The sequence below is a fragment of the Schistocerca cancellata genome, chromosome 6 (genome assembly GCF_023864275.1).
Source record: "Schistocerca cancellata isolate TAMUIC-IGC-003103 chromosome 6, iqSchCanc2.1, whole genome shotgun sequence".
NCBI classification, from domain to species: Eukaryota; Metazoa; Arthropoda; class Insecta; order Orthoptera; family Acrididae; genus Schistocerca; species Schistocerca cancellata.
This window is the reverse complement of record NC_064631.1, coordinates 369,793,654-370,082,011: the sequence shown is the minus strand read 5'-3', so window position 1 is coordinate 370,082,011 and position 288,358 is coordinate 369,793,654. Positions and strand designations below refer to the sequence as shown.

At 42.2% G+C, this 288,358-nt stretch overlaps 1 protein-coding gene, 1 long non-coding RNA gene and 2 other non-coding genes across 4 annotated transcripts; 1 reads left to right on the top strand and 3 right to left on the bottom strand.

Annotated features, from left to right (window-relative positions):
- Positions 1-58,960: 58,960 nt before the first annotated feature.
- LOC126088331 (tubulin polyglutamylase complex subunit 2) lies at positions 58,961-199,126 on the bottom strand. Its single transcript, XM_049906464.1, has 6 exons — positions 199,047-199,126; positions 187,994-188,161; positions 168,150-168,331; positions 133,755-133,958; positions 85,361-85,507; positions 58,961-59,236 (listed from the first exon to the last, which is right to left on the bottom strand). The coding sequence occupies exons 1-6, from the start codon at positions 199,120-199,122 to the stop codon at positions 58,961-58,963; spliced, it is 1,053 nt and encodes a 350-aa protein (XP_049762421.1). The 5' UTR covers positions 199,123-199,126.
- On the top strand, positions 93,209-93,281 carry Trnaa-agc (transfer RNA alanine (anticodon AGC)). Its single transcript has one exon. It is a non-coding gene; the product is annotated as a tRNA-Ala (tRNA).
- On the bottom strand, positions 106,124-106,196 carry Trnaa-agc (transfer RNA alanine (anticodon AGC)). Its single transcript has one exon. It is a non-coding gene; the product is annotated as a tRNA-Ala (tRNA).
- Positions 199,127-222,788: 23,662 nt separating the features above from the next.
- LOC126191318 (uncharacterized) lies at positions 222,789-287,624 on the bottom strand. Its single transcript, XR_007538338.1, has 3 exons — positions 287,569-287,624; positions 260,426-260,521; positions 222,789-222,841 (listed from the first exon to the last, which is right to left on the bottom strand). It is a non-coding gene; the product is annotated as an uncharacterized LOC126191318 (long non-coding RNA).
- Positions 287,625-288,358: the final 734 nt, after the last annotated feature.

Genomic DNA, 288,358 nt, shown 5'->3' with positions numbered 1-288,358 from the left:
AAACCGCTAATACAAGGCGTGTTTTTTTTTTTTTAAATAAGTGCCGCTATAAAACAAAATCAATACAAGGAGCCTTCTAGTAGTTTTATTTTTACATGGGAGCCGTTACTTTAATTTACTTTTCTACGTATTTACCACCAATATTGAGGCACTTTTCGTGTCGTACAACTAGCTTTGAACATCAGAGATCTGTCACCTGAGCATACCTTTCGATAATTTAAACGTTCTGTAACAACTGCTTCAAGCAAACTTCTTGACACTTGAGGACACTTATCACATAACGTTTATGTCGCAAAGCGTCTGTTCTCTCTCATTTTTTCATCAATTTTCTGCACCAGATCGTCAGTAATGACTGATGGTCGCTAACTTCGATCCTCATCAATCACATTCCGACGGCTCTCACCCATTTCCGTACCATAATATCGCTCATAAGTGCCAAGAAGTGAGCTTCACGAAATTTTTACAGAACGTTTAAGTCACTGAAAGCTGTTCTCAGGCTGCAGATTTCTACGAAGCCGATTGTACGGTACGATAAGTGCCTTAATATTGATCGTAATTATGTAGGAAGGTAGACTAAAGTAGAGGGTTTCACATAAAATTGCTAAGAAAAGTCTACTTATTTTATTTTTATTTCAAAACAGTACTTACTTTAAAAAAAAACACCTCGCAATGCCCCTAGAGTTCCATAGTCCAAGTTCATTAATTGACCCAGTTGCAAATCTCAACGTAACTCGCAAAGTCAATAAAATTAAATAGCTGTGTAATTCCTATACGATTCATCAAGACGCCCGATCCGTGACTGAAGCTACTTTTTACGGATACCGAGTGCCATACGAAACTTATACGCCACGTCCGGAAAACCCAATCACCGTCCATTCCTACAACACCCACCACCAGGCTACCGCGCTAATTGCTCACTGTACCACCACTACTTGCGCGCTTGGATTCCTAGTTTCTGACGTCACAATTCCACGTCAGAACGTGTCTGAAACGTAAGACGTAAATTATTTAAATTAGTCATAATTGATTGATGCAGTATATGGTGTTGCATGCACGCTAATGAAACAAGAAAATTAAGCCCAAGTGACTGGTTCTATGATCATTGATATCCGAGATACACACTGTAAATGTTGTTTTTAAATTGTATAATTTATAATACAAAGGAAATATGTTCCTAGTATTCATCAGCACATCACTCGTCGTCAACACGTTAAACATTTTGCTGGCATATTTGAAACAAAGACGAGAGTGAAAGAAAGGTACACACAGGGTGATTTAGCTGCCCCATCTAGACGTTTTATGCAATGCGCAACACTTTCAAAAACCATGCATGAGATTTTCATTTTCTCTCGCTCGCTATGCACAAACTATTAGTCCTACAGAAAAAATGATCAGGATATTTTTGAAGGAAATGTAATGTATTTGAATTTTGTTTTAGGATTCGATTTCGCTGGAAGCCACTGTTATCCAGTTTGTCAATAAAACGCATTCGAAGGTTCGAAGGTCACTTTTATACGTTTTTCTTGAATAAATAGAAAATTACAGCTTCTTGTGAAAACGACTCCCAGTGCAAAATTTAACTATATTAAATTTCCTGCAAGAAGGTCCCGTTAATTTTTTTGTGGGACTGTTAGTTTGAGCGTAGCGAGCGAGAGAATATAAATGTCTGCCCATGGCATTTGAAGGTGTTGCGGGTTGCACAAAACCTATAAGTAGGGGCAGCTGAATTGCCATGTATGTACAGGGTGTCTGACCTAACTATGCCACCTCAAATATCTCTGGAACAACAATAAATATTCAAAAACGGTTTTCACCAGCATTAACGTAAGGCAGGGGCTTAGGAAACCAAATACTATGCGACATTTTAAAACGTTACAAATACTATTTTCAACACAAGCTTGTGTATTTTTAAATGGACAAGCCCTATTATTTCGTATGCGATCAATAGTATGAAAAATCACAAAAATAATGGCGTTGGGTGCATCGCAATACGTCAATTACATCCCGAGAAACTACGAAGCGAAGTTGACGCTTGAAATAAATGAAGCGCACAGGTCCTGAGACTCAAGCGTGCACCTCACGCTCTTCCGGTAATCGTGATGTGATAGACGTACTACCTCAGTGGAGTGTTAATGTATGGTGTGGTATTGTATGACAACACATCGTTGGCCCATATTTCATTGATGGCACTCCTAAAGAGGGATAGCTTAGCCCCTTCTTGTGCTGTACCTTACTTGAACCTGTCCACCTCTTATAATATGTCAAATAATGCGGTATCAGAATGATGGATGTCCTGCGCATAATGTTTATTGTTGCGAAATGACAACTAGATGTACAATTAGTGGTAACACACTTGGTTTCACGTTTCTAAACCTCGTAATTTCTGAAATTTGTGGCTTGTAAAGGATAGCAACGGCGTCACAGTTTCTGACGTAATGCATCGCATGTAGTACTGCTTGCACTGGCGCCTGTATCCTGCCGAAAGCACGCCAATATCACCACGGCACGTTCTATCTTCAGTGTACAAGTGTTTCCTAATCTGGTCTGCTTAACTACTCTCATACTGTAAGGTAATTCACATACGTTGCCACATTAAAATCTGTTTTCTTGTGGCTTGTTACATTTGCCCTCATCTACATCTACATTTATACTCCACAAGTCACCCAACGGTGTGTGGCGGAGGCCACTTTACGTGCCACTGTCATTACCTCCCTTTCCTGTTCCAGTCGCGTATGGTTTGCGGGAAGAACGACTGCCGGAAAGACTCCGTGCGCACTCGAATCTCTGTAATTTTACGTTCGTGATCTCCTCGGGAGGTATATGTAGGGGGAAGCAATATATTCGATACCTCATCCGGAAACGCATCCTCTAGAAACCTGGACAGCAAGCTACACCTCCGGCCGCTGTGGCCGGGCGGTTCTAGGCGCTTCACTCGGGAACCGCGCTGCTGCTGCGGTTGCAGGTTCGAATCCTGCCTCGGGCATGGATGTGTGTAATGCCCTTAGGTAATTAGGTTTAATTAGTTCTAAGTTCTAGGCGACTGATGACCTCAGAAATTAAGTCGTATAGTGCTCAGAGCCATTTCAACCAAGTGTTTGTTCCGCTATCATATAATCATACAATAAAGGATCTTTCTTTCTATGTATTCGCAATACATGACATTTGTCTATGTTAATGGTCAGTTGCCACTCCCTGCACCAAGTGTCTATCCGCTGCAGATCTTCCTGCATTTCGCCGCAGTTTTCTAATACTGTAACTTCTCTGTATGCTACAGCATCATCCGCGAAAAGTCGCATGGAACTTCCGACACTATCTACTAGGTCATTTATACATATTGTGTAAAGCAATGGTCCCATAACACTCTCCTGTGGCACGCCAGAGATTACTTTAACGTCTCTCCATTGAGAACAACATGCTGTGTTCTGTTTGCTAAAAACTCTTCAATCCAGACACACAGCTGGTCGGATATTCCGTAGGCTCTTACTTTGTTTATCAGGCGACAGTGCGGTACTGTATCGAACGCCTACCGGAAGTCAAGGAAAATGGCTTCTACCTGGGAGCCTGTATCTAATATTTTCTGGGTCTCATGAACAAATAAAGCGAGTTGGGTCTCACACGATCGCTGTTTCCGAAATGCACGTTGATTCCTACAGAGTAGATTCTGGGTTTCCAGAAATGACATGATACATGAGCAAAAAACATGTTCTAAAATTCTACAACAGCTCGATGTCAGAGATATAGGCCTATAGTTTTGCGCATCTGCTCGACGACCCTTCTTGAAAACTGGAACTATCTGTGCTCTTTTCCAATCATTTGGAACCTTCCGTTCCTCTAGAGACTTGCGGTACACGGCTGTTAGAAGGGGGGCAAATTCTTTCACGTACTCTGTGTAGAATCAATTGGTATCCCGTCAGGCACAGTGGACTTTCCTCTGTTGAGTGATTTCAGTTGCTTTTCTATTCCTTGGACACTTATTTCGATGTCAGCCATTTTTTCGTTCGTGCGAGGATGTCGAGAAGGAACTGCAGTGCGGTCTTCCTCTGTGAAGCTGCTTTGGAAAAAGGTGTTTAGTATTTCAGCTTTACGCGTGTCATCCTCTGTTTCAAAGCCGTTTTCATCCCAGAGTGCCTGGATATGCTGTTTCGATCCACTTACTGATTTAACGTAGGACCGGAACCTCCTAGGATTTTCTGTCAAGTCGGTACATAGAATTTTACTTTCGAACTCACTGAACGCTTCATGCATAGCCCTCCTTACGCTAACTCTGATATCGTTTAGCTTCTGCTTGTCTGAGAGGTTTTGGCTGCGTTTAAATTAGCAGTGAAGCTCTCTTTGCTTTCGCAGTAGTTTCCTAATTTTGTTGTTGGACCACGGTGGGGTTTTCGATATGCCGGCTTTCAGTAATGAAGAAAAACTAGATATTATTTTAATTTATGGCGAATGCCACAAAAATGCAACCACAGCTGTGACGCTGTATGCTGAACGCAACCCAGATCGGCGGTGTCCGTCACGTCGAACCATTGGCGACATCTGCAAGACACTCACGGAACCAGAAAGCTGGGCTCCCACAAAAAGTTGACGTGCAACGCCAGCGACTGGCAACGGAAACGAAATTGTTGTTCTGGCTGTTGTAGCGCACGATCGTCAGATGGATGTTGAAAATAGTATTTGTTTATGTTTTAAAATTTCGCGTTGTACTTGGTTTTCTAAGCCCCTGCCGTACGTTCATGCTGGTGAAAACCGTTTTTGAATATCTGTTGTTGTCCCAGAGATATTTGAGGTGGCAGATTTATGTGAGACATCATATATATATATATATATATATATATATATATATATATATATATATATATATATATAGGGTGAACATTAATAAAGCCGACATATCGCAAAACCTAAATACTGCATGGACAGATTCCTGAGTGTAAATGGAGGAAGAAAGCTAAGGTCCCGCGAACATGTGTCCGGAAATGCATCATTGCCCACGGTAGATGGCCCTGACGAATGAAAAGTCCTCTGATGAAGTGCAGTGTCTTCCTTATGAGTTGCAGGCTATGTAATTGACGCAGCTTACTATAATCAGCAGAATGGCCCGATATTCATTTTGGGAACAAGCAGAGATGATGTTTGTGTGCGGCCAAGCACTTGGAAACGGCCGACAGGCAGCCGCACAATACCAAAACAAAACCCTGACGGACACCAACTACATCACACAACACTTCAAGCCCATTTTGAGCGTTTGTGTAACCGTGGGTTCTTTGCTATAGATGAACGTGCAGGGAGGCGGCGGATTGTGCGTACACCAGATTTGCAGGACCAGGCTCTACAAGTTATTTATACGAACCCTAGTACAGTGGCCTGCCAACATGGTGTAAGCCAAATCCCGATTATGTGTATCCCGCAGAAAAACGCCACAATCCCTATCACCTGCACCAGTTAGCAAGTCCTACTAACACAAATTACTCAATTATCCTCTAATACGAGGCGTGTTTTTTAAGTAAGTTTGGACAAAGGGTATAGAACTGGTACCTGGCGGTCATATGGCATCTCCATCGGTCCCGCAAGTCATGGCAGTGAAGTGTTTTGTATGGAATCGGCGCATTAAGGTGGATCGATGAGAAGACGTGACAAAAGCGACGGAAGGAAATATCGTGTCTGGACGTGCCCATGACCACAACGCGAATGAAGTTGCCCGGTGTGTTAGTGTGTGACTGCGTTCATCATTCGTCTAAAAAAAAAAATAAAAACAACGAAAAATCTAAACCGTTATGGTTGGATGGCGTACTGAACCATGCTTCCTGAATTCTGAATTCAGATATAGTTGTTTACGTACAGTGCAACCTACTTCAAAAGTTCGCTGTGTGGGATACACAAGGACAAATTAACTTTGGAAGGTGACGCGGAAGTAGCTGACGTAGAATTAGTTAAGTTTAAAAAAAATAACATGCAAAACTTACTTAACCTATACAGGATGCAATGGAACCTGCCGCCTGTTTCTGCCTTAGGAATGAAAGTGGTTTCACACTAAAGGAAAACAGGAGATATAATGATGATATCCTTTTCCTGCGTTGAAATAAATGCCGAAAGTGTATGAAGCGATACATATATTCTGCAAGGATGCGTAGATCTAATCCTGGAAGCCAATTCATACTAGAAATGAAAAAGAAAAAAAGCGAAGATTTGAGACTGATGCAATGCTACAGCGAGTTGACCTCCTTTTCTCTCGCAAGAAACTATAAGGAAGGTTAATATCCCCATTTAAAGATTTTCGTCACCCTCTCTTTGGATGAGTCATTTTACTCACTTGTACGACCAGTGGAACCAGACACCTGTAATTTAGTCGAGGTCATTTCTAATTTCCCCGTCAAGGCTTACCACATACGACGATGTCTTTCTACACCAGTCCGCATTCCTAAAGCGCATCTTTGAAGTAAAATACATATAAAAAGGAGGAGATAACGTATGTTTAATGATTGCTGCTACTTCCTAAATCACACGGGGATTTCAGATAAATAAATGCTGGCGTTAGATACTCTCACATTGGCGTAAAGTGATACTATAACTAGATATACAGATATCTCTTAGACGGTATCAGATGGTTTTTTTCTTTTTTCAAGGTTTTCTAATTTGGGTAGTTTTACAGGTAGGCAATACGTCGATATGGGTTGATTTCGTGATGATGTAATGAACTTTCAGGGATGAAAGGGAAGTGTAAATACATCATTCTGAGGCAAGGTGCCTGGTCTGGAAACGACCGAGTCGAAAGTTATAAGCGAAAATCGTTTTGGTACCTCTGACAGTAGAATACACGTACCGGCATTGTTGTTGCTAAAACTTCAGCTTAGTCAACTTTCAGACGCGCTAGTATGGGCCAAAAGAAGAAAAATAAGTCTAGTGAACATGGCCTCCGAAATGCATATCTTAAGAGCTACGATTACTTGTTCATCTTCGCTACTCTGAAACTTATCTCTCCTACTGCAAACTCTTTAGTTTCCATATTTTTGGAAGATGTGTTATTGGAACAAAACGAGAAATGTAAGTCCAGTAAATACAGGCCATAAAATTTACACCTTAAAAGCTATGGGCACTTGCTCCGTGGAAGAAATCTGTGTCACAGACGCGAAGATGAACAAGTGCTCATTGCTCTTAAGATATACGTTTTAGAGCCTAAGTTTACTAGACTTTTTTTGTTTTGTTCCATACTAGCACCTCTGAAAGTTGCCTACCGTACAACTGTAGTAACTACAGTACCAGTACATGTACTCCACTGTCAGAGGTAACAGAATTATTTTCGTTTATAACTTTTGACTCGGTCGTTCCCGGAAGAGGATCCTTTACCTCATATTGATACGTTTGCCCTTCTCCATGAGCCCTCAAATCTGTAACATCCTCTCGGAATTACCCCGTATAGTGAGATCCTGTATTATGAAACGAATGCGTAGCTGACCAGTTGACCAAGTGGTAACCCTGCACTTCTCATAGCACGACGTGCAACCCCACTCCCCCCTGCTCATGGTCTAGAGGCTTTTTGTCCTTCGGTAACACAATGGACATAAGTATGTGGACGGGTTGGGTACACGTTCCTGAGGAGGAACAGATGAGTATATCACCGTACTCGGTTTGCTATTGGACTATTATTTCATAAATTTAGCTACTACTTTATAGTTTGCCATTGCAAGGACGAGTACCTCATGTAAAATAATTCCTCCGAATATTTTATCCTGTTCTCATTATCGGTTAACTTATTACTTGTCATGCATACAACTCTGTCGACTTTCCCGCTTCGCTGACTCAAGTTGAAGCCTCTGCCGCTAGATGGCTCCGAATTGTAGCGTATAAAATGGCTTTGTGTAATGTAAGTATGTTGGTGCGTGAGAAACAGCGTGCTGTAACCGCTCAGAAAACTGAAAGCACGAACTGACGAGTTCGTCAGCACATGGAGCACCCTCTCCTTCAGCAGGACAACGCCAGACCACACACGAGTGCTGCGACATCTGCAATAATCCGACGCTTTGCGTTTACTGTCACTGATCATCCTCCATGCAGTCCCAACATGGTTCCAATCGAGTTTCAGCTGTTTACAAAACTTAAACAACAAACTTCACTTTGATAGTGACGAAGGGATGCAAACAGAGGTAAGATTGTTGCTCCGTCTAACATTCTACTGTGATAGTATCAACAAACTTGTCTCATGCGGAGATGTGTTTGTCGCCAGAGTAGCTACGTTGAGAAATAAATATGTAGATCCGTAGAATAAAAATGGAGAATCTTAATAAAGTTTGTTTTATTTAAAAATCTCTAAGAGTTTTTACATAAATAATTTGGAGGCGTTACTTTTCAGCACGCCCTCGTATTTTTCCATAATATCATAGGGCTTTGTTTCTCAATGCTGTTGCACCGTGTTAATTTACACCGGCTTTCAGTTGAATTTATACGCCTAGACCAGGTATATGGTGTAGCGAGATATATTTTTATATTTTTACTATGCAAAATTTCGTTTTTGCCTTCTGCAGCGAGTCATTTTATAAAATGTGATTCTTAACAGTTAGTAAAAAACACTACTGTAACCTAGTTGTGTTAGTTAAGTGTGAAAAAGCCAACGTTGAGCGGATTGTTTTCGTAGTTTTTTTTTCTCTTTCGAAACGCTTTGTGTACTTTTCAAGCAATTGTAAACACTGTCGTGGGCTTTACTGTTACATAAAGCAAAATAAACTTTTCTGTTCTTGAACATCAGTCTGTGAACACAATTTTAAGTTTTCTCTGTCAGCAGGATTCGAAGAGATTACTTCCGTAATGGAGGGCTACGGCCATATGGTGAATTAAGAGTTGCCTTAAGAGTAATGATTGCTCTGTAGCTATCTCACTGCCGAGATTTTCCTGTCAAGCTGCCAATTCATAGCGATAAGTGCAATGACAAACTAGTCTTTTTTTGCCTTAATCCTTCAACTACGAACATTAACCCTGAAGTGATTCAGCAATGAGAACAGTTACTGCAAGCTGTGTGATACAACAATAACTGAGTAGACTTTTCCATACAATAAATGTTGATCAGTGGAAGCTACCTGAACATGGCAGGAGAATCTATTTCGAGGGTAGGAAACGTCATCTCTGAAACTATCCAGTTAGCTAGAGATGAATGTGTTTTGTAGGAAACTTCCAAAAAATAACACGGAAACTGTACCAAATGATTTAACTCAAGGGAGAATCAGTTAAACAACTAATTTCTTTTTCTGATCCTCATAATGCTTTTTCTCTTTATTTACGAAAGACCTGACACAAGATCATACATTGCACAACTGGTTTTCTAGACTGAAATCCTGATACTGGCCAGCTGTAAAAGGTTTTTTTCCTTAGCGCGCCCGTGAGTGCCGGGACCCCTCTCCTCTGGCACTGCCCAGCTGCTAAGCGGACGTTGGGGGAGAGGAGTGCACTGCTCTGTACTGACTCACAACATGGAATCGAAGAAAAGCATTCCGTATCCCCTAGTCGAGAGAATGACAGAATGGAACTGAGACAGTAATTGTAAAGATAACTGAGAAACTTTGGAATGGAGTAGAAGTCATGCAGATTTTTCGACAAGTTTCGCGAGTGGTAGAGATTACGGTGAGGTTGATGAAATCGCTACCTGGATTGTAATCGCCCTACAATGGTTCCAGTAAATAACGTCCTCTACAACACTAATAACACACACACAATGTGTATCTTTGGGATGGAAAGGCATTAGAAAGGTAATCATATACCTGTTACATAAACACGAAACGGAGAATATTTCATGGCTCTGAGTTCCACCCACAATTGAAAACAATTTTTTAAGAAGAGTTTGTTTTTATCATTTCAGTTTCTTTTTATTTATTTTTTAATTTTTTTAAATCTTTTCAGTCCCTTTCCATAATGGAGAGTCGATGGGCTACTTGAGAGAAACTTGTTGCTCTATCGGCTATTTGGGTGCACTCAATTCTTTTTTTATTTTTCACAGTTTCACTGTACAATATTTTCACATACTAGCTTTATTTTTTCCTTACAATTTTTCGTATGTAGTTGCTTACTCTTTCAAATGATAATTAATTGAAACCCTCAGCTGCCGACAGTTGTTGTTGATATACGTCGATGGGGACAGCTGAAAATGTGTGTCCCGAGCGGGACTCGAACGCGGGAGCTCCTGCTTACATGGTAGACGCTCTACCCATCTAAGCCACCGAGGACACAGACGAATAGCGCGAGTGCAGGGACTTATCCCTTGCACGCTTCCCGTGAGACCCACATTCCCAATTGTCCACAATCTACATACGTAATGTTCCTTATAGATATTTGCCCATCCACACATTACTCGCGCCAACTACTCTTTTGTTGGCAATTTTTCTAGATTTATTTCTGGAATATTTACATTTCCTCTGATTTGTGTACGGGCTGCTTTTTACAGTTATTTAACTTAGTAATCTAATTATGTACCTGGAAGGGCTGTTTGTTTTACCTAATGTTTTTGTGGATCTTATATACTATGTATGCACATTTGCCTCTGCTGTGTGCAAAGGTTGGTTACTACAATTTTTATTTTGTACCTATGTTTATTTTATCCTAATGTTCTTTAACTGCCGAGTATATGATCAAATCTAGTCATCCATCATTTTCAATGCAATTTATTCTGTGAAATGAACTTTTTCTTCAAATAAATACGGTTGCGGCATCTCTCACGGCGAAATATCGCCTGTTATCAAAATTTCACGGTGGTTGTAATAGATTTAAGCTTGGTTTGTGAACTAATCGAGACTAGGAAGTGTAGCGGAATGTTCACGTGCCACATGAAAATATCTTACTTGGGCACTGTAGCATAACGTTTATTTTTGTAAATTCATTACTATTCAATAACAGACTAATTTGATTGGCCTATAACGAAACGCTACGGTTACGCTACGTGCTGTTTCCACTCTGCAGAACAGAAGCGCGAAATCTTAAAGTTTCGCTTTAAGATATGGAGACAAAAACTGATCTGCGTTTAAGCATCATTTCATCTAAACTATTTATTTTGTAACACTCCATTTTGGAAACGTCACTATAGCTTCGTACCGGCGCATCGGGCTACTAAATAATAACGTGTTCCTCAGTGTGTTTATACCTAACTTTTATTCTCCTGTTAAATAATAATGTGAATGTTTTTGTAATACACTTGTGTAGAGTAACGTGTTTGTTTTGTGATGCTTTATGTGAGTGAAAATGAATGAGAGCAGCTGGACCAGGGAAGCTAATCGACAAACAACCCATTTGATACACTGACACACACCGAACGAACTCAACAATCGCAGCAATAGCAGCACAAAGGGTCAACGTCTTGAGTCATCGCATCCCCAGAAAACAAACGCCAATGGCTGCTTGAAGTCACGAACTATCGCTAATAATTGTTTTGATATTCTACAGACAATAATCGTCATTCATGTCGTTTGCTTGTCCGTTTTGGCTACCAAGTGAGAGAAGAGACGTGTTTGTCAGAGCTCTAACGTAGCTAATTTTTGTGGTAAGAGAAGACTACTGCTTTTGCTTTACAAACAGCAGGATTCTGTAGTAGTAAAGTTGCGGAAGTAAAACAGACGATTATTCTAAGTTAGGTACAGGGTATTTCGATGAGTCTGAGAACGTAACTGGTTTTGTAAAAGATACCAGTTGACAGGAGGTATTTTCTTGGAGATGTGGCCCATCTAGTCACCTAAATGGAAGGCTGCTTGTTTTGTGCCATAAGCGTTTTACTTCTTTTTATTTATGAAGCAACTTCAGTGGCATGTTACACCTTTTTGTTTTATGCATGAAATAATTGCGTTATATAATGATTCCAGACGTTTTGCTGTATTGCAGTTTTATTATTCTCTTGTTAGATAAGAAACAACTTTTTGGGGTGCAAGTTTCATAAGGTTAAATCAATTTTAAATTCTTCTCACGACTTTGTGATCTTGTTATTCCATACGTGTCGTCCTGGAATTGTGTTTACTTGACCTGCATGACGAAGCGGATTGCATATGGCAGTACATAATTTCTGAACTTCTACCTGCAGGAAAGTGCATCTCATATAAACTTTCCCCATCCCCTTTCCCTTCCCCTCCCCCTCCCCCTCCCCCTCACCAAGCCTCATCAGTCGCAAATTTCGATTTTTGAAAGCTTGTGATATAATTTACAATCATAAATCATTTTGTACAAAATACTGTCCTGAAATTCAGGTTTTAAAAACATAAGTTCTTACAATCAAAGCAATAAAACCCTATGTTCCCTTAGCAGTGTCGTTTTGCTCTCTAGTTGTGCTCGATAGGTGTCCGCACAAGCAGGTAGTCTTGGTGACTATGACGTCATGTTTTCAACTTGTGCCAGTAGTAACATCAAAACAGTTTGTATTGTAGCTGCTCGGTGAACATCGTGTCCAGTAGTAATTAACGGAGAATTTAGCGACGAGTGCCGATGAGGATATTCCTGGTCCATCAGGATCAGGTACAATTCCAGCTTCCCGAAGAGTCAGGAGAAACAAAACACGATGTGACAAGTGTCATGCAGTTAGATGTTCACTGCTGTCGTCGCGGGAGCAGATTACACTTACGTTACGTTCTATTTAGTACACGTGTACAATTTTTTTTTAATTTCCGGTGCCGACATGTTACAGTGAGTTACAAAAATTGCTAGGAATCGTCGGAACGCTGTACCGTCACATTCAGGCATTTGGCGGAAAAGAAATAGCCTTTCATTTAATAGCAGAGACGGACCATATCTCCAAGAACATAAAAACAACAAAGGAATGACGGAAATAGATGACGAAAGATATTTTGTTTGGCACTTGAAGTAGAGACGCGACTAGAATTTCTTTTTTTTATCAAACGAAAGGTGTGACTCATACGATTAGTAAATAGTGGTAGAATAACTGTCCATTGAGACATAAAATTAAATCTAAAACTCTTTTCAGTTGTATCGTGTTCTAATATTTGACGTTTATACTGAACTGATATTGATTTCTGTAAGCTTTCTGCATTGAGTCGTAGCTAAGCGTGCTGATTATTACTGGCAATTACTTATAGAAATAACAGCGATTTTTAGTAGTTATGTGGTGGAATACTCGTAACTTTCTCATAGTCAGACTAAAACAGAGCAATCTCAAAGCGGATTGTCTGAAAGTAGCACAGAGAAATGAATTACTGTGACTTATTCACTAAGAATGTTAACGTTAGTGAATACCCGTAGCGTAAGAGAAGTATAAGAGAAATGATTTCTGTGATACATTACAAAGATTGCGAAACGAAATCAGTTTTTTCACTCATTGTTTACAACACAGAATACCAAATCTTTCAAGTAATTAATCGTGTGTTTGTAAGACGATTAGTTCATGCTACGTAAATGGAAGTCAGCTAAAGGAATGAGGTCATAAATCCAGTAAAAAACGCTGCGTAAATACGATGAAGTTTACATCTGTGTATTCATGTTAGTTCGTGGTTTTCGTCTGTATGTTTTGAATCACCATAATAGTAGTTAGAGAATGTAATGGCCTCTCAGAACTACTGCCTGCTTTTAGAGAAACAAGCATGTATTTGAGTTGTTCGTTCTTGTTTGCACAGTAGCACAATGATTTAGCAGTACTACACATTGGAAACCACTCACGAACCATGGCCATGCCGAGAAAGAGTAGCTCCCCTGCCTCAGCGATACAGATTGCCGTACAAAACTGCAGTCACATCGAAGGGTATCTGTGGAAAACAAGACCAATCTGTATATGGTTTCTGAAGAGCGGCAGTAGCCGGGGCAACAAACAATCTGGATTACTGATCCGGTCTTGTAACATTAACCAACATGGCCTTGCTATCATGATATTGCGAAGGTCTGCAAGCAAGTGGAAACTACAGCCGTTAAAATTTTTCCTGATTACATTCAGCTCCAGTGTATGGCTTATTTGTTCACTTTTGTAAACCCTTGTCGCTACTGCTGTGGAGGCTGAGTTGCCACTGTTGTTACGGTAGGCCGAGTCTGAGTTCGTTGGTTGGTTGGTTGTTTGGGGAAGGAGACCAGACAGCGTGGTCATCGGTCTCATCGGATTAGGGAAGGATGGGGAAGGAAGTCGGCCGTGCCCTTTCAGAGGAACCATCCCGGCATTTGCCTGGAGTGATTTAGGGAAATCACGGAAAACCTAAATCAGGATGGCTGGACGCGGGATTGAACCGTCGTCCTCCCGAATGCGAGTCCAGTGTCTAACCACTGCGCCACCTCGCTCGGTCTGAGTTCGTGAAACGGCTTCTAGTGCAGTACACCACTAAGACAATTCCTCCCCGCCACTATTACATAGCTAGGATCCAGGATCAGGTAACAGGATAGGGGAACGATGGTTCTACAACACTCCAAACAAATCAGTAACAAAGGCACAAAAATGAGTTGAAAAGGCCGGCCGCCGTTACTGAGCGGTTCTAGGCGCTTCAGTCCGGAACCGCGCTGCTGCTACGGTCGCAGATTCGAATCCTGCCTCGGGCATGGATGTGTGTGATGTCCTTAGGTTAGTTAGGTTTAAGTAGTCCTAAGTTCTAGGGGACTGATGACCTCAGAAGTTAAGTCCCATAGTGCTCAGAGCCATTTGAACCATTTGCAAAAGCTTCTTAAAATATAACTGAGTTTATGATTAATTCCAGAACACATTTATGTTAAATAACGCAGAAATGGCAGATGTAAGAGGGCAGCATATACTACAGTGAGCGTGTGTATTCCTCTGTTTTTTTTATTTATTGTGCTAATGCGCTGAACTCGCTGCACGTGAACGAGAGGTCGAAAATTAAATGGACGGGCCACGTTATACTGTTACAGCAGCTTCATCCCTTTTACATCTTCCTGAACGGGGTAACTTCAACAGAAACAAGAGTAACTTCAGGTGTGCCCCAGGGCAGAGTAATAGGTCCGTTACTTTTTACAATTTACATAAACGATCTGGTTGATGGTATTGACAGTCTGCATCGCTTCAGGATTATACCAATAAACCGCAATCTAGTCTGTTTGCCGATGATGCCGTAGTCTACAGGGAAGTAGTATCACACGAAAGTTGTGAACAAATCAATGAGGATTTGCAGGAAATAAATGCGTGGTGTAATGCCTGGCAGTTATCTCCCAATATTAGTAAGTGTAACCTACTGCGTATAACAAGGCGAAAATCCCCAATAATGTATGAGTACAAAATAAATGATCAGTCTTTGGAAGCGGTAACATCAATCAAGTATCTGGGTGTGACTATTCGAAATGATCTCAAATGGAATGAACAGATTACACAGGTAACGGTTAAGGCGAACTCTAGATTGCGGTTTATTGGTATAATCCTGAAGCGATGCAGTCATTCAGCAAAGGAAATAGCTTACAATACGTTAGTTCGTCCAGTCTTAGAGTATTGTTCGTCTGTATGGGACCCTTACCAGTTGGGTCTGATTCAAGAGATTGAGAAGGTCCAAAGAAGAGCGGCAAGATTAGTGACTGGTACATTTAGCCATCGCGAGAGCGTTACAAATCTCATAGAAAGTTTGAAGTGGGACACACTTGCAGATAGACGACGCGCTAAACAGAAGGGGCTGCTCACTAAATTCCGAAATCCGAGGATGTAGAGCATATATTATTACCACCAACTTTCAAATCGCGTAATGGTCATCATTCAATGATAAGGGAAATAAGAGCTCGTACTGAGGCGTTCAGACAGTCGTTTTTCCCTCGCGCGATCCGAGAGTGGAACAGAGGGGGGAAATATGACTTTGGCGCGAATTGTGCCCTCTGCCACACACCGCTTCGTGGCTAGCGGGGTATATATGTAGATGTAGAACGACTAGTCCACAACTACAGCCTCACTGCATACTGTTTGTAACCATATGGAGACCTGAACTGTCCAGACTAAAAGTCACAAAAGCTACAAGTAACTGTGTAGGGCATACAAGTTCGTCTATTCCTACCAAGACACCTTCTTTCTGGCCAGTGTATTCGCTATACAATCTATCAGGTGTAACTAAAATTGTGTTCTACGACTTTAAACTTAATTATTTACAGTGTCAGTTTCAGGTTCATCTATATTCAACGAACATAAAAGAAAAAAGGAATGCTGAATTGAAAATATCTGAAAGAGACTCGAAACAATGCCAACCTTTACACAAAATTACGGATGAGAAAGATAGGTACCGTAACAGTTGCACATGTGTCGATCAGTGCGGTTCTTGGCCCCAGAGTTACTAATCACTTCTGTTAGGCCGCTTGTTAGATCGATGGAAAGTGAAAACAAGCAAAATAGCTCATGGGCAATACCTATTTGTTCAATGCATTACGCTGCCATATGAAAGGGAGACTGGAACCAACAGTGACACGTGTAGTAAAGGCAACTTTTTTCAGTATTAATCGGTAACATTCAACAAACGTTAATTATACTTCACACAAGACAACCACCCGTTGCTCGTGTCATCAGAGTGTCAGCAAACTGATGATGAAAGCACTGTCTACTGAAACGATTTTTTGTAAAGCACAGTAAATGCGTGTTGAATGTTACCAATCCTAACTGATAAAATATACAGCCGCTACATCACGTCAGAACAACGGATAACCTTAAAAAGTTACTTTCATTATGATTTTGACGCACATAACACTCAGTACGTTATTACATAGGTCCTACCACTGGTGGTTAAATCTAGTCTACAAAGACAGGCATAATACAGAATACCAACAAATCATACCAACACACCATGTTCGCTGGCAACAAATTCAGCTTTTTGAAATGAAGCTGACACATAACCTTTATGTTATATGATGGAGTCCACAAAGTAAATATTAGATGGCAGGGATGTATGGCATTCTCGCCTGACAGACAATGAATGGGATGGTACAGAAAGTATTCATGGCAATAAACGCCTAAAATAGAATGTGGTCGAACGTCGTTCATGAAATACTCCTCTTGTAATTTCTGAATCGCAAGTTCACCACTTGCCTTTCTTGTAGGATAGAAACGTGCAAATTTAAGAAAAACTTACAGCATGAACATGATCGGTGAAAACTTTCTTTGCTTCTTTTCCGAAAAACATCACGACAACCAGCTTTCCAGATTTGTCCTGTGCGAAAAAGTGCATGAAACCTTAATGCTGAAATGTAAAAATTTCTATTTTATGGCAAACATCGTAGGACTTTAACATAGATCCAACCTTCCGGCCACATTATTAAATATTACCTATTCCTACAGTTTAAGCACGCAGTTCTTTGGCCCCAAACGCAGTTCGTCCTTAATATTTTCAGCAACCTTCCGATATTAAGTTTTAAATTCCACGTTTCAAAAACCTTTAACGCAGGAGAAGCGTACGAACATATTGTCATTTGATTCTCGCAGAGTCCCATATGGAAGACATAGTAATAAGCATTTCTGGCGTAAAGAGACAACTGAAAGAGTTGAAAATAAATAAGTCGGCAGTTCCAGATGGAAGCCCAGATCGGTTTTATAAAGAGTACTCTAAGGCATGGGCCCCTAGCTTGCATTTATCGCGAAACACTCGACCACCACAGAAGTCTCAAGCGGCTGGAAAAAAAAGCGCAGGTGACTCTCGTATATAAGAAGGTAAAAGAACGGACCCGCAAAATTACAGACCAATATCCTGAACATCGGTTTGCTGCAGAAGTGTAGAACATTTTCTGAGTTCGAACATAATAAATTTCTTGGACACCAAAACTCTCGGGAATCAGCACGGTGTTAGACAGCATCTCTCGGGTAAAACTCAGTTTCTCATTTTCTTCAATGAACTATGGATGGAGGGAAGCAGATGGGTTCCATATTTCTAGATTTCCGAAATGCATTTGACACGGTAACCCACTGCAGACTGTTAACAAATGTACTAGCATACGGAATAGATTTCCAGATATATGAGTGGCTCAAAGACTTCTTCAATAGTAGGACCAGTATGATGATGTCCCCCATGGCGAGTGTTCATCAGAGATAAGGGTGTCGTCAGGAGTGCCCCAGGGAAGTGTGACAGGTCTGCTATTACATTCTATACCAAGAAAGAGTTCTGCGACACAAACGAAAGTTGGTACGCGTGATTCTACATCTGAAAAATGATGTCTGTTAAAATTTCGCGTCAGTCGCATAAGAGTGGCGCTAATAGCACCACTGTTATTGTTGTTGTGGTCTTCAGTCCTGAGACTGGTTTGATGCAGCTCTCCATGCTACTCTATCCTGTGCAAGTTTCTTCATCTCCCAGTACCTACTGCAACCTACATCCTTCTGAATCTGCTTAGTGTATTCATCTCTTGGTCTCCCTCTACGATTTTTGCCCTCCACGCTGCCTTCCAATACTAAATTGGTGATCCTTCGATGTCTCAGAAAATGTCCTACCAACAGACCCCTTCTTCTAGTCAAGTTGTGCCACAAGCTCCTATTCTCCCCAATTCTATTCAATACCTCCTCATTAGATACGTGATCTACCCATCTAATCGTCAGCATTCTTCTGTAGCACCACATTTCGAAAGCTTCTATTCTCTTCTTGTCTAAACTATTTATCGTCCACGTTTCATTTCCATACATGGCTACACTCCATACACATACTTTCAGAAACGACTTGCTGACACTTAAATCTACACTCGATGTTAACAAATTTCTCTTCTTCAGAAACGCTTTCCTTGCCATTGCCCGTCTACATTTTATATCCTCTCTACTTCTACCATCATCAGTTATTTTGCTCCCCAAATAGCAAAACTCCTTTACTATTTTAAGTGTCTCATTTCCTAGTCTAATTCCCTCAGCATCACCCGACTTAATTAGACTACATTCCATTATCCTAGGTTTGCTTTTGTTGATGTTCATCTTATACCCTCATTTCAAGACACTGTCCATTCCGTTCAACTGCTCTTCCAAGTCCTTTGCTGTCTCTGACAGAATTACAATGTCATCGGCGAACCTCAAAGTTTTTATTTCTTCTCCATGGATTTTAATTCCTCCTCCGAACTTTTCTTTTGTTTCCTTTATTGCTTGCTCAATATACGGATTGAATAACATCGGGGATAGGCTACAACCCTGTCTCACTCCCTTCCCAACCACTGCTTCCGTTTCATGTCCCTCGACTCTTATAACTGCCATCTGGTTTCTGTACAAATTGTAAATAGCCTTTCGCTCCCTGTATTTTACCCATGCCACCTTCAGAATTTGAAAGAGAGTATTCCAATCAACATTGTCAAAAGCTTTCTCTAAGTCTACAAATGCTAGAAACGTAGGTTTGCCTTTCCTTAACCTTTCTTCTAAGATAAGTCGTAAGGTCAGTATTGCCTCACGTGTTCCAAAATTTCTACGGTATCCAAACTGATCTTCCCCGAGGTCGGCTTCTATCAGTTTTTCCATTCGTCTGTAAAGAATTCGTGTTAGTATTTTGCAGCTGTGACTTATTAAACTGATAGTTCGGTAATTTTCACATCTGTCAATACCTGCTTTCTTTGGGATTGGAATTATTATATTCTTCTTGAAGTCTGAGGGTATTTCGCCTGTCTCATACATCTTGCTCACCAGATGGTAGAGTTTTGTCAGGACTGGCTCTCCCATGGCTGTCAGTAGTTCTAATGGAATGTTGTCTACACCGGGGGCCTTGTTTCGACTCAGGTCTTTCAGTGCTCTGTCAAACTCTTCACGCAGTATCATATCTCCCATTTCATCTTCATCTACATCCTCTTCCATGTCCATAATATTGTCCTCAAGTACATCGCCCTTGTATAGACCCTCTATATACTCCTTCCACGTTTCTGCTTCCCCTTCTTTGCTTAGAACTGGGTTTCCATCTGAGCTCTTGATATCCATCCGTTAATACACATAATGATCTGGAGGATCGGATGGGCAGCAATCTGCGGTTGTAGGCTGATGCTGGTGTGGCGTATGGGAAGGTGTAGAAGATGACTGACTTTAGATTGATACAAGATGGTTTAGATAAAATTTGTAGTTGGTGTGATGAATGTCAAGTGGCTCTAAGTATAGATATATGTATGTTAATGCAGATGAGTAGGGGAAACAAACCCCTATTGTTCCGATGCAGCACTAATAGTGTCCTGCTTAACACAGTTACGTTGTTTAAATATTTGAGTGTAACATTGCGAAGCGGGAAGGAGTATGGTCAACTTCGGTTTATTGGGAGAATTTTAGGAATGTGTGGTTCATATGTAAAGGAGACTGGATATAGGACACTATTCTCGAGTACTGCTCGAGTGCCTGGGATCCGCCCCTGGTCAGATTAAAGGAAGATATCGAAGGAAGATTTGTTACTGGTAGTCTCGAACAAGACGCAGGTGTTTCGGGGATGTTTCGGGAACTCAAAATGGAATCCGTGTAGGGAAGGTGAGGTTATTTTCGAGGAATGTTTTTGAGAAAATTTAGAGAATCCGTATTTGAAACTAACTGCAGTGCGGTCCTACTGCTACCACCATACATTTCACGTAGGGACCATGAACGTAAGATACGAGAAATTAGGGCTCGCGCGGAAACATACAGACAGTCGTTTTCCCCTCGCTCTGTCTGCAAGTGGAACAGGAAAGAACACTAGTAGTGATATAGGGTTCACTCCACCATGCACCATGTGGTGGCTAGCAAAGTACATATGTGGTATATGTACATATAGGCATTATGTTCTCCTTAAATACCTCTTAAGAAATTAATTCAGACTTCTCTGTTGATCCATTTTGGATACGAGACAGCGGCTGGCCAAATATTTACCAAAGAAAAGTTGCCAAACGGCCGTATGTTTTCAGAAGTAATTTTATTTAGACGACTAGTTTCGGCATCTCATAAATGCATAGGGTATTAAAAGGACGCCAAAACTGATTGTCTAAATAAAACAATTTCTGGAAAAATGCGGCTGCTTGGCGATTTTCTTTGGTAATAAACTGTGATCACTGTATGCGCAAAATATCGATTTTCAGTATCTCCTTCTAGATGTAGTAAAATATACAGAACCAGACTGCAGTAATCTTATAACATACATAATTTCGAAATCATTTTCTTTTGTTCCCAATGCTCACCTGGTTAAATGATTTTGCATCAGCTCACACAACAGAAACGAAAAGACCCGTTGATCAGGAATTCGCACAGTGTGCCAACACAACAAATAAAATAGGAATTTCTCGAAGCAACACAGGTTCCTCATCAGCTCCCAAGTAGACAGTGATATGCTCACAAATACTGTTTTTTTGGTTTTCCGTCTGTCAATTGATTTCATATAATTGATAAGAGTGAATGCTGACTGCGATTCACTATAATTGGTCCCGATTAAAGATTCTGACATAAATCCAGGTGGTGATACGTCGGTGCTTCTGACACTTGTGTTTTATTTTCGTTAAAGAGTTTCTGCTGTTTGGTGTTCCGTTTCGAAACTGCATATTTCTTCAAGAAATTCAGTAAACATGGCAATGACCAATAATGTCCTTTGATGAAGCTGCGATAAAACTTACAGAATCCGAGAAATGATAGAAGCCGTTTCTTGCATATTGGCACTGCAAAATTCTTTCTTCGCAAAACGTGTTTCAACGCCCTTTGCAGACAGTAAATTCTGCCCAACACCACCGTTGACGTGTCATACTGTGGGAAGGTTGTCACGTCCCCTCTTACCCACGTTTCAGCCGTTCTTTTGACGCCTCTGCGACGGTGGGCAGAACCGCGACGCCCAGGTTGAAATTACGCGGTTGCCTCATGAGTGACCGGTGAAAAAATTTCAGTCACGCCACCGCTCACAATCGACACTAAAAGATGTCAGCAGGTGGCATAAAGAGAGGCACCCTTTATATTCCGCATGCCCGCAAACGCGCTAGAGCAGGACTGAAGTGCCACTCAGCCGACTGTATGTCAATGTATTTTTAAAGTGCTCGACGAAGGAGCTTCGGTGGCATCGACGGTATTGTCGAAATAGGCGGTCTTAGAGTCACACTTCGCCGTTTTACTTGACGCCACAGGAGGGCGCGAAATAGAAGGGCTAAAAAGCATAAACATTGTTGTGCATTTTCAACTTCTCGCGGCGTAATGAATAATCCATTAAATTTCGGGCATGCAGCCGCGCAAATACAATTTCTTCTACTGATATTTCGGCCGCGTATCGTCCGGCCATCTTCAGAGCGAGTCACAAGACTGACGACAAGGTGCCAAGCGCGGCCTTATATGCTCCACCGCGGCGGTAATGCGCATGCGGGTCACAGATGCTGCGCCGCCTGTGGCGAAAGCGTACGGACGTATTGTATTGATACGGGTCATTCCATGAATTACAGTGATGTGAAGATTTTAACATCCACCTCTTCTTTTTGGGAATCTGTATTCAAGGAAGCCATAGAAATTCGATTAGCCAACAATTTAATAAACAGAGATAAAGGTTTTAATTTGGACAAAGCATGGAATCCGGCTCTTGGACTAATTAAATTGCAGAGAAGTCGTCACCGTGTCACCGCCGCCGATCAAACATCGATAAGCATATCGAACGTCCGTACGCTTTCGCCACAGGCGGCGCAGCATCTGTGACCCGCATGCGCAGTACCGCCGCGGTGGAGCATATAAGGCCGCGCTTGGCACCTTGTCGTCACTTCACCACAACTCACCACAGTAGGTACGGTAGAACCCTTACGCAACCACAAATATAAAGTACCGAAGGCGATAGTATTTGAGCCTCCGTAAATGATATCCCTACGTACTTCTCCATAATTTAAGGACATATCGTCCTTTAGCACTTCTCCACACATGTTTTCAAATACACACCAAAAGCAGCGAGTTAAAGGACCCTTCTGTGTGCCCAAACTAAAGCTGAAAGAAGAATAAATAAATAAAGAGAAAATTTTTACCCCTTCCATTCCCTACAGAAGTAAAAATCAACGAAGTTGATCAGACTTCAGCACCACCACACACACACAATTAAAAAAAAAAAAAAAAAAGTTGTCGTCAGTCTTGTGACTCGCTCTGAAGATGGCCGGACGATACGCGGCCGAAATATCAGTAGAAGAAATTTTATTTGCGCGGCTGCATGCCCGAAATTTAATGGATTAGCATAAACATTGTTTGCTGCTTCGGAATCAACGCCCAGTGGGAAGGCGTGATTCTTTGGCGCCCTTTATGCCACCTCCTGGGGCCTTTCCGTCTCGGTTCTGAGTGGTGGTGCGTCTGCAACGTCTTCCTCCGTCACCCATAACAAAACTTAGTGCTTTCTGTATCTACATCTACATCCACACTCCGCAAGCCACCTGACAGTGTGTGGCGGAGGGTAATTTGAGTACCTCTATCGGTTCTCCCTTCTATTCCAGTCTCGTATTGCTCGTGGAAAGAAAGAGTGTCGGTATGCCTCTGTGTGGGCTCTAATCTCTCTGATTTTATCCTCATGGTCTCGTCGCGAGATATACGTAAGAGGGAGCAATACACTGATTGACTCCTCAGTGAAGGTATGTTCTCGGAACTTCAACAAAAGCCCGCACCGAGCTACTGAGCGTCTCTCCTACAGAGTCTTCCACTGGAGTTTATCTATCACCTTCGTAACGCTTTCGCGATTACTAAATGATCGTGTAACGAAGCGCGCTGCTCTCCGTTGGATCTTCTCTATCTCTTCTATCAACCCTATTTGGTACGGATCCCACACTGCTGAGCAGTATTCAAGCAGTGGGCGAACAAGTGTACTGTAACCTACTTCCTTTGTTTTCGCATTGCATTTCCTTAGGATTCTTCCAATGAATCTCAGTCTGGCATCTGCTTTACCGACGATCAACTTTATATGATCGTTCCATTTTAAATCTCTCCTAATGCCTACTGCCAGATAATTTATGGAATTAACTGCTTCCAGTTGCTTACCTGCTATATTGTAGCTGAATGATAAAGGATCTTTCTTTCTGTGTATTCGCAGCACATTACACTTGTCTACATGGAGATTCAATTGCCATTCCCTGCACCATGCGTCAATTCGTTGCAGATTCTCCTGCATTTCAGTACAATTTTCCATTGTTACAACCTCTCGATATACTACAGCATCATCCGCAAAAAGCCTCAGTGAGCTTCCGATGTTATCCACAAGGTCATTTATGTATATTGTGAATAGCAATGGTCTTACGACACTCCCCTGCGGCACACCTGAAATCACTCTTACTTCGGAAGACTTCTCTCCTTTGAGAATGACATGCTGCGTTCTGTTATCTAGGAACTCTTCAATCCAATCACAAAATTGGTCCGATAGTCTATATGCTCTTACTTTGTTCATTAAACGACTGTGGGGAACTGTACCGAACGCCTTGCGGAAGTCAATAAACACGGCATCTACCCGGGAACCCGTGTCTATGGCCCTCTGAGTCTCGTGGACGAATAGCGCGAGCTGGGTTTCACACGATCGTCTTTTTCGAAACTCATACTGATTCCTGCAGAGTAGACTTCTAGTCTCCAGAAAAGTCATTATACTCGAACATAACGCTAGGTGTCGCAGTTGTGACCTCCATCGCAGAGGTGTCCAAAGAAGGACTAAAATATGGAATAGATGGAGTGTGACGACCTCCCATCATGTGACACGTCCACGGTTGCGTCGGGCGGAATCGTGGTGCACTTTAGTGCCAATGTAACATCGTTAACCCGCCTTACTTCTTACATTAACTTCTAAGCTCTGGAACTTTTTATCGTATATGCCGACGCCTCGCTGTTTGAAGCGTAGCCGAACCCGATGGTGATGTTGCAGGGCGCCACGTTTTCGCATCATTACAGAGGAAGTTTGTGGGCACCTTTGAGCCAAATTTACAACTTCTGCCTTGCAATGGCAGTCAATTGCGCGGTTTCAAAAATTGATCCTTTAATTGTGTTTCACAGTGTACAATACCAGCCCATTAATAAGAATGAGACAGGAGCCCATGCTGAGGGAAGTTTTTCTCTGTTTGTATGCACACGTACTGCTCTAATGGCAATTGATCATCTTGGTCAAATTTGCTGTTCAAAATTCCCTGACAATAACACGTCCCAGCCTATTCAAATGCACTCTACTAAATGTACTGCTACCATTAACAGCGTGCTAGTGAGTCACGTCACGGAGGATCTCCACAAATATATAGTGATAGACCTTTCAGCTTGCTTGTTGACGTTTCATCAGTCATTGATGTGAGCTAATATTTGGGGATAGTTACTCAGTACTACAGTGAGAACTAGGGAAAGATTATCTTCAACTTCTCTGGATCTTTCCGGTCTCGAAAAAGGCATCGCAAATGCTATCGTATTTTGCATCAAGAACACTCTAGCTAAAAACAGTCTTAAATTGTCTAATCTGCATGGGCTCGTAGTAGATAACACTAGTGTTACTGTGGGTATTGTTAATGGAATATGTCAGAAGTTGAAACAAGATGTGGCGAAATTGATCTTATTAAAGTTCGTGTGCCATTCATTACAGCTAGAAGTATCAGTGAAATCTGAAATTCCGCTCCCAAGCCGTCTTGAATTCGTTGTTCATGAAATTCGCAATTGGTTTTCTAAATCATATAGTAGGCAACAAGTTTATAGACAGATTAGTGGTTTTATTAATGATGACAACAGTCCACTGAGTTTCTTAAGAGCATGTACAATAAGCTGGCTATCAATAGAGTCTGTGATTAGCAGAATATTAGATCAATGGCTGGAATAGCGAACCCATTTTGGAATCGTAAGGCAAAAACAAAAATGTTAAACAACAGATGTATTGTATGATCTATTATGATGGAAGGGACTGCTCGTTTGTCATGTTTGAACACTCTGTCTTAAAAGGAATAAAGGCAGTCGATGAATGCGTTTCCGACTGTCATATCCAACGGTAGTTAGAGAATCATTGTGCAAAAGAGTGGTTGCACCAACGACAAGAATTAATTGCTTTAAAGGTAACGTGAAGAATTATTTAAATCGAAAAGCATATTTAGGATAAATCTTTGAAAAAACGATTAAACAACTACATATAGATGGTAGATGAAACCACGAAAATGAGAAAATGATCAGGGAACGCTATTTAACTTTGTAATTGCGTTAACAATACAATTGCGGCAGCACTACAGTGTAAAAGCGCTGAGAAAAGTTTCCTTGCCATCTGTAACACACTGTTTATTGGGGGTGAAAGAACTATTGATACCTTTCTTCGAATGCTGTGGAGTCTTAGCAACTAACAAAGATTCAGTTTACTTCCAAGGGGATAAATTGTCACCAATTAAATGGAACAATACGTCCAACGGCATACCGTTATTGGATGAAGTACATAAGTACAGAAATATGGATGAAGAAACCCCTTTAACACATTGGCTTCTTTCACATTATCTGTGCTCATTCTTGCGTGGTTAACGGGGAAGTTCAAAGAGTATTTACTCAAATGACTGTAGTTAAGATGAAACATCATAATTAACTGAGTTCTGAGATGCAAATGCTACTGTTAAGGTGCTAGCAAGCTTTTGAGACCACAATAAGTGTGCTGGCGTAACCTGTCGCCAGTACACTGGTCGGCAAAGAGGTAGTGCGAAGATCGACAGTAGGCGCCTATCACGAGAGAGGCCAGAGACACACCCGCAAGCGACAGGCTGCCATCGCCCTCTCAGCAACATGTATTTAGGCCGCCGCCGTTGTCCGGAGGGCCTCGCTGACTCACTCTTCCAATTTGGCGTGTGTCAATCCACTTGCGGAGTGGGTATAGTACATTACGACAGTACATAGCGACCAGATTTGTGACTATAGCAAGGTTACCGATATTGTCTGCAAGAGGACTATGACTGATAAGCTTGTAGCACAACACATAGACCCTATTCAATATATGTAAATGTTCATGTAAATAAAGAACCATATTAAACCACGTGTGCATTTTTGTTGTAGAAAGAGGATAGCGGGCACCTATAACAACATCCTCTCCTTCGCTTACTTATGGTACAAGGATATACAGTGGCGAAAGAGGATAATTCAGTGGCTATCGAGGATAATCAGCTCGGCCGAAGATTTTGCTTGCTTCTCTTGTTTTTAGGTTGCAGGGGTGATCGTGTTCAAGTGTTTCTATTTGCTAATTTCTTGTAGTGCTCTTGCATTTATTCCACGAGGGGAGCCGCAGAACTACTCAAATTTCTCTTTTCAGTGGCTTTGCTTGCTTTTTGATAAAACGTATTTGTGCAAATCATGAATTCCCCGCCCCCTCCACCCCCTACCCCCACGACTCAACCGCAAACGGCCAATGTAATAGATCTAGCACAAGCTTTTAAGTTTCAGAACCAACAACCGGCTGCACAGGCTGCGACGGCCGCACAACCACAGCCGACCAACCAACCAGCTTAAGAAATGCCGCCGACCAGTATACCACCGTTCCGGCAATTTACGGACACAGAAGAGGAATGGATTGAATACCTGACTCAGTTCCAAGCACGTTGTCAATTTCATCATGTTCAAGGTACTGTGCTGTTACAATATTTCCTTTCGATTGCGGGGTTCCCAGCGTTCAGGTTAATACAAAAACTATTCCCAACTGCGTCTCCCGACCAACTCAGCTATGATCAAGTAATCTTTGCGTTAACTAAATACTGCGACCAGCAAGTCCAAGCAGCTGCAGCTATGTATCAGTTATTTCGCTTGCAGAAAAAGCCGGAACAGACGTACTTCGAGTGGTACACAGAATTAACGGACATGACTAGGAAGTGTAAATTTAAGTGTAGTTGTGGCAACTTTCACAGTGATTTAATGATAAGGTATGCGATAACATTCAATGTCCCAGATAGTAGAATACGGGAACGGATCTTAAAGTACTCTGGTCCATCACTCAGCCAAGTATTGCAAATCTTAGACCAATATGATTCGGGTGCCGTAGCGTTCAATAAGTTTGACCAGGCCCCCATTGCTCGGGTCAAGTTGTGCCTTGCTCGCGACCGCCTCAAGCAGCCACAACAATGAGCGCGTACACAGCCATACGGACAGCCACCTAGACATGTAAAAAGGCCTGCGAATTTAGTGAAGTCTTGCCCTCGATGTTTTGCTGGCCATAAAAGACAGGACTGACCACGAAGTAACACACGTGTGGAAAAAAAAGGGACGTCCAAGTCATTTGTTTGCAACGGCACAAAAACGCCAACTTTTCTCGCTCTCATAAAAAACAGGCTAGTGCACATGCAGTGAACGCTGTGTTTTTAAAACCTCCAACAGGCTCTGACAAGAGTAAGATTAAGGTTGTGCCTCCTTCTCGCCCTAGTGCTGTGCAACGACGTTTTAACAAACTATTTGTCTCATTACGAATTGCTGGCTGTCGTGTGAACTTCCAGTTAGACACAGGTGCCTCAGTAACTTTGCTTAGTCGTGCCACGTACGTACAGTTAAGTTCACCACGCCTTTCTAAATCTAGCAAGTACCTCACTGCTCATAACGGACAGGAAATTTCACTGCTTGAACAGTGTACTCTGACTGCCACTTGCAAATCTCACACCAGGACAGTGAATTTTACTGAGTTGAAATCAAGAGACAGTGAGGAAATATTCGGTTTAGACGTCTTTCACTTGTTTGGGCTTAGCATCCAAGACAACGTATTTTCCTTGACTGCGGTTGATCCTAAAGTTACTGTCGCTAGTTTGCTTAAAGAATTTCCTGAACTATTTTCAGAGGGAATGTGAAAAGCTAATAACTTTGTAGCGCGTGTTACATTGAAAGACAACGCAAAGCTAAAGTTTTTTTTCTGGCCCGCCCCGTTCCAACTGCTTCAAGACACAAAGCAGCCAGCGAACTGAAAGAATTGCAAGAAAATCGTGTAATTGCTCCAATTCAAGCCAGTCAGTAGGTAAGTCCTCTCGTTTTGTTGCCTAAGCCTTCTGGTCACATTCGTATTTGTGTGACTTCAAGTCTACAGTCAACCCACAGACACTAGTTCACACTTGAAACTTCCTGGCAGATTAAAACTGGGTGCCGGACCGAGACTCGAACTCGGGACCTTTGCCTTTCGCGGTCATGTGCTCTACCATCTTAAGTATCCAAACACGACTCACGACCAGTCCTCAGATCTTCAATTCTGCCAGTACCTCGTCTCCTACCTTCCAATCTTCACAGAAGCTCTTTTAGTTGACACTTATTCGTTACCTCACCCTAAGGAACTCGTGGACAGGCTTGATGCAGAACGTTACTTTTCTAAGATAGATTTGCGTGATGCCTACTTACAAATTCCATTGGATGAATAATCACAGAAAGTGTTTGTTGCAGATACACACTTAAGACTGTCCCTTTGGCAGTGTTTCCGCACCCGCCATTTTTCAACATTACTTGGAACAGCTGACAGTAAAAGTGCCATCTTGTACAAACTACTTTGATAATGTTGTCGTCTCAGGTCATCCACAATTTTCGTACTCTGTTTCGAGTGTTGTCAGAAGCAAGACTCAAGTGTCGTCTCGAAAAGCGTGACTTTTTTCAAACTGAATACAGTACTTAGGTCACGTGACAAACAGTCAGGGTGTGCACCCCTTCCAATCTCATTTGCTTGCAATCCGTGACCTGCCGGTTCCTCGCAGTGTACCTGAACTGCATTCAGTACTAGACAAGATGACATACTACATTCGGTTCACACCGAATGCTACTCTGATCGCAGCTCCATTGCATCGCTTCCGTTGCAAAAATATACCTTACGTGTGGCCTAAAGACTGTCAAGACGCATTTCACAAACTCAAAAACGTCTTGCTCAGCACAAATGTTTGGTGGCTTTTGGCCCTGCCCAGCCAGTAGTTTTGCAAGTCGACGCTTCTTCCTAGGGAATCGGCGCTGTGCTTGCGCACAGAATTGGTGCACAAGACGGACCTATTGCTTTTGCGTCAAAGTTGTTAACTCAAACTCAGTGCAATTATGCTCAAATGGAAAAAGAGGCTCTCGCTATTGTGTACGGTGTGACCAATTTCCATCACTATTTGTATGGTAGCAAGTTCTTTTTAGTGACAGATCACAAGTCTTTTCCATTGGACTACAGAAAATTTGCACAGGCCACGGAAGCAGACCCCACTGTAGCATTCGGCGTCGCCAATGGTCCGCAAGTATCGCTTTGCGCCGCGCGATCTTGTTCTTTTCAGGTTTATGACATCCGTGGGCGCTGGAAATGAGGCATTATTCAGGAATGCATCGGCTCTTTTATGTACTTGATTGGATGTCCTGATGGTTTGCAGCGCCGCCACCAGAACCAGATTCGTGCTTCTCATTTGCCCCGTGATTCTGCTGCTTTCCCCCCCTCCCCCCCCCCCCCCCCCGGTTCACGGCTTCACGGGACCGCGCGGCCTTTGCAGCCGCCTGCTGGTGCCACCAGGGCACCCCAGGAGGAGCGGATGGACGATGCGCCTTCGCCCCCGCCGTTCCCACTGGCCAACCCTATGGACCTGGACCCACCATCGCCATCGCCGTCGCCGCCATAGCCCCAGGACACGCCCTCAGGCCTCGACGTGATCCCTGGCAGCAATTTTCCGGAGGATGGTACTGTTGCTTCGCAAGCTAGACGGCGGGGTACGGTCGGGAGTATGCCGTCCTCCACAGTCACGGCTTCCGCCTAATCTCTACGTACAGCGTCCTGCCTCCCCCTCCCCCCCCCCTAATTGTCGTTCACATCCTCCCTACATGACAACGGTGCAGCATTCCGTGGGGGGGGGGGGGGGGGGAGGAATGTGCTGGCGTAAGCTGTCACCAGCACACCAGTCAGCAAAGATGTAGTGCGAGGATCGATTCTATGCGCTGGATCAAGTGCGTCTATCACGAAAGAGGCCAGAGATACACTCGCAAGCAACACGCCACAACGTCCTCTCGATAGCATGTATTTAGGCCACCACCGCTGACCAGCGGTCCTCACCAACTCACTTTTCCCGTTTGGCGTCTGTCAGTCCACTGGCGGAGCGTGTATAATTCATCACAGGTTACGACAGCACATAGCGACCAGATTTGTGACTATAGCAAGATTACCGATATTTTCTGCAAGAGGACTGATGAGCTTGTACCACAATATATGGACTCAGTTCAAGATAAGTAAATGTTCGTGATAATAAAGAACCGTATTAATCTACGATTGCATTAGTGTTGTAGAAAGAAGATACTGGCCACCCATAACAACACCCTCACCCTTGCTTCCTTACAGTACAAGACTCGACAATAAGTGTTGCACAGATTACATACTTTTTCCTTCTATTGCAAACAAAAATAGAACAAAGCCGTCTTGTAAGAGTCAACCTCACTATAATCCATATATGATTTGGACAAAGCAATACTGGTCTTTTTTTTTTTAAACACTTGGGTGAGACTGTGTAAGCTCCGCTGTGTTTTGAAAAAAGAAGCAAATTTTAACATGACAAAAAGAGAATTGTCTAGATGTTACTCAAAATTCGCTCTCATGACGCTTCTCTGAAAGGTACAAATGGTTAACAAAACAGGCGAAAACAAAATACTGAATTTCCAGAGGAATTCTTTTTAAATACTAACCAAAGTGGAGGTGACAGATCCCTTTTGAATAGTCACCATGCAGGCGTGGAGGTAGCCCACTTAAAATTTACAGAAAATCTGATTTTAGGTTTCAGTTTAGAATAACACTTCCCTTCCAGCGGTCGCCATTTCCCCTACAGTGCCTGCCCATAACCGCGAACACTGCCACTCTCCCCATGCACGCCGTGCCATCTGCGCATCTACTGGCCACTATATTCTGTGCGTACTCTGCTGGAGGGGTAGGAGAACTCTGGTGCCTTTACCACTCAATTCTTCAACTTTTGTTCTGGTTAGTTTTTTTCTAGCCCTTTTCGTCTGTGCCCTTGGTAGTGGGCTATCTCTCTGTCCTCTTGGCATGACTCTGTTATTGAGCTCCTTCGTGGTATTTCTAATTATATGCAGCATCTCATAATGGCTCAGATTTTTTTCTCTAGTGTGTACGGTTTCTCTGGCGGATTAATCTGGGCCATTAAATTTATTCTTCATTTTTTTGAAAAAATTGAAATAAATGGTCTTTCTTAGTTTTTACTACACCTCTTCTAATGGAAAGGTTGCAATCTCCACTGTCGAGCTTAGTTCTGTAATTCCGTGTTCGCGTGCATTTGAAAGTTCGTTACTAGAAGTTCCTCGAGTTGATAGTGGTATCAACATTCCCAACATTGTTCACAACCAGTCCTGCTAACCTCAATCACACACGTATTTTCACCGGTATCACCCATTTCAAAACATCAACCAGTACACATTGTCTAGCAGTTTTCAAGTCTATCACAACAGGGAAGTTCAATCCACCCAATTAACAACTCTTTGAAATTATTCTACACACTGTCTCTGTGCTTCTGTTGTTGTAGTTGTTGTAGTAGTTGTGGTCTTCAGTCTGAAGACTGGATCGATGCAGCTAAGATGCTATACTCTATCCTGTGTGAGCCTCTTCATCTCTGAACAATTACTGCAACCTACATCTTTCTGAATCTGCTGACAGTATTCATCTCTTGGTCTCCCTCTACGATTTTTATCTCCAACACTCCCTCCGATACTAAACTGGGGATCCCTTTGTGTCCTTTCAACCGATCCCTTCTTTTGGTCGAGTTGTGCCACAAATTTCTTGTCTCCCCAGTTCAGTTCTGTACTTCCTCATTAGTAACGTGATCGTCCATCTAATCTTCAACATTCTTCTGTAGCACCACATTTCGAAAGCCCCTATTCTCCTTTTGTTTATATTGTTTATCGTCCATGTTTCACTTTCAAACATGGCTGCACTCCAGACAAATATCTTCACAAAAGACTTCCTAACTCTTATATCTATATTCAATGTTAACAAATTTCTCATCTTCATAAATATTTTTCTTGCCAACGCCAGTGTACATTTCATATCCTTTCTACTTCAGCCAGCATCAGTTACTTTGCTGCCCAAATATCAAAACTCAACTACTACTTTAAGTGTCTCATTTCCTAATCTCATTCCATTACCTTCACCTTGTATAATTCGACTACATTCCATTACCCTTGTTTTGCTTTTGTTGATGTTTATCTTATATCTTCCTTTCAAGATACTGTCCATTCTCTTCAACTACTCAATCAAGTCCTTTGCTGTCTCTGAAAGAATTACAGTGCCATCGTCAAACCTCAAAGTTTTTATTTCTTCCCCCATTTAAATTTAATTTCTTGTCCAGATATTTTTTGGGTTCCTTTACTGCTTGTTTAATGTACATATTGAATAACATCGGGGATAGGCCACAACGCTTCTCAACCACTGCTCCCCTTCCACGTCGCTCGACTCTTACAATTGCCGTCTGGTTTCTATACAAGTTGTAAGTAGCCTTACACTTCCTGTATTTTACCCCTACTACCTTCATAATTTCAGAGAGTATGCCTCCGGTCGAAACCTAATTTCTTTTTTCTTATCTTCGCAGTCCTTACTCGAAAATGGGGGACAGTTGAATCGTTCTGCAGTCAACTTCAAATGTCGGTTATCTAAATTTTCTCAATAGTGTTCCTCGAAAAGAATGTCGTCTTCCCTCCAGGGATTCCCCTTTGAATTGCCAGAGCATCTCCATAATATGCGCGTGTTGATCGAACTTACCGGTAACAAAAGTAGCAGCCCGCCTCTGCTTTGCTTCGACGTTTTCCTTCATTCCGCTTTGGCGCGGATCCCAAACACTCGAGCGGTACTCAAGCATGGTTCACAATGGTATTCTAAATGCGGCCACCTGTACAGGTGAACCACGCATTCCTACAATAATCCCAATAAATCGATGTCGGCCATTTGCCTTTACTATTGCAATCCCGTTTCGATTTCCGATCACGAGACGATATCTTTTTTAGAACGGTGACGAAGCACATATTTATGGAGAGACAGAGCGTACTACTTTTGCTACACGAAGATCCTGTAACGGCAAAGTAGAGGACGATTAGTCTCAAGTAGGTACAGAGTATTTCGATAAGTCGGGAAGGAGTATCTGACCTGTTGATAAACACTAGCGCATGACAGTACCGAGTATAAGTGATTTTTCTTTCGTTTTTAAAGTGGCGGGGTTTACTTTCTATTCTTTTAAAACTGAAAGTCAGTATAGGAATATAACAATAAGGTTAATACTAATTCTCTCTCTTAACAAAACGTGAAATAAAAGTTCACTGAGACGTGAAATCTTCTAATTTAGTAGGTGTGACGTATCCCTCAAAGAATGAATGTATAATAAAAGTATCTAACTTCAATCCTCTGAATGTTAGCTGTTCAGAGATGGGATACAGCACAGTGACCACAGCAGGAGCACGTTTACAAACATCGATAGTCAGATTTTTAATGTTAACTTGTATTAGATCCAACTACGGCAAAGACGGCTCCGTTACCAGTTATTTCCTGATTCCTTTTAGAGTGTACACCTAAATACTTAGTCCACAAGCCAGCGTACGGTGCGTGGCGAAGGCTACCCTGTACCAGTACTAGTTTTTCCTTTCCTGTACCACTCGCAAATAGAACGAGCGAAAAATGACTGTCTATATGACTCCGTGCTAGCCCAAATATCTCTAATCTTATCTTCATGGTTCTTGCACGAAATGCACACTTGTGGCAGTACAATCATTCTGCAGTCAGCCTCAAATGCCTGTTCTCTAAATTTTCTCTGTAGTGCTCCTCGAAAAGAACGTCGTTTTCCATCCAGTGATTCTTATTTGAGTTCCCGAAAAGTCAAGTGCAGAGTCGTCATTGGGGAGTGGAAAAGCTTGGTGACGGCGGACCGTGATAATATGAAGAATAATGCAACATATGATTTGCATTACACAGGAACAGTAATCGGAATTCATAATAAGTAAGTTAAATTGCAAGGTTTCATTTGTAAAAATTGTGTATGATGGTGCGCAATTGACACGTCACTAAACCAATCGCTTCCCAACGTAGTTAAATTGCTGAAAGACAAATAAATTTTGTATATATCATTAGTAAAGGAATATTGACCAACTGATCCTAAATAAAAATGTAAATGAACTTACATGCCGTTATTATAATAACCTAGATTACAGAGAATAAGGAAATGTATTCTTACAAAAAGACAGTTACGAGATAAAAGATAATAAGAAGGAGACTATAGGCGTTCTAGTTTTTTCAGAAACATGAAACACGAAATTACAAAAGCGATGCAAATCATTTTCAGCGATATGGATTACAAGCTGATCTCTGACATATGGAGATATTTTAACCTGTTACATAGTGGCTTGACTTGGAAATAAGCAGCGTTTAAGTTACGTAGCAGAAGCCACCCCCAGGTCAGCAATGATTTTCCTTTTTTGATTATGACAGTTTTATATTAATTTTGTTCACCTGAATCCGAAAATATCATAATTTTTGTCCTATCACAAGTAGTTATTTAACAATTTTTAATATTTTAATTAAAATATAGTTTGAAATGCAATATGCCCAATGAAACGAAGTAATTTATTTTGCATTACTATGTGTTTGTAGATAAAATCGGCAGACTGCAGCATTCTCCACTGCTATAATGGAGGCAAAATGAAAAGGAAATTACTCAACCAGTGCTGAGGAAGAGTATGGGGAAGTGTGTTTCAGTGGACTATGTATTTGTTTATTGAGTTGTAACCGTGGAGAGGAGAAAGGGTTTGAACAATCTAGATATATTTTGTTATTCACTCTACGACAAAAATCTACACACACAAAAGAATTATCCAAAAGCAGTGGAAATCAGTAGATATGATGTACACGTACAGACAAACAAATAATTACAATTTTAGAGAAATACGATGAACTGTTCAAGACAAAGAGCAAGTCAGTAACGCTTTGGTCCGCCTCTGGCCCTTATGAAAGCAGTCCTTCGGCTTGGCATTGACTGACAGAGTTCTCGGACGTCCTCCTGAGGGCTGTCTTGCTAAATTCTGTCTGATTGGCGCTTTAAATCGTCAGATTCCCGAGATGGCTGGAGATCCCAGCCCATGTGCTCCTAACGTTCTCAACTGGGGAGAGACTGGCGACCTCGCGGGCCAAGGCAAGGTTTGGCAAGTACGAATTCAAGCAGCAGAATCTCTTGCCATGTGCGAGCGGGCATTATCTTGCTGTAATGTAAGTCCAGGATAACTTGCCATGAAGGGCAACAATACGTTGCGTAGAATATCGTCGGCATACCGCTGTGGTGTAAGGGTGGCGCGGATGATAACCAAAGGAAAAGGAAAGGTATCCCAGAACATTACTCCCGGTTGTCAGGCCGTGTGGAGGATGACACTCAGGTTGGTATCCTACCAGTCTCGGCGCGTCTCCAGACACATCTTCACTGGTCATCGGGACGCAGTTCGAAGCTGGACTCCTCACTTAAGACAATTCTACTTCAGTCAGTGAGATTCTAGGCCGAAGACTTTTGACTTGTTCACGGACAACAGCACTGAATTTAGTACCTTTCTTTGAATTTTATTTTTTACAGTAAGTCTTAAGTTAGTATTTTTTTGTGCTCTAAATTCTGTTTCTTATATGTAAATATTGCAATAGAATATGTAATTAATTCATGTTTAGTACATTATATTGGTCTCATAGCTCATACGAAATGTAGAATAGCTTCTTGGAAGCATGTTGTAAAGTTGTGTATTAAGCGCAACTTTTAAGAATCCTGATGTGACAGATTAAAATGAAATTCTATTATGTTAACCATACATCTTTTTCAACATACAAAGTAAATTATTGAATTTCAGAAGATCTCCAATTTCTCTTCGTTAGGCTGCATTTTAATAACAATTTGCTGTGCAACAAGCGATATAAATAATGTATATTTGTTGTCTTATGAAGCATGAGATATAAATTTTTTGACAAAAGAAAAAGAAAAAAATGCGACGAAATACTACTTCCAAAACATTCTCCCTTTACAAGATGATTAGTTCGCTCTATATAATCCAATGTAGTGAGGTAGCAAATAAATACCGCTACGACTACACGATTAATTTTATACAGTGATGAGCCAAAATATTATGGCCACTGCTCACTGCGACACTGAACGTGAGACATGGTAAGTGAGGCACAGAGGAATCGAGAATCATTCTAGCAACGGACTGAGCCGAGAATGGGGAAATGCACTGACATAAGCGAGTATTACAATAGGCAGAATATTGTGGTTTGCAGCCTGGGAAGGCGAATCTGGTCGGCTGTTACGGTGCTACTGTAGTGAGCATCTAGGGAAACTGGTTGAAACACTGCGAAACTACGAGTAGGCGACCAGATGTTAGACATTGGCACCTTATCGTAGAACTTGACGTTAGGCGGCTTGCCCACTCTGTGAGCAGATTCAAATGGTTCAAATGGCTCTGAGCGCTATGAGACTTAACATCTGATGTCATCAATCCCCTAGACTTAGAACTACTTAAACCTAACTAACCTAAGGACATCAGACACATTCATGCCCGAGGCAGGTTTCGAACCTGTGACCGTAGCGGTCGCGTGGTTCCGGACTGAAGCGCCTAGAACCGCTCGGCCTCAAAGGCCTGCACTCTGTGAGCAGGGTTAGTGTCAGATGTGACTGCAGAGTACAGTGCTGGTGCAGACTTAAGCGTTTCGGAGCACGTTGTCCAGCTTACATTGTTGAACAGCAGGCCCCAAATAAGAAGGCTTCTAAATGTTGCCATGTTGACCAAAGGACATCGTCAGATACGGCTGCAGCAGTCACAGTATCACTGAATTTAAACTGTGGATCAGTGAAATGTATCACCTGGTTGGATGAATCATGTTCCTTGTTACACCAGCTGGATGGTCAAATCCCAATACCCTGTCATCCGTACGAACCACTGCTCTAAACATTCATCGCGCCACGGACGCAAACTGGTGAGGGACACTAATCTGGGCCTCCAGTGGGACCATTGGTAGTAACCAAAGGCGCCATTGCTGCTGTAGGTACGTGAACATTTCTGAGGATCACGTGCACCCCTTCATGGTTCAAATGGCTCTGAGCACTACGGGACTTAACATCTGAGGTCATCAGTCCCCTAGAACTTAGAACTACTTAAAGCTAACTAACCTAAGGACATCACACACATCCATGCCCGAGGCAGGATTCGAACCTGCGACCGTAGCGGTCGCGCGGTTCCAGACTGGAGCGCCTAGAACTGCTGGGCCACACCGGCCGACCCCCTTCATGTATAATGTCATTTCTGGCTGTTATGACCTCTTCCATCGCCATAACTGTCCGTAGCAGAAAGCTCTAATTGTTCCACAGTGGTCTGAGCGTGATAATGGACTCACACTGATGTCATGGCCACCAAATTTGTCCATTATGAACCCGATGTGATACACCTAGGACGGTGCCAGGCGCCAGCTCCGTTCCCGCAACAACAACCGACGAGTAATTTACGGGAATATAGTCCCACATACCTCCGAAAAACTGCCAAGGACTTCTCGAGCTCGTGACACAAAAAATCGCTGCTGTATTGCGTTCAAAAGATAGACCAACTCACTATCAAGCAGCTGATGACAATTTTCTGGTTCATCAATCCAAATGGCGAAGTTTATACCTGTGTAATCGGGTTAGCTGGTTATTATGAGGATGAAGAGTGTGATTTTCAGCTGTATATTTTGTGCCGCCATTGCAATATTTGTTGGAATAACATGATCACACGAGTTACTGTTGTTTTTTTAAGAAAACAAAGATTTATTTAAACTGAACTTCTTTGCTCAGTAACGCATTGTTTAACCAGCAGTAAACGTTGTAATTGCGGAACATACATCACGTAGTTATTAACGTTTCTCAACAGAGCTACTAATGAACGTAGATGGGGTGTGACAAGGACCGCAACATTTTCTACTGAAACTCAGTGCCTGATGCCGTAAAGGTCATGTCATGGGGTCGGAAAGGTGCGCTGAAACGACGACCGGCATACCTTGTCGCTACGTATTAAGTTTACGCATAAATTCGTAGCGTTTTTGTTTGCATATTCGTATTCTGGTTGGTATGGTTTCATTTATCTATTGTCATTTTTTATTTGTAGTTCACAGTTGCTATTTGAGTTTACATACTGTCATTTTTACATTTAGAGATAGAGAGTGGAGTTACGGACGATAGAAAATGAAGAGCAGAAGTTGTTTGTTGTTGTGGTCTTCAGTCCTGAGACCGGTTTGATGCAGCTCTCCAAGCTACTTTATCCTGTGCAAGCCTCTTCATCTCCCAGTACCTACTGCAACCTACATCCTTCTAAATCTGTTTAGTGTATTCATCTCTTGGTCTCCCTCTACGATTTCAACTCTTCACTCTGCCCTCCAATGCTAAATTTGTGATCCCTTGATGCCTCAGAACATGTCCTACCAATCGATCCCTTCTTCTAGTGAAGTTGTGCCACAAACTTCTCTTCTCCCCAATCCTATTAAATATCTCCTCATTAGTTATATGATCTACCCATCTAATCTTCAGCATTCTTCTGTAGCACCACATTTCGAAAGCTTCTAATCCCTTCTTGTCCAAACTAGTTATCGTCCATGTTTCACTTCCATACATGGCTACGCTCCATACAAATACGAAACGACTTCCTCACACTTAAATCTATACTCGCTGTTAACAAATTTCTCTTCTTCAGAAACGCTTTCCTTGCCATTGCCAGTCTACATAGTCTACATTTTATATCCTCTCTACTTCGACCATCATCAGTTATTTCCAAATAGCAAAACTCCTTTACTACTTTAAGTGTCTCATTTCCTAATCTAATTCCCTCAGCATCACCTGACTTAATTGGACTACATTCCATTATCTCCGTTTAGCTTTTGTTGATGTTCATCTTATATCCTCCTTCCAAGACACTATCCATTCCGTTCAACTGCTCTTCTATGTCCTTTGTTGTCTCTGACAGAATTACAATGTCATCGGCGAACCTCAAAGTTTTTATTTCTTCTCCATGGATTTTAATACCTACTCCGAATTTTTCTTTTGTTTCCTTCACTTCTTGCTCAATATACAGATTGAATAACATCGGGGAGCGACTACAGCCCGGTCTCACTCCATTCGTAACCACTGCAACCCTTTCATGCCCCTCGACTATTATAACTGCCATCTGGTTTCTGTACAAATTGTAAATAGCCTTTCGCTCCCTGTATTTTACCCCTGCCACCTTTAGTATTTGAAAGAGAGTATTCCAGTCAACATTGTCAAAAGCTTTCTCTAAGTCTACAAATGCTAGAAACGTAGGTTTGCCTTTCTTAATCTAGCTTCTAAGATAAGTCGTAGGGTCAGTATTGCCTCACGTGATCCAATATTTCTACGGAATCCAAACTGATCTTCCCCGAGGTCGGCTTCTACCAGTTTTTCCATTCGTCTGTAAAGAATTCGCGTTAGTATTTTGCATCCGTGAATTATCAAACTGATTGTTCGGTAATTTTCACATCTGTCAGCACCTGCTTTCTTTGGGATTGGAATTATTATATACTTCTTGAAGTCTGAGGGTATTTCGCCTGTCTCACACATCTTGCTCACCAGATGGTAGAGTTTTCTCAGGACTGGCTCTCCCAAGGCCATCAGTAGTTCTAATGGAATGTTGTCTACTCCCGGGGCCTTGTTTCGACTCAGGTCTTTCAGTGCTCTGTCAAACTCTTCACGCACTATCGTATCTCCGATTCATCTTCATCTACATCCTCTTCCATTTCCATAATATTGTCCTCAAGTACATCGCCCTTGTATAGACACTCTATACACTCCTTCGAGCTTTCTGCTTTCCCCCCTTTGCTTAGAACTGGGATTTCCATCTGAGCTCTTGATGAAACTTCCTGGCAGATTAAAACTGTGTGCCGGACCGAGACTCGAACTCGGGACCTTTCCCTTTCGCGGGAAAGTGCTCTACCGACTGAGCCACCCAAGCACGACTCATGCCCCGTCCTCACAGCTTCAATTTTGCCAGTACCTTGTCTTGTACCTTCCAAACTTGCTTGTGTAGCTCAGTCGGTAGAGTACTTGCCCGCTAATGGCAAAGGTCCCGAGTTCGAGTCTCGGTCCGGCACACAGTTTTAATCTGCCAGGAAGTTTCATATCAGCACACACTCCGCTGTAGAGTGAAAATTTCATTCTGAGCTCTTGATATTCATACAATTGGTTCTCTTTTCTCCAAAGGTCTCTTTAATTTTCCTGTAGGCAGTATCTAGCTTACCCCTAGTGAGATAAGCCTCTACATCCTTACAATTGTCCTCTAGCCATCCCTGCTTAGCCATTTTGCACTTCCTGTCGATCTCATTTTTGAGACGTTTGTATTCCTTTTTGCTTGCTTCATTTACTGCATTTGTATATTTTCTCCTTCATCAATTAAATTCAATATTTCTTCTGTTACCCAAGGATTTCTTCTAGCCCTCGTCTTTTTACCTACTTGATCCTCTTCTGCCTTCACTACTTCATCACTCAGAGCTACCCATTCTTCTTCTACTCTATTTCTTTCCCCCATTCGTGACAATTGTTCCCTTATGCTCTCCCTGAAACTCTGTTCAACCTCTGGTTTAGTCAGTTTATCCAGATCCCATCTCCTCAAATTCCCACCTTTTTGCAGTTTCTTCAGTTTTAATCTACAGTTCATAACCAATAGATTGTGGTCAGAGACCACATCTGCCCTTGAAATGTCTTACAATTTAAAACCTAGTTCCTACATCTCTGTCTTACCAAATATAATCTATCTGATACCTTCTAGTATCTTCAGGATTCTTCCATGTGTACAACCTTTTTTTATGATTCTTGAACCAAGTGTTAGCTATGGTTAAGTTATGCTCTGTACAATATTCTACCAGGCGGCTTTCTCTTTCATTTCTTACCCCCAATCCACATTCACCTACTATGTTTCCTTCTCTCCCTTTTCCTACTACCGAATTCCAGTCACCCATGACTATTAAATTTTCGTCTCCCTTCACTACCTGAATAATTTCTTTTATCTCATCATACATTTCATGAATTTCTTCATTATCTGCAGTACTAGTTGGCATATAAACTTGTACTACTGTAGTAGGCGGGGGCTTCGTATCTATCTTGGCCACAATAATGCGTTCACTATGCTGTTTGTAGTAGCCTACCCGCGCTCCTATTTTGTTATTCATTATTAAACCGACTCCTGCATTACCCGTATTTGATTTTATATTTATAACCCTGTATTCGCCGGACCAAAAGTCTTATTCCTCCTGCCAGCGAACTTCACTAATTCCTACTATATCTATCCATTTCCTTTTTTAAATTTTCTAACCTACCTGCTCGATTAAGGGATCTGACATTCCACGCTCCGATCCGTAGAACGCTAGTTTTCTTTCTCCTGATAACGACGTCCTCTTGAGTAGTCCCCCCCGGAGATCCGAATGGGGGACTATTTTACCTCCGGAATATTTTACCCAAGAGGACGCCATCATCATTTAACCATACAGTAAAGCTGCAGAAGTAATGACTTAAAATTTGATCCCACGTCTCCTGCTTACTTTACACCAACCTGGCATTGTGGTAAACATGCCTGCTCCGATAACCATAGTCCAGTGCCATGTCTAACATCTGCTTAGTAAGAAGGAGACCCAGCTTCAAGTCCCGGCCTTTACACAAATTTTAATTCTTTACTTCAGATTCAGTCCTTATTGAAGATAAAGTTGAGACTCAATATATACCTAGGACAATGTAATTACGTCTACTACTTGAGTTCAATAGAGGAGCGACAGTAGCATAGGTAGCTAGAAACATTTGCACCGTGTATAGGTATAATGCCATTGGACAGAGCACGGCTAGAAAACGGTTTTCTTGTGTGAAGGAGGATCGTTTTGACGTTAGTAACTCTCCACATTCAGGAACATCTTCGGGGTTTGTTGAAGATCGTTTAAAAGCATTAATCCATAATGATCCATAGCAGTGCACTCGAGAAGTGTCAGATATGATGAACTTTGATCATTGAACCGTCATGCACATTTACGTGCAACAGGGAAGATTCAAAAAACTTCGATGTATGGGTACCACATGCTCTAAGCCGAAATCACAGAAATCAGCTGGTGGCCGTATGTGCACCTCTGATTCCTTGTCATCAGCTGGTTCTTGAGCAACATCGACCATTCCTATAGTGTTTCGTTACTAGAGACGAGAAATGGTGTCTTTATGCTAGCATAAGGAAAAGAAAGGAATGGCACAACTCAAAAAAAGCAGCAACTCCCCGTACAAATACCTGAGCGCATTCACGGAAGATAATGTTATGCACCTGGTGGAACAGTGACGGTGTGGTGTACTACGAATTGCTTCCCCGACGAGTAACCATCATTGTTGATGGATTGGGAAGACATTCCGTACCCACCTTATTCATCTGATCTTGCGTTCTTTGATTTTCACTGTCTGTCGAAAAACTTTCAAGGAACTTCCTTTCTGGATGAAAATGCTGTCCGATTTCTACAGCCGCAGAATCGAAAAGTTACACCAGCGTTGGCAACCTGCTGTAAATAGTGAGGAAGAATATATCATTGATGGCTAGTCTCCGCTTTATATATATATATATATATATATATATATATATATATATATATATATATATATATGTGTGTGTGTGTGTGTGTGTGTGTGTGTGTGTGTGTGTGTTGTGTTTATTAAACTTACGAAAAAAACGCTACGAACCCAGTAATAAATTTAGAACGGTGTCGCGCACCAATTCCGCTCTCACAACAATAACTGGCGAGTAATTTACGAGAATCTAGTGCCCACTATCAGGGACTTGTCGAATACGTGACACAAAAAAATCACTACCGTATTGCGTTCCAAAGACGAATAACATACTATCAAGCAGGTGATAATAATGCTTTGGATCATCAGCTCAGACGACGAAATTTATATATGTGCACCAGGTTAGCTGGTTACTACGTAGATCAAATGGTTCAAATGGCTCTGTGCACTATGCGACTTAATTTCTGAGGTCATCAGTCGGCTAGAACTTAGAACTAAGTAAACCTATGTAACCTAAGGACATCACACACATCCATGCTCGAGGCAGGATTCGAACCTGCGACCGTATCGGCCGCTGGGTTCCAGACTGCAGCGCCTAGAACCGCACGGCCACTCTGGCCGGCTTACGTAGATCAGAACTGACATTTTCTTCAGTAGATTTTGTGTCACTACTGGAATATTTGTGGAAATGTAGTGACCGCACGAACTACTATTGGCTTTTAGAGCAACAAATATTTATTTAAACTATAGTTCTTTCTCCGCATTGTTTAACCAGGAGTACATGTTGTAATTACGTAACATATTCCACTTAATTATTAACGTTTCTCAACTGAGTTATTAACGGACGTAGATGGGACATCACCAGGACAGTTCTATATTCTGCCAAAACTCAGCTTGTGATGCTGCGAAGGTCATCTGATGGGGTCGGAAGACTGGTTGAAACGACGACTTGCAGCCCCTGCCGCCTTGTAACACTCTCCCTCATCCACCTCTTTTCAGGTGCCATAATGACAGCACTTGACGACAGCACTGTGATCGTGTTACTCAGTATAAATTCATCCTCAAGGATATGGACGACTACTAATAGTTCCTACTTGTAGGGAAAACACAATATTGGCTTACCAACTCGCTTTATTAGTTGATGGTCTGCAATTAAATTCGCTTTGACAAATGTAACACAAATGAGAATATTATGTCCCATAGTATAATAGATTAGTTTCCGAGACAAATAAAAGATATGGAATCAGAGTTTAATTAGTTTTACATCAAAATATCTTCGATGTGGGCGATAGTGATACCAACCGTGTGCAAGCTAAGTACCAACAACAACGTCGCAGCCGCGTTGTTGGTAAAATAAATTATTTGCTAACAGCAGTTAACGTTTCCGTGACGCGCAGCTATGCTGACATATTTTGCCTATGCATCATTAACAGGCGTACAGTAATAGCTAAATGAAAGAAATAAACGTAACAATAAAGTTATCCTGAGCACTGGAGGCTCACATGCTGATAGATACAAATTATAGTTTTATCTTTATTTCCGGTGCTCCTGGTGCATAGCTGTTTTCTTTAGTAGCTTTCTACCTACCACTCCAATGCACGTACGTCGCCACTTTGACGTCGGTATTCAGTTGGAAGGAATAGCACTGTTGAAGCTGATGAAAACTACATTTCTCAACAATTTATGCAAGGGAAATGAAAATATCGGGCACGCTTGCAGATTGTTCAGGCTGTGAACATTCGAGGCACGTGTGGAGCAAACTCGGGCTGTTCACCGTTTACGTCTCCATTAAGAGGCTTCCTCAATCATTTAACCTGCTAACCCACACGAAGATTAGGTTCTGCATTACCGTCCAGTGTACTAGAAAGTAATGCTAACGTCAGATGCATCCTTGTCTCTGATTGCTCTGCCTAATTCAGCTACAATAAAACAAAAAAGGGACTGTCCTTCGAAAGAGAAATTAGGTCCTGTCGCTTGGCCAGAAATTTCTATCCTCTAGAACCGTCCGGCTATGCGGTAATGCGTAACGAGAGACGAAGAAGGAGCAGGCAGAGGACAGCAGGGGTCTAAACCAGCAACTTCTCATGGGAAGTATTCTGGCGGTCGCGTAGTCGTGTCACATTACTTCTACTTTCCTTATTATCATCGCCCAGGTTGAGAAGAATTTGAGTACCGACGTTGTAACCTAATACGTCAATCATCGTGTGCATGTCTCAGTCAGGAATAACCTGGACTATCTGACATGTCACATCTAATTACACTACTGGCCATTAAAATTGCTACACCAAGAAGGAATGCAGATGATAAACGGGTATTCATTGTACTAGATCTGACATGGGATACATTTTCACGCAATTTGATTGCATAGATCCTGAGAAATCAGTACCCAGAACCACCTCTGGCCATAATAATGGCCTTGATACGCCTCGCCATTGAGTCAAACAGAACTTGGATGGCACGTACAGGTACAGCTGCCCATGAAGCTTCAACACGATACCACAGTTCATCAAGAGTAGTGACTGGCGTATTGTGACGAGCCAGTTGCTCGGCCACCATTGACCAGACGTTTTCAATTCGTGAGAGATCTGGAGAATGTGCTGGCCAGGGCAGCAGTCGAGGATTTTCTGTATCCAGAAAGGCCCGTGCAGGACCTGCAACATGCGATAGTGCATTATCCTGCTGAAATGTAGGGTTTCGCAGGGATCGAATAAAGGGTAGAGACACGGGTAGTAACAATCTGAAATGTAACGTCCACTGTTCAGAGTGCCTTCAATGCGAGCAATAGGTGATGGAGACATGTTACCAATGGCACCCCATACCATCACGCCGGGTGATACGCCGGTATGGCGATGACGAATACACCCTTCCAATGTGCGTTTACCGCGAAGTCGCCAAACACGGATGCGACCATCATGATGCCGGATGACGTTTTGCCATTCGTGCACCCAGGTTCGTCGATGAGTACACCATCGCAGGCGCTCCTGTCTGTGATGCAGCGTCAAGGGTAACAGCAGCCATGGTCTCCGAGCTGATAGTCCATGGTGCTGCAAACGTCGTCGAACTGTTCGTGCAGATGGTTGTTGTCTTGCAAACGTCCCCATCTGTTGACTCAGGGATCGAGACGTGGCTGCACGATCCGTTATAGCCACGCGGATAAGATGCCTGTCATCTCGACTGCTAGTGATACGAGGCCATTTGGATCCAGCACGGCGTTCCGTATTACCCTCCTGAACCCACCGATTCCATATTCTGCTAACAGTCATTGGATCTCGACCAACGCGAGCAGCAATGTCGCGATACGATAAACCACAATCGCGATAGGCTACAATCCGACATTTATCAAAGCCGGAAACGTGATGGTACGCATTTCTCCTCCTTACACGAGGCATCACAACAACGTTTCACCAGGCAACGCCGGTCAACTGTTGTTTGTGTATGAGAAATCGGTTGGAAACTTTCATCATGTCAGCACGTTGTAGGTGTCGCCACCGGTGCCAACCTTGTGTGAATGCTCTGAAAAGCTAATCATTTGCATATCACAGCATCTTTTTCCTGTCGGTTAAATTTCGCGTCTGTAGCACGTTATCTTCATGGTGTAGCTATTTTAATGGCCACTAGTGTTATAATGGTGCATATGTGGACAAGATTCCATCTACTACGTAAAACGTTATCTTTTCTGAATTTCCTTGCGGAAACATGTTTCGGCAAATATATTTCTTCAACATATATCATTATTTTTATTGAATACCTTAATCACAGATTTGTTTGGCGAGAAGATCCAATCGTTTTGATTGGGTAGACTGTAAATATTTTTTATTGTTTCGATGTTATTTTCACCATGTACATGTTTCTCACATTAAAAGAAGATACAAGACCATTGCATACGTCATTTCCCACCAACAGCACTGATAATTTATTAAACTTTTGCTTCGTAAAACATTATGTTTATTTTCTTATTTCATCTGTGACTGCTACCCCCCCCCCCCCAAAAAAAAAAAAGAGAGAGAGACATGGAAGGCTAGCCAAGAACACGAAGAAGTTTCCTACAGACCAAACAAACTTGTGATTCCTGATGTGCAATCAAAACTTAAAAGCTAAGAATCCCATGAACAGGGCATAGATGTGCTAATCATGGTTGAGCAGCGAAATCGAGAGCAACTTGTGGTTTGCAAAGACAGGTGGAATCCAGCACTTTAAAATTTCTATGAACATGGTTACATTCCGCTTTGATCCTGTAGGCGCGCCACAACGCCTAAACCAAAGATAAATTACACTCAGCGCTAGCTTCCGATTACGTTGGTTGTTTCCAACTCATCGATGGACACAGACACACAACGAAATTTCATAAGGCAAAGGCGGGAATTATTTATTCACTTGCAGTGTTCTTATTGTCAAATTCGGTGGGAAGGTGTTATTGCAAGAATCTATTTTCGTGGTCTACTCGCGCTTTTGTGTCTCTGACTTCCGAACCATGGTCACCTATCCGTTCTACGTGCATGTTATGTCAACAGTTTGGCTTAATTATTTTCCTTTTCATATTAAGATTCATATACGTTAAGCGAAGGCAATATTCGATAAATATGACGAAGTGCGATCAATCAAAATCGAATGGGCAAATCACATCCCTGATCTGACCAGCTGTCTCTGAGATGAGTTAGAGAGGCTGTCGACTGTCAGACGAGATCGATCCAAAAATCTACAATAGCGATGCTCAGGTTGGAGAGACTTCATGGCATTCATGGCATCTCAGTGGAAAGTCTTCTCCATAGGGTAGATTGCTTCATACATAGCTTTCTATGTAACGGGGCCCTCTGTTGCAAAAAAAAAAACAACCAACAGTTACCTCAATGTCTAGCCTTGCTTGTAGCTAAAGGCGTAGCGCAATGGCTCGACAGGGGTCCCAGCCAGACACACCGAGCGAAGTAGCGCAGTTGTAAGCACACTGGTCTCGCATTTGGGAGGACAGCTATTCAAACCCGTTTCAGGCCATCCTGATTTAGGTCTTCCGTGATTTCCCTAAATCGCTTAAGGTAAATGCTGGGATGGATCCTTCGAAAGGGCACGGCTGCTTTCTTTTTCCTTCTTTCATTGTCATCCTCGATATACTGATTTACATTCCTTGCACTCTAGCTGGTATATACCTGCTCCTTGGTATTTATCTGGATTGCCTGTTAGTAAATTTGATTGGAGTGTGCTTTTTTGTTCTGTAAGCTATGTAACCCATGTTTCCGTAGTATATTTGCTGTCTTGTGTGTTGCTTTGTGTTTGTATGTAAGAGTGTAACATTTTTTTCTGTTATACACGTCATGAGTGTTACTGTTTTGTGTTTCCGTGTGTGCTGTAGTGTCTTGGGCTTCTTTGGTGTCTGTGTTCTCTGTTTGTTTCTACTTTTCTTTAGTTGTGTTTTAATTTTTTGTTGAATTTTTGTACTATATGGGTGTTGTGACCATTGTTTGTGGCTATGAGTTCTATTGTTTGTAATTCTTTTTCGTAGTTTTCTTTGTTGAGTGGGATGTTATTTAGTCTGTATAATATGTGTCGTAGGGCCGCTAATATTTGGTTTTGCAGGTGGTTGGATGAAGCATGTACAATTACGTCTGTGGCTGTTGGTTTTCTGAAGATATCAAATGTGTATTTATTGTTGTCTCTCTTTATTGTTATAGCCAAGAAATGTATTTGCTTTTGTGTTTCTTTTTCCATGGTGAACTGAATAATTTTATGTATGTTTTTTACATCTGTATGAAGTTTATCAATTTTCTCTGTTGGTTCATCTACCATACAGATAATGTAATCCACATATCTGTACCAGTAAACAATTTTGTATTCTTTCTTTGTGACGACTGTATCAAAGATTGTGTTTTATGTGGCTAATGAATATGTTTGGCAGTTTTCCTGAAACTGGGGATCCTATTGGAAACCCATCTTCTTGTAAGTAAAATTCCTTTTCAAATTGGAAGTAATTTTGGGATGTAATTGCTTTGAAGGGTAGTTTTTGTATGTCAGTAAGGTTCTTTCAATTAGTTTTATTGTGTCTGCAGTAGGTATTGGTGTACATGTAACCAGGACAAATATTTAATGAATCTCCCTCCCCCTTTCTCACTGTCTCTCACTCCCCCTCTCTCTCTCTGCCCCCATCCCCACACACACACAAATAAACATCCACATATCAAAAAAAGAATGATACATCTACACACAACAAAATACAGACACAAACACACACGCACACACAAATATCCATTTAAAAAATAAAGAAAGAACGACACACTTACACACAGGAAATACACACACACAACAAATAAAAAGATATCAAACCGCACGCACAACACAAACAAAAGATGACAGATCAACACACAACAACAGTTGGCAACACTGCACACCGAAAACACACATATATTGATCACAGAACGTAAAGTGCAAGTGATATATGCAGTGTGACAGATGTGGACGAACAAACGCCAGAAATTGGCCAGCTGGAGCATGGAAAGTAACGAATACGTCTCCAGGACCAAAAGCATGAGTTAACAGCGCTGGAAATCATAAGTAACATCGAATGATAATTTCATATTACGAAATTTGTGCTATGAAAGTACACTACTGGCCATTAAAATTGCTACACCACGAAGATGACGTGCTACAGACGCGAACTTTAACCGACAGGATGAAGATGCTGTTATATGCAAGTGATTAGCTTTTCACAGCATTCACACGAGGTTGGCGCCGGTAGCGACACCTACAACGTACTGACATGAAGAAAGTTTCCAACCGATTTCTCATACACAAACAACAGTTGACCAGCGCTGCCTGGTGAAACGTTGTTGTGATGCCTCGTGTAAGGAGGAGAAATGCGTACCACCAGGTTTCCGACTTTGATAAAGGTCGGATTGTAGCCTATCGCGATTGCGGTTTATCGTATCGCGACATTGCTGCTCGCGTTGGCAGAGATCCAATGACTGTTAGCAGAATATGGAATCGGTGGGTTCAGGAGGGTAATACGGAATGCCGTCATGGATCCCAACAGCCTCGTATCACTAGCAGTCGAGATGACAGGCATCTTATCCGCATGGCTGTAACGGATTGTGCAACCACGTCTCGATCCCTGAGTCAACAGATGGGGACGTTTGCAAGACAACAACCATCTACACGAACAGTTTGACGACGTTTGCAGCAGCATGGACTATCAGCTCGGAGACCCTGGCTAAGGTTATCCTTGACGCTGCATCACAGACAGGAGCGCCTGCGATGGTGTACTCAACGACGAACCTGGGTGCACGTATGGCAAAACGTCATTTTTTCGGATGAATCCAGGTTCTGTTTAGGGCATCATGATGGTCGCATCCGTGTTTGGCGACATCGCGGTGAACGCACATTGGAAGCGTGTATTCGTCATCGCCGTACTGGCGTATCACCGGCGTGATGGTATGGGGTGCCATGGGTAACACGTCTCCATCACCTATTGTTCGCACTGACGGCACTTCGAACAGTGGACGTTACATTTCAGATGTGTTATGACCCGTGGCTCTACCCTTTATTCGATTCCTGCGAAACCCTACATTTCAGCATGATAATGCACGACCGCATGTTGCAAATCCTGTACTGGCCTTTCTGGATACAGATAATGTTCGACTGCTGCCCTGGCCAGCACATTCTCCACATCTCTCTCGAATTGAAAACGTCTGATCAATGGTGGCCGAGCAACTGGCTCGTCACAATATGCCAGTCACTACCCTTGATGAACTGTGGTATCGTGTTGAAGCTGCATGGCCAGCTGTACCTGTACACGCCATCCAAGCTCTGTTTCACTCAATGCCCAGGCGTATCAAGGCCGTTATTACGGCCAGAGGTGGTTGTTCTGGGTACTGATTTCTCAGGATCTATGCACTCAAATTGCGTGAAAATGTAATCACATGTCAGTTCTAATATAATAATAATACCCGTTTATCATCTGCATTTCTTCTTGGTGTAGCAATTGTAATGGCCAGTAGTGTAGATTCTAATCTAAAAATACAAGAACAAAACACGACAAAATGTAACTTAGCAGCATACTGTATCTACCGCATAACACATTTGTTGTATGTATTAAAAGAACCTCCCCCCATGAACCATGGACCTTGCCGTTGGTGGGGAGGCTTGCGTGCCTCAGCGATACAGATGGCCGTTCCGTAGGTGCAACCACAATGGAGGGGTATCTGTTGAGAGGCCAGACAAACGTGTGGTTCCTGAAGAGGGACAGCAGCCTTTTCAGTAGTTGCAGGGGCAACAGTCTGGATGATTGACTGATCTGGCCTTGTAACACTAACTAAAACGGCCTTGCTGTGCTGGTACTGCGAACGGCTGAAAGCAAGGGAAAACTACAGCAGTAATTTCTCCCGAGGGCATGCAGCTTTACTGTATGGTTAAATGATGATGGCATCCTCTTGGGTAAAATATTACGGAGGTAAAATAGTCCCCCATTCGGATCTCCTGGCAGGGAATACTCAAGAGAACATCATTATCAGGAAAAAGAAAACTGGCGTTCTACGGATCGGAGCGTGGAATGTCAGATCCCTTAATGGGGCAGGTAGGTTAGAAAATTTAAAAAGGGAATGTATAGGTTAAAGATAGATATAGTAGGAATTAGTGAAGTTCGCTGGCAGGAGGAATAAGACTTCTGGTCAGGTGAATAAAGGGTTATAAATACGAAATCAAATAGGGGTACTGCAGGAGTCGGTTTAGTAACGAATAAAAAAATAGGAGTGCGGGTAAGCTACTACAAACAGCATAGTGAAACGCATTATTATGGCCAAGATAGACACGAAGCCCACGCCTACTACAGTAGTACAAGTTTATATGCCAACTAGCTCTGCAGATGACGAAGAAATTGAAGTAATGTATGATGAAATAAAAGAAATTATTCAGATAGTGAAGGGAGACGAAAATTTAATAGTCATGGGTGATTGGAATTCGAGAGTAGGAAAAGGGAGAGAAGGAAACATAGTAGGTGAATATGTATTGGGGCTAAGAAATGAAAGAGGAAGCCGCCTGGTAGAGTTTTGCACAGAGCATAACTTAATCATAGCTAACACTTGGTATACATGGAAGAATTTTGGAGATACTAGAAGGTATCAGATAGGTTATATAATGGTAAGACAGAGATGTAGGAACCAGGTTTTAAATTGTACGACATTTCCAGGGACAAATGTAGACTCTGACCACAATCTATTGGTTATGAACTGTAGATTAAAACTGAAGAAACTGCAAAAAGGTGGGAGTTTAAGGAGACGAGACCAGGATAAACTGAGTAAGCCAGAGGTTGTACAGAGTTTCAGGGTGAGCATAAGGGAACAATTGAAAGGAATGGGGTAAAGAAGTACAGTAGAAGAAGAATGGACAGCTCTGAGGGATGAAGTAATGAAGGCAGCAGAGGATCAAGTAGGTAAAAAGACGAGGCCTAGTAGAAATCCTTGGGTAACAGAATAAATACTGAATTTAATTGATGAAAGGAAGAAATAGAAAAATGCAGTAAATGAAGCAGGCAAAAAGGAATACAAACGTCTCAAAAATGAGATTGACAGGAAGTGCAAAATGGCTAAGCAGGGATGGCTAGAGGACAAATGTAAGGATGTAGAGGCTTATCTCACTAGGAGTAAGATAGATACTACCTACAGGAAAATTAAAGAAACCTTTGGAGAAAAGAGAACCACTTGTATGAATATCAAGAGCTCAGATGGAAACCCAGTTCTAAGCAAAGAAGGGAAACCAGAAAGGTGGAAGGATATATAGAGGGTCTATACTAGGGCGATGTACTTGAGGACAATATTATGGAAATGGAAGAGGATGTAGATGAAGATGAAACGGGAGATACGATACTGCGTGACGAGTTTGACAGAATACCGAAAGACCTAAGTCGAAACAAAGCCCCGGGAGTAGACAACATTCCACTAGAACTACTGACGTACTTGGGAGAGCCAACCCTGACAAAACTCTACCATCTGGTGAGCAAGATGTATGAGACAGGCGAAATACCCTCAGATTTCAAGAACTATATAGTAATTCCAATCCCAAGGAAAGCAGGTGTTGACAGATGTGAAAATTACCGAACAATCAGTTTAATAAGTCACGGATGCAAAATACTAACGCGAATTCTTTACAGACGAATGGAAAAACTGTTAGAAGCCGACCTCGGGGAAGATCAGTTTGGATTCCGTAGAAATATTGGAACACGTGAGGCAATACTGACCTTACGACTTATCTTAGAAGAAAGATTAAGGAAAGGCAAACCTACGTTTCTAGCATTTGTAGACTTAGAGAAAGCTTTTGACAATGTTGACTGGAATACTCTCTTTCAAATTCTAAAGGTGGCTGGGGTCAAATACAGGGAGCGAATGGTTATTTACAATTTGTACAGAAACTAGATGGCAGTTATAAGAGTCGAGGGGCATGATAGGGAAGCTGTGGTTGGGAAGGGAGTGAGACAGGGTTGTAGCCTCTCCCCGATGTATATTGAGGAAGCAGTAAAGGAAACAAAAGAAAAATTCGGAGTATGTATTAAAATCCATGGAGAAGAAATAAAATCTTTGAGGTTCGCCGATGACATTGTAATTCTGTCAGAGACAGCAAAGGACTTGGAATAGCAGTTGAACGGAATGGACAGTATCTTGCAAGGAGGGTATAAGATGAACATCAACAAAAGCAAAACGAGGATAATGGAATGTAGTCGAATTAAGTCGGTTGATGCTGAGGGAATTAGATTAAGAAATGAGACACTTAAAGTAGTAAAGGAGTTTTGCTATTTGGGGAGCAAAATAACTGATGTTGGTCGAAGTTGAGAGGATATAAAATGTAGACTCGCAATGGCAAGGAAAGCGTTTCTGAAGAAGAGAAATTTGTTAACATCGAGTATAGATTTAAGTGTCAGGAAGTCGTTTCTGACAGTATTTGTATGGGATGTAGCCTTGTATGGAAGTGAAACATGGGGGATAAATAGTTTAGACAAGAAGAGAATAGAAGCTTTCGAAATGTGGTGCTACAGAAGAATGCTGAAGATTAGATGGGTAGATCACATAACTAATGAGGAGGTATTGAATAGAATTGGGGAGAAGAGGAATTTGTGGCACAACTTGACAAAAAGAAGGGACCGATTAGTAGGACATGTTCTGAGGCATCAAGGGATCACAAATTTAGCATTGGAGGGCAGCGTGGAGGGTAAAAATTGTAGAGGGAGACCAAGAGATGAATACACCAAGCAGATTCAGAAGGATGTAGGTTGCAGTAAGTACTGGGAGATGAAGAAGCTTGCACAGGATAGGGTAGCGTGGAGAGCTGCATCAACAACAACAATATTAAAAGAAACATGTATTACAGTCCGCTGTTTATGCTTCACAAATAAAAGAAGCGAAACGCGTGTGGCAATTAACATACTGCCTTCAGTTAGTTCCATAGATGGAAAATACCTCCACGAAAATACTTTTCGATTCTGCTCCCACTTTAGCGTATAAATCGCATATTGATACAAAGTTAAAAGCCAAAACAATAGTTTAACTCTTGCAGACCGGTGGAAATTTTTTGCGTAAATGCATCATAATTGGCTGTGTAGATGAGAGGAATCTACACGGACATCGAAGTTCCATGCTGTGACATCAGATATCTACATCCAGGTAGTATAGAGACCTTCTTGCATCACTCACGCTCTTAATTTGTAATATCTTTTCCCCAGCTGTTCATCAGTGTTCTATGCTCTTTAAGGAAAGCTATTGTCTGATGATGACCATTTAAGCTGAAAGCATGAATACTGTAAAACAATTTATGTTTTTCATTGATACGAAATTTCTCTATCAAGTGACGACGAAAGAATCTGGTAACACGATACTGCGTAAGATTCTGTTACATGTAACTTTGTTCATTAGTAAAATAAATAAAATCAGTAGCACGGACATTTTAGTTGTGCTGATGTAGGACAGGGTCTGGAATATCGAAACAAAATAATTTCATATTTTTTATGGCTTATTTAAGGACAGTTGTGTTACCAAAATGGAAACAGTTTATCTCATTCTCGCATATTGGCATTATAAAATCGTGAGATGTGCTCCTTAGCTGCGCTATTTAGAAGAGTAACCGTGATAACTGCGCGTCGTGTCGTTGTTACTGACGATGAAGAATGTACAAGGGAGAGGGTAACATTCATTACGGGTACTTAGTCTAAGCCATTTTAGGAAAATCAATGTTCTCTCAAAGCTTAACTCTCCAGTTCGATGGACGGATTAACATATTGTTCTATTCCTTTTTGTGTATCGGGGATGAGAAGGATTCATAAACCTGCATTCCATCCTCACTTTGGATTCCGTGATTCCCTTCAGTGAATTCAGGTGTATGCCGCGACGGTGTCTTCATCAGGCTTCGGTTTCTGCAGTGTAACAAGCACACATTTTTAGAGACAAAGCGGGCAATTACTAATTATTAACAGCAAAGTATATTCCACGGGTTATCAGAACATATCTGGGTAGATAATTCTTAACTGCTGTGTTACAGTTTCAGAAGAAAGCACTGTTATGTATCTTTCGAGGCTTTCCATACTTCAAATCAAATGGTTCAAATGGCTCTGAGCACTATGGGACTTAACATCTCAGGTAATCAGTCCCCTAGAACTTAGAACTACTTAAATCTAACTAACCTAAGGAAGTCACACACATCCATGCCCGAGGCAGGATTCGAACCTGCGACCGTAGCGGTCGCGCGGTTCCAGACTGAAGTGCCTAGAACCTCTCGGCCACCAGCGGCCGGCTTTCCATACTTCATTGTACATGTAACGACAGTTAACAAATAAACTTAAAAGAATAGAAACCGACGTCTTTGTGCCATGGTAAGGCAAGGTGAATGCGAATCGTTAAAACGTGTGTTTTCTAAGCAAGTTCTATAATTGATTCCTGACATGAACGAGTTCTTCGTTGTAGCGAATGGGCTACTGAATGGGCTCTAGTGTGCCTTCCACCCAGGTTCGTGAAGTGTCAATCAGATCTTCTAGACTTACAGGACACTCATTTGAACTGAATGACGGAGGTTTCAAAGCTGAAATTTGCTACCGTTAATGGATTTCATGTAATGGCGCGTTTCCTTCCGGGACATGCAACGTAAAGCATCATATGAAGCAGCCAATCACTTACCGTTTTGCGAACGATGTGCGGCTCTCAGTGTTACTGTGCCTCAGATACCTTACGGGAAACGGTTGTTCGCAGGCTTTTTCCGATATTTATTTCTCTGTGGATCTGTTCTTTTTCGTTGCTTGTTAAACGTCTCAGTTATCAAGTTTGTTGTAGCGAAGACCTGCTCTTTGCACAGCTTATTATTACGTTTTTTTTATAATAATGAGACAGTAGAGATTACTTTGCGGTGACATAGTAGTACACGCTGACTATGCGTGTAACGGCGGTCAGAGTCCATAATACTGTTGTTGCCTTTGTGTCACAGCGAATTAAAGTATCTGAGAAAATAAGCTATCCTGCCATATTTCTTTGTAGAGAAGAATATATTCTGATTAGTATAGAAGAGTGGGATTATTACGCCAAGTGGAGTCATAAAAGATAACCAAGCAATGCCGCCACATAAAATAACTAAAATGGTCGACCAAATCCAACAAAAACGAAGATGACGGCAGTTGTGTTTTAATGTTAGAAAGCTAGAGCCCTTCTGGAATTTATGTAATCTGAAACATCAGTAAAGTCTGACGTAAACTTTTACATGATGAGCCATTCAAAACCGAAAACGTCTAAATCTAGGAACTGAGATTTACCTTGATTCACAGCATTGCAGGCCCACGTACTATCAGCTACACTGTCCTGACGGTTTGTATCTTTTTGAGAATGTTTTTTACTGCACTAAAATCGTGCCCAGTGATCATCACCTCTTCCTGCATCACAAGTTGTGGTTCTTATCAACATTCTTCACATCCATTTGTTGTAGAAGCTTAGAACATATTCTGAGCTCAAACGTAATGAGATGCTCCAAACAGAATGACTTACTACATACCAACCAGCATGGATTCCGAAAACATCGATCATGCGAAATCCAAGTGGCGCTTTTGTCATCCCGACATCCTGAAAGCCATGGATCAAGGCAGTCCAGCAGCTGCACTATTTCTCGATTTCCGAACGGTTTTTTGGCTCAGTACTACATCTGTACTTAGTATCTAAAATGCGATCGTATGGGGCGTCCAGCGAAATTTGTGACTGGGTGGAGGATCTTTTGGTAGGGAGGACGTAACAAGTTGTCTTGGATGGAGGGTCATCGGCGGATGCAGAGGTAACTTCGGATATGCCCCAGAGAAGTGGTTTGGGACCCTTGCTGTTCATGTTATATATTAATGACCTTGCGGACAGTATTAACAGTAAACCGAGACTTTTCACAGATGTTGCTGTTACCTACAAGTAAGTATTACGTGTAAAAATCTGCACAAATGTTCAGTCAGATCTTGGTAAGATTTCAAAGTGCTGGAAAGATTGGCACTTGTTTTAAATGTTCAGAAATGTAAATCTGTGCACTTCACAAAACTAAAAAACGTTGTATCATATATCAATAATATCAGTGAGTCACAATTTGGAATCGGTCAACTGATACGAATACCTGGGAACAACTTTGTAGGAATATGAAATGGAACGATCACATTGGCTTAGCAGTGGATAGGGCAGGTGACGGAGACTGGTTCATTGAAAAAATAGTAGAGAAATGCAATGAGTGTGCAAAGCACATCGCTCACAAATCATTCGTGCGACATATTCTGGAATATTGCTCAAGTGTATTGGACCCGTACCAAATAGCACTAATAGGGGACATTGAACGTATGCAGAGAAGGGCAGCACGAATGATCACAGGTTTGTTTGGCCCGTGCGAGAGTGTTACAAAGACGCTGAAGAAACTAAATGGGCAGACGCTTGAAGATACACGTCAAATGTTGAGAGAAAACCTACTTACCTAGTTCCCAAAACTAGTTTCAAATGATGAATCTAAGAATATGCTGCAACATCCTACGTATCGCTTTCGCAGAGATCGTGAGGACAAAATTAGATCAGTTATAGCGAGTACAAAAGCATTCAAACATTCTTCCCACACTCCGTATGTATGTGCAACGGGAAAAAAATCCCTAGTGACTGATATAATGGAAAGAACCCTCTGCCATGTATTTTACAGCGGTTCGGAGAGTATGAATATAGATGTACATGTACATGTAAATGAGAGCGGAATTCAGATCTAGACTGCTGGAAATTCCAGTTATTTACATTCATTACGGAGAGTGTTCCACGTAACCAAAAGTGCTCGTATCATTATAATGCGTCCTGTGCAGAAAATATTATCAGGAAGTGTATGTGTATGTGTGTAGCACTGCAAGAGCCTAGAGGAAGACCACCAGACAGATGGGACGAAGACATCAAGAAGATCGCTGGTAAGACCTGGCAGAGAACTGCCCAACACCGTCCCACTTGGAGAAGACTGCTGAAAGCCTACCTGAATCCACGACTCGAAGAGGCCACATCATTTAATGATCGAATTGGCTGATGATGATGATGATGATGATGATGATGATGATGATGATGATATATATGAAATTTACACAAATAATACATTAATAATAATAATATATTAGTACTAATTCTAATAAAATAATAATATTAATATATTAATGTGAATTAATCTTTCCCACCCAGTCGATTCTTTATTTTGGGAGTCTCTCTGGACGAATATTGAATGTCACGTTGGCTGTTCCTGTTCTCAGCCGATCTGACACGGGAATCTGCCACCTGAGTGCAGTGGGAGGCGGCGTGGCGCAAGTTCCGCGCATATCATAGCTGGCCGCCGTGTGAACGGCCCGCGACCGCTGACCACTGCCGACACGTGGGCTGCACGTGCGCGCGCCGGCCTTGACCGCTCCGCCGCTGCTGGCCTCGCCGGCCAACCGCAGGCCCTCCACCCCCGCACACGTGCTGCCTCCCTGTCGCTGACCAGTTCTGCCGACCCCGGAGGCAGACACTCTTTTTACTCTATGACTTCCCGTATAGGGTTACGATATATTAACGAAGAGTACGGAGAACGTTGCCATCATAGTACGTCTACTACGTACTCTCCCGTTTACAGACCTGGTAAACCTTGGGTGCCTGTAACATTGATGCAACGTCATTCATTTGCTAGAAGAAATACAATGTTAACGGTACTGCATATACAGTATGTTATAAAAAGTAGCTGGACACCCCTACGTATTGCGGAATTGACCACAAGATGTCATGAGAGGCGAATCCGTCGGGTATAAAAGGAGGTGCGGAGTATGGGTCAGTCTGGAGAGTTCAGTCACTTCAAACGTGGTCTAGTCATTGGAAGTCACCTGAGTAACAAAAACATCAGGTTCATTTCAACCCTACTAAAGCTGTCGAAATCGAGTGTTGGTGACGTGTCTGTGAAGTGGAAACGTGAAGGAACAACCATAGCTAAATCAAGACCAGGAAGGCCTTGTGTACCTATTGTCAGGAAGCGTCGAGCATTGCGGACGGTGGTTATAATCAGCTGCATTAAATCGGTGGAAGGAATCATTTGTGAGTCCCAAATTGCGATGAGCAGTCCAGATGGTGTAATGACTGTGCGTAGGGAGTTAAAAAGAATGGGATGCAATTGGCGACCAGCCCCTCGCAAACCAGTGTAATCAGTGCTAAGCAATGCTTGAAGGGGTGTAGTAACTGACGACACTGGACAGGGGATGACATCAAACTAGCAATTTGAAGCGATGACTCACGCTGTAACTAGTGACCATCCAGTGGATGGGTCCAGGTTTGGCGAATGACTGCCATCATGTGCAGAGCCAGCTGTGATGTACGGAGAACGTGGTATTATAGTATGGAGTGTTTGCATGGTTAGAGTGTCGTCCCCTCTTTGCACTGAAGAATGTGCTAAATGTGGAAGGACATGAATACATTTTACAGCATTAAGTACTGCGTACTGTAAAGGAATAGTTCGGAGACGACAATCCTTTGTATCAGCATAACAATACAACCTGTTATAAAATGAGGTAATGAAGAAAAGACATTTTTAAATATTTACAACAAAGCTGATAATCATTTATTGGCTGACTGCTTCCGGGCTTCGCCCATTTTCACAAGCCACGTATTTTGTATTTGGGATGCGTCTGGCGTTGACAGCTCCACTCATGTCACCACACTTAAGATGTAGATCAGATTTTCATTATTCAGCATGAACTGTTCCACGCGACAATGATACTTCATACACAATGGACAATTTGTCCTCGTTCGGATACTCTGTGTGTCAAGTCGGCTCATTTTTCGTATGTGTTGTCGTAAATTTGACAGAGTTTGGTGGAAATAATAAAAATCTTTGCATCACCATCTGTCAAATTTATGAAAACACCTAAGAAAATAAGCCCACGAGACACACAGGTTATTCCAACGACAGCAAATTCCCCATTGTATTAGAAATGTATTGTCACGTGGATCACATCAAGTTGGATAATGAAGATATGACCTACATCTAAAGAGTGATGAAATAAATAGAACTATCCACACCAAACGTATCCCAAATACAAAATACGTGGTTGTGAAAATGAGCAAAGTCGAAACTAGTCAGCCAATAAGTAAATAGTAACTTTAGTGTAAACACTTAAAAAGTCTTTCCTCAGTATTTGAAAGCTGCAAGAAGCGACGTACTAAAAATGTTTATATGTGAGGCAATGGTTAGAGCACAATAACAGTTAATTAGTTAGTTTCTTGTTCCATAGGTCAAATTCACGATGAATGTTATCATGTGGAACGTATCAATAGAACAACTGTAGCATACTTATATACAACTTACAATTAAAAAATAAATAAAAAATAATAGTTATATGTCTACAAGTAGGCCATGTACACGTTTGTAACTTTTTTTAAACCTTTTTGATCAGTAATTATCTCTACTCAGGAATTCCTCTACGATATAGAAGGTGTTGACGAATAGAAACATCTTTAACTTGACTTGAAACCACTTCTATAATCTGTCAGGTATGTTATTTTCGTGGGTAGATTGTCAGAGTTTTTATAGCTACATATTTCACCCCTTTCTGTGTCAAAGTTAGATGCATTAAAGGTAATGCGGATCATTTCTCCTCCTAATTTTGCACTTGTGAATATCTCTGTTACTCTAAAACTTAGATAAATTGTTGATAACAAATTTCATAAGAGAATAAATGTACTTTAGGGCAGTGTTAATATTCTCAGCTGCTTAAGCAGTCTCCTACAAAATGTACGTGTGTGAACTCCACACATAATTGTAATTACTTCCTTTTGTGCAATAGATAACCTTTGCCTAAGAGAGGAGATATCCCAGAATATCATCCCATAAGACAGCAACGAACGAAAATATGCAAAATACGTTAACTTACTGACTTCTAGATCCTCGAATTTGGTAATTATTATTACGATAAAAGTAGTCGAAACAAAACGTGTTAGTAGATCTACTATACGGTTTTTTCTACTTTAAGCTTTCATTAATACCTACATCTAAGAACTTGCAATTTTATAGTCTGTTTATTATTTCTTGTTGATATACTAGCATAAGAGGAGATGCAATATTTTTTACAGCACAAAACTGGACTTACTGCGTTTTTTCAAAGTTTAAAGCTAGCTCTTTTGGGCAAATCATTCAATAACCATCAGACTAAATATCATTTACTATTTTATCTGTTGATGCTTCTTTGTTCGGCTGCTCGATAGTGCTTCTATTATCTGCAAACAGGAATACTTCCGCCTCCTGCTTCAAATAAAGTGTCAGGTAGCTAACATAAGGCAAGAAAGTACCGGAGTAATGATAGAATACTGTGGGACGCCCAGTAATTTTTCCCCATGCAGATGATGTACCTCTTTGTATTACGCTACCAGCCTAGAGTAACTTTCCGCATCCTGTTCCTTAAATAAGAACTGAAACACAATTTTCTGCATTACATATTGCAAAAGAACTTAACTTCTCTAATAGAATATTGTGATTGAAAAAAATCAGATGCCTCTGATAAGTCACAGAATATCCCAATTGGCTATATTTTACCATTTAAAGAATTTTTTTACGTGCTCAATAAATGTATAAATAGCTTCCGCAGTAGAATGGCCCTTTGGAACCAAACTGTCGTCAGGTAAATATTCCATTATTACACATGTGGGGAACAATTCCAGTCCGAAAAACGCCGTATTTCAGTTTTATTGCAAAACACTCCGAGTTAATGATTCATTACGTAAGTGTCTATGTGTTTTATTAGGGCCACAGCTTTTTAGTGTTTTATTCGAGATATATCCAGCCAATACAAACTTTTAGTTGTAGATTCATAATGATCTGTCTTATTTCATATGGGGATGTAAGATAAGTTTATATTTCACTAATTGTCTTCCTTATTTCTTCTTCAGTGTGCTGCTTTGCTTACACTTCTAAACAATTTGGACCAATTCCTTAACCTATTTTTGAAAAGCAATTGTCAAAAATATTTGCTATATGTGCACTGTTTTTGTAATGTTTCGACTCTCTTTAACAGAGATAGTATTATCTATGGATTCTTTCCCTGTCTCTCTAATAACAATATTCCATAATGATTTTCATTTATTAATCGTTCTTTCAATTTCAGACGTGATGCCCATACTCCTGCGTTTTAAGAACTTTTCTTACTATGTTAAATACTGTTTATAACATGAAAGTGTTTCCCGGTCCTTACTTTTTGAGGCTATTTTGTACGATGTCCTTCTTCGTTGTGAAGAGACATTAGTGAAATAGACTGAGTTATCCATAGTCGTTTCGTGACAGGGGTATCTACTTCTCAGTTAAGTAGTTCCTCAATTGGCCTCACAAGGGTTGAACGCATCCCGATGGCCAACAGCGCTCAGAAGACCCAGATGGTTACCCATTCAAGTGCTAGCCAAGCCCGACAGAGCTTAATTTCGGTGATCTGACGGGAAGCGGAGTTACCATTGCGGCAAAGCCATTAGCCCAGAGACATTAAAACACCTCATTTAACGCTATTTTGTCTAAAACTGACATGGTGAGACCGTGGCTGTGTACAATTAATGTAGGTTGATTCTTACAAAGAAGAAAACAGCAACCAGCCACTATTAATACTGCTATTTTTTTAAGTAAATAGCGCCGTAACCGGTTTCTAACTGACAAGTTCATCATTAGATGGCTGTTCACAAGATTTACAAGATGCACTTTACATAATCGTCAGTTTTCGATTTTTATTCTTCCACTGTAGCGAAATATTCTTGGTGTGTCGATGCCCTACGGTAGAAACAGTGTTAGAACCGCCCTGTGTGAACATAACTAACCTCTAAACGATGAAATACAGAGGAAACAAATATGTGAGGTTAAGTGTTTATAATACTTACATCGAAAATTCCGCGCAATTTTGTAGCGAAGTTGAAGGAGTGTATTTTTCAAATGTTGCAAAATATATGCAGCACTTATACGATTTGTACATCACCATTTGCCACATGTGGCAAATACTTTTTGGTGTGTATGTGTGTATTGCTTTGTACAATATGGTTTCCACCGTAGAGCACCAACACACCAAGAATATTTCGCTACAGTGGAAGAATAAAAATCGAAAACTGACGATTATGTAAAGTGCATCTCGTAAATCTTGTGAACAGCCGTCTGATGATGAACTTGTCAGTTCGAAACCCGTTACGGCGCTATTTACTTAAATATATAGCAGTATTAATAGTGGCTGGTTGCTGTCTTCTTCTTTATAAGATTCAACCTACATTAACCTCATTTAAGGTGTTCCCAGCACAATTCAAGCCCCCATAATGTCGTAGAGTGGACACACTCTAATTAATGTCGACTAATAGGTGTCTGGGTAGAGAATGAGAGCACTTGCCCGCGAAAGGCAAAGGTCCCGAGTTCGAGTCTCGGTCCGACACACAGTTTTAATCTGCCAGGGAGTTTCATATCAGCGCATACTCCGCTGCAGAGTGAAAATCTCATTCTGGAAACATCCCCCAGGCTGTGGCTAAGCCATGTCTCCGCAATATCCTTTCTTTCAGGAGTGCTAGTTCTGCAAGGTTCGCAGGAGAGCTTCTGTAAAGTTTGGAAAGTAGGAGACGAGGTACTGGCGGAAGTAAAGCTGTGAGGACAGGGCGTGAGTCGTGCTTGGGTAGCTCAGTTGGTAGAGCACTTGCCCGCGAAAGGCAAAGGTCCCGAGTTCGAGTCTCGGTCCGGCACACAGTTTTAATCTGCCAGGAAGTTTCAGGTGTCTGGGTACTTTTAATCAGTGTATATATTTTTGTTACAGCGTCCCCTGCCGCAACGCCTCCAGGCGGCATTCGACCTCACGATGGACAGTGGTCTCAGTGGTTCGGTTCGTCAGTGTATTTGATATCATTAAACAGGTCTTCCCTGAATATGTAGTTGCAATGGTATTTGTTCCTTTAAGTTTGGTACTCTAGCGGAAAACATCACAGTGAGTTGTGAGGTTCAAGTACTGAGAGCTCACGTCACGGAAGTCAGAATACAAAGAAATCCTAATACTGAGTTGCTATTCATCTGAACATAGAAAATGTAGAAAATGCAGTCTTGACCGGAGTGCACCGACTTAAACATGGAATCTTGGGTTACTCTAGTCTATCGATAACTTATGAAAAACGTGATCATTTAGAAAACGAACGCCAAAACTGTTCCCCACACTTTACTAGTGACAGACAGATAGACTAGCTGTGACAGACACCCGGCAGTTTACTGTGCTCACCCCGTCTGTAGGTGGGAGTCCTGGGACGGCAGACAGCGGCGACGTGACACCGTCCACTCCTGTCGCTGATCCTCAGTTTCGCTCTCGCCTGTGTGTCTTATACAGCCTCCCTCTGCCCCTTTGCGAAGTTTAAATTCCTTACTGTTTCGTTTTTTTTTTTCTGGTTCTGAAAATATAGTAGAGTTTTGAACGTCTTCTATTAGTGGAGGTGATCTTTTTTGAAACACAAACAATGGGTTGTTATGCATTACTGATGATACCATAACGAAAATGAAAAGATGGTACTATTTCAGGACACGGGGTGGTCTCTTCTTCCCCGGCGTTCCTGGCAGGTAAATTAAACAGTACGGTTCTCTAACCCTACGCCTGGGGCCATCAGAAAAGGGCGCTCCAGGGCGCTGAAAAACTCACCATTTGCCCTCTATGTTCTCAGCCTGCTTTGCTATATTGGGTAATGAATGCTCATTACCAAATAAACACATGAGAGTCTCCACTTTGCTCACTATAATGGTTCTCTTCAAGAGGATACCAATTTAGAATTATAACGCTCCTCATACTTTAATGAAAGTAATTGTGAAGTAAGCACATTAAAAGGTTCTTCATTTGTGTGGCCATATCGTCCGCAGTTGCTTTACAGTTCTTGAGGGTTTTTTCGTTCTGTCGTTGCAACTACAAAAAACTGCGTTTTTTTTTTCACCAGACTCGTTTCGCTTTATTGAGATAAAGCATCATCAATGGTCTGTAATTAAATTATTTACATTTTGATTTGCTTTAAAATCGAAAAAGAGTTCGTTAACAATATTTTGGTTTTTACTTAGGGTGATTTCCGCTTGATTTCTCGCCTACATCGGGAAATGCCGTCTGCTAGTACATCGTTGATGTTTTTTTTCTTCTTTAGACACTGAAACGTGCAGTCTAATTTCTGCTTGCTCTGCAGAACTATGCATTTTTTATGTTTTACACAGCATACTTTTTTGCACACCACTATTTTCCGTTTCTTTTCATACTTCTAAGTGTGTATTGTGGTTTGTGTCTTGTAGTGTCGCCAACATAACCTTGCCACCAGTTTAAGTTATGTTGCCAACGCTACAAACCACAAAACAAGTTTAGAAGTATAAAAACAAACAGAAAACAGTGGTGAGCGAAAAAGCGTGCTGTGTAAAACATAAAAAATGCATAGTTCTGCAGAACAAGTGAAAATTAGTCTACAAACATCAGTGTCTAAAGAGGAAAAACATCAACGTGAGCTAGCAGACGGCATTTCCCGATGTAGGCGAGAAATCAAGTGGAAATCACCATAATTAAAAACCAACATATTGTTAACGAACAGTTTGTCGATCTTAAAGCAAATCAAAGTGTAAATAACTTAATTACAGACCACAGATGATGCTTCATGTCAATAAAGCGAAACGCTTCTGGTGAAAAAAAAACAAACATTTTTTGTAATTTCAACGACAGAACGAAAATATCTTCTAGAATATTAAAAGGTTATTTAAAAAAAGTGTGTCTCTTAGTTTAGACAGTATTTACACACTCCGCTTTGGCTCGAGTTTCTTTCAAAAATGTACGTCTTCGTGTATCAATTCTCTCCATGCAGCGTAAATTGCCAGATCTGTGGAAAACAATATAAACGCATCATTGAACCATCTACTGAGTCAGAATGCTGATTTGTAACTTCCTGACAGGCTGAAATTACATGCTGCATTGGGAGTCGTATCCAGGAACACAGCATTTCGGGGGCAAATGCTCTGCCGACTGAGCTATCCAAGCACGGCGCACGATCCGTCCTTACAGCTGTGCTTCCGCCAGTTCCTCTTCCCCTACCCTCCGAACTTCAGAGATGTTCTCCTGTAGACCTCCCTTTCTTCCACGAGTACCAGTACCTCAAGGTATACCGGAGAACATCTGTGAAGTTTGAGGAATTTGAGAAGAGCTATTCGTGAAAGTAAAGCGGGTCGTCAGTCGCACTCAGGTAATCCAGTCGGTAGAGTACTTGCTCGAGGCAGACAAAGCTCCCAGGTACAGATCCGGCACACAGTTTTACGCTGCCAGGAAGTTCTTTCTTCTGAACGACATTGATTTTCGATGTCAGAAAGCCGTTTTTGGCGATGTGTTGTAGCTCTTTGATTGTAGCCACTGTGTTCAGCTGTTATTCAAAGAGAGTCAAACGAAGGTACAAAGCGAATTACGCGATATCTTGACCAGGTCTGGTAACTGAAGTTATGTATGATAATGTGACGTCAGCAAGCTGCACCACCGTCTTTAGCAATCAAGAATTGAATTGACGAGCCAAACATCTGAAGCGGTAGAGATAAAATTCCACCGTGTGATCGCGTTAGCTCAGATGGAACCCATCGCAACGAAAGAGACATATGGTATGTATGTATGTACGTATGTATGTTAATCGGGGACCTAGAAACGACGGAGAGGCTCCGTCCCCGCCGCAGCCGCAGTGGTCCACAACCCCACGACGACTTCCGCAGTTCACTTCAACCCTGCGCCGCCCCGCACCGAACCCAGGGTTATTGTGCGGTTCGGCTCCCGGTGGACCCCCCCGGGAACGTCTCACACCATACGAGTGTAACCTCTATGTTTGCGTGGTAGAGTAATGGTGGTGTACGCGTACGTGGAGAACTTGTTTCCGCAGCAATCGCCGACATAGTGTAACTAAGGCGGAATAAGGGGAACCAGCCCGCATTCGCCGAGGCAGGTGGAAAACCGCCTAAAAACCATCCACAGACTGGCCGGTTCACCGGACATCTACATAAATCCGCCGGGCGGATTCGTGCCGGGTACCAGACGTTCCTTCCCGCCCGGAAAGCCGTGCTTTAGGAGACATATGGTAGTTACTTAATGAATTAGCTCGTGACAATGCGCACAATGACCTGCACAAAAAGAGTGTCCGGGATGAGTCCAGTACTAGAGGATAAGTAGAAGACTACACCAACAACAAGTGATTAACACTACAAAGAAATGGCTGCCACATAGGGCTTGCAGCGCCGTGTTTGTGTCTGTAAAGGTCAGTGTTACGCCAAGCTCAGTCGGTGAAGAGCCATCAGATGAAGTGGAAATGTGAAGTGCCACTGTGCCCCGCAGCCTACAGATGGCGTAATATCAGCCTCTGTGTGACTCTTTAGGGGGCAGAGTGATCAGACTTCAAGAAATGAGAACGCCATAGCTTAACATCATGGCTCATCCGTGGCTCGCGACTGTGAAACCATTAGACAGAAAAGCTTTTGACACAGCGACGAGAGGAAGTGTGGCATACAATGTGGAAGCAGATGGGCCGCAATCCCGTAATCCAGAGGTCAAAAACCGAGTGTGATTGTTTGCGGGTGTCTGTGGATCACACAATCAAGTTCGATTCGTACGTATTGAGGGCAGTCTATACAAAAACCGGTATATAAGGATACTAGTAGAACGCGAAGCACTCTCCCTCCTTCAGAGGATTACTCATGTCATGCTTCAGCGGAACAATCAACAACCTCATGTGGAAGGCAACGCGTAGACGTTCTTCGAAAACCGGCGCGCACTATCGCATCATTCACAGGTTCCTCATCGAATGTACCTGTGGTATGATTGGTCGGCAATTAGTTAATATCGAAACGAGTACTTCTGTATCAAGTGTAGATGTTGAAGAATCACTGTGAAGCACACGGAGAGGCTGCGTACTCGTGTGAGACGGCGTTATGGTCATGGGACGGAAAGGGGTCTCATTGAGAGTCTCCATTTGGCCAACTGGTCCAATTGCGCTATATCCAAATATGTGGAGCATTCGGATGTGACAGTGGCCCGACGTTGAACTACACGGGACCTTGATGGCAAGCACACTCGGCGTCAGGGTCCGGCTCACCACGTCTGAGCATTACAAGGGACGAACGCCGTATTATGCGCCAAGCACATCGTGACCCGTTCACGCCTGCCCCTGCCGTATGACAACAAGTAATGGAATCCCTGCAACATTCTGTATCATCCTACACCACTGGTCGGAGACTAGCGAAGCCAGACTAGAGAATTACCGTCCAATGCGAAGGCTGCCGTTAACACCACAACACAAACTGCTGCTTTTGGAGTCGTGCCGTGACCAGGTAGTAAGGGCTACTGATGAATGACGTCGCACTATGTTGAGCGATGAATCGCGGACTCCAACAGCACGGGTGATCATCGTCGGTAAGTACAGCAGCGACCTGGGAAGAGACCCCATCCTCACAATGTTTTGAAGAGGCACAGCGATGATACTCCTAAGATTATGGAGTGGATAGTCATTTGGTATGACCAGTCACGTGTGGTAGTGATTGAGGGGAGCTCTGACGGCACAACGAGACATCACGGACACCCTGCGTCGTAGTACGTTACGTCTCATGAGACAGTATCATGGTATCACTTTTCAGCACGACAATGGCTGTCCACACTTGGCACGTGTCTCTATGGACTGTCTGCGTAATATTGAGGTATTAGCGTAGCCAGCAAGATCCCCAAATTTGCTCCCAATAGAACATACGTATGTTGAGCTCTGGCGTCAACTCCGTCCTAATGTCATTACCCATGACGTCGAGGACCAGTTACAACAGTTACGGGCTATTTTGCCTCAGGAGAGAACATAACGGCTTTGACGCCTTACCCAACGAAATCAGTGCATGCATCCGGGCAGAGCGAGTGCAACCTTTCACTGGTAAGTTGGCTCATACTGCCAAGATTTCTGTACATTTGACTCGATTTTGTAATCACCAAAATAACATCACGTATCCTCTCAACCTGTTCCACCCGTTAAGTTTCGTTTCTTTTCCTCCTTCCTTCCTGGGTGCTTCACCTATTTTGTAAAGCAGTGCATCTCCAAATCGTGGAAATTTTGATGTGTTTGTTTCGATGTTCAGCTCTAGTACGTAGTGTTTCTGAGAAGATGAATTAGCATTAAATTCGCCTAGACGTGTGCGGAAAACATCTTAGGAATATCACTGAAATTCATCAGTGGTCAAGGTCAATTGTCGCCGAGAGGATTGAATCCCGGCACAGTAGTGCATGCCACATACTTATATAAGTATATGACTACTACAAGGGTAGTGGTACTTGCTCCCAATAGAACATTTGTGGGTTGAACTCGGGCGTCAACTCCGTCCTAATGTCATTACCTGTGATATCGATGACCAGTTACAACAGTTACGGGCCATTTTGCCTCAGGAGAGAAGACCCCATCAGTACGGTAACAAAACCCAGTTTATGTGATGGTGATCAGCTTTGGATACATTTTCTTTTTATTGTAAGCTTTAAACTGAATAATCTGATTTTTTAAAATTGACACTTATAGCAGGTTCACTGAATAACACCAAAAAATAAAAAATTAAAAAAATAGTCTGAGAAGATTATGAAATCTTCCATTTATATTTTAACTTAACCATGATGAAAATACATAAATGATTCACACATATCGTACTATCACAATATCTATTCCTTTCATTCACTGGAAACTTTCATTATCTTAGAATGCATTCCGCATATCTTCATTCACAATGATACCTCAGATTTCGTCAAGAAATATTTTTCAAGATATATTTTAACTGATCGACTCACTAAGTTCTAATGCTGAAGTAAAGTCAAAGCAAAATCTATCGCAGAAATGGGGTTCTCAGACTGACAGTTGTGTCAAATGGTTCAAATGGCTCTGAGCACTATGGGACTTAACTACTGAGGTCATCAGTCCCCTAGAACTTAGAACTACTTAAACCTAACTAACCTAAGGACATCACAGACATCCATGCCCGAGGCAGGATTCGAACCTGCGACCGTAGCGGTCACGCGGTTCCAGACTGTAGCGCCTATAACCGCACGGCCACTCCGGCCGGCGACAGTTGTGTCTTTTACATTTTTTAACAGACAGCAAGGAGAACGAAAATGACTACAGCGATGTTTGAACTACGCTCGCAAACGTATGTGGAATCTAATTCGACCGACGATCAAAGACATGGAACTCGTGGAAAAAACGACTCGAAATAAAACTATATATTATACCAGTTTGACATGTCTGAGGATTTTTAATATTGTGATACTGTGTGAGTTCTATACTTGCAAGATTTTTAGGTACTTGTGATGATTAGTAGTCAGTGCCTTCAGTAGTTAGAATCTTTCATTTAGCTGGCAGTATTGACGCTCGCTGTATTGCAGTAGTTCGAGTGACGAAGAGTTTTGTGAGGTGAGTGATTCAAGAAAGGTATAGGTTATTGTCAGTCAGGGCCATTCTTTTTTAGGGATTATTGAAAGTCAGATTTCGTTGCGCTAAAAATATTGTTTGTCAGTTTAGGGTTGATCAGAATAAGTAAAGAGAGAAATGTCTGAGTACATTCAGTTTTTCTCAGCTGTTTGAAAATCAAATAACGTAAAAGGTTTACCAACACATTCATTCTTAATTTTTCTAAGGGGATGTTTCAAAGAATTAAACTTAATTCCTACTTACAAAGAGGTGGCTGCGGACTAGATACTAAGTAAACATGATTGTAGCCAAGATGGCGAATGTCATTTACAAGGAAAAGTAGTTTAAATGAATTAAAACTGTAAGAACATCGCTTGCTTTTCGGATGTTACTTATTCAAGCTTGTGTGACTGTAGGTCTGTCGCATTCGTCTAATTATTCAATTCCAAGTTCTCGTTTGTGTGACTACAACTTTGCCTTCAGTATGGACTCCTCTATTGTTACTATATAGTAATATTACTGCTTAAAGTTGGAAAGTAACTGCGGACAAGAAAACACTTCAAGAGAAGAATGGCAGCTGCTTGCTTTTCTCTCTCGACGCACGGTTGTGCTGATCTGTGTTAACGGCAGTGCTCTGCTCCTGTGGCTTGCAACCTCCCACGCTAGTAAGTTGAAATGGATGCCGCCATCCAGGCGTCACGGTTTATACCTTGCTGGAGCACAACCAGGAGCAGTGTAGGGGCACATGCCTAACTGTGCAAGAGCATACTATATTACCTTAGTCGTTTGGTGCTTTCAAAGGAAGTATGGAAAAGAGTCAAAGAAGTATGTTTAACTACAATACAGAGAACTGGCTTAACTTTACGCAATACTATTGTATTACAGTACTATTTCTAACTACTAAATAACTTAAAAATTTCTGCAAAAGAAAAAAATAATTGCACATCTGAAGCTGCAAGTGGAACATCGTTAATGTATACGAGAATTAGAACCAAGAGGACCCAAACAGGACCTTGTAGTATGCCATGTCTGATTGTTTTAAATTCTGCGTGCTTATTATTAAGTGAATGACATCGATCTGATACATTTTGTGTCCCATAATATTTTAAGTTTTGCATAAAGGTATCATGATTCACACACAGTCCAAAGCCTTATTCAACTCACAAAATACTATTAATGCATATAATCTCTGATTTATTTATCTTGGTATATCATCTGTCTAGGTAAATGTAGCGCTTTCAGCTGACAGACCTTTCTGAAATCCAAACTGTTTGGTACTGCATATGTTTTGCTGGTCTTTAAGTATATTGTATCTGATCTTCTAAAAATTTTTTGAAAATTTTTTCAGTAGTGACATAGGTCGATAATTCTTTATTAACGCTTTGTCCCATTTTTTGAGAAGAGATTCAATAACATTACATTTAAGTCTCTCTGAAAAAGTACCACTGCCTAAAGACTTATTGTATAAGTAACTCAATGTATTACTAAGTTAAGCTGGATAACATTCCATTATTTTATTGTCGGCTGAATCACAACCACTTGAGTATTTATTTTCAAGAGAATTGATTACACTGAAATTTCTTTTGGAGGTGTGAGACTGTGACGAATTTCAGCAAATTTCTTTTTCCTTTACCAACCTACTAAGGACGTTTTCAAACCTAAACTATCTGCCAATGGTAGAAGAGCTATTAAAAGTTTCTGCAACTTTGGGACTATCTTCGATCAGTTTATTATCCAACTTAAAAATTTCTTCATATTTTGGAAACATTTTTCCTGTCTAATGTTTAATATGTTCGGAATATTTTGTAATCTATTCTCTGAATGAGCTTATTTTTTCTTGAAAGTAGATACATTTTATTCTACGATGACTTTACTTCGAATTTTATAGCATAGTTGGTAATGTGATTTAACCCTGTTATAATCCGCGTCCCTTGATGCCAAGAGTATCCGTTCTTACTGAAGCGGCCTCAGTCGCAATAAGGAGAAAGTTAGTTTTAACAAGAATAACGCTCCCTTAAGTGCTATGTCGAAAGAATCTCGGCGCCACGCTCATAAAGCAAAAAAATCAACACAAACATAACTCCCTGGACTGATTCTCTCTCTTTGTATAACAGTAGCAACACTGAAGCCAGTTGGCTCGCATACTTTAATTAAAAGATCGCCGTAGTTATCACAGTTTTCGAGTGGCTCAACCAGAGCGACTTGTGCCCAGTTTACCCACCATCCTAGCATAGCCACCAGGATGTGTTCTAATAAAATATGCTAAGTTGAGTGACGTACGAAAATTGCTTCGTTGCATGCCTGAAGGGTATAAACAATTTTATGGCGATCTTTATGCGTAGGCTGAGGGCGTAAATGAAACGAATGATGTCTTTCCACATACACACATAATGATTGCACCTGATAAGTTTGGAACTTTAAAGATTCTACAAATATTGGAAGAGGTTGCTGATAACCTTATTTGTTGAAGACTCTACTTAACTACAATATCTGAAAATGCACGGCATTGTAATTTCTTTCACGCTTAATGCCAGTTTATGTGGTCCCATGTTTCTGGGTCTCCGTGGTTCTTCTGCTAGTTCTGGCAGAAATCTAGGCAAACATTGAAAAACTGAATAAAAATACACGGTAGGAAAAAAACAACGCAGCACGAAGGAATTATCCGAATGGAACGAAATCATTGGATGTGCTGTTCATGAGCAGATAAACCAATGATTACAGTTTCAGAAAAATTGGAGGATTTATTCAAGAGAAAAAGCTTCACATATTGAGCAAGTCAGCAACGCTCTGATCCACCACTGTCCCTTACGCAAGCAGTTATTCGGCTTGACACTGATTAATAGAGTTGTCCTGTTGAGGGATATCGAGCCAAAGCCTGTCCAGTTGGCACGCTAGATCGTCAGAATCCCGAACTGGTTTGGGGGCCCTGCCCATAATTCTCCAAACGTTCTCAATTGAGGTGAGGTCCGGCGACCTTGCTGGCCAAGGAAGAGTTTGGGAAGCATCGAGACAAGCAGTAGAAACTCTCGCCGTGTGCGGGCAGGCATTATCTTGCTTAAATGTAAGCCCAGGATGACTTGCCATGAAGGACAACAAAACGGGGCGTAGAACACCGTCTGTACCGCTGTGCTACAAGTGAGCCACGGGTGAGAACCGAAGGGGTCCTGCTATGAAAAAAAATGGCACCCAGACCATCGTTCCTGGTTGCCGAGCCATACGGCGAGCGAAAGTCAGTTTGGTATCCCACCGCTTTATGGGCCTTCTCCAGACACTTCTTTGCTGGCCATCGGGGCTCAGTTCGAAGCGGGACTCATCACTGAATACAACTCTACTCCAGTCAATAAGATTCCAGGCCGAAGACGTGTCTGGAGACCCTCGGGTCATTGTGTCAGTGGCTGCACTAATAAGCGCTGTGCGAGTATTGTTATCGCTGACATACTTCAACTGTTGCACAATGTCTTACCAGAAAATGATGATGTTAAAGAGTCAATCTGCCTTTATCTGTAGCGAGGATAGACTACTATACGATGTAGTCTGAATCACTCATTTTGTTCAATCTTATTCTATGTGTCTGCGCGATTAACAGTGACGTGCTAGTATTTGATGTACATGGAAGATTTAAATACGATGACACAGTGCCAAGCAACTAATTGCTTCCCGTAATCAGTCAATCATTTTTGTTAATCCCTTTTCTGATAACTGAGACGACCTGTGTAGTGGCTCATGGTTCATAGTCAAGTATAATAGAACCTCCATCTTCAGAGTGTTTTGTTTTCAGCCACTAACAGAAAAAAAATCTTGACATTGGCCATCAGCTACACAACCATATACGCATTGCATAATCAGTTACTACTTATCCATTCACCAAGGGTACTAAGATCTGCTCTCATATTAATAACAATAATTATTGCCATTTATATCTTTGAAATTAACTAACAATATTAGGAAAGGACAGATTGGTACTCACCGTAAAGATGACCCTTTGAGTTGCAGACAATAACAACGAAAAGAACGTTACACATTACTTTCACACAAGCAAGCACACCTCATGGACACAACCGGCACCTTGGACCGGAACTTATGTGTGCATGAAGTGTGCTTGCTTGTGTGAATGTGTGTTTGCCGAAGATGGCGTTGGCTGAAAGATGTAGTCAATATATTCTATGCCTAAAACTGTTGATATCCCGTTCTGTAGTTACCGTTGTTTGAAATTAACTAATTTATGAGGTAGAGAAAGTTTAAAATGTGCTCCATTTTATAATATAATAAAATAATAGAATAGATGATAATAAAATGTTGAAATGCGTGGCTTTTTAAAATGTATTGAATTAATGAGATTAATTTTTCGGCATGAATGACAAGCACAATAAGCTGAGCTATGCCTGGAAATAAGTTCGTATTAGTTCATATTACACTCCTGGAAATTGAAATAAGAACACCGTGAATTCATTGTCCCAGGAAGGGGAAACTTTATTGACACATTGCTGGGGTCAGATACATCACATGATCACACTGACAGAACCACAGGCACATAGACACAGGCAACAGAGCATGCACAATGTCGGCGCTAGTACAGTGTATATCCACCTTTCGCAGCAATGCAGGCTGCTATTCTCCCATGGAGACGATCGTAGAGATGCTGGATGTAGTCCTGTGGAACGGCTTGCCATGCCATTTCCACCTGGCGCCTCAGTTGGACCAGCGTTCGTGCTGGACGTGCAGACCGCGTGAGACGACGCTTCATCCAGTCCCAAACATGCTCAATGGGGGACAGATCCGGAGATCTTGCTGGCCAGGGTAGTTGACTTACACCTTCTAGAGCACGTTGGGTGGCACGGGATACATGCGGACGTGCATTGTCCTGTTGGAACAGCAAGTTCCCTTGCCGGTCTAGGAATGGTAGAACGATGGGTTCGATGACGGTTTGGATGTACCGTGCACTATTCAGTGTCCCCTCGACGATCACCAGTGGTGTACGGCCAGTGTAGGAGATCGCTCCCCACACCATGATGCCGGGTGTTGGCCCTGTGTGCCTCGGTCGTATGCAGTCCTGATTGTGGCGCTCACCTGCACGGCGCCAAACACGCATACGACCGTCATTGGCACCAAGGCAGAAGCGACTCTCATCGCTGAAGACGACACGTCTCCATTCGTCCCTCCATTCACGCCTGTCGCGACACCACTGGAGGCGGGCTGCACGATGTTGGGGCGTGAGCGGAAGACGGCCTAACGGTGTGCTGGACCGTAGCCCAGCTTCATGGAGACGGTTGCGAATGGTCCTCGCCGATACCCCAGGAGCAACAGTGTCCCTAATTTGCTGGGAAGTGGCGGTGCGGTCCCCTACGGCACTGCGTAGGATCCTACAGTCTTGGCGTGCATCCGTGCGTCGCTGCGGTCCGGTCCCAGGTCGACGGGCACGTGCACCTTCCGCCGACCACTGGCGACAACATCGATGTACTGTGGAGACCTCACGCCCCACGTGTTGAGCAATTCGGCGGTACGTTCACCCGGCCTCCCGCATGCCCACTATACGCCCTCGCTCAAAGTCCGTCAACTGCACATACGGTTCACGTCCACGCTGTCGCGGCATGCTACCAGTGTTAAAGACTGCGATGGAGCTCCGTATGCCACGGCAAACTGGCTGACACTGACGGCGGCGGTGCACAAATGCTGCGCAGCTAGCGCCATTCGACGGCCAACACCGCGGTTCCTGGTGTGTCCGCTGTGCCGTGCGTGTGATCATTGCTTGTACAGCCCTCTCGCAGTGTCCGGAGCAAGTATGGTGGGTCTGACACACCGGTGTCAATGTTTCCAGAATGAGATTTTCACTCTGCAGCGGAGTGTGCGCTGATATGAAACTTCCTGGCAGATTAAAACTGTGTGCCCGACCGAGACTCGAACTCGGGACCTTTGCCTTTCGCGGGCAAGTGCTCTACCAACTGAGCCACCGAAGCACGACTCACGACCGGTACTCACAGCTTTACTTCTGCCAGTACCTCGTCTCCTACCTTCCAAACTTTACAGAAGCTCTCCTGCGAACCTTGCAGAACTAGCACTCCTGAAAGAAAGGATATTGCGGAGACATGGCTTAGCCACAGCCTGGGGGATGTTTCCAGAATGAGATTTTCACTCTGCAGCGGAGTGTGCGCTGATATGAAACTTCCTGGCAGATTAAAACTGTGTGCCCGACCGAGACTCGAACTCGGGACCTTTGCCTTTCGCGGGCAAGTGCTCGTTTTTTTCGGTGTCAATGTGTTCTTTTTTCCATTTCCAGGAGTGTATTTTGCAGGGCGAAGTAGTTTCTTTCTCCGCTGTAGATTTGTGCTTACCATTCTTTATAATGCTATGTTTGGTCGTCGTGTTCGCCTTTGAAGTCTTGACCTTGTTCCCATTAAGCTTATCGGATCTTCGTAATTTTTCAAAGTACACAGGTGGGCTTCAGTTCTTGTAATTTCTGTACTATTTGAAATAACAACTCACACGACCTTTCTGTTAATAAAACAATACTGTATTTTTCTAAACGGTGCACATATGAAATACATACTCCTCACTTATTCATAGCGACCCCAAAATGGCGGTCTACAATTACTCGCTAAAAATGACGTGCTTCTCACTCGCTCACTAGCTTAGCGCGAATCCTTCCTTCCTCCTACTGGTACCAGAAAAAAATCCTCTGTTTTTTAACAACTGAAAGTCAAAAAATATATGACGGTAGGCATAGGCTCTATGATGAGCTACCGCTTCATCTTCTCTCTTTGCCTTTAAAGAAGACGAAAACATAAAGGAAATGCAAAAGGTTTATCACAATTTGGAAGAGACAGTTTAACTGGTCTCATGTTCTACGATTGTAAATATTATACCATCTAATTTTTAGCATTTACATGTATTTCAAAAGATTTTATTCTCTTCTTTTCAGTACTATGTATTGTTCATGCTTCATTTCCGTAAAAGGTTAGACTCCAAACAAATACTTTCAGAAAAGTTTTCCTAACATTTGAATTTACATTTGGTTTTAACAAATTTCTCTTACATAGAAACATTTTTCTTCATACTGCCAGTCTGCATTTTATATCTTCTCCACGTAGGCCATCGTTAGTTATCTTGCTGCAAACAGCTTTAATCATCTACTGCTTTTAATGTCTCATTTCCCAATCTAACTCCTAATCTAACTCCCTCAGCATCGCCTGATTCAGTTCGATTACCTCCCGTCACCCCCGTTTTGTTTTTGTTAATTTTCTTCTTATAATGTCTTCTCAAGGCAATATTCATTCTAGTCAAACGCTCTTTCAATCCTATCATTCAGAAAGAGCCTCAGTCCATCATCTTTGTTTTATCTTCCATACCTGGCTAATATTTGAATATCAAGTAATGTTTTAAAATAATATGAAGGCTACCGATAACTATAACCCAGGAAAGATCCTTTTGAGGCTTCCGTATCTCAACTGGTAAAAACCAAACCCTTATAGGATCACTTTGTTGTCCGTCTGTCTGTCTGTCAGACTGTTAAAAAAGTCCTTTTTCTCAGGAACGGGTAGACTAACCAAGTCGAAATTTATGTCACACACTAACTCACTCATCAAAACCTATACTGTAGTTTCCATTGGTCTAGAATGATGAAAATTGGCGAGAAGCAAGGTTCCACAGTACAGGTAAAGGAGAAAGTCCGAAAGTTATTAATTTGTGATTATATCAGTCGAAAAAGACCTCAACGGTAGGGAAGACGGAGATGAAGATCATCGGTACGGCGGAACTGGCGGAAGAGGCAAGCATTATCAACAAGATAAAGCATATTGAAAAGCCCAGACACGTCTGTGTGGCAACCACCGGTACTCTGGCCAGCGTCTGTTCACCATGTGAGGTGCGGCTGAACACCAAGCTCCAGGAACTAACAATCCCTGGTTCTAACTACCCAGCATTAGCTGGAACTTAATTACAAGCAGTATGATTCGTACAAGTAAAATTAATATTACCCCAGGTGGCCAATCCACTCGCCCTGTGGCGACAACCAAGCTATCGGATTCTGGGGAGCTTGGGCTCGTACGACAGAGAAAGTCGGAGTTCTCTAGTAAACGTCCACGAAAGTCCCATACATTTATTGGCACTTTTAACATTCAGACACTAATTCAGACAGGCAAACTTCATAATCTTACAACAGAACTCAACAAACAGAAAATTCAAATCCTTGCTCTCCAAGAGACCAGATTCACTGATTCAGAAACAATAGACTACAACAATTACCGTATCTTTAAAAGTAAAACAGACAAGAAAATTGGCAAAGGAGCTGCAATATTTGGCATGGCTTTTATTGTAAATAAGGACACCCTTGACTCTATTATAGACATAAATCAAATCAGTAACAGACTAATGACCATGCGAATCAAGCACACCAACAAAATATATACATTTATTAATGTTCATGCACCTACCAACATTGCCAACAAAAAAGAACCGGAGAAGACAGAAAAATTTTGGGAAAAACTCGAAACTGAAATGTCCAAAATTCCAGAGGAGGATGTAAAAATTCTTCTAGGGGATTTCAACGCGCAAATTGGCAAAGAGAGGAAATATAAAAAAACAGTCGGTAATTACCCTGCACACAAATTCACAAACAAGAACGGCATGAGACTCATCGAGTTATGTCAGCAAAACAACCTAAAAATCGTGACAACATCACTTCGAAAAGACCCCAATAAACAAAAAACATGGAGATCACCAAACCTTCAGCTTGGTGAATTTCAAATAGACCATGTTGCGATCTCCTATGACTTCCAGAAAGAAATACACGACGTTCAAGTCCGCAGAGGGGCAAATATAGATTCTGACCACTACCTTACCAGAGTTAAAATTAAATTCACTCCAAAAAGGAAACGCCAAAGGAAATCACCACTAATTCCCAAATTTGACTTGAAAAATATCAAGGAATCAGAAATTACAGAAGCATGGGATAAACAACCAACAAACAACTGGAAAGATTTCCGAACGAAAATTATACAGAAAGCAAGAGATTTGATTCCGTTAAAGAAAATATCCAAGCATCCATGGTGGAATTCGAATTGTGATAACGCATTAGAAGAGAGACAACAAGCCTTTTTAAATTACAATTGTGACAAATCAGAAACCACACAACAAACATTTTTCAAAGTGAGAAAACAAACAGCTAAAATACTTAGACAAACTAAAAGAAAATACCTTAATGAACAACTAAACACAATTGAAGAAAACTTTAAGAACCACAACACTCAAGATTTTTATAAAATATTCGCAAATCAAATCAAAGGATACACTCCACAAAATCTCTGCTTCCGGAAACAGAATGGAAAATTGGCACTAACTAACAAAGAAAATTGCCAAGAACTAGCTAAATATTTCTCACAACTCCTAAATTGCCCACAACCAAGTACAAGATTCCCCAGATTACAACCAGAACACACGAATGAGACTTCACTACCACCATCTCAAGAAGAAATTTATAGTCACATTAGAAAACTCAAAAACAATAAATCATCGGGAGAAGATGGAATTGTAGCTGAACTACTGAAAAACCTTGGTCCAAATTCGTTAAAAGAGATCACTAGCATCATCCAAGAAATTTGGCAGACAGAAAATATCCCAGAGGAGTGGAAGTGTGCACTAATTCACCCATTGCACAAAAAGGGAGAGAGATCAGACGTAAACAACTACAGAGGCATTTCACTTTTACCAGTTACCTACAAAATTCTATCTGCATGTCTCCTAAAGAGGGCACAAGAACAACTAGAACATACAATTTCAGACTACCAAGCAGGCTTTCGTCCTAATAGATCATGCCCGGAACAGATATTCAACCTTAAAACTATTTTAAAGATTAAAGCAATCAGGTCAAAACCAATAATCTGCACATTCGTTGATTTCAAAAAGGCATACGATTCCATAGACAGACAGTCTCTATGTCACATTCTCGAAGAACGAGGCCTAGACACTAAAACCCGAAAACTAATTGAACAAACACTAACAGAAACCAAATCAAAAATTAAATTCAGAGGGAAAATTTCGGAACCATTCTCAATTAAAACAGGAGTAAGACAAGGAGATGGGATCTCACCACTATTATTCAATATAGTTTTGGACAAAGTTATGAAAGAGTGGGAAGTAACACTAAGGAAACAAAGCTTGTGGAAGCCAATTGAACTAGGAAGAGGTAAAGGAAAATTGAACATCCCTTATTTAGCGTTTGCAGATGACTTGGCAATTATAACTGACAGTGAAGAAACAGCAGTAAAACAAATTGAGACACTTAAAGAATGTGCTGAGAAGGTTGGCCTGCAAATCTCCTTTGAGAAGACAGAATTCATCTGCTCAAAATTAGATATTTCGAAACTAAAAACAAAGTATGGTGAAATAACTAGAGTCAAGCACTTTAAGTATCTCGGTGAAGTTATTGAACCAACAGGACTTGAGAAAATAGCACAAAAAAACCGATTACAGAAAATCAAGAAAGCATTCGGACTTATTCAAAATATATATAACAAGAAATGTCTATCAAAAGGCACTAAAATCAGACACTACAACACAGTCATCAAACCAACAGTCACATATGCAAGTGAAACACTCTCCCTGAATAGAAAATTAGATTTACACGAAATTAAGAAAGTAGAGAGAAAAATTATTAGAAAAATCCTAGGACCACGATACACACAAGATGGATACAGGCTGCAGACTACCGAGACAACCGAAAAAATATCAAACATCGAGGCAGATATCAGGAAGAGGCGGATGAAGTTTTATGGACATATAGACAGATTACCTGGAAACAGGTTAACTAAACGTCTATTGGACTATATGACATCACTTAAGGCAACAATACCCTGGGTAACTGAAGTTAAGAAGGATTTGAAAAAGGCAAAAATTGACATAACAAACACATCAGACCGGGATACATTCAGAAGAAAAATCGACAAGTGGAAGTTTACTCCAGAGACGGAATCTAAACCTTTCCGAGCAAAGTGGACCGAAGAAAGGAAGAAGGCCTTTGGGGAGGCAATGAAGAAATACTGGGAAAATAAGAAGAACATTAAGAAATGTTAATCACCTGCTTATCGTTCTCCCATGGGGACATTCGCTAATAATAATAATAATAATATCAGTCGAAAAAAAATTTTTGGCGTTTACCGTCCGTCTTTTAATTCCAATTTCTTCAGAAACGGTTTAACGTATCAAGTCAAAATTTATGTCACATACTAAGGTCTACGGCCGCTTTCCGGTCTAAAACATTTAAACATCTAAGTCAGTGCAGTCAAAGGATTCAGCATTTATGACACACATTTTGATGGTGCCAAAGTCACTCAGCAAAGTCTAGAGGGTTCTTCTCTTTGACGTAGACTCGCGAAATTTGGCAACAACCAAAGTTCCGCAGTACAAGCAAAAGGAAATAAATCCTAAAATGTTTGTAATCACACCAGACGAAAAAACATTTTTTATCTTTTACATGACTATCTGTCCGTCTGTTGCCAGCCCATTTCTCCGGAATAGGTTGACGTGTCAAGTCCCTTGGCAGCGTAAAAAATATAAAAGTGTAAATATACACTCCTGGAAATTGAAATAAGAACACCGTGAAGTCATTGTCCCAGGAAGGGGAAACTTTATTGACACATTCCTGGGGTCAGATACATCACATGATCACACTGACAGAACCACAGGCACATAGACACAGGCAGCAGAGCATGCACAATGTCGGCACTAGTACAGTGTATATCCACCTATCGCAGCAATGCAGGCTGCTATTCTCCCATGGAGACGATCGTAGAGATGCTGGATGTAGTCCTGTGGAACGGCTTGCCATGCCATTTCCACCTGGCGCCTCAGTTGGACCAGCGTTCGTGCTGGACGTGCAGACCGCGTGAGACGACGCTTCATCCAGTCCCAAACATGCTCAATGGGGGACAGATCCGGAGATCTTGCTGGCCAGGGTAGTTGACTTACACCTTCTAGAGCACGTTGGGTGGCACGGGATACATGCGGACGTGCATTGTCCTGTTGGAACAGCAAGTTCCCTTGCCGGTCTAGGAATGGTAGAACGATGGGTTCGATGACGGTTTGGATGTACCGTGCACTATTCAGTGTCCCCTCGACGATTACCAGTGGTGTACGGCCAGTGTAGGAGATCGCTCCCCACACCATGATGCCGGGTGTTGGCCCTGTGTGCCTCGGTCGTATGCAGTCCTGATTGTGGCGTTCACCTGCACGGCGCCAAACACGCATACGACCATCACAGGTACCAAGGCAGAAGCGACTCTCATCGCTGAAGACGACACGTCTCCATTCGTCCCTCCATTCACGCCTGTCGCGACACCACTGGAGGCGGTCTGCACGATGTTGGGGCGTGAGCGGAAGACGGCCTAACGGTGTGCGGGACCGAAGCCCAGCTTCATGGAGACGCTTGCGAATGGTCCTCGCCGATACCCCAGGAGCAACAGTGTCCCTAATTTGCTGGGAAGTGGCGGTGCGGTCCCCTACGGCACTGCGTATGATCGTACGGTCTTGGCGTGCATCCGTGCGTCGCTGCGGTCCGGTCCCAGGTCGACGAGCACGTGCACCTTCCGCCGACCACTGGCGACAACATCGATGTACTGTGGAGACCTCACGCCCCACGTGTTGAGCAATTCGGCGGTACGTCCACCCGGCCTCCCGCATGCCCACTATACCTCCCCGCTCAAAGTCCGTCAACTGCACATACGGTTCACGTCCACGCTGTCGCGGCATGCTACCAGTGTTAAAGACTGCGATGGAGCTCCGTATGCCACGGCAAACTGGCTGACACTGACGGCGGCGGTGCACAAATGCTGCGCAGCTAACGCCATTCGACGGCCAACACCGCGGTTCCTGGTGTGTCCGCTGTGCCGTGCGTGTGATCATTGCTTGTACAGCCCTCTTGCAGTGTCCGGAGCAAGTATGGTGGGTCTGACACACCGGTGTCAATGTGTTCTTTTTTCCATTTCCAGGAGTGTATTAACTCAGATGAAAGATACGCCCCCCCTTCCATCCTGTTTCTTCCCGCCTACCCTCTCCCTACCTCCCCCCCCCCCCGCGAGTCCTTTTGTATTCCCCTCCTCTGCCTTCCCCACTCCCTATCGCATCTGCCCACACACCCCCGCCCCCTCTTATGGGTCCTTGTCCTCCATCGGCTCCTTCCCCCCCCCTTTGTTTTTCCTCTCCTTTCCCCCTTTTTATTTACCCATCATCTGTCCAGGTTCCCCCCACCTGCCCTCGGCTATGGTATGTCATATTTGCCAACATTTTAGTCCAGTGTTCAAGTGAATGTTGAGTGTTTCATCTTTCCAAAGTGTTGCGAACAGAAATCATGCTGTCGCTGGGTGTGAATTTTATGTCTCTTGCGAACAGAAACCAGACTGTCGCCGGTTTTTTTAATTGTCTTTCTATTATTTTACCTGTCTGCTTCATATGTATTTTAGCAGCATCATCATCCCTTTGTTTCTATGCTTTTAAGTTCCACGATTTTTCCGCCATGTTACCATTTAAGTCTTCGATTTTATCGCCTGTTTTTATTATTTATTATCTTCCTCTTTTTAAAACAAATTCTGTAGGCTGAAGAGCGGCATACTAAGCTGCTGCCAGCCCGCCCCCTTCGGGGGGAATCGAAACTCAATAAAGAAAAGAAAAACTTGAAAGATACGGTCATATATGTCACACAATTATTTCAATATGTTGCCAGGATCGATGTTGATAACAAGTAACACTCACCGAAATTCTCAGTTCCTGAGCAGGATGAACTATCTGTATGCATAATTAACTTTGTACGAACCCTCGGTGTGCGAGTCTACATCGCGCTATGCGATTTTTTTTTATTTTTTTTTTTTTAGGAGACATCTGTAGGGAATAAAAATATTTTTCATTTTACTCAGCCGGACTGAGATACGTAAGGTATGCACAATCCAAATAAATTCTTTAGTTAGTTTTGCAGTCCAGGGATTGCACTGAATCGTACTACAAGGTGTAGTGGTGTAGACACTAGTAGTTTTCGTTTATTGAAGGTGTTACAGTACAGAAACTTTGGCGGGGAGCCAGGCTTCAGGCAGCAGGCAGCAGGCTTTAGGCGCTCAGGAGGCGTGCGGCTCGCCGCGCTCCCTGTCCCTGTCCCTGTCCCTGTCGCGGTCGCGGTCGCGCTCCCTGCCGGCCCTGGCCGCGGCGCGGCCGGCGCCGGACTGGGCGGGCGCCTTCAGCACGGCGGGGTCCAGGTGGTTCAGCGGCGCCTCGCTCCAGTCCACCGGCGCCGGCGACGCCGCCTGCTGCACCAGGTGCGGCGCCACCAGCACCATCATTTGCTGCCGGCACAACCGACACACACGATCTCTCAGTGACGCGGATCTACTCAAGGAGGTGCTCAGAGCTAAGTGATTCCCATTCAGCTACCATTAAGTAATACAGGGAGTATAAAAAAGAACTTCCCGATTAAAAAAAAATCGTTACTATTATGTTATATGAAATACGTGCGTGAACAACGTACTGTTGGAAATACCAAACTCTCGAGTTTCACATGGTTCCCGGCAGGTAGCAGCATAGTGCGCCCATATCAATTCTAGTTAAAACGGCGTAACTGTTCTCGAAAGAACAGATATCGCTGATGACCGTCAGCTTCCCTAGAATAAATGATAATTAATTGAAAACCTCAGCTACCGACAGAGAAGCTGCACGGTCATCAATGGTATCTGTTCTTCCAAAATGGTTCAAATGGCTCTGAGCACTATGTGACTTAACTTCTGAGGTCATTAGTCCCCTAGAACTTAGAACTACTTAAACCTAACTAACCTAAGGACATCACACACAGCCATGCCCGAGGCAGGATTCGAAACTGCGACCGTAGCGGTCGCTCGGTTCCAGAGTGAAGCGCCTAGAACCGCACGGCCGGCTCTGTTCTTTCAAGAACAGTTACTATCTTCATATATAGTTACAAGCTACCCAGCCATTGACCTTCGTCTGTGCGAATGCGCACAGGTTGCCCGAACTCTTACGGGAATCGTCACCTTAGTGTGCGCGAGTAATGAGTGGATGGGCAAATACCTATTAGGTACATTACGTATGTAGATTGTGAACAGTTGGGAATGTGGCTCTCATGGAAAGCGTGCAAGGGATAAGTCCCTGCAGTCGCGCTATTCATCTGTGTCTTCGGTGGCTCCAGCTGGCACGGTAGCTCAGCGTGTTCGGTCAGAGCGTTAGCTGCCCTCGGTAATAAAAAAACTGAGTTAACGGATCAACGACGAACTGAAACCGGTGTCTTGCGACGTCCGCCCCAAGCAGTTGCAAGGAACGAAAAAGAAGAAAATGAGATTTTAAAAAAAAAAATGCATAGAGCGTCTGCCATGTAAGCAGAAGATCCCAGGTTCGAGTCCCGGTCAGGGCACACATTTTCAGCTGTCCCCATCGAGGTATATCAACAACACCTGTCGGCAGCGGAGCGTTTCAAATAATTATCACAACTGAAAGCGTTTTGTGTTCTACGTTTTGCACAGTGCGGATCAGTAACAACTGTCCAGCGTGACTTTCGTACTAGGTATGGTGTGGATCCTCCTACAGCACAGAGCATTAGACGATGGCATGAACGATACCGAGAAACACGTTGCTTGTGTAAAGGCAAATCTGGCACAGACGTCGAACTCGTCCGCCATAGTTTCACAAGGAGTCCGCAGAAACCTGTTCGCCGTGCAGCTCGACGACTCAACATACCCCCGATGTCCGTCTGGCGTATGATGCGTCGACGTTTGAACATGAAACCATACTGCAAGCTCTTCGTGAAGGTTACAAACAACAACGTGTGGAGTTCTGTAATGTCGTTCTTCGCAAAATGGGGGATGACAGTTTTCTTCCACGCTTAGTGTTTAATGACTTTTTTTTCCTTTATTGTTATTTCATGCCTCAGATGAGGCGGGCCGGCAGCGGCCTACATACGCCGCTCTTCGGCCAATAGATACAACATATAAACATAGAAGACAGAGAAACATAAAAAGCATGGTAATACATGATGAACATTACACAATATATTAGAAGTCGTTCAACAGAAGGCACTGTACACAAAGGGCGTCACCAGTTGAACACACGAAGACATCCAGTTGGAGACGAGAACATAGGGGAACACCGATGAAACCACTGTAGCACACAACGGAGAAACACTGACGCACGGAAACACTGGTGACGATCATCGGCGAAGCACTCACAAACACACTGACGAAGAGGGGGGTGACCTGCCTCCAGGTGGAAGGGGGAGGTTGGAGGGAGGGAAGGAGGGGGGTGGAGCCAGTGTGAAAAAGAAGGGAGAGTGGGGGGAGGGGAGAGGGTAGGGGTTGGAAGCCTGGGGAGGGGGTGGAAGGGGGAGACGTGGGAGAGAGGAGGGGGGGAAAAGAAGGTGAGGAGGGAGAGAGGGAGCCCTGCGGAAAAATGGGGGAGTGGGAGGGGAGAGTCAGAGCTGGAAGGAGGGGTAGATGGACAGAATAAGGACATCATCAGGCAGGGGGAGTTGGCGTAAGCCACCCTGGCAATGGTATGGAGGGTGTGAAGATGGAGAGCAGGTGGAATGCAAGAACACAGGCGCAGCAGTGGGCTGGGATGGGCGAGGGTGGGAGAGACAAGCAGATGTGAGGGGTCGAGCTTGTGGAAGGTGTAAAGGATCCGTATCCAATCGAGGAAAAGGAGAAGGTGCGGGAGGGGAATCAAGTTGTATAGGATCTGCGTGGGGGATGGGAGACGGATGTGATAGGCGAAGCGAAGTGCATGGTGTTCAAGGATTTGGAGGGACTTATAGTAGGTGGGAAGGTGTTAAGTGACGAGGCAACATTCCATCTATTTGGAGAGGTAAACTGACATAATGTGAGAATATGGGCATGGAACAACCACGTGAGGTTGTACAACATCACAGATCACAGGGACACTCCAAAATTTAATGTGTTTTTTGCTGTTTCACGCAAAAAAGTGCATGGTCCTTTTTTTTTGCCGAGTACACTGTTACAGGAATCACATATCTCGATATGCTTTATAAATTTCTTTTCCCATAGTTGGACACTGATTCGAAAGGCTTCATTTACCAACAGGATGGGGCTCTGCCACACTGGCATCTGGAATTGAGGGAATTTTTAAATCAAAGGATTACTGAAAGATTGATTGGTCGCACTGTACCAAATGATTCAGCCTTACATTACTTGACTGTATGTGATTATTTCTTGTGAGGGTTTATTAAAGGCTCTGTTTATGTGCCTCCGTTACCAACTTTTGTTTTACTCGATGGATTTCCCGTCTATTACTACGAACTGTGACCTTTCTGACAGGAAATCACGAATCCAGTCGCACAACTGAGGCGATATTCCACAGGCACGCAATTTGGTTAGATGACGCTTGTGAGGAACGGTGTCGAAAACCTTCTGGAAATCTAAAAACATGGAATCAATTTGACATCTCCTGTCGATAGCACTCATTACTCCATGAGTATAAAGAGCTAGCTGTGTTTCGCAAGAATGATATTTTCTGAATCCGTGCTGACTATATGTCAATAAATCGTTTTCTTCGAGGTACATCATAGTGTTCGAATATAGTAAATGTTCCAAAGCCCTACTGCAAATCGACGTTAGTGATATAGGCCTGTAATTCAACTGATTACCCCTACTTCTCTTTTTGGGTATTGGTGTGACTTGAGCGATTTTCCAGTCTTTAGGTACGGATCTTTCTGTGAACGAGCGGTTGTATATAATTGCTAAATATGGAGCTATTGTATCAGCATACTCTGAGAGGAACCTGACTAGTATACAATCTGGACCAGAAGTCTTGCCCTTATTAAGTGATATAAGCCGCTTTGCGACACCGACGATATCTACTTCTATGTCTGTCATCTTGGCAGTTATTCTTGATTGGAATTCAGGAATATGTATTTCGTCTTCTTTAGTGAAGGTATTTCGGAAAACCGTGTTTAATAACTCTGCTTTAGTAGCACTGTCATCAGTGACTTCATCGTTGTTATCGCGCAGTGAAGGTATTGATTGCGTCTTGCCACTGGTGTGCTTTATATGTAACCAGAATCTCTTTGGATTTTCTGCCAGATTTCGAGACAGAGTTTCTTTATGGAAATTATTAAAAGCATCTCGCATTGAAGTACGCGCTATGCTTTGAACTTCTGTAAATTTTTGCCAGTCTTGGAGATTTTGCGTTCTTTTAAATTTGGCATGCTTTTCTCGCTGCTTCTGCAACAGCGATCTGACCTGTTTTGTGTACCATGGAGGATCAGTACCATCACAATTAAATTAATTGGTATATGTCCCTCAATTGCTGTCGATACTCTCTCTTCGAAACCATTCCACAACTTTTCTACGCCTTACATGATCAGATCAGAATGAGTGAAGACTGTCTCTTAAAACGGCGTTAAGAGCATTTTTATCAGCTTTTTTAAAAAGATATACTTTGCGTTTCTTTTTGTCAGTTGTAGGTGTTAACCATTCAGCCTAGCAGCAAATGCCTTGTGGTCGCTAATCCTGTATTCGTCACGATACGCATTATTTGTCCAGGATTATTTATTGCTAAGAGGTCAAATATGCTTTCGCAACCATTTACGCTTCGAGTGGGCTCATGAACTAATTGTTCAAAATAATTTTCTGAGAAAGCATTCAGTACAATTTCGGATGACGTTTTATGCCTGCCGCTGGCTTTAAACGTATAATTTTTCCAGCATATCGAGGGTAGATTGAAGTCACCACCGACTATAGCTGTGTGAGTGGGGTACCTATTTGAAATGAGACTCAAGTTTTCTTTGAACTGTTCAGTAACGATATCTTTTGAGTCGTGAGGAGGGGGGGGGGGGGGTTGGTAAAACGATCCAATTAATAGTTTAGTCAGATTGTCAAGTATAACCTCTACCCATACTATTTCGCAGGAACTATCTACTTCAATTTCACTACAAGGCAAACTACTTCTGACAGCTACTGACTTCCACCACCAACTGTATTTAATCTATCCTTTCTGAACACTGTTAGATCGTTTGAAAAAATTTCGTCTGAACTTATTTCCGGCTTTAGCCAGCGTTGTGTACCTGTAACTATTTGAACTTCCGTGCTTTCTATTAGGGCTTGGAACTCTGGTTCTTTCCCAACACAGGTTCGACAATTTACAACTACAATACCGATCGTTTCTGCAACTAACTTACTGTGGTTTTACCTGTCCCCTTTTTAAACGGACGCCCATTCTGTTGTTCCCTGAGACCCTCTAACCTAAAAAAAAAAAAAAAAACGCCCAGTCCGTTCCACACAGCCCCCACGACCCGTGTAGCCGCTTCCTGTGTGTGGTGGACTCGTGACCTACTAAGCGGAACCCGGAAACCCACCACCCGGTGGCGCAAGTCAAGTAATCTACAGCCTATACAGTCACAGAACCATTCCATTGATGATCTGCAGATGGTGAGCTCCACCTTAATCTCGGAAGCAAGACTGACAGTCCTTACCATTTCCGCTAGCCGCCCGAAACCAGAGAGAATCTCCTCTGATCCAAAGCGACACACGTCATTGGTACCGACATGAGCACCACCTGCAGTTGGCTGCACCCAGTACTCTTCATGGCATCTGAAAGCACCCTTTCTACATCTGGACTGACTCCCCCTGGTATGCACACGGAGTGCACACTGGCTTCCTTCCCCTCCTTGGCAGCCATGTTCCTAAGGGGCCCCATTAAGTGCCTAACGTTGGAGCTCCCAACTACCAGCAAACCCACCCTCTGTGAATACCGAGCCGGCCGTGGTGGCCAAGCGGTTAAAGGCGCTACAGTCTGGGCCCGCGCGGCCGATACGGTCGCAGGTTCGAATCCTGCCTCGGGCATGGATGTGTGTGACGTCCTTAGGTTAGTTAGGTTTAAGTAGTTCTAAGTTCTAGGGGACTGATGATGTTAGAAGTTAAGTCCCATAGTGCTCAGAGCCATTTGAACCATTTTTTTTGTGAATACTGAGACCTTGCAGGCCAAGAAGCTTCCTCTGGAACAGGGTGGACGACTGCATCCGGCTCAGAGACATCGTCAGCCACAGATAACGCCCGAAACCTGTTCGTCAAACGAACCGGGAGACCCTACAATCGGCCCCTCGGGAAGTTTTTCGCTGCCTGCCAGATTTTGGAATGACCTCCCACTCGACCACGAATGAGGGGTCAACCCACAGCAGTTGACCTATCGGGGAACACTCCATGTAGCAGCCACATAACCTTTCGGATCATCAATGGCACTTCTTCCAGTAGGGGAGGCAAAGACACCCGCAAGAAACGGCGATAGCTCCGGCCCGTTAAGCGATGTGGAAGGAAGTCTGGCCCCAGAATACGGTTGCCAGTTGTCCCGGCCACACTTTCCATCTGCACCGATGCTGATGAATAGCTGTCACCATTCCGTCGGGGTTCTGCATACTATCCCACAGATGACTGTTATGAAAGTTGAAGATACCTCTCCGCGTAAAATTGGCATCATCCGTGAACAGGATGGATGACACAAATCCCGGAATCGTGGTTGCCTGGTGAAGAAACGAGTGACAGAACTGCTCCCGATGTCGAACGTTTGTCGTTAGTAAGCCCTCCCTGCACATGCTACAATTGATACGGGTAGTAACAATTGTCATGGGAAATGTTCCACATGGTCGACTGGCTTACTCCGTACTGGCGGGTCAATTGCCTGCTACAGACAAGGCGCTCGCTTTCCACAGTATTAATCACAGGTTCCTCCAGCTCCGGTGTCCGAACATTTCAGGAACGTCGTTCGTGATTTCCTTCTTCATGAAACGACCTTGTCTCAGATAAACGGCGAAACAGTGTTGCAAACATTGAATGCTGTGGTTGTAGTCTGCGGGGATATGTCTCCTGATACAACCTTGCTGCCCACGCTGGTTGCCTTTCCGTAAGTAAACACCATGTCGGCAAGCTCCCGATTCGAATACGGAACCATTGTGTAAAACGCTGTATCACATCCACTACAAGGTGAATCAGCAAGAGAAGTAAATCGGATACAACATTACCAATTACTACGACGGAAGAGCGCGCTAGGGAATGACGCGTGAGGAGCAGTACCACCCTCTACGACGAAACCATGCATACTGTAACTGTAGCTGCGTGGTACAGCACGTATTAGACCGCAGTTCCTGTAACAAAGTATAATTGAATAAATGGTCTCTAGCAAGGAAACCATGCGTTTCCGGACGTAAGTTCATTAGACGTTTTTTGTTCCGTATCGCCGGCCGGGGTGGCCGAGCGGTTCTAGGCGCTATAGTCTGGAACCGCGCGACCGCTACGGTCGCAGGTTCGAATCCTGCCTCGGGCATGGATGTGTGTGATGTCCTTAGGTTGGTTAGGTTTAAGTAGTTCTAAGTTCTAGGGGACTGATGATCTCTCATAGTGCTCAGAGCCATTTGAAACAAGCAATCAACACAAACAAGAGAGGGGAGATTTTACTCATAATATCTTAGAATTTAGATGTATTTCAAGGGATTCAAGCGCCTGACGTTGCTGACGTTCTGTTGGCCATTTTAAGTTTTGGTACTCAATTATAAAAAAGGGGCATGTAATCACTCTCCTCTGATGGTAGTATTTGTACATTATTTATAGTACCTTACATAACAAAGCATAAGTTGGAAGATTTACGCTTAATCGAATCAGTGACAAGCAGATTATTTGCAGATAATTGTCAGACGTCGAGCTCACGTAGATTGCTGACAAAATTAGCTTCATGTGTTGCTTCTTTTGAAAGATACTGAGCATGACAGTATTGTAGAGTGAACTACCGGAATCATTCCTCAGATTTAATGAACCAAGTCTCTATATTGAATCTTGTCACAGGATGGGAGAAGCCACCTGAGCTGCTTCTACGAAGAGTGCACCACTCGCTCATTGGCCGACGCATCCACAGCCAGAAAGCTGAACTGCAGCAGCTGGCCGCGGAGCGCGAGAGTGGGCTCGACTGCGTACAAACTGGAGCAGTGAAAGTTCAGGCTGAGGGACTTCACTGTTCGTTAGCCAGCACTTCCACAAGCCGGGGGCGTAGCTCAGATGGTAGAGCGCTCGCTTAGCATGTGAGAGGTACCGGGATCGATACCCGGCGCCTCCAGGTACATATTTTTCTTCATCTTCGAAGAATCATCCCGGAAATATACGTACATGTGGTGTAAAGTAATTCATGTTTAGCGTAGAAGAGTACCTCAGAACTTCCTGTTCTGATCACAGCACGTTTAGAATACTTTAACTGTGAAATATTTCGGCTATTTAGTGTGTTCTCCGGAATCTCAAAAGGTTCTACATTTTTTCAGCCTGTTACTACCAAATCAAAAGGAGTTTATCACTATCTCAGTTTTTCGAATCTTACGGTTCAGATTAAAAAACCGCCTGCCTCTCGCATATCTAATTAAAACTTTCGGACTAAAGATATCTTTATTGAGCTAAGAATGCTGTTGAATAAGTAGACTATGCCATCTGGAGCAAGGACTACAACGTAATTAGATTTAAGGAAAGTTATGACATAGATCAATTTTTTTACGCTACACATTACAATGTAACGCCAACGGCCTCGCCTCTGTGGTAGCACAGATTCCCGGCAGATCACCGAAGTTAAGCGCTGTCCGGTTTGGGTAGCACTTGGATGGGTCACCGTCTGGGTCTGCCGAGTGCTGCTGGCAAGTGGGGCGCACTCAGCCTTTGTGACGCCAGTTGAGGAGCTACTTGGCTGAGAAGTAGCGAGACCGGGCACGAAAACTGACAACGGCCGGGAGAGCAGTGTGCTGACCGTATGCCCTTCGTATCAGCATCCGGTGACGTCTAAGGGCTGAGGACGACACGGCGGCCGTTCGGTACCGTTGGGCCTTCAAGGCCTTTTCGGAAGGTGTTTGTCTTTTTTTTATTTCAATGCAATTCCCATAAATACGGCCGACATCCGGGCGTGATACATATGTCGCCGATTTTCAACCAAAATAGCAGACAAGGTATCGAACACAGTGGAGAAGAAAGCCAACGAATACCGAAGTAAACTGACCGGCCCTCGAATAAAATGGTACGTATGTATTAAACCGAGGACCTGGAAACGACGGAGAGGCTTCGTCCCGCCGTAGCTCTCAGTGGTTCACAACCCCACAACAGGCCACAGCAGTCCACCCGCCCCACCGCAGCCCCACACCGAACCCAGGGTTATTGTGCGGTTCGGCACCCAATGGATCTCCCCGGGAACGTTTCATACCAGACAAGTGTAACCCCAAATGTTTGCGTGGTAAAATAATTATGGCGTACGCGTACGGTGTTTGAGCAGCAATCGCCGAAACAGTGTAACTGAGGCAGAATAAGGAGAACCAACCCGCATTCGTCGAGATAGATGGAAAAAAAAACATCCACAGGTTGGCCGGCACACCGGACCTCGACATTAATCCGTCGGGCGGATTCGTGTCGGGAACCGGAATAAAATGATATTCGTGGAGTTTCTTACAAGTAACGGTACCAAGAAAATATTTTATTGACAATGTCAAAATATCTACCACGTCAAAGACTTGTTACGAGCAAGAGTAGAAGGTAGGACTCTCATAATGACGTTTACATTTACGTTCTGCAAGCCCTGTATTTCTTACCATTGTTTCTCTCTTCCTCTCGATTCCATTCGAAGAAAGAACAAGGGTAACTGAATATTTGTGTTCCTCCACGAGCGCCATTATTACTCTTACCTTCTCCTTAAAGTCGTTACGTAAAAATAAAAACGATGCAGATAGAAAATTTGTTTTACATTTACAATCTATCTGCAATAATCGTTATCTAAAATGACGGCATTTTTGCAGCGACTCTTACGTTGGTTTAACAGAAACTCTGTAAGACTTGTAGTGGCTGAATCGGTGACTTATAACGCTAGCAGAAAGTCTCTGATTTCCTTCAGTCTGTATTTTTTTAATATTATCTAGTGAGGATCCCACACCACTCAAGCAATTCTCAAAAAATGGTTGCACGAATAGCGCCTTCCATTTACTTTTCTGAGAATCCACTGCGTATCACATTGCTTCATAGGATTACAACTATTTAATCAATGTGATTCAGTACAGCAACAGGTTTAATATTACCTATACTCCTGTTCGCCTGTATAATCTAGAGTTTATCAACTTTTAAGGAAAGGTTCCGATCGTTGCACCAACATTTCAGTCCGGAACCGCGCTGCTGCTACGGTCGCAGGTTCGAATCCTGTTCGGGCATGGATGTGTGTGATATCCTTAAGTTTGTTAGGTTTAAGTAGTTTCTAAGTCTAGGGGACTAATGACCTCAGATTTTAAGTCTCATAGTGCTTAGAGCCACTTGAACCAATATTTCCTCTTGGTCGTTCGCCATTTCACTTCATTGTCTGTTTTCCTTTAGTTACTCAACACTTATGCTTTTTTGCGAACTTTGAACGTAACAGCATGGACAGCAACACAATCAGATAGTTGTCATTTGTGGTCCTGGAGAGCAACCTGACTCTCTTCTCATTGTCAACTTTCATTCAGACAACTTATTGATCTTTTCGGTCAGATTACTCTAGTAAATCACACACTTAGAAGAAACACTGCATCGCTACATCCCTTGTGTCAGCTGAAAATGTGGTATGGTTTCGAACACCTTCGGGAATCTATACTGGCGAAATTCACCTGTTTAACCGTGTCCACAACTTGTGGGATCTCGTATACGAAAAGAATGTTTTCTCACAGTCATTATAAACGGAAGTAACCGTGCTGTGCCAGAACGATATGGCTCTGAAATCAGTCTACAGAAACGAAACATCAAGGAATCTGCACGCCATTACCATTTTGGGCTATAAATTTTTAATTGGGTTCTACTGGCATTAACTGACACCACTTTTTCTGTGGACAAGATGCATGAAAGAGTTTCTCAAGTAGAGAGAACCTATTCTGTGTCAGGTGCGGTCTACATAGCATGGAAACGCTGTTGTCAGTTTACGAGACTGGAGCCGCAACTTCTCAATCAAGTATCTCCTCAGTTTGCCTCACAAGGGCTGAGTGCACGCCGCTTGCCAACAGCGCTCGGCAGACCGGAAAAGTGCTAGCCCAGTCCGACAGCCCCTAACTTCGGTGATCTGACGGGAACCAGTGTTAACATTGCGGCAAGGCCGTTGGCCTTAATGTGGTGCTTCTAGCTTTAATTGGCACTACCCTGTTCTTGAACAAGATGCACGAAGGAGTTTATAACGTAGACAGAGCCTATTCTGCGCCAGGTGCGGTCTACATGGTACAGAAACACAATGCTGTGCAACCAGCAACACGATGCACTGCTGAGAATCAGGGCTACACGACCGCGGGAGCGCTCAATTAACAGGATAAAAACTTATACGTTGTGATGGCTAGCTAGTTGCGCGATGCATGCTTTTCGCAAGGCAGTCATAAACGGTTCCTCGTAAATACTTCAAGAAGTCAGCCGTAAAATCATCATCCTCCTACGAGACAAATACCACGTTTACCTGGACTCAAGGACAAGCGTCAATATTTGCTACATTCCTCAGGTTCTTACAACTGCTTTTAATCTGAGCAGATAGAAAAGCTGCCTATGACAAGGCAGCCATAGAATCTTCTTCCAGCGACGTTCCTTCTTCCATAGTGGCGTTCCCACTACTTTCTGAAAACACAGACACTATTGGAAAAGATCGTATGGGATCATCGTCCGGAAGATCCCGCATTTGATGCCACTTGAGCGACTTTCGAGTCTTTTTGATGAAGCTGAAATGAAATGATTGGAACAACACAAACACCCAGTCCCCGACCGAAATCATTCACATGGCGATACCATACGTTCACCGACCAAGGACGTTCGTTAATTGTCAACTTGCCGTAACCAGTGGGGATTTTCTTCACTCCAGTAATGCATGTTATGTCGGTTAACACTACCATGGTTTGTGAACGGTGAAGTCATCGGAAAATAACACCTCGGAAAATAACGTGGGGGTAATCTACATTTGTTGACGTGCCCATTCGCAAAACACTACCCAGTTATGGAAATTGCGGCCATGTAATTCTTGAAGCAGTGACACGCGGTATGGATGATACGACGGTTCAGTATTGTGACAGCACTACCTGGGAACATACCGGAAACGCGGTGTAAATGTCGGACGCTTACCCGTGGGTTGTGATGCACTGCCGCTAGTACAGCTTCTTCATTAGCTTCCTTTGTTTCGTTTCCTTTTGCCGGTATGTACGCTGCCATCAGACGTAAAGGCGTTCACAAGCTTGTAAAAGAAGGACGAGAGTGAGCTTTCTCTGGAAAACGCTCGGCATGCAGCAGCCTCAATATTTATCCCACATTCTCCGTAAATCAGGATCATTCAGTTTTTTTCTTCTGTGGTTGCAACACTGATAATCCACCTGCACGTATGTTCTCGAAATGATAGGTATCTGTGCAATCAATAAACACTGCGCAGGCATTGTAATGTTTAGAACCGCTATCCATCGACATCTGACGATACGTTAGCTCCGGTCGCAGTATACTGCCTGTAATGATACGTCGGAGTTCGACATAAGGACACGGTGGCGCGTCGAGTAGTCTCCTGTTCCAAATGTCAGAGGAATACAATGTAACGCATGGGGTTTCCAAATAGAAGTTATGAAATACTGGTCTATCCTATCCTTGCAGCACGGAGTTGGGGTCCCAAGTGCGATTCGATATTTAAGGGCCATTGAGTAGCATGTCGTAAACAACGGTTGTCTACCCATTACCATACCTGCGATTACAGCGCCATCTGTGGAGAAACGAGGAAGATGTTTCTGACAAAACGCATGTAGATTTTTGCCGTAGAATTGTACTCTCCAATAAAAAACGACGGGTTCCACTGAAGATTGCCCCCCGCCACCCAAGCACGGTGTGGGGCGGAGGGTCGAATGTGTCCCCCTCCGAGACAAACAAATTGGAACATATAACTTTTTTTGATCCCATGTGTTGCTTTCGAGATATTTCAGTGTCTTCCGTTAAAATGGACACCCTAAACATACGGCGATGCAAAGCAATGATAAAGGAATCACCTGTTCTTTCATTCGGATCCCTTTTCACTCGGGAATCACTCACAGTGAAAAGGTAGAGCAGTTAGCGAAGTCAGCAACAACATCACAAATTAGCTATCACTCAACATTTCCTAAATCAGGCCTTCATCCATAGATCAAAGAAAAAAATCATTGTCTATTGGAAAAAATCTTGGAATTTCTCTATATTTAGTAAGAACAAATAGCATGCCCCGATACAAAGAACTAATCCATCTAAACCTTGGTTCCACTGTAGTGTGTTATATAAAACGATGTTTTATTTTTTATTATTTATATGACGAAACCATGAACTTATAAGAAACTCTTACATCATAAAATTTATATGTAATATCAGTAATTTAAGAACAAATGTGATTGCAACTCATAGACATTATGCGTTGGGCGTAATAAGTAACCTCTGTATTTTTGTTGAGAAACGAACTACTTCTTAGAAAGCTGAGAATTCTTATTCTGGCAACCCACTTTTGTTCTGACTTTCGAAGGATTGGAGTTACGTGTCGTCATTCCTCTGTAATCTCTGATTTATCGAATAATAATCATTTAATTCATGAATAAAGGTGTCTGCAATTATTTTAGGAACCTTTGTCATTAGCAGATTAATTTATTCGATGCTCTTATATTTTTAAGATAGATGTATCAGGAAATCGTGTCGCATTGTGTGAATGCAGAACGACTATTGCTTATGCGTCATGTCATTTAAGTATTTTAGTCTCCACAAGTCGAACCTGCAGATCTACTTTTACGAATTCCGAATTAATATTTATTACAACATTTTACGTAGAAGTCAGTACAGTATTTTCACGGTCAACGAGCCTTCAAACAATGATGATGCCCATTAGCCATCAGGTCATGCTGTACGATAGTTTAAGAATTGAAATAACGAGGATTCAGTATGGCAGAAAGTTTGATTGTATTTCGATATGTGTAATATTGCTAACTGCATCGTACTATCGGGTTTTTAGCATTTCTATCCCGAGAGAAGCCATTCACGCATTACATATTTTTATCAAATCTTAGGTGTTTCTCTCACTTTTATCTGCCAGAAAGGAAAGATACGTTTCACCACAGCAAAATCTTCTTAAAGAAATTAATAACAAGCGTAATTCGGGTGCATTTTAATCGTGGATACATTCCAACGTTTCACCAAAGTAATCTTGAATCCTCCTTATACTGATTGTCAAACATGCTGATCTCAACCATATTGTCTTCGCTTGATCCAAACACAGTGTGCACAGACGGCTTTTCATGGAAGATTTCAGAAAATATGGCGTACATTTACCTTGTGTTTTTAGTATCCTTTTCGGCAACTCCATCCATTTACATAATAAAATATTTAAATACTTAACATCTTGTCAAATTACAGTATGGCTTTTATCTATAATATCTGCCTATTAAAGAAATCAAAATTTAATTCCATATTTGTACCAATCATTCGAAATATTTATAATATTTATGGCTGTGTGGTCCTTTTTGTCAAATACTAAATGAAATAAAATAAAAAATCACAAAAGATAAGTTAACATCAACGACGTGCTTTAAACACCTCCCATCTGTCTGAAATTGCACTTTCCTCAGATAACATCATGAAAGACATGGATCCAAATCAGGTAGATGTAGTATTTCACAGCGTTCCAAAATCATCTTACTCGGTACACCAGCGTTTATTAAAAAAAGTAAAATTGTACGGGGTATCAAACCACTTGGGGTGACTAGCTGATGACGTTGTAGTCCTTTCTTGCTGAATGGAATGAACGCTGTGGTGAGCACAACATATATAAAAAGCAGTCAAATGAAAACGAGACAGAGCATGCTTATCATTTCAAAAGTAATCACCATAACTGCTAATATATTTGTCCCGCTGTGAGACAGAAGAGTCAGTTCCTCCATGGAAAAATGTTAACGGTTGCCTAAGGGACCTTGATTGTACCCAGGCGTGCATATCCTCGTCCGAAGCAAATCGAAGGCCACAACTGGCTTTCTTCAATGCTCCAACAATGTGGAAATTGCAAAGGGAGACATTGGGACTGTATGGACAATGGCTTCCCAGCGAAACTTCTGCAGAGCACTGCTGACAACCCTGACAACATGTGGGCCCGGCCACAAGATTGTTGCGACAACGTTGCAGAAGTTTCGCTGGGATATATTACACTCTCCACACAGTCCCTATCTCTCCCCATACCATTTCCAAGTTTTTGGAGCCCTGAAGAAAGACATCCGTGGCCATCGATTTGTTTCGGAAAGAGAGGTGAATGACGGAACAATCATGGCTCCATAGGTAACTACAAACATTTTTACATGAATACATTGACAGTCTTGTCTCACAGGCGGATAAATGTATGAACATTTACAGTGATTATGAAATAATGAACACTTAAGTTACTTTTTCCGTATCTTTAGTTTTCGTTTGTTTGCTCCTTATGGGCTCAGAAAAAATGAAAGAAAAACGAAAGCATTAAGGAATAACAGCAATGACAATAGAGATACATTAAACATCAGGATAAGGGACCATGTATTAGATGAAGTGAATGAATTCTGCTGACTTAGAAGCAAGATAATGTATCATGGGCGAAGCAGAGTAGCACAAACAAAGAGGTGATTCCTCACTAAAGGAAATCTACTGCTGTCAAATGGTTCAAATGGCACTGAGCACTATGGGACTTAACTTCTGAGGTCATCAGTCCCCTAGAACTTAGAACTACTTAAACCTAACTAACCTAAGAACATCACACACATACATGCCCGAGGCAGGATTTGAACCTGCGACCGTAGCGGTGGCGCGGTTCCAGACTGTAGCGCCTAGAACCGCTCGGCCAGTCCGGCCGACGTACTGCTGTCAAACATAAGCTACAAACTGAGAAAGAAATATCTGCGAATGTACTTCTGATGCACAGTACTGCATTAACGTGAGTCACGGGCAGTGGGAAACCGGAAATGAAGAGAACTGAGGCTTTGAAATGTGGTCTTACAGATCTGTGTTGAAAATTAAGCTGACTTGTACGAAATGAAGACGTCCTCCGCATCTGAGAGGAAAGTAATATGTGGGAAACATTAAGTAGAAGAAAGGACATGATATACAACGAGTGATGAGACGTTCCGGAATAAAATTCACGGCCTTAGACGGAGCTGTAGAGCATGAAGTGTGATACGACGTTTTTATGAAATGACATGTCTCACTTTCAGGGTTCTGTGATGAAGAAAGCTGTTCGTGACATTCAGTAGTAAGTAGGTTTCAGGACATCCCATTGTGAGAGAGATTATCACGATGTATGTGGGTTGGAGAACATTTTGAATCCATCACTTCTACAAGGCACGACAAGGAGCAAGCTTCACCACTTGCTGTGTGTGGACGCTTGTTCCTTAGCGTCATGGTTTGAAGGTCTTTAGAAGATAAGCAGGAAAAAAGGAAAGGTCACGACTGCAATGGACGTCGTGACAAACGACTGTCGAACTGGCTTATGTAGATATGCTTCTTGTCTTGATGTTGTCCAAGCAACATCAGTTTAAAAAAAGAATATGTCAACCCGCGTCGTATACTATAGTGTTTTGTAAGAGAAAAGGTTTAATGTTTAGTCGTTTACGTCATTCAAGTAGCTCGGAAGACAATTAACGCTCTGTTTCAGCACCCATCCACGCCCAAGGAGACGAAGTCGCGTGAAGACGGCTGTAACACGGTCGGGTGAATCTGATAATGATGTTTGGTTTGAGGGGCGCTCAACTGAGCGATCATCTGTGCCCGTACAAAGTCCCAATTTTTACACAGTCCAATTTTTAAACAGTCCAATCTAGCCACTGTCACCAATGATGATGAAATAATGAGGACAACACAGACACCCAGTCCCAGGGCAGAGAAAATTCCCAACCCGGCCGGTAATCGAACCCGGGGTAATCCAGAGGCAGCAACGCTAGCCACTAGGCCACGAGCTGCGTACTCGGGTGGATGTGACTAGCAGGGCCACCTCAGCAAACATCGACGAAGGCGACCGAAAGAAATTTAATAAATAAATCTACTAACATCTAGCATCAGACGGTTACAGGTCGCACACAGGAAATGTAGCATTGATGCCATACCAAAAACCATCCAAATTACATCTCAAGGGAAAACATCTAATGTGATTTAACGTCGTTCACAGTTTTCTACTTTAGGTCGTGTGTATATGTGACGAATCCGGAGAAGAGTGCAATCTATTTCTTCTTTCCATAGTGAAGTATGCTGCGTACCCTGTAATGAGTTGTGTGGCCGTGCGGTTCTAAGCGCTTCAGTTTGGAACCACGTGACCGCTACGGTCGCAGGTTCGACTCCTGCCTCGGGCATGGATGTGTGTGATGTCCTTAGGTTAGCTAGGTTTAAGTAGTTCTAAGTTCTAGGGGACTGATGACCTCAGATGTTAAGTCCCATAGTGCTCAGAGCCATTTGAACCATTTTTTTGTAATGAGTTGGAAGCCATTCAGAAGTTTTCAGTGGACCCTATTGTCACACTAAAAAGCAAAGTTGATCACATTCATTCAATATTGTTCTGTTCCACTCACACTGCTATGATGAGCGCATACAAGAAATAACATGTTTCTCTTAATTTCCACAGTAGCCAGATCGCAATGTTATTAAAGTCATTGTCATGTATGCTTATGTTGCTCCTCCACTTCAGTATCTCTGAAAGAATACTAGACACTTCTTTGCAAGAAAATATATAAATTCAAATTTGTCAACATTCAATATTTCCTTGCGTCGACATGTTTTCGGGACTACGCCATATTGTGCAGGTGGTCGTTTTATTTTGTCCTATCTATTACGATGGCCATTTCATTTTTTTTACTCGTATGTGGTACTTAACAGCGTATCAGTTTATTGAAATATCGTATGTCGCTAAATATGCAGCAAATCTACATTCAACTGGCAACAGATAAAGGGAAAAGGCCAACAGTATGTTCCTCGACGATAAACATTTCACGCGACGAGTCATACTACACCGGCTGTCCTGGGGCTGCCATTGTAGACTCAGTAAGGAAACCATACGATCACTCAAGATTCTAGACAGAATGAAATCTAGCGGCTACTAAACCTGTAAACTGAGCTGTGAAGACATAAATTAAAATAAGCTACCAAAACAAATATGAGATTTTTCTATACCCCTCAAAATTATGAAAAAATCGTAATTTTCCTGAAATAAGTAATAATACATTAATAAAACTTTTTTAATGTATTAGGTTTTACAGAAACTCATGATAGGACCACTGAATACCACAGGGCTCATATTCGACCCCACTTCTACCTCAGGATTTTATGATACATTAATGTTGTTTTACAATTTATAATGTTGACAACATTTTATATGCCATCAGTTATTTGTTGCATGCTTGTGGAGATTAGTTCTGTTGCACTTAGCCGGAAAATGGCTTTTCCAAAAGGAACTGTTCGAAATATTACTGCAAGTTAATCCTCTCTCTGAAGAATCAAATACTGACATCAGTGAAGCAGATTCTGATGTCTTGTGGAGTGACGGAGACATAGACGTCTTAGAAGAGACTTCCTGAATTAGATGGAAATTCGGAAGAAGATTTGGGAAGTTCAAACATCCAGCCTGTAAAGGGACTGCCACATACTTCTGACTGTTATAAGTAAGTACTTACTGTATTTTAAGTTACTATATATGTGTGACAGCGTCTAATGCCACGATATACACTTTTTATCTTTTACATGTAACTCAAAAAAACAAAGAAGAAGCGTGGCACAAACACGAGTTGAGAAGAACTTGTGGGAGAGAGGAAAGATGAAATTGTTTTACCAAAATTTCAAGATGCATCCGATCTGACGACGCGGATGCGAGACGTCGCAATCGAACTACTGACAAGCTGGCTCCCATCACACAAATGTCTGAAATGTGGGTAAATTACATTTCAAGGCGCTGATGTTCCTCACAGCAACGTAAAAACTGACGAACAACTTGTGACATTTAATGTCAGGTGGCCTTTTCGGCAATATATTCCTTCAAAACCAGGAAAATATGGGTGGAAGTTGCGGGCTGCAAGTGATAGTGCAACATTTTACGTTCTCACTTCGTAGATTTACATTAGTCGGCAAGAAAATGAATCACGTGAAGCTGGTCAAGGCAAGAGAGTTGCTTTAGATATGATTTTCTAGACAGTGGCGGAAATGCAACGGCTGAAAATGTTTTCATAAGTCTTAGTTTGGCAAGAGCACTTTTAGGAAGAAAGGAGAACTACCAAAAGCTTTTACTCAGACCAAAAGTCAAGCTAAAGTACATTTTTCGGTTCCAAGATATGTGACAATTGCTTCGTATTGCCCAAAAAAGGGCAAAGTTGTAACTTTGCTAATTACAAAGCATTCAAGGGAGGAAATGGAACATCTTGAAGAATCCAAGCCAATAATTAGAGTGGATTATAATAAAATAAAGTCAGGAGGACGTACACACGACAAGCTGGTCAGAACGTACACTACAAAGAGTATGAGCAGAAGATGGCTAATGCTTTGATTTTATAACATGATTGATATTAGTGCACTGAATGCATTTATAATACGGCTGCATCCTACACCAGGTCGGGCAGAAAGGAATAACTACAAGAAGCCGACATTCTCACAGAAATAGGAAAGCAACTCTTTAGTAGAAAACTAGACAATATTAGTTCCCCAGTACTTTTACCAACACCACAGACGAAAGAATGAGGACGGTGTCCATTTAGCAAAATGTTTGTGAATAGAAAATACACTGAAAAATGTTTAAAATGTGGCTGTTCTATGTGTAAAAACGACTCGGCAATTTCTTGCCTTAAACGCAATGCCTTATAATTGTCACTTTGGGATTTTATCAAAAATATTTGTAGTGTCGTCAGAATAGTTTGCATCTTTACTGAAATTAGTGGTTGAAAATAATTTTGCATTTTTATTTATGTTCATTCCACTACCATCAAGTTTTAGAAAATTAAAAGAATATAAGGAATGCACTTATTAAAATTATCCTTAGTAAAAAACAGATTATAGTGGGGTCACTAGAGACCACTCTTGTGCTTAGCATAGCAAAAAATATTCTGCATTAGGAAGGTTAAATGGCGATCCAAAGCGGATCGATAGCAGGCGCCTGGAACGAACGAGGCTTTGGCGGCGGAGGACAGTGACAACGATGAACCTTACTTCTCTTCCGTTTAGAATATCCTAGATAGATGTATTTCAAGGGATTCTGGTGACTGACGATAAGTTGTAGATGATCCAACATTCCGCGTCCAGTTGTGTTAAAACTGTTTGACCGTCAAGAGGTCGGTAGTCCCAATTAGAACAGACCAGAATGTAGGGAACATCATCCCGACACAACGTGATGTAAGCAGTGATGGCCTAGCCGAAGAGTTCGTCCAGGGAGGCGCTAGATGCGTACGCCATGTTGTCACGGCGATGTTAAGCCTTAGTTTTTTTTGCAGCGGGATGATGTTCCCTACATTCTGGTGCTTTTTTTACTACCGACCTCTTGACGGTTAAACAGTTTTATCACAACTGAAAAAAGAATGTTGGGACATCTATTGCTTATCGTTTGAAATAAATCATAAATAACAGCTTGGATCAGAAATAAAGATTTTTTTATACAGCTGCTTCTTCTTCATCCCAGTTCAGTTCTACAGCTGTAGATGCCCACAATACAAAATTTGCTACACTGTAAGTTTAATAAAAGTGAGAGACTGATAAATTCCTTCTGATTTGGTGGTAGCAGATGGAAAAACATCTTGAGATAACCGAGAAGAGCAGTCTAGGAAACCGAAATATTTCGTAGTTAAAGTGCTGCGATCAGCATAAGTTTGTAGGCGCTCATACACTTCCTATGTACACTTTCCTCCTAAGCATGAAGTACATCACATCAGCTGTATTTGCTGCTTGATTCTTCGAAGATAAAGCAAAATATGTAGCTGGAGGCGCCGGGTATCGATCCCGGTACCTCTCACATGCTAAGCGAGCGCTCTACCATCTGAGCTACGCCCCCAGACGACTGCAGTGTTCTGGCAAATGGCACGTACTGGAGTGCCCCAGCCCAGCCGTAACTTTCACCGCTCCAGTTTGTAGGCGGTCGAGTCCGACTTAGGGCACTCCGCGGCCGGCTGCTGTTGTTCAGCTAACAGAGTGGGGACGCGTCGACAAAAGAGCGAGTGGTACACGCTTTGAAGCAGCGACGAAGGTGGCTTCTCCCGTCCTATCACACGACAGGTTTCAAGATACAGTCCTTGTTCATTAAATCTGAGGAATGATTCTGAAATTCCACTTTACAGTACTGTTTTTTTCGGTATCTTGGAATAGAAGCAATATACGAAGTCATATTTTGTCAGCGAAGAGATCTATGTGAATCTGTTTGTCAGTAGTTCGAATAAAGCGTAAATCTTTCAACTTATGCCGTGTTACGTAAGTTACTATAAATAGTGTACAAAAGCAACCCTGGGTGGGAAGTGGTTACATGGCACTCTTTTATAACTGATAACCAAAACTGAAAACATCTACAACTTATCGTTTGGAATAAATTATAAATCTGCATCCATGAAGATGTTCCTCTAACGCCGCGATACGTGGGATCAGAAATAAAGATTTATCACGCAGTTACAGCGGTCTTATTCATGATGATCCTACGGCTCAGGTTAAAAAACCGCTTGCCTCTTACATATCTTGGACAAAGCATGTCTAACTAAAATATTCGAAATAAAGATATATTTGTTGAGCTACTGAATAATCTTGAATAAGTAGACTCTGCCTTCTGGAACACGGACAACAACACAATTACATTTAAGGAAGTTGTGAAGTAGACCAACTTTTTACCCTACACATCTCAGTGTATTTGCGATAAATACGGAAGAGGTCCGAGGGTGATATAAATGTTATCGTTCATGAATCACAATAGTAAATAGACAAGGAATGGAAGTGTAAAGAAAGAATCCAATAACTAATGAAGCAAGCTGATCGTCCCATGAATATAAAATTACTCGTTGTATTTCTTCCACGTACCTGTATCCAGCCAATATTTTACTGACAATGGCAAAATTATCTATCACGTTGAAGACTTGTTAACAGTTCATTTTCCCAAGTATCCACTGCACATTGCATTACTTCGTAGGATTACAACTACTTAGTCGATCTGGTTCAGTACAGCAACATGCTAAATATTACCTTCGCTTCTTTTCGCCTGCATAATCTAGTGTCTATCCATTTTTAAAGAAAGATTCGAGTCTGTTAGCAGCAATAGTTCGTCTTGGCCGTTCGCCACTTCACTTCATCGTCTCTTTTTTTCAGTTATTCAACACTTATACTTTGCTGCGTTCTTTGTACGTAACAGCATAGCCAAGAAGCTCAGTCAGATAACTCTCATTTTTGGTCCTGGAGTGGAATCTGGTTGCGTTTCAGGAAGAAACGCTGTATCGCTACATTCTTTGTGACAGCTGAAAATGTAATATGGTGTCGAACACCTCCGGGAATCCATATTGGTGAAATTCTCCTGTATAACCACGTCCACGATTTATGAGGTCTCCTATATGAAAAGAATGTTATCTCACAGTCCTCACGAACGGAAGTAACCTTGCTGTGTAGCATTCTCGTTCTGCCAGAATGATGCGGTTGTGAAATCACTCCGTAGAAACACAACATCAAGGAATCTGCACGCCATTACAACCCGCAACAGCGAGTTAGAAAACGTGAGCTAAGCAGCAAGTGTCACCATCTGTGACAGGTCTTGCCACGGAATTGTTTATTTTTCTGTTATGGCCGTAAATTTTTAGTGTGGAGCTACTGACTTTAATTGGCACTACCCATTTCTGTAAGCAAGATGCACGAAGGAATTTCTCATGTAGACAGAGTCTGTTCTGCGTCAGGTGCGGTCTACATGACACAAAAAGGCTGCGCTGAGCCACAAGCAACACCATGCACTACAGAGACTCAGGGCCGTACGAACGCGGGAACGCTCAGATAACAGGATAAAAACATATGCATTGTGATGGCTAGCTTGTTGCACGATGCCTGCTTTTAGCAAGTCAGTCAGAAACGCTTCCTCATAAATGTTTCAAGAGGTCAGCCATAAAACCATCGCCCTCCTACTGGACAAGTGCCAAATTTATCTGCACTCAAAGGCAATCGCAAATACTTGCTACATTCGTCATGCTCTTACAACTGCTTTTAATGTGAGTATATATAAAAGCTGCCTATGACAAGGCAGTCATAGAATCCTTCCTCTATACGTGCCTTTCCCGTCACTTTCCGTATGAAAATATCGAATGGAATTATTGGCCGGAATACCCCGTTTGGGAACCTGGAGCAACTCTTTTTATTAATGGCGCTTGAGCGAAGTGTGTGTCTTTGTGACGAAGATAATACGAAATAATTAGGACAACACAAACGCCCAGTCCCAGAGCGAAGAAAATCTCCGACTCGGCCTGGAATCGAACCTGTGTGCCCGCGATCTAGTGGCATCCACAGTAGCCATTAGACCACGAGCTTCGGGTAGTCTTCTGCATTAACCCAATGTGAGTCCTATTAGTGAGAGCCGATCTTTGAACACCGGACTTTGTGCGTGACTGGAGAAAGAGTGTCCTATTAAAGCCCTACTGTGGTCGCAGCCCATGTTCACTGTATAAGAAGATATAAGACGCCATAAAATCGATGTAAAACGTGTAGCATGGTATTTTTGTAGACCCTGGTGAAATTTAAGCAACTGTGGGGGGCGGAAGCGAATCCCTGATAAATTGAAAGGTAGTAAACATCCCAATGATCAGTAACAGCTTCACCAACCGAAGGATAACACTCTACGTCTGACCAGCGGCTCAAGAACTGTTGAAAGCTTGAATTATGTAGTGTCACACCAAGTAGCATGCTAAATGTAATGCTCTGCAATGCTCTTCAGGCTTTTTCGTTTCAGAATACAGCAACTTTGATTGCGTCTATTCTCTTCTACAGCACTTATACGAGAAGAGGTCATTGTGAGATAAATTTCGGTAAACCTCTGCTGCAGGCCGTGCTTATCGTGAATCTTATTAATCGCTATCGCCTCTCCCAAATTTATGGAAACATGCCTAATCTTATCTATGAAAGGTCGTATGTCTTAATCAATCAATATATTCTCAGAGCTGGTCATGACACTGTCCGACAAGCTTCACACCAGTTAAAGAACATTAGTATATTGTCGTCTCTTCTTCCAACCATTTGTTAATATTTTACGTGTCCATGCCTGACAGAAGTTTGCAGCATATAACAGCCTTGCCGGCTGCGTAGACGTTTGGTTTCATTGGGCTGTCACCGATTAATAAGCAACTAGAAAACGTCCGAGGACGTCTAAGTCTATCTTTAAAGGACACGGCTTCTGATTTTAAATGTGGTGTTGTTAGTATTAAATTGGACAATCCGTTGTCTTTTATGTTTGACCAATCACTATTTAATAGTGACAGTTCACAAAAGGAATAAATACCAAAACAACTCCCTTTTTAAAAATAGTATTATCATAAAATATTTATTGCTTTTCCAGTACCATGAACTGGCTGGCTGAACATGACAAAATTCCTCTGAGAATATAATTCACTTCCTCTGTAGAATCACAATTCTCACGCTAACGTGTACTCAGTTAATAGATATAACAATATACATTTAATATCTTACTTTCCATTCACACCTTCATTCATATTAATAATGAAATTATCAATAATTAATGACAGTCGTTATAATCACAGTAATTACAGTTTTATTTGCAAATATATTTTAACTACTTGATAATTTCATAGTCCGTAAGAAGCTGACGCCTTTCGGTCGTAGGCGTAACTACTCGCAGCTAGCTACTGACTCAGATCGCAGCTCTCATGCGATAACCATGACTCATTATCTGAAGCTGTCTGCCCGTTACCGTCTCATTCTTAACATAGGCGCGATATGAAGCGCTACGCCTCATGCTGAACAATATTGTAACACAACTCGAAACAAGATTTTCACATTGTGGTAAATTGGTCTTTCATAAACTACGCGATACTACTCAGTTTGCCAGTATATGGTTACATCGTTTCCCCGTAGACGGTGTGGATTCATTATTACAAATGCACTGTGGGTCCTTCAATCATTCACACTTGGCTGTAAAACGGGAGACTATTTCCTTCCAGCATAAAGAAACTTTCCACACTGTCAGTTTGGGAGACATTGTCAAAAGAATGACTGAGAATGAAACGGACGAAATTCTTCCAGAAGATTTCAAACTATGTGGTCTAACGGCTACCATTCCTGAAACAAATGCTCCAGTTCCTCGTATTTGAGGAACAGTATGGCCCAGGATCGCTTATCAGCTCTTGCTTGTACATCAACTGAAAAACCAGTACTGTGAATACTCGAAAGCCGAGACACATGGTACGATGATATCGTCGAAAGATTCGGGAAGAAGAAGAGCTTTTCTTGTTTTACAAGTAACAATGCTCAAAAGCCCATACTACCAATTCGTTTGTAAATAAAAGCGACTGTCATTATTATTATTATTATTAGTAGTAGTAGTAGTAGTTGTAGTAGTAGTAGTATCAGTAGTAGTAGTGATAGTCGTCATCTTAGAAGTAGTAATAGTGGTAGCAGAGTAGTGGTAATTAGGAACGCTAGGTACGTTTACATTGAAAGGAAAGAAGATTTCCCAATATATTTCGTGGCCTTCTGCAGAATTTGGAATGATCCGCCACTGGTTCCCCGTGTGTAAATGTAAGTGCAATAGAACTACTGAAATGTATTCTCTTGTGCATTTAGCATTGTGCTGTATTCAAACAGTTACTTTTGATTTAGCCGTTTTGTGTTCAAAATGCTTGACTGTGAATGCCACTAGCTGTCCACTTCTTCTACGAGCCTTTGTTCCTTTTAGTTCTTTGTACATATTTAAGAACTGGAAGGTACCAGTTTGGACAAGGAATAGTACCAAAGCAAGCAAAGCTAGGCGTTCTGGCTCGATGGGCCAATTGGAAGCGACCGATCACCGTGTCAACCTCTCCCAGTGGCATCATTGGGTGCAGTATGGAGGGACGTGGAGTCAGCACACTGCTGTCCCGGCCGTTCTGGGCTTTCTTGACCTTGGAAACACTACTTATTACTCAAGTAGCTCCTCAGTTTGCTAAGTGCATCCCGTACCAGTCCTCCCACCAAGGAAAAATACGTGGCAGCACAGCGAATCGAACTCAGTTGCTCCACACAGCAGCCAGGCACGCTGACCACTGAGCTATGGAGGTGGACTCCCGGAACACTAGCTTTCTGTTTTTACTGTCCGTACCTTTAAAATCCTTCCGCAGCAGAGCACCTCCACATTTTTCTTCTAGACGTTTTCAATGATTGTAAATGTCCTCTACCTTGTACAACTTGGCGCAAATCCACTGAAGCGCCAAAGAAACTGGTAGAGGCATGCGTATTCAAATACAGAGATACGTTAACAGGCGGAATAAGGCGCTGAGGTCGGCAGCGCCTATATAAGACAACAAGTGTCTGGCACTGTTGTTAGATCAGTTAGTGATGCTTCAACGGCAGCTTATTTGATTTTCAACGTGGTGTTATAGCTGGCGCACGAGCGATGGGACCCAGCGTCTCCGAGGTAGCGATGGAGTGGGGATTTTCCGGACGACCATTTCATAAGCGTATCGTTAATATCAGGAACCCGGTAAAAAATCAAATCTCCGCCATCGCTGCCCTGCAAGAACGGGACCAACGACGACTGAAGAGGATCGTTCAACGAGACAGAAGTGCAGCACTTCCACAGATTACTGCAGATTTCAGTGCTGGGCCATCAACAAGTGTCAGCGTGCGAACCATTCAACGAAACATCATCGATATGGGCTTTCGGAGCCGAAGGCCACTCGTGTACTCTTGATGACAGCACGACACAAAGTTTCGCGTCTTACCTGGGCCCGTCATCACCGATGTTGGGTCGTTGATGAGTGAAAACATATTGCCTGGTCGGGCGAGTCTCATCTCAAATGTATCGAAAGGATGGACGTGTACGGGTGTGGAGACAACCCCATGAACCCATGGACCCTGCATGTCAGTGTGGGACTCTTCAAGCTGGTGTAATGGTGTGGGGCGTGTGCAGTTGGAGTGATATGGGGCCCCTGATACGTAAAGATAACGACTCTGACAGGTGACACGTACATAAGCATCCTTTATGATCATCTGCATCCATTACGTGCATTGTGCATTCCGACGGACTTGAAATTTCCAGCAGGACAATGCGACACCCCACACGTCCAGAATTGCTACAGAGTGGTTCCAGGAACACTCTTCTAAGTTTAAATTCTTCCACTGGCCACCAGACTCCCTAGACATGAACATTATTGAGCAAATCTGAGATGCCTTGCAAAGTGCTGTTCAGAAGAGATCTCCACCCCGTCGAATTCTTACGAATTTATTGACAGTGTTGCAGGATTCATGGAATTATTATGGGTGGAGGTTATACTCAACAACCGAGCTAGGTTAATAATTGGCTCCTTTTACCGACCTCCCGACTCAGTAGCATTAGTGGCAGAACACTTAGAGAAAATCTAGAATACATTTCACATAAATTTCCTCAGCATGTTATAGTCTTAGATGGAGATTTAAATTTACCAGATATAGACTGGGACACTCAGATGCTTAGGACGGGTGGTAGGGACAGAGCATCGAGTGACATTATACTGGGTGCACTATCCGAAAATTACCTCGAGCAATTACACAGTGAACCGTCTCGTGGAGATAACATCTTGGACCTACTGATAACAAACAGACCCGAACTTTTCGACTCTGTAAGCGCAGAACAGGGAATCAGTGATCTTAAGGCCGTTGCAGCATCCCTGAATATGGAAGTAAATAGGAATATAAAAAAAGGAGGAAGGTTTATCTGTTTAGCAAGAGTAATAGGAGGCAGATTTCAGACTACCTAACAGATCAAAACGAAAATTTCTGTTCCGACACTGACAATGTTGAGTGTTTATGGGTAAAGTTCAAGGCAATCGTAAAATGCGTTTTAGACAGGTACGTGGCGAGTAAAACTGTGACGGACGGGAGAAACATACCGTGGTACAACAACAAAGTTAGGAAAATACTGCGAAAGCAAAGAGAGCTTCACTCCAAGTTTAAACGCAGCCAAAACCTCTCAGACAAACAGAAGCTAAACGATGTCAAAGTTAGCGTAAGGAGGGCTATGCGTGAAGCGTTCAGTGAATTCGAAAGTAAAATACTAGGTACCGACTTGACAGAAAATCCTAGGAAGTTCTGGTCTTATGTTAAATCAGTAAGTGGCTCGAAACAGCATGTCCAGACACTCCGGGATGAAAATGGCAATGAAACAGAGGATGACACGCGTAAAGCTGAAATACTAAACACCTTTTTCCAAAGTTGTTTCACAGAGGAAGACCGCACTGCAGTTCCTTCTCGAAATCCTTGCAGAAAAAATGGCTGACATCGAAATAAGTGTCCAAGGAATAGAAAAGCAACTGGAATCACTCAACAGAGGAAAGTCCACTGGACCTGACGGGATACCAATTCGATTCTACACAGAGCACGTGAAAGAACTTGACCCCCTTCTAACAGCCGTGTACCGCAAATCTCTAGAGGAATGGAAGGTTCCAAGTCATTGGAAAAGAGCACAGGTAGTCCCAGTTTTCAAGAAGGGTCGTCGAGCAGATGCGCAAAACTATAGGCCTATATCTCTGACATCGATCTGTTGTAGAATTTTAGAACATGGTTTTTGCTCGCATATTATGTCATTTCTGGAAACCCAAAATCTGCTCTGTAGGAATGAACAAGGATTCTGGAAACAGCGACCGTGTGAGACCCAACTCGCTTTATTTGTTCATGAGACCCAGAAAATATTAGATACATGCTCCCAGGTAGATGCCATTTTTCCTTGACTTCCGGAAAGCGTTCGATACAGTTCCGCACTGTCGCTTGGTAAACAAAGTAAGAGCCTACGGAATATCAGAGCAGTTGTGTGGCTAGATTGAAGAATTTTTAGCAAACAGAACACAGCATGTTCTTCTCAATGGAGAGACGTCTACAGACGTTAAAGTAACCTATGGCGTGCCACAGGGGAGTGTTATGGGACCATTGCTTTTCACAATATATATCAATTACCTAGTAGATAGTGTCGGAAGTTCCATGGGGCTTTTCGCGGATGATGCTGTAGTATACAGAGAAGTTGCAGCATTAGAAAATTGCAGCGAAATGCAGGAAGATCTGCAGCGGATAGGCACTTGGTGAAGGGAGTGGCAACTGACCCTTAACATAGACAAATTTAATGTATTGCGAATACATAGAAAGAAGAATCATTTATTGTATGATTATATGACAGCGGAAGAAACACTTCTAGCAGTTACTTCTGTAAAATATCAGGGAGTATGCGTACGGAACGATTTGAAGTGGAATGATCATATAAAATTAATTGTTGGTAAGGCGGGTACCAGGTTGAGATTCATTGGGACAGTCTTAAGAAAATGTAGTCCATCAATAAAGGAGGTGACTTACAAAACACTCGTTCAACCTATACTTGAGTATTGCTCATCAGTGTGGGATCCGTACCGGTCGGGTTGACAGAGGAGATAGAGAAGATCCAAAGAAGAGCGGCGCGTTTCGTCACAGGGTTATTTGGTAAGCATTATAGCCTTACGGAGATGTTTAGCAAACTCAAATGGCAGACACTGCAAGAGAGGCGCTCTGCATCGCGGTGTAGCTTGCTGTCCAGGTTTCGAGAGGGTGCGTTTCTGGATGAGGTATCGAATATATTGCTTCCCCCTACTTATACCTCCCGAGCAGATCACGAATGTAAAATTAGAGAGATTAGAGCGCGCACGGAGGCTTTCAGACAGTCGTTCTTCCCGCGAACCATACGCGACTGGAACAGGGAAGGGAGGTAATGACAGTGGCACGTAAAGTGCCCTCCGCCACACACCGTTGGGTGGCTTGCGGAGTATAAATGTAGATGAAGATGTACATTCATACTCAAAAGTATCCGAACGACCTGAATTGCATTTCGCCTGATTCGCATGCAACCGGCATACCGCAGCTGTCTAGCAGGTCCTCTAATCGCTCCTCGGTGCAGTCGTTTGACTATTGAAAATGGTTCCAACAAGTCACCACTAGAAAAAACTGCTCTGTATCGCAGTAACTCAAGATGTAAAGTAATACCACGATGCTACTAATATCAGGGAACACCTTATCACAGATAAAACTGTCCTTAAGACTTGTAAGCTCACATTTATTACAATAAATAACATACCTGAAATGTTACCACTCTCATTATTGCGTCAGATAGGTAATGCACGTAGTAAGTTCGTCGTATTCATGATTTCCTCTTTATAGTAACATACAGTACTTATTATTTCACACAAAATGACATTAAAAATTTAAGTTATTCACAAACAGCTAGTTGAGAATATGTATGAACTTCAAATGATACGACGAAACTTCTCGTTCTGCATATGGATTCAAACCCAGGTTAGGCAGACTAAGCAAAGATTTCGTGACTGACCCAAACTGTCATTCCTGATTAGGCATACAGAGAGTGATATACCTCGATTTTAGACAGTATCGGTTAGCAAATATCAGCTTTAAATTACATAACGCAAACATTTTTAACGGACGCGAATTCCTCCCCAGCATCTCTTGTCCCTGTTAACGAACTACGAGAGATGTTAAATATTGCTTCTTCACAAGTAACTTACTTGAAATGCCGTGAGGTAAAGCTTTGTGTTGGACAGGGATTCGAACCCAGAACCTAAACGGATTGATATCGAAGCACAACCAACTGTGACGTATCAGATTTCCTTGGCAGTGGCCAGATGTTTTAACTGAAGTGACGAGAAGAAACATAATTTTTTTCCTTCCCAGGACTCCAACCCGGCACCTATCGGTATGATATCCTAGAGAAAACGAACGTTAAATTTGGGTTTGTTGCACCAGTAGCGACATGTGAGCATGTTAGAACTAGAAATAATATGACGAAAAGTTCAGTGCACACTGGGAATAGAGCCCCACACATATCGTTGTTGACTACACACAAAGAGACGTCAGCTACCGAATTTTTCTCCACCAGCAGCTCCGAATAACATCTTGAACAAACAGTGATCTCGCAAATAGTTCTGTGTCCCACTGGGAGTCAAAAACGTCAGAATCGTTAGTTTGACAACGAATGAAAAAAAAATTAAAAATCAAAATTATAATCCTGCAGCAGATAGGTGTTCTCATGCTAGAGCTTGATAATACATAATGAAATCTTTAGTGCCGGGCCAGGATTCGAACCCATTCACGCGCAATATGTGGAGATGTTCAGAAATCTGCAGTTTTGTACAAACAACAAATTGTAGCCGAGCTGTATTGTCATGAAGGGATCAAATTCCGCGTTAAGGGCGGTCTGAGTTGTATTCTCAGTTCAGAACCAATTTTATCGACATACAGAAGCTCAGATAAAAGATGGAATAAGTGTCCTGCGACGCTACATAGCGTTTGTTTCGTGACTAGAAATGAATAACTAGTATAAGAAAGGTTATTGGTGATAGAGTTTCTACATGTCGCCACTCCAGACCTTATTGTGGTTCAACCTAACGTCTACTTGGCAGAGAAGGAACATCATCTTTAATGTGAATTTCGGACCACACTGCCATTATATCTTCTTCACTTGGTGTAGTCAGAAGAGAATGGAATCTTTCTCTCCCTATCTAAAATCATTGACAGAAGTGGGAATCGAACCCAGTACATAGGTACAAAAGCCTACCATCAGTCCAACAGACCACCAAACCCTCTTTTCTGTGACTCAGTTTCCTATCGTAACGGCGTTGCGCCACACTGGATGAGAATTCTGACACACAGGCTCCTTGTAGTAAATTGCAGCATGTTCAGTAAATTCATTTACTTGGTTGACCGAATCACCATGAACTAGCTGCTTCGGCTACCCAGTGCATACATTCGACTCTATTTTCTAATCACCGAAATAAAATCACGTAACTGCCACCTACACAGAACTGCCAACAGTGTAGGATGCAGAAATTTAAATAGGAAGTGTTCCTTTCCACTTGAGCTATTCTGTTGCGCTATCTGTTTGTAAAAAACGTCGTGCACGGCAAAAGAAAAGCTGTAACTGTTTCTTTCAGATGTCTAGACCCGGCCATTTGCATTATCTCGCAGCGCTGTGGTATGCAGAAGTTCTGTAGGATTTGTTGTTCAGCTCTGGAGCTGGTGTAGCTATATGTCAGCTAGTAGCGTAATGTAACGTGTCATGCACCATAGACAAATGTCGCGAGTTCGAGTAAATTTACTGCTAATTTTTTTTAAAACACAATTCTGCTGTCTGCTGAAGTTACCAATCTAATGGAACTTTGAACATAATTCCCTTTACTTCTCAACCCAAAATAGTCGCATGTGGAAAAAGGGCTAACGTCTGTGACATTTTGTTCTTTCCAGGTTTATAGACAGCCACGCAGCAGATGCGTCTCGAAGCTTTTGTATTATGTATGAGGAGAGTGCATCGTGCCCAAATATGTCAGAAAAATATTTTCTACATTAGCTGTTGTGTGGTAGTGGCATTTTATTCTTCTTCAAACATTGTTTGACAGCTTTAACTCAGAACAAGTTTTCTACATACATGTAATCAATAAACTGCATGTGCATCGTCAGACTGTTATAGATAACATCAGAGAATTCGCATATATCGTTGATGATTAATTTCGCTCTCATGTTTAATATTGTTTCAACAACACTAAAGGAAACCTTACGAAAATTGTGTACTGTATTATAAGAAATGAAATAAAACTACCCACGATAACCTTACGACGAAAGTCTGTTTTAATAGAACTGAGTATCTGTACACAAGCATGCCTCTATCGACACGAATTAGTAAAATACTACTCACTTAGATTTTGATTCGGTCTGTGTTTAATTGGTATGCTGTGTCATACTCAAGAGGTATGCAAATGCGGCATTTGATAAATATAGTTATGTATTTCTAGAAACCCAAAATTTGCTTGTCAGCAGCGGAAAGAGGCGTTACCTGTTGTGCAGCATTGTAAATTTTTCACCATTGCACTATGAGCCGAAAGTATTTTCTTGCGATTTCCTTATTGATGTTTGATCTGACTGCTTGTAGCTCTTTCACAGAATGGGTAAAAACACTGAAGTCAGTGAGACTGGAACTGCAAACCATAACAGAAGTTTTTCCACAGGTCAGCACGTTACCACAGAGCTGGCGAAGAGGTATGTGTCTTAGCTTCCTCTTACGAGGCCAATGGTGGCTAGAAGTCATAAACCGCTATTTAAAGGACGAGAATAGTTGCGATTACCACCTGCAGCGACTTTCCTGGGCTGAAAACCGTAAGTTTACAATCTTTTGTTACACCTGAAGCGATAATAACTGAGATTATTCAATGGAAATGACAGGTAAAATCAAGTGAACTTTGAGGCTTAATTCCGTGCACACAAGGAAGTAACTCGTCGATCACAGAGTTGCCAAACATACGTTGCCTTGTTGCCAAATCTCAGTTACAGTACCAGCAGGAAGAAGACGAACCGATGTGATCCTACAGCGGGCTGGGAAGTGACCATAACTGGTGTCTCCAAGTCGCAGCTGCTACGGCCTGGAATACATAATGCGTCTGATTCGCATTTCTGTAACTAGGTTTAGGGACTGGAGCGTAGTTACTAATAATACTCAGAATCGACTGCAAACTTAAGCATAATAAATTATTAACTCTCATAGTTGTTTTTATATTTCTTTCGCAAGTGTACTCAAAACTAAGAAACTCATTCACAGGCGTTTTCTTGCCTCGCCGATAGGCGAGCACAACAAACAAATAAAAATAAAAAAAGAATGTGTGTGTGTGGCAGAGAGAGAGAGAGAGAGAGAGAGAGAGAGAGAGAGAGAGATGGGGAGGGAGAGAGAGATAGAAATAAAAAAGAAATGAGAGAGAGAGTGTGTGTAAACAATTGTTGCAAGGAAATTGAATCATGGTATGTAAAGAAATCTTTCATTTAAAATGACATGTTCCACATCATTACGAAATGTTGTATTCATGATCTATGGAACAAGAATTAATCTAATCTAATCTAATTACATCATATTGATGACTAGCCATGAAGAGTCATGAATTACCAGAATTTTTGCCAATACCAGTAATCAAACCTAAACTTGAAAATAAAAGACGACAATTTTTGTAATAAACCTGGACTCCTATCAAGATCCTTTCGTCCCTGTTAGCTAACCACGAAAGATGTCTGATATACCTCCACTCTGAAGTAAAACAGTGTGCATGCATTTAAAAATGAAGTGCATGATGTGAAGTTCTGTGACAGAGATACGAACCCAACACGTAATCGAATGTTAACTAAGAAAAATCGAATGTTACGTATCGGTTTTTCTTACGAGCTGCTAGGTGTTTGAATCTAAAATAAGGATACAAACTTTTGTGACTAAGCGACAATCGAACTGCACACCTACTGTGCATCCACGAATATAGCTTAAGTATCAGTTGCTTACTTACCAACAGTAAGATGTGTGCGTGTCTGATCAGAAATAACGATACCTATTGCGATTGTTGGCAACACATGAACAGACATTAAAAATGCACGTTAATTTTCACTAGCAGGTGGGTGTGCACTTGATAGGGCTTGAAATGAAATTATGAATATTTTTGTACTGGATCCTTTGGAGGAGACCTAGAGAAGGTTGTAGTCTTGGGAAAAGGGACGAAATGATTGAACTATACTGTTCTGAGAGATTCAGATCCTCGGAAGAGGAGATACGAATTCGAATCAGAGTCCAGCACCAAATTTTTCAGCGTCTCTAGTTCAATCAAGTACAAGTAAAATAAGTGACCTGTTCCTTTAAATGGCTAACGGTTCATCAAATAAAATAAAATTTTCTAATGTAAGTAAGTTTACTGGCGACTGTATTTCTGTTTGCCATGACTTCCGCTATGTCATTTCCCAATGTAAACCGGTTCTGCCCAGTTGGTAATGAAGGAACATGATGTTTAATGCGGATTATGGATTATAATGTCTTTCTCTTGAGGTTACCAGAGGTAAAATAAATCTGTTTCTGCCTCTTAAAAGTAAATTCCTTTACCCACGCAGTGCACCTGTGATAATTCGTTCCACCAGACCATTGTGGCCACATTTCCCAGACTCAAGAGTGTGCTGAAACGGATGATGTGCTTAGCTTACGAACTTAGTCACGGTGGAAAAAATGCGGGTCTATTAAATGGTTAAGTAGAAGCAAGCTTCTGAAGCGGAGATTATGCTATTCTCATGTCAACAGGATGTAAACACTCTTCTAGGCATCATAGGCTCGAAGTAAACCCATTTTAATTTTTTACAAATTGAGCAAATTTCTTAGTTCGAGAAAATCCACTGTGAAGTGTGAAGTTACTGAATAATTCGATTATTACCGTCATTATTACTATCATTTTATTGATATTGTCTTAACGGCACTAAATCGTGATTTGTGAATCGTTTACCGGCCGTACTCTGCCGCATTTCGCTGGGTGGAAGGCAAAAAGCTTTCTGATAAATTTCACAGAAGGAAAAGGGGGACGAAATGTCTCCCAGTGGAAGGTCATGTTGTTTCATTTAAATGATTACAAAATCAGGTAATACGAACAGTGTGGCTGTCAGTATAAGCACATTACTGTTGTCAGTATGATGTTGCACTGCCCAGCGCCTGTAATGATAAAGGGCCCGTTTAGGTCAGGCATATTGTACACAGAAGTGAAAGAGAGAGCACCACTGAATTCTACAATCCGTATGTTACAGTGTACTTATGGAGCCAAATGAGTTAGTTGCGTGTTTTCGGGTGAGAAAGAGCACTGGCAAACAGTCTTCGCTACATTAGGTTACTTAAACTGGTGTCACTCAGAGCTAGAATTTATGGTCAGCAACTAAGTGTAAGGTCAATGAGTGGGATGCGAGTTTTGCAACTGTGAAATACTTCCAACATTATCGAAGCGAATATTAAATTTGAATTAATACTGCAAAAATTTTGTACTTGGATAGCTTAGAATGAAAATCTTTCTGTTTATTTCAAAGGAAAACAATTGATTTTCTAAAACATTGTCTGTCATACACAACTTGAAACAGGTCATGTCGACCAAATCGTATGGAAGAACTGACAGCGAAGTATATCGGAAGGCAGTAAGATCCCTTCTATTTTGGTTTGACAGTACTCGATAGCCATTTCTAGGCGCAAGTAAATGAAGAAAGGCAGCGACTTTTTGTTATCAAGTAACATCTTCATCAATTACTTTAGTTTTAATGTAATCTACGAGTAACTGCTGATGTTTGATATTAACATGAAAAGGATTCCGTAGACAGGGAAAGAACTTGTTTTTTGGGAAACTACTTTTATAGTGACCAAAGGCATTCAATGATCTTCAAGCACATGTGTTCTTGCAGCAGTATGAATAAAATGATAGTAACAATGACGGTAATAATCGAATTATCCGGTAACTTCACACTTCACAGTGGATTTTCTCGAACTAAGAAATTTGCTCAATTTGTGAAAAATTAAAATGGCTTTCCTTCGAGCCTATGATGCCTAGAACAGTGTTTACATCCTGTTGACATGAGAATAGCGTAATCTCCGCTTCAGAAGCTTGCTTCTACTTAACCATTTAATAGACCCGCATTTTTTCCACCGTGACTAAGTTTGTAAGCTGAGCACATCATCCGTTTCAGCACACTCTTGAGTCTGGGAAATGTGGCCACAATGGTCTGGTGGAACGAATTATCACAGGTGCACTGCGTGGGTAAAGGAATTTACTTTTAAGAGGCAGAAACAGATTTATTTTACCTCTGGTAACCTCAAGAGAAAGACATTATAATCCATAATCCGCATTAAACATCATGTTCCTTCATTACCAACTGGGCAGAACCGGTTTACATTGGGAAATGACATAGCGGAAGTCATGGCAAACAGAAATACAGTCGCCAGTAAACTTACTTACATTAGAAAATTTTATTTTATTTGATGAACCGTTAGCCATTTAAAGGAACAGGTCACTTATTTTACTTGTACTTGATTGAACTAGAGACGCTGAAAAATTTGGTGCTGGACTCTGATTCGAATTCGTATCTCCTCTTCCGAGGATCTGAATCTCTCAGAACAGTATAGTTCAATCATTTCGTCCCTTTTCCCAAGACTGCAACCTTCTCTAGGTCTCCTCCAAAGGATCCAGTACAAAAATATTCATAATTTCATTTCAAGCCCTATCAAGTGCACACCCACCTGCTAGTGAAAATTAACGTGCATTTTTAATGTCTGTTCATGTGTTGCCAACAATCGCAATAGGTATCGTTATTTCTGATCAGACACGCACACATCTTACTGTTGGTAAGTAAGCAACTGATACTTAAGCTATATTCGTGGATGCACAGTAGGTGTGCAGTTCGATTGTCGCTTAGTCACAAAAGTTTGTATCCTTATTTTAGATTCAAACACCTAGCAGCTCGTAAGAAAAACCGATACGTAACATTCGATTTTTCTTAGTTAACATTCGATTACGTGTTGGGTTCGTATCTCTGTCACAGAACTTCACATCATGCACTTCATTTTTAAATGCATGCACACTGTTTTACTTCAGAGTGGAGGTATATCAGACATCTTTCGTGGTTAGCTAACAGGGACGAAAGGATCTTGATAGGAGTCCAGGTTTATTACAAAAATTGTCGTCTTTTATTTTCAAGTTTAGGTTTGATTACTGGTATTGGCAAAAATTCTGGTAATTCATGACTCTTCATGGCTAGTCATCAATATGATGTATTTAGATTAGATTAGATTAATTCTTGTTCCATAGATCATGAATACAACATTTCGTAATGATGTGGAACATGTCATTTTAAATGAAAGATTTCTTTACATACCATGATTCAATTTCCTTGCAACAATTGTTTACACACACTCTCTCTCTCATTTCTTTTTTATTTCTATCTCTCTCTCCCTCCCCATCTCTCTCTCTCTCTCTCTCTCTCTCTCTCTCTCTCTCTCTCTCTCTGTCACACACACACATTCTTTTTTTATTTTTATTTGTTTGTTGTGCTCGACTATCGGCGAGGCAAGAAAACGCCTGTGAATGAGTTTCTTAGTTTTGAGTACACTTGCGAAAGAAATATAAAAACAACTATGAGAGTTAATAATTTATTATGCTTAAGTTTGCAGTCGATTCTGAGTATTATTAGTAACTACGCTCCAGTCCCTAAACCTAGTTACAGAAATGCGAATCAGACGCATTATGTATTCCAGGCCGTAGCAGCTGCGACTTGGAGACACCAGTTATGGTCACTTCCCAGCCCACTGTAGGATCACATCGGTTCGTCTTCTTCCTACTGGTACTGTAACTGAGATTTGGCAACAAGGCAACGTATGTTTGGCAACTCTGTGATCGACGAGTTACTTCCTTGTGTGCACGGAATTAAGCCTCAAAGTTCACTTGATTTTACCTGTCATTTCCATTGAATAATCTCAGTTATTATCGCTTCAGGTGTAACAAAAGATTGTAAACTTACGGTTTTCAGCCCAGGAAAGTCGCTGCAGGTGGTAATCGCAACTATTCTCGTCCTTTAAATAGCGGTTTATGACTTCTAGCCACCATTGGCCTCGTAAGAGGAAGCTAAGACACATACCTCTTCGCCAGCTCTGTGGTAACGTGCTGACCTGTGGAAAAACTTCTGTTATGGTTTGCAGTTCCAGTCTCACTGACTTCAGTGTTTTTACCCATTCTGTGAAAGAGCTACAAGCAGTCAGATCAAACATCAATAAGGAAATCGCAAGAAAATACTTTCGGCTCATAGTGCAATGGTGAAAAATTTACAATGCTGCACAATAGGTAACGCCTCTTTCCGCTGCTGACAAGCAAATTTTGGGTTTCTAGAAATACATAACTATATTTATCAAATGCCGCATTTGCATACCTCTTGAGTATGACACAGCATACCAATTAAACACAGACCGAATCAAAATCTAAGTGAGTAGTATTTTACTAATTCGTGTCGATAGAGGCATGCTTGTGTACAGATACTCAGTTCTATTAAAACAGACTTTCGTCGTAAGGTTATCGTGGGTAGTTTTATTTCATTTCTTATAATACAGTACACAATTTTCGTAAGGTTTCCTTTAGTGTTGTTGAAACAATATTAAACATGAGAGCGAAATTAATCATCAACGATATATGCGAATTCTCTGATGTTATCTATAACAGTCTGACGATGCACATGCAGTTTATTGATTACATGTATGTAGAAAACTTGTTCTGAGTTAAAGCTGTCAAACAATGTTTGAAGAAGAATAAAATGCCACTACCACACAACAGCTAATGTAGAAAATATTTTTCTGACATATTTGGGCACGATGCACTCTCCTCATACATAATACAAAAGCTTCGAGACGCATCTGCTGCGTGGCTGTCTATAAACCTGGAAAGAACAAAATGTCACAGAAGTTAGCCCTTTTTCCACATGCGACTATTTTGGGTTGAGAAGTAAAGGGAATTATGTTCAAAGTTCCATTAGATTGGTAACTTCAGCAGACAGCAGAATTGTGTTTTAAAAAAAATTAGCAGTAAATTTACTCGAACTCGCGACATTTGTCTATGGTGCATGACACGTTACATTACGCTACTAGCTGACATATAGCTACACCAGCTCCAGAGCTGAACAACAAATCCTACAGAACTTCTGCATACCACAGCGCTGCGAGATAATGCAAATGGCCGGGTCTAGACATCTGAAAGAAACAGTTACAGCTTTTCTTTTGCCGTGCACGACGTTTTTTACAAACAGATAGCGCAACAGAATAGCTCAAGTGGAAAGGAACACTTCCTATTTAAATTTCTGCATCCTACACTGTTGGCAGTTCTGTGTAGGTGGCAGTTACGTGATTTTATTTCGGTGATTAGAAAATAGAGTCGAATGTATGCACTGGGTAGCCGAAGCAGCTAGTTCATGGTGATTCGGTCAACCAAGTAAATGAATTTACTGAACATGCTGCAATTTACTACAAGGAGCCTGTGTGTCAGAATTCTCATCCAGTGTGGCGCAACGCCGTTACGATAGGAAACTGAGTCACAGAAAAGAGGGTTTGGTGGTCTGTTGGACTGATGGTAGGCTTTTGTACCTATGTACTGGGTTCGATTCCCACTTCTGTCAATGATTTTAGATAGGGAGAGAAAGATTCCATTCTCTTCTGACTACACCAAGTGAAGAAGATATAATGGCAGTGTGGTCCGAAATTCACATTAAAGATGATGTTCCTTCTCTGCCAAGTAGACGTTAGGTTGAACCACAATAAGGTCTGGAGTGGCGACATGTAGAAACTCTATCACCAATAACCTTTCTTATACTAGTTATTCATTTCTAGTCACGAAACAAACGCTATGTAGCGTCGCAGGACACTTATTCCATCTTTTATCTGAGCTTCTGTATGTCGATAAAATTGGTTCTGAACTGAGAATACAACTCAGACCGCCCTTAACGCGGAATTTGATCCCTTCATGACAATACAGCTCGGCTACAATTTGTTGTTTGTACAAAACTGCAGATTTCTGAACATCTCCACATATTGCGCGTGAATGGGTTCGAATCCTGGCCCGGCACTAAAGATTTCATTATGTATTATCAAGCTCTAGCATGAGAACACCTATCTGCTGCAGGATTATAATTTTGATTTTTAATTTTTTTTTCATTCGTTGTCAAACTAACGATTCTGACGTTTTTGACTCCCAGTGGGACACAGAACTATTTGCGAGATCACTGTTTGTTCAAGATGTTATTCGGAGCTGCTGGTGGAGAAAAATTCGGTAGCTGACGTCTCTTTGTGTGTAGTCAACAACGATATGTGTGGGGCTCTATTCCCAGTGTGCACTGAACTTTTCGTCATATTATTTCTAGTTCTAACATGCTCACATGTCGCTACTGGTGCAACAAACCCAAATTTAACGTTCGTTTTCTCTAGGATATCATACCGATAGGTGCCGGGTTGGAGTCCTGGGAAGGAAAAAAATTATGTTTCTTCTCGTCACTTCAGTTAAAACATCTGGCCACTGCCAAGGAAATCTGATACGTCACAGTTGGTTGTGCTTCGATATCAATCCGTTTAGGTTCTGGGTTCGAATCCCTGTCCAACACAAAGCTTTACCTCACGGCATTTCAAGTAAGTTACTTGTGAAGAAGCAATATTTAACATCTCTCGTAGTTCGTTAACAGGGACAAGAGATGCTGGGGAGGAATTCGCGTCCGTTAAAAATGTTTGCGTTATGTAATTTAAAGCTGATATTTGCTAACCGATACTGTCTAAAATCGAGGTATATCACTCTCTGTATGCCTAATCAGGAATGACAGTTTGGGTCAGTCACGAAATCTTTGCTTAGTCTGCCTAACCTGGGTTTGAATCCATATGCAGAACGAGAAGTTTCGTCGTATCATTTGAAGTTCATACATATTCTCAACTAGCTGTTTGTGAATAACTTAAATTTTTAATGTCATTTTGTGTGAAATAATAAGTACTGTATGTTACTATAAAGAGGAAATCATGAATACGACGAACTTACTACGTGCATTACCTATCTGACGCAATAATGAGAGTGGTAACATTTCAGGTATGTTATTTATTGTAATAAATGTGAGCTTACAAGTCTTAAGGACAGTTTTATCTGTGATAAGGTGTTCCCTGATATTAGTAGCATCGTGGTATTACTTTACATCTTGAGTTACTGCGATACAGAGCAGTTTTTTCTAGTGGTGACTTGTTGGAACCATTTTCAATAGTCAAACGACTGCACCGAGGAGCGATTAGAGGACCTGCTAGACAGCTGCGGTATGCCGGTTGCATGCGAATCAGGCGAAATGCAATTCAGGTCGTTCGGATACTTTTGAGTATGAATGTACATCTTCATCTACATTTATACTCCGCAAGCCACCCAACGGTGTGTGGCGGAGGGCACTTTACGTGCCACTGTCATTACCTCCCTTCCCTGTTCCAGTCGCGTATGGTTCGCGGGAAGAACGACTGTCTGAAAGCCTCCGTGCGCGCTCTAATCTCTCTAATTTTACATTCGTGATCTGCTCGGGAGGTATAAGTAGGGGGAAGCAATATATTCGATACCTCATCCAGAAACGCACCCTCTCGAAACCTGGACAGCAAGCTACACCGCGATGCAGAGCGTCTCTCTTGCAGAGTCTGTCACTTGAGTTTGTTAAACATCTCCGTAACGCTATCACGGTTACCAAATAACCCTGTGACGAAACGCGCCGCTCTTCTTTGGATCTTCTCTATCACCTCCGTCAACCCGATCTGGTACGGATCCCACACTGATGAGCAATACTCAAGTATAGGTCGAACGAGTGTTTTGTAAGCCACCTCCTTTGTTGATGGACTTCATTTTCTAAGGACTCTCCCAATGAATCTCAACCTGGTACCCGCCTTACCAACAATTAATTTTATATGATCATTCCACTTCAAATCGTTCCGCACGCATACTCCCAGATATTTTACAGAAGTAACTGCTAGAAGTGTTTGTTCCGCTATCATATAATCATACAATAAAGGATCCTTCTTTCTCTGTGTTCGCAATACATTACATTTGTCTATGTTAAGGGTCAGTTGCCACTCCCTGCACCAAGTGCCTATCCGCTGCAGATCTTCCTGCATTTCGCTACAATTTTCTAATGCTGCAACTTCTCTGTATACTATAGCATCATCCGCGAAAACCCGCATGGAACTTCCGACACTATCGACTAGGTCATTTATATATATTGTGAAAAGCAATGGTCCCATAACACTCCCCTGTGGCACGCCAGAGGTTACTTTAACGTCTGTAGACGTCTCTCCATTGAGAACAACATGCTGTGTTCTGTTTGCTAAAAACTCTTCAATCCATTCACACAGCTGGTCTGATATTCCGTAGGCTCTTACTTTGTTTATCAGGCGACAGTGCGGAACTGTATCGAACGCCTTCCGGAAGTCAATAAAAACAGCATCTACCTGGGAGCCTGTATCTAATATTTTCTGGGTCTCATGAACAAATAAAGCGAGTTGGGTCTCACATGATCGCTGTTTCCGGAATCCATGTTGATTCCTACATAGTAGATTCTGGGTTTCAAAAAACGACATGATACTCGAGCAAAAACCATGTTCTAAAATCCTACAACAGACCGACGTCAGAGATATAGGTCTATAGCTTTGCGCATCTGCTCGACGACCCTTCTTGAAGACTGGGACTACCTGTGCCCTTTTCCAATCATTTGGAACCTTCCGTTCCTCTGGAGACTTGCGGTACACGGCTGTTAGAAGGGGGGCAAGTTCTTTCGCGTACTCTGTGTAGAACACCATTTATTTACAGATTTATTTACAGTGAAAAATTTGCTGAAAAATACATTCATGGAAGGTGTTGAAAACGACCTCCCTGCTACATCAGTACACAGCTATGCCTGTCTAAGCACATTAAGATACACCGGCGTAAAGTTCCGATATGGATGATGGCAACTTCACGGCTGATGTTGTCTTTCTGTTCCTGTATTGGTGTGGATTTGTTTCACTGAACTTGCTCTTCAAGTGCCCGCACACGAAAAAATCACATATTGTTAGATCTGGCGAAAATGGAGGCCATAAATGTTTGCTGACAATTCGTTCCTCAGTGAAGACATTATGAACTCGTCTCAGGGATACATTAGACGAGTGACGTGTTGCCCCATCTTGTTGGGAGGGGCACTGTTGTCTTTCATATTCAGTGAGTTGAGCACAAAACGTATCAAAAATTTCCATATATGTAACCGTGTCGATGGTAGTGTCAAAAAATATCGGTCCAATGATGCGCGTTCCTGTTACACAGCACCAAACGCCCATTTTTTCATCATTGTATTGTCACTGACACACAATGTTGGGGTTCTCCGTTGCCCAGAACGTACTGTTCTGTGAGTTCACATGACCGGAAAGATGAAACTATGCTACAGCCAAGTGCACTAATCTGTTGTTTCTGTCCTCCTCCCGTAATTGCCGCACAGCAGTCACACGATATGGCATCAGATTAAGACTTTTCAATGTCTGCTGACAATTATTCCTCCTACTTACACGCGCCTTTTGGCCCAGTTTACGTGTAGACTTCTTTGTATTCTGAACAATCCTTCGGCGAATATCTGGAATGACTTTTGGTGTCCGAGGTGAAGGAATTATTTCTCGTTTTACATTTCGCACACATCCATAGGTGCACCACTTCTTATACAAATCCTGTATCGCTCTCTCTGCTGTTAGTAATTTGTTTGGATACCTGACCCCGAAAATTTAGCGAGTTTCCTTAATCGAAGTTGTTTTCACATATGCTTCCGCAATTTCAAATCTTTCTTCTATCGAGAAAGTCATTTTGCAGACCGCAAAGAGCAACGTCCAACTTCACTTATAAAATAAAACGAAAAGCTAACAGAATAATGCTAACAATAGATTATTGCATATAATAGTGCATTGTAGCCGTTTACCCTATTTCAGAAGTCGAAATATTGCATTCGCATTCAAAGGCGATGCGAGCTACTTTTAATTGTGTCAGCACGTACAAGGCACCAGACGTGCCACATCCAGGATTTGTTTGATTTTAAGCCATTTTATTGCTTTTGTTTGCATCTCCTGCATTTATGTGTACTCTCCTAGTTTTCTTAATTTGGCGGTGTTCGTTGTTTTGATTCCGTTAAGATGATTCAACCCGTTGTTACTCTCTGTTGTGGGTACTCTTCACAACAATCCTTCCGTTTGTTTATCTTTATCCCAGTTCTGTTCTAGAAAAACGTCCTACGAATGGTCTACGTTTTTCTTATTCGTACGTGTAAGAGATTGTCGCCCATGGAACCTAGCAGCACTTGTATTTACTGTGTCACTGCTATTCTTATTTATTTATCTTTTACGTTCTGTGAGACCTATGCGAGCCAAAGCTACTTGGTCACGGGACGAGTCAGCACATAGTTTACAGAATGCTGTTTTCAAATTTTATAAACAAAAGAATTAATTAAACACGCAAAATTATGAGAGACTATACGCATAAATGTTACACACTGCAGAGAAAATTATCGCCTACAGTAAGGAACTCCCTTACATAACAGAATAAGTGTGCCACAAAGAACCCTTCACCTAGAGTTGCATCTTGGAGGTTTATCACTCTTTTTTTTTCATTTCTGCTGGAAGCCTATTAAAAATGAAACCTGCTGAATAGTGGAGATATTTCTGTAGATTGTATAAAGAAGCCTTGCGTAAGTGCATGTTATTTTTCCATATAGCGTTCACTGAATAGATTTTACAATTTTTTTTAAATATTCAATATCGTACCGTGCAAGGCGGTGATTGATAATTTCTCTTGCAGGGGACAGTTGCCCCATTACCGACTAAGCGCATCGCCAGAGCTTGTGGTGAAGTGACTTGTGGGTTGACACGAGTGATGGGTCGGGTGTGGTACGTTGCAAGCCCAGTGAGCATGTTCGTCTTGGTGCCTTTCGACTTCTGACGGGTTCCTGCAGCCCAGGCCTTTCTCTTAACTTAGTGGAGCTCGCTGAGAAGGAAGTTAGCCTAAGCACGCTAAGTTTGGCACATCTTATTGAAGGCTACTGCAGGAGGATCACAGAAGAATAATTATTCATTGAGAACTTTGTTAAACTTGCTTCGGATCTCACCAGAAAATTCACAATGTACATTTACCTCTTCTGACCATCACATTAAATATTTTATTTGTGTGTTCATCTTCTTCTGTGTTGGCTGCTAACTGTTGAGAACAGCGTTTCTTTTAATTTACCTACCTTAGTTGGGGGACATTTTGCAACGCCTCATCTCACAGTTTTTGTTTTGCCAAATCTTACTGATTGTGCAAATTGGTGTTTTAACGATTAAGTTTTTTCAGGTTGTTTCTCTCTTTATTATAGTTCTGCATCATTTGTTATCCTGACTTACGGTTATTACTATTGCAAAGCTCCAGTGAGATTGTTATGTTAACGCCTCAAATTTATTCTGAGTTATAAATTATTTAATTACGTTAATTCGTCATTCGAGACCTTCATTGCTGATGAAATGTTATTCTCTTATTAAATGTCTAAAGATCTGTTTTTGAGAAATTCTCTGTCGTCAACTTTTATTTCTGGAGAACATCTACATCCACATCTACATGATTACTCTGCAATTCACACGTAAGTGCCTGGCAGAGGGTTCATCGAACCATTTTCATACTACTTCTCTACCATTCCACTCTCGAATGGCGCCTGAGAAAAAGGAACACTTAAATTTTTCCGTTAGAGCTCTGATTTCTCTTATTTTATTATGATGATCATTTCTTCCTACGTAGGTGGGTGTCAACAAAATATTTTCCCATTCGAAAGAGAGAGTTGGTGATTGAAATTTCGTAAGAAGATCTTGCTGCAAAGAAAACCGCCTTTGTTTCAGTGACTGCCACCCCAACTCGAGTATCATATCAGTGACACTCTCACCCCTATTGCGCGATAACACGAGACAAGCTGCCCTTCTTTGCACTTTTTCGCTGTCCTCCGTCAACCCTACCTGGTAAGGATCCCATACCGCGCAGAAATATTCCAGCAGAGGACGGAAAAGTGTAATGTAGGCTGTCTCTTTAGTGGGTTTGTCGCATCTTCTAAATGTTCTGCCAACAAAGCGCGGTCCTAGTTTCGCCTTCCCCACAATATTATCTATGTGGTCTTCCCAATTTAAGTTGCTCGTAATTGTAATTCCTAGGTATTTAGTCGAATCGACAGCCCTTAGATTTGTACGATTTATCGTATACCCAAAATTTATCGGATTTCTTTTAGTACCCATGTGGATGATCTCAAATGGCTCTGAGCACTATGAGACTCAACTTCTGAGGTTATTAGTCCCCGAGAACTTAGAACTAGTTAAACCTAACTAACCTAAGGACATCACACACATCCATGCCCGAGGCAGGATTCGAACCTGCGACCGTAGCGGTCTCGCAGTTCCAGACTGCAACGCCTAGAACCGCACGGCCACTTCGGCCGGCTGGATGACCTCGCACTTTCCCTTGTTTACTGTTAATTGCCACTTTTCGCACCATACAGAAATTCTCTCTGGATCATTTTGTAATTGGAATTGATCGTCTGATGATTTTACTAGATGGTAAATTACAGCGTCATCTGCAAACAATCTAAGGGGGCAGCTCATATTATCACCTAGATCATTTATATAAATCAGGAACAGCATAAGGCCTATGACACTACCTTGCGGAACGTCAGATGTCACTTCTGTTCTACTCGATGATTTACCGGCTATCGCTACGAACTGTGACCTCTCTGAGAGGAAATCACGAATCCAGTCACACAACTGAGACGATACTCAATATGCACGCAATTTGATTAATAGTCGCGTGTGAGGAACGGTATCAAAATCCTTCTGGAAATATATGAATATGGAATCGATCTGACATCCATCGTCGACTCCACTCATTACTTCATGGGAATAAAGAGCTAACTTGGGAATATCGTAAAATTATTTGAACAGTTATGCTTTTCGTTGCCTGGCACTTGACCCTGTTTTGCTGCTTCCTATTAATTATTGCCACATTTTAATGTCTTTATCAGGTTAGTCATTAAGTCTTCAGCATGAAAGGTAAACACTGACTACATCTCTTCTTTATAGCCATCATTGCTTTTATCTCTCTTACTTCTCATTTCCATTATTTTTTTCATAGGGATGCCTGACTCTTTACGACAGTGAATGGTTCAAATGGCTCTGGGCACTATGGGACTTAACATCTGAGATCATCAGTCCCCTAGAACTTAGAACTACTTAAACCTAACTAACCTAAGGACATCACACACATCCATGCCCGAGGCAGGATTCGAACCTGCGACCGTAGCAGTCGCGCGGTTCCGGACTGAAGCGCCTAGAACCGCTAGGCCACACCGGCCAGCCTCGAACAGAACGCACCAGCATACCACATACATCTCTTTCTCATAGGAGATGTTCAATAAACCCTCCGTGGGTACTGATAATGCATCAGCTCGCCTAAATAGTGAATCTCGGATGCGGTGAGAGTATGGCGTATGGTTTCGCAGGCTTCCATAAAAAGGGCACAGAGAATCTGAACATCTTTTACTGGGGTTCCATACACAAGAGCTTTCAAAAGCACCCCCAAATTAAAGTACAGTGGGTTTAGATCCGGAGAGCGTGGAGGCCGGGCAATAACAGATTCGGTGACAGAGGGATAGGTAGAGATGGACGAACTGCCTGAACTCCATGCTCTCCGGACCTAAACCCACTGGTCTTCTATTTGGGGAGGCATTCGGAAGCTCCTGTGTATGGAACCCCAGTACAAGATGTCAAGAGTCTCCATGCCCATGTTATGGAAGGCTGCAAAATCATACACAATACTTTAGGGATACATCAGAGATTCACTATCGAGGCGGGTTGAAGCACGTATCAGCACCCACGGAGGGTGCACCGCGACCGGCTTACGACAGTGAATACGTGTTTCAGATAAATGTAAGGGTAACTGAAGTGTAAGGTCGTCCTTCCCTGACAACATGCAAACTCGGAGCTGAGAGGTAGGTGCAGCAACCAACCAACCTCGGCCCAGGGCGTGAGCCCCATGGTGGTGAAGCGCAGCTGCCACTGCGGCAGGCCCTGGTGCACGAGCATCATGCGGAAGTAGGCGCTGAAGCTGTCGGCCAGGTGGTGCCACTGGAAGCTGCGGTCCAGCAGCCAGATGTGGCCCTCGGGGAAGACGAGGCACACCTTTCCGCCGCCCCGCACGCCGCTCACCTCGAACACCTGCAGCCGGCCCAGAGAGATCACAAATGAGCTCCGTATATTCGCTTTAAACTCGCCAGCGAGTCATCTGACGAACTCATCGTCTCCTTGTGCCCGTAGGCTCGAGTCTGGAATCACCGCCCCAGCCACTGGTCACCCGAGTCTGTTGTCGGGTACAAATCGAGTCAACTCGCTTAGAACGGAGGGCGTGTACAAAAGTTCGCAAGTACCGGATGATCAAAAAGTCAGTATAAATTTGAAAACTGAATAAATCACGGAATAAAGTAGATAGAGAGGTACAAATTGACACACATGCTTGGAATGACATGGGGTTTTATTAGAACCAAAAAAATACAAAAGTTCAAAAAATGTCCGACAGATGGTACTTCATCTGATCAGAATAGCAATAATTAGCATAACAAAGTAAGACAAAGCAAAGATGATGTTCTTTACAGGAAATGGTCAGCATGTCCACCATGATTCCTCAACAATAGCTGTAGTCGAGGAATAATGTTGTAAACAGCACTGTAAAGCATGTCCGGAGTTATGGTGAGGCATTGGCGTCGGATGTTGTCTTTCAGCATCCCTAGCGATGTCAGTCGATCACGATGCACTTGCGACTTCAGGTAACCCCAAAGCCAATAATCGCACGGACTGAGGTCTGGGGACCTGGGAGGCCAAGAGTGACGAAAGTGGCGGCTGAGCACACGATCATCACCAAACGACGCGCGCAAGAGATCTTTCACGCGTCTAGCAATCTGGGGTGGAGCGCCATCCTGCATAAACATCGTACGTTCCAGCAGGTGTTTATCAGCCAGGCTGTGGATGATGCGATTCTATAACATATCGGCGTACCTCTCACCCGTCACGGTAGCAGTTACAAACCAGAATCACGCATTTCCTCGAAGAAAAAAGGCCCGATAACGGTAGATGTGGTAAATCCAACCCATACCGCGACTTTCTCGTCGTGCAATGGAGTTTCCACGACAGTTCTAGGATTTTCGGTAGGCCAAATTGTGCAGTTGTGGGCGTTGACAGACCCTCGGAGCGTGAAATGAGCTTCGTCGGTCCACAACACGTTACTCGACCAATCGCGATCTTTCGCCATCTTTTGAAACGCCCACACCGCAAATGCCCTCCGCTTCACTAAATCGCCAGGTAACAGTTCATGATGCCGATGCATTTTGTACGGATAGCATCGGAGGGTACGCCTCAGTGCCAACCAAACAGTAGTGTATGGAATGCCGGTGCGACGTGCGACTGCACGAGCGCTGACTTCCCCGTGCATAGACGAACCCGCTACAGTCTCCATTTCTTCCTGAAAACTGGTCAATGCCACTTTACAGTAGCAAGATCGTGTTACGACTAGTCTTCCACTCCTGCATGCTTCAGAGAGAACGAGTCAACGTGTATGAAGTGACAGCAGCGCCATTACTCAGGATCCTCATATTTGCGGAACTGCAGCGAGAACGAAGAAAACCAGTCAGCACTTATGTAACAGCGGCGCCTTGATTTGTGAAGTATGAAACCCACAAATAAGGCTCGTACTCGCTCCGTTTCTGGTACTTCTCATTGTGCTTAGTTCGTAATCCTTTGTATATTGTTAGCACTCGCTCGAAGAGACTCAAATGTCATTGTAGGCTGGACGCCGTATCGAGCTCTGCAGCGTATCGAGAATTCTCGAGCCCATTCGAGTGCGACTATCGTTTTTCCAGACTTTAAACTATCAAGCATTCAGAGATAACAATACTGAATAAATCTCGTGACCATCATACATGTACAGACTGAATCAGCTAAAATTTGCACCCCTTTTATTGCGTAAACGGTTCAAGGTATCGAAGTGAGGCTTTCGGCAATATACAGGGTGGTCCATTGATAATGACTGGGCCAAATATCTCACGAAATAAGCATCAAATAAAAAAACTACAAAGAACGAAACTCGTCTAGCTTGAAGGGGAAACCAGATAGCGCTATGGTTGGTCCACTAGATGCACCGGCACGGTAGCTTAGCGTGTTTGGTCAGAGGGTTAGCTCCTCTCTGTAATAAAAAACTGAGTCAACGGCTCAACACTGAACTTAAACGGGTGTCATGGAACATCCCCACCGAACAAATGGAACAAACAAAATCGAACAAAATGAGAACAATTTAAAAAAATGGGGCTGCCATAGGTCAAACGGATATCAACTGCGTTTTTTTAAATAGGAACACCCATTTTTTTATTACATATTCGTGTAGTACGTAAAGAAATGTGAATGTTTTAGTTGGACCTTTGTGATAGATGGCACTGTAATAGTCACAAACGTATAGGTACGTGGTATCACGTAACATTCCGCCAGTGCGGAGAGTATTTGCTTCGTGATACATTACCCATGTTAAAATAGACCGTTTACCAATTGTGGAAAAGGTCGATATCGTGTTGATGTATGGCTATTGTGATCAAAATGGCCAACGGGTGTGTGCTACGTATGCTGCTCAGTATTCTGGATGACATCATCCAAGTGTTTGGACCGTTCACCAGATAGTTACGTTATTTAAGGAAGTAGGAAGCGTTTAATCACATGTAAAACGTCAACTACGACCTGCAACAAATGATGATGCCCAAGTAGGTGTTTTAGCTGCTGTCGCTGCTAATCCGCACATCATTTGCAGACAAATTGCGTGAGAATCGGGAATCTCAAAAACGTCGGTGTTGAGAATGCTACATCAACATCGATTGCACCCATACCATATTTGTATGCACCGGGAATTGCATGGCGACGACTTTGAACGTCGTGTACAGTTTGAGAGATTGCAGGGCACTCTCACTTCTGATTCGATGTAGGAAATACGATCTACAGCGACTTGACTTCATACATCATGATGAAATGATGGGCAGCAGTTTATGGTCTTATTTGCATGCTCTAGGGAAAGAAATACGCTAAGCTTTACCTATGTTCAAAGGAACAGGGTGCCGACTTAAACGACTGCAGTAAAAGCACGGCCTTGGTGGGGCGACAAAGCGCGTTTTTTCTGGAGAACGATGAAGAGACATTTCCAGACGGCCCCATGCCGCGGTCGTATTGTGCAGAAACACCTTAAGCTTGGCGCCACGGACAGGGGCAGATGTCCAGGTATACAGCCTAGTGACAAAAAGTCGCTGACAGCGCATTGTAGGCCTTGTTGGCAAGCAAGCCGCCAAAAGAAATGTAAACGTTCTGCAAATGTCTGTGGGACGGGAAAACTGGCGCCCAGACGTGCAGACTCTCAAAACATGTTTTGTCAATGCTAGTTCATGGCCGTTCTTTGCAAACTTTGAAATGGACGCAACAGGGGAGATAACAAGCTGTTTATGGAGGGCTATGCTTCCACCCTGTATTGTGTTAGCAAAAGACACGGCAAATGTGTGAGAAAGAGGCCACAAAGCTGAATTTTTTTCCATTTTCTGCCAATTAACTTTAAGTCTCGGATTGGTCAAATCGGTTTGCAGTGCAAAGACCATTCACCGAGCTTAGAATGCTGGGCTCCAACTCGTGAATGGCTTGTGAGAAATTGGGAGCAGTGAAAAAAGAGAAATGTGCTTTTGGAACCGAGCTGAGTAGGCAACACAGAGAAAGGGAGATCGTCTCTCTTGTACAAGTCTCTTGTACTGGCACTTCGCTAGTAAAGAACTGCAGGTCTCTACCTAAAAGGTGAGACTTGTATCCTTTGCTTGGGTGTGACTTAGAGCCTGTGCCAGTCACCTTCTGAACCGTCAGAGGTACTGCTTGTATCATCACGGTCACAACGAGTGACACGTGGGTGTACTTATTTGTCTTGAGTCGGCCATCTAAACATTTGACGTATTCCGACACACATAGTCATGGCACGGAGTCAAATTGGTTTGGCAGACCAGCAAACGGGTCCACCTGCACACTGGAATCCGTTGGGGTTTCAGATGCTCTTAGGGAAGTACCTGCATTCTGAATTAACCATACGCAAGACCGCGTACTTTCATTTTTCGGGAACCCGCATTTAATAACAGATTTCCGCCGTCCATGACTTCAGTCGCCAAACGCATCGTAGTGTGCCGCCTCGACCAGTAGGATGGTAAAGTATTCGCTGCTGCGACATAGGGCTATAATATCTATTTCTCAGCACCCTGTTCTTTCGAACCATATTTTTCCTTTTTTTTTGTATGGTAGAATATAGATGCTTGGTGATGGCGTAGTTTGATGCCATAACCTGGATTCACGTGTATGAAGTGAGATAGGGCAAGTAGTGTTCTGGTTAGTGTCGTGTGTCGATCCCAAGCAGATCAATTTGTGCACCATAGATCCCATTTTAGTAAGGCTTTGTTAAATAAATATTTTTTGTATGATGTTTCTTTAATAATTTTGTTGTCTTGTCTTGTTTAAAATCAATAAATCGATTGTGAATTAGACTAAAACTTCTCCCTGAGTTCTGATTAACAGTTCCTTCGCATTTTTATGGCAGTCTAGATCAGAAACATAAGGAGTAGCTTTTTCATTTGGTGGATCTTTTACTCCATTAACAGTAATCCCCTCAAGTTCTGCCACTGGGCACAAGAGAAATTACGGGACGATGACAGTTTTTTGCACGCGTTCTATTTAGCGACGAAGCGTCATTCACCAACAGCGGTAACGTAAACTGGCATAATATGCAATATTGGGCAACGTAAAATCTGTGGTGTCACCGCCAGACACCACACTTGCTAGGTGGTAGCCTTTAAATCGGCCGCGGTCCGTTAGTATACGTCGGACCCGCGTGTCGCCACTATCAGTGATTGCAGACCGAGCGCCGCCACACGGCAGGTCTAGAGAGACTTCCTAGCATTCGCCCCAGTGGTACAACCGACTTTGCTAGCGATGGTTCACTGACAAAATACGCTCTCATTTGCCGAGACGATAGTTAGCATAGCCTTCAGCTACGTCATTTGCTACGACCTAGCAAGGCGCCATTACCAGTTACTATTGATACTGTGAATCATGTACCGTCAAGAGCGACGTTCACCTTTAATGGATTAAAGTTAAGTATTCTACCAGCTACGTCCGTTTTTTCTAAATTCTAATTTCCTTGCCCTGTTCCAGACCTCACGCCAGCCTGCGTGAGCTAAAACGTGTGCCTTTCGGCTTCCTCTAGTAACACGGTGTTGGCTCTCCTGCCAACCCCAACAAAATCCACGATGGCTGCGACAAGTGGAACATCAGCAACCTTGGCGGGTTAATGTATGCTGCGGCATTATGGGAGGAAGGAAAATTGGCCTCCATTTTATTGATGGCAATCTAAATGGTGCAATGTGTGCTGATTTCCTATGTAATGTTCTACCGATGTTACTACAAAATGTTTCACTGCATGACAGAATGGCTATGTACTTCCAACATGATGGATGTCTGGCACATAGCTTGCGTGCAGTTGACGCAGTACTGAATAGCATATTTCATGACAGGTGTATTGGTCGTTGAAGCACCATACCATGGCCATTATGTTCACCGGATCTGACGTCCCCGGATTTCTTTCTGTGGGGAAATTGAAGGATATTTGCTTTCGTGATCCACCGGCAATGCCTGACAACATGCGTCAGTGTATAGTCAATGCATGTGCAAACATTACGGAAGGTGAACTGCTTGCTGTTGAGAGGAATGTCGTTACACGTATTGCCAAATGCATTGAGGTTGACTGACATCATTTTGAGCATTTATTGCATTAATGTGGTATTTACAGGTAATCACACTGTAACAGCATGCTTTCTGAAAAATGATAAATTCACAAAGGTACATGTATCACATTGAAACAACCGAAATAAAACGTTCAAATGTACCTACGTTCTGTATTTTAATTTAAAAAACCTACCTGATATCAACTGTTCGTCTAAAATTATGAGCCATATGTTTGTGACTATTACAGCGCCATCTATCTCAAAGCGAAAAAAGTGGTCCAACTAAACCTTCATATTTCTTTATGTACTACACGAATATGTAATAAAAATGGGGGTTCCTATTTAAAGAAACGAAGTAGATATCCGTTTGACCTATGGCAGCGCCATCTAGCGGGCCAACCATAGTGCCATCTGGTTTCCCCCTTCAAGCCAGACAAGTTTCGCTCTTTGTAGTTTTTTGGTCTGACGCTTGTTTCGTGAGATATTTGGCCCGTTCACGTTCAATGGACCACCCTGTATAGTAGGCAGGGGAGCACTTAATTTTTTGCATCCTCTGCCTACTCATTAAATTCCCACACATTCTACAATATCTATAGCGACTCTGCCTCTCCTATAAATCCCGTGAAATTGAGTTCCAACGCCCTATAGTCATGAAAACACTAGTTAGATAATGTAACGCTTATAAATATTGGTGTTGAAACTTTTCGCAAAAATATGAGATAAATTTGATAAACTTGAAAGGTCAGGTACCGCAGTCGTTAGTGTGATGTGACACCAAGTGGGTTCTCATTCCAAGCTCCGCCATTGTACCTAGAATTTCGACTGTTAAGCTCCTTCTCATACGCTAGAAGTTAGCATATACACTACCTGAAAAAAAATGATACTCCCAAAAATACATGCTCAGATGTCAATGTAACTTCGTACATGTACACACCATCAGTGTGTATGTAAATGAATATAGCTGCAACTCACTGTGACAGTCATAACGTCCAGCAGAATGCATTCGTGTTGTTTGTGTTTAACGTTATCAGGTGTGCTAGGATATACAAGGAATGTAAACAGTGTCAGACGTTGAGTGATCACTGAGATAGACACGGAGACAGCGTCGAAAATGAGGCCAGTTGTGGGTCTCCATTTGACCAGTTGGTCTAAACGTGCAATATCCACTGACCACCACAAGGGGAGATCACCGTAAGGTGCAACCAGGCACCTGCGCCTGCCATCCGAGCACAAGTAGTGGACTTTCTGAAACATCCTGTGTCATTTTGTACCATTGCTCGGGGACTAACAGCAGCCAGATTAGCGAATTACCCTCTTGTGCGTAGGATGCTGTTAACACAACAAAACAAATGGCTACGTTTGGAGTGGTGCGGCGAAGCACGGGCTTATGAAGAATGTCTTCGCATTGTGTTCAGCGATGAAATGCGGATCTTACCGCCCCAGATGACTACCTTCGGAGAGTATGGCGGTTACCTGGGAAGAGGTCTCATTCTTATAGTGTTTTGTAGAGGCACGGTAGTGTTGCTCCTGACGTCACAGTATGGTTAGCCAACAGGTATATCTTAGGGTAACGAATGCAACTGGTTGAGGGATTTCTTACAGCACAGCGGTACGTCGCGAACATCCTGCGTCCTGATGTATTATCTCTCATGTGGTCATATCGTGATGCCAATTTTGAACGGGACAATGCTCAACCACACATGTAACGCGCCTCTATGAATTATTTTCGGTATGTTGAGACACTCGCCGAGCGGTTCTAGGCGCTTCACTCTGGAACCGCGCGACAGCTACGGTCGCAGGTTCGAATCCTGCCTCGGGCATGGATGTGTGTGATGTCCTTAGGTTAGTTAGGTTTAAGTGGTTCTAAGTTCTAGGGGACTGATGACCTAAGATGTTAAGTCCCATAGTGCTCAGAGCCATTTGAACCATTTTGAGACACTCCCGTGGCTAGCAACATCCCCAGATAAAGCACGTGTGTGACCAGCTTGGACGTCAACGCTGCCCTTGGCCCAGTACCAGAACATCAAGGACCAGTTAATAACAGTCTTTGGTCAGCTTGCCTGAAGAAAGGGTACAACTGCTTTACGAGTATGACACTGTACCCAACCGAATCAGGAATGCATCCAGGCCAGAGTGGTGCAACGTCGTACTTGATAAGTGGGCACATACTGCCAAATCCTTTGTAAACGCTACTCTGTTACGTAAGCACTGAAATAAAACCACATACCCTCTCTAATCGTAAAGTTTCTTTTCGTTTCTTTCTTCCCTTCTAGGTGCCTTATGTTTTTTGTCAGGCAATGTAGTTCCATTTACAATAGTCGTAGCTGACACTGTATCTATGCCGTATAAAGCAGGGCGAAGAGGGAATACGTCTCAGCTTAGTAGTGTAGGCCTGTCTTACTGCTGCTTGCAACGAGAAAGACAAGCATGGGAGCCACACTTGACGGAGTCTAAACAGCAGAAGCCGATGCCGGCCATTTTGCCGTTCGGTTTTAGCGCATTTATCGAATACTTCGAACGCCAACATTAATGAGCGTCATACCACTGTACTCATCTTTTCAAGAGCTTTCGAATGTTCTTTCCCAACGTAATTTCTATCGCCTTCCTCTTCCTTATTGAACTAATTCCTAAAATCTGTCCTTCATTCCAACGGTTATTTGCCTTTTCCGTTCTAAATGAAGGTCCAAGCTCAACTCTTCCTTGCCCAGCTGGCATCCTATTCGTCTCCTAACACTTGCATCCCAGTTACGATGGGGTTTCTGGTAACTCTGGGTAGGGATTAACATATGGGAAATATTGTACAGGTGCCATTTGGAAAGGAACGTGGGAGGTCCTTGTGAGATGTAGAGGTAGACATAGGAATAGGCATGTGGGAAGTATTACAGCAATGTTATGTGGAAAAGGACGACCGTTGTCACATCGGTTTCCATATAACAGCCCCACAATATTTCCCACATCTCAAATCCCACCCAACCCGACTGGATAGCCGTCCATGTTGGCACGCTGCTTCCAGGTTACAATGAGGCACGCCGACTTCGACGAACGAGTAACGACGAGGGACGGCGTGCTGGCCAGTCTGAGATTTGGTTTTTAGGCGCTTTGCCACATTTGAATAGGTAAATCACGTGCTGGTACTCACGCCCCACCTCAGTTACACAATTTGCCAACATTCAAAAACCATTCGCACACTTTCTCGTGGATAACACTATACCCAGACAATTGGTCAACGGAAATTTCGTACAGGAAGAGTAAAGGGATCGCAACGGGAAGGGCACCCGGCCAGCCTTTAACATTAACATTGCATACCCGATAATAACCATGCTGACCCCATGTAGGCACTGGTTAAGTGTAAAAGAAAAAAATGCCCATCCACGGTTGCCAGGAGCCCACATCATATTATTCTCATAATGAAGAGAATGTACGCCACGTCACTATCATTTTACACTCTAGGCCAAAGACGGAAAACATAAAGAATACGATTTATTTTAACTTCTTTTCTTTTTCAAACTTTAAATTGTATTACACAATGGAGGAAGAATGGTAGTCCTCAGTATGGTGAATTTAAATAACTCTTAAAAAATAATAAAGAAACAATATTTTAACATATTTTCATTGTAGACCTGCTACTACCTCTTTCGGTACTATTGCTGTTCCTATCAGACAATTTTTTTCAGCTGTTTTGCTGTGTCATTTTGTATCACTTTAAGGTAACATTCCTTTTTTGTTACGAGAACACGACCCACCCTCCACTCACAACGTGTTCCTCACATTTTGTATAATATGTGAGCCAATGATTGGAGGAGCCATCAGAAAGCTTAGCCAATGTGTGTTCATGATCCACTTCTCCTGCTAGTACCAAGTATGAATTTGGATCAGTCTTTACATTTGGATGTGGATGTTATGGGAAATGACGGTCCACACTGTATTCGACGCTGATGTGATACAACCCCAGCAAAAGCGTAAATGTTTTGTGTAAGACTGACGGATCTGAAGTGATCTGTATTACGTATAGTGCAAGCTGTCTGTGCAGCATATTGTCCCAACCCTCTATTTACGACAAAAAGTTTGCTGGACGCTGGCCTTGATTGCGGGGCAAACGCTGCAAGTGAAAATTCTTTTCGAAATATTTCCAAGCAAGTACCCCTGTGCCACTCACAGCTCGCTGGGATCTAGTTGAGAAGATTTGAGCTGTACATAAGCAGGGATCAAAAACCACTAAAACTTTTTCTCCTAGAAAGGAATGAAAAGTGTGTAACAGCGATAAAAAAAGAGTATGCTGGAGACAGCACTCAGCTGGAACGTACTGTAGTGTGCGTTAAAAAAGTCATCGACTTTATTCTTGTCTCTTTCACACACACACACACACACACACATACACACACACACTCACACATACATACATACATACATACACACACACACACCATACGCTCATCGGATTAGATATTAATCACCCCCTTAAAAGACCACACTCGTCGCATTGGAGGGCAATAAATTGCGTAGAACTGTAACAATGCGGTCATATGACCGTCCACGGCTGACGTTAAATCATAGCAGTGAAGTGGTTTGCATGTACTAGTCACTTGTATGGAATCAACACAGCAAGACGCGTTGACGAAGAGATCTGACACGAAGAGATCTGACAGTATGGCAGGAAGGAGCTGTCTTGTTCCATGTGCTCATGACCACATAGTGATGTTGCAAGAAGTGTTGGTGCGTCAGTATGGACTGTCCAACATGCCTTCAAGGAATAGTGTATCACTATCGCACCCATTTAACATGACTTAAGGGCGTGGGCCCACTATTAAGTTACTTCAGCAAGATGATTCTGGAAGCACTTTCTGAGGTGTCTAAAAGAGAACAAAAACTTGTGCAAGTTTACATCTGCAAGTTGGTTGGCTAAGTCATTTTCAGGAACTTGCTGCAAGTACTTTGCAAAAGTGTTTCCACAATAGTAGCGTCGTGAGACACGGAGGTGGAAGTCACGATGTCGTGCTTCCAAATGAGAGCAGCTGTTAACAGTTCTTGTATTTTTATTAATGAAGGAAAATCGTGATGAAAACAAAAAGTTACGACAAAAACGGAATATTTGGAGAAGGAAATGGATACAGAGATGTAAATATTAAACTCATCAAGAAACACTATTGATTGAACTAAAATCAGAGGACTATGCTCAGATTAAGTGCTTTGAGAATTATGCAAGTTTCGAACATCTATTCTCCATTGTGCAATCAAATATTCGGAAACAGGACACGAAAATGCGGCAAGCCGTACCATCAAGTGACCACCTTTTAATTATGCATCTATTTTTGCAAACCATATTTATTACTTTTATTGCTAATGTAAAGCAATCACGAAAATTCATTTCTCACTTCCTTGGCTGACGGCCATCAATTATAGACTATGTTTAATGGTTCCAGTGGTACATTTGTTTCGGCCCATCTGTCTGTGCGCCACTCCTCTTTCCGACAAGGACATTTTCGCACTGGTATTGTACACTCGCAACTTCGACATGTTAAAGAAACACGTCCAGCAACGATAAGTTCGACAAGTATTACAGCAAGATGCAAGAAATTGTTTCCACCAACTTCTGTCTACATCTACAGCTACATAGCTACTCGCGAAATTACACTTAAGTGTCCGGCACAGGGTTCGTCAAATCTACTTCACACTAATTCTCTATTATTCCACTCTTGAACAGCGCGCGGAAAAAAGAACATCTACATTTTTCCGTGCGAGTTATGGTTTTCCTTATTTTATAGTGATGATCTTTCTCCCTATGTAAGTCGGCGTCAGCAAAATATTTTCGCATGCGGAGGAGAAAGTTTGAGATTGAAATTTCTTGGGAAGATTCCACCGAAACTAAAAACGCCTTTTTTCTAACGATTTCCACTCCAAAATCTGTATCATGTCCGAACACTCTCTCCCCTATTTCTCGATATCACAGAACTTGCTGCCCTTCTTCGAACTTTCTTGATGAACTCCTTTAATCCTGTTTGGTACGGACCCCAGACGGCGTAGCAGTACTCCAAAATTGGACGGACAGGCGTAGTGTAGGTAATCTCCTTAGTAGATCTGTTGCATCTTCTAAGTGTTCTGCCAATAAAACGCAGTCTTTGATTCGCCTTCCTAGCAACATCTTCCATGAGTTCTTTCAAATTTAACCTATTTGTAATTGTTACTCCTAGATACTTAGTTGCTTTTACGGTCTTTAAATTTGATTGATTTACTGTGAACTGAAGTCTAACGGATTCCTTTGAGCAATGATGTAGATGACGTAACACTTCTCATTAGTTAGGGTCAGTTGTCAATTTCCGCACCATACAAATATCTAAATTCTTTTGCAGTTGTTTTTGATTTCTGATAACTTTACTAGACGCTAAACGACAGCATCATCTGCAAACAACCTAAGACGGCTGCTAAGATTGTCTCCTAAATCGTTTGTGAAGATAACAAATAGCGGAGGGCGCATAACACTTCCTTGGGGAACGCCAGAAATCACTTCTTTTTTACTCGACGACTTTCCGTCAATTACTACGAAGTGTGACCTCTCTGACAGGAAATCACAAACCCAGTCGCATAACTGAGACGATACTCCATACGCACGCAATTTGATTAGAAGGCGCTTGTGAGGTACGGTGTCAAAAGCCACCTGGAATTCAATAAATACCGAATGAATCTGAAACCCTTTGTCGACGCACTCAATACTTCGTGTGAGTAAAGAGCTAGTTGTCTTTCAGAAAAAACAATGATTTTCTAAATTCATGTTGACTATGACTTCAGGGAGAACATTAGGGAACGATTGACAAGAATGGGGGAAAGAAATACAGTAGAAGAAGAATGGGTAGATTTGAGAGATGAAATAGTGAAGGCAGCAGAGGATCAAGTAGGTAAAAAGACGAGGGCTAATTGAAATCCTTGGGTAACAGATGAGATACTGAATTTAATTGATGAAAGGAGAAACTATAAAAATGCAGTAAATGAAGCAGGCAAAAAGAAATACAAACGTCTAAAAATTAAATCGACAGGAACTGCAAAATGACTAAGCAGGGATGGCTAGAGGACAGATGTAAGGATGTAGAGGCGCATATCACTAGGGGTAAGATAGACACTGCCTACAGGAAAATTAAAGAGACCTTTGGAGAAAAGAGAACCACTTGTATGAATATCAAGAGCTCAGATGGAAACCCAGTTCTAAGCAAAGAAGGGAAAGCAGAAAGGTGGAAGGAGTATATAGAGGCTCTATACAAGGGCGATGTTCCTGGGGGCAATATTATAGAAATGGAAGAGAATGTAGATGAACATGAAATAGGAGATATGATACTGCGTGAAGAGTTTGACAGAGCACTGAAAGACCTAAGTCGAAACAAGGCCCCAGGAGTAGACAACATTCCATTATAACTACTGACAGCCTTTGGAGAGCCAGGCCTAACAAAACTCTACCATCTAGTGAGCAAGATGTATGACACAGGCGAAATATCCTCAGACTTCAAGAAGAATATAATAATTCCCATCCCAAAGAAAGCAGGTGTTGACAGATGTGAAAACTGCCGAACTGTCAGTTTAATAAGCCACAGCTGCAAAATACTAACACGAATTCTTTATAAACGAATGGAAAAACTTGTAGAAGCCGACCTCGGGGAAGATCAGTTTGGATTCCGTAAAAATGTTGGAACACGTGAGGCAATAGTGACCCTACGACTTATCTTAGAAAATAGATTAAGGAAAGGGAAACCTACGTTTCTAGCATTCGTAGACTTAGAGAAAGCTTTTGACAATGTTGCCTGGAATATTCTCTTTCAAATTCTGAAGGTGGAAGGGGTAAAATATAGGGAAGGAAGGGCTATTTACAATTTGTACAGAAACCAGATGGCAGTTATAAGAGCCGAGAGGCATGAAAGGGAAGCAGTGGTTGGGAAGGGAGTGAGACAGGGTTGTAGCCTATCTCCGATGTTATTAAATCTGCATATTGATCAAGAAATAAAAACTTTGAGGTTCACCGATGACATTGTAATTCTGTCAGAGACAGCAAAGGACTTGGAAGAGCATCTGAACGGAATGGACAGAGTGTTGAAAGGAGGATATAAGATGAACATCAACAAAAGCAAAACTAGGATTATGGAATGTAGTCGAATTAAGTCGGGTGATGCTGAGGGAATTAGATTAGGAAATGAAACACTTAAAGTAGTAAAGGAATTTTGCTATTTGGGGAGCAAAATAACATGATGGTCGAAGTAGAGAGGATATAAAATGTAGACTGGCAATGGCAAGGAAAGCGTTTCTGAAGAAGAGAAATTTGTTAACATCGAGTATAGATTTAAGTGTCAGGAAGTCGTTTCTGAAAGTATTTGTATGGAGTGTAGCCATGTATGGAAGTGAAACATGGACGATAAATAGTTTGGACAAGAAGAGAATAGAAGCTTTCGAAATGTGGTGCTACAGAAGGATGCTGAAGAAGAGATGGGTAGATCACATAACTAATGAGGAGGTATTGAATAGAATTGGAGAAAAGAGAAATTTGTGGCATAACTTGACTAGAAGAAGGGATCGGTTGGTAGGGCATATTCTGAGGGATCACCAGTTTAGTATTGGAGGGCAGCGTGCAGGGTAAAAATCGTAGAGGGAGACCAAGAGATGACTACACTAAACAGATTCAGAAGGATGTAGGTTGCAGTACGTACTGGGAGATGAAGAAGCTTTCACAGGATAGAGTAGCATGGAGAGCTGCATCAAACCAGTCTCAAGACTGAAGACCACGGCAACATGTATCAAAATTGTTCAAATGTGTGTGAATTCCTAAGGGACCAAACTGCTGAGGTCATCGGTCCCTAGACTTACACACTACTTAAACTGACTTAAACTAACTTATGCTACGAACAACACACCCACGCCCGAGGGAGGGCTCGAATCTCCGGGTGAGGGGCCGCGCAACCCGTGACATGGCGCCTCAAACGGCTCGGCCACTCTGCTCGGTGACTATGTGTCAATGGACCGTTCTCAACGAGGTAATTCATAATGTTCGAACACAATATATGTTCCAAAGTCCTGCTGCATATCAACATTAATTATATGGACTAGTAATTTAGTGGATTTCTCCCACTGGCTTCCTTGAATGTTGATGTGACGTGCGCAAGTTTCCAGTTTTTGGGAACGGTTCTTTCGCCGAGCGAGCGGCTGATTATGATCACTAAGTATTGAGCTATTGCACCAGAATACTCCGGAAGGAACCTAACTGGTATATAATCAGAAACGGAGGCCTTGCTTTTATTAATTGATTTAAGTTGCTTTACTACTTGGAGGACGTCTACTTCTAAGTTATTCAGGTTGGCCACTGTTGTTCATTCCAATTCTGGCATATTTACTTCTTCTTCTACGGTGAAAGCATTTCGGAAGGCTGTGTTTAGTCACTGTGCTTCAGCAGCACTGTCATCAGCAGTATTTCCATTGTTATCGCAAATGGTTCAAATGGCTCTGAGCACTATGGGACTTAACATCTATGGTCATCAGTCCCCTAGAACTTAGAACTACTTAAACCTAACTAACCTAAGGACAGCACACAACACCCAGTCATCACGAGGCAGAGAAAATCCCTGACCCCGCCGGGAATCGAACCCGGGAACCCGGGCGCGGGAAGCGAGAACGCTACCGCACGACCTTGTTATCGCACGGAGAAGGCATTGATTGTATCTTGCCGCTGGCATACTTTACATACGACCAGAATCTTGGATTTTCTGCCAGGTTTCGAGACGAAGTTTCGTTGTGGAGACTATTGTAAGCATCTCGCATTGAAAGTCCGAGCTAAATTTCGAGCTTCTATAAAAGAAGGCCAATCTTGGAGATTTCGTTTAAATGTTGTTTTCGTTGTTTCTGTAACAGTGTTCTGATATGTTTTGTGTACCATTGGGTATCAGCTCTGTCCTTTGTTAATTTATTTGGTACAGATCTCTTAATTGATTTCGATACTATTTCTTTGAATTCAAGCTGCATCTCGTCTACATTCACACCATTAATTTGGAAGGAGTGGAGACTCAAAAGAATTTTTATTTTCTTTTTTGAATAGATATAACTTTCGTTTATTTTTGGTGGCTTTTAGAGTTACGGTATATAGTCTCGTAACGACAACCTCTGCTCCCTAATCCCTCTATCAATTGTTGCTCGTTATTGGCTGAAAGACTATTTGTTGCTAAGTGTCAGGTGTGGGCTCATCAACTAGTTGCTCGAAATAATTTTCAGAGAATGCGTTTAGCACAGTCACTTCTGGAAGTTGACGAAAGTTGTGGAGGTCGACTTGCTTTCCACGTCCAAGATCTTGCAAAAGTAGTTTCTGCAAGCGACTTGCGGGACTTCATCTGATAGAGGACATACGCCTTAAGAACAGTGATCGTTGAAAGGAATTGACAGACATCCGAGACGAGTGTCACGCAATGTTAATAGCAGTCGGTTTCAAACCTGGCCGGAACTACTACTTTCAATAAACGCGGGATAATCTCAGAAATGAGATCGACAGGAACTGCACTTGTGTTAACGTGCCACAGCAATGCCTCTGCGACGTGCATGGCGTCGTCGCTGACGGCGCAGCGTTCCTGTGTATCGCAGTTTGAAGGCGATTCATATTGACTTGGCTGGCCAGTTTAATAAGCAGCAATTGATTGGAGGTCCAAATGATTTTCGTGGACTCCATTTGAACTTCACCTGTGATGTCCAAGCAGTGCTTGGAGGTAGTACCTGGTTGACACTTGCTGTAGTATGGGGCAATCATGCAGATTATGGTGGCCTCGAAGCATTTCGAGATGCTAACATTTTGGCTTTGAAGACATGGAGTATAGCTGAGACTACAGGGCTCTTGACTAAACAGCCTTATGGTACTCTTGTTCCAAGTATGCCATTTGTTTTGAGTACGAAAAGGAAGAAGAAATTAAATGCCGATGAGTACCTGTTCATATGGGCAAAAGTCGGTAATGGCAATTGTAAAATAAAGATCAACGGCGATTGTATGCTGTATTATAGACAATAAAGTTTGTTCTGTCCTTTCCTTATCTCTATCCTTATCTCCCTTCCTTTTTTTATTAAAAAAATGTATTCACATTTTGTTTTGGTGGCCGTGCCGCTCTTGGTTACGCGCTAGGCGGGTGACCTTGAAGCGGACTTAGCCGCTGGCGAGGCTGCCGAGCAACACGGGATGGCTAGAGGACAAATGTAAGGGTGTAGAGGCTTATCTCACTAGGGGTAAGGTAGATACTGCCTACAGGAAAATTAAAGAGACCTTTGGAGAAAAGAGAACCACTTGTATGAATATCAAGAGCTCAGATGGAAACCCAGTTCTAAGCAAAGAGGGGAAAGCAGAAAGGTGGAAGGAGTATATAGAGGCTCTATACAAGGGCGATGTACTTGAGGACAATATAACGGAAATGGAAGAGGATGCAGATGAAGATGAAATGGGAGATACGATACTGCCTGAAGAGTTTGACAAAGCAATGAAAGACCTGAGTCGAAACAAGGCCCGGGAGTAGACAACATTCCATCATAACTAATGACGGCCTTTGGAGAGCCAGTCCTGACAAAACTCTACCATCTGGTGAGCAAGATGTATGAGACAGGCGAAATACCGTCAGACTTCAAGAAGAATATAATAATTCCCGTCCCAAAGAAAGCAGGTGTTGACAGATGTGAAAACTGCCGAACTGTCAGTTTAATAAGTCACAGCTGCAAAATACTAACGCGAATTCTTTACAGACGAATGGAAAAACTGGTAGAAGCCGACCTCGGGGAAGATAAGTGTGGATTCCGTAGAAATATTGGAACACGTGAGGTATTACAGACCTTACGACTTCTCTTAAAAGAAAGATTAAGGAAAGGCAAACCTACGTCTCTAGCATTTGTAGACTTAGAGAAAGCTTTTGACAATGCTGACTGGAATACTCTCTTTCAAATTCTAAAGGTGGCAGGGTAAAATACAGGGAACGAAAGACTATTTACAATTTGTACAGAAACCAGGTAGCAGGTATAAGGGTCGAGGGGCATGAAAGGGAAGCAGTGGTTGGGAAGGGAGTGAGACAGTGTTGTGGCCTTTCTTTGATGTTATTCAATCTGTATATTGAGCAAGCAGTAAAGGAAACAAAAGAAAAATTCGGAGTAGGAATTAAAATCCATGGAGAAGAAATAAAAACTTTCAGGTTCGGCGATGACATTGTAATTCTGTCAGAGACAGCAAAGGACTTGGAAGAGCAGTTGAACGGAATGGATAGTGTCTTGAAAGGAGGATATTAGACGAACATAAAAAAAAAGCAAAACGAGGATAATGGAATGTAGTGAAATGAAGTCGGGTGATGCTGAGGTAATTAGATTAGGAAATGAGACACTTAAAGTAGTAAAGGAGTTTTGCTATTTGGGGAGCAAAATAACTGATGATGGTCGAAGTAGAGAGGATATAAAATGTAGACTGGCAATGGCAAGGAAAACGTTTCTGAAGAAGAGAAATTTGTTAACATCGAGTATAGATTTAAGTGTCAGGAAGACGTTTCTGAAAGTATTTGTATGGAGTGTAGCCATGTATGGAAGTGAAACATGGACGATAAATAGTTTAGACAAGAAGAGTATCGAAGCTTTCGAAATGTGGTGCTACAGAAGAATGCTGAAGATTAGATGGGTAGATCACATAACTAATGAGGAGGTATTGAGTAGAATTGGGGAGAAGAGGAGTTTGTGGCACAACTTGACTAGAAGAAGGGACCTCTTGGTAGGATATGTCCTGAGGCATCAAGGGATCACAAATTTAGCATTGGAGGGCAGCGTGGAAGGTAAAAATCGTAGAGGGAGACACTAAGCAGATTCAGAAGGATGTAGGATGCAGTAAGTATTGGGAGATGAAGAAGCTTGCACAGGATAGAGTAACATGGAGAGCTGCATCAAACCAGTCTCAAGATTGAAGACCACAACAACAACAATCTCAATCTGTTTCCGAGTGAACATTACGGAGGGAATTACATGCATTGGACATTTTAAGTCGGGTACCTCGCAAAAGGTCACTGCTTACAGCATTTCACAGAGCTGCACTTCAGTCGGCAAAGAAAATAGGAACTGATCAATAGCTGACTGGAGGCATGTAGCGTGGTCCGACGAATCACGAGTTTTTCAGATGACACAACAGACGGTTCAGTCTTGATTGAGTCTGTGGTGTTTTGTTGGTGTTTTTCATACCATGACTTGGGCCCACTTGTTCAGTCTACGGTAAACATGGAACATAATGTTTATTTCAACAGCGACCAAGTGTTGCCAGCCGGCCGCGGTGGTCTAGCGGTTCTGGCGCTGCAGTCCGGAACCGTGGGATTGCTACGGTCGCAGGTTCGAATCCTGCCTCGGGCATGGTTGTGTGTGATGTCCTTAGGTTAGTTAGGTTTAAGTAGTTCTAAGTTCTAGGGGACTTATGACCTAAGATGTTGAGTCCCATAGTGCTCAGAGCCATTTGAACCATTTGAACCAAGTGTTGCCCTTCCTTCTACATATTCATGATGAGTGTGCTGTGGACACTTCCGCCATGCAAGATGGCAACAACCGTGTTCACAGACGTGAGCGCATACTTTAATGGTTTCACAAACACTCTAGCGTCCTCTCGCTCCTCGACTGGCCCGCTAAATCACCTGATCTTAAGGTCACAGAATTGGCGTTATTTGGGTGAAACGTAGCAATCGACCGCCACGCAATTTGGTGCCTCCGTGGTTTTTAACCGTCAGTGAGTGGTTTCAGCTGGATATGGTACACCTGAAGAAACTTGTGAACTACCGAGCGAGATCGCGCAGTGGTTAGCACACTGCACTCTCATTAGGGAGGATGACTGTTCAAACCCAAGCAGATGCCGAGATGGTTCCTTTAAAAGGGCACTGCGATTTCCTTGCCGATCCTTGACACGATCCGAGCTTGTGCTCCGTCTCTAATGGCCTCGATGTTGACGGGACGTTAAACCCAACCTTTCTTCCTGCCCTCCAAACTTGTGGACTCACTTCCTCGCCGAAATGAGGCTGTTATCAAGGCCAGACGTGGTGGTTATACAAAAGCACAACGTCTCAATTTTTTGCCTGGTATGCTAGCGAACCAGCAACAAACATATAAGCCGTCCGTTGTGGCCGAGCGGTTATAGGCGCTTCAGTCCGGCACCGCGCTGCTGCTACGGTCCCTGGTTCGAATTCTGCCTCGTGAATGGATGTGTGTGATGTCCTTAGGTTAGTTATGTCCGAGTGGTTCTAAGTCTAGAGGACTGATGACCTCAGATGTTAAGTCCCATAGTGCTTAGAGCCATTTGAACTATTTTTGAACAAACATATAAATAAAAATTGGGAGTAAACTAGACCATTAGATGAAACATAATAAAATAATAGTCCACGTTTTTAGCAAAATAGTATTGCATCCACATACTTATTTAATAACAGTCATGTCTACCTCAGCGTTTCTTTATAGCTGCGTATAACAATATTCTCGACGTTTCATCTGACTTGTACGATAAGCAAGTTCTTTCACGCTCCTCGAAACAGGCTTGGCCACTGCTGTGATGTCAAAAATGAGGCTTTTTTAAAGTCGGTAGCAGAAAACGGTAGAAAAGAACTTCTGTTGATGGCACACCAGTAACAGATCATGTCTGAGCGAGCATATACACCGATGTGCCAAAACATTATGACCTCTGTCCACTGCGAGGTTGAATGCTGCCTGGTAGTGCAGCGGGAACGCGACACGATTAGTAAAGTACATAAACAGAGCAGAGACGAGTGAGGAATCATACTGGCAACGATAAGGGTTGCAAGGGCAGATTGTTATGGTTTCGTTCCCGGGAACGAACATCTCGGAAACGGCTAATCTGGACGGCAGCCGATGCGCTCATATCATGAGCGTCTATCGATTAGACGAGAGGGTGTTGGACGGTCACGCCTCATTACAGAACGTGGAGTTTAGAGGCTTACCCACTTTGTAAAACAGATTAGGCAGTGATCTGTGGAAGATTCGACCTCAAAGTACAATGCCGATGCAGGCACAACTGTTTAGGAGCACACCATTCGACGCACTTGTAGACCCAGTGACACTGTGAATTACGATTCCAGTGGGCACAAGATAATTGAGATTGTACCATGGATCACTGGTTGGATGAATCACATTTCTTGTAACACCAGCTCGATGGCCGTGTCTGTATACGCTATCATTCAGGCGAACGATGGCTCGAAACATGTGCCGCGCCATGGACGCAGTCAACTGAGGACAATATCATTATAAGTGAGAGATTCAACTAAGCTTCCGTAGGACCTATGGTAGTAACCGAATGCTCCATGAAATGTGTAAACTATTCAACATAATTACAGACCACTTGCATCCCTTCATGCTTTATCTCGTCCCCGAAGGCGATGGCATCGTCCAGTGGGATCATTGACCATTGGCCAGAATCACGCTACAGTGGTTTGAGAAGCACGACTGTGAACTCACTTTGACGTCTTGGTCCCAAATTCGCCTGGTCTGAACCCTATGGAACGCATCTGATCCGGCACCGCGCCCGCAAACCACTGGCCAGCGATTTATGGGAATTGTGTAACCCGTGTGTTGACACCGTCACTTAGCTCTGGAAACGTACCAAGAACATTTAGAACCCAACCACGCAGAATCGCTGTTGTACTGCGTTCCAAAGAATGACAAACACGTTATTAAACAGACTGTTATAATATTTTGGCTACTGAGTGTCTATGTTGGATGTTTGCTCTGTCTTAATTACAACATTTTTTTTTCACTCACACAGTTATGATCCATCAATCCTACAGGATTATCAGTGTCTATTTTACTGGTTTTTACAGAATTTTGAATAATCGCGAGTAAAAGAAAATCAATGGGAAGAATGAGCATAATGGTGGTTCCGCAGCAAAAGTGAAACATAATGTTGTAGTGACAGTTGTACAGCCAAATTGATAATTCCACTCTGACGTGCAATATTTCTATGACTGACACAGTCGTCTTCTGCACATGCAGTGAATTGTGTTGTTATGTTAACTCGATGTCAGAGGGAGTTATCGAAATTGTGTGCTTAAAATGGACTCTACACCTCAGCTGCAGATCCAAAACTACAGGGTGAGTCAAAAAGGACTTCAAGTTTGGAATGACATAGACATTTATTGAGATAAGTTACGGAATCGGTAGATGAGTCATTCTGTGTCAAACAACCTCAAGTTTCATATAAAGGTGATACGTGTAATTCTGGTTCGATGCGACTACTGAAAGGTGGCTACACTGAGCCACAGCGCCAGAGATCGCGCCAGAGAGTTTTGTTCCGCCGCCTCCACTGGCGGTGATTATTGAGAAGTCGTAGTGGGCAGTTCTTGTTCAGATGTAGTGGAGAGTGGTTGTCGTGAAGTCGGAGTGGAGAGTTGTTGAGATGTCGTAGTAGTGAGTGCCTGTTCCATGTTTTATGCAGTTGTTTGATGGGAGAGACAGCAGATATTGTTGTAATAGAGATATTGTAATGATTAGAGTGCTTTTCGTCAATAGATATGAAGGTAACAAAACTCGCTTTTTTTCTCATTATTTCTATGTCTTGAATAATGCGTCATTACAGGTTCAGTCAACAAAGCATCTGGCTTGTGTTCTTGGATTAGAGTGTAATTCTGGTTTTCTTGCGTAATTATAGTATTCCTACTTTCTTTAATTACTTCAGTATATATGGTGTTTAAATTATCTTATCTTACTGAAAAAGAACCGTGCCAGATGTGTACGTTGAGTCACACGTCACACACAGAACAGCTATACTTGTGTTTTGGTTTCGTAGGTTTTATAGTTGCTGGGGACTTAATTAATTAATTGTGTTAACGGAAATTTCATTTCATTCTTTGTTGTTGTTCTATGCAGTCAGATAGCGTACTAAAACTAGTCAGGGCCAGCCGTTTACGAGACTTCGTAATCGGACATACAGCGACTGAAAAATTAAAATTATTTGCAGTCTATTTAATTAAGCCCCCTTGCACGTGGCGACCGCTGCTTCGGATCGTCCCTTGGAATTCTTCTGATTGTAAAAATAGTAGACAGTAGTATTGTTGTAGTAATTTGTAGTTTAGTAATTGTAGTCTATATTGCATGTGTAGATTTGGTAATTGTCTTTCTTCTATTGTTCGTTAATCGTGTTTGAGGGAAGCATTTCGTGTGAATGATATTGTTGATGATAAAGTGTCATTGTGTGTAATTTTCATATAGTGACGAGTTTTGTATATTTTGTAAATGATTACGCGATCAATGAAAAAGGCAAAAATGATGAATAGTGAGAATGACGAAATTGTTAACATGGCGAAGTCGCCAACACAGGAGAACAGTGTGATGAATAATGAAGTTGAAAACAATTTAATAAGTCGGGAGAATAGTCCGGAACCAATTCAAAACTTTTCACAATTAGAAAATTTTCAGAATTCGAGATTAACGACAGAAGATTCTGGAATACTATCGAACACAGATAGCTTTACGGCTATGTCGAAGGAAGTTAGTTTTATGGGAAATGTTAGGGGCGAAAAGAATTTCGAACAAGTTAACACGGAGCAGTTGATGGGTGTAATACTAAATTTGGGATCTGAATTAAAAACACGGTTAGACTCACAAATGGGAACAATGGAAACACGGTTAGACTCACTGGGATCACAAATAGGAACAATTAAAACAGAGATGGGAACTTTGGGATCTGAATTAAAAACTGATATGGGAACAATGGAAACACGGTTAGACTCACAAATAGGAACAATTAGAACAGAGATGGGAACTTTGGCAACACGGTTAGAAACTGATATGGGAACAATGGAAACACGGTTAGACTCACGAATAGGGACATGTTTCAAAAATATGAAAGATGAATTAAAGAAAGAAATCAGAGAAGAGGTACAACCGATTTTGAATGCTCACAATAATAGATTAATTTCGATAGAAATTAGACAAAAGGAACAGGATAGAGAACAGGAAGAAAGAGATCGCGTGATAGTACAAAAATTTTCAGAATTAAATTTACAACGTGCACACGATAAGGAAGAAATATTTGAGAGAATCGAGGAATCCGTACCAAATGACAGAATAAATAATCTAACACAACAATATGAACATTTAACTACTAAATGTGTTAATACTGAAACCCGAGTCGCGACACTTACGGAAAACGTAAATAAACAGAAAGAACAAATAGGTGACTTATCGGAAAGAGTGGAGGAGATTTCAGATAAATTGACAAATCTTAGTTTGAATGGGGACAGAGATTCAGATGACACAGCTCCATTGCCATTTTCAGAAACCGAAGAGTACCAGAGCATAAATAAACATGTTGAAAATCAGGGAAAATTTAATGAACGCGTTAAAAGGGAAGTGGAGGCATTACGAAAGCAAGTCAAACAAATTGAAGACGAAATCGTAGGAAAAGACAGCAGAAGGAATTTAGAATCAGAGATAGCAGATGGGTTTGAAGAAAATAATTTGTTTCATTTACGAGATGCAACAAGAGAGCGCCAGGCGCGCGAACTTGACAATAATCGGCATTGGGACTGGGACAGACGCGGTAGGTCTTTGTCGCCACGAGGAGAAAACTTTGACTATAAACACTTCTTAACTGTTCGGAAATTTAAGCTCTTCCGCAATTCTAAGAATGACATACATCCATGTTCATGGTTAGATCAATTTATGCACGCACTCCCACCAAATTGGCCACTAAGTCACAAACTGGAATTTATGTGTGGATATTTAGAAAACGAACCGGCGACGCGGATGCGTGCACTCATTAGAGATTGTAATAAACTAAATGATTTTTATCATGCATTTCTATCGGCATATTGGTCCGAAAACACGCAAGACAGAGTCAAACACAGTCTTATTATGCAGTGTAATTTTAAACAGTCTGAGTTCCGCACGCCGGCAGAATACTTTGAAGACATGATTCGAAAGAATCAGTTCCTTTCCAACCCTTACAGCCAGACTGAATTTATTCGCATTTGTTTAACTAAGCTGCCACAATCCATAAGACAAACTGCTTTAGCCGGAAGATGTAAAGACGACATTGAGACTTTTAAGACTTTGTTACAAGAACTTGAGTATGACAACGACGACGGGACTTCTTGTAACTTTTTCAGTAACAGTAATTTCAATAGATTTTCAGAGAAAAGGGATAGTGATCGGAACGGGCGTTATATGGGTAATTTTGAGAATGATGCCGCCCGTGGTGGCCAAGCGGTTAAAGGCGCTACAGTCTGGAACCGCGCGACCGCTACGGTCGCATGTTCGAATCCTGCCTCGGGCATGGATGTGTGTGATGTCCTTAGGTTAGTTAGGTTTAAGTAGTTCTAAGTTCTAGGGGACTGATGACCTTAGAAGTTAAGTCCCATAGTGCTCAGAGCCATTTTTGAGAATGACAGACGAAACAGACAGGACAATAGATACCAGCCTTATGACAATAACAGACGTTCTAACAGAAATTACACAGGCAATTATAATAACGGTAATTCGTACCGGACTGATCAATCATACGGAAACAGTAATCGGTATCATCAAGACAGAAATTATTCATACAATAATAGAAATTCTTACTACAGAAATAACCAGGGTAGTAGATCTAACAGTAATTTCAGAAGTGACAGTCGAAACTACACAAGAAGTAGTTATGCAGACAGACAGGAAAATAGAAGTTTTAATAACAGACACAACCAAGAATTTGCATCCAACAGACAGGAAGGACCTAATTGGCATCCTCCACGTGACAGAACTTCAGAGAGACAAGTGCAAATCGTAGAAACTGATCCGCGAAATGACGGGAATAATCAAAGACGTGACGCAAACAATCGACAATGACTTGTAGCTTCGGCTTCTGGCAGCAATATAGACGGTTCAGAAAGTAATGACACTACGACTTTACACTACGTACGCCTGGAAGACATGAGAGACATTTTGCTAGACGAAAAGGAAAATAATGTAGACGCATTTTTACATCCTGTTGTTGAAGTATGTGTGGGTAAGAATAAGTTCACTGCAGTTTTAGATTCTGGGAGCCCACTGAATGTCATTAGTGAATCAGTTTTTCGTATATGTGTAAGAACTATTGCTTGTCCTGTGTTACCTGTTTCTAAAACTACAATTCGAGGCGCTATTTCTGGAAAAAGTGTGGAAGTTAAACAACAGACCAACTTAAATTTCATTTGTCAAGGATACGAATTTTCTGCTAATTTTATTATTGTTCCATTACTCAGTACACAAATTGTATTAGGTATGGAGTTTCTTAACACACATAAGGCAATTTTAAACTTTAAAGAAGGAAGTGTGAATTTGACTGTTGCCGGAATGCCGAAATGTTTGAAATTTTTCGAGTGTTTAGCAAGATCTGAATCAGATACAAAATGTTTAAGGTTTCTTACTTCTGATGTTTTCGTTGAGCATTATGACGACAGTGTGTTTATTCATGACAATGACATTAGATACAGAGACGCGATGGATGATATAATTAATAGCGAAGAATTAATTAATGAAAAGGTTGAGAAAGCTGAAGTGCCAGATGACGTTGCAAGAGAAAAGCTGCACCACATTTTGACTTCACATGCTACAGTATTTAGTCATCACACAGGAACTATACAAGGCTTACGATATTTATTTAAAGTAAAAGAACGCACACCATTTCGGGGGAAAACGTACGCTATTCCTTTGGCTTACAGAGACAAGGTTAAGAGTGAACTTCAATACATGTTAGATCAGGGCATTATTGAGCCAGCAGTCAGTCCTTATACCAGCCCATTACACGTCGTTCTTAAAAAGGATGGGTCAATTCGTTTGGTTCTGGATTCCAGACAGATAAATAATATCATCATTCCTGAAACTGACCGCCCACAAAATTTAGATGAACTTCTTCAACATTTCCATGGAATTAAAGTTTTATCCACGATTGATATGCGCGCAAGTTTTAGGCAAATTGAACTTCATCCTGATTGTAGAAAATACACTGCCTTTTTAGCCTTTGGTAACTGTTACCAGTTTCGGAAATTACCGTTTGGACTTACTGTATCTTCAGCAGCATTCATTCGTAGCATAAACGATATTTTACCTGTTTATCTTCGTGACAATATTACTTCATATGTTGACGACATTCTTATTGCTAAGCGTTCTTGGAGTGAGCACAACAAAATTTTGGATTCATTATTACGCATTTTTGCAAGAGTTGGTATTACAGTGAACTTGGAAAAATCTGAATTTGGTCGTTCTCAGGTGAAATGTCTCGGTCACATTATTTCTACAGAAGGTATTCTTCCTGATCCAGAGAAACTAGATGCTATTCGTAATTATGCTGTTCCTACTACAAAACGTGATGTACGTAGTTTCCTTGGTGTCTGTAATTTTCTTAGACGCTTTGTTAGATTGGGCAATTTGGCCACACCTCGTTTATGTGAACTATCTGGAAAGAATTCTAATTGGTGTTGGGATGAGGAAGCTCAGTTAGAATTTGAACAACTTCGTGATGCTTTAGTTGCTGCTCCACTTCTTTCACTCCCGGATTTATCTAAAGATTTTTGTCTGGCGGCGGACTCATCATACAAAGGCCTAGGTGCACATTTATTTCAAGAGATAGAAGAAAACGGCGTTGTAGTACAGAAAACTATTGCATTTGGAAGTCGTGTTCTCTCTAAATCCGAAAAGAATTATTCGATTACGGAACTTGAAGCTTTGGCTGTTGTTTGGGCTTTTACAAAATTTCGGACATTCTTGTTTGGCAAACATACTAAGGTTTACACCGATCATCGAGCTCTGGAATTTCTTATGTCAACAAAATTAACTCATGGAAGATTGTCACGATGGGCGCTGTACCTACAGGAATTTGATTTCAGTATTGTTTACATACAGGGATCTTCAAATATTATTGCTGTGCTTTATCACGTGCACCTATGGGTTAGAAACAAAGTGCCGAAGAGGACTGCAAAGAAAACAATTATTGTTTGATGTATATTCAAGGTGTTGCGTTTGAGAATTTTATTTCTTCTTCGCTCCCGGACATCGCTAAGGAGCAAAATAAGGATCCAATCTGGAAGGACATTAAGGAGAAGTGGAGGAGAAAGGAAAGCGTAGCGATTAGACAGCATTATTTAGTTCCCAATGATATTCTTTTTAAACGAAAATCGGTCGACAACTCTGTTTGGTTAGTTTGTATTCCTGATGAGTGGGTCAATAAATTGATTTGGTACACACATTTCAGTTATGCACACTTTGGTCCCAGAAAATGCTTTCATAAATTACGAGAAAATTGCCACTTCAGTAATATGGAAAAACGTATTCGATCTGTTCTTGCCAAATGCAAATTATGTCAAAAGGCTAAGCCGCCGACTATTTCTCACAGAGCACCGTTGTTTCCTATCATTCCAGCGAAATTAAAGGAGATGGCTGCAGTAGATTTGTTTGGTCCAGTGGTTCGTTCTACTAATGGTTTTGTGTACATTTTGGTAGCTGTGGAATTGACATCAAAATATGTGTGTTTTACACCTTTACGCAAAGCAACAGCTCGTTCAGTATCTAATGCTTTCATCAAACATTTTCTTAAAGAAGTGGGTCATGTTGACAAGGTTATATCAGATAATGGATCACAGTTTCGTTCTAAAATTTGGCTTCGTACTCTACGGCGTCGTAAGATTAAACCAATTTTCATTTCACTTTTTCACCCTCAATCTAACGCTTCAGAGAGATGGATGAAGGAAATCAATAAATTGTGTCGACTTTATTGTCATCAGAATCACAGAACTTGGGATCAGTATCTTCATATTTTTCAAAACATTCTGAATGAACTCCCTAATGATTCAACTTCTTTACCGCCTATATTGATATTAAAAAATAAAGCACCGACAAATCGCATTTCTGAAATCGTTCCTATTCCGCCTACACAGAAACTGCGGCATTCTGAAGTTGTGAGCCTGGCTTTGCAAAATATTGCATCTGCGGCTGCTAGAAGAGAGAAATCAGCTAAGCGTCCTGGTCGTTTAAAAACCTTGTCAGTTGGTCAAAAGGTGTTAATTAAGTCTCATCGTTTGTCTCACAAAGGAAAAGGCTTGTGTCGCAAATTTTTTCTGCTTTATAACGGTCCATATAGGATTCGCAAAATTATTCATGATAACACTGTCGAAGTAGAAACTCTTAAATCTCGGCGCTCTAAGGGAATACATCACATATCGAACGTTAAAATTTTTGTGGAATGACATACTTTCGAGAAACTAACAGCTATACGTAAACACGCAGAGAATACAAGGATACCGCGCCGTGTTCCGGCGGCGGCACATACTCAAAGCAACAGTCAAGTCTGCGCGCTGCACAAGGCAGTCGTTGACCGCAAACAATTACTTCCTACGTCACGCGCCTACAGCTGATCGAGCGCTCAGTGCGAATGCACTGACAGCCGTAAACAAATACACAGTCTAATTTCTCCGATTAAATTCAGTATAAAGCTATAGTGACTTGATAAATTATGTTATTAACGTTCAGTATTTTTCAGGATACGGTTGTATAAAATATTTAAGACCTTCAGGTAAATTCTGTGTGTGTCTGACGTTAAGAGGACTTGCTATCGAGAAATTTTCAGGAAGAATGTAATTTCGAAGAAGAAACTAATAAATTAAAAAGGTAACTATTAATTGAGTTTATTTTTCAGGTAACATATTTCCACTTTGGTACGTACTCTAGACGTAATTTGTTGCTCGTGGTTACGTGATTTATACATTGTGTTATCTGATTTTGGCAAAGATGATTAATGAACAGGGTTGTTACTTGTGTATATTATGCATCGCTTGGCTGCGCTGCTTTTTCACTGATGTCATATTTTTTTTATTATGTGCCTGCTGTGCCTATTTATTTAAATTATAATTGTCACTTGATTAATTGTTCTGATGTGGTTATGTATGTAGGTTACACTTTGTGATTTATCTGCTTGCGCCTTCATGTTTACTTATTAAGATTACATATGAATATTTATTTGCTTATGCTGATATGATGACAATGACCTGTTTATTATGTAAGATACTTATTTGCTGCTTTTCGTATGGATTGCATATTAACACATTTCTGTTTTTTCTTTGTTATAACTTCTCTTTAATTTGGTATATAGAAATGCTGATATACGGTGTACAAACATGGAGTTTAGGTTACACTGTGGTATTAATTATAGATTGTTCGCTCGGCAGAGCCTCGTTGTAGGAATTGTGCTGCATCCACTTGTTGACATTCTGTTCTCTACTGGTTTATTTACTCGCTGTTGCATGTTTTGCTTACGCTCAGTGCCTTATATTTTTAAGATAAGAAAATGAACTGCTATAATTCGACGAACGACATTAGTACAAGAAACTTCATAGAAGTCACATGAGCTGGAGGTTTTATGGAAGCTGTATAAATTTTTGCTAATAGGAAGGAAGTTAACGACATGACATACCAACACTAGGTTTAGACCATCGACAGTTATTACACTGTATTCTTCGTGAGCAATTGAAATAGCAAGTGACACTTGACACAAGAAATACTCCACATGTTTGCTTCTGCCATGATTCTTGAAGTGGTGTACACACTGTGAAATATTACGATCATTAACACTTCGTACTCGTACTTACTTACTGAAAGTTATTCGAACTAAAGGCTGTTAGAGGTCATGTATGCATTTCTTTTATTTAATGATGGACAAGGTAACCAAAATGTATTTTATGATTCATAATGAGTAGATTTGGGTTAGATGGATTACACAGAGGTTGTGTGTGGACATTGTGTCTTCGGATTGCATGGGATGATGAATTGAAGTTTGCATTAGGATTTTATCTGTACTTGTTTGAGAAGCCTGACTAGAGGAAATTGAAGTTTGCACTAGGATTTTATCTGTACTTGTTCGAGAAGACAGACTAGAGGAAAGAGTTCTTATGGAAGTAAAATGATATTGGTAATAAGGTTTATATGTATCGACGTATTGAAGAGGTATTATTGAGGTATTGAGATTATGTGAAGTTGTTGTTCATTGGAGTTTTCGTGGACAAGAGGTAAGATAAATGATATTGATGATAAGGTTTATATGTATCGACGTATTGAAGAAGTATTATTGAGGTATTGAGATTATGTGAAGTTGTTGTTTATTGGAGTTTTCGTGGACAAGAGGTAAGATAAATGATATTGATGATAAGGTTTATATGTATCGACGTATTGAAGAAGTATTATTGATGATATAGATGAAAAGGTTTATATGTATCGACGTAAGAGGTATTATTGAAATATTAAGTTTATGTGATGCTGATGATTATTGGAGTAAATTGGTACCAACCTATCTCCTAAATATTATTTTACTTGTTTGTTGTGCCTTGCACTGACACCCATAAACATTATAGGTTTACTGTTATTCATGTATTGTAATAGTTAATAGGACAATTATCTGATATCATTTGTGTGTTTATTATGATTTGTATGTTTAGTGTAAGAGCATTGATAATAATTTTGTAAAAGCAATTGCGTGTGCATTCAAACTGTTGTTCATGCATGAACTGTCTGATTAGTGATGGTGAATATTATGGACTGTTACTTTCACTTCTTCTACGTGATTGGTGCCACTAGGACATGTTTCATTTCTGCTGATAAACTCTGATCAACAGTGTGATTAGTGATAGTGAATATTATGGACTGCTGTCTGCACCTGTTCAACATTACTGGGTGCCACTGATGGACTGTTTCTACTGAGAAGATGTCACTTGTTGGTGTCTGCACCTGCTCAACATTGCTGGGTGCCACTAATGGAACTGCTTCGACTGAGAAGATGTTACTTGTTGGTGTCTGCACCTGTTTAACATTACTGGGTTCCACTGATGAACTGCTTCTACTGACATAATGTCACTTGTTGCTGTCTGCACCTGTTCAACATTGCTGGGTGCCACTGATGGAACTGTTTCTACTGAGAAGATGTCACTTGTTGGTGTCTGCACTTGCTCAACATTGCTGGGTGCCACTGATGGACTGCTTCTACTGAAAAGATGTCACCTGTTGATGTCTGCACTTCCTCAACATTGCTAGGTGCCACTGATGGACTGCTTTTACTGAGAAGATGTCACTTGTTGCTGTCTGCACCTGCTCAACATTGCTAGGAGCCACTGATGGAATGCTTCTACTGAAATGATGTCACTTGTTGGTGTCTGCACCTGTTCAACATTACTGGGTGCCACTGATGGATTGCTTCTGATGAAATGATGTCACTTGTTGGTGTCTGCACCTGCTCAACATTGCTAGGTGCCACTGATGGACTGCTTCTACTGAAATGATGTCACTTGTTGGTGTCTGCACTTGCTCAACATTGCTGGGTGCCACTGATGGACTGCATCTATTGAAAATATGTCACTTGTTGGTGTCTGCACCAGTTCAACATTACTGGGTGCCACTGATGGACTGCTTCTATTGAAATAATGTCACTTGTTGGTGTCTGCACCTGTTCAACATTACTGGGTGCCACTGATGGAACTGCTTCTACTGACATAATGTCACTTGTTGGTGTTTTCACCTGTTCAACATTGCTGGGTGCCACTGATAGACTGCTTCTACTGAAATGGTGTCACTTGTTGCTGTAGCACCTGTTCAACATTGCTGGGTGCAACTGATGGAACTGATTCTACTAAAATGATGTCACTTGTTGGTCTGCACCTGTGACCATTGCTGGGTGCTACTGCTGGAACTGTCAACTACGTGTTGTGAAAGCATTTTATGTGAATATTTGTATAAACTGATTTTTTTGTGAAATGTTATGAGACTCTTACCTGTACATATTCGATTGAATTGTTTAACTACATGATATTTGTGTAAACTATTATGTAAAGTCATATGTATGAAAGAATTTCTATTCCTTACTGTTTTTTATATATTAGGTTATTGAAAGGTCAGTGCAAAGCCAAAATTTTATCTAATTATGTGATATTTACATATTAATATTATCTTTTATTTTTGTCTGTATTTATGTCGACGAATTTGGTGGTATTTTCACCACCAATGCTGGCAAAAATACCATCAAATTCTAGCCCGTGGAGGAAGGGCATATGAAAGGTGGCTACACTGAGCCACAGCGCCAGAGATCGCGCCAGAGAGTTTTGTTCCGCCGCCTCCACTGGCGGTGATTATTGAGAAGTCGTAGTGGGCAGTTCTTGTTCAGATGTAGTGGAGAGTGGTTGTCGTGAAGTCGGAGTGGAGAGTTGTTGAGATGTCGTAGTAGTGAGTGCCTGTTCCATGTTTTATGCAGTTGTTTGATGGGAGAGACAGCAGATATTGTTGTAATAGAGATATTGTAATGATTAGAGTGCTTTTCGTCAATAGATATGAAGGTAACAAAACTCGCTTTTTTTCTCATTATTTCTATGTCTTGAATAATGCGTCATTACAGGTTCAGTCAACAAAGCATCTGGCTTGTGTTCTTGGATTAGAGTGTAATTCTGGTTTTCTTGCGTAATGATAGTATTCCTATTTTCTTTAATTACTTCAGTATATATGGTGTTTAAATTATCTTATCTTATTGAAAAAGAACCGTGCCAGATGTGTACGTTGAGTCACACGTCACACACAGAACAGCTATACTTGTGTTTTGGTTTCGTAGGTTTTATAGTTGCTGGGGACTTAATTAATTAATTGTGCTAACGGAAATTTCATTTCATTCTTTGTTTTTGTTCTATGCAGTCAGATAGCGTACTAAAACTAGTCAGGGCCAGCCGTTTACGAGACTTCGTAATCGGACATACAGCGACTGAAAAATTAAAATTATTTGCAGTCTATTTAATTAAGCCCCCTTGCACTACCATTTGCAATGTGACAAACATCCCGCTGGTAACCAATTTCTTTCCACAGTCATTGCAGCAAATTAGGTGTAACTTGTGCAACAGAGCATAGATTAGATTTTTCAGGTCGGCTAAATTGTTTTTTTTTTTTTTTTTAGGAGAGGAACATACAAACGGAATTTAATCAAACCTAGAGAAATAAATCCAGTGGTGTCAAGTCAGGGAAGCGATGTGGCCATGTGATTGGCCCTGCACGGTGAACTCACCAATCTGGGAAGCGATTATCGAGGAAACCTCGAACTTTCATGAGAAAATGAGGTGGTGCAGCGTTTTTCTGTTGGTAAACCATCCAACCTCGGTCATTTTCATCGGTCTGTGGAGTTAAAAAGTTCAGTTCATGAAACAAAAACACACAGCGAGCACGCTCCGCACCAGTGAAAGTAGCCATTTTAACTGTGCACTACACTGGCGCTCCTGGTGGCGGAATCAGGTACTGATGACTAATTGAATCAAACTTGAGGTTGTTAGCTACAAAATGATGCATCTACCGATTCTGTATGTCTATTATACCAAAGTTGTGAAGTCCTTTTTTACTCCCCTGTATACCATTACACAATTACGTCTAGTAAAACTGAGAGGCCAGTGAGACAATACGTGCTTCAGTGAACACATCCAAACTGTCATTGGTAACGGGCCAGAGGGTAAATATGGACAACTAGATGAAACACATGAACCAAAGTGTGTGTGTGTGTGTGTGTGAGTGAGAGAGAGAGAGAGAGAGAGACCAGTGCACAAGCAGGCACCTTGCAGCGCGCAGTGAAGGAGGGCGTGGTGCGCTGCTGGTCCTTGGCGCTGCCGGTGGCGGCGCTGGCGGCGGTGTCGAGCTCAGGCAGCTGGGGACAGTCGTCGGCGCAGCGCACGCCCGTCAGCCGGCGCAGCTCGGCCAGTGCGTTCACGCCCAACCAGCCCAGAGGCAGCACCTCGCCTGCAGAGAGAATCCACCAGCCATGCTCATTTCATGTGGCAGCGGCGACCGCAAACTGGAGGCCGCAGCATTTTAACTTGGACTGAGGCTCATCGACACATGTAGAAGTAAATTCAGGTGTATCCGAGGGAAGTGTTTTGCGACCCTTACTATTTGTCTCGTAGGGGAAAGTCGTGCAGTATCGGGCGGCTTACAGCAACAGCCACTACTGTCCTTTCCCTCTCTGCCTCCGAATGGCAGAAGATTACAGTAAGGAGAAGAAAGCTTGTGTATCCATGTACACTGGAGTTGGATATCTTGTTCCTGTCTTCATTGCTTTGTCTGCTCTGAGTGCCTGATGATGCTGCTGTAGCTCTTAGTGCACAGAAGATATTTTGAGGCCTGAGATGCTCATTTTTATGGTAAGTGACTCATTTCATTGCTATATGGTGGTTGTTATGTGTTTGTCATGTAGTACTGGCCAACCAATTGGCTTTCAGTACCAGCTACAAGTAATTTCAATTTTTAAATTATATTTTCTTCTTCTTACAACTTTTCAGACTGAAATGGCGGAAAATGAGAAATAAGTAAGTGGGAAATGGAATGAAGAGTGCTTGAAAACGGCGGTTAGGTAGGTTATGTCTAAAAAAAAAAAAAAAAAAGACCCCGACGGAGGCAGCTGAAGTGTTTTGAACAATTAGAAAAGAAAAATATCGCTATCGAAGAAAACAGATTAAAAGCAGAAAAAATAAAGTCTGACAGAGACTTTAAGAAAGCTGAACTTAAATCAGGTGTTCCAAAATAAAATGAAGGCACAAAGTGTGGGCGTGGAAAGCCAATTACAAAAAGGTGAAGAAAACTGGAATATATTGGAAATAATGGTAAACAGAAAATGTGTTTGGAGTCATTTGAAGAAGACTGGGTGCTGTGTGTCATGCTGGATGTGGGGATCAGGAGAATTTTTGTATTTTACTTGTGACATTTTTAAAACAATGAGCTACACAGTGGAGAACTGAGCTAAAATAATAAATATGCATGCTTATATGTTGTATTATTACTCAATAAGTGTGATTGCGCTGTATAGTTAACAAGCAATATTATTACAGGAAAGACTGTGACCTATACTGCAAGCCACTTTCCACAAGTCTTGTAACTATAACTCTTTCACTTTCGATATAATTAACAACTGTAAATAAAATCATTACACGGTGCTATTCATAAAATGTACCTTGAGGTAAGAGAATAGTATACCAAAAATAAAATTGAGCTCTTCAGTTACCCAGTAAAGTCAAAAAACGTAACCTGTCTGTTAATGTAGGACTCTCCCCTACATTAATGACCTAGCTGGATCTAGCTGGGAATGTTAGTCATTAACTCAGCTTTCCTGTAGATGATGCAACTATCTACGAACCACTTTCAGTAAGTAATGTAAGATATTTTTTTCTCGGTGCATGTTGGCAGAAAACATGCGGAATTTGTTGTGAGACATCATGGAATATTCCCACTTCAGACCCTATAGCTTCATGAAGTTCCGATAGGTGGCGGCGCTATATTTAGCCTTCAAAACTGGCGTCTGTAAGTGAGGCGCATTCCAAGCAGAGAGCTGTCGTTTGGTGGAAAACCAGAGCATCACAGATATCCACAGTCGCCTGCAGACTGTCCACAGAGATCTGGTTGTGAACAAAGGAAAGGTGAGTCTTTGGGTGAGGTGTCTGTCATAATCGCAACACAGTCATGCAAACCTGTCTGATTTCCCACGTGCAAGACCGCTCCACACAGCTGTGATTCCTGCTGTGTTGGGACGTGCAGATACTCTAATTCGAGATGATCGATGAATCACAAACACCTCGCTGCTCAACTAGACTTCTCTGTTGGTAGTGCTGTTACACCAGGTGGGCTACTGAGAGGTGTGTTCTTCCTCATCCACCCTACAGCCCAGATTCCGCACTTTCTCCCTTCCATCTGTTTCACCCAACGAAAGATGCACTCTATGGGAAGCAGTGCATTGGTGATGGGGATGTTATTGATGCAGCAAGATGTTGGCTCTGACATCGACCAGTAGAGTGGTACCATGCAGTCATACAGGCTCTCCCAGTAGGGTGGCATAAGGCCATCACATTGAACAGAGATTACGTTCCAAAACAGGGTTTTGTAGCCAAAAGAATGGGGAATAAGATGTTGTACTGGAATCCTGAATAAAACCAACCTGCTTTCAGAAAAAAAGTGTTGCATTACTTATTGAACATTCCTCATATAATAAAGCACAGAATGAAAAAAATTGTACAAATATCCATTCAAATCTTGATAACATTCTGAAGCGCTGTAAATATTGGCAGCTCGCTTATAATTAACAGAAATGTAAAACTGTGCACTTTACAAAACACAATAATATAGTATCCTATACTTGCAATATCACTCTCTTCCCAACTGGAATCAGTCAGCACATACAAATAGCTGGATGTAACAATTTGTAGATATGTGAAATGAAATGATAATTTGGGCCTAGTGATGAGTAAAGCACGTGGCAGACTTTGCTTTAATCACAGGAACCTGGCATAGGCACGCTAAGTCTGCAAAGGAGATTAGATAACCACCACTCTGAAACGGCAGAAGTCTAAAGACAGATGCCAATTGTCACGTGACAGCCTACCTGCAAGTTTCAAAAACCACTGTTAAATGAGGAGTCTAGGAATATATTACAGCCTTTTAGGTATAGCTCCCACAGGGACCATGAAGAGAAAATCAGATTAATTACAACATGCATGCAAGCATTTATGAAGTAGTTTTTACTGTGCTCCCTACACAAATGGAACAGGAAGAAATCCAAGCATTGTGCCTGGCTTTGTAGGGCCATCCAATAGTACAGAGGCAGTAGGGTCCAATCGCCACATATGCTCCGGGTAGTTCCTAAGATTTTAGCAGGAGGCGATTGGCTACAGCTGAGCCAGGCAAGCTATGTCTGTCTTTGCAAAGAAAAGCGTTGCGCCAGTTAGCACTATAGACTGGTGATTTCTGTCACAAAAAACACCTCGTAATTCCGTCATAGATGCATATACTGTCTCTGTCTTGCACTGTGCTGTATGAAATGAAGTTAGGTCTTATAGTTAGTTGTCTGGTCTCCGAATAAAACTTGCAGTATGTTGTCGCATCCCTATCAGAAGTTACTGTTTGGTAGAATGAGACCAGTCGAATAAATCGTGTTGCACATCACATCCCCTGTTGTCACATCTCGCAGAGGATTTTCGTGCAACTGATCAATGTCTCCACTGCACCACTCAACAATCAAAAGTGGAATTACTAATTCCAATATGCACTGTCAGTCTTGCATAACGATGTGTCAAACTGGCGACATAAGGACAGTAAACTGTTAAGAGTTGGTTCTAACAACGAATTCTGTTATGGTTTTAGACAGCTTGCTTCTATTATTTAGACAAATGCTGGGTCTTTGGTACACTTCAGACACATTATTAAAAACATGTTTCTTTCAAAAGACCTTTGTGAAACATAAACAATGACAGTCACTATTAGAAAGATCAAGACGTCGAAGTAATATGATGCATTCATTATTATGGTCAAATACGAATTTTTATGTAGGGTATGACGGAAACAGACTTTGGGAAGTTGCGTGCACTTCTCATATCAGAAAAAGGAAAAAAAATTCAGATAAGCAAATATCTGAAAATATGTCATCAATGAACATTTTTCCAAGTTATGAGTCAAGAAACAAATGCAAAGTGTCCAAGACATCCATCGCTTGCCTTCAGTGGCGGCTGTTGTGTAAGAGCACAAGAGCACATGTACACCCTAACTTTTGACACCTTTTAGATTTATTGCTTTTTTAAAATCTGAATGCTGCTAAACGTTTTTTTTTTCTTTTTTTTCATTTATAGCATTTCGATTTCCCCCCCCCCCCCCCAGAGGGGGGAGGGCTGGCAGCAGCGTAATATGCTGCTCTACAGCCTACAGAAAAGTTAAAAAAACATAATGAGAACATAAACAAACAAGAAAAAGGCGATAACACGGTGACATTATACACTCCTGGAAATTGAAATAAGAACACCGTGAATTCATTGTCCCAGGAAGGGGAAACTTTATTGACACATTCCTGGGGTCAGATACATCACATGATCACACTGACAGAACCACAGGCACATAGACACAGGCAACAGAGCATGCACAATGTCGGCACTAGTACAGTGTATATCCACCTTTCGCAGCAATGCAGGCTGCTATTCTCCCATGGAGACGATCGTAGAGATGCTGGATGTAGTCCTGTGGAACGGCTTGCCATGCCATTTCCACCTGGCGCCTCAGTTGGACCAGCGTTCGTGCTGGACGTGCAGACCGCGTGAGACGACGCTTCATCCAGTCCCAAACATGCTCAATGGGGGACAGATCCGGAGATCTTGCTGGCCAGGGTAGTTGACTTACACCTTCTAGAGCACGTTGGGTGGCACGGGATACATGCGGACGTGCATTGTCCTGTTGGAACAGCAAGTTCCCTTGCCGGTCTAGGAATAGTAGAACGATGGGTTCGATGACGGTTTGGATGTACCGTGCACTATTCAGTGTCCCCTCGACGATCACCAGTGGTGTACGGCCAGTGTAGGAGATCGCTCCCCACACCATGATGCCGGGTGTTGGCCCTGTGTGCCTCGGTCGTATGCAGTCCTGATTGTGGCGCTCACCTGCACGGCGCCAAACACGCATACGACCATCATTGGCACCAAGGCAGAAGCGACTCTCATCGCTGAAGACGACACGTCTCCATTCGTCCCTCCATTCACGCCTGTCGCGACACCACTGGAGGCGGGCTGCACGATGTTGGGGCGTGAGCGGAAGACGGACTAACAGTGTGCGGGACCGTAGCCCAGCTTCATGGAGACGGTTGCGAATGGTCCTCGCCGATACCCCAGGAGCAACAGTGTCCCTAATTTGCTGGGAAGTGGCGGTGCGGTCCCCTACGGCACTGCGTAGGATCCTACGGTCTTTGCGTGCATCCGTGCGTCGCTGCGGTCCGGTCCCAGGTCGACGGGCACGTGCACCTTCCGCCGACCACTGGCGACAACATCGATGTACTGTGGACACCTCACGCCCCACGTGTTGAGCAATTCGGCGGTACGTCCACCCAGCCTCCCGCATGCCCACTATACGCCCTCGCTCAAAGTCCGTCAACTGCACATACGGTTCACGTCCACGCTGTCGCGGCATGCTACCAGTGTTAAAGACTGCGATGGAGCTCCGTATGCCACGGCAAACTGGCTGACACTGACGGCGGAGGTGCACAAATGCTGCGCAGCTAGCGCCATTCGACGGCCAACACCGCGGTTCCTGGTGTGTCCGCTGTGCCGTGCGTGTGATCATTGCTTGTACAGCCCTCTCGCAGTGTCCGGAGCAAGTATGGTGGGTCTGACACACTGGTGTCAATGTGTTCTTTTTTCCATTTCCAGGAGTGTAAAAAACTGAAAATTTGCGGAAAGTTGAGGAATTTAAAATATAAAAACACTGCAGTGACGAAGCGAATGAAGACACACAATAAGTGGACAGGCAAAATTTAAAAAAACAAGGCGACCGTCTGGTTTCTGTTCGCACGAGATAAAAAATACAACTAGCGACAGTGTGGTGGCTGTTTGCAACACTGACAGAGGACGCACAACACTGAACACTCACGTAAAACAGCGCTACACAGGTGTCACGGCGTCAGATAGGTGGGGGGGACCCTGACCGATGAGGGAAAAAAATGGGGGGGGAGAGGAAAAGAAATAAGGGGGAGCCAATGGAGGGAGAGGACATAGAAAAGGGGGGGCAGGGCAGATGTGAGAAGGAGTAGGAAAGGCAGTGGAGGGGAGAGCAAAAATGACTAGGGGGAGAGAAGGGAGGCAGAGAGAGGATAGGTGGGGAAAAACAGGATGGAAGGGGAGGAAGAGGGAGCCCAGGGAAAGGACTGAGGAAGGGAGGGGGAGGTGAGGATCAGAGTTGATAGGAGGGATAAATCGAGGGAGAGAGGGCATCATCCAGGAGGGGGAGTCGATGGAAGCCACCTTGGGAAAGTAGATGAAGGGTGTAGAGGTGAAGGGTAGGGGAGACACAATGGTGAAGGCGCGGCAGAGGGGGCGGGTGTTGGAGATTAGAGGAGCAACCAGGGGATGGGGGAATCAAGGCGGCGGGAGGTGTAGAGGACACAGATATGTTCAAGTTAAATGTAATGTAGATGTGGTAATTTAAAATTCATGGCATTAAATATACCGTGCTGTGCTACATTGCAGTCTAGACTCAGTTAAGCTTGGAATCAAAAGTTGCAAGCACACCTTCTCTTGTGCACGTTTTAAGGAACTTCTGCACATGTGCAACTGGGGTGACGTAATTAGCTTACGAGCCAAATACATACGAATTTGATAAAAAATGTGCATGGTTCAAGGCGAGCACAGCTAGCCCTTTCCACTCAACTACAAGTTTACATGAGTGCCACTAGGTGGTAGCACACTGCAGCAGACTTCTATCCAGGTTCGTTAGGCATAAATACCACTAAGTGGTAGCACACACCACAGATGTGCCAATTCACTCAGTATATGGTAAAATTAGATTGGACTTCAGCATATGTTATAGTTATACTGACAGAAAAACCTATTTTGTGGAATTCTGAATGAGATGTAGTACATTAAGTTTTGTATTTTATCATACAATAACCCATTTTAGGCACTGAGAACCATTAAGCACATCATCGTTGATTGTGAGACTGTAGCATATATTCACGCTTCTGACGTCTGGGTCAGGTTTATGTGTAGTGTAGGCCCACATTGTATATACAGGGTGATTCAAAAAGAATACCACAACTTCAAAAATGTGTATTTAATGAAAGAAACATAATATAACCTTCTGTTATACATCATTACAAAGAGTATTTAAAAAGGTTTTTTTTTCACTCAAAAACAAGTTCAGAGATGGTCAATATGGCCCCCTCCAGACACTCAAGCAATATCAACCCGATACTCCAACTTGTTCCACACTCTCTATAGCATGTCAGGCGTAACAGTTTGGATAGCTGCTGTTATTTCTCGTTTCAAATCATCAATGGTGGCTGGCAGAGGTGGCCGAAACACCATATCCTTAACATACCCCCATAAGAAAAAATCGCAGGGGGTAAGATCAGGGCTTCTTGGAGGCCAGTGATGAAGTGCTCTGTCACAGGCTGCCTGGCGGCCGATCCATCGCCTCGGGCAGTTTACATTCAGGTAGTTACGGACAGATAAGTGCCAATGTGGTGGCGCTCCATCCTGCTGAAATATGAATTGTTGTGCTTCTTGTTCGAGCTGAGGGAACAGCCAATTCTCTAACATCTCCAGATACTGTAGTCCAGTTGCAGTTCATCACCCGTTCTCGGCCGTCCAGAGCTTTTCCCTTTGCACAAACACCCATTCTCTGTAAACTGTTTATACCAACGTTTAATACACCACCTATCAGGAGGTTTAACACCATACTTCGTTCGAAATGCACGCTGAACAACTGTCGTCGATTCACTTCTGCCGTACTCAATAACACAAAAAGCTTTCTGTTGAGCGGTCGCCATCTTAGCATCAACTGACGCTGACGCCTAGTCAACAGCGCCTCAAGCGAACAAATGTACAACTAAATGAAACTTTATAGCTCCCTTAATTCGCCGACAGATAGTGCTTAGCTCTGCCTTTTGTCGTTGCAGAGTTTTAAATTCCTAAAGTTGTGGTATTCTTTTTGAATCACCCTGTATATCTGAACATTCACGAAAAGCTGTCCCTCTGATTTCTTTGATATTCACTGAAACACGTGGCGTCGAAGATGGTATGCTTTTGGCCCTTATGGCTCTCAACGCCTCATTTGTATTCTACTCAAGTGACCTTGTTGCTAGATAGTACTACTTGTATTTAATAATTTCCGCAATCAGCAGTTTGTCTTTGGGGCTGGTTGTTTAATGTGCAGGAATTGGCTTTGCTGTGCAGTGTCAGCATTAATTCTATTGAACCTGTATTTAGTCCAAACAGAAAAAAAAATTACCAGGAAAAGTTAACCGCAAAGGTCTCCCAGACCACATCCAATGTCTGACAAGGTGACGAAATCAAGTAAGTGTGACTACAAGCAACATTTAAAAAACAAGCCTATAATAAGCGTAAGTTGTTGTGCGGGTTCGATGTAAGAATGCCTGATTTTCAGCCTGGAAGTTAATTCGTTAATTACTTCATGAATTAAGGTTCTTGTACATTTGTCTGAAAAAAATAAAAGAGTACTAAAATTTCCACTTACACAAAAATGCGAAACAGAGAGTAACGAAAGTTTAAATTTTTTTTCGTTCTTGCTATAAACTGTACTTAATTATGTACAAAACAACAAAATTCCACAAAAACAGTTCTTCCTCTTTTCAGACAAGTTCTGCATCTTATAATTATTATTTTTCGAATTTTTACTATTATTAATGTTGTTATTACTATTACTATTATTATTATTATTATTTCTATTTTTCTCAGACCTTAGGTCTGGTTAAAAATGGAAAGTGACGCAGACCTTCATCAAGCGTGACTTCCTTTTAACTGTATGGTATATGTTACATTGCATTTAGGAACTTTCGGGTCACTGAACATGTATCAATAATTACGGATTTCTGTAGTTGTATATATACGTTTGGATGTAGCTGTATTGCGTCGATGTACTGGTGGATATTGTGCGGTATGACTCCTGTAGTTGATAGTATAATCGGTATAATGTCAACTTTATCCTGATGCCACATATCCTTGACTTCCTCAGCCAGTTGGATGTATTTTTCAATTTTTTCTCCTGTTTTCTTCTGTATATTTGTTGTATTGGGTATGGATAGTTCGATCTTTTTATTGGTGAGTATGATGTCAGGTTTTAATGTGGTGTTGTTTTATCTGTTATAATGGTTCTGTTCCAGTATAATTTGTATTCATCATTCTCCGGTACATTTTGTGGTGCATACTTGTATGTGGGAACGTGTTGTTTTATTAGTTTATGTTTTATGGCAAGTTGTTGATGTATTATTTTTGCTACATTGTCATGTCTTCTGGGGTATTCTGTATTTGCTAGTATTGTACATCCGCTGGTGATGTGATCTACTGTTTCTATTTGGTGTTTACAAAGTCTGCATTTATCTGTTGTGGTATTGGGATCTTTAATAATATGCTTGCTGTAATATCTAGTGTTTATTGTTTGATCCTGTATTGCAATCATGAATCCTTCTGTCTCACTGTATATATTGCCTTTTCTTAGCCATGTGTTGGATGCGTCTTGATCGATGTGTGGCTGTGTTAGATGATACGGGTGCTTGCCATGTAGCGTTTTCTTTTTCCAATTTATTTTCTTCGTATCTGTTGATGTTATGTGATCTAAAGGGTTGTAGAGGTGTTTATGAAATTGCAGTGGTGTAGCCAATGTATTTATATGAATGATTGCTTTGTGTATTTACTAGTTTCTGCTCGTTCTAGGAAGAATTTTCTTAAATTGTCTACCTGTCCATAATGTAGGTTTTTTATGTCAATGAATCCCCTTCCTCCTTCCTTTCTGCTTAATGTGAATATTTCTGTTGCTGAATGTATGTGATGTATTCTATATTTGTGGCCTTGTGATCGTGTAAGTGTATTGAGTGCTTCTGGGTCTGTGTTACTCCATTTCACTACTCCAAATGAGTAGGTCAATATTGGTATAGCATAAGTATTTATAGCTTTTGTCTTGTTTCTTGCTGTCAATTCTGTTTTCAGTATTTTTGTTAGTCTTTGTCTATATTTTTCTTTTAGTTCTTCTTTAATATTTGTATTATCTATTCCTATTTTTTGTCTGTATCCTAGATATTTATAGGCATCTGTTTTTTCCATCGCTTCTATGGAGTCACTGTGGTTATCCAATATGTAATCTTCTTGTTTAGTGTGTTTGCCCTTGACTATGCTATTTTTCTTACATTTTTCTGTTCCAAAAGCCATATTTATATCATTGCTGAATACTTCTGTTATCTTTAGTAATTGGTTGAGTTGTTGATTGGTTGCTGCCAGTAGTTTTAGATCATCCATGTATAGCAAATGTGTGATTTTGTGTGGGCATGTTCCAGTAATATTATATCCATAATTTGTATTATTTAGCATGTTGGATAGTGGGTTCAGAGCAAGGCAGAACCAGAAAGGACTTAATGAGTCTCCTTGGTATATTCCACGCTTAATCTGTACTGGCTGTGATGTGATATTATCTGAATTTGTTTGGATATTAAGTGTGGTTTCCCAGTTTTTCATTACTATGTTTAGGAACTGTATCAATTTAGGATCTACTTTGTATATTTCCAATATCTGTAGTAACCATGGGTGGGGTACACTATCAAAAGCTTTTTGGTAATCAATGTATGCGTAGTGTAGCGACCTTTGTTTAGTTTTAGCTTGATATGTCACCTCTGTATCTATTATCAGTAGCTCTTTACATCCTCGTGCTCCTTTGCAGCAGCCTTTTTGTTCTTCATTTATAATTTTGTTCTGTGTTGTATGTGTCATTAATTTCTGTGTAATGACTGAAGTTAATATTTTGTAGATTGTTGGTAGGCATGTTATGGGGCGATATTTAGCTGGGTTTGCTGTGTCTGCTCGATCTTTAGGTTTCAGATAGGTTATTCCATGTGTAAGTGTATCAGGGAATGTGTATGGGTCTGCAATGTAACTGTTAAATAATTTAGTTAGATGTGAATGGGTTGAGGTGAACTTCTTTAGCCAGAAATTTGGTATTTTATCTTTTCCAGGGGCTTTCCAATTGTGCGTAGAATTAACTGCTCGGGTGACTTCATGTTGCAAAATTATCACTTCAGGCATTTGTGGTATCATCTTGTATGAGTCTGTTTCTGCTTGTATCCACCGTGCATGTCTGTTATGTTGTGCCGGGTTTGACCATATGTTGCTCCAGAAGTGTTCCATGTCTGTTATGTTTGGTGGATTGTCTATTTTAATGTGTGTGTTATCTATTGTCTGGTAAAATTTCTTTTGGTTTGTGTTGAATGTTTGGTTTTGTTTCCTTCTATTTTCACTTTTTTTGTATCTTCTAAGTCGTTTGGCCAATGCTTGTAATTTCTGCTTCTTTTCATCTAATTGCTCTATTGCTTCTTGTTGTGAGATTTTACCTAACCTTTTTCGTTTTTTGTCTGATATTTCATTTCTTATAAATTGTGTTAGCTGTCCGATGTCTCTTCTCAGTTTTTCTATTCTGATCTGTAGCCTGTGTTCCCATGCTGGTTTTGTGGGTTTCTTCTGTGTGTTGGTTGGTTCTGATCTATGCCTAGTGTGTATATTTAGTGTAGTGAGTGCTCCTACATAAACCAGTAGTTGTAACTATTCCATAGTTGTATTTTCATTTATTTTGTTGTGTATGATTGTGTTGATAGTTGTTATTGTTGTTTCGACTTGTGGGTTATTTGGTGGTCTATGCAAGAATGGTCTAATGTCTGTATTTGTGTCTTTGTATTCTATATATGTCAACTGAAATTTTTCTTCTATATCTAACATGTGTGTCACTTCATGTTCTATTTGTGCTTGTTCTGGTGGCTGTCTTAAGATTTCGTTTTCCTCTGATTGTTTAATTGACGCATTTTGTTCTTTGTTTGTTTTCTCTGGGATGTTTGAGTCCATTACTGTATTTTCTTCTTCTTCTAATTGCACATTATTTTGTTCCAGTATTTGTTGTACTTGTTGTTTGATGTTTTCTAATTCTGACTGGGGTATCCTGTTATTTTTTATTATTACATGGATCTGATCAACTAGTCGTTGTTCTGTTAAAAATTTTAATTCTGGGTATCTGGTAATAAATTTTGTGTATACTTGTGATCTGTATCCAGTTGTGTTGGTTCCTAGGTTTGTTGCTTGGTAATATCAGAACATGAGGTGTCGATTAACTTCATCTGACCTTCTCATCCTCTGTCTTTGTTTTCCTTCTAGGGTGGTTGCAGGAAGCATGTCCTGCAAAACACACCTATTTGCATTTAAATCATTTTCCAGTTGGCTAGCAGTGTTGTTACCATTGTGGGCAGGCATAGGGTTCAAGCGTCGTCCCTGACCATGATCGCGCTTGTCCGAGTCTTCTTTAGTTCTGTCCTGAACCAAGTAATCACACTAAAAGGGGGGTTAGCCCTATTAGTGGTTTGTTCTTTTCGTCGCCTTTTACGACTGGCAGAACATACCGGAGGCCTATTCTTTTCCCGGGCCTCCATGGGATTTATTATTATTATTATCATTATTATTATTATTATGGATGGCTGCTGATGCTGTATAAATATGTTGATAAAAGTATAACTGCTACACAGCAGCTGCTATTAACTTCGCACACTTATATTTATCTTAATTTAAAAATCTGTGAACGCCCATATTACATACCAAGCCATCAATTCTTGCCTTTACATGTATTTGGATGACATGGAAATTTGCACACTTCCAAAAACTACTGGAAGGCGTCAGATGTTTTCTCAGATCCCATGAAACAGTGCCTATGTGTCTCTGCATTAGGAATGGCAGCAGCTCCATAAACCAATTGTCTTAGATGGTTTCACAGAATTTATACACCATAGAACAGATCCCATACCATCCTGCTGTGTCCTGTAGCTAGTGACTACTGCTTGCCACCAGTCACACAGTCATGTACCACAGGTTGCCTAAGCTCCAACCTGCTAAAGACAAAACCTCTGGAGATCAAAGGGGAACAAAATGGTTCAAATGGCTCTGAGCACTATGGGACTTAACATCTATGGTCATCAGTCCCCTAGAACTTAGAACTACTTAAACCTAACTAACCTAAGGACAGCACACAACACCCAGCCATCATGAGGCAGAGAAAAAGGGAAACAGTCTGACTTGCCAGAAACATGCTGGGTTGTTTTCAACCAAATCTCCACCAGCCTCCATGGTACCACGTGGTGTCAGCCTCACCACCAGAGGCGTAATCATTGTCGTAAACAGCGACCATAACAGCACTACCTCGCTTCTCTCAGTTATGTGCTCCCAGCAGCACTGATCCAGTATCCACTCTATGGCCAGTTCAAAGTCCAGTCTTACGCTGGCCACACCTAGCATCCCATCAATTGGAGTTCACTTCATCAAGCAGAATGAAGAGCATTTCAGTGCAGTGTCTGTCCTCAAGCACCCTGCTGCTCAACACCAACCATGTCCCACCACATCCCATTCCACCACAACCACTGCAACACCCCCCCCCCCCCCCCCCACAGTCCCCATACAGCAGGCCACCCCATGACAGCCAGCCTCCACCCCAGCCTACCTCACTGCAGCCCACCCCATCATAGACCCCCCAGTTGCAGCCTGCTCTGTCACAGCCTGACCTGCCGCACCCCACCCCACTGCAACCCACCCCACTGCACCTTGTCATGCTGCAGTCTGCCCCACCAGAGCTCTACCTACCATATCCCCACATCTCCTCAACAAGCCCTACTACAGACTGAACCCCCTCAGCATGACCCCTGCATCCCATCACCTGCAGTCTGCCCCCAGCAGAGTGCTTCTGCATCCTACCCTCCCTACCTTGCAACGTGCCACACACCTCTTACAGAACATACCTCCTTGCAGCCAACCCTCTGCAAACAGACCCTCCCCCACAGCCCAACATCTCACAGCCCACCCAATGCAGCCCACCCATCTCCCAGCAGATCCCACACAGCCTGCCAAACTGCCTGGCCACTGCTGCCTGCCACTACATAGCCTACTCCCCCACAGAGATGGCACAGCCTGAAAACCACTGGCACTCATGCATCCTGCCCCCCTACAGTCTGCAACATTGTATCCTGCCCCCACATAGCCTGCCTCCTCCCCACACCACACTGTCAAAAAACTGCCCCCCACCCAAAGGCTGCCCCCCCCCATTCACTTCAGCCCAACCCCCTCTGTCTGACCCCCACATCCACCACCTGCAGTCCACACCATACGGCTTGCTCCCTGAAGCCCACCTTCCTCGCAGTCTGCCCCCCTGCTGCAGGCCCCTTATGCTGGGCTGCATCTACTGCCCTCCCATGCTGCCTGACCTACTTCTGCTGGGCCCCACTGCCAGCCCTTCCATTGCCAGCCCCCCTACAGCTGACACCTCCATGTGTTCAACTCCCCCTATCCTGCCTCCACTACTGGCTCACCCCTGCTGCACCCTTCCCTGACCACCCCCCCCCTGCTTATGCCTGCTGCAGCCAGTCCCCCCCCCCCCCTGCTGCCTGAACCCCTGTGAGTTGTCCCCCCTCTGGTTGCTCTGCACAGCCTGCCCCCACACAGCCTTCCCCCTCAAAGCCTGCCCCCTCAGCTCACCCCTCCCTGCAGTATGCTCCCCACATTCCACCCCCCAACAGACTGCCCTTTGCAGCCTGCCCCCCACCACATGTCCCCCATGTGAGCCCTCCTGCAGCCAGCCCCAAGCAACCAACCCCCCACAGCCTCACCCCCATACAGCCTGACCTTCCACAGACTGCAATAGTAGATGTCAACCAGTGCATTTTGAACAGATGGACTAAAATGTGCTGGAGTTCCTCCATGCTTCAGCCCATTTCCTAAGAGTATGACATGTAGCTTGTTTGGGTGATTGTTACCAATAACTCCTTGCAGACAGCACCTGTAAGATATATCGGTAAGACAATCTTCTGCAACTCTAGCCCAAACTTAAACGTTGAATTGTTGCTAGCATTTGTCGTAGATGTACCAGGGCATCTTCATCCAGCCACAAAAAAAGGCCAACAAAATTTTCTGTTGCATCTCTTTCAAAAGTTGCCTCAGACAACATACTCAAAAGTGTGTGCAGCAACCCACCAGAAAAAGTTCTCCTATCGGCGGTGGTGCACACTATATGTATGCATCAACTTCTGGTGAAGTTTCCTTCACGTGATACTGGGAGAAGCATTACATGACACAGCAATGAATCACTTGCTTATAGCTGGGTCCTCTTCGACAATGTAAAGAATACATTCTTCATAGTCAGGAGCACGTGCAAATCATGGTCTACTTAGATTCATGATTTGTGATGCTGCTCATCTTGCTCAGCAACCCGATGATAAATTGCAGGAAAGGTTGGATGACCTCTGTGTATTTTGCATGGCAACCCTTTTTGGGAAAGCCACACAGCCTCGTGTCCGTTACCATTCAGGCAGTCCTGCATACAGTGGTGTCCAATAGAAATGCAACAAACCGCTATTTCCCCGTATTGTGTCTAATTCACAGTATAATCACATAAAATGTCAGCAGATGTCCGTACAGTCGTGTTTTGCACGGAGTATGGCATTCTGGTCAATGGACAACCACAGCAATGATGAAGACAGGGCACCTATCAAACGGGGTAGAGTTTACTGGGTGGTCCCACATCCTCAATCGCTGTGTATACCGTCACATACGGTGCAGTACGGCACAAAGAAAAAGCATACCAGATCCTCAGCTGCGAAGAGACATAAGAAGAATGGAAACAGAACAGTCGTAAGCTACTGTGACCAGAATGCTTAACGTGAATCATTCTGTTGTTTCTCGAATGTGGCGACAATTTATAGATAGCGAAACAGTATCCCAAAGTCCAGGGCAGGGAGTACCATGTGTGATACCAAAAAGAGAGGGCTGTTATTTGGCCATAAGGATTCGACGGTACCGCCTTAGTACTGCACAGCAACTGGCATCTGACCACGCAGCATTCACTGGACGTGTTGTATCGAGGAAAACGGTGTACAGAAGGCTTCACAGGGTGGCCTTTACTGTCGGTAACCTGATGTATGTGTGCCTCTGACGTGTCTTCACGAAAGGGAACGTATAGAGTGGAATCGACACGAGAAAAGTGGGCCAATACTCCTTTCACGGATGAGTCCCGATTTGGTCTAGAGAGTAATTCTCGACGCATTAGCATCTGGAGGAAACGTGCAACGCGACTACGGGACCCAAAGATTATGGAAAGAGATCAATATTGAGGAGGGTCCCAAATGTTGTGGGCAGGGATTACACTATGTGATCAAAGGTATCCGGACACCGTCAAAAACATACATTATTCATATTAGGTGCATTCTGCTGCCACCTTCTGCCAGGTACTCCATATCAGCCACCTCACTAGCCATTAGACATCGTGAGAAAGTAGAATGGGTCACTCCGCAGAACTCACGGACTTCGAACGTGGTCAGGTGGTTGGGTGTCACTTGTATCATACGTCTGTACGTGAGATTTCCACACTCCTAAACATCCTTAGGTTCTTTGTTTCTAATGTAATAGTGAAGCTGAAACGTGAAGGGACTTGTACAGCTCAAAAACGTACAGGCCGACCTCGTCTGTTGACTGATAGGACCCGCTGACAGTTGAAGAGGGTCATAATGCGTAATAGGCAGACATCTATCCAGACATCACACTGGAATTCCAAACTGCATCAGGATCCACCGCAAATACTATGATAGTTAGGCGGGAGGTGAGAAAACTTGAATTTCATGGTCGAGAAGCTGTTCACAAGCCACACATCAAGGCCGGCCGGAGTGGCCGAGCGGTTCTAGGCGCTACAGTCTGGAACCGCGCGACCGTTACGGTCGCAGGTTCGAATCCTGCCTCGGGCATGGATGTGTGCGTTGTCCTTGGGTTAGTTAGGTTTAAGTAGTTCTAAGTTCTAGAGGACTGATGATGTGAGAAGTTAAGTACCACAGTGCTCAGAGCCATTTGAAACACACATCACGCCGGTAAACGCCAAACGACGTCTCGCTTGGACGGTCGAACAGTGGAAAAACTTTGTGTGGAGTGACAAATCACAGCACACAATGTGGCGATCCGATGGCAGGGTGTGGGTATGGCGAATGCCCAGTGAACGTCATCTGCCAGTGTGTGTAGTGCCAACAGTAAAATTCAGAGAAGGTGGTGTTATGGCGTGGTCGTGTTATTCATGGAGGTGGCTTGCACCCCTTGTTGTTTTGCGTAGCACTATCACAGCACAGGCCTACATTGATGTTTTAAGAACGTTCTTGCTTCCCACTGTTGAAGAGCAATTCGGGGACGTCGACTGCATCTTTCAACACGATTGAGCACCTGTTCATAATGCACGGCCTCTGGCGGAGTGGTTACACGACAATAATATCCCTGTAATAGACTGGCCTGCACACATTCCTGACTTGAATCCTATAGAATACCTTTGGGATGTTTTGGAACGCCGACTTCGTGCCAGGCCTCACCGACCGACATCGGTACCTCTCCTCAGTGCAGCACTCCGTGAAGAATGGGCTGCCATTCCGCAAGAAACCTTCCTGCACCTGATTGAACGTATGCCTGCGAGAGTGGAAGCTGTCATCAAGATTAAGGATGGGCCAACACATATTGAATTCCAGCATTACCGATGGAGGGCACTACAAACTTATAATTCATTTTCAGCCGGGTGTCCGGATAATTTTGATCACAGAGTGTATGTTGACCACTCGAACACCTCTTCTCGAAATTCTAGGGGTGAATCAGCAAGGTTCAACTGCAGTCAGCTATCGTGACGAAAACTCGGGACATCACGTGCAGTTGTTGCGAGGTGGCGTGAGCCCGGACTTCGTACTGAGAGACGACCTTGTAGAGCACAGGTGGTTTCTTGGAAAGAACAGATATTGCACACATGACGTGAGCTGCTCGTTCCCTCGATATGAATCCCATAGAGCATATCTGTGTTTCACTATGTAGGTAGTCTCTCTAAGACTTTCTAGCAACTCTGCAGGCAGAATGGGCGTCATTGCCACAACGTGAGATTGATGACATCATTCACAGCGTCCCCTGTTGTTCTCAGGCCTGTACTGCTGCCAGAGGTGGTCACACCCAAGATTGAGCACATTAACTAATTGCCGGTATGTGTGTGCAAATCCGTTAAGTTGGAAAAAACGAAGAACATTTTTGTCTACCATCATGCATGTTGCAGTTGTTCACATTTTGTATTCTTTACATTGTTTTTACTTACTATCACCTGTTTATACTGTTTTTTGGCAAAACATTGCAGGCCGCGCGCGGTAGTCGCCCATTCTAAGCGCCCTGTCACGGTCCGCGCGGCTCCCTCCGTCGGAGGTTCGAGTCCTCCCTCGGGCATGGGTGTGTGTGTTAGTTTAAGTTAGACTAAGTAGTATGTACGCTTAGGGACCGATGACCTCAGCAGTTTGATCCCATAAGATCTTACCACAAACTTCCAATTTTCCAAAACATTGCAAAATTTCGGTTTGTTGCTTTAATTTTGGACACCAGTGTAGAAATCACATCCACCTGCGCACAGAATGAATATTTCGTCACAGTTAAACAGCACACTTATCAGCAACCGTTAATTCACTACATTTACACAACATATCTGAGAAGTTGTCGACAAACTAGTGTCATATGTACACAGTTGTCAAATATAAAGTTTCTGTAGCGACACATCATCCTCAAGGATACAGTCTCGCCATATCAACAGACTAACCTGTCAGGAGATAATTCAAGAAAACGAGTCTTTATCACTGGTTAAAACTGTGGATATTATAAAAATGTGTACTGAGTATATATATAGTACTATTATGATATACATCTCTCAGAATGTCATGTCTACACTCTGTTGTAACAAGAAATATACTTATATAACATGTAAGGCATCTGCCACAGTGCATAATATGAGGTACTGTATACAAGGTGAACATTAATAAAACCGACTAACTGCAGGGGTGGATTCCTAACTGGAAATGGAAGAAACAAAGTCCTATGAATATGTGTCTGGAAATGCATCGTTGCCATGGTATATGTCACAAAAGAATGACAGTTCTTCTGACCATGTGCCTTGAGTTCCTGGTGTGTTACAGGCTGTGTGACTGATGCAGTGTACTATAAGAAGCAGAATGGTCCAGTACTCAGGTCAGGAAAAAGTTGAGATGGCGTTTGTGTACGGCCAGGCAGATGGAAATGTACGACAGGCAGCACGGCTATGCCAAAACAAGTGCCCTAACAGGCACCAACCACTTGACACAACATTTCAAGGTCTATTTGGACGTTAGTGTGATCAAGAGTCCTTTCAGACAGACGAATGTGCAGGGATGTGGCAGGCTGTGCGTTCACCTGTAGAACCTGGAAAACCAGGTTCTACAGGATATTGAGATGAACCCTATTACAAACTTCAGGCAAGCGGCCCACCAGCATGGTGTAAGCCAAAGTACAGTTATGTGTATCCCGCTTGACAACCGTTACTATCCCTATCACGTGCAGTCCCATGGAGGCCAATTTCAACATGTTGTGACGTGCATGTAATGCAGCTCCATACTGTGTTCCTGGATGATTTGTTGTTGCACACATGCCGTCCATTTCTGAACACATGTTTATGGGCTCTTTTTCCTGCATTTCCAGTCAGGAAATCTGTCCTTACAGTTTTCAGTTTTATTAATGTTCACCATGTTTAACAAGTGACTGCATATATTTCTGCATGCGTCTTATCTCTTTACCTTTGTGGATTTTACACATATCACATGATGAAATCAATAGAATTTTTTAATCCATTTAAGGTATAGATTTTTATAAATTTACCTTAGTGCAGTTCCTGGAAGCACGTTCCCCTTCTGCCAAAGTTTAGCTTTTCATTTGGCTGGGAAATAACTCTCGCAGACCCAACGGCACGTACATGACTGCCTTTGACTTTTACTTTGAAACAGACTAGAAGGTGATAGAATCCCCCACATTCGGGCAGTACTGGAGCAGACGTACTGACCTGCGTACTCGTAGCTCCAGGTGAGCAGGAAGCCGTCGGTAGAGGCGTAGAAGTGCCTGAGGTCCGCCGGCAGGGCGCAGCAGTGTCGCTGCTCCCAGGCGCCCAGCAGCGCGCGCTCGCACGGCAGCCGGCGCTCCAGCGACACATCCTTCACCCCGGGCCGCGACTCTGCCCGGCAACAAAATGATACATCAATTTCCAGTATACGGTACATGTGTCAAGATATAATACTGACTCTTCCCATAACCGGACCAGTGGCAGAGGTCGCTAATGCATGCTTGTGCGGTGGTACTCGACCCGTGGGTAAGCCAGTTCGAATCCAGGGGGTGGGAAAAAATTTCTCTGCCAGTATTTGGCCGGTAAGGGGAGGAGAGATGGTGGTATAAAGTTCCTGATCACCAGACTTTGCGCCAGAGTCCTGGTTTAAATACCAAACCAATCTGCAGTGTCTCATGAAGTTACGGATGTGACACTGTTGATGATGATCCATCTGTCGGATGGGCATGTTAAGCTTGGCGGCCCCTTTGGTTCTATTTGCTAGGAGTAGGCTGTGTGTCAGCACCAGGTTTCACCCTCTCCCTTCTCTCATCGTCATCATACAACACAAACATTACACTACTCTCCACACACAATACACACATGTAGTATTAGAAAAAAAGATGTGGACAAATCATCACAGAACACTAATTACCATAGACTACCTAAGAGGAACCATCAAAATGGTTCAAATTGCTCTAAGCACTATGGGACTTTACATCTGAGGTCATCAGTCACCTACACTTATAATTACTTAGACCTAACTAACTTAAGGACATCGCACACATCCATGCCCGAGGCAGGATTCGAACCTGCGACCGTAGCAGCAGCGCAGTTCCGGATTGAAGCACCTAAAACCGCTCGGCCACAGCGGCCGGCGAGGAACCATTTGGGGTGATCTAAAGTGGAATGATCATCACATAAAACAAATTATAGGAAAATCGTATGCCAGGCTGAGATACTATGGGAGAATTTTAAGGAAATGCAATTAATCTGTGAAACAAATGGCTTACAATACATTTCTGTGACGGACGAAGAGAAGCGTTTGTCAACGTGGGGTCATTTAGACGGCGTGAGAGCATTATGGAGATCCTCAATAAACTTCATTCGCAGATGCAGTCCATCACGGACAGGTTGCCAACGGCCTTGCCACATTGGTTCTCGCCTGATCACTGGAGTTAAGCACCTTTAGCCCAGCTAATAGTTGGTTGGGTGACCATTCAGGGAAAATCTGGTGCTGTTGCTTTCAAGAAAATGCAAGTCGCCGAAGTGGCGTCCAACTGAAAGAACATGCAGCAAACTGTGGTGCCACACGCCATTTTTACGTACATGTTAGTAATCAATTTTTGAGAGCGCACATACCAAGAATAGCTGGGCAACAATTTACTTCCTCGCACACACATCCTTCAAATTGATCTATGACGAGAAAATCAAAGACATTACTGCTCATACGGAGGTTCGTCGATGTCGTTCTTCCCACGCACCACTGTAGTGGAACAGTCAAGGGGAGGAATGATACTGATACCACAAGCACCCTTCACCACGCACCATAAGATGACTCTATCTCTATTCTGTATCTATTGATTACCTAATCAAATGTATCCTGACACCTATTAGTAGACATAAATATGGGTTGTGTCCACATTTCACCTTTATGGCGGCTTGAACTCTGCTGAGGTCACTTTCAATGAGGAGTCTAAATGGCTGTGGAGGAATGACACCCCATTCTTCCTCAAGAGCTGCAACCGGAGAAATTAGTGACGTTGGGCGCAGCAGTTTGGATCGAAGTCGCGTTCTAACTCATCTCACAGGTCTTCCATTCGATTAAGGTTGGGATTCTGGGCAGGTCAGTCATTTCAGGAACGTTATTCTCCACAAACCACTGCCTCACAGATGCTGCTTTAAGACAGAGTGCATTGACGTGCTGATACGAACAGTAATCGTCTCCGAACCGTCCCCTATTGCACGCCGTACCCAATACTGTAAAATGTACACAGATTCTTCCCTATTTTGCGTTACCTTCAGTGCAATAAGGTACCACGCTCTAACCTAGAAAATACCTCCATAACATAAGACTACCTCCTCCTTGACCCACTGTTGGCATGACACAGGATGGCAGCTAACGCACCAAACATTCGCCAAACCCAAACCCTTCCATCGGATTACCACAGCGTGTTGAGTGGTTCGTCACTCTCAATCACTCGTTTCCAGTAATCCACTGTCCAGTTGTGTCGCTCATTACACCACCTCAAGCGTCGCTTAGCACTGACTCTAGAAAGCGTGGTTTCTGAGGAGATGCTCGATCATGGTACCGAAATCGTTTTATCTCGCTGCACACAGTCATTTTGGTAGGTGGGGAGTAGCACTTCGGAACTCACGAGGATTCCTTCCGCTGATTTGACGCGATTTCTTGCAACCACCGTCCGCAATGCTAGATGGTCCCCGTCCGTCAGTAAGTGAGGCCTGTCTGGTCGTGGTTTGGCTGTCGTAGTTCGTTCGCGTTTCCACTTCGCAATTACCAACACTGACGGTCGACATGGGGCGCTTGAGAAGGGTTGAAATGTCCCTGATGGATTTGTTACCCAGGGGACATTTATTGACTAGTCCACGTTCGAAGTCTCTATGCTCTCCTGACCGAGCCATCATGCTGTTATTGTTTGTCTACTGACAAAACAGAGTTCCCCACCTACTTTTAAATTGGCGGGTCAGCATTTCGTGATATCTGGTGGCCAATTCTGCGTTAGCAGGTTGTTCGGATACTTTTGATCAGACAGTGTACATTTAACTGTTTTTATTACAGACGCGCGCTCAAAAACCTCATGCTTTGCAAATATAGAGCATTAGCTTAAAACTGAACTTCTCGACACTCAACTGCAAAAAATGTAGGCAAAACGTGTAGAAAAATATTTATTGGACTGTTTTCGTGTTTCTGTAATTTATTAATAGCGACGGGGATAGACTTAACGGTTAGTGTTATGTCGGCTAGCTCAAATACCTAGAATTATCGTAAGTAATTTAATCTAATCATTTGGAATCTTCAGCTAAAGCCGCAGAAAAACATAATCAATATTAATGTGGAAAAAATCGTTTTTACAAGGAAAAATCAAAGCTGAAGCACACACAACAGAATTCTGGAGCAGTTGCCTTAAACGAAATTTAAAATAAACTATCAAATAGAAATCATTTACTATTAAGGAACCGTGCTTATCCAGCAGCAGAATGAGATCGGATGAAAAGTTTCTTTCCATTTAATGTTTTTCTTACAGTCGTTTCTTAAGCTCTCGTTTAATAGCCGGTCGTTGTGGCCGAGCGGTTCTAGGCACTTCAGTCCGGAACCACGTAGCTGCTACGGTCGCAGGTTCGAATCCTGCCTCGGGCATGGATGTGTGTGATGTCCTTAGGTTTAAGTAGTTCTAAGTTTAGGGGATTGATGACCTCAGATCTTAAGTCTCATACTACTTAGAGCCATTTGAACTCATTTAATACCGAGAAAAAATAACAGCATATGCCTGACAACATTGTCGTATTTTAGTCAAGGAATTTTACTAAGTAGAGAGGAAAACATAAGTGCATGTGGGATAATGGATATGAAAAGAACAGTGCAGTGTCTCCCATACAGATGAATGAGCCGAACCTGAAGCATTCACAGTATCGTTGTTTGAAAGGCAACAGCCCACATATGCGTATCTCAACTTTCTGCAAGAATTGTAATAAACATCGTTGCCGCACATATCGAATCTAATATTTGCGTTTGAAATTATTTATTCTAGAGTAGAAACAGCTGCGAAGTACTGAGGATTAAAAAAATCGACTGTGCCGTCCGATAACATTTCGATCTCTCTTGTGCCTCTCTTACTTCTTTTATTTCTTTGTTTATTGACGCGATACACTAAACGCAAGTAAACGAATAAGAAAAATGAAGCATGCGCTCACCTTCAAGAATTTAACATTAACTACGAAATTAAATCAAACGAAAATAAAATGTGTTGGCTCAGTTATATGTCGTTTTTTACTTGAGTGATTCAATCATTTAGCAAACAAATAAAAAGCTTCGCTACGTCATTTATTTAACCTCACTTCATTATGCAGCAATTTTGGTCACTAATTTGTTCAAGTTAAAACACTGCAGCTCTATGTTAGATGATATATCCGTCGGCGAATTCTGAACCTTAAAAAAAATTGTTGCTGCATGTTTCCCTTCAGCAGGAATCGTATAAAGTATCCTTTCCTTCTGGTCTCGAAAGGTACAGCTGAAAGCACAAAACTGTGACATCATTTCACTGGAAACTTCCAAAATAACATAATACTCGTACAATCTAAACTACATGCGTAACATGAAAACCCAATATGGTCGGAAGCGTCATGTGACGCGACTTCAGCTCGTCATGGAATGTAGACGGTTGCAAGCGGAGAGGAAAATGACTGTCATATTTCCTCTATATAAATCTTTGGCTAGGATAGGTCAGTAGGTTGTGTGTCTCCCACGAAAGTGTTCCCGGACACGCGAGGAGCAGTCACGCGAGCCCGTATGTCCGTATGTCGCCTATTGCTGGCAGCCGAGACGAGCCTTTTTGCATCATAGTGATTCACTACTGTGAGCCACTTGACTATCCCGGTCGCCTCTCGTACTTTCCTTTTCAGGGTAAGTGGCTGCCTAACTAGCAAGTGAACCTACTAGGTGTGTACATATTCACCACATTCATTTTGGTGCTCTTCCACTACTAATTTATCATGTTGTTCGAGTTATATGTAACGCTCGTTCTCTTTACGTCCTGATAGGTCGCCACGTCTCTCCAATGTAAACCATTCCGCACCAGCAGGTGACTCCGTTATCTCCCGACGCGTGTAGCGTTTCTACGGCGTGCTGGTTGACGCCAACAGTTACCTAACGTCGTTGTTGCTCCCATTAATTAGTTTAATGCCAATTCGTCGGAGAATTTCCCGCATATGTTTGGTGTAGGTGTGGCAGAAATGCTGTGCGTGGTCCTTCCAACTCCCCAGAGGAGGGTGCGATGCTGACCGGCCGCAGTGTCATTCTATGCCAAAAGCGTCATCTGGATACAGTATATAGGGGCATGCAGCCATCACACTGCTATCGAGACGTTGTTAGCTTCCCAGACCTCAGAATCGATACTTCTCATTCTGTAGCTCCTAAAGTGACCTCACCATTCTGAGTGCATTCTGCTCCAGCCTGCCAACCAAAGAAAAATCCCTGATAGCACCAGGAATCGAGCCCCTGCTTCCGCATGGCAGTTAGAGACAGCTACGGAGGTAGACGTCTTGTTCTTAGTAGACAAGATTTTACTGAGTACTTCTTCGTACTCTCCGTTAGCAAAGCTAACTGCATCGCAGATTCGGTAAGTCCTCCTAGTAGAACTTCGTAAAACAGACTTTTTCTGGTGTCAGTAGTAGTGAGGTATAGCGTGCAAGTATCTGTCGATACTGGTGAACTTCCAGTAGACCATGTACCAAAGTGTATGTACACTTGTACGTCTGAATAGGCAGCACACCGTTCTTTCCTATTTCCACTGGAAACAGAACTCCTTAGTGCTGTGCGTTGAGACACTGGTGGTGCCGCCGTCTCCCTCATGAGTCTAGATGACAAAAGTATTGTCAACAGAGCAGCTGCTTTGTAAATAAGATTTTTTCTGCTGTGGAAGGTGTGGCTGCAGCGGCCTGACCCCCTTCCCTCCCCCCCTCCTTTTCCCACAGAAAATAATCTTCCCATGCCCAATTAGAATCTCGCCACTCCAGATAATAGAATTGTCAACCCAGTATCAGTTTGGAGAAAGTAAGAACACCTGATGGATATTAACATGTAGTTACTTACCATGAAATCTCAAAATTATTTCAGCCTTCACCGCAGTACTAAGATAATCTATCCTACTCTCTAGCTTAGACCCTGGGTACGCAAAATGAAGTGCCGTTTCTTCCAGTGCTTCCATTAAGGGGTCCCCTGCTAATGGAGAACATGAGCGCCATTGCTACGACGTCCTTGTATTGTTGTGGTCTGTAGTCCAGAGACTGGTTTGATGCACATCTCCATGCTACTCTATCCTGTGCAAGCGTCTTCATCTCTTATGAATCTGCTTATCGTATTCATCTCTTGGTCTTCCTCTACGATTTTACCGTCCACGCTTCCTTCCAATATTAAGCTGGTGATCCCTTGACGCCTAAGAATGTGTCCTACCCACCGATACCTTGTTGTAGTCAATTTGTGCCATAGATTCCTCTTCTCCCCAATCCTATTCAGTACCTCCTAATTGAGATCTGCCCATCTAATCTTCAGCATTCTTCTGTCGCGCCACGTTATCAAATCCCTCTTCTTGTCTAAACTATTTATCGTCCATGTTTGACTTCCATACATGGATACACCCCGTACAAATACTTCCAAAAAAGACTTCCTAACACTTAAATCTACACTCGATGTTAACAAATTTCTCTACTTCAAAAACGCTTTCCTTGCCATAGCCAGTCTACATTTTATATCCACCCTACTTCGACAACCATCAGTTATTTTGCTCCCCAAATAGCAAAACTCATCCACTACTTAAGTGTCTCACTTCCTAATCTGATTCTCTTAGCATCACCTGATTTAATTGGACTATATCCCATTATCCTCGGTGTGCTTTTGTTGATGTTCATCTTATATTCTCCTTTCAAGACACTGTCCATTCCGTTCAACTGCTCTTCCCAGGTCCTTTGCTGTCTCTGACAGAATTACACTGTCGTCGGCCAACCTCAAAGTTTTTATTTCTTCTTCATGAATTTTAATACCTGCTCCGAATTTTTCTTGTTTTTCCTTTACTGCTTGCTCAATATGCAGATTGAATAACATCAGGAATAGGCTACCACCCTGTCTCACTCCCTTCTCAACCACTGCTTCTCTTTCATGTCCCTCGATTATTATAACTGCCATCTGGTTTCTGTTCAAATTGTAAATAGACTTCCGCTCTCTGTATTTACCTATGCCACCTTGACTTTTTGAAAGAGAGTATTCCAGTCAATATTTTCAAAAACTTTCTCTAAGTCTATGAATGCTAGAAACGTAGGTTTACCTTTCCTCAATCTATCTTCTAAGATAAGTCGTAGGGTCAGTATTGCCTCGCGTGTTCCTACATTTCTACGGAATCCGAACTGATCTTCCCCAAGGTCGGCTTCTACCAATTTTCCCATTCGTCCGTAAAGATTTCGTATTAGCATTTTGCAGCCGTGACTTATTAAACTGATAGTTCGGTAATTTTCACCCCTGCCAGCACTTGCATTCTTTGGGATTGGAATTACTATATTTTTCTTGAAGGGTGATGGTACTGCGCCTGTCTCATACATCTTGCTCACTAGATGATAGAGCTCTATATAGAGCACCCAAAGCCTCTCTCCTCCTAGAGATTCGCAACCGTCACTGTCCACCATTCGTCCTCGTCTGACGAAGAGTTAACCAGCCAGTCACAATGGCCCCAGGGACCCTTGACGCCGATGGCATGAAACGTGTGCCACAGCCGTCGCCTCAGATACCTCATCACCGCCGCAGAAAAGCACAGCAGCCTTAATTCCGTTGGCCGTGACCGGTGCAGCTTCTAAGTATCACATCGTTTACAAACTGTGGTTGGCCAGTTTCCTCAACATCCGCAATGACATGGGAAGTCCCTATACATCCTTCACTATTAACATACACTGAAGCGCCAAAGAAACTGGTACAAGCATGCGTACTCAAATAAAGAGGTATGTAACAGGCAGAATACGGCGTTGCGGTCGGCAACGCCTATATAAGACAACAAGTGTCTGGCGCAGTTGTTAGATCGGTTACTGCTGCTACAATGTCGGGTTAACGAGATTTAAGTGAGTTTGAACATGGTGTTACAATCGGCGCACGAGTGATGGGACACAGTATCTCTGAGGTAGCGATGAAGTGGAGATTTTCCCGAGAGACCATTTCCCGTACGACCGTGAATATCAGGAATCCGGCAAAACATCAAATCTCCGACATCGCTGCGGCTGGAAAAAGATCCTGCAAGAACGGGACCATCGACGACTGAAGACAATTGTTCAATGTGACAGAAGTGGAACTCTTCCGCATATAGCTACAGATTTCAATGCTGGGCCACCAACAAGTGACAGCGTGCGAACCATTCGACGGAACATCATCGATATGGGCTTTCAGAGCCGAAGGCCCACTCGCATACTCTTGATGACTGCACAGCACAAAGCTTTACGCCTCGTCTGGGCCCCTAAACACCAACTTTGGACTGTTGATGACTGGAAACATGTTGCCTGGTAGAACGAGTCTCGTTTCAAATTGTATCGAGCAGATGGATGTATACGGGTATAGAGACAACCTCATGAATCCATGGACCCTGCATGTCAGCAGGGAGCTGTTGAAACTGGTGCAGGCACTGAAGCGGTATGGGCCGTGTGTAGTTAGAATGATTTTGGACGGCTGACACGTCTAGATACGACTCTGGCAAGTGACACGTATGTAAGCATCCTGTCCGATCACCTACATCCATTCATGTCCATTGTGCATTCAGACGGACGTGGGCAATTCCAGCAGGACAATGCGACATCCCACACGTCCAGAATTGTTACAGAGTGGCTCCAGGAACATTCTTCTGAGTTTAAACACTTCCGCTGGCCACCAAACTCCCCAGACATGAACATTATTGAGCAAATCTGGGATGCCTCGCAACGTGGTGTTTAGAAGAGCTTTCCACCCCCTCGTACTCTTACGGATTTATCGATAGCCCTGCAGTATTCATGGTGTCAATTCCCTCCAGCACTACTTCACACTTAGTAGAGTCCATGCCACGTCTCGTTGCGGCACTTCTGTGTGCTCGTGGGAGCCCTACACGATATTAGGCAGGTGTACCAATTTTTGTGGCTCTTCAGTGTAATATCCAATCAGAAGCATTCGGAGACATACCAGTGGATATTGTCGGCCGGAGTGGCCGAGCGGTTCTAGGCACTTCAGTTTGGAACCGCGCGACCGCTACGGTCTCAGGTTCGAATCCTGCCTCGGGCATGGCTGTGTGTGATGTCCTTAGGTTAGTTAGGTTTAAGTAGTTCTAAGTTCAAGGGGACTGATGACCTCAGATGTTAAGTCTCATACTGCTCAGAGCCATTTGAACCAGTGGATATCAATGTAGTGAGTGACCATCCTTCGTGTTTCTGACGGCGTGAACTCTTCTGGAGATATTTTCATTTGGGTGTCTGAATGCCTGCGGAGGAATAGCAGGCAGTTCTTCCTCAACAGCCGAAACCAGAGGAGGTAGTGATGCTGGACGTTGGGGTGTGGAGGACGACGTTCTAACTCGTCCCAAAGGTGTTCCATTGGGTTCAGGCTGGGTCTGTGGGCTACCCAGTCCATTACAGGAAATTTATTGCCCTCACACTACTGCCTTACAGTTGCTGTTATTATGACAAGGCGCTTTGCCATGCTAATACAGTACTCAATGATGTAAATGTGTTCATATCCCGGTAGCAGGTTCGAATCCTGCCTCGGGCATGGATGTGTCTGATGTCCTTACGTTAGTTAGGTTTAAGTAGTTCTAAGTTCCAGGGGAATGATGACCTCAGAAGTTAAGTCCCATAGTGCTCAGAGCCATTTGAACCATTTGTTCATATCCTTCCTCATTTGGCATTAAGCACAAATATGAAAAACACCTCCACACAGCGACATCGCCTCCTCCTTACTTCACTGTTGGCACTAAACATGGCGGCAGGTAGCGTTCTCAAGCCGTTCGCCAAACCCGGAACCATTCCATCAGATTGCCATAGATATAGCGTCATACGTCACTCCTAGCCACTCGTTTCCCGTCATCCATTGTCCAGTGGCGTCGCTGTTTGCACCACCTCAAGCGTTGTTTAGCACTGACTAAAGAAATATGTGGCTTATGAGGAGCTGCTCGACCACTTTACCTCCTTCTTAGCTCCCTACGCATAGTCATTGTGCTAGCTGAACTTCTGGCAGCGCTTTGGAAATAATGGATATTTCCTTCCACTGAATTCATGCGATTATTTTCAACTATCTTCCTCAGTACTCGACAATCCCTGATCCTCAGTACATGAGGTCTGCCTGTTCTTGTTTAATCTGTGGTTAGGCATTAGCGTTTCCACTTCACAGTCACATCTCCAACAGTCGACCTGGGCAGATTTAGAAGGGCCGAAATGTCCCTGATGGATCTGTTAATCATATGACATCCAATGACCAGTCCACGTTCGCAGTCACTGAGCTATCCTGACCAACTCGTTCTGCTGTTCCTGCTTCTCTACTGACAACAAAATACTCCCATCCTCCTTTTATACTGTCTGACCGCCTATCGAGACAGCTAGTGGTCAATTCCGTATTACATAGTGGTGTACAGATACTTCTGGTAACAGAATATAGACGTAATTAAGCGGGAAGAACTAAAATTATCTAAAGCTGTTTGATTTGACAGTCTAAAGAACAAACATTACAAGTATTGTCGTAGCTGGCTGAACTACTGTGCACTATTAGGCTAACATCTGACGTGCGACCCAACTCTCGTAAAATACACAGACAAGAAAAGTCACGAAAAAGTAGCATTGAATAAAGAATAACATTACTGTCCATTTTGAAATAGAAGCTTGTAATAAAACGAACGAAGTACAGCCTTTGTACGAAATAGGTGCTTACTTCTCCTGTGGCACACTACTGGCTTTTTGTAGTGGTTGCAAATTTAAACTAAAGCAGGGGACAGTGGCGCTTACGGTGGCATTGAACTACACTGCAATGTTTGGTCACGCGACCACAGCACTCGTAAAATTACAAACCTGTAATAAATTTAAAAGAACTGTCGAACCCAGACAAAGAAACAGTTACGGTTCTCTTCCATTCAGAGCACATAATTCAATGAGTAAATTAAACGCCATGTTACTACGACAGAACGAAAATCTTGTGACATGGACTAGATTAAAAAGGAACGAAACGTTCATGAATATTCGTATTATTGGGTGAAAGAAGACGAGTTGATTGTGCATAACTGTGGTAGAGACTTACCCAGCAGGCGAATGAGACCCAGAGTGAGGTTCTCATAGAAGGAGTCTTCAGAGACGACGTCGACGACGAAAGCCATGGCAGGAAGGCGGCGCCGTTGCCCAGACAACGCCTCAAACGGCGGGTGGTAGCCACAGCGACGCTACCCACAGCTGTCTGGCGAGCCTCCTTACACCGGACCGAAGAAAAGCGAACACAAGCGAACGACCATTCAGCGACAGTTCACCAGTGTTCGCTACTGTTCGCTTGTGCCGGTGACCAAGTGCGTAAACGGGAGAGGAGAGCACTAGGGAACGAGCATAGCGTGTCAATCCAATGAATGCTGGGTAATTGTTTTTCCCGCTAATAATCGGCAGACAGGCTTCACTCGATATAACACTAGTTACGGTACAGATGCGATGTAAAACTTTGTTATTCAGACAGGATTATCTTGGGTGCATAGTGTGGTGTTTTTGACGAACCAGCCAAATGGCGTAGAAAAAGAAAGAAAAATGGGTATCTGAATTCTCACGCGAGCGTGAAACGCTTGGAGATGGTGAACTTATCACTAAATTGCAGCGCCGTCTTCCTTAGCATTACTCCAAAACCTTGCGCGCACGTTTCTCATTGCGACTGAGGGGGAAATTTAAACGCAAGACACTAATTACTGCCGAGCGATATAAAACGAAGTTCTTTTCACAATTATATGTCTAAGTTGTGTAATTTGGTCGAGAGCCTGGAGCGTTAAGTGTTAAGTGTATGAAAATATAATGTTCTGAGGACCACGGAAACTAAAATCGTCATAAGTGCGCGAAGTCACTTCACTCTGATACAGAGAAGAGACAAATATGAGTTACAATAATTGTATTGGACATTTCTGTTTTTTTTTAATTCTTAACAGTAATACCCAACGTGTGTTACCCAAAGAGCAATTGATTTTGTACTTACCACATACACTCCTGGAAATTGAAATAAGAACACCGTGAATTCATTGTCCCAGGAAGGGGAAACTTTATTGACACATTCCTGGGGTCAGATACATCACATGATCACACTGACAGAACCACAGGCACATAGACACAGGCAACAGAGCATGCACAATGTCGGCACTAGTACAGTGTATATCCACCTTTCGCAGCAATGCAGGCTGCTATTCTCCCATGGAGACGATCGTAGAGATGCTGGATGTAGTCCTGTGGAACGGCTTGCCATGCCATTTCCACCTGGCGCCTCAGTTGGACCAGCGTTCGTGCTGGACGTGCAGACCGCGTGAGACGACGCTTCATCCAGTCCCAAACATGCTCAATGGGGGACAGATCCGGAGATCTTGCTGGCCAGGGTAGTTGACTTACACCTTCTAGAGCACGTTGGGTGGCACGGGATACATGGGGACGTGCATTGTCCTGTTGGAACAGCAAGTTCCCTTGCCGGTCTAGGAATAGTAGAACGATGGGTTCGATGACGGTTTGGATGTACCGTGCACTATTCAGTGTCCCCTCGACGATCACCAGTGGTGTACGGCCAGTGTAGGAGATCGCTCCCCACACCATGATGCCGGGTGTTGGCCCTGTGTGCCTCGGTCGTATGCAGTCCTGATTGTGGCGCTCACCTGCACGGCGCCAAACACGCATACGACCATCATTGGCACCAAGGCAGAAGCGACTCTCATCACTGAAGACGACACGTCTCCATTCGTCCCTCCATTCACGCCTGTCGCGACACCACTGGAGGCGGGCTGCACGATGTTGGGGCGTGAGCGGAAGACGGCCTAACGGTGTGCGGGACCGTAGCCCAGCTTCATGGAGACGGTTGCGAATGGTCCTCGCCGATACCCCAGGAGCAACAGTGTCCCTAATTTGCTGGGAAGTGGCGGTGCGGTCCCCTACGGCACTGCGTAGGATCCTACGGTCTTGGCGTGCATCCGTGCGTCGCTGCGGTCCGGTCCCAGGTCGACGGGCACGTGCACCTTCCGCCGACCACTGGCGACAACATCGATGTACTGTGGAGACCTCACGCCCCACGTGTTGAGCAATTCGGCGGTACGTCCACCCGGCCTCCCGCATGCCCACTATACGCCCTCGCTCAAAGTCCGTCAACTGCACATACGGTTCACGTCCACGCTGTCGCGGCATGCTACCAGTGTTAAAGACTGCGATGGAGCTCCGTATGCCACGGCAAACTGGCTGACACTGACGGCGGCGGTGCACAAATGCTGCGCAGCTAGCGTCATTTGACGGCCAACACCGCGGTTCCTGGTGTGTCCTCTGTGCCGTGCGTGTGATCATTGCTTGTACAGCCCTCTCGCAGTGTCCGGAGCAAGTATGGTGGGTCTGACACACCGGTGTCAATGTGTTCTTTTTTCCATTTCCAGGAGTGTATTTTAAAATACGATGTCATGGCCCGCATCTCGTGGTCGTGCGGTAGCGTTCTCGCTTCCCACGCCCGGGTTCCTGGGTTCGATTCCCGGCGGGGTCAGGGATTTTCTCTGCCTCGTGATGGCTGGGTGTTGTGTGCTGTCCTTAGGTTAGTTAGGTTTAAGTAGTTCTAAGTTCTAGGGGACTGATGACCATAGATGTTAAGTCCCATAGTGCTCAGAGCCATTTGAACGATGTCATGAAATAGATGTATACATTTTTTCAAAAGCACATAAAAACTATTAGGTATGTAAACACGCAACGTGTATCATAAAACAAATATTGACTTTCTGACAGAAAGCCTTAGATTTCAGTAACTTTACGTACAATTAAATTGCCCATCTATCATTGACCAGTCGGTCCTCTTTACAGTTGTGTCAAGATTCGGAGTAAAACCTTTTATACCAGGCGTTCTAAAACTCATGATTGATTGATTAATTTAGGGGGTTTATGGGACTAAAGGGCGAGGTCATCAGGCCAGCCACACACGGAAGAGAGGAAAGAGAGAGGGCCCGCTAAAAGTGGAGAGAAGTCAAGCTATAAATCGAGGAAGTTGAAACGCACACAGTAGAACGTATAAAATTGTAGCCCAAATCTAAAAACTGGGAAAACAGAGGGATAAAAGAGCGGTCTTTGCAGGGGGGAGGGGGTTGGGGGGGGGGAGTGGTCATGGGTCCCAGACAGAGGAAACATGAAGAGAGGCCCCAACCACAACCACCCTGCTCCTGCTCCAGGAGTAAAGCAAAACCTCGTATCTGAAATTAAAAACTACTTTCACGGAGGAAACAGGACCAGTTCAACCATCCATGAATCGCCTGCTAATATTAGATTTAAGTAATCTGGAAGACTATACTTAGTACGAAGGGCCAAAAGAAGGGGACATTCCACCGACATATGTAATATCATCAGTTTGGCTCCACAACAACATTGTAGGGAGTGGTTCGTTACGCAAGAGGAAACAATGAGTGAGCTTGGTATGACCAACGCGTAGACGGCATAAGACAATGGACTTCTTCCGAGAGGAGTGAAAGAAAGAGCTCCAAACCGCAGTAGACTGCTTAGTTGTGCGGAGTTTATTACTGAGAGCAGTAGGTCATTAGATGTCTTTCCACTTTTGGTCAAAGAGATATGTGTCCTAGATCCGCATATCCACAGCTGAAATCATGAAAGAGGTTGGGGGGGGGGGGGGGGGGTAAGTATCCGCTTCTCTAGCCAAACAGTCAGCCAGTTCATTCCCTGGGATGCCCAAATGACTTAGGACCCCGAGAAAGACAACTGAGTAAGTGGCACAGCCAAGGGCAGAGAAAAGGTCATGGATAGCAGAGACCAAAGGGTGACGCGAGTAGCATCGGTCGATAGCCTGCAGGCTGCTCATTGAGTTGGTACATATAAAAAAATGTGAAAAGAGGCCTGAGAAACAATATGGAGGGTCCTATTGATGGCTAGTAGCTGTGCTACGAATACACTACATGATCCTACCCATAAATGGTGTTCTAAACTAGTACGAGACGTGAAAGCGTGTCCCATCTTACCTATCGTCTTAGAACCATCAGTGCAGAAGATGGTGGCACCCTGGAACTCTGTAAGGATGGAACATACAAGACGCCAGAAAACGATAGGACCCTGGAACAGATCAGTCCTAATCCATGGTCTAGACACCATGCAAGGAAGGGTGTGGGAAGAAATACACAGGCGGCATTGCAATGAGTGGAGATGGAAGATCCCGACAGAGGAAAGTGAGATGCATCCCAGCTGGTAATCCCAATCATGGGTGGTTTATCAGGAGGGAGACATCCCTCGCTTGCAAAGAGGACAAGGTACAGGGAATGGTCAGGGAATCGGCGAATGGCGATTGTGTAAGAAATCAGGTGTTGGCTCTGTCATATTTCTAGAAGGGTAACCCATGCTTCTGAGAGTAGTCTGTCAATGGGACTAGCGTGAAAGGCACCAATATCCAGACGCACCCCACAGTGGTGAACAGGGTTAAGTATTTTCAGAGTGGAAGGACCCACTGAGCCATAAACTTGACTAGAGCACAGTAAAGACAGAGAAGAGTAGCATGGTCTGCACCCCTTGATGTATGGAGCAGGAGGCAGAGAGCATAAAGCTTCTGCATGCACATAGTCTTCAGGTGGCGAATATGGGGCAGCCGCGTCGGCTTTTTATTAAAAATAAGGCCCAAGGAACGGAACTGTGCTACTACATCGAGGAGCTTGACACCTAATTAAAGTTATGGATTGGGGTGTACTGTAGGTCGACGACAAAAATGCATAACAAGCGTTTCGGAGTGAGAAAACATGAAGCCATGGGAGATGGTCCACACAGAGGCTCGTCAGATGGTGCTTTGGAGCTGGCACTCAGCAGATGCTACTGAGTGGGAGCTGCACCAGATGCAAAAATCGTCGACATACAACGCCAAGGTAACCATTGGCCCAACAGAGGTTACAAGCTCATTGATGTCTATGTGGAAGAGTGTCACACTTAAAACAAAACCCTGAGGAATACCGTTCTCCTGTACCCGAAGGGTGCTGAGTGAAGTGCCAACTATAACCTGGAAGAGCTGGCGAGATAAAAACTCGCGGATAAAAACCGGAAGGGGGCCGCGAAAGACCCAGCTGTGGAGGGTAACTAAAAGTGTGATGGTGCCAAGCCATGTCATATGCCTTACGTAGGTCAAAGAAGACTGTGGCAACGTGCTGGCGATTAGTAAAAGTCCGTTGGACTGCTGTTTCCAATCTGAGTAGATGGTCAGCTGTAGATCGTCTTTCCCAGAACCACACTGATATGGGGACAAAAGGCCTCGAGTTATGAGTACCCAGTGTAATCGGAAGCTAACCATCCTCTCAAGCAGTTTACAAAGTACGTTCGTCAGCGGACAGTACCTGTTGAGAGACGTTGGTTTTTTCCTGGGCTTAAGGATGAGGATAACTATATCGTCTCACCACTGCGAGGGGAAAGCACCCATGAGCCAAACGCGGTTGAGGACTCTTACTAAATGTTACCTCTGGGTAACGTTCAAATGTTGGATCATCTGGTTGTGGATGGAATCCAGGTCTGATACTGTGTCATGTGAAGAGGTAAGAGCTTGCAAGAATTCCCATTCAGTGAATGATTCATTATAGGATTCAGCATGATGAGGGCTGAAACAGAGAGGGGTCTGTTCAACTCGGCGTTTCTGCTGGAGAAAGGTAGCGGGCTAGGAAGATGACGCCGATGCCCTCGCGAAGTACACCGCGAGGTGTTCTGCAAGGACCAATGGATCAGTGCACAGAGCACCTTGGAGGATAAGACCCTGGACAGATGACTGTCGCTGGGGGCCCAGAAGGCTATGGATCTTGGACCAAACCTGTGAGGAAGAGGCATACGTCTCCAGGGAGGAAACATGGTGCTCCCAGCATTCCTTCTTACTGTGCTTAATAAGGTAACGAGCCTTAACACAGGGATGCTTAAAAGTGATGAGAGTGGTTTGTGAAAGGTGTTATTTAAATCGCTGCAGCGCTCGTCGGCGGTCCTGAATAGAGACTGCTGCGTCCTTGGTCCACCACGGTACTGGTCGACGACGAGGGGGACCCGTGGACAGGGGAACAGGGGACCCGTGGACAGGGGAACAGCTGTGCCAGCAGCGTGAAGAATAGTGGCAGATATACCCTGTACGACTGCATCAATGCAATTAGAGAGAGAGATGTCGAAGAGCACAGAGACGTATATAAAGCCCAGTTGGCCCTGCAGAATGCACAACGTGGGGGCCTGTCTCCATAGCGGCGGCAGGGAAGCGATAAAATCACCGGAAAGTGGTCACTGTTATAAAGATCGTCATGGAGTGACCAGTGTACGGAAGCCACGAGAGCAGGAGAGGAGATGGTGAGATCGACAGTAGTAAAGCTGCTATGAGCAGTACTGAAGTGTGCAAGGGAACCGTCATTGAGGAGACACAAATCGAAGGCTGTAATAATCTGGTCAATGAAGAGACCCCTAACCGTCGAAGTGGCACGCTCCCAAAGGCGGTGGTGTGCATTAAGACCCAGAGAAGGAGAAATGGGGGCGAGAGTTGCTGTATTAAGGCAGCCAGTTCAAATTAAGGAAGTGGTCTACCTGGAGGGAGATAGACGTGAGAAACGGTGATTTCCGGAGTCGATTGCATTCTAACCACTATTGCTTCCAAGTTTATTTATTTACCTATTGACACGTCTAGTTCCATAGGTCCAAATATGAGGAGCAAATCTCCAAGGTCATGGAACGTGCCAGTACATGAAATTACAACATAAAAGTAATAACCGACCAAATAAAATATTTGTGAACCCAAAAACCCAAGCCATACGTTTAAGTAAACGCAATCAACGATATAACATAGGAATTAGCTTAATTGTTCAAGGAACTTCTCGACAGAATAGAAGGATTGACCTATGAGGAAACTCTTCAGTTTCGTTTGAAAGCGCTTGGATTACTGCCAAGATTTTTGAGTTCTTGTGATAGCTTATTGAAAATGGATGCAACAGTATAAAGCACACCTTTCTGCACAAGATTTAAGGAAGTGCGACCCAAATGCAGGTTGGATTTCTGCCGAGTATTAACTGAGTGAAAGCCGCTAGCTCTTGAGAATAAGCTGATATTGTTAACAAGAAACGAAAGTAAAGAATATACATATTGAGAGACCAATGTCAGAACGCCCAGAACAGTGAATAGAGGTCGATAAGAGGTTCGCAAACTTACACCACTTATTGCCCGAACTGCCCGTTTCTGAGTCAAAAAGTTGTTCCAAAATATAATACCATACGACATAAGAGAATGGAAATAAGAAAAGTAGACTAATTTTCATGTCGAACCATCACTTACTTCAGATACCGTTCGAATAGTAAAAACGGAAGCATTAAGTCTTTGAACAAGATCCTGAATGTGGGCTTTCCATGACAGTTTACTATCTATCTGAACACCTATAAATTTGAACCGCTCAGTTTCACTAATCATATTCCCATTCCGTGAAATTAAAACGTCCTGTTTTGTTGATTTTTGTGTTAGGAACAGTAAAAACTGAGTCTTACTGTGGTTTAGCTTTAGTTTATTTTCTACAATCCATGAACTTACGTCATTAACTGCACTATTTGAAACACAGTCAATGTTGCACACAACATCCTTTACTAATAAGCTAGTGTCAACAGCAAACAGAAATATTTTAGAATTACCTGTAATACTAAACGGCATATCATTTATATAAATATGGAACAGGAGTGGCCCAAACACTGATCCCTGGGGCACCCCCCATTTGACCGTACGCCACTCAGACTCCACATCGCAGTCATTCTCAACACCATGAATAAATCACCTTTTTGCTGTTTGTTGTTAAAGTAAGAGCAGAATCAATTGTGAGCTTCTCCTCAAATTCCCTAATGGTCCAACTTCTGGAGCAATATTTTTGTGATCAACACAGCAAAACGCCTTAGTTAAATCCACAAATATGCCTACCTATTGAAACCTTTTTTTAAATCCATCCAGTACCTGACAAAGAAAAGAGAATATAGCATTTTCAGTTGTTAAACGACTTCTAAAGCCGAATTGTACATTTGATAGCAAATTACGTGATATAAAGTGATGAATTATCTTTACATACACAGCCTTTTCAATAACTTTAGCAAACTCTGATGGCATAAAAATAGGCCTAAAATTGTCTTCATTATCCCTTTCTCCCTTTTTATAAAGTGGCTTTACTACTGAGTACTTTAATCATACAGGAAACTGGCCATTCACGAAGGAAAAATAACAAATAAAGCTAAATACAGGGCTAACATATGCAGCACAGTACTTTAATATTCTGCCAGGCACTCCATCATATCCATGAGAGTTCTTAGTCTTCAGCGATTTAATTATTGGTTCAATCTCCCCCTTGTCAGTGTCACAAAGGAGTATTTCAGACATCAATCCCAGAAAGGCATTTTTTAAGACAGTTATATTAGATTAGATTAGATTAATACTAGTTCCATGGATCATGAATACGATATTTCGTAATGATGTGGAACGAGTCAAATTTTCCAATACATGACATAATTAAGTTAATTTAACAAAATACTTAAGTTAATATAACAACTTTTTCATTTTTTGTGTTTTTTATTTTTATTTTTTTATTTTTTTTATTTTTTTTATTTTTTTTTTAATTTATATCTAAAAATTCCTCTATGGAGTAGAAGGAGTTGTCATTCAGAAATTCCTTTAATTTCTTCTTAAATACTTGTTGGTTATCTGTCAGACTTTTGATACTATTTGGTAAGTGACCAAAGACTTTAGTGCCAGTATAATTCACCCCTTTCTGTGCCAAAGTTAGATTTAATCTTGAATAGTGAAGATCATCCTTTCTCCTAGTATTGTACACTGCACACTGCTATTACTTTTGAATTGGGTTTGGTTGTTAATAACAAATTTCATAAGAGAGTATATATACTGAGAAGCTACTGTGAATATCCCTAGATCCTTAAATAAATGTCTGCAGGATGATCTTGGGTGGACTCCAGCTATTATTCTGATTACACGCTTTTGTGCAATAAATACTTTATTCCTCAGTGATGAATTACCCCAAAATATGATGCCATATGAAAGCAACGAGTGAAAATAGGCGTAGTAAGCTAATTTACTAAGATGTTTATCACCAAAATTTGCAATGACCCTTATTGCATAAGTAGCTGAACTCAAACGTTTCAGCAGATCATCAATGTGTTTCTTCCAATTTAATCTCTCATCAATGGACACACCTAAAAATTTGGAATATTCTACCTTAGCTATATGCTTCTGAATAAGGTCTATATTAATTAATGGCGTCATACCATTCACTGTACAGAACTGTATGTACTGTGTCTTATCAAAATTCAGTGAGAGTCTGTTTACAAGGAACCACTTAGTAATTTTCTGAAAGACAGTATTGACAATTTCATCAGTTAAATCTTGATTGTCAGGTGTGATTACTATACATGTATCATCAGCAAAGAGAACTAACTTTGCCTCTTCATGAATATAGAATGGCAAGTCATTAATATACATTAAGAACAACAAAGGACCCAAGACTGACTCTTGTGGAACCCCATTCTTGATAGTTCCTCAGTTTGAGGAATGTGCTGATCTTTGCATATTATGAGAACTACTTATTTCAACTTTCTGCACTCTTCCAGTTAGGTACGAATTAAACCATTTGTGCACTGTCCCACTCATGCCACAATACTTGAGCTTGTCTAGCAGAATTTCAAGATTTACACAATCAAAAGCCTTTGAGAGATCACAAAAAATCCCAATGGGTGGTGTTCGGTTATTCAGATCATTCAAAATTTGATTGGTGAAAGCATATATGGCATTTTCTGTTGAAAAACCTTTCTGGAAACCAAACTGACATTTTGTTAGTACTTCATTGTTACAGATATGTGAAGCTACTCTTGAATACATTACTTTCTCAAAAATTTTGGATAAAGCTGTTAGAAGGGAGATTGGATGGTAATTGTTGACATCAGATCTATCCCCCTTTTTATGCAAAGGTATAACAATATAATGATTTCAGAATCTAAGTTTTTATTTAATTCACCAGCAATGCTCTGAAAGTGAGTGTTAAATACTGTACATATATCTGACTTACCAGTGACAGAAATATTTTACTATGAACTGACTTAATATCGTCGACCTTGTGCTGCAGACCGACACTTCCTTCACAACTGACCATATGAGTTTAATTGTATTCTGTGAATTAGCTATTCTATTTCTATACCATAGACTCTTTGCCTTCCTAATTACATTTTTAAGCACCTTACAATACTATTTGTAATGGGCTACTGTAGCTTTGTTGTGAATACTTCTAACATTTTGATATAATTACTACTTTGTTTCACATGATATCCTTATCCCACTAGTCAGCCACCCAGGCTGCCTGTAACTGCTAGTACCATGTTTCGAATGTTATAATGGAAAGCATTTCTCCAAGAGCATGAAAAATGTGTTAAGGAAACAATTATATTTGTCACCTATCTTATCAGGTATATAAACATCCCACCACTCTTGTTCCTTAATGAGGTTTAAAAAAACTCTCTATTGCTTTTGGATTAACTTTCCTATATAGCTTATAATTATGTGTAACATTTGTTTGAGTACAAAAGCCTTTTAGTGTTCAAATTTTTGCATCATGGGCTGAAAGGCCATTCACTCTTTGAAAACAGAATGCCCATGTATTAATGAAACATGAATAAAAATATTGTCTATGACTGTGCTATTGTTCCCCTGCACCATGATTGGAAACAAACACAGTCTACGTCATATCATATTATTTAAGAGATCTACCAACATCGTCTTTCTTGCACAACCATGTACAAAGTTAATATTGAAGTCACCACATGTAACTAGTTTTTGGTACTTCCTATAAAGTGAACCAAGAACCCTCTCTAACTTGAGCAGAAATGCTCTGAAGTCAGAGTTAGGGGACCTATAAACAACAACAATTAGAAGTTTAGTTTCACCAAATTCAACTGCCCCCACACAACATTCAAATACCTGTTCAGTGCAGTGCTGCGATATGTCTGCGACTCATATGGAATACAGTTTTTTACATACATGGCCACTTCCCCACCCCACAAAGAACTTCTTGAAAGCTAACTTGAATCCTGGTAAAATGATCCTCTGAATTGTCAAATTATTTAAATGGTACTCCGATACACCACTAATTTTATAGTCAACATCTATAAGCAGTTCACTAACTTTATTTCTAATACCTCTTATATTCTGATGAAAAATGCTAATTCCTTCTCTGCTTGGAAACATGACATCCTCTGAAGGTGAGCCCTTAGCTAGAGGGACGTCCTTTAAGCAGGTATACCTATCAGCTGACTTTAATCTAAAAAAGATGCAGCTCTAACACCAAGTACTACAGGAATTTTTCCATGATTGATCCCGCCAGCACCCACTACACTGTCACCTATTAGCTTTTCTAGCTCCCCCCCTCCCTTCCCATACCCATTGAGATACAGGCCCTGCCAAGTGAAACCTGATCTACTGATAGACTCAACTGGCACCACTGAAGTGTGACTCATGACCTCTGCTATCAGTGCCCTCTCCAGACCCGTGTTAACGTTCCTAACAGCTGTACTAAGATGAGGCCAATCATGATGCTGAAACAGTTGCACTAAATGCACATTAGTGCCACCAGTTTGAGTAGCTATCTTTACCAGGTCACCACCTACATCATATTCCCGATCCTTATGTCAGCCCCGATACCTGAGTGGTCAGCATGACGGATTGCCATCCTACAGGCCCAGGTTCGATTCCCGGCTGTGTCGGAGATTTTCTCCGCTCAGGGACTGGGTGTTGTGTTGTCTTCATCATCATTTCGACCCCATCTGACGCGCAGGTTGCCCAATGTGGTGTCGAATGTAATAAGACCTGCACCAAGGTGGCCGGACCTGCCCCGCAAGGGGCCTCCTGGCCAATGACGCCAAACGCTCTTTTCCATTTTTCCCCATTCCTATCATAGTCCAGTCAAATAGCAGATATACCTTGCAAAAGGTGGGGTAGAAGAGTTTATTTTTTCAACTCGTTCATATGGTTGGAAAGATTAGAAAACGGAGTTTTGCCAACAAAATTTCGCTTGGAAATACTTTCTGCAGTCAAAAAAATTGGAAAATTTTGGAATTTTTTCAGTTTTTCCAAAATATCTCAGCTTCATTTGCTCCTATCGCTTTCACGTCTATTTTATTTTTTAAAGAGCACAAAATTCTCTACAAATTTGATTCTTGCCATTTTTTTCTACTCCCAATATCTAAGGCGCTACAGCGCCTCAAAAGATACCAATTTTTCAAATTTTGAGCATAGTGGCAAGATACCTTATTTTTGAGCACTATTCTTTCAGTTTCTGTTTGTGTAGTATAAATACATTACACATCATGTTATATGTTGGAATTTACCACCTCACTTTCAGGTATTCAATTTCTCTGTATGCAACATGAGGATTGCTGGGCACCCAACTATTGTGATTCTTACATCACTACCTGAAGTTCACTATGGGCCACCTCAGCTCTGGTATTTGTAAAACTATAAATATAAAAATACATCATTAAGAGACATAGACACACACACACACACACACACACACACACACACACACACACACACACAAAATAAATTGTCTCAGGAAACTGAACTATTATTAGCGGCAATAGGCAACCTAATTAGGTAGGTAATTATTCTTGTGTATAAAAGCCACACAGCTGACATTAAAAATAAGCAGCTTTATTACAATTAAAATGCATTGTCAATTACTAAAAAATGTTGACAGTTCTGGGTGTGTAATACTTGTAATATCGCACTTTAGCGCACTTGAGACAGATATGAGCGGTAGTATGTGGTTTATTGAACGTGCAAAGCGCTGAGGTTAGGTGTTCATTTTTCGCAACACTATTGCAGCACTTCATTTTTCCTTGACCAAAAAAAGCGGATGTTGTATCACATCCGCTAAAGGCGTGAGTGAACAGAATATATTCACTGTCAAAGTTGTCTTCTGCATTTCCTCTTCCTGGCTTTAAGAAAAATAAGTTTTCAATGCCTTGCCCCAAACCGGTCATGAGCACGAGCAGGTCAACATCTTCTCCTACAATGACAACACTTCCAAAATCTTTGACTCTTAAAATGGCAGATGTTACAATCATAACACCAGCATCTTCTTGTGCCTGGTGCACTTCAATGCTACACTCCAGAAATTACTTTTTAAGAAGTGTGATCAAACACATCTTGTTTCGTTCGTTGTACAAGAAATTGTCCTGAGGGACTTGGTTTACCATCTCTGATTCAACCACAACGTCAACCGAAGAATGTTTTTTGGACCTACGAATCCTCTCACCACTCTTTGTGCTACATTTGTCTCCCTCACATGGATACCCATCAAATACAATAGCAAATTGAGATCCAAAATGACGTTGCAGGTAAGAAACATAGCTTTGGGCTATTTTCTTATAACTGATCATTAACGTCAATCAACTGTAGAAAATGTACGGCACCTGCATGCAATCGTATTACATATTGTAACACAAATAAATTTCACGCAATCCGACGTGAAAGTGTTCGTAGTTACTGAATATGATGCTGTTTGTCCTGGCCCTGCAGCAGAGTGAGATGGCAAATTCCAATGAATAATATGATGAGTAATATGTTTATACTACACAAATAGAAACTGAAATAACAGTGTTCAAAAATTAGGTAATTTGCCACTTTGCTCGAAATTTGAAAAATTGGTATTTTTTGACGCGCTGTAGCACCTTAGATACCGGGAGTAGAAAAAAATGGTAAGAATCAAATTTGTAGAGAATTTTGTGCTCTTTAAAAAAGAAAATAGACGTCAAAGCGATAGGAGCAAATGAAACTGAGATATTTTGAAAAAACTGAAAAAATTCCGAAATTTTCGAAGTTTTTTGACTGCAGAAAGTTTTCCCAAGAGAAATTTTTTTGGCAAAACTTGGTTTTCTAACCTTTCCAACAATATGAACGAGTTAAAAAAAATAAAATCTTCTACCCCACCTTTTGCAAGGTACAGGCTTTTTTTCTGACAGTTTGACTGGACTATCAAGACTGTTCCCTGCTCCACCCACTATCACTAGCTCATCCTCCTCCGTAAAATTGCTACATAACTCCCCTATGCTGTCAGTCACCTAAGCCAACCCTGCACTAGGCTTCACAATGCTGGTGACCTGGCACTCACTCCCCAACACTTCATGCAACTGCTGGCCAACACCTCTAAAGTGTGAACTCCCTAGCAGCAGAACATTCTTCTCTCTGTTAGACTTTGCAACTGACCTAGGCCTCCTAACTGCTGAGGACTGCTGCGCGTTCCCTACACCTATAGCTACAAGAGGCTCCTCTCCACTCAACTCTGACAGTTGGTCAGATCTATTGCATATACGCAAAGTATAACTGTCTGAATACCTCCTCCTCCTAGCTGCCTTCTTGCCAACTGCTGGTTCCCATTACCCAGCAACCTTCACCCTCCTCAGCCTATCTAGTTCCTCCTTTGCATGTTGTAACTTCACCTGAAGGACACAGATCTTACGCTCCTGCTCCTCTATCACCTTATTTCTACTAAAGATTCTGCATTCCCAGGAGAGGATCTCGCTAGAATGCCCATTGGCTTCTCCATTGCATTCCCCCCCAATGAAAATACTTTGAACAAATCCCACAGCGTAACCCACTACTCACAAACCAACGACATAGCCCACACTTCGCACTCATGGTAATGATTTAATGACGTAATCCAAGAAAATATAGTGACTGCTAACAATGAGTTAAATTTCATTCGAGTAGCAAATTGTACTGTGTTTTGAATCTTCCGGTAATGTTACTCCATTCTTAATTGCCAGTATTGTGTCCTTCTTACTTTTATTAATTTGTCTGGTATTACAGCATATGTCAAGTGCAGGTTGTGATTTTAGAAGCCCACTCGTAAGTACCAATCGTTACTGTGTCCGCAAATGAGATAAATGTTGCAAAACCTTCTGATGCCACAACTGGCAAGACAGATTCATGAGCCACATTTTATATCTCATCTTCTTTGGGCGATGTGATGTAAGGGTCACAGCCTTGGACGCAGTCACCACGTGCGAGTAAGAGTGCAAGCTGGCCTTAAAGTGGAATGCTGACGAACTGAAGTGTCAGTAACACTAGCCATAGAGAACCTCCACACACGCAGTAGTCACAGTAGTAGTAGCGTCGCGTCGCTGGCAGCCTGCACGGACAGAGCTGTTTCCAGTGCATGTGGTTTGATCGCGGAATTTATGTCTTTTTCGGCTCTCAATGAACTCTTGACAAATCCGTATTTGTTTATGCTAGGATGTCGGACACAGTTATGATGAGTCGGCGAAGCGAGCACGTTATTACAAATGTATTTATAGAACTAAAGTGGTGATGGTTAAAAACTCATAGTTTGCGTATTTCTGTATCTCCTCATGGACCCAATGTCCGAAAGAATTTCCAAGTTCCTGACACATCTCCACAGCGAATCAGCAGCAGGAGCAGTAGCAGTAGCAACGTGTACGTCATCTGACAACACGATGTCATCCAACGCTGGAATTCAGATTAGTCTACTCAAATTTGAGTAGGATACGAAAGGCAGTGATGGATTTGTAAAACTTTTGAACAGGGATTTTGTTGGCATATATAAATCAGTATGACAGAATCTAACCTGGGTAACATGGCGATCTCCAAACTGTTATAAACGATTTGCGAAAAGAGATTCAGTGGTTAAAAACAGATAGAATAGAGCGCATCCTTCCACATGACTTGTCAAATGATAGCTCTTGCAGTGCTCGCCCCATAAAGAGTTTTTCATTATTGCCGTCGGTACCAGTGTTTAGCAGTAACCCGAGTAAGACGAAAAAGTAATTCAGAGGTGGTAAAATTTGCTGTTTTGAAGAGCGCGCCGCGGCGCGTAGTGTAAAGCAGTCGCCCTCCGTTTCTAGCGGTGGCACCGCTGTGGCTATCGCAGCTTTGGTGTCTCCCTCTGGTGGAAAAGAGGAAAGGTAGCCTGGTCACGTGCATTTAAGGGGCGCTATCAGCTCGCTAGGCGGTTAGTCAGTCGCAGGCAGTTGGTCAGCGAAGTCAGCCTGTCAGTCTCGGCGAGTCTGGCCAGTTGGTCAGCTGAGTCAGTGTGGGCCAGTCAGTGTATGTCTGCGTCTGGACTGCTAGTATGTGTTAGGCCGCCAGTCTGCTCGAGTTTGCTCAGGAAATGGTCATTGGCGGTTGGATCGATCGGTTGGTCGGTCGCGCACTGAGACACCAGATGACTTGTCCGCCTGGAGCGTCGGTGCATGTGAGGTGACCACGTGAGTCCAGTGGGCCGCGCCGTATAGCGAGGGGTAGTGGCTTCGCGGCCGACACGAGAGCAACAGGTGTCAACCCACGACATCGGTCTGGTCGGAGCGAGCTGCGACGCCGTGAGACGGGAGATCGGCGCGCCTTCCCGCGTCCGTTGAAGCGGCTGGCAGCGGACGGTTCGGGAGAGCGTTTTGGGGGTGCTGCGCCAGGTCTTCGCCAGAAATTGCAGTTTATTAGAAGTTAAGTGATTCTTGATATGTTGTGTCATTTACTTGTTAAATTCTACTTGTTTTCTTGGTCAGTTTCTCGCCCCCCCCCCCCCCTCCAGCTTGCTTGTCTGTCTCCCGTCCGCATTTGTTAGGCAGTTAGTGTCTGTCTGTCGGTCTGCCGTACGTTAGTAGCTGCCTCTGTCATGTTTGTCGGATTCGGTGTTAAGGAATTTATTCCTGGAAGTGAAGTGTAACGGCCGAATTCCTGAAATATGTTTTTTTATCTTGCCTATCATCTTGAGAGGTGGTATGTGCGAAATGTAGAGCATGTTGTACATTTTATGTAAGTCTGAATTCAATGGGTTTTATTTAAATAGTCATTTTTATAAAGTTCCCACCCTTCCACCGTAAGAGTCCTTTTAAAAACAAATTGCACTTTCGGTGGCAAATAATTTCTTAGTGTGAGTGTTTGTACCCTTTTTCATCCCTCTTACGGGGTGTATTGTTAATGTGTTTGTGTGAGTTGTTAAAAATTTTAGTTTAAAGTAATCTGGTGTGTTGTAGATTTGCACCAGTGTAGTCTTTCAGAGGTTGTTGTGAGCTGTCGTGACCACGGCCGTGTTGAAAGGGAGCGGCAAGCTTCTCAGCCCGAAGGCTCATACTGTCAATATTGCTCTTTCTGCCTCTAAATAAAATTGTAACTTGATATTTCGAAGGTGCTTTTCTGCTTATAAATTTTAAATCTGTTTTTGAAAAGTCTTTATGAATAAAATTCCCATTTGTTAAAGGTAATTTCATTTTCATCAGTTACTACCTGGCAACTACTTCCACGCTCACCTAGTGTGATTAAATGTGTTAATGTTCTTGATGAATTGCTAGTAAATAAAGTAAATTCTTTAAGAAAAGATTTTGAAAGTAAATTCGCGGTTCAGTGATCTTCCAAAAACTCGAAGAAACTGCCTTGTTGGGTTCATGTACTAATTCAGATAAATTAGCAGTTGCTAAATTAAGAATTCAGGGAGCCGCACAAGATTTCATCAGCGCGGGTTAAACGGCGGGAAGTTGCGTAACCACAGAGAGTTTGACGTAGAGTTACGTTTAAGCCAAGAAAAATACACAGCGAGGGTGCAAGTACTTACAAATAATGAAAAGCGCTACGACGGTGTACTTGGATTTGATTTCTTGTCTGCTAACAGGGCAGAGATATTTGTCGTTGATAGAATGATCAAACTAGGCTGTAGAAACCACGATCTACGAAATCGCTCTTCAGATCATTGTGCACTGTGTGTATTGTGTATTAAACTGGGGACCTAGAAGCGACGGAGAGGCTTCGTCCCGCCGTAGCCCTCAGTGGTTCACAACACCACAACAGCCCACAGCATTCCACCCACCACACCGCCACTCTACACTGAACCCAGGGCTATTGTGCGGTTCGGCCCCCAGTGGACCCCCAGGAACGTCTCATACTAGATGAGTGTAACCCCAATCGTTTGCGTGTTAGAGTAATTATGGTGTGCGCGTACATGGAGACAGTGTTTGCACAGCAATTGCCGACATAGTATAACTGAGGCGGAATAAGGGGAACCAGCCCGCGTTCGCCGAGGCAGATGGAAAACCACCTTAAAAACCATCCATAGGCTGGCTGGCACACCGGACCTCACACTAAGCTGCCGGGAGGATTCATGGCGGGGACCAGCACGCCTTCTCACTTGGGGAGCAGCGAGGTAGACCGAGTGGCTAGTCAGGCGGGCTCTTCAGATTATACTCAAAGGAGTAGCAGCACTGACGTCGTGGGATCGGTCTATTCGACCGATGCATTAGTTCGACCAACCGAGTCGATGTACAGATTGATCAGCCTCAGCAAATTCCCCAGGGAGCAGGTAAAACAATCTATATCGAAGTCAGGTCACCCCGATGCAAAGAATGAACTCTGTTATTGACTGAGCGGTCGGATAAATGTGAGTTACTGGACAAAATGCAATGTTATGGTTCCAGAAGCGTAGACGTAGCTACAGTGGTGAGACAGAATGTAGCTACAGTCCCAATATCAATAACGAACATGAGCAATGAAGACGTCGTATTGCCACAAGGAACGAATATAAGTAAAAGTGATGTCATACAGATTCCAAATGAGTTTTCAAATGTCACAGTTATGAAGACAGATTTTTGAAGTGATACCGAAAAATAGCAGTCAGGAGTCGAAATTAATAACGAACTAAAGAACAAGATTTGGTTGAAGATAGAATATTTAACAGTTTAAGAATAGAAGATCTGAGCACCTGTTTTATTGGAGTATGCAGATCTTTTCCAAGAGCGTTCAAATTTACCGGTTACTAATCTGGTTGAACACTGTGTACATATTGAAAACAGCACTGATCACTCAGATACCTTACAGAATACCATTCAGTCAGACAGAGCTGGTAGAAGAAATCATTAAAGAACAACTAGAAGCCAGAATTAAAGAACCAAACCCTGCAGATTCACAATGGTGTTCACCGGTTGTCGTTGTTAAGAAGAAATCCGTTTTTGGAGAACCACAGTTCCGTTTTTGTGTGGATTACCAATATCTGAATTCAGTAACCACACCAGATATCTACCCCTTACCAAACCTGGTAGAAGCTCTGGATTACTTGGGCAGATGTCGAATTTTTTCGGTTTGTGATCTAACAAGTGGATATCATCAGCTCACAGCGCATCCAGATGATCGAGCGAAAATCTCGTTTATAATAACAGGAGTGTATTTATACTTGTGTATGACATTTGGACTTCTCAATGCACCAGTCACCTCTCAACATCTGATGGATTCCGTTTTATGAGGGCTCGGACCAACACAAGCTCCTGTATACCTCGATGACTAATAATTTTCGGTGAAAACATGAAGTGGCTTACTAAGAGACTCAAGCAGTTTTTGAGCGTATAAGAAGTGCGACCTGTCCTTGTGAATAGATAAATATCACTTTTCACAAAATCAAGTGAAGTACCTTGGACATGGACTAGTGAAGACGTCTGCCCTGATCCAAAGTTATCTGAAGTTGTCAAGAATTTTCCAGAACCACAGAATTTAAAGGAATTACAATCATTCCTGGGATTAGTAAAGTTCTATAGGCGTTTCATACCCAGCAAATCTAGGATGCCCAATCACACAGATACTTAAAAAGGGAACTACATTCAAATGATCAATAGATTGCACAAAGGCAATGGAAGAACTTAAAACTGTCCTGACCACAGCTTCAGTGTTAGCCTATCTAGATTTCAGTAAGCCCTTCATTCTTTCAACAGATGCTTCAGATTTTGCTGTTGGTGCTGTTTCATCTCATGAAATTGATGGCCATGAACACCCAGTATCATTTGCTTCCAAACAAGTAAACAAAGCAGAATGGAATTACACGAGTACTACAACAGAAAAGGAGCTTGGTGCTTTGGTTTTTGGTATAGCAAATAACAGACTTTTTTGACAGGAAGAGAATTCACAGCGATTACTAATCATGCTGCGCTTAAATGGCTATTGAGTTTAAAGGACCCAAGTTCCAGACTAACAAGGTGAGACTCTGTGAGTTTCAGTTTAAAGTTATTGATCGATCTGGCAAACTACAAGTAAATGCTGATGTGAAGGTGAATGTTTGTGTTACAATAAGTCATGAGGAAGAGTCAAAAGCAGCTCAGGCGGAGGATCCAAAATGCAAAGTATGGAAAAATGATCAACGTTTTGTCCAAATAGATGGCTTGCAGTACAAGATCACTAGCAAAGGAAACTGCCTAGTTATTCCGAAAAGCATGAGAGAGCAAATCATGATAGAACAACATGACTCTTTATTATCTGGACACTGTGGTGAAAAACAACAACAAACATTAAACATCTGAGGTATATTGGTGGCCAAGACGTAAAGCTGACATTTTTGAGTTTGTTTCATCACATGATTCTCGCAACACATGGAATAATTTGAGGAAAAATAAGGCCCTATTACAAGAACTGCCAGAAACTAGTGAACCATTTGAAAGAGTGGGCCTTGATGTTGTTGGACCTTTGCCTAAGACTAGGAATTAATACATATTGACAATGTTAGATTATTTTTTTCAAACATATTCTCATGATGCCAATAACTGATTAGAGTCGGAGATCGTGGCTAAGTTTTTTTTGTAAAAGGTAGGATTCTAAAGTTTGGGTCACCATTAAGCATAATCAGTTACCAAGGATCAAATTTCATGAATGAATTGCTGAAACAGACTTGTAAGCGAATGGAAATAAAGCAACTAAGGACTACACTGGCAACCCTGAAGGAACTGGATGCATTCAACAAGTTCCCAGAACAATCATTAAGATGGTTAGCCACCACATAAGCAGCAAGCATGACAGTTGGGATGTGTGTCTTACATAAGTAGTGAGCACTTACAATGCAAAAATGCACAAGTCAGCTGGCTTAAGTCCATATGAAGTTATATGTAGAAGATAGATGCATTCACCCTTGGGACTTTGCATGATTGACCACTCGAATCAGCAATGAACACGTAAAGGAATTAGTGCATAAGCTAAAGAAGACATGGAAGGGAGTGATATGGTGAAATCATCCATCTTTTCTGGAGCAAGTGAAACAACTCGATCGCCAAGCAGTTGCGCCATAGTATCAAGTCAGAGATCTTGTCTACCTGAGCAACGTAGTGTTAAAGAAGAGTCTGGTCAAAAAGTTTAAGAAGTTATGTAAAGGACCGTATCCAATCTTGGAGGTGTTGCCGCCAGTCACTCTTAAGCTCCAACTGCCTTTTCATTCGATTGTCGTTCATGTTAGTCATGTAAAACTAATTCTAGGTAGTCTTCCCGTAGCATCGCGAGATGACAAGGACCGATCGAGAGGCCGACCAGCTGTTTCTAAATCCAGGAACGAGCAATGCGACAATGCAGTCCAGACATCGAGGCTGAGGCGTCGCCTTACACCAAGAGATCTAGCCCCAGACACCGCTACATCTTGGTAGATGTGTGTAATGTGAGTGAGTGTAAAACACGTGTTTATGTCTCAGCCATGTGCATATATGTGAATGTGTTGTGCAAATATAGATTGCAGCTATTACATAAAGTGTGTAAGAGTAACTAAATTTTCTTCCACAGGTTACCACAAGAGACGCATTAGAACTAATTAACCATGTTTACCATAATTCTAATTCTTATTATGGTAACGTGTTCCATTAATGTCATTGTAGTAGTACCACAGACAACAGCTGTTTCGTTTGAACCACAATCAGACATGGTAGTTTCAACAAATAATGCTAAGTGAATACTTAAATACAATTTAATTGAGATTCAACAACAATTCAATTCAGTTAAGAAGCAAATTGATTCGATTCGTTCAAAGATAATGACACAGTTTCTGAAATGGGAACGCCTCGGTATAACAATTGGATAACTGCCAAAATGCAGGTAGAGTCCACATTTGCTAATTATGAAAAGAGGTTAACTGTTTCTTAAACCTTTTGCCACACAAACCCTTGTTAGGCGCAAACATGCCTAGTATGATTTTGGAGGAAGAGTCCTTCAAACTGTATTTGGTACATTAATAAGCTGAGATCTGCTGAACATTAAAGACAAAATTATACTCCTCAAACAGGTCAAGCACGAATTCATTTCACTCATCTAATGAAATAATTGTATGAAGGAGTATGCAAAGAACCTTCTAATCACACAGCTTTTATAGAACAAATTGTAAAGCAAGTTATTACGCATTACCACATCATTCATGGTGAGATGAACGCAACCATCCATGAGCTGTTAGAAGGATTAAATGCTGTGAGTGCTCACTTGGATTTAAACACCCTGGTTTTAAGAATTACTACTGACAGTCTAACAAGTGTTACAATTGTTGCTCTTAATTACCCTGTTAATTCTTATAATTTGTATGATTACTACAAGTTAACTGCAACACACTCTTTAATGACTGAAGATGAATAACTGTTATTGTTTCTATACCCACTGCCATATTACAGCATATTTTTGAAATATATGAAATTGATACTTACCCTGCATTGTGACAACAAGCAGGCCTTCACATCATGTATCAGCTAAAGGGTTATTTATTAATCAGTAAGGAACAAAGGTATTTTTATCTCTGAATGAGCATGATCTGTATAGATGTAAACGTAGTAATAAGTTAATTTGCCCTGAATCGGCAGCATTTTTAGATAGTAGAGTGTATAGCAGGGAGAAAGAATTGTTTATGAATAATCCTCCGTGAGATGATTTCCTTAGGGAGTTAACGCATCTGTGTCAGCCATTTCTTAAATGATGTTATGAAGGTACAATTTAATCTTTCAATTCGACTTTCGATGTCACATTTCCATGTACAGCTTCTGGTACACTGGATCAACATTTCACCCTCAAATTAAATGGTAGTGAATTAATTTTAAATACCACCCATTGTGATTTAGCATGTGATCTGTTTGATATGCCTTCTGCATTGTCAACTACATTTGATGCAGCTGGAAAGCTCCCATTAATGAGAATGTTACCTGTTTACTGTAAGGAATCATTCATACTAACACACACAAACGATCTCCTGCCCAGTTTTCCCAAGGATTCCTATTCATGCTAACTTTTTGCAAGTTGTGTATATGCAGACTGAAGTGATGAATGAAAATTTCTACCAACGCTAGGATTCGCATCCAGGTCTCCTGCTCACTAGGGAGATACGCTCATCATTACACCACCCTGGCACTGTGGCTCTGAACAACTGCACAGGCCACCCTAGCATGCCTCCCTGCTCAACCTGAATACACATTCACTCCTCAGCCCACTTGGTATTCCCCATAACAGCATTCCAGAGGTTTTCCATCTGTATAGGAGTAGCATCTCAGCATCAAACGAAATGGGGGTTCCTGCCTGAAAACCAGGCGTATGTGCTTTAATCCAATGAAACTACATCATTCCAGTGAGTTTTCAAGTCTCAAACATCTATGATGTAAACATGCAGACTGAAGCAATGAATGAAAATTTGTACCTAAGCTGGGATCAGCACCCAGACACTCTGCTCTCTAGGCACGTGCATTAACCACTATGCCACCCTGGCACAGTGACTTTGCACAGCTGCACGAAATTTCAAGTGGGATGAGGTGTGAATAGGAATTTGGACCGAGAAGGGAGGCATGCTACAGGTAGTCTGCACAGTTGTGCAAGACCACTTTGCCAGGATGGCTTAGTAGTTAGTTCATCTGCCCAGTGAGCAAGAGACCTGGGTTCGAATCCTGGCTTTGGTACAAATTTACAGTCAGTCTGCTTATATATGGAGGTCTGAAAGTTAAAGGTTTCTGAAACAATATGTTTTCAGTGGATTTTTACAGGTTCTTACCTTAGCCATGTGGTCAAACACGAACGTTCTCTGGTGGTACAAGTTTCACGTTCCTGAAAAATGTAACAGACGAGCACCTGTCAATTTTCCTGACATCGAAGGACGAGTAAGTCATTGGAAGCCTTTTACAACTGAATCAGTTACATATTTCTGAAGCAACGCCAATCATGGCGTGACACAAGAGATACTGTATTTTCCAGTCAACTAACAGTTGCTTGTGGCGTTGAATATAGTACAAATAATATGTGCTGCTATTCTAAATATGTGTATTGTATGCTCTAAAATCTGAGACCTCTACAGAACATCGGGTAGATATGGTGAGAACAGCATACTAGTTTACACTAGTGAGCCCAAACATATTGACCACATTTTTAGTACTGTGTTGTTGAGGTGTTCGTCCACAGCTGCGATTCTGCAGCGCATGGATTCAAAAAATTCTTGGTAGGTTTATAGAGGTTGTGACACCTGGTATCTAAGTGCAGGTCAAGCAATTCCCGTAAATCACGGGCCAGTGGTTTGCGGGCGCGAGGTTGGCGCCTATTACCATCCAAGATGTGTTCCATCAAGTACACGTCAGGTAAATGTGGTTGCCAACATATCAATATGAGTTAACTATCGTGCTCCTCAAACCACTATAGCATGCTTCTGTCCTTGTAACACCAATAGTTATCCTGGTTACCCTGATGGAAGATGCCATCGCCATTGGGGAAAACACCCATTTGTGGCCCATATCGTCGCTATAATGGTTCCCAATTCCTTTCTGCTCCACATACAGGGTCTCGGGGATTTAAGTGCAGATATTTCTTTTGTTGACTGAAGACAGTGTACTCAACAATGTTACATCAGTGCTTACTTCATTTGCAGACTAATAATTATAGACATTAGGAATAGTGTGTTTTTAGGTTGGTTAGTACCTCCAAGTACATGTGGCAAAAGCAAACTGTTAATGCTTACTTTTCACTGAGCAGCAGATCAGGTTTTGGAGTATGGACAGGTCGCGCAGTTCCAGACTGAAGCGCCTAGAACCGCTCGGCCACATCGGCCCGGCAGCGGCTAGTCCAGATGTCACTCCCATCATAGCCTGCATTACTGCTACATCTTACTGTTGGTTAGCTTCCTAGTTGTCAACTGATAATCCAACTACAACTACCACCACCACATCAACAATCATATATTGACACCTTTACTCCCCAATCTCATTTCTGTAATCAAAGGCACTGCCTTTTGATGACAGCAGATGAAGTGAAGCACGAGTTTAACTCCAATCTTGACAGCTGGATAAGAAAAGCTCTCAACCTGACACAAAACCGTTTCCATGGCAAAAGAGAGAAGTCCCACAAGAATTCTAAGGCAAACTGCGCAGTCAGTAATAGAACAGAAAACACAAAAATAACGTAGAATATCTCTTGTACATATGGGAGGGACATAGAAAGCTCATGCTTTCCAGACGTCATAGAGCAGATTTCGCCAACGTCCTATGAGTAGACCTGGAGACAGCCCCCCCCCCCCCCCTCTCATGGAAGGAGGCCCAGTTGAGGGAAGGCAACGTCCAGCCCGCATCCACCACTCTGGCCCACAGCCATGCCCCATCCGGGCAGCCACAGCCTGCCCCTTCCACACCTCAGGAAGACAGTGTTACAGTGCAATGCGTAGAAAGTTTTTTATCAGCGAAATTGCGATAGTTTAAGTGATTATGAAACCAAGGAAGAGAAAAATCTGCCTCCCCTTTGCCTCATAAAGTGTTTGTATTCCATTGAGATGTCCAATATAAAGTTGTCTTTTTCTGTCGTCCTTTTGTCTCATTGTTTAGATTAGATGTATTATAATATTATTTGACCCTATGTTTCTTGAACCATTTTCTGTTATCCCTTATATTCCATCACGAAGCGTGTTTATGTGGACCTATAATTGCTCTTGCTGTTTCGTTCCTATATGTTGTGCTCTCCACTTCTTACTTTTTAATAACATATTTCCGTCTGTTCCACAAGAAAATTGTTGTCGACCTCATTTAAATGTTACAATGCTTAGTAATATAACAACACTCCAATTGACATTGATTATAGCAACAAATGCTTTTAAACAAGGAAAAAAACTAGATTAGAGAACTCTCATAATAAGACTCAAAGGACGATAATGCAAAGAGAAAAATATAAGCAATCAGGATATAAGCAAAGCAAACTCATAACACAAAGCAAAAATAAACAAGTACGAAACGAAAATTTAAAAGGAAATATGGCAATAAAATGTAACCCAAATTTTATCACTTTGTTGTTGTTATACTTCATTAAAGAAACAAAGCATATGTTGTTGAAAAAAAAGGTATGCTAGCAGGTTTGCGTCCACCGCCTTCAAAACTTTTTTAGCCACTTTTTTAAAAGATTCAGGGTCATTCTTATTCATTTGATAGTAATATTATCCCAAAAGTCGATGTTATTTATCATAAATAATGCATTTTTTGCAGTTCTTGCTGGAAAGGCCAACGGGTGAAATGTTTCCCTAGTGACCAGAAATCTTCCTAGTGACCAGAAATCTTAATATTACTGTCAGTGCATTCTGAAAGTAAACACAAGCTGTACACAGGAAACTTCTGCTATTATGAAACTTTTTATAAAATATATACACCTTTCTCCAGGTTTATGGACTGGCTCACACTTGTATTTTGCTAGTAAATATCTTTCTCAATGGTGATGAGCAGCTTCGAAAAAATCTCCTCTTCCATTCGAACGAAATTACGAAACGAATCTCGATCTTGGAGTCTGTGATGAAATACGTTATTCCAGAGTGTTGGTAGTCAATGCAACATCGAGAATATTGATATTATGCAGGCGCCAACTGATATTCCACACTATGCTCTAACTATATTCAGTATACAGTGGGATGAAAATTCGGTTGCGTTAACGAATAACTTCTACTAGTAGGCCTATGTATCTTAGATCATTGTACAGCATCGTGTAGTGTTCTTCTACCAGCAATTCGCTGTTCAAACTATCGACGAGTCCAGAATCTTCTTCGCGATTTCCCGCTCTTTCACAATTGCTAAAAGAATTACCATACCTATTTTACGTGCCTCATAAAGAAACTGTGGTTTTCGAACTAAATGAAGCCGACAACGGCGGTTGGAGAGCGCTGACCGCGCAAATCACGTTAAACAGCTCGTCCCGTATGCTGACAGCGTTTTCTCCTCTGAGGTCAGGCGTCCCTTCCATGTCCACTCCAACGTTAGCTGCCTCGTGAGTACAGGATTACAACTTCCAGGTTAGTTTTTCTTTCTGTCCACCTTGTTCTTGTCATTTTCCGCCCTATCCACATTTCAGCAGCTTCAACTCGATTCGTTTCGAGTTTACCTAGAGTCCAACTTTCACTTCCAAAGAGCAATGTATTCCATGCAAACGATTTTACAAAGGATTTTCAGACATCTACCGAAGCTCATAAATCACGTCAATAATCATTTTCATATGTTTGTGACATGTCTTTATTGCTCATTTCAAAAAAAATACTTAGATACTTAGATTCTAAAGGAAGTCACGTGTATATTACACATTAAGGTGCAATTCTGCTGCTCTGTGGAGGAAGAAGCTCGACGTGACTTGCGCACATTGAGAAAAATATTGGCGTTTCCCAAAACGCAGCACTGACAATGCTTCTCTAAATGAAACTAGGTAATGAGTTTGGAGAAAATAAATCGCAAAGCTGTGTGGCAGTTCCTATGATGTCCTTAAAAGATTGATACTAAAGAACTGAAAAGGAATGCTACCAAAGAATATTCTTTATGTATTGAATACTGAGTGAAATTGGCATCAATACACAGCAAATTTGATACTATGTCGCATCTATGTTAGTATTCTCCCCTCCCATTTTCTCCGCTTCCATTTAAAAATTCCTTATCTGCTATCTCACACACGCGTATATGAATCATGTACACACAAATAACCGAGCATGTAATAGCAGTGCCTGTTGTCACCTGGCGCTATACTGCTCCACACCTGCATCCCTCATGTGTATCAAGCAACAGTAGTGAGGGAACAATCGAAAAAAAACATGTGATTTACTCGATTGTTGGATGTCTGTTGTATTATTGTTTATTTATTTCGAGTGAAACTAGTATGTGGGCACAACCGAATGAAAAAGGTCAGCTGTCACCAGCGCATCCAGCTCAGAGCGGAAACATTCCATCGTTTTGGCATTGGTAAATCGGCGTTGTTGAATGCACGCTGTTATCTCCTGTCGACACAGTTACTGTTGTTTCGATATTTGCTTGTTACTTAGTGGCAACAAGTACGTTTTAGTTCAGTTTTTCGTCCATGTTTCTGAATAGCCATTTACTGAATAGTAAACTTTGTGTCTGGATCAAAATACAGAAGCACTCAGCGGCATGGGAATGTAAAAAATTATATCGTTGGATAAAAGGTGTTCGTCAAGCTAATTCAATGCGGTATGCCGTACATGCGAGGACGATTCATATTCTGAAACTATATTAAGGAAATTCAATGAAAATTAACGAAGACAACAAATATTTCTCGCGAACCAAACTCCACTTCAAGAAGTTTACGATACATATATTTCATTTACTCGTAGTTTGAGAAACCAGATAAAGTGACTGGTTCTGCTGAGAACATTTATTGTTAGCGAATCACAAACAATACGGTTTATTATGAAAGTTATTATTCATTCCAAGCACTTTTAATTAAACTCGGTTTTAGCAATATTCCGCATGCTACCATACAACACTGATTGTTTCACATTGAAATCTTAAAGCGAACACCCGGTGCGAATAATTATGCAGAAAGCACATTTTCAAGTACATCCAACAATGCCGGCACACACATCGTCTGAATGCCGCTGCCTGTCTAGCACTGACTTGACCATCACAATAAGTGCTCGCGCAGAGCAGCAACAATATTTATTACGGAAAGCATTGTGAAAGGACAGAGGTTACTTTGGAATATTGGACTCGTCTAGGCATTGCATTAACGTAATATACACTTTGCAGTGAAGATCGAAAAGTTTACAACCAAATATCACAAATAATGACAAATATATTGAGGTGGAAGGATATACATTGGACTGTCAAACAAACTGGTACACCTGCCTAATATCGTGTAGGGCCAACGCGAGCATGCAGAAGTTCCGAAAAACGACTAATGCTTGAAGTAAGGCTGGAGGGAATTGACGTTGTGAACACTGCCGGGCTGTCCATGAATCCATAAGAGTATCGAGATCTCTTCTGGGGCCCTATTCTGTATCGTTCTTATCGATCGGTGTAGTATGTTAGTCTCGGTTGTGACGTCATTCTCGATTCTTTATCGAAATATCCTATTCAGTAAGCTTCTGACACCTGTTACCGAACGGTCCTCCCACCGATTTTACGACAATTGTACCGAGAGGTTTTGGATTTCGGTGTGCCCCTGTCGATTGGTGAGCTGTGGTTTATGTACATCTATAATTTGTTATTTGAAACATATTTAGCGGTTTTAGCTTTGGATTTAGTGATTGTGTTACTAAAGAATCACCAGAAGACGCATCCAGTTGGAAAGGGAGTTCATAATAGACTATTTTTCTTTGTTAGGAACATGGTTAGGTTAGGTTGTTATCGTGAATGATTACATCCAAAAAAACGTTTTCGGTCAGTATTCTCTCAAAATACGTGTTATTTTTATGCAAATAAGAGTGTCAAGATCATTAAATATCAAGTCATCGGCTCTGCTTACGTATATTACACGAGTGTGAACTGACGTTACTAGTGACTTTGTGTACTTTTTTTTCCACAAATGGTTTAATTAGTAATTGTTATTATTATTATTACTATGGAAAGCAATTATGTGAAGCCTGATATTGGAAACCTTCCAAACTATCACGCATTTATGACTTACGGAGCACCGTTTGGCAACGAAGTCAGCCTATGTTCCTCTACAGAATAATATGTGAACTGAGCGCTATGTTCCTGTTGTTTCCCGTGGTTAAGTGGTTAGCGTGCGGGAGTGTCATATGAAAGGATACGGGTTCGCGCAAGGATGAGAAAAAAAAATTTCCTCTTCATAAGCGCAACACGTTCTGAGACATTATTATACGAGTAAGTTAAGATTTTTCTTTAATATTCGTTTTTACTTACATATAAGATTGCCCTTCCTCAGTAATGATTTCGTGATTTCTGTGTATTTAAAAAACGAAATATGAACTTACTGGAGATGAAATTGCTGTGAGTGAAACAACCGACAGTGACCTTCATATTTTTTCTTGTCAGAATTTTAATTCACCATTTTTTCCGGATATGTAGCGATTTCCGAGTTGCGGTTAGACAGGAATCTAAAAGCACAACGTAAATTACTGGGAATGTAACTAGCAGCAGTCATCTTCATAATCTTGCTTGTCACAACTATTTATCTGCAATCGAATCCTCAACAACAGTAGACAGAGATGAAAGATCTCCGCCGTAATATTTTTAGACTGTAGCACCATATATGAAACATTTTCATTCAATAGATGCATGTTATAAACTTCGACGAACTGCAGAAGCTCTCGAAAATGCGTTTTTTCAATTTTGTTTTTAAGACCCAAATCGCTGACGTATCGTATAGGGAGGTGGGCTACTTAATCATTTGGATTTCTGGGAGCGAGTTATAACCACATTCTGTTTACCTTCTTATTCTTTGAAACTCTCAGAATCAATTTTTCGGGTGTGGTACTACATACTATCCCTTACTCATTTTCCGAAACGTAAAATCCAAAACACGATGTCAGTGTGAATGAGAATAAGATGACATAATGCGGCATTTACGAAATCTGCAGAATACAGTCAAATACGCTATCGTTATTATGCAAGCATGGAAACATGCGGTCAGGGAAACTGTAAAAATTTCTATGCATTTCAGCTGAGAATCATGGAAATGGATTTACTGCGCCTGATACTGTTAAGGAGGAGGCAAAGCGATGAAAGCGGGCACGTTAGCTCGATGGAATGCGGCGTCATGCGTTATGGCAACGTAAACGTAATTTTCTGTACTTGGAAGAATAGCGCGCCTGTGTCGTCTGCTAGCTGCTTTGTGTTCGTGGCGCTGTGCGCGCTGCTGTGCGCATGCGCGGATCTGCTGGCGCTTGCTTTTGATTGGTTTGAGCGACGAGACCGTTCGGTGCTCTTGAGTACCGAAACGATCGGCACAATGGCGGAAAGATACAGAATAGGCACCCAGAGCAGCATGTTGCAAGGCATCCCAGAAATGCTCAATAATATTCATATCTGGAGAGTTTGGTGACAGTGGAAGTGTTTAAACTCTGGATAGTGTTCCTGGAGTCACTCTGTAGCAATTCTGGACGTGTGGGGTGTCGCACTGTCCTGCTGGACTTGTGCAAGTCCGTCGAAATGCACAGTGGACACGAACAGATGCAGGTGATCAGACAGGGTGCATTACGTGCGTTTCACCTGTCAAAGTCATATCTAGAAGTATAATGGGTCCCATATCACTCCAACTGCATATGCCCCACACCATTACAGAGCCTCCACCAGCTTGAGCATTCCCCTGCTGACACTCAGGGTCCATGGATGAGTGAGGTTGTCTTCATACCCGTTATGTCCATCCACTCGATAAAATTTGAAATGGGACTCGTTCTACTAGGCAACATGTTTCCAGTCATCAACAGTCCAATATCAGCGTTGATGGGTCCAACTGAAGCTTTGTGTTGTGCAGTCATTAAGCTTATATTAGTGGGCTCTCAGCTTTGAAAGCCCATATAGATGATGTTTTGTTGAATGGTTTATATGCTGGAACTTTTGATGGCCCAGTGTTGAAAAAATGGTTCAAATGGCTCTGAGCCCTATGGGACTTAACTCCTGAGGTCATCAGTCCCCTAGAACTTAGAACTACTTAAACCTAACCAACCTAAGGACATCACACACATCCATACCGAGGCAGGAATCGAACCTGCGATCGTAACGGTCGCACGGTTCCAGACTGTAGCGCCTAGACCCAGTGTTGAAATCTGCAGTAATTTGCGGAAGGGTTGTTTTCTGTCATCTTGAACGATTCTTTTCAGTTGTCCTGTACTTGCAGGATGTTTTTCCGACCGCAGCGATGTCGGAAATTTGATGCTTTAACAGATTCCTGATATTCACGATACACTAGTGAAATGTTCGTACAGGACAATCCTCACTTCATCGCTACCTCGGAGATGCTGTGTCCCAGCACTCGTGCCCTGACTATAACACCACTTTCAAACTCACTCAAATCTTGATAACCTGCCACTGCAGCAACAGTAACCGATCTAACAACTGCACCAGACACTTGTTGCCGACCACCACGCCGTATTCTGCATGTTTACATATTTCTGTATTTGAATACGCATGCCTATACCAGTTTCTTTGGCGTTTCAGTGTATCATCCTCACTAACAAGGACATTCTGCAGGAAGTAAGGTGTTAGATGCATTCTTGTGGGGTTTGCTAGCCGAAAATTCACGCGAAGTATAAGTGGAATTACCAGAATCATTAAAAGATGCTGTAGCAGTTGTTACAGCTTTAGCAGATAGATACATACAGTGATCAGGATGAGAGAAAATAAGATCTTTAATTCAGAAATCATATGCTATCGATGTAGTCAACTTGGTCATGTGTGGCAGACTAATAGGAAACCTCAGTGTGGAAGGTATAAATTAACTGGACATGCGAAAGAGGCATGTCTGCACAGCCTTCCACAGACACAGGAAGGGTAGTCGCAAGTTAGAGCTTGCTCCCTGGCATTAAAGGAGTAAGAAACGATGCGGCCACTCTGCAGTGTTCACATTAAATATGAGGACAGGATACTCAGTTGCCGAATCAGTGGCAGATTATTTTTTGACTGGCTGTGTAGGAGGATACGTGTGTAAAATTTTTCTGGATATGGCAACACAGGTATCCATAGGGAGTCAGGGTATACTTCATGTAAAGAATCTGAACCTGCCTCATTGTGGATTAAGTGTGGTGTAAGTGGGATAGTGTTCATTCACTCGAGTCAGCATGGATGAACTTCCCATTGGGAGACACAGACTTCAGGGCCTGTGTCAAAGTACTTCCTTGAATTGACAAAATCTGTACTGTCATGCCTGGACTGAATTTCCTGAACAAATATCAAACCAAATTCGAACTGGAATGGTGCATAGTAGAGCCGGATGGGACATCATTCTGATTCGGTTCTATTAATGGAAAAACTGTAATGTCTTAAGGCATGAAACTGCTGTTTGGGAAGCCATCCAGACTGCATGCATGGTCCCTTAGACTCAACTCGTGGAATAAAAAACCGAAAGATGCAGAGAAGCTAGTCTTGGTTGATGTAGGAGCAGATTTGCCTTTCAGTACATTGTGTATAGTTGAACCCTTGGCAGAAAATGAGGAACTGGACAAGTCACAATGCTTTGTACTCAGTAGCTTGTCGTATCTTTAAGAGGTTGATGGAATCCAAGTAGTGCCCATTAGTGAAAATGATTTTGGGTCAATGGTGGTCGAACTATCATGAGGCGTTATGATAGCCAACCTGGACACGTTAGGGGAAGATTGCACTGTGCCAGAATTGGCACCTACGAGTGCTCACGTATCTAGCTCTGATAAAATGTTCAGTCATCGCCCCAACCCAGTACAAGAGTAAATCGAGATAAAAATAAGAAAAAATAAAAAATATGTGCACACCAAATTGCTAATAATTCATGAAGAGGCGCAATAGATCTCAATTAACCTCTCAGAAGAAACAGGTTCTTCAAGGCACTGTATGTACATTGCTAAAAACAACCAGCCTTCCAACACTATTATCATAACTATCCCACAGATCTTTTGGAGATAGGCTTGTAAATAATTACAGAGATCATTAACAGACCACAAACGAGTGTGCTGTAAAAATTACTGTTAATGAAAACTATACTTGACAGACATACTTGACCACGTAATATTGACGCCTCTTGACTCGTTGCTGGCCGGAGTGGCCGAGCGGTTCTAGGCGCTACAGTCCGGAACCGTGCGACCGCTACGGTCGCAGGTTCGAATCCTGCCTCGGGCATGAATGTATGTGATGTCCTTAGTCTAGTTAGGTTTAAGTAGTTCTAAGTTCTAGGGGACTGATGACCACAGCAGTTAAGTCCCATAGTACTCAGAGCCATTTGAACCAACCATTTGACTAGTTATTCAGATAACAACACTGTACTTGGTACTAAATTATTTCTAGAATTAATCCCAATTTTTACACATTTGAAAATGTATAAAAGGTTCTGCATTTAATTATTTTTATAAAGCATTTAACATCTCAGGCCAAAGTTGTATTTGTTTCTGTGGTTATTTAATCCTCTGATTAATGATACCTCTGTTAATAAAGTTTAAATCTCTATAATTGTGTCACTAACAATGAGTATGGACTAAATAGACTGGTAATCACAATTCACTTACAATCTGTTTGTTCCTGTACTTGATCCTACAATCAAGAAAAACCCAAGAATTACACTTGCTTATTAAATAGCACAGAGTACACAACAAGTTACTACCTCCTGGTAAAACTACCCTCCACAGATTTCCACAAATAGCTACCACTCAACTACTTTAGAGCGTGCTTATCCCAAAATCTCCAAACTATAAGCAACACCCAAATCCTTTGGCATTTACAACAAACTATCACAGGCAACAAAACCAGTCCTCATCAAACACAATTGAGCTACCCAAGCACAACTCACGCCCCGTCCGCATGTACTGGCGCAATTAATGCTGTGAGGACCAGGCGTGAGTAGTGCTTGGAAAGCTCAGTTGGTAGAGTACTTGTCCGCGAAAGGCAAAGGTCGTGCGTTCGAGTCTCGGTCCAGCACACAGTTTTCATCTGCCAGGAAGTTTCATATCAGTGCACACTCTGCTGTAGAGTGAAAATTTCATTCTAATTCTTTTCCTAATAAATATGTTATTTTTCCTATAATTTAGTTGATTTTTCAATAAAACTTAGGTCCACCACATAAGTATGGACTATTGCAAGTTGCAGAAAAAATTAGAGCAATGCTTTATAAACGTCCGGAAATATTTGTACCTAAATTCTGAAAAATACAACTTGTGGGTAACTGTGAATAAAGATATGAGTCCAATTAAACTGTGCTTCAGAACATTCCTGAAGTATAGTTTTCATCCAGCAGAATTTCTTCATCTTTAAGCTTCCTCTTGGCATTCCTTTTAGCACTTCTTGCTTCTTTGGCAACTTGAAGAGCGAATCTTTCAGCTTCATGAATCCATTGTCTGTCACATGCAAGCAATTGATCTTCCATATTAGAGCCACATTTTACACCTAAATTTTTCAGGACTTCTGAACTTCCTATCAGTCCATCATTGAAACATATCACTGCATCTAGTACACCCACTTTCAATGTATTTAGTCCTACAAAAAAATTCTTGGGTTATCTTTCCCATATGCAATGGTTGAAATTGTCATTTGTATTCTGAGTTTCCCCACGAAGACATTTACTGAGCAAAACAGGGTCACTCAGGTCTCTAAAAATTGGCTTTATTTCATTCATAACAGCCCCAAGAAGAGATTGCTTATGATGGTATATTTGACCACTTTCTTTTGCTTTTTGGTAACCACACAAAGAATCTGCTCCTTTAGGGTAAAGTCTGTGAACAGGGTGGTCATCTGTGGACAACTTATGAAAGTAGGTGGCCTATACAGCTTTTCTCGTTCCTGTAACATCATTCAGAGGTGCAATTCGTCTAATGGCCAGTCCATAACAACTCTGAAGGAGGTCTATTTCAGCTTCTGTCAATCTGCCTCGGCCAGACCGAGATATTTCATCAGATAACAACATTCCTTTCATTTCTCTTCGTATCTTCCTCAATCTAGCACCCATCCTCTTTTGCACATGTCCACAACACTCCAGTTTTGTTACCAAGGTATCACTATAAACATTAAACTCATTAATTTTATTGAAAGTTTTAGAGTCCCCATCGCCTAGTTACTGTGTATATCTATCCTTATAAATGGGCAGCGACCTCTGAAATACTTTTAGAGCTCCATCTCACTCCATACCTCCACTGTAACCATCATAATTCTTAGAAAACTGATGTTCATTATGTTCTTCAGTGTTACCATGGCAGGTGTGGCAATACTTAGATAAGCACTCAACATCAACAACTTTTCCATTCTCCAGAGAAGTTGCACTTAGGACACCATTCAAGTAATGATGTCCTCAACATTGCCATGTCCCATCAAGTGCAACAGAAATGCCCCTGGTTCCACTAATATTTACAGTTGCTTCTACTGCATGTTTCATAAATGCTTTAGACGCAACTGTCAAGGCATCTAAAAGTATTTTTATGTACTTGCTGAACCTACTGGAAGGAGGAGGAAGGTGCATCAAACCACAAAACGTTGCAGCACTTTTTTTTTTCCTTTTCCTATTGCACACATTGCATACACTAACTTCAAATTCACATTGTATGAATTATGCACAATGTTCGAAGTCGTTTTCAAGGAAGATTTATTGCAGAATCTACACAGAATAACTAATTTTGATGCTAAGCCCTTCCATCTACTTTGTCGTTCAGTTATTTCCAGTCAGCCTACACCATCACATTGTTTACATTTCGCCTCTTCTTTTATCAAAGAAGATAAGATGCCCAAAGCAACAACAACAAATCTACTACAAACAGCATCATTGTTAACAAAAAAATTTGAACCACCAAGAGGCATGCCATGTGGGAGTTTCTTCCCAGAAGAACTGATACATAGGTTGCATTCAGCAGTGTGGCTTGATTTGCTTGTGAAGTGGTTACGACAGAATTTCCTTTTATTGAATTTCTGGGACTAGTGCAGCAGGGGATACAACCCGTCGGCTTTGAACAATGACGTCACAAGTCGCCAGAGAGCATGTATTACAGAGATGAAAGAGCTGAGGAGAATGTTGAGAAACAAAGGAATGCGAGAGAGATAAACATTGATCTTGTCAAAAGCATAAGTGTTTTTTGACTTTTTTTAAAAAAAAAAAATCTCACGAGATAGAATAAACTGATCCTACTTTATTAAGCAATATCTTGTCAAAAGCCGAGAAGCGATTGTTCTTAATGTTCTAGCTCCCTTCAGTACGTAATAAGTGTTTTTTGACTTTTTAAAAAAAAAATCTCACGAGATAGAATAAACTGATCTACTTTATTAAGCAGCTCCCTTCAGTACCTAATAAGTGTTTTTTGGCTTTTTTAAAAAAAAATCTCACGAGATAGAATAAACTGATCCTACTTTATTAAGCAATATCTTGTCAAAAGCCGAGAAGCGATTCTTCTTAGTGTTGTAGCGCCCTTCAGTACGTAATAAGAGTTTTTTGGCTTTTTTTAAAAAAAAAATCTCACGAGATAGAATAAACTGATCTACTTTATTAAGCAGCTCCCTTCAGTACCTAATAAGTGTTTTTTGGCTTTTTAAAAAAACAAAAAATCTCACGAGATAGAATAAACTGATCCTACTTCATTAAGCAATCAGTAAAATGATGCACCCAATATCAAGCGATCGCTTTTAGATTTACATTCAATTATTTTAATGATAGTGCTTATTAGAACACAGAACTGCTTTATTATCTATGCCTCGAAGTGAAGACATTACGATCTATGACTAAGGAATGACGTCATTGTTCAAAGCCGACGGGTTGTATCCCCTGCTGCACTAGACCCGAATTTCTTGATGTGTGGCATAGTTCGTATTTAGTGCACACTAAAGGATATGTACTTCCACAAATATATGTAGCACTTGGGTAATACACATTCAGTAACACGTGGACATACTGCTTCAGTAAATACTAGCAAAGATAATCATTTACAGACACTAGAAACCTGCACTGTTACGAACATATACAATGCACCATACGTATAATCGCTGGAAACAAAAAGTTCACAGTTCTTTTCGAAATAATACTTGTTCCTGTAACAGAAACAAAGGTGGTGTGGTGGCATACGTGACCATAACTTTAAAATTTGGTATATATAGGTCATTTTTCATTTGAAATCCTGCAGTGTATATATCAATGTAGTCAGGAAAGACTCTAGAATTTAATAAAGTCATTAAAAAATTTCGATTTTTCCACCATTTATAAGTACCCTGTATCCTTAAGTGACTCTTTTGTGAGATCGGATATCACCTAACTTGTTAACATAGTCATGTTCGAGTGATTTACTTACAACTTGTGTATTATTTATTTATCTAAAATAATTAAAAATGAAAGTAAACGAATGTACAATCGAAAGTTAACAACTGATTTTTGGAATCTGTTTGCACTTTGCATTTATTAAACGCACCACAGCACCAATGTTCACAAAGTATTATGAACTGTGCCTGAAAAAATTGTGAATGTGATGTTCACTAAAGGTCACCGTCATTTGTGTTTGATTCAGGACAATTATAATCATCATTGCTTGAGGGCGTGGTACTGATGATAACTTCTTCAATGGCCATTTCCATTATTCCATGTTATATCCACTACTCTTTCTCCAGGTGCTACCCATTCCTCCAGAAAACGTGCCAGTCCTGTGCAGTAACTGAAAGAAAAACAGCATTAACAAGATTCTGTAGTCTTTCCTTCGACATGTCACCAGTGACATCTTCTCCCTGAAATTGTGTTTTATTGTGGCTCATATCAGTTATATTGGATTTAGAACACAGTTCCAGGGCAGTAAATGGACTACTCTGTAGCCTCTTCTCTCAGCAACATTATCGATGGTTTGTTTTCTTTTATTTTAGATAATAGTTTACCATTCCTTGTTGAGTTGTTGCAGTTTATTTGTCTGTTTTGCAACTACTCTAACATCATAATCCTGACATCATACTTATTAGGCATTCTGTCGAATTTCCTGCTGTGGTATGGCGCATGATCCATACAATCGTAGAATTGGGTGAAATATTATGAAACAAAATACCTGCAACCCCGCCAAACCCCCCCCCCTCCCCCACCCACATGACCCGAATTTTTTATTTCCTGTACTTTTTTTCTCAAACTTGCAGACGTTGTGTGCGTTCAGTACTGGTGCAGCAATATCAGTATCGAAAAGGAGAATGGCACAAAGACATGTCGTCGAAACAAATGTACCACTGAAACCCCTAAACATATGTGGCATCACCAGTGAAGGAAGTGTGAAATCAATTTTTTTCTCCAGAAGGGAAAGTAGAATAGCAGTACAGGCGTCTTTAAATTTTAACTGATTTTTTTAATGTTACGATAAACATAAATACATTACACTTTTTGTAAAAGTAGTAAATACTGTTTGCAAAAATCGAAGAGTAATTAAAACACAGTTTCTTGGTGAGATACAGCGCCGCATTTTTGTTTCCTGTTATCGAATATTTTATTATACCGAGGAGGCTATCCTAACTGCCTTGGATTGTACAACAGACAAGAGATGTTCGAAATTTGCATACAACACCCTCAAAGTTTTTAATCTACATTAAGTTCTCTGATTTTAGTTAATTGAATAGTGTTTCTTGGTAACATAAGTATGTTCACCTCCAACATTTTTTTCCATTTTTTTTATTTTGTCTTTCATCACAATTTTTATTCATTAATAATAACACAACAACGGTAGTGAGTGAGTGCTCTGGTTTTTAACAAAATTGCACTTCTGCCAAAAGTACTTGCAGCAAGTTCCTGAAATAGAGCTGCCCCAGTGACTTCAAGCAGTACACTTAAGTGTTTTTATTCTAATGTAAACACAGCACCATGTGCTTACAGAAGTTACTTGCCAGTGGACACAATCGTTTCGTAATACAGTGGATTTCCGATAACCCAAACTAATTGGGACTGGACCTAGTTCGGATTACTGATTTGTTCGGAGTAGCTGGAATTACAGTGACGAGTTTCTAGAATGAAGTATACCAAGCAGATAATAGGTACACTATGGTAACAAATGGGAACAAGTGTGGGAAACATGGCTCACTCTTACTCCCTGCCCTTGTTGTTGTGCGTTGTTGAGACCTTTGTAGTGTCTGAGGTCAATGCAGCGCCAGTTGGCTCGCAAATCGCTTGGTTATGTTAGTTATCAATCGCTGGCACGTGTAACAATTGTACTGTATTAACTCTCAAAGAAAAACCGAATGCTTTGAAGTGGATAGGCAATGTTGAGAATGTATCTAATCTGGCAACGGAACTGGGTGTTGGTAAAGCAACCAATTTTGATTGGAAGAAGAATCGAGTCAAGATTCGGCAGACTTTTCCTTTAGTTTACGCTGGAAAGAGAAAGAGGAACTCCTCTGAGTGGAGCACTGGTTCAGGAGAAGGCTGTTTATCTCAACAAGTTAATGAATGGTGATTAGTCTTTTAGTGCGAGTACGGGTTGGTTGGACAGATTCAGAAAACGTCATGGAATCCGTCAGCTAACAATAACTGGAGAGAAGCTTTCTTCTTACTGTGATGCAGCGAAGGAATACTTGGGTGAGTTTGAAAAAATGATAAGAGAGGGAAAGCATTCTCCCCAACAAATTTATAACGCCGACAAGACTGGCCTTAATTTTAGGGCATTGCCAACAAAAGGCATGGCATCAAAAGCAGAAGACCATGCTCCTCATTTTAAAATGTGCAAAGAGCGTGTGACTATTAGCGTGCAACAACACTGTTGATTTTTTTTTTTTTTTTTGTGGGGTTTTAGCGCGCAAAACACCTAAGGTCATAAGCGCCCAGTAGAGAACCACAGAATACTGGGACCGCGAGGGTAAGAAACCATTGCGACGTCCAATACAAAAAGGAAGAAAAAACAAATCTAAAACATCAAGACGTTACAGAAGAGTAAAGACGTCTACAAGACACTGGAGTTACCAGGTAGAAATCAAATCTCTTTTGTCATATAACTGCTTTTTTTTTTTAAAAAAAAAAAAAAGTTTTTAAGAAACTTAAAACGCGAGCCACAGATCACATGTCATCTGCTAAAATGTCTGGCAAAGTGGGCGGCAGCCCAACCCTGAGATGTAAGTGGCTAAAATAGGGGCAGAGGATCAGGAAATGTTTGACAGTTAATGGCTGGCTACAGAAAGGACAGCTGTGTGCAGGGTCGCCACTCAACAAGTGGCGGTGACTAAAGCGGCAGTACCCTATTTGCAACCAAGCTAATATTACTTCCTCACAGCGAGACAGCTGGGAGGAAGTCATCCAGGCTGTTGGGAGAGGTTTGACTTCTCTAAGTATGTTCCCATGAAGGGAGCACCAATGATCATGCCAAAGTGACGTGATACACCAATAGAGAAAAGTACAAATATCTTGCGAGGGAACAGAGTAAGAGGCGAGCCGACCGAGATGGAAGGTGGCCTTTGCTGCAGCATCAGCAGAGTCATTCCCAGGCAGACCAACATGGCCAGGAACCCACATGAACATCACTTGGGCTCCCCCATCCGGAAACAAATGGAGGCAGTCCTGGATCTGTCAAACGATGGGGTGGACTGGACCTGGATCATCTAGACTCTGAAGGGCACTGTGGGAGCCAGAGCAGACCACACAACGAGTGATCTGGTGCCTATGGACGTAGTGAACAGCCTGATAGAGGGCAAAAATCTCTGCTGTAAAAATTGTGCACAGGTCGAGAAACTTATCAGCCCCGATGACAAAATCACAGCCAACACCATGGGCGAACTTGGTGTACAAATATGCTATCGGCAAGTTGTGAGCGAAGTTCGAGAAATTTGCACCGATAGGTCAGCTCGGGACTCGAATCCTTCGGGAACGAGCTGAGGTCAAAGCGAACACAAACCTGTGTCTGAAGCCAAGTTGGTGAAGGTTCAAATGGCTCTGAGCACTATGGGACTTAACTTCTATGGTCATCAGTCCCCTAGAACTTAGAACTACTTAAACCTAACTAACCTAAGGACATCACACAAGACCCAGTCATCACAAGGCAGAGAAAATCCCTGACCTCGCCGGTAATCGAACCTGGGAACCCGGGCGTGGGAAGCGAGAATGCTACCGCACGACCACGAGCTGCGGACGTTGGTGAAGGTCTCTCTCCCATTCAGAAAGTGGCAGGAAGTGTGAACTGCAGCTGGCGAAGCAGGTGACGAAAGTGGACGCTAGCAGGCCGCAGAGAAGAAATGTTCATCTCGTACTGACGGTCAAGAATGTCATCAAAGAAAGGGTCAAAGGTTGGGTGGCCTGGCATGGAAGAAAGCCAACATGCATACCTACTGAGTAGGATGTTGCGCTGGTATAACAGTGGTAGTTCACTGGCTTCTGCGGAGAGACTCTCAACAGGGCTGGTACAGAAGGCACTAGTGGCGAGACGGATCCCCAAATGGTGTATGATAGACAGCCATGCAGAGGAGTAGACAATGCATCCATAATCCAACTTGGAGCAGACAAGAGATCGATAGAGGTGGAGGGGGACAGTCCGGCCAGCTCCCCAAGAAGTACCACTAAAATACATGAAGGACATTGAGGGACCGGGTGCAGCGTGCAGCTAGGTAGGACACGTGGGGAGACCAAATGAGTTTCCTGTCGAACGTAAGCCCTAAGATCTTTGTTCCATCTATGAACGAGAGAGCATTTTGGCCCAGTCACAAGGACGGTGGAAGAAACGCATTGTACCATCAGAAGTTTACGCAAACGCATTTGGTAGCAGCAAAGCGGAAACCATTTGTGACATTCCATGAATAGAGATGGTCCAGACAATGCTGAAGACAGTGTCGCAGGAGACGCATCCGCTGGGAGCTGCAATAAATAACAAAGTCGTCAACGAAACGAGAGCCGGAAATGCCAGTTGGAAAACAGTCCATAATGGGGTTGATGGCTATGGCGAAAAGGACGACACTCAGTACGGAGTCCTGAGGTACCCCATTCTCCTATGAAAAGGTGTGGGGTAAGGAGGAACCAACACATACCCAGAATACTCTGTCCGTTAAAAATTCCTAGATGAAAGTCGGAAGATGACCACGGAAGCCCCATGTGTGCATAGTTTGTAGAATGCCTGTCCACCAACAGGTATCATAGGCTTTCTCCAAATCAAAGAAAACAGCCACTGTTTGTCGCTTCTGCAGAAAATTATTCATGATGAACATCGACAGGGTGACAAGATGATCAACCACTGAGCGGCACTTTCGGAACCCACACTGAACATTAGTGAGAAGATGGTGTGATTCCAGTCACCACACTAATCAACCATTGATCATGCGTTCCATCACCTTACTAACGCTGCTGGTAATGGAAATTGGACGATAGCTGGAAGGAAGAGATTTATCTTTACCAGGCTTAGGTAGGGGAACAATAATAGCTTCACGCCAAAGCATTGGAAATACACTGTCAGTCGAAATAGGGTTGTAGGTATCGAGGAGAAAGTGTTTTCCTGCAGGAGGAAGGTTCTGCAGCATGAGGACATGGATTGTATTGGGCCCAGGAGCAGAAGACCTGGATGAGGAGAAAGCACGCTCGAGTATTGTAGCATTCTCGATTCAAAGAGAGAAAAGAGATTGCACGAGCCTCCTTCACCTGTTTCCGAGGAAGGAAGGCAGGATGGTAGTGGGTGGAGCTTGAAACCTCCGCAAAGTACCGACCCAAAGCATTGGAAACATCGACAGGGTCGACTATGACGTTTCCCGCCACAGCCAAACCAGGAATTGGGGAGTGGGCAGTAGTCCCAGAAAGCCGGCACAGGCCACTCCAAACGAGAGAGGACAGAGTAAATTTGTTGAACGAGCTGGTGAAGGAAACCCAGCATGCTGTCTTGCTTTCCTTAATAGTGCGACTTCACTGAACACGTAGATGCTTGTAGCGGAAGCAGTTCGTTAACGTAGAAAGATGGTGAAATACACGAAGTGCACGTCATTGGCCACAAATCGCATTGCCGCACTCCACAGTCCACCAAGGGACCGGGACCCAACAGGGAGAAATAGTAGTATGAGGGATAGAGGATTCGGCAGCCGAGAGAATAACGTCCACAAGGTGCTCGACCTGTTCATCACAGCTGGGAAACGGCCGTTCGTCAAAGACTGTCAAGGAGGAATATAGCCTCCAGTCAGCAAGAGAGAATTTCCAATGAGCGGTCCGCTGAGGCGGTCTATGATTGCACAGGCGAGTCACACAAGGGAAGTGGTCACTCGAGTAAGTATCGGAAAGAGCACACCACTTGAGACGTCGAGCCAGCTGGTCAGAGCAGATCGAGAGGTCTAAGTGCGCGTGGAATCGAAGAAAAACGTGGCTTCGCCAGTGTTAAGGCACAAAAGATTAAGACGATTAAGAAGATCTGCCAAAAGAGAACCTCTTGGGCAGGCGACAGGTGAGCCCCAAAGAGGATGATAGACATTGGTGTCAACGAGGAGCAGAAAGGGTGGAGTAAGCTGAGCAACAAGCTGCATCATGTCTGCCCTAGTGACAGCAGAAGATGAAGGGATATAAATGGTGCAGAGGGAAACTGTAAATTTGGGAAGGAAAACACGGGCAGCAACTGCTATCAGGTAGGTGTGCAACGGGATAGGATGATGACAAACATCTTCTCGTAGAAGCAGCATGACCCCACCATGAGCAGGAATCCCTGCCATAAGGAGAATGTCCATCTGTAGTGAAGTAAAATGGGAAAGAGCAAAATGGTCTTGAGGACGTAGCTTGGTTTCTTGGAGGCAGACTGCAAGCGGACACTGTGATCCATTCCTTCCTGCTTTGGGCCCAGTTCCTCCAAGTGTCTTCAATTCCCAGGGCTGCTAGGCCCTTCACCAGGTCGTCCATCCAGTGCCGCCATGGTCATCCAATGGGGCGTTTGGTGTTTGGTTTCCCCGCTAGTGATATCTTCGCCTGTCTTCCATCTTGCATACAGGCTACATGGCCAACCCATTGTATTCTTTTGCTCTTTATCTTCTGTAGGATATTTTGTTGTCATCGCATCAGAAGGTAGATTTCCTCGTCTTTGCTCCTCCTCCATTCTCCATTATCTAAAACTGGTCCTCAAATCTTCCTCATTACTCTTCTTTCAAATATTAATACTTTTTCCCTTTCTCAATTAGTCATGCTCCACGTTACTGAACTGTACATTACTGCTGAGAATATCACTGTGTTGTAGATTTTCATCTTAGTGTTCACTGAGATCGATTTAGAGCCGAGCGTCTCTCTGAGGGAATGCATGCATTTCATTCCCACTGCTATTCCATTTTTATTTTGTTGTCAGTGGTAAACCAAGATCCCAAGTATTTGAACTGGTGTACTCTCTTGAACCTCTTGCCATCTATCCCAAGAAATTCTTCCTGTTCTTGTCTTCTTCCTAATTGCATGAACTCTGTTTTGTCTTGATTCACTTTGAGCCCTACCTTCTGTGAATAATCGTCCATTTTCTGATACATTTCTTTCAACTCGTGGTTTGATTCATTTAGTAGTACTATGTCATCTGCCCATACGGGAGACAATTGAAGTTACCATCCACCTCTACTCCAGCCCACTCCTGTTGTCTACACTCTTTTATTACTTTCTCTAAGATGACATTGAACAGAACACATGAGAGAGCATCCCCTTGTTTGAGGGCTGTCTCAGTCTCGAATGTTTCTGATGTGGCTCCTCGGAAATGTACTGCTGCCTTTGACTCTTCCGGACAAGCTTGCACCATTCTCACTAGCTTCTGAGGGATTCTGAAGTCACGCATTGCATTGTATAGGCTATTCCTGTGGATGCTGTCATATGCACATTGAAAAGGTTGTAGATATCTTTATCATATTCCCAGTGTTTTTCAAACAACTGTGTTAGTGTGAAAATGTGATCTATGTCGATCGGTTTGGTCGAAAGCCAGCTTGGTACTCCTGTATGTTGTTCTCTATGAATAGTTGCCATTTTCTGAGGATGATGATGGACAGCACCTTATATGTTACATTCAACAAGTGATTTCTCTGTAGTTACCACATTCCATTTTGCTTCCCTTATTGTATATTGGGCATATTATAGCCAATTTCCGTTCTTCTGGCAGTGCCTCCTTCTCCCATGTCAACTGGATCAGTTTATATATCTCTGAGTGTAAGGTCTCGCCTCCCTCCTTGATTAATTCTGATATTATTCTGACCTCCCCCGAAGCTTTGTTGTTTCTGAGTTCTTTGATTGCGATCTTCACGTCTTCTTCACTAACTTCCCATTCTTCTTCATCTTTCCTTTCCTCTGTAGTGTTTACAGGTTATATCTCATCTTAGTCTGGGCGATTCAACAGTTCTGACAAGTATTCTTTCCATCCCCCTATCCTCTTATGAAAAAAGTTGTGCTGTGGAATCCACACTTCCGATTTTTTATGTATGGCATTGGAAGAATTGCCTTGAGTTCTTGTTTTGGCTCTCTGCCTCAACTTGTTCTAGCAAACTGGTTAGATATATTCTCTTCTCTGCTCTTGGGATTTGCTTTGTCTCCCATCTGATGTTGATAAAATGTTCCCTTTTCTGCTCATTCTGCCTGTCAGCTAGCCACTTCTCCCTCGTCTTCCTTCTCTTTTCTGTAGCCTTCTGGCACGTCTTGTTGAACCATTTCCTCTTCTTCATTATCTTCTTTCTTCCCAATATATCCTTTGATACACTTATTACTGTGGACTTTATTTCTTTCCACCTTTCCTCCACGTTCTCTCTTGGTTGCAGGGTCTCTAGGACCTCAAAACGGTTTTTTATTTCTATAGCATATTGTTCTTTAACGGCACCTTCTCGTAGTTTCTCAACATTCAAAGCAGGTCCTAGTGTCCCCTTCGTCTTATTCATGTAGGTGAAGATGAGTATAAGCCTGCACACAATGAGGAAGTGGTCTGACGCACAGTCAACTCCTCTGTACGACCTGACGTCCATGTCTCTATGGCTATAGTGCTGGTCCACCAAGATGTGACCTATCTGGTTGGTGGTTCTTCCACCTGGTGAACACCATGTTCCCTTATGTATTCTCTTGTGTCTGAAGTAAATCTAACTTACTCTCAGGGTGTTTGAGATAGCTAAGTTGATCATCCTCTGACGATTCTCATTGGTCTCATCATGCAAACTGCGCCTTCCTATAGTTGGTATGTACAATTCTTCTTTTCCTGCTTTTGCGTTAAAATCTCCCAGCACTATCCTGATAGTTCTAGTTGGTCATAGGACTCTTCCTTTTCCTCATCTGTTTCATTCTCAGTTGGGGCATGAACATTGATGAATGTGATGTCTGACACTTGGTTTCCAAGTACTGTGAAGGATATTCGCTTGTTAGCAGCTGGCCGGCTGGAGTGGCCGAGCGGTTCTAGGCACTACAGTCTGGAACCGCGCGACCGCTATGGTCGCAGGTTCGAATCCTGCTTCAGGCATGGATGTGTGTGATGTCCTTAGGTTAGTTAGGTTTAAGTAGTTCTAAGTCCTAGGGGACTGATGACCTCAGCAGTTAAGTCCCATAGTGCTCAGAGCCATTTGAACCATTTTTTTTGTTAACAGCTTTGAATTCCTTCACCAAATTTGCTGCTTTCTTGTGTATTACAAAACCAGTGCCGAATTCGTGTTTATCTACACATGCGCCATAGAATAGTGTGTATCCATCCTCTTTGTGAGTGTGACTTAGTCTCTTGTAACGCCACCAGGTCCAGTTTATATCGGTTAATTTCTGAGACCATAGTCTGGATGGTCCCTGGTCTATACAGACTCTGAACATTCCAAGATCCAAACTTAAAATTCCTAAATTCTATGCCATTTGTCCTTTGCAGTTTTCGTATTCCATTGTATCCATCCATGTCCGAGGCAAGTTTGTATTTCGTAACAAAGAGTTTTTTACAGGATTGGGTTGTTAGCCCAATGCCCAACCCTCCTCCTTTATCCGGCAGTGGCTGTTGCAAGGCAACTGACCCCAGGCGGAGTTATGCAGACTCTTACATATTCAGAATTTGTGGACATTTGCAGTGGGTTGGAAGACAGAATATATGGCAGAACAGAACAAGTCCACTGAACCATAGGGGAAAAATGTTAAGTTATTATATGAATAGCCACCTTACCCCCCCATGAACCATGGACCTTGTCGTTGGTGGGGAGGCTTGCGTGCCTCAGCGATACAGATAGCCGTACCGTAGGTACAACCACAACGGAGGGGTATCTGTTGAGAGGTCAGACAAACGTGTGGTTCCTGAAGAGGGGCAGCAGCCTTTTCAGTAGTTGCAAGGGCAACTGTCTGGATGATTGACTGATCTGGCCTTGTAACAATAACCAAAACGGCCTTGCTGTGCTGGTACTGCGAACGGCTGAAAGCAAGGGGAAACTACGGCCGTAATTTTTCCCGAGGGCATGCAGCTTTACTGTATGATTAAATGATGATGGCGTCCTCTTGGGTAAAATATTCCGGAGGTAAAATAGTCCCCCATTCGGATCTCCGGGCAGGGACTACTCAGGAGGACGTCGTTATCAGGAGAAAGAAAACTGGCGCTCTACGGATCGGAGCGTGGAATGTCAGATCACTTAATCGGGCAGGTAGGTTAGAAAATTTAAAACGGGAAATGGATAGGTTAAAGTTAGATATAGTGGGAATTAGTGAAGTTCGGTGGCAGGAGGAACAAGACTTCTGGTCAGGCGAATACAGGGTTATAAATACAAAGTCAAATAGGGGTAATGCAGGAGTAGGTTTAATAATGAATAGGAAAATAGGAATGCGGGTAAGCTACTACAAACAGCATAGTGAACGCATTATTGTGGCCAAGGTAGATACGAAGCCCACACCTACTACAGTAGTACAAGTTTATATGCCAACTAGCTCTGCAGATGACGAAGAAATTGAAGAAATGTATGATGAAATAAAAGAAATTATTCAGATAGTGAATGGAGATGAAAATTTAATAGTCATGGGTGACTGGAATTCGAGTGTAGGAAAAGGGAGAGAAGGAAACGTAGTAGGTGAATATGGATTGGGGCTAAGAAATGAAAGAGGAAGCCGCCTGGTAGAATTTTGCACAGAGCACAACTTAATCATAGCTAACACTTGGTTTAAGAATCACGATAGAAGGTTGTATACATGGAAGAACCCTGGAGATACTAAAAGGTATCAGATAGATTATATAATGGTAAGACAGAGATTTAGGAACCAGGTTTTAAATCGTAAGACATTTCCAGGAGCAGATGTGAACTCTGACCACAATCTATTGGTTATGACCTGTAGATTAAAACTGAAGAAACTGCAAAAAGGTGGGAATTTAAGGAGATGGGACCTGGATAAACTGAAAGAACCAGAGGTTGTACAGAGTTTCAGGGAGAGCATAAGGGAACAATTGACAGGAATGGGGGAAATAAATACAGTAGAAGAAGAATGGGTAGCTTTGAGGGATGAAGTAGTGAAGGCAGCAGAGGATCAAGTAGGTAAAAAGACGAGGGCTAGTAGAAATCCTTGGGTAACAGAAGAAATATTGAACTTAATTGATGAAAGGAGAAAATATAAAAATGCAGTAAATGAAGCAGGCAAAAAGGAATACAAACGTCTCAAAAATGAGATCGACAGGAGGTGCAAAATGGCTAAGCAGGGATGGCTAGACGACAAATGTAAGGATGTAGAGGCTTATCTCACTAGAGGTAAGATAGATACTGCCTACAGGAAAATTAAAGAGACCTTTGGAGATAAGAGAACCACTTGCATGAACATCAAGAGCTCAGATGGAAACCCAGTTCAAAGCAAAGAAGGGAGAGCAGAAAGGTGGAAGGAGTATATAGAGGGTCTATACAAGGGTGATGTACTTGGGACAATATTATGGAAATGGAAGAGGATGTAGATGAAGATGAAATTGGAGATACGATACTGCGTGAAGAGTTTGACAGAGCACTGAAAGACCTGAGTCGAAACAAGGCCCCCGGAGTAGACAACATTCCATTGGAACTACTGACGGCCTTGGGAGAGCCAGTTCTGACAAAACTCTACCATCTGGTGAGCAAGATGTATGAAACAGGCGAAATACCCTCAGACTTCAGGAAGAATGTAATAATTCCAATCCCAAAGAAAGCGGGTGTTGACAGATGTGAAAATTACCGAACAATCAGTTTAATAAGCCACAGCTGCAAAATACTAACACAAATTCTTTACAGACGAATGGAAAAACTAGTAGAAGCCGACCTCGGGGAAGATCAGTTTGGATTCCGTAGAAAAATGGGAACACGTGAGGCAATACTGACCTTACGACTTATCTTAGAAGAAAGATTAAGGAAAGGCAAACCTACGTTTCTAGCATTTGTAGACTTGGAGAAAGCTTTTGACAATGTTGACTGGAATACTCTCTTTCAAATTCTAAAGGTGGCAGGGATAAAATACAGGGAGCGAAAGGCTATTTTCAATTTGTACAGAAACCAGATGGCAGTTATAAGAGTCGAGGGACATAAGAGAGAAGCAGTGGTTGGGAAGGGAGTAAGACAGGGTTGTAGCCTCTCCCCGATGTTATTCAATCTGTATATTGAGCAAGCAGTAAAGGAAACAAAAGAAAAATTCGGAGTAGGTATTAAAATCCATGGAGAGGAAATAAAAACTTTGAGGTTCGCCGATGACATTGTAATTCTGTCAGAGACAGCAAAGGACTTGGAAGAGCAGTTGAACGGAATGGATGGTGTCTTGAAAGGAGGATATAAGATTAACATCAACAAAAGCAAAACGAGGATAATGGAATGTAGTTGGATTAAGTCGGGTGATGCTGAGGGAATTGGATTAGGAAATGAGACACTTAAAGTAGTAAAGGAGTTTTGCTATTTGGGGAGCAAAATAACTGATGATGGTCGAAGTAGAGAGGATATAAAATGTAGACTGGCAATGGGAAGGAAAGCGTTTCTGAAGAAGAGAAATTTGTTAACATCGAGTATAGATTTAAGTGTCAGGAAGTCATTTCTGAAAGTATTTGTATGGAGTGTAGCCATGTATGGAAGTGAAACATGGACGGTAAATAGTTTGGACAAGAAGAGAATAGAAGCTTTCGAAATGTGGTGCTACAGAAGAATGCTGAAGATTAGATGGGTACATCACATAACTAATGAGGAGGTATTGAATAGGATTGGGGAGAAGAGAAGTTTGTGGCACAACTTGACCAGAAGAAGGGATCGGTTGGTAGGACATGTTCTGAGGCATCAAGGGATCACCAATTTAGTATTGGAGGGCAGCGTGGAGGGTAAAAATCGTAGGGGGAGACCAAGAGATGAATACACTAAGCAGATTCAGAAGGATGTAGGTTGCAGTAGGTACTGGGAGATGAAGAAACTTGCACAGGATAGAGTAGCATGGAGAGCTGCATCAAACCAGTCTCAGGACTGAAGACCACAACAACAACAACAGCCACCTTAGTGACTGTGGCTCTACTACCATATACAGTAGCAGCAAGTAATTCAAAAGCGCATCAAAGTACGAGATTATCACTGTATGAGATTAATTATGGATGAAGGGTGTACCGGTGAAGAGGAAAGTCAACTGTTCCTTTTATTACTGTGGGATTGAAGGGCATATGGCGCCAGGATAAAAAAGCAAATACAAAAGCCCTAAAGCAGCAAGGAGGAGTGTAAAAGGAAAAGGTCAAGCTGCCCAAGTGCCATGTCTGGCAATGGGTAAGTTGACTGATCTCTATTTTCTGAAAGGAAAAACAAAGAAATTCATTATGTGATACCAAGTGTTTATCAACTAACAGAAACGACCTCTCTTGTCAACGTAAAGTTACATCTACCTATGTGTATTGCATATGGGATGAGTCCACCCATTTAGGGGTGTTCCAAAAGTCCTGCCTCAGTTACTAGTGGCTCCCTTGTAAAGGGACAGATCTGTTGAAATGAGCAATTACCTCTACAATTACTCTAGCTTATTCAGGTGCACTAAGGTCATGGGGTGGCCTAATGAGCTAACTCAGAATTTCCTCTTCCTTTATGACATGGTCCACTGGTGGACAGCAGATGGTAGCCCCACTTTGGGCCACCAAATAATGGGAAACGGAAAGTGGGTGAGCAAGAGACTTCATCATGGTGATGGTCTTAGGTCTGTCCAGCGGGTATGGGAGAACAGGAGACCTTAAGATATGTCCTTTGGATAGATACATACTGCACGTCCAGGAATTGGATGTGATAAGTCCAATCACTGATGGGCATTAACATTATATTTTAATGCACAGGCAGAGAAAAATGAAATACAATTATTAAATGACACTTTCAAAAAATTTCAACTGTTGGTTCAGGAAGAATTGGTGTTAAATGACACTCAGTGTGAATATCATCTAATATGGTCCATCTTTGAATGCCTCCAGGTGCAGCTTCACTAGGCAGCAGAACTAATGCAGCAGAAAAGAGGGTAGATAGACACAGTGGAGTGAATTTTGAAGGCAGTCTTTGGTATGGCTGGTACTGAAGATCTAGGAAAAGTAAACTCTGTTCTGCACCAGGCACAGACCAATATAGAGGATAATCAAGGGATCACTGAATTCCACACCACAAAGCTAGCATGCCTTGAGAGACATAGTAAATAATACTTGGCACTTTTGTACTCTGTTCAACATGCTAATGTCTCACATTCTGGAAACAGTCAGGGCAAACCAGGACTTGGGAGTAATAAAGAACTGTCTGGATGTCACTGACCACCAGTTGACCATCACAAGGCTTCTTAAGACTCTCGCAGATATCGTCACGAATGAGCACACTAAGGTTACTGTATTGCAAGATGCATTCAGCCATACTACTCATGGACACCTGACCCTAGTGCATTTATCCCCCGAGACAGTTGTTTGAAGGATTACAGACACCTTTGGAATTGCTGGCAATGCTAGACAATGGTTCCTTACCTGTGTACCACAATATAGTCAATGTAGACATCACCCAGTATGGAACCCAGTTGCAAATTCAGGTGAAAATATCCCTGAAGTGCAGAGATTGTTGGTTTGAGTGCTATGTCACCCCTTCAATCCAGTAGTATGAGGAGCTCTGAAGAAGTTCATTCAATCAATCATACATTTTGTACCAATTGTAACACCTGACAGGACATCCCACACATTGCTGTCTGCTTCGGGAATGTCACTGTAGCATGATGAGTGAATCACAGTATGCCATACAAAGCTGATGCATAAGGTCCCAGGATCATGCGAGCTCAGCCTGTTCCACATGCAGAACCCCTTGTATGAATGTCCTCAGGAAAGAATTACAAGGGAAATGAATACCTGCAAAGGATAGGTTCACAATGGTTCTCTTTGGTGGCAGACCTGGTAAATTTTCATCTGCACGTGCTGTGACTGAGTATGGTTAAGCAACACACAATAATCAGAGCTACAAGGCCAAGGCTTAATAATCAATGGCACCCACTGTGACAAATCTGGTCCCATTTTCCAGCTACTTACTGCCAATACTGGAAACACATCTTTACATGCTATCTATTCACTACTCAATTTTCTCTTTGAAATTCTTCCTAGAGAGAACCTGGTCTACTCAAACACTATCCCGGACTCAACCTGTTTTGCCTCCCTGGAGTAAATGCTAGCCACCCAGAATGGTGGGATTTCAATGAGCAATTAGTTGGGCATATAACACAGCATCATAATGAACGTCAGCACAAACTCATTACTGAGGAACCTCCACATCAGCCACACTCTTGTAATTAAACTTTTAATAGGTCTGTTGCTATCTAAAGCATAGGGTTGCACAGATCCTGCCCCTAGAAACCATCCACCTGCAGACTTCTACTAATAGTGTCACAACCTGTGAGGAAGAGGCTTAGCTGTTGATAAGTTATGAAATGATTCATATAAGTATGTGAGCCAAAGACTAATTGAATGTGTAAAATGCTGTAGTGAACTAGACATCAGGTGCCAATGACAAACCACACAACTTCTAATTTGGTTGGGCTTCCTTGTGCTCCACCCCTACAGAAAAGATACTGTGAGAACTGGAAACTCTGGGGCCAGAACAGCAGGTGGAAAAAACAGTGTACTATAATATGCTGGTGCAGCATTATGCTGTGGCACCTGCCAGTAAGTGACAAGTGAGTTACCAAAGCAAGGAGAGCTTAGGCAAATGGCGTACATGATTTTGTGTTAGTTATACCACAACAAACCCACGTTTGCACAAAGAAATATTGATCATCTGGTCATGCTGGTCACCAAATTGGCAAGTAACTAGGTTAGCTTCTGCTGTAGTGTGGGCTTCCATCATGAGGCTGCCACTGCTCAGCTGTCTTCCTGATTGGACCACCTGCCAGGGGTCCAGTCTCAGTGTCAACAGGCAGACTATCAAATTGAGGACCTCTAGCAATCAAGGCAATCTGTCAGCACTAGACAGTGCCAGCCACCCTCAGGTCAAGGGTTCATTCTCAGATGCTTCCATCACCTCATACTGGGCTGAGCACCAGCCAGCCTCACCTATGACCAAGGTCAGCCAGGCCTTTTTCCCTTCCAGCAGAGCCAGCACCAGAAGCAAATGTTGTATGTTCTCCTTGCTGCCACAGTGAACTAGATGTTGCAGTGGCTGGCTGCATCACCCTCACTCATGCAAAGGAGTTTTTTGAATACAGCACCCACCAACCAATGCCCACCTGACCTTACCATGAGTTACCAGCATATATTGTTCACTCAACCTGACCCACCAAGCTCCACCAGAGAACACCCAGACCTGTTACAAAGAAGAAAGGGGGAGTGGCTACAGATGTGAAAGGTGGATTTAACTCTCAGGCCCTTCATGTTAATGAATATTATGTTAAACAGTTCTTTGAATGCTGTGTCACAATACTGGATCAGGAAACACACAATCGTATGGTAGTGGCACCAAGAAAATGTTAAGTTACCAATAGGATATAACCAGCAGTAGCCTTTTCCAAGTAGCAGTTTTCTTTGTATTTTACATAATTTAGTTGAACTGGTACAAGCATGGACTGTTCTAAGTAATACAGTAATAGTTTACTGTCAATACAAATTATTGATTAAGTTTCCATAATTTGCTTCTCTTTTGTGCATGTATAACTTCACTCATGTTGAATAAAGTAATGAGTAAATGAAAAGAATGGAATGGTCTAGCTCACTATGAACTTTTGCACAGACAAGATAGTGGTTTATAAGGCCACCGCAATTCTCCCTACATAATTTTGGATGTCATTTACAGTTGTAGAATATGTGCACTTTAAATTTCTAATTATAATTAACAGTTCTTCCTGATTACCTGGAAGAATAAAGAGAAATAAGGTTTTTGTCTGAGCTCTCTGGTAAGATCTGGTTTTATTATTACATGTTGTAAGTCTACTTACTTCCAGTTCATTTGTATTTGAAAAACATAACCTGAAGGCGATTGATTTGTAATTTTTACGCCTTTATGCTGTAAATGCACACTGACATTCTGTGGGCTCCTATCATCTGTCTGATGTTTTACTATTTTTTCACACAGCTTTCACACTGTAGTTGTCATTTGGCATTTCATTTGCATAACTGATAACTTTGTTAAGTATTGTTTTGGGATACTGAGATGAAATCCAACATCCATTTTATGAATGTTTGATATCTCATTGAGTCTTCATTTTTCTCGAAGACAAATTTCTCTCATGTCTCTTCTCATGTGTATGCTTCATTCCTTGGTTTCCTCCTTAGTCACTGTTTGAAATTATGTGTTCTGATAATTGAAATCCCCACTTCTCTTTTATTTTTATTTTATTTTATTTATCTCTTGTTCCGACCGAGCGAGGTGGCGCAGTGGTTAGCACACTGGACTCGCATTCGGGAGGACGACGGTTCAATCCCGTCTCCGGCCATCCTGATTTAGGTTTTCCGTGATTTCCCTAAATCGCTTCAGGCAAATGCCGGGATGGTTCCTTTGAAAGGGCACGGCCGATTTCCTTCCCCATCCTTCCCTCACCCGAGCTTGCGCTCCGTCTCTAATGACCTCGTTGTCGACGGGACGTTAAACACTAATATCCTCCTCCTCTTGTTCCGGTGATCCATGTTGTGACAGTATCACAGGATATGGAACGTGTCAATTTTACAAGCTTTTGGCCAAAATTTATGGTAATACATAAAACAAAACAAAAACAGTAAACAGTAACTTAGGTCCCACTACAAAGAAAATACATTTTAGATATAGATAGAGATTACAAAACAAAAAACAGTGAACAGTAACTTAGGTCCCACTACAAAAATACGTTTTAGAGAGAGATAAAGATTACAAAATAATAAGTGTTACAAAGAAATAAATATTGCAAAATATATGTTTACAATAAAAATATTCGGTATTACAAATACAAATTTGGGCATATATTTGCAATTTACAATACAAGAGATGTTAAACACTGTAGTTCAGGAACTCTTCTAATGTATAAAATGATCCTTGCAATAGGAACTGCCTTAAGGTTTTTTTAAACAGGAGATCATCATCTATCAAACACTTAATTCTTGAAGGGAGGGCATTAAAAATCTTACAGCCACTGAAATGGACTCCTTTCTGCACCATACTTAGATTTGGCTGTTCATAGTGGATATCATGTTTCCTTCTAGTATTGTGACTGTGATATGCACTATTCAGCTTAAAGATGGATTTTTCTTTCCTTATGAAGCACATCAATGAGAATATATATTGCGCAGTGGAGGTAAGTATTTCAAGCTTCTTAAAAAGATTCCTGCATGTGGCTCTAGGATGGACTCCACACATGATCCTTATGGCTCTTTTTTGTACACACAGTACTTTTTTAGCCAGTGGCTGATTTCCCCAAAATATAATTCCAAATGCCATAATTGCATGAAAGTAACCATAATACGCTGACTTCATGGTTTCCATATTCCTATAAGAAAAAACAATGCGCAATGCATATGTTGCTGAACTTAGTTCTTTGTTCTTTGTGGTGGCTAACTTTGGAGTATAAAACAATGATTTACTGATTACAAAAGAGGATTGAGATGATCATTTAAACATCTGCTCAAAGTTACAGTCAAGAGGCAATACGGGGTAAAAGCTGTGTTTGCAATAACTTAAATTCCGAGGTGGAAACAAAAATGAGGGAAGCTTGACTCTCACCTATAGGTAATCAGTGCATGGCTTATGTACACATGTGATAGCACAGAGGTTTTGACCTATCATTTTTACTCTTTCAAGTACATTCTCTCTCTCTCTCTCTCTCTCTCTCTCTCTCTCACACACACACACACACACACACACACACACACAAAACAAACAAAAAATATACATAGACAAGCAAACTCAACCGCCTGTGTCCACAGTGCCTGTTTATAATTGATTAATCAGACTGGCCTGAATGTGGAAAAAAGGAAAGTAATGCAGCAGCTGGGAGGGGGTAACATGTACAGGATAAGAAGGGACTGTGGAGGTCGTGGCAGAAAGGAAAGGAGGAAACCAGTGATTGCTTGAATAAATAACAAAGCAAAATGAGAGAGACAGTCAAAAGATAAGGATATGGGAGGGAGGGGCAAATTCAGGGGACAAGTGAGTACAAGGTATGGACAAATGAAGTGTAGTGTGGGAAATGACATGAAAGTAAAAGGTGAAGATAAGGGTAATGGAGTGGGCAGAAGAATAGCATAAGTTTCAGCCAAGGATGATTGTAAGAACAGAGGATGCGCAAGATGGACAGTTCCTACCTGTGTAACACAGAAAAGCTGCAGGAGGGAGGGGAGACTCCAAATAGCATGGGTACTGCAGTAGCTTTCAAAGTTATTGACGTGCGGCATGTTTTGTAGCTAACGATTGAATCTGTGGTTGGTCACATTTTACAGTGGCCATTATATGGATAAACAAGTGATGGAACTAGTAAGCTGCTATTATCACATAGAACATTGCACAGAAACCGTTTTCACATGTATTGTTGCATTTAATAGGATATGAAGTGATTGTGACAGGTGACCATGAGAGGTAGTGGATGAGTGTCAGTGACAAGTCTTGCATTGACATGTGAAATAATCAAGTCTACTGCCGGATGTTTGTGTCACTCTGGCACAATATTTCGGCCATGTAACTCGTTGCCTACTTCAGGTGCTACCTGAGACTGCCTTATTGGAGGATCTTGTCCAGTATATATGCCCAGAGGGCGCTGGGTGCTCTGTTTGCCGTCCACGCCCGCCCGGCGCTGCTTGTAAGGTGTTGTCTCTTCCCCGGTGCTCCCTCAGATGTCCGCACCTGACTTGGTCGCCATCTGTGGCAGATCTCTGAGGCCCGTCCTGTGTCGGGCGCTCCGTTCGTGGTCCGCGCCCACCTTGTGCTGCTCCTGAGGTTTTGGCCCTTCCCTGGTGCTCCCACAGATTTCTGCGCCCAGCTCGTCCATCATCTGCGATCATGGCGGCTGTCAGAAGCCCGTCCCGTGTCGGGAGTTGCGTTCGCGGTCCGCACCCGCCTGGCGCTGCTCCTGCGGTGTCACAACTTCTTGAGGAGTTTCTTGGTTCCTTTCGTTGGGCCCTGATAAGCTCCAGAGCCAGACTCCATGCCGAGCAGAGCTGGTAACCACTGTCTTGGTTTATTAGGTTGTCTGTGACCTCGATCTCGATGGCCTCCTTTATGACACTGTCCCAAAATGTTGGCGTCTGTGTCACAATTTTGGTGTTGTTGTAGTCCATTGAGTGACCGAGCTCCAGACAGTGCTCCGCTATGGCAGATTTGGTTGCGTGTCCAAGTCTGGTGTGCCTCTGATGTTCTTCGCACCTGACATCCACCATCCTGGTTGTCTGACCAATCTATGAAAATCAACAGCATGTCAACAGGCCAAGTTTGAGCGCCTCAACAAGAAGGTACAACAGGACAGGGACACACTCACAGTGGTCAACCTGAGCGACAAGCAGCTTGATATGGCCACCTCAAAAGCACTCAGCAAGGGCTTCAATTTTACAGTGACTCCCAGAAGTGTACCTGTTGCAGCCTTCATCAGTTTGGTTGAGCAAGTCGTGAACACGCTACCTTCCATCGTGTCTGAAGAGATCCACAGGGAGACCTGCAGGGCACTCATCAGGACAAAGTCCCCCAAATCTAACATCTTGAGCGAGGAGATGGTGGCACTCAGGTAGTTACGGGAGGATGACAGCGTTGTAGTTCTGCCATCTGATAAGGGTAACTCCACAGTCATCTTAAACAAGTTGGAGTATGATAGGAAGGTGCAATAACTTCTGGAAAAGACTGATTACAAACCACTATATAGCGACCCCACTGACAAGGTGGATAAAAAGACCCAAAAGTTGCTGAAGGAGACAGGTCTACCTGAACAGGTCATCAAGAAGCTTCATCCCAAAGCACCTGTACCACCCAGACTCTATGGACTCCCCAAGGTCCACAAGGAGGGGGTCCCTCTTCAACCTAATGTCAGTAACATCGGCACAGCGACATACCTCACTGCACAGTACCTGAAGAAGATACTGGCACCATATGTGGGCAAATGTGCACACTACATTCGGAACTTGGAGGACTTCCTACAACGGCTAAGGCATCTACACACCGTGGACTCTGACATCATGGTCAGTTTCGATGCGGTGTCGCTCTTCACATGAGTGCCACTCACTGATTCACTCAATATCATTGGAGAGAAGTTTGATGGTGCCCTGCTCAACCTGTTCAAGCATCTACTGACCTCAACATATTTCCTTTATGGGGGTCAATTTTATGAGCAAACAGGAGGAGTGGCAATGGGCAGCCCTTTATCACCAGTGGTAGCCAACCTTTTCATGGAAAGGTACGAAGAGGAGGCACTTGCATCAGCCACTTACCCACCCAAGTGCTTTCTTAGGTATGTCGATGACACACTTGTCATTTGGCCCCATGGCACGGAGAACCTATATGACTTTTGGAACATCTAAATTCACGCCACCCAAGTATAAAATTTACTATGGAGCTACAGAAGGATGGACAGCTCCCATTCTTGGATGTCCTGGTCAAGAGGAAGGCAGATCGCACTCTGAGGTACAGTGTGTATCGTAAGCCCACCCACACAGACTTACACCTTCAAGCCAGAAGCTGCCACCACCCAGCACAAAAGAATGGAGTCTTGAAAACATTAGTTCACAGGGCTCGGGCTCTGTCGGATGCAGAAAGTCTGGCCACAGAGATAGAACATCTACGGCTGGTGTTCAGCAGAAATGGATACTCCTCCACAGGCATCCAAAGGGCACTTCGAGCTACCAGCCAACCACCGGGTACAGAAGAGGAGCCAGAGGAGGTGAAGAAGGTGGCATACCTGCCATATGCTGGACCTATTTCTGCAAAGATCAGCAGAATTCTTTCAAAATATGATATAAAGAGTATCTTCTGTCCACCCTCCAAAATTGGGACAATGCTAGGGAGTGTGAAGGACGACCTGGGGCTATGTAAACCACGCATTTACAACATACCGTACCAGTGCAGAAAGTCATACATTGGCCAGACAACCAGGACGGTGGACGTCAGGTGCAAAGAACACCAGAGGCACACCAGAATCAGACAGGCCACCAAATCTGCCATAGCGGAGCACTGTCTGGAGCTCGGTCACTCAATGGCCCACAACAACACCAAAATTGTGACACAGACGCCAAGATTTTGGAACAGTGTCATAAAGGAGGCCACTGAGATCAAGGTCACAGACAACCTAATAAACCGAGGCAGCGGTTACCAGCTCAGCTTGGCGTGGAATCCGGTTCTGGAACTTATCAGGGCCCAACGAAAGGAACCAAGAAACTCCTCAAGAAGTAGTGACACCGCAGGAGCTGTGCCAGGTGCGCGTGGACCGCGAACGCAACTCCCGACATGGGACAGGCTCTGACAGCCACCACGACCGCAGATGATGGACAAGCCAGGCGCGGACGACTGTTGGAGCACCAGGGAAGTGCCAACGCCTCAGGTCCAGCGTCAGCTGGGCGCGGACCGTGAACGGAGAGCCCAACGCGGGACAGGCCTCAGAGATCTGCCATGACCACAGATGACGATCGAATCGGGTGCGGACGTCCGAGGGAACACCAGAAAGAGACAACACTTTACAAGCAGCACCAGGCGGGTGCGGACCATGAACGGAGCGCCCGATGCAAGGTGGGCCTCAGACAGCTGCCACAACTACAGATGGTAGATGAGGCGGGCGCAGACATCCGTTGGAGCACCAGGGAAGTGCCAACACCTGAGGAGCAACGCCAAGTGGGCGCGGACCGTGAACAGAATGCCAAATGCGGGTCCAGCCCCAGACAGCTGCCACGACCACAGATGGTGGATGAGCGGTGCGCGATTGTCCGTGGGAGCACCACGGAAGGCCCAAAACCTCAGGAGCAGCACCAGGCGGGCGCGGACCACGAACAGAGCACCTGACACAGGACAGGCCTCGGAGAGCTGCCACAGATGGTGACCAAGACAAGCGTGGACGTCCAAGGGAGCATTGGGTAAGAGACAGCACCTTACAAGCAGCCCCGGGCGGGCACAGACGGCAAACAGAGCACCCAATGCCCTCTGGGCATAAATACTGGACAAGATCCTCCAATACGGCAGTCTCAGGTAGCACCTGAAGAAGACAATGAGTTACGTGGCCTAAATATTGTGCCAGAGCAACACAAACAAGTGGCAGTAGACCCAATTATTCCACATGTCAAGATCTCACTGGGAAAGCCTGAAGAGTTACAAGTCTTGCATTGGTTCACCCATAGGGATTATAGGGATTCACCCCTTGAACTTTGGTAGTAAAAACAAATTTTACGTAGGGGTTGAACATGGTACTGCGTAGGATATTCAATTTTTTGATTTATTTATTCCTTCTTTAAATAGGCATTTACTATCACACCTTTACTCCACAGACAGTTTCTAATTTCTCAAGCTGATCAATATTATCAGTTGCACTCACCGCTTTAGTTTCCAAGATCAGTGTCAATACAATCAACAATCTGAGGTGTCCTGCGATTGGTTGATGCATTCACTTATTCACCATGTTCAGCAGATCCTATAAGAAGGAAAACCTTAAGGAGTGTAGAACAAGTCAAAGTACACATTAATAAAAGAAAATTTATATTTAAAACGTCTGTCTTTGGATTGTGTTAACAGATACAATGTACCACTTTGGTTATTTGTGTGGACACCACCCAAATGTAACCTAGTAAATTATAAGAAAAGTTGCTACTTAGGGAAAAATGCTGCTTCCCTAATTACTTTAAATAGCTGTTGTTTACCTACTATTGATATGTCAATATGTACTTGTTCAGAGTGATATTTTAAACAAAATAGATACCTATACCAGAATCAACAGAAGTCTGTCTGTGGCACCAGTACTGGTTTACTGGTTGTCATGTAGTTGCTAACTGCAATGCAGCTAGTAGGAATTTCCAGTTCTTAAAATGTAGATAATCAATTCATTTGTTTGTGAAGAGGTCAGAATTCACAATTTCTTGCTTTATCTTGTTAGTGGCTTGTTAAATACGTTGGCCGCAGAGAATGCATAATTCAACCATCGCTAGACAAGGTGACAAAGCCTGCATCAAAATTATTTTTGTGTCTTGAATTGTGATTGTACCAATAATCTGTGTAAGATGCACTGTTCTCTGTCTTACATTCTTACTGCTCATTTACACTGAATAAATATTTTATTTACTTCAGCTGCATTTTCCCAGAAGATAAAGTCAGAAGACAACAGCTGGCACAAATATACAAAGTCCTGTTATGTCATCACGGTGAGAGGCACTTCTATGTGAACCAATCTGCTGAACTGAACCTCTTGATTAGTTTATGTTTGAGTTGGTTCCATTTTAGCTTGTTTTTCAGTTTGACTCCACGGAATTTGACACAGTGTTCCATTTGGTGGAAGGTCATTAACAGATCTTTACTGCTTATTTGTAATTACTTCATAAACATATTTGTAAAATTTTATAGTTTTATGTTAACTTTGAACCACCTGTAGAGTTGTTTGGTATTATTGATCTTTGTCTCATAATGTTGAGTCTGGGCCTTTGATTAGTATGCTAGTGTCATCAGCAAATATTACAGTTTTTGAACTACTATTTAAAATGATTGGAAGACCATTTGTGTAGGTTAAGAATAAGAGTGGGTCCACTACCTATCCTTGTGGAAATGTACTAGGGGTGTCTGTAAAATAAGGTTCTCAATTTTTTTTCACAGTGTAAAACATGTTTATTTCATAAATGCATACATTTTTTCTACATAGTCGCCACTGAGGTCAATACATTTTTGCTTGCGGTGTATGAGCTATTGAATGCCTGAGTCAAAAAAATCAGCCACCAAGCCGCGCAGATACCTCAACCGCTTCTTCCAGCTCTTCTCTGTCGCTGAAATGCATTCCACCCAGGTTTTTCTTCATGTCAGGGAAGAGATGGTAGTCACTTGGAGCTAAGTCCGGGCTGTAGGGTGGGTGTTTGACAACACCCCATCCAAATTTTGTGATGAGCTCGTTGGTGGCTTTAGCGGTGTGTGGTTGCGCATTATCCTGATGCAAACGCACCCCCTTGGACAGCATACCCCTCCCCTCGTTTTGAATTACACGGTGCAATTTTGCAGTGTCTCACAGTACCTGGCAGTGTTGATTGTTGTACTGGTGGGCAAGAACTTGCACAACAATACCCCCTTCCTATCCCAAAACAATGTTGCCATCACTTTGATGACACTTTGCGTTTGTTTGAATTTTTGCGATCTCGGCGACTCTGGGTGCTTCCATTGTTTGGACTGTTCTTTGATTTTGGGTGTATGGTAGTGCACCCAAGTCTCATCTCCAGTGACGATGGAGTTGAGGTATTCCTCACCATGAGTTCCGTGATATGGAAGCTGCTTCAAAGTGTTGACGTTTGTGGTCTTCGGTCAACATTCTTGGCACCCACCTTGCGCAAACCTTAGCATACCCTACATGGTCCATCAAAATCTTGTCAATAGAGGTTTTGCTGACACCAGGGATCATTTCGGAGAGCTCACGAACAGTCACTCTTCGGTCTGAGAGCACCGCTGCCTCCAGTTTTGTGATTGTTTCGTCAGAAACAATGGCCGTCCGGAACGCTCCTCATCATGGACATCAGTACGCCCGTTCTTGAACTCTCTGCACCATTTGTGCACATATTGTATGCTCATACACTTGTCTCCATAGATTTCACATAGCTAGGAATGAATTTCTGCTGGCGCAATGATTTTTGCAGACAAGAAATGGATCACTGAGCGCAGCTCACACCTGGCCGGTTAAGTGAGGGGAGATCCATCACGTACGGCTGCCAAGCCGAGACTGAGCCTCACAGGCAGCTTGCTAGGGAGGGGTTTGGAGTGGGGGAACCAAGGAGCACTACAGAATCGTGGGATCCACCATAACAGCACTTTTCAGGACTGTAGTGCCAAGGGAACTTTATTTTACAGACAAGCCTCGTACATGCTATGTTTCATAATCTGAAGTTTGTTTCACACCCGAGACAAAGCCTGTTGTGACGTTTGGCTTTCTGTTATGAAGGGAAAATCCACCCACGCAAGAGGGATAACATTAATTATAAGGAGTGTTCAAAAAGAAACAGGCCAGAGGCATAATTACAGAAACGAGTACCTGTATGTTAGAAGTATTGACCCTGGCTGTTGAGACACTTGTCCCACTGTGACACACAGCAGTGAATAGCCCTCTCATAAAATTCCCACATAACGTGTATCCACAGGACATGTGGCCTGTAATTGAAGAAGTGTCATGATGATCTCTCCATTGGCAAAAGATTCCGGAATAGTCCTCCATTCGGATCTCCGGGAGGGGACTGCCAAGGGGAAGGTTACCATGAGAAAAAGATTGAATAATCAACGAAAGGATAACGTTCTACGAGTCGGGGCGTGGAATGTCAGAAGCTTGAACCTGGTAGGGAAACTAGAAAATCTGAAAAGGGAAATGCAAAGGCTCAATCTAGATATAGTAGGGGTCAGTGAAGTGAAGTGGAAGGAAGACAAGGATTTCTGGTCAGATGAGTATTGGGTAATATCAACAGCAGCAGAAAATGGTATAACAGGTGTAGAATTCGTTATGAATAGGAAGGTAGGGCAGAGGGTGTGTTACTGTGAACAGTTCAGTGACCGGGTTGTTCTAATCAGAATCGACAGCAGACCAACACCGACAACGATAGTTCAGGTATACATGCCGACGTCGCAAGCTGAAGATGAACAGATAGAGAAAGTGTATGAGGATATTGAAAGGGTAATGCAGTATGTAAAGGGGGACGAAAATCTAATAGTCATGGGCGACTGGAATGCAGTTGTAGGGGAAGGAGTAGAAGAAAAGGTTACAGGAGAATATGGGCTTGGGACAAGGAATGAAAGAGGAGAAAGACTAATTGAGTTCTGTAAGAAGTTTCAGCTAGTAATAGCGAATACCCTGTTCAAGAATCACAAGAGGAGGAGGTATACTTGGAAAAGGCCGGGAGATATGGGAAGATTTCAATTCGATTACATCATGGTCAGACAGAGATTCTGAAATCAGATACTGGATTGTAAGGCGTACCCAGGAGCAGATATAGACTCAGATCACAATATAGTAGTGATGAAGAGTAGGCTGAAGTTCAAGACATTAGTCAGGAAGAATTAATACCCAAAGAAGTGGTATACGGAAGTACTAAGGAATGATGAGATACGTTTGAAGTTATCTAACGCTATAGATACAGCAATAAGGAATAGCGCAGTAGGCAGTACAGTTGAAGAGGAATGGACATCTCTAAAAAGGGCCATCACAGAAGTTGGGAAGGAAAACATAGGTACAAAGAAGGTAGCTGCGAAGAAACCATGGGTAACTGAAGAAATACTTCAGTTGATTGATGAAAGGAGGAAGTACAAACATGTTCCGGGAAAATCAGGAACACAGAAATACAAGTCACTGAGGAATGAAATAAATAGGAAGTGCAGGGAAGCTAAGACGAAATGGCTGCAGGAAAAATGTGAAGACACCGAAAAAGATATGATTGTCGGAAGGACAGACTCAGCATACAGGAATACATTGAAAGCCTCTATGAGGGTGAAGATTGGTCTGATGTGATAGAAGAAGAAACAGGAGTCGATTTAGAAGAGATAGGGGATCCAGTATTAGAATCGGAATTTAAAAGAGCTTTGGAGGACTTACGGTGAAATAAGGCAGAAGGGATAGATAACATTCCATCAGAATTTCTAAAATCATTGGGGGAAGTGGCAACAAAACGATTATTCACGTTGGTGTGTAGAATATATGAGTCTGGCGATATACCATCTGACTTTCGGAAAAGCATCATCCACACAATTCCGAAGATGGCAAGAGCTGACAAGTGCGAGAATTATCGCACAATCAGCTTAACAGCTCATGCATCGAAGCTGCTTACAAGACTAATATACAGAAGAATGGAAAAGAAAATTGAGAATGCGCTAGGTGACGATCAGTTTGGCTTTAGGAAAAGTAAAGGGACGAGAGAGGCAATTCTGACGTTACAACTAATAATGCAAGCAAGGCTAAAGAAAAATCAAGACACTTTCATAGGATTTGTCGACCTGGAAAAAGCGTTCGACAATATAAAATGATGCAAGCTGTTCGAGATTCTGAAAAATGTAGGGGTAAGCTATAGGGAGAGACTGGTCATATACAATATGTACAACAACCAAGAGGGAATAATAAGAGTGGACGATCAAGAACGAAGTGCTCGTATTAAGAAGGGTGTAAGACAAGGCTGTAGCCTTTCGCCCCTACTCTTCAATCTGTACATCGAGGAAGCAATGATGGAAATAAAAGAAATGTTCAGGAGTGGAATTAAAATACAAGGTGAAAGGCTATCAATGATACGATTCACTGATGACATTGCTATCCTGAGTGAAAGTGAAGAAGAATTAAATGATCTGCTGAATGGAATGAACAGTCTAATGAGTACACAGTATGGTTTGAGAGTAAATCGGAGAAAGACGAAGGTAATGAGATGTAGTAGAAATGAGAACAGCGAGAAACTTAACATCAGGATTGATGGTCACGAAGTCAATGAAGTTAAGGAATTCTGCTACCTAGGCAGTAAAATAACGAATGACGGATGGAGCAAGGAGGACATCAAAAGCAGACTCGCTATGGCAAAAAAGGCATTTCTGGCCAAGAGAAGTCTACTAATATTAAATACCGGCCTTAATTTGAGGAAGAAATTTCTGAGGATGTACGTCTGGAGTACAGCATTGTATGGTAGTGAAACATGGACTATGGGAAAACTGGAACAGAAGAGAATTGAAGCATTTGAGATGTGGTGCTATAGACGAATGTTGAAAATTGGGTGGACTGATAAGGTAAGGAATGAGGAGGTTCTACGCAGAATCGGAGAGGAAAGGAATATGTGGAAAACAGTGATAAGGAGAAGGGACAGGATGATAGGACATCTTCTAAGACATGAGGGAATGACTTCCATGGTACTAGAGGGAGCTGTAGAGGGCAAAACCTGTAGAGGAAGGCAGAGATTGGAATATGTCAAGCAAATAATTGAGGACGTAGGTTGCAAGTGCTACTATGAGATGAAGAGGTTAGCACAGGAAAGGAATTCGTGGCGGGCCGCATCAAACCAGTCGGTAGACTGATGACAAAAAATTCCCAGGGCTGTGATGTTAACCAGTTCCACACATACAGCTGGACATCATCGTCCGAGGTGGATCGTTTACCCCTCAGAGCCAGGGACCAAAAATGACATAATCACAGGGAGAGAGATCCTGACTGTATGGAGGGTGGCAGAGAACCTCCAATTTGAATTTCTGCAGGAGTGCCACAACTGTGTTGGCCATATGAGGCTTTGCATTGTCATAGAGCACAATGACCCCACAGGTGAGACTGCCTGGTAGTTTTGATTTAATCGTTTGGCGAAGGATAGTCAAGGTTTGTGATTAACACTGGCCATTCCCTGTTGTCCTGCACTGCAGGAAGTGAGTCAGAAGAGGGGCCATGTTAGGCAAAGAAGAACGTCAGCATAACGATTCACCTCAGACGACAATGTCCAGCTGTATGTGTGAAACTGTTTAACATTGCAGCACTGTGAATTTTATGAGACAGCCATTCACTGCCTTGTGTCACAGTGAGACAAGTGTCTCGACAGCCAAGGTCAATACTTCTAACATACAGGTACTGGTTTCTGTAATTATGCCTCCAGCTCATTTGTTTTTGAACACCCCTTATACACTTAAGTTTGCCAAGTAGAATTTTGTGATCCATACAATCAAAGGCTTGAGCAAGGTCATGTAAAATATCAAGTGGGTAATTTTACAGCTTGTTAGCTGGCATAAGCATGAATAGCAATAAGCTGTATAGTGGTAGCCTTAGCTTTTTTGTTAACAGAGTGTACAGATTAAATTTCTATGATTTACTTCTTTTTTCTGGACATACCTTGACTTCTTCTACTTGCATGAAAATTCTTCTTAATGGGATCCAAAAGATGTGATGAATGGATGAATGACTGACTGAATGAATGAATGAATAGTTTTTGTTGTTTATCTCATTGAGGACTACATTTGTGGGACCATACATACTGTTTCTGCAAGGAGTCATTTATAAAAGTTAAACTGAAAGGCTTCAACTTACAATAAATAAGTCAGTATTTTATTATAGACTACTTTCACAATACTTTTTGTGTAGATTGGAAGAATAGAAAGTGTATATAATTTATGTATTAAAAGTGAGTGAAGTCCCAGACCCTTCAGGATGATGAATATTGAGCTGTACAACTCTTTTAATGCTGTGCCACCATATTGGATAAGGAAACAGACATGCTTAAAGTATTTACAGTTTACAGAGCACCAGGAGAAATATCTTGTTGTTGTTGTGGTCTTCAGTCCAGAGACTGGTTTGATGCAGCTCTCCATGCTACTCTATCCTGTGCAAGCTTCTTTATCTCCGAATAACTACTACAACCTACATCCTTATGAATCTGCTTAGTGTATTCATCTCTTGGTCTCACTCTGATTTTTACTCTCCACGTTTCCTTCCAGTACTAAATGGTGATTACTTGATGCCTCAGAATGTGTCCTACTAACCGATCCCTTCTTCTAGTCAAGTTGTGCCACAAATTCCTGTTCTCCCCAATTCTATTCAGCACCTCCTCATTAACTACGGGATCTACCCATTTATTCCTCTGCATTCTTCTGTAGCACATCTCGAAAGTTTCTATTCTCTTCTTGTCTGCACCGTTTATCACCCATATTTCACTTTCATACATAGCTACACTCCATGCAAATACTTTCAGAAAAGACTTCCTAACACTTAAATCTATACACAATGCAAATACTTTCAGAAAAGACTTCCTAACACTTAAATCTATACACAATGTTAACAGATTTCTCTTCTTCAGAAACTCTTTCCATGCCATCGCCAGTCTACATTTTATATCCTCTTTACTTTGACCATTTTGCTCGCCAAATAACAAAACTCATTTACTACTTTAAATGTTCCATTTCCTAATCTAATTCCTTCAGCATCCCCTGATTTAATTTGATTACATTCCATTATCCTCATTTTGCTTTTGTTGATGTTCATCTTATATCCTCCTTTCAATACACTGTCAATTCCGTTCAACCGCTCTTCCAGGTCCTTTGCTGTCTCTAACAGAAGTACAATGTTGTCGGCAAATTTCAAAGTTTGTATTTCTTCTCCATGGATTTTACTTCCTACTCCAAATTTTTATTTTGTTTCCTTTACTGCTTGCTCAATATACAGACTGAATAACATCAGGGGTAGGCTACAACCCTGTCTCACTCCCTTCCCAACCACTGCTTCCCTTTCATGCTCCTTGACACTTATAACTGTCATCTGGTTTCTGTACCAACTGTAAATAGCCTTTTGCTCCCTGTAGTTTACACCTGCCACCTTTAGAATTTGAAAGAAAGTATTCCAGTCGACATTGTCAAAAGCTTTCTCCAAGTCTACAAATGCCACAAATGTAGGTTTCTTTCTTTAACCTATATTCTAATATAAGTCATAGGGTCAATATTGCCTCACATGTTACAACATTTCTACAGAATCCAAAATGATCTTCCCTGAGGTCAGCCTCTACCAGTTCTTCCATTTGTCTGTAAAGAATTCACGTCAGTATTTTGCAACCATGACTTATTGAACTGACAGTTCAGTAATTTTTACACCTGTCAACACCTGCTTTCTTTGGGAGTGGAATTATTATATTTTTCCTGTAAGTCTGAAGGTATTTGGACTATCTCATACATCTTGCTCATCGGATGGCAGAATTTTGTCAGGGCTGGCTCTCCCAAGGCTACTGTAGATCTAATGGAATATTACCTATTCCTAGGTTTTTTCGAATTAGGTCTTTCTGTGCTCTGTCAAATTCATCACGCAGTATCATATCTTCCATTTCATCTTCATCTACATCCTCTTCCATATCCATGATATTGCCCTTGTATAGACCATCTTGTATAGAAATACCTTATGCTTTATAAAGCAGTTAGAGACAGTTTCAATAAGGTTATACACACCTGACTGAATAATCACTGTTGTGGAGATTTTAATATTAATTTTTGGTCAGGTATCCCTAATCAAAGCACCTAGAATTGTTGGTGTCCAAAACAGAGCATTTTATTGAGTTCTACCCAAATCAGAGGACAGTCTACAATCAAGAATTAACATCATACCAATAGTGTAAATATTAGAAAATAGAAAATACTATAGATAACTGAAAAGCAAAACACAATGAAAGATATGTGGGATGTATTAAATAAAAATTGGAATGCTAACAACACTGAGTCTCCAGCAAAAATGTGTGGAGGAGATAATGCACGGTGATCATTAAATTTGATAATTGCTTCCTTACTTTTGCAACAAACATTCCATCCACTAATAAGCAACCAAATGCAAATGCATTAGATTTACTTCTGTGGAAAATATGGCCTCTAAAAAAGATTACAAAAGTCATCAGGTCACTAATATGTAGTAATTCTGCTTGCTATGATGTTGAATCTGGCAGCATTTTAAAATCTTGTGCTGTCTTGATAGGATTACCTTTAACTATCTCTGAAACAAGTCAGTGTCACAGGGTATATTTTGTGACAAACTTAAATATAATATTGTAACACCCATCTATAAAACTGGGGACAAGCAAACCACCTCTTTGAGAAAATAGTCTATGTTGGAATACTGAGTCATTTATCTGGGGATACAGCATCTGTTTGAGAACATTTTTCCACACAAATGTCTTATCATTTGGTGACTGACTCCCTCCCTGCCCCCTTTTCCCTTATGCACTTTCTTCCAAATCAGTTTTCACTACTATTTGTGATACACACTGTGCACAAATCTTGTACTTGGGCACCCTAGGTGCCCCACTGAACTTGTCACCCCAAGAAGTGTTGTGTAACAGAGTGTTTTATCAAATACCCTGGTCTACTATTGATATCTGTTCCGGGTAAAGGTGACCATGATAGCAGATATTTGTTAAATGGTGTATAAGAAAGGAGCAGATGTGCAACATGGTCTTTGTTTGTGCACAGGATGTGTGCTCTGTATCAACAAAGGCAGCAGTGAGGAGTTGTGTCATGCACAGTGTTTATTGCCATACAAGGCTATATGTATGTTTTGGCACTCTGTGTTGGCCTTGTAGTGGATGGCTTGGAGTAATGGGGCCGCCAGCAGTGTCAATAGGGACCCAAAACAAATGTACCACTTTTATGTTAAATAGAACTTTGCTGCATGGCCTAAGAGTCAGATGTTATACATCAATAGGTGTTAATGTCTGACATTTGCTTAAACTACTTGTAGTTCTAATTATTGGGATGTGTCTTTTGAGACTTGTAGGCTTTAAATACAGAGAGGTGCACATGAGAGTTTGAAGACATATATGTCTACTTGTGTCTGTAGATGTGCGGATGGATGTGTGTGTTTGTGTGCGAGTGTATACCTGTCCTTTTTTCCCCCTAAGGTAAGTCTTTCCGCTCCCAGGATTGGAATGACTCCTTACCCTCTACCTTAAAACCCACATTCTTTCATCTTTCCCTCTCCTTCCCATAAAACATGGATAAAAAGAAAAGAATGAGAGAGAAAAGAAAAGTAAAAAATAATAATATGATACATTACAACTGTCATCAGCAATATTTATAACTGGTAACTGGCAGATCCAACATACTGAAAATGTACTGAGTGCAGACAGCAGTTGAAGTACACCACTAAGAAAAAACTACTACCTTTTCACTGTGTGTGGCAACTGATCTGCGAAACAAAGCATAAATGTTTCAAGAATATTGATGAGATATTAAGAAGAACTAATTCGCTGTCCCCTTGCCAACTAATTATCAACAGTAGATTTTCTAGAGCTGAAAGCTTAAGTTTGTCAGACTAGATTACAGAGGTGTTTGCGAGAAAGATAACAGATGTGACTGCAGCCAGTGAACAACACTATTTCATGTAATCATAGCCAACACCATTATGGAGCCACCTCCAGCTTGCACAGCACCTTGTGGACAATTTGTGTCCACGACTTCATGGGATCTGCACCACACTCAAACCCTTCTATCAGCTCTTACCAACTGAAATTGGGACTCATCTGACCAGGCCATGGTTCTTTAATCATCTACAGTTCAACAGATAGTCACGAGCCCAGGAGAGGCGTTGCAAGCAATGTTGTGCTTTAGCAAAGGCACTTGCTTTATTGTCTGCTACCACAGACCATTAGCACTAAATTTCTCTGCACTGCCCGAACGGATACCATCTCACATTGATTTCTGTGCTTATTTTCCATAGGGTTGCTTGCCTGTTAGCACTGATAACTTTACACAAATGCCACTGCCCTCTGTTGTTAAGTGAAGGCTGTCGGCATTGTGATGTCCATGATGAGAGGTAATGCCTGAAATCTGGTATTCTTGGCACTTTCTTGACACTGTAGATATCAGAATATTGAATTCCCTACTGGTTTCTGAAATGGGATGTCCCATGTTCAAATGTGTTAATTGCCATGGTGCAGCCATAATCACAACGGAAACCTTTTCACATGAATCACTTGAGTACAAATGACACCTCCGTTAATGCATTGTCCTTTTATACCTTGTGTACAAGATACTACCACAACCTGCACATGCACATATCGCTATCCCATGACTTTTGTCACCTCAGTGTAAACATGCCCTGTATCTGTGAGTAAGGGAGGAAGGAAGGGAGGACGATTGGGTTTAACATCCCATCGACATCAAGGTCATTAGAGATGACGCACAAGTTCCAATTGTCTCAGGGATGGGGAAGGAAATCAGTCATGCCCTTCCAAGGGAACCATCCAGTATTTGCCTGGAGTGACTTAGGGAAATCACAGAAAACCTAAATCTGGATGGCCAGACAATGGTTTGAATCATCGTCCTCCTGAATGCAAGTTCAAGTACTAACCATTGTTAATTGCCTCTCAGTGTGGCTTTTGTAATGATATCCACCGAAAAACCCTGCAAGACATTATCAAGAAGACTGTGCTTACTCTTAACCACCAATTTCATTCAGATTTATAATTTATGCAGGGCTTGGTCAGAAAGAAAAGTGACAGAAGTGGGAGCCCCTAAAAGCCAAGTGCTTGAAAAAAAAACTGTTTTCAGTGTGGGTTGGGCAAGCTGTGAATCATTTATGTTGACATAGCTTCCTGGCAGTAGTGGGCACAGAGGAAAGAAGAACATGTAACAGTAATCTGAGGGTCAAGGGGTCAAATCCCTATTCATAAACTTTATTGTTAATTTTTATGTTATTTACACTCCAAATGAAATGAAATAATTCTCAATAACTGAATTTATTAGCATTTTCATTAAAGACACCAGATCTTTCAAGGTGGAGGAGGGCTGCCATCGAGCAATATAAAAATGCCCCCCCCCCCCCCCAAAAAAAAAAAATGTACTCCACTAAAGACATTGAACAAACAGTTTAAAAACTGTTCTTATCTCATTGAGAGAAAGAAAGAAATCACACCCCAAGAAGATTGCATCGAATTACATTCCATCGTACAACACTACTATTTGGTGAAATGATGTAAGATGACTGAGCACCTTTTATGAATAAAAACCAAATCTGTTGTTCCATACACACTTTAAGTAACCCTACAAGCATACAAATGCGGCATTTATAACTCGTGGGAGATTCTGAGAATATTACTGCTTCCCATTTTTACGAGTATTGCCACAGCACATGTACTCCATCAACTGTAAAATAACAAAAGTATTTAATTTTAAACATGAAATTCTCATGCACGACTTACAATCCCTTCCTAGAAACTTATTTCAAATTCCAAGTTATCTTTTCCTTTCCTTTTCATGTCTTTTATGAAAATATTAGTATATACAATGTTTTGAGCATTATTTCAGGTTATTTGCACTATAAGAAAAATAAAAATTTAAAATACAAATTTTAAAAAAACTGCTTAGAGACTCATCCCACAACCCTCTGATTGTTGTTGTTCGTGTTGTTGTTGTCTTCAGTCCTGAGACTGGTTTGATGCAGCTCTCCATGCTACTCTATCCTGTGCAAGCCTCTTCATCTCCCAGTACCTACTGTAGCCTACATCCTTCTGAATCTGCTTAGTGTATTCATCTCTTGGTCTCCCTCTACAATTTTTACCCTCCACGCTGCCCTCCAATGCTAAATTTGTGATCCCTTGATGCCTCAGAACATGTCCTACCAACTGGTGCCTTCCTCTTGTCAAGTTGTGCCACAAACTCCTCTTCTCCCCAATTCTATTCAATACCTCCTCATTAGTTATGTGATCTACCCATCTAATTTTCAGCATTCTTCTGTAGCACCACATTTCGAAAGCTTCTATTCTCTTCTTGTCCAAACTATTTATCGTCCATGCTTCACTTCCATACATGGCTACACTCCATACAAATACTTTCAGAAACGACTTCCTGACACTTAAATCTATACTCGATGTTAACAAATTTCTCTTCTTCAGAAACACTTTCCTTGCCATTGCCAGTCTACATTTTATATCCTCTCTACTTTGACCATCATCAGTTATTTTACTCCCCAAATAGCAAAACTCCTTTACTACTTAAAGTGTCTCATTTCCTAATCTAATTCCCTCAGCATCACCCGACTTAATTAGACTACATTCCATTATCCTCATTTTGCTTTTGTTGATGTTCATCTTATATCCTCCTTTCAAGACACTGTCCATTCCGTTCAACTGCTCTTCCAAGTCCTTTGCTGTCTCTGACAGAATTACAATGTCATCGCCGAACCTCAACGTTTTTATTTCTCCTCCATGGACTTTAATACCTACTCCGAATTTTTCTTTTGTTTCCTTTACTGCTTGCTCAATATACAGATTGCATAATATTGGGGAGAGGCTACAACCCTGTCTCACTCCCTTCCCAACCGCTGCTTCCCTTCCATGTCCCTCGACTCTTATAACTGCCATCTGGTTTCTGTACAAATTGTAAATAGCCTTTCGCTCCCTGTATTTTACCCCTGCCACCTTTAGAATTTGAAAGAGAGTATTCCAGTCAACATTGTCAAAAGCTTTCTCTAAGTCTACAAATGTTAGAAATGCAGGTTTGCCTTTCCTTAATCTATTTTCTAAGATAAGTCGTATGGTCAGTATTGCCTCAAGTGTTCCAATATTTCTACGGAATCCAAACTGACTTTCGCCGAGGTCGGCTTCTACCAGTTTTTCCATTCGTCTGTAAAGAATTCGCGTTAGAATTTTGCAGCTGTGGCTTATTAAACTGATTGTTCGGTAATTTTCACATCTGTCAACACCCGCTTTCTTTGGGATTGGAATTATTACATTCTTCCTGAAGTCTGAGGGTATTTCGCCTGTTTCATACATCTTGCTCACCAGATGGTAGAGTTTTGTCAGGAATGGCTCTCCCAAGGCTGTCAGTAGTTCCAATGGAATGTTGTCTACTCCCGGGGCCTTGTTTCGACTCAGGTCTTTCAGTGCTCTGTCAAACTCTTCACGCAGTGTCATATCTCCCATTTCATCTTCATATACATCCTCTTCCATTTCCATAATATTGTCCTCAAGTACATCGCCCTTGTATAGAGCCTCTATATACTCCTTCCACCTTTCTGCTCTCCCTTCTTTGCTTTGAACTGCGTTTCCATCAGCGCTCTTGATATTCATACAAGTGGCTCTCTTTTCTCGAAATGTCTCTCTAATTTTCCTGTAGGCAGTATCTATCTTACCCCTAGTGAGATAAGCCTCTACATCCTTACATTTGTCCTCTAGCCATCCCTGCTTAGCCATTTTGCACTTCCTGTCGATCTCATTTTTGAAACGTTTGTATTCCTTTTTGCCTGCTTCATTTACTGCGTTTTTATATTTTCTCCTTTCATCAATTAAGTTCAATATTTCTTCTGTTACCCAAGGATTTCTACTAGCCCTCGTCTTTTTACCTACTTGATCCTCTGCTGCCTTCACTACTTCATCCCTCAGAGCTACCCATTCCTCTTCTACTGTGTTTCTTTCCCCCATTCCTGTCAATTGATGCCTTATGCTCTCCCTGAAACTCTGTACAACCTCTGGTTTAGTCAGTTTATCCAGGTCCCATCTCCTTAAATTCCCACCTTTTTGCAGTTTCTTCAGTTTTAATCTACAGTTCATAACCAATAGATTGTGGTCAGAGTCCACATCTGCCACTGGAAATGTCTTACAATTTAAAATCTGGTTCCTAAATCTCTGTCTTACCATTATATAATCTGTCTGATACCTTCTAGTATCTCCAGGAATCTTCCATGTATACAACCTTCTTTTATGATTCTTGAACCAAGTGTTAGCTGTGATTAAGTTATGCTCTGTGCAAAATTCTACCAGACGGCTTCCTCTTTCATTTCTTAGCCCCAATCCATATTCACCCACTATGTTTCCTTCTCTCCCTTTTCCTACTCTCGAGTTCCAGTCACCCATGACTATTAAATTTTTGTCTCCCTTCACTACCTGAATAATTTCCTTTATCTTGTCATACATTCCTTCAATTTCTTCATCATCTGCAGAGCTAGTTGGCATATAAACTTGTACTACTGTAGTAGGCATGGGCTTCGTGTCTATCTTGGCCACAATAATGCGTTCACTATGCTGTTGGTAGTAGCTTACCCACACTCCTATTTTTTTTTATTCATTATTAAACCTACTCCTGCATTACCCCTATTTGATTTTGTATTGATAACCCTGTATTCACCTGACTAAAAGTCTTGTTCCTCCTGCCACCGAACTTCACTAATTCCCACTATATCTAACTTGAATCTATCCATTTCCCTTTTCAAATTTTCTAACCTACGTGCCCGATTAAGGGATCTGACATTGCACGCTCCGATCTGTAGAACGCCAGTTTTCTTTCTCTTGATAATGACGTCCTCTTGAATAGTCCCCGCCCGGAGATCCAAATGGGGCACTATTTTACCTCCGGAATATTTTACCCAAGAGGACGCCATCATCATTTAACCATACAGTAAAGCTGCATGCCCTCGGGAACAATTACGGCTGTAGTTTCCCCTTGCTTTCAGCCATTCGCAGTACCAGCACAGCAAGGCCGTTTTGGTTAGTGTTGCAAGGCCACATCAGTCAATCATCCAGACTGTTGCCCCTGCAACTACTGAAAAGGCTGCTGCCCCTCTTCAGGAACCACTCGTTTGTCTGGCCTCTCAACAGATACCCCTCCATTGTGGTTGCACCTACGGTACGGCCATCTGTATCGCTGAGGCACGCAAGCCTTCCCACCAACGGTGAGGTCCATGGTTCATGGGGGCAGGACCCTCTGATTACCATTCTATATTCTTGCCACTGCATCAACCTCTGCCTGGAAACTATGCTAAGATAAATGGCTCATGCCTGACCCAACCAGCAGCAAAAACACTATTTGTTTTCTAAATGTTTGGCTATCTGGTGTTCCCTCTTCTATCTAGCCAAGTTCTCCATATAGCATAAATTTATGAGCAGGTGTGGTCCCCCTGCAACAGAAGAGTGTTGGCTTACTTTTGTTTTATTTTGTTTCTTACTCCACTGACCTGTCTGTGGTAAGCTGATATGGATATAGAGCATGTGAATTCTTTCTTTTCTTTTTTTTTACATGACGATGTGTGATCCTTACAAGCAAACCAATATATAGGTAGTAATATAAAAAATAAAAAACATAACAAATATTAGATTAGGTTTACGTGGTAAGGTGGCAGTTTCCACCATTTAGTAGACACAGTAAATAAAAAATAAAAGAGGACCTCACTTAAAAGAACCATGTATGTTACATGAGTATTTATACAATCGTTCAGCATTACATTACATATTAATGTATAATTTTTGGAGGGTTTTTCATTGTGACTAAGGACCTTTATAGAAGAAATTGCCTCAGTGGCCCCGTTCACACGGAATAGTTATTAAACTTACATTCAGTACCGACGGAAGAGCATTATAAACTTTTATGCCAGTGTATTGCACACCCTTCTGCACAATTGCCAGGTTTTTACTATCACCGTAGAACTTGTGCTTCTTCCTTATGTTGTATTCATGATATTCACTATTTATGTTGTACGACTCAGTATTTTTACTAATGAAACACATAAGAAAAAATATACAGGGCGTACATAAGGTACTGGAAAACTTTATTTATTTATTTATTTATTGAACAAGAACTAAACATTGTACAGATGTCACATATATTGCATTTTGAAGAGAAACATTGAAAGTTTTTTTTTTACAAACATTTGATATGCGAACCATGAGTGACCCAGCATAGGTCCCTACAGTAATCAAATTCTTGCCATACCCATCCCAAAATGGCATCATCGACTGTGGCAGTCACTTCCTGCATTCTCTCCTGGAGCTCTGCTACATCACCTGATAGAGGCAGTACATGCTGTGATTTTTATCTTAATTTTATTGTAACTTTATGTGAATGTAATAACACACATGCATAGACACAAAGTAAAAAACACTATACACACTTGATATGTTGCTATGTCAACCTACCTTACAGTTATTTTATTTTTATATAAACTCTTAGATGTTAAGCACTATTCTTTTTTTTATTTTATTTTATTTTTATTTTTAAGTGCACACAGTAAACATTGTATTTTACTTGCTCTGCACCTTTCAACATCCCCCTTAAAATACAATGTTTGTTTTTAATGACTCTAAATCGCAAGCTTCCCAAATTTAGTTATCACACAGTCATGGTAATTGTTTCATAATAGTATTTCTCAAACTTCAATCTTTGTAGAGCTTTTGTCAGTATGTCTGCTAATTGTTCTTCTGTATTACAATATTTTATCTCAAACAAACCTTCTCTGTATTGTTCGCTAACATAGTGAAATTTTACATCTATATGTTTGCTTCATCTAACCAACTGTCCTGATCTGATCACTTGGATATCACTTTGATTGCCTACATGAAGAATGATTTTCACTTTTCTTCTGGTTAACTCTTGTATTAGGGTATTGATGTGTTTTATTTCTTTGGTGCATTCTGCTGCTGAAATGTATTCTGCTTCAGTTGATGAAGTACCTATCACACTTTGCTTCTTGGAACAACAACTAATGGGAGCACCATTATAAAGAACTCTGTATGCACATGTTCTTTTTCTGTCTCTTAAATCTTGTGCATAATCTGAATCACAATAAAAATTTAGATGAATACTGTCATCTTCTTCACTTTCTTTTTTCTTATAGAAAGGACCATAATTCTTGGAACCTTGTAGATATCTAAGAGTTCTTTTTACATTTTTGTAATCCCTTTTCTTGGGGTCTTCTGTGAAGCGGCTCTCATAATTTACTGTAAATCAAAGATCTGGTCTGGTTTTTCATGACAAATAAAGAAGTCTTCCTATGGCTTCACGATATGCAAATTCAATGTGTTCATTTTCTTGATTTTCTTCATTTGTCTTTCCCTCTGGGACTAATGGAGTCTTCATGGCCTTACAATCAGTCATATTGAATTTTTCTAGTACTTTTCTTTGCATACTGTTCTTGGTGTAAAAATATTCCTTCCTCTGTCTTCATTATTTGTATCCCTAAGTACTTTTCCTATTATAATTCCACCATCAACATGTATAGCCATGTACATTTCTTCATTTGCATCTTTAAATATGCACTGATCCAATTTCAATTGAATTAGTCCATCTGATTTTAGAAAATCTGTCAAAGTTTTATTCCATCTGGATGGGGCTTGTTTAAGTTCATACAGAGCTTTCTTCAAAACACAGATTTTGCCAGCTTCTTTGTATCCTTCAGGTATCTTCATAAAAATTTCTTCATCCAGTTTCCCATAGAGAATTCTGTTTTGACATCAAACACTCTCATACGGAAACTTTTCTCTGCTGCCAGCTCAAACAACAGTCTCAATGAACATATATCTACTACTGGGCTGAATAATTCCTTGAAATCTATATCCTTTTCTTGTTGACAACCTCTGATAACTAGTCTGGCTTTATATCATCCATCATCTTTGACTTTAAAGACCCATTTGGTTGTTAAGATTTCTTTCCCTTTTGCTTCCTCTGGACTAACCAACTACCATGTTTCATTCTGTTGAAGAGATCTCTTTTCTTCTTCAATTGCTTTTAACCAATTTTCTTTGGCTGAACCACTCATACATTCTTCATAGGTACGTAAAGCTGTTCCATAATCATTATATTTTACAGGTTTTTCAAATTAGTTCTTTTCCTTAAGTTGTAGTTTCCTGTCTCTTCATTGCATGTTATTATGTCTTGATTTACTTCTCCTTGGTTTTCATGGTCTTCTATTTTATTTTCTTCATAGCTAGTACCATTTGATAGTTCATCAATAACAAGATTTTTCTGTAGAATTTCTTTTGTCACTTTCTGCTCAAAATCAACATCTCTTGACACAACAATATTTCTTCTTTCTGCATCAAACAGTCTGTAGCCATTTGGTGCATAACCAACAAAAATGTATGCATTACTTCTTGCATCTAGTTTCTTCAAATAGCCTAAATTTTTGGCAAAAACTCTTGATCCAAAAATTTGAAGTCTTGACAGATCTGATCTTTTCCCAAACCACATCTCTGCAGGTGTGGCACTTTAATTGATAGTTGGGCTTCTATTGATTAAATTTGCAGCTGTGAGCACTGCCTCTCCCCATAGCTCTTTCTTTAGCTTGCTATCAAATATCATAGCTCTTGCCTTGTTAATTATTGTCATATTTAGTCTCTCTGCTTTTCCATTGAGCTGAGGGCTATAAGGAATACTACAGTTAGCACAATTCCTTTCCCTTCACACCAATTCTTAAACTCACGGCTGGTGTATTCACCACCTTTATCACATCTTACTTTTCACACTTTTGTATTGAACTTATTTTCACTTTCTAACACATATTTTCTTATGAATCTTTCAGCCTCTGACTTAACAAGTAGGTTACACAGAAATGAGTGAAATCATCTAACACTGTCGTGTAGTACCTATATCCATTAAATGTTGGGGGTTCTCTCTCTCCACAGATATCAGTAGGTACGATTTCAAGAAGTCTTGTTGCTCTTTCTCTCACAGTAGAAAATGGTCTTCTTCTTTATAGGTTCCTGGGATTTACGCCAGATAATATTGTAAAAGCTGCACAATATTTCGGCGAGACAACTGCCCTCCATCTTCAGGTGCTACTGTCGTGTCGCTGAGAAGCTCGCCAATTTAGATATTGGCGCCAGCGGGGGCATAACGTCATCGAAGGCCAATTGTAGACGGCGTCAAATACCAGAGCCCTCTGCTGTAAGAATGGGTCGCAGTCTGCGGAAGCACGCTGCGGTGTGGGAAATGCGGCCGGGAGCGACAGACCCCATTGGAGGGCGATTTAATCATCTGCGCTAAGGTTTCCCATCTGCATTGACTCGGTGCAGTTGCTAATCTGCGGCTGATGATTCTTTTGTGCCACCAAGGCTGGCTTCCAGGCTTTGCTCAGGTGAAACCCCGTGTCTCTGTTTATTAGACCACTGCTTATACGTATTTCGACCACCTCTTTGATGATGGAGTCCCAGTATGTGGAAGCATATGAGAGGATCTTGGTTTCTTCATAGTTCATGCAGTGTCCAGAGTCAAGGCAGTGTTCAGCAACCACAGATTTCTCTGGCTGACCCAACCTCATGTGATGTTTATGTTCGTCACATCTGTCTTTAACCGTACAACATGTCTGGTCAATATAAGACTTCCCACAGTGGCACGGGATTTTATATATTCCTGGTCTCCTCAGGCCAAGGTTGTCTTTAACAGAGCCCAGCATTGATTGCACTCTTACTGGAGGCTGCAAAACACATTTAATCCAGTATTTCTTGAAAATTCTGCCCATCTTAAAAGACACACCACCGACATACAGTAGAAAAACCAACCCCATGGTGTTCTTTGCTTCTTCAGGTTGTTCTTGAAGTTTGGAGCATGCTGGTCGAAATGCATTCCGGATCTGCTTCAGAGTACCCGTTCTGGGCAAACACAGAGCAGAGATGGCTAAGCTCTGCCGATTAGCTGTCCTGATCTGAGATGGCTCTAGCCCTATGCACTAGTGTCCTAATACACCGTTGCGCAGTGAGGGATGATGACAGCTCGTAGCTTGTAAATACAAGTCTGTGTGCGTAGGCTTCCGGAACACACTGTGACCCAAGGACCCATCTCCTTTTCTACGAACCAAAACATCCAGAAACAGGAGCTCACCATCTTTCTCTACCTCCATGGTGAAACAGATGCTTGGATGGAGGGAGTTCAGATGTTCCAGAAAAGAAGGAAGCATTGCTGTTCCATGCGGTCATACCACAAATGTATCATCTCCATATCTCCAAAAACATTTAGGTTTCAAAACTGCCGTCTGAAGTGCTTTGTCCTTTTCAAACACATGCTTACCTCGACTTACTTTTTATTCTATGACCAGTATTTTGAGCAGACTGACGGTGTTGCTATGGGTAGCCCTCTGTGTACCATAGTAGCTAATCTTTTTATGGAAGATTTTGAGGACAAAGCACTTCAGACATTGGTTTTGAAACCCAAATGTTTTTGGAGATATGTAGATGATACGTTTGTGGTATTGTAGTGTTGCGGTATAGTGAAGAGTTGGAAACGTGGAATATTGTGAAAGTTTCGTTTCCTATGCTGAGAGCACGCAGGAGGCAGTATGTTAGCCAAGAGGTAGGAGGATTGCACATATAACGGAATGTGTCATCACGCAGGGGCCTGGTTACACACAACAGGCGAGAGTGAATTGCTTAGCACGCGGGTTTGTGTTAGATGAAGACTTTCATAGAGTGTAAGACAGAGGTGTAACGTTAGCTGTACTGCATTTCACAACTTCGCATAAGTCTGTCGTAACAACACGTAACTCTGTCGCAAGAACACCTAAGGGGTGAGTACGACTGATGAGTCAGCAGTATAAGTGGAACGAATGCATTCATTACAAACAAGCATGATGTCAGGACGTCGCTCGTGCTGCCTTTAAATACACCAGCTTTGATAGCAACAAGGCACTCGCAGTTAGACTTGCAGTTAGATGTGTACTGGGTCGCCGTGTAGCACTCAGCTCGGTGATCGACATGTTAATCTTTATTAAGGAGATGTTGCAGTAAGGGCAGCCCATCCAGCAGCAGACATGAGGGGACAGTACCAGCTCTAGTCCTCTTTGCTGCCACTATCAATCATCAACCCAGGATTAGCAGACATCACGGCAGACTCACTTGCCGCCAATGCTGACCACATCAGTGAGCCGTCGTCAAGATCGTGCAGAGCCTAGGCCCTGTGCATCTGCCGTCACAACCGGGTGAGCTGACGACACTGGGGGACTGCAGCCCGTTCCGCCCGTCCACCGTGGACGAGCCACCAGGAGGTGCAGGGAAGAAGACGGGGTGGGATAGAGTACACTCCACGCTACGAGAACGCCTCTCATGCCGACAGCGTCGGGACTCCAACCCAGAGCCTCCACATGCAGCAGCTTGCTGTCCGCAGCCGAGTCAGCCGCCCAGACGGGTGCCGCCAGCCACGCGCGACCGAAGTAACGACATTCCTCCGCTATGTCACAGCACGCGGCGCTGCACTAGCAAGACTGTGCGGCCCGCATCTGGTGTCATCACTACGAGTCAGCGAGGACTTGGGGAAGGTCGTTGATATCACCAAGCCACATTGTACTCAGCAAGAATAAAGGTGTTATGAATTAATAATGTTTCTTTGGCGTTTCTGATGCATCCACAGTCATTTCCTAGCATCCTGACAACTGGAGAGGTCACCGCTTGGCCATCCAGTCCACCGTAGGCGACTGGGGCCTACAGTATGGCTGCATGGGACAACAATGCTTCCTTCTTTTCAGGAACATCTGAACTCCCTCCATCCAAGCATCTGTTTCACCATGGAGGTAGAGAAAGATGGTGAGCTCCCGTTTCTGGATGTTTTGGTTCGTAGAAAAGGGGATGGGTCCTTGGGTCACAGTGTGTTTCCAGAAGCCTATGCACACAGACTTGTATTTACAAGCTACGAGCTGTCATCATCGCTTACAGCGCAGCGATGTATTATGGACGCAAGTGTGTAGGGCTAGAGCCATCTCAGATCAGGACAGCTTATCGGCAGAGCTTAGCCATCTCCACTCTGTGTTTGCCCAGAATGGGTACTCCGAGAAGCAGATCTGAAATTCATTTTGACCAGCATGCTCCAAATCTCAAGAACAGCCTGAAGAAGCAGAGAACACCATGGGGTTGGTTTTTCTTCTAGCCTCCAGCACGAGTGTAATCAATGCTGGGCTCTGTTAGAGACAACCTCAGCCTGAGGAGACCAGGAATATATAAAATCCTGTGCCACTGGGAAGTCTTATATTGGCCAGACGTGTTGTACGGTTAAAGGCAGATGCGATGAACATGGGTCAGCCAGAGAAATCTGCAGTTGCTGAACACTGCCTTGACACGGGACACGGCATGAACTATGAAGAAACCAAGATCCTCTCATATGCTTCAACATACTGGGACTCCATCATCACAGAGGCGGTCGAAATACATATAAGCAGTGACCTAATAAACAGAGACATGGGGTTTCACCTGAGCAAAGGCTTGGGAGCCATACTTGGCGGCACTAAGGAATCATCAGAAGAAGATTAGCAACTGGGGTCAGTCGCTCCCAGCCGGATTTCCTGCACCTTGGCGCGCTTCCGCAGACCGTGACCCGTTCCTCCAGCAGAAGGCTCTGGTATTCGACGCCATCTATGATTGGCCTTTGATGCCGTTATGCCCCCACTGGTGCCTGCGCTGTTCTAGAAAGCCAACATATAAATTGATGAGCTCCTCAGAGACTCGACAGTAGCACCTGAAGATGGCGGGCAGTTGTCTCGCTGAAATATTGTGCGGCTTTTACAATATTATCCGGAGTAATTCCTGAGAACCTATCAAGCAGATGCAGCGCCGGGAAAGCCTCAAACAGCACAATGGTTTTCTTGTTAATTTAGCTCTCACACAAGCTTCGCACAATTCTACTGCTGAGCATAAACTATTCGGAACTCCTCCACACATTCTCTTGATCTTTGAAGAACAGCTTATGCCTGGATGACCTAGTTTCTTATGCCAGTCTTGTTTTTCTTCTTGTGTCAATAGTGATTGCATTCCTGATTTAATGTTCACTTCATAAAACCCATTTCTTGGTTTTTTCTCCTTTCAAAACAGGTTTTTCACCTTCATAGATTTGAACAGAATGTTTAGTAAATACAACTGTAAAACTTTTTTCAGTGATTGCATTTACAAACATCAGATTTCTGCTCAGTTCAGGAACATACATAACATCTTTTAGAATACAGTTATCTCCTACAAAGTTTCCTGTTGCAACTATTTTCATTGATCCACCTTGTTTGGTAACTTTTACAATACTATCATAATGTCTCACATTTGTTAACTTGTCCACTTCATTACACAAATGTTCTGTAGATGCACTATCAACAACCATGACCATATCTTCTTTCTCATTGGCTTCCAGTGAAATCTTTTCTTTGTTACATTTATATGCAATATGTGCAGTGTCTTCCATCTTCTTTTCATCAATGTCTTGTTTCTTGTTTTCTTAAGTGACTAGATCTTCTTCTATGTCTTCAAAAGTGCAAAATGATATTCTTTCGCTGTCTTTGTTCTTAAAATAACAATCTTCTTCCTTGTGGTTAGTCTTTTTGCAATGAGGACAGGGCTTGAAAGATCTCAATTTTGGTTGTTGAATTTTATTTTTATTTTTAAAGTAACATTCTTCTTCTTTGTGATTATTCCTCTTGCATATAGAACAGTGTTCTTTCTTCTTGCATTCTCTTGCTAAATGTCCACGACCACCACAATATTTACAAATTAAATCTCTTTTTTTTTTTTTTTTTTTTTTTTTTTTTTTTTTTTTTAACTCAACATCAAGGCAATACTCCCTTCTTGATTATTGTTTTTCAGTCGTTTCTCTTCTTTTATAAGCCTTGCAATTAGATTTTCCATAGTCTTCTCGCCACCAGGTGACGAATCCCATGCTGGAGAAAAGTGTTTGAATTCTTTTGGCAAAATAGACAATAACTTGGGTATGATTATAATATCTGTCATCTTTTCTGACTGGAGACGATGCAGTTCAAATACTATATTCTGTAGTGCACTTATATTACTAGCTTTGTCTCTGGTTTTATCGTACCATACCTGAAACTATAAAATTCTTGAAGCAAATGCTGAGTTCTTTGAGACGCATCTTTTTTATAAATTGCTTTAAGTTTATCATACATTGCCTTGGAAGTTTTACAACACAGTACATGTGGCTTTATCTTTTTATCAACTGCTCTCATTATAAAATGTTTTGCCTTGCTGTCCATTTTCTGCAATTTTTTTTTTTTTTCTAAAGTTTTGCAATTTTCCAGTGTTTCAGTTCCATCCACAATATCACACAGGTCTTGCATATTAAATAATATTCTAATTTCAACATCCCACAGATTGAATGTACTACTATCTTTAATCACTTGTATATCACAAAATTCTTCATTTTCTTGAAACATCTTTAACTGTTTTTCTTCCTTATTCATGCCTTCTATTTTTTTAGCTTTTCTATTTTCTTATTGCTCTGAGCCCATAACCTGCTGTGATTTTTCTTAATTTTATTGTAACTTTATGTGAATGTAATAACACACATACATAGACACAAAGTAAAAAAAAAAAAAAAAAAAAAAAAAAACTATAAACTATACACACTTGATATGTTGCTATGCCAACCTACCTTACAGATATATTTTATTTTTATAATAACTCTTAGATGTTAAGCACTATTCTTTTTTTTTTAAGCACACACAGTAAATATTGTATTTTGCTTACTCTGCACCTTTCAACAGTACGTACACCAGATCTTTAATGTGTCCCCCAGAAAAAAATCACATGGAGTGAGGTCTGGTGATGGGGGAGGACATTTAATGAAACAGCTGTCCCCTTCCATAGCGCGGCAGATCCATCGATGCTCGAAGCTCCATATTCAGGTACCCACGAACTTCACGGTCAAAATGGAGTGGAGTCCCATCCTGCTGAAAGATGAACGGAGAGTCCAATTGCATTTGAGGCATCAGCTATTGCTGCAACATGTCCAAGTAGGAACTCCACGTGGAACTCCAACACACACAAAGCTCACTCCGCACCTCAACTCGCCTTGTTTGTGACTAGCACTGACTGTCGGAAAATTACCAAACTGCGCTGTGGCAGTATACATGAAAAAAACTTTCAGGGTTTCTCTTCAAAATGGCATGTGTATGATATCTGTACAACGTTTGGTTCCTGTGCAATAAGTAATTGAAAGTGTTCACGGACTTTATGTAGACCCTCTGTGTTGGGAAGAAGTAATACTAATAGCAGCAGTACACTCCGTTCACCATAAGAATAAACCTGATGTAAACAAACACAAACGCGATGATTGGTCAGTAGCCGCAGCTCTCGCACACTGGTGTTGTTCTGCTCTTAGAAGTAGGTCGAGCTTATGTATTAGATACCTTATTACTATATCACAGTAAATGACACTATTAGACAATCTGATGTATTAACAGCCATGAAATTTTTTCTTAATCATACTTTAGGTATTTAATTTTCATTTCAAAAATCGTGTACAATCAGAGTCTCTGTTAAGTGCTGCTCTAGTGCTCTGATTGTCTCGTTGTTCAGAAGTACCGCGAAAATGGATGAAACTGCTTCGTAGTGAAACACGCGCACGGAACACCGTTAATGGTTGGAAACAAGTTGTTCTTAATGTTTTTCACAACATTACAGAGAAAAATGAGCTTTGACGTATTTAAAAAAAAAATGTAATAAATATTAGGGACGGTATTTGGGATGTATTCGTGGCTTGACAGATAGTGGGTAGTGTCGTAGATTGAGAATCGGGCGGGCTGGTGGGCGAAAGTTCGCAACCATTATGATCCACAATTTGTTTTTGTTCGGTTTGAATACCTAAATCTTTTTTTTTTCCAAGAAAAAGTCGTCTAGTTTCTAATTACACACACTCACACAAATCGGTATATTATAAAAATTGTTAACGACTTTGAAGTTAAGGAAACATTACACAATCAAATTTTTTGGAGAAAAATGACCATTGTTTTATAGGACAAATGTGGTTTCACACGAGCCAAAGTGATAAATATCGTAGAAACACAGAAAACAATTTTCAAGGCATGAAGCACACTGCACAAATTTTACAGTTGTCACCTTAACACTGCACTCTGAACTCAATGGAATAGACATGGAGCCAAGTTAAGAGATTTGTCACGAGAAGTAACACGACATTTAAGCTTCCAGCCTTACTGGAACTAATGCACGAAGCTTTGTGACGCAACACTGCCGAACGACGTCATAAAAGAGGAGGAGGAAATGTGGACTTTTTGGTGGCTTGGGATTCTGTTGCTGATCGCCTAGTTATCAAGATAGCAGTACTGATATGGAAGAAGTTCAGAGATTATCAAAACGACTGTCTGTAATACCTTCAGTGGCTTCAATATGCAACTACATGGTGAAATCCAAGCAGTGCGTTCTTACGTCGCACCTAACTCCTGCAGAAAAATTACTCCTCTTAAAGTCATGACTTTTCAGCACTTTCGTTTTTAATTATATTACTGCGTTAGCTAAGATCGAGCGCATATTATGTTTTCCACCAGCTCACCTAAGAAGCGTATTGCCTTTCCTTCTGTTCAAAAGCTGAATGGACATTCAAGGCTATATTGTTCACTACGTGTCTCTTTTTACGTCTTAGCTTCAACTGTTCAAATCACTGCAGGTTACTTGGACCGCGTGGCTGGGCAGTGCTTTCCAAGTTACATGTACGGGTAAAGCTGTTGTCCCATATCATCGCTGTGTCGATGTACGGCTAATGCACAGCATACAACGTGTCCTCATTATCGCACTTGACTGTACTCGAGACAGCTTGGCTTCTGCTACACATGAACAGAAATGACGTTCCAGGAATCGCGGAAGAATACATAGTATAATGTTAACATGAAGTTTATTCTTCCGATGAACGGAGTATAGTAGTATGAACTTTTAGTTTTCGGAAAAGGATCCTACAACTACATCTACAGGCTACAAACCGCACAGATTGTAGAGGTCTCTTTATAGCTCTTGGAAGCCGTACACTCACTTCCCCACACATTTACTGCTTAAAACATTTTGTTACTGGTAATAAAAATCAAATTTCAGCTGAAATGTGATTTCCGCAATAACGATATAAGACACAAAATTTTTCCCATGTCTTGGCCAGCGCTCAGAGTGTAGCAAATAGCAAAACGATTTGTAAAAGATGTCTGAAGTATAGTGCGAAAATTGGCAACAGACCAAAATTATGAAAAGTGGGAGGTAATCCACAGGAATGCTAAAGGAATACGTTAAACTACAGTTACATGACAAATTAATCAAATCTAACAATTCAGCCAAATACCTAGGTATCACAATGCAAA

Coding starts and splice junctions, on each gene's coding strand:
- LOC126088331 (XM_049906464.1), bottom strand. CDS start 199,122: ATGGCTTTCGTCGTCGACGTCGTCTCTGAAGACTCCTTCTATGAGAAC. Junction 168,332..187,993: donor CTGGAGCTACGAGTACGCAG/GTCAGTACGTCT, acceptor TTCTCTCTGCAG/GCGAGGTGCTGCCTCTGGGC. Junction 59,237..85,360: donor CCGGCCGCGCCGCGGCCAGG/GCCGGCAGGGAG, acceptor GGTCAGCGACAG/GGAGGCAGCACGTGTGCGGG.